The sequence below is a fragment of the Atractosteus spatula genome, chromosome 11 (assembly GCF_055471065.1).
Source record: "Atractosteus spatula isolate fAtrSpa1 chromosome 11, fAtrSpa1.hap1, whole genome shotgun sequence".
NCBI lineage: Eukaryota > Metazoa > Chordata > Actinopteri > Semionotiformes > Lepisosteidae > Atractosteus > Atractosteus spatula.
In genome coordinates, this window is record NC_142716.1 from 14,751,196 (window position 1) to 15,039,553 (window position 288,358).

Here is a 288,358-nt window from a genome sequence, read left to right on the forward strand (position 1 = left end):
TGCTCTAATCCCAGAGCCCCAGCACACCACTGCGTAGAAAATGGCACTCGCTACCACCGACTGATAGAACATATGTAGCATCTTACTACACACATTGAAGGACCTGAGCCTCCTCAAGAAGTAAAGTCGGCTCTGTCCCTTCTTATAGATGGCCTCGATGTTCTTAGACCATTCCAGTCTATCGTCGATGTGCACTCCCAGGTACTTGTACGAGTCCACCATCTCCACGCCACTCCCATGGATGTAGACAGGAGTAGGTTTGACCTTTTCCTCCTGAAATCTACCACCAGTTCCTTTGTCTTTGTTACATTCAGTTCCAAGTGGTTCACCCCACACCACTCCACAAAGCTGCTGACCAGTCCTCTGTACTCCTCCTCCTGCTCACCCTTGATACATCCCACAATTGCAGAGTCATCTGAGAACTTCTGCAGGTGGCATGACTTTGAGTTGTACTTAAAGTCCGAAGTATAGAGGGTGAAGAGGAATGGAGAAAGAACTGTCCCTTGAGGTGCCCCTGTGTTACTCACTACTTGTTCAGACACACAGTTCTGAAGTCTCACAGACTGTGGTCGGCCTGTCAGGTAGTCAGTGATCCACGAGGTCGTGGAGGCATCGACTTGCATCTCCTCCAGCTTCCTCCTTAGAAGTAAGGGCTGGATGGTATTGAAGGCACTGGAGAAGTCGAAAAACATGATCCTTACAGTGTTGCCAGCCCTGTCCAGGTGTGAGTAGGCCCTTTGCAGCATGTAGATGATCGCATCCTCCACACCAACACTGGGCTGGTAGGCAAACTGTAGGGTGTCCAGTGATGAGCTCACCAGGGGTTTCAGGTGGGATAAGACCAGCCTCTCCAGTGTCTTCATGACGTGAGAAGTCAGTGCAACTGGTCTGTAGTCGTTGAGGACAGAGGGGCGCCCTTTCTTTGGTACCGGGACCAGGCATGATGTCTTCCAGAGCACCGGGACTCTCTCCAAGCGCAGGCTCAGGTTGAACAGTCGCTGGAGCACTCCACTCAGCTGATCAGCACAGGCCCTCAGAACTCTGGGACAGATGTTATCTGGTTGAAGCGTAGTTGTACACATGGTTTGAGAATAAAATGATATTGCCAGGTACACCTCAAATTAAGCAGACCAAACTAACGTTATACGATCACAATCAGACTAAAAATAATTAGTTTGATTTTCTTCTTATTGAATCTGTCTTTCCTAATGTCAGTGTAATAATCCACTTCTCTCTTTGACATTTCTTATTTTATTTTAAAAAAGTGTAAAAAGGAGCAGTCGGATTCCATCAAACATGCATGTTGATTCAAATAACCAGCATGAAACTTTCACTTTTTAAAAAATATAACCAGTCTTCATAAAACCTGAATTTGAATCTTTAATGTCACGCATAAGGGGCACATCTAGTTGTGCATGTACATACAAATTAGCATTTCTCTTCAGTCTTCATGTTTTCAAAAGGCTAAGCTGTGAAATGAAATACCAACCTCGTAAAGTACTGTATGCTAGTTAGATTATTGCATTCGTGTGCATTTACTGGTGAGCTGTTACATTGTTCTTTACAAAGATATTAAAACACTTTCTGCTGTGTCTCAGCACAAAGAGCATATTGTAGGAGCAATCAGGCACTCAGGCTTGGAACCTCAGGACACTGCGAATATGGGTCTGGGCAGGTTCTATGGTTCATGACCTGTGAAGGATGATGCGTGGGGGAGCTTTTTACAGAAATAACCCCTCCCAAAGCAGGAGTTTCCAGCTCCCCTAATAAACACCCATCAAGTCATTTTTTATCACAGGCTTCAAGGAGGTTTATAAAAGAGGGCATGCCTGGGTAGGCTTTTTATAAGAATAGAAGTCCTTCAGCAGTGACCTTCATACTAAAACTGCTAGCTTCAGTACTACGTATGTTGCACTATAGGTGAGTCATGCTTTATAGTCTTATCTATCTATAATCTAATCTAAGGTATCTTTGATAGCTTTTGCTTTTGAAAAAAAGTGCATCTGTATATCCATAGGTTGTTAGCTCACACCACAAAGTTCTGTTGTTTAAAGCCTAACTAAAAAGTGTTCAGAAATGTATGACTCACTAAAAAATGCAAAAAATAAATTATGTATATTTTACAACATGTTGATTCCTAGTGCAATTTAAATTCACTAGGTTAATAATGGTATTTTGGGCCCTGTGCTTTCATATTCTGTATCATTACAGATTATAAATTAGGCCTTTAATGCATTTTAGAAACATTTTAGAACATATTACCATGTTAATAATAGGATGTAATGATTCCTTTATAAAATATAATTTTATCGGTTGTACTCTATTATGTGTCTAAAATTAACACACTGGCTACAAACAAATTAAGTACCTCAATGTAGGAAAATCAATTTAAGTTGATAATATACTGTTAAATGTTCCTATTTTATTTAAAGGAATTTTAGAACAGACGTGACATTAATAGGCCCATGTCTGTACTTCACGTTTGTACTTCATATCTCTTACCTAAAGGGCTTAAAATTTGTTTTGCTTCTAAGATTAGCCTCTAAACTCAATTCTTAAAATATGCTCAGTCATCTCAATCCATTGTTTTGACAACCGAATTGATAAACAATAGTTCTACTTCACGAAGAATGAGAGCATACGATAAGAAGACGCCTTTAGGAATGTTCACAGACGCCTGAGGCATAAGAAGCTTTGACTTAACCCACTTGGCTGAGAGTCAACAACCTGGCCATGGGACAGAAGGCAGGACCTCCATGCAAACAGAGATGTTAACCAAGGGGCAGATTCAAAGTGCAGGAAGGAAGCAGAAATATGAGTGCAAGAAAAAGAGGGCTTGGAAGTGGTGTTTATGATGTCAAGGAAGACAAGGAGCTGAGGCAAAGAAGAACGTACTGTACTGTAGGTGCTGTCATCCCTCCCATGTTTTCAATAAAACCTCTATTACTAGTCACAGGGGCTTCATAATGATTAAAAGCCAGTTTTCCAAGACAGCAGTTTCCAGTTTTTAAAATAAAATGAAATATTAAATGAATTGCTTCAAAATGAATATCCATATTCCTTCTCAACTTGACGTCCTGAGGAAAAGCAGTTATTCTGTGCCATACTTCAGATAGTCATTTTTTGGTTTGTTTTCGCTGTTTTAAATCTGTCAAATAGGTTATCTCACAAAATGCTAAAATAAAACAATATTTCATTCTTTGAATTGTGAAGCAGTGTAAATAATGTTAAAGATGATCTATACTGCAGTTTAAATAGAACTCATTGTACATCCATCCCCTTATGGTCTTAATATGAAATATTACCATCAAATATGGACCATCAAATATGATCCATTTTATACTACTGTATATGATGTATAAATACACACAGATATCTGCAGAAATATTTTAACTCCTTCCATGAGTCTGATATTATGAAAATAATTAAGTATTTTTTAAAATTTAACTTTCAGCACTTTATGGGTTTAAAATACTCATTCAGATCTGCCATCTCCCTCCTGTAATCCATGGGTTTCATACATCTGCTTTAGCATGGGCTCCTAAAGTAAATGACAGGTGGTGCTTTTTATTCAAAAAATCGTTTGGTTGTTTTGATGGCATTTATTCATAGACATGCTCCACTGCTTTTAACAAATCACTTTGCTCAAGGGGGCTCAGGGATTTTTAAAACTTTGCTCCCTTCCTAGCTTTCTTCCTTGTTAATTAATTAATTCATTAATTAGTTAGTTAGTTAATTCATTCATTCTCATTCCAATTTGACTGACAGGTGGAGGGCAGCTCCAAACTGTTTGCTTTGAAGGCAGAGAAACCCCTGATCACTGGGTGCGTCCCGTCAGACACCTCTGTGCAGCCAGGCAGTTAGGGGCTTCCCTCAGAACAGCTGTAATGTCAGCAGCTCCCAGTCGCCTGGGCTCATTGCTATGGGAGTCAGGTGCAGCTGCCTTGGGGGAAGGGGGAGGAAACCAGTGATGTCAGGGTCAAACGTTCTTGCGGTCTGTTAAGGCTTCCAAGCGATTCTCGCACAAAGGCCTGCCAGCCGTCACTTTGATAAATCCTCAAGTAAGCAGCGGCCTGATCTCCCTACACATGTTCGCAGTTAGATACTCCACAGCACAAAGACTGTTTTTTCTAATTGTTTGTTATCTTTGAGTTGTATAAATGCAAATATTTTGTCCCTTATTGCATTGTTTGATGATTCATTTACCAAACACCATAATAATAGTACTACAAACTATTATTATTATTGTTGTTGTTAATGTTATTGGGTTTTGGTAAGTCAAGTATCCAGTACTGTAATAGGAGAGAAAATATTTTCATGTATGCCACTGTAATATATAATAATAATGCTTTCTTGACTGTATTTAAAGCCAGCAGTATTTTCAATAATAACAATTTTTTTGTGTTTTGTTTATTAACAATCACGTCTATTTTAAACCACAGCAGAGACACAATTTATGTTGCCAGTCAAATCTAGGGCACTACTAACAACATAATCAGTCAGTTTAATGGCATTAAGCTTGGGTGGAACATAATCTGTGCTGTGCAATAATCTCTCCAACCAATCGCAGAGCGAGACAGAGATGGAAAACATAGCACACATATGCACAGAAGAGCTGTTGTCATGGACGCAGGATTTTGTCAAAATAGCTCCTGGTGGTACTATAAGACTACTTCGCAGCTGTTATGTTAATTAAATTCCATTTCAGGAATTACCTGGTAGGAAATTTGCATTCAGATCACTCCAGATGAGGAAATCTGTCCACCCATTCAGTGAAATACAGTGCCCCTTTCAGAGCTAAGTAAGTGCATGCTGCATGCCACAATGCATACAATTGCAGAGCTACAGTACATTGGACAGCCGTCAAGTGAAGGGAAAGCTGTAATGCGGTCATGTGAACATTCAGCAATAAAGTAAATGGCTGTGGGGAAAATGGGGAGTTGTTTTAGAAGTTTGAGGATGAGAAACTAGGCCTGAGCTAAATACTTTCTTTCATCCATTTATATCAGTTTATGAACGGACTTCAAAAATGTGGAGAAGAGATCAAAATGCACTTTTAACACCACTAGTGAATTTCCAACATTAAGTTCATCATCATAATTTTTAGAAAAGTTTGATCAGTAGGGCTTACGAGTTGAGTGTACTGACTTCACCAAATGTCTGTAGGAAGATACTCAGATCCTTACTAAATGATGTTGCTAGAATTACCAGATTGCAAGTGACGTGAGACCAACAGAAATTTAATTTTTAAAAAATATGAAGGATCAATAAAGTCTTTGCAAATATTGCATTGCTGTATCACTGTACTTATTCTGAGTAAAGCGATGGGATACACCATAATATGAACCTACTAAATGTAAACTACAATAGAGGATACAGTATATTACAATACAGTACATCGCTATAAATTTCTAGCTAGCTCTGGAGTGAATGTTTGCTTTCATATTTTAGCAGCTTTTTATTTTCCTTTATCTCATTATTTTAGCATTTTAATTTTGACAATGGAAAGCATAACATTCTCTACTGTTGACATAATATGCACTGTGAGTATTTTAAACATTGCAAATGGAGGGCTGTTTATATATTTTACAGACCATGTGAAGAAATTTATGAAAATGATCTGAGAGTGAGAAAGCTGATTGCACATTCAAAATTTCCAAACGTGATTCAAAAAGTCTGAATCATACTTCATCGCATGATTGACGATGAAGATTGGGTGAGGTGAAAGACTGTTTTCATTCCTTGAAAAAACTGTCTGGGATCTTCTGAGGCAGCAGTACAGTAAGTCTATTCAGTACCAACTAATTATTTCAACTATGCACCTGAAAGGGGACTGGGGGTGACAGTAGGATATCCATGTTGTTTGTCCTAGCAAAAATGTTTCAAGCGATGTATAGTATGTTATTTATCAAGATTTGAAACCACAGGTAGTTAACATTGTGGGAAGTGTCTGACAAGCACAGGAAGACTTCAAAAATAGCACTCAAAGCTGCATGGAAAAAAGATGTGATGTTTTGCAAAACCCAGACCATTCAGCATAAGTGAAGTTGAATGAAGGCCAAGACTAATTAACATGGGAAAAGTGCCTCTATCTGAACCATAGGAACTTCTCCTGCCTCCTGCTGTCCCCCTGCTTAACTGCAGAGAGCTCTGTTGTTGCTTGTCTTTCATCAGCACGTCATTCTAAAGCTCTAATTAAAAACATATCAAGAAACTTCTGTGGCTGAAGAGTACAAAATAACATAACAGCAAGTGCAGATTGAGATGTGCTGTATGTTTCTGATGCATGAGTACAGTATGTAGTGATGATTATGTTTCAATGTACTCTTGCATTAGCAAAGTAATTGCTGAAAAAAAGAGAAACGATAAACCAGATAAAAGCTCATGCAATCACCCAAATAGTTTTAGGCTGGCAGTAAGCATTATTTCACCATGAATTACTATATATATATGACATCACCATGATTTACCAAAAGCTCTGCAATATTAATATTATGATATTAATGTTAGTAGCTGCAGAATCCTCCCCTTGCTCTCAAAAATCCTGTGAAGCTGGCAGAGGAAATTAGAAATGCAACAACAAATCTTTCACAGTAAGGTTATTTTGGGGGAATGCAAGAGATACATTTTGACATCATGGCACACCCCATTTGTCATCCATGAAGAGCTGGTCACAACAACAAAATAAAAGGGCAAGTGTACTGTAGCTTCACACCTGGCTTATTAATATGCAGCCTTATTTATACATGATTATAGTATTCACTCATGCTCCCTGATCATGCTGTGCACACTAGGCTGTAACATGCCAGCTAGCATTTAAAACAAAAGAGCTTTAATGCATAATGCATAACCCATGTATTTTAGCACTTCATCGGGACAATAAGCACTACTTGTTTAGAAGCACAGCATGCCTTGATGTTGTGATTGAAGGAATAAATGATGTATTTCACAGAACAGGACAGTTACTTCATATCCAAATTTATTGATGTTGATATTGATTTATGACCCAAATGCAGTGCTTTGGCTAAGTGCACTGAAGATCAATGCACATCTCGTCTTTAAATTGATCAAACAGGGAACAAAACATATCTGATGCAATTCACATGGATGACCTTCGTTTCATAATATACTGTGTGGGTTAATGTGAACATGCACGGGGGCTTCATTTCCTATTCATGTGTCGAGCAGTTGCTGAGGATTTTCTGGATATTATGAAACTCCATTAATTGAAGCATCAGATATGCTAACCTTATTGTTTCAGGTCAAGTAATTGCTACAGAAACTGTCTACATATTATATTATTTTACTTTGATTTTCTTGTCCATGTTATTTTTTTTGCAACTTTTTACAATTTACATTATCTACTACTGACTTTGCATCTCCTGGTTAATGCACAATGACATTGCATTTGATGTTATACATTAAATTAGATGTTTTTCCACAGGGCTCCTCTCCTTACTGCTTCCTATTGCTCACATTTGCTCATCTCTGGTGCTTCCACATTACTAATATATTTCTAATACAGCTATCCACACCCTTGAAAATTTACATTTGACATAGAATCAGTAAAAAGTTGTTTCTGTCTTCATCAGAGCACTTGGTTTTGGTGCACTTTATATCTTTTAATATGTCTGCAAAATGGATTTTTAACAGTATATACACCATGTCACAAACAGACCAAAACATTAAAATGTCATCCTCCGTCTGTACAATGCACAACCAAACATTTCATTTATACTGTAACGCATACGGCCACCATTGTTTGTGAGAGTCGGCTTACCAGAGCCGCCCTTCCCTGTGAATGGCAGGGTCCGCAGCCGCTGGGCTGAAGGGAGATTTCCGTTTGGCTCAAGAGGCTGGGTCCCTGTTGAGTGATGCCGGAGGCCTGGGTTTGAGTCCCTGATAGTGGGGGGCTGACCTGATGCCGCAGCAGCGAGGGTGCCCATGTGAACCCTGAAGTGTTACATTGGTGTCAGCAGTGGGATGGGATAGCCCTTCGCCGAGGACGGTGAGTTAAGCGGGGGAGAGTGTAACGCATACGGCCTCCATTGCTTGCGAGAGCTGGCTTACCAGAGTGGTGACATCACTGCCCTTCCCTGTGAATAGCAGGGCCTGCAGCCGCTGGGCTGACAGGAGATTTCCCTTTGGCTCAAGAGGCTGGGTCCCTGTTGAGTGACGCTGGAGGCCTGGGTTTGAGTCCCCGACGGTGGGAGGCCAACCTGATGTGGCAGCGGCGAGGGTGCCCACGTGAACCCCAAAACGTTACAATACCTTCTCCCTTACTATCCTGTTGATTTCATGATTGACCAAAAAAAGCCCCTGCACACAGATACACAGAACAGCTATGAAGTTACTAACGACACTGGTGATATTGGCAGGATATTCAGATTGGAACTCTGTGCCTCAAATAAACTTTCATTAATCTGCTGGTGTCAGAACAATCTATTTCAAGAATTAGGTTCACGAATAACACTAAGCAGTGTTACAAAAATAGATTCAACAGATCATGCTCTTCTTTTTGCAATTTTCTTGTGCTTATATCTTCCCTCTGTGGATAGGTCTCTCCGTTATATAATATATGAGTAAGATCAAATAAAAGTAAATCCTTTTTAGTCAGTGTTACACCACTGTTTGAAAACTAAATTAAAATCTTGTCTTTGAATTATTGCTATGTGCATGAATATATACTGTGTTTCTAAATAGGGCTTTGACTTTAATGAACAAAGCAAGAACTGAATATAAGGAACAGTTGTTTCATTGTTCTCTGTGAACAATAATTTGTAAGCTGTCACGGAAATACATTAGCCTGCTGTGAACACTTGTTTTCCAGCAGTTTTTAAATAAGAGGTTCACGCCGGCAACTATGAGACTTCTTGGTTTAAAAACACTGGTGAAATTTAAGCAAAATGTAAAATACTTCAATCAGACTATTCTACGAGAATATCCCATTGCAGTGAAATCTTATTCTAAATACGATTTAACTAAATAAAAGATATCCTAAATACTGTTAGGTAATTTAAATAATGGTCAGACATAAGGTTTTAATATAGAAGCCTTTAGACTGCCTCAGATAGACAAGCATTAAAAACCAGGACCACATCAGATAAGGTTGTGTTATAACTGAGATGGAGCCCTTCAAACCCTTTCTATATTTCCAAAGTCTGGAAAAGAAATTGAAGGCCATAATGTCACAGAAAGGAATCCCTCTGCAGTGTAATTCTTTCACAAGTAAAACTGACTTCTGCCAGAGAACCAAATTAAAGAATTTAAGATTTACGGGTTCTTGCAAAAGGTTGTGATCCCATCAAAGTGCCTGATGTATAATTTTCTTACTCCTATTCCTCCTTTTACTGTAGAACAAATATGCTCCATTATCACATCCTCATTTTTAATGGACTGTGTACAAATAATATCCATGTATAGTGCCCTATAGTCACATGTAACAAAACTGCTGGGTAACACTTCAGAACAGGGTATACTAATTCATGTATAAACCTACTGTAACCCACAACACAAGACAACACTAATACAATGTCAATAATCTTGTAGTGACATTTGTTAATAAGTAATTTAATGGTTTTTCACTGGTCAGATATCTGTCATTTATTCTTCATTAATGGCTCTTTCATTTTTTTTGTTGGGTACTAATAAAGTGGCATTTGTACCTCTTGAATGTATACTTAAATTTTATCACCTATTAATTCCTGCTGTATTTCATGTTTTTTCAGTATGTGTAAGAGAAAATACAAAACAATATTTTATGAAATGTCATATTGTACTGTAGCGAATAAAGAACATTGTAAAAGCATCTAATGTGTATTTACTTCAAGACATAAAAACATAGCACAAAAGGAGGGCTTAATCTAAAGTTTTAAAAGTGCTTTTCAAATTATTCTATTTTGATAAATTGACTACCTACTATACTTTACTGGGAAAACACACATCTTGAACATTCCACAGACCTGTGGAACTCTTGAAGGCCTTCAACCTAAGTCCAATGGTTTTATTTCCAGCTAGTGCTCAATAGCTTATTAAGACCAGTTATTGGATTAACGATTCAAGGTGCATGTGATGTTTGAGCACTAACTGAGAAAACCAATACTGCCACACCACGTCTTGAAACCACCAGTCTAGACTGACAATGACAGCTTTCCTCATTACAAGACTGAGTCTCAAGTTGGAGTCTGAGGACCCTTGGGGCATAGTCTACAGAGATGACTGAAAAACTTTTTACACTTCTTGTAGAAAACATATACAGTAGCAGTGGACAAACCAGGGTTTCGCCGGGGGGAAAAAACCAACTAATATAAGAAGAACAGCTTTATAATCTTGTTAAGAATGTCTAGAATCGCCAGTGATTTTCTAATTATTAAGTCTTAAGTGCACCTGATGACACATAGTGTCATATCCCTTCACTGGTTATGTTTCTAACTCTAAATTAGAAAGATTTCTTCAGGACACAGATACATACAATTCTGTGTGCTAAAAACAGATGCCTTACAAATATAGTCATCAACTTCTTTGCTGACTGTTAGGTGATGTGCAATTCTGTGATTTGTGGATGCGTGTTCTATATTTTAAAGCATAAATCTTTTAACCCAAGAGGGGATTTGGAAATTCGGATTTGGACATTCTTATTTCTTATTTTTGCTTGTTGTTTCTTGATATAGCTATAAATTGAATTGAAAGTTTGCCCAGGAAGGGATTTCAAGCTCAATATTTGATTCAACATTGAATAATTAAATCACCTCTTGGGATTGAACACCATCTTATGAGTGTGCTGTTTCTTACTTTTATATACAGTAGTTCTCTTAAATGCCTATTCTAATTTTGCAGCCACCATTTAGTGTGAAGAATTTTACCTAAATAGAGCTTCAGTCAAACTGCAGTACAGGAGGCTGAATTTAATAGTATGTTTGCAAGATAAGACATATATTCTGTTATGTTCAGTCGAGGTTCACTATTGAAGGAGTGGTTTGGAAATTGAGTTTGAAAAATGGGAAAATTCCCAGAAACCCTGCATCGCAACACGTGATGACATTTGTTTTCCAGTTCACTCCATTTACGGATTCACTTACTCTTTCACCAGCAGTAAGTAGCCAAGAGTTTTCCTGGTGGCAGATGGCTTTTCTCTTTCCAGCAGACTCTTGGCAGTTGCAGGTGACAGCTGTCTATGAACAGGAGGTTAAAAAGAAAGCTTTTCGTTTGCAATGCTCGAACTTCACTGGAACCCTCAATCATGCAAAGTGGGATAGATGCTTTCCCCCAGCATACCTCAACATGGCTCTCCACCTCCAAACATACTTCAAACTAAAACAAAACGAATAAACATTTGCACACCTGCTTTTCTAGAGGCCTATTATAGTGCTTTAAAAAACTGCAAACATTTCCACTGTTGGTAGGTAACTTGTATATCTTATTTTAGAAACAGCATGTTCAATGAAAACTGGTTCATATACTGTAACTATCTTTTTTGTCCATAATGTGAAATAAAGCACCTTGTCTATATTTTGCAGTACATATGTTTGTTTCTAACAAACTCATATAGAGTGAAGATGGTAAAAATACTATAGAAAAGTCTTTTATTAATGGCAACTTGTTAGAAAATAAACAATACAGGATATACATTTGGTATCTAATAACATATCTATTTTATTTTTAAAACTGCATATTAGATAAAATTGCTTTACACAAATTCTTATACTCACAGCATGAAAGAGCGTCCGCAGGTTGAAGAAAAGGTGACATTAAGCTGCATCTTCTACAGACAAAATCATGTGCTCAACAGAACATGTGAGAATCTGTCTGACTGAAAGGAATAAGAAGATAACTGCTTCTTGTATGCACTCATTATGCAGCTTGAAAACTTGTTACAACTCCTTATTATGTTGCAATGAAAAAACGATTGCGATAATGCACTTTGAGCCCACAGGCAACATTTTCCCCATGAATGAAACTTTTAATGGAAACAATTACATAGTGGATAAATTGCGTCGATTTAAAGGCTATCTGTAATGCCTTAGTTTTCTTTTAGAAATGCATTATTAGAAACACAGTATTAACACTTAATATTTTAATTTTTGGGAGGGAGATATACATTATTTGGGAAATACTCAGCTTGACTCATGATTAGAAACACAGTGACAGTTCCCAAAGATTATGTTGTGATTTTTCATCCTAGCAAGAATGTTTTAACGAGTTGGATGCTTGCTGTCGACAGTACATGACCTAAAGCCTGAGATACTGCCACCATTCAAAATTGACATCAGACAAATATTAAGTCATGGTAGATGCAGGAAAACAAAGAAATGCATACTTGACTTTATCAGGGGAGGTCATCCTTGTTCCAGGAATACAAATCACATAGCACGTCATTTTAAAAATAAAACAACATTTTTATACTGCAATTTGAAACTGGTAAAACAATAAAAAAAATAGAGACTCTCATAGTTTTGAAAATATTCCATTTATACCATCTTGAAAATATGGCTGAAGAGTGTTTTTATACTTTGCGATATACAGTAGATTAAATTCTTACAGTGACAGACTGGCTTTAAGTCATGAAGAATGCTAGAGTGTGAGAATATCTGGGCTTCCTGTACATGTAACATTAACACCAAACAACAGAAGGGTGCTTGGGGTTTTATAAGCCTAAGAAACCCTACAGAACAGTTTTTAATACACAGTTTATAAAAGTCCAATTTGAACCACAACTGGAAAGCTTGATTACTAAAACTCCAGAAAGCCTATAACCTGTTTATGGCTGCAGGTCTCAGAAAAAAACAGGCCAGAATAGGAACACATCCATTATTTTGACAGAATGAGCTGACTTTGATTTGATTTTTGAAGTAAATTGATTTTATAGCTTTCCAAAATAAAGAAGCAAAATAATATGGCCATTGGCTCCAAAAAATCTTCACCAAAAATGACACAAAAATATAGGAAAGCATATAACAAAAAGCTGAACTTAGTAACGGTGAAATTCCCTTAGCAACAGAAATTCCCTTATTCACAATATTATCACAAACTGCAAGAATTCCACTACTATATGAAGAACACTCAGATATCAATGGACTACTCTGTGGACAGATAGGCTTAAATCATGGTTTTGTCCCAGTCAAACAAATATAAAATCAAGAATATATCAACAACTTACTGTAAGACTGACTCATTAGGTAACAGCTTCCAGTTAGAACCCTAAATTCTACATTTTATTCAACCCAAGGTAGCGAGTGAATCGGAAATTTGTTTCTATGTGTCATCAGCAGTTCCAATCTAATTGACTGAAAAGCACATTTTTTTTAGATCCTTGTTAGTTACATGATTGTGAAACATGCAGATGTGCTCCACGTGAGTTTTTGTTTTTATGGTAGGGACTGAATGGATAAAGCAATGGTCAAACTGTAACACCATTTGTGCTGTAAACTAAAGTTAAATAAAAATACACATAATGCGATTTCCCCTCCTGGCGGTGCCATCCAACTGGATTAGGTGTTTCTCGTGGCCATGCTGTCTTGGTCAAGTGCCACTGGGCTTGATTGGAGGTAGAGTGCGTAAGAGATGCCAGATAACACTGCCTCCTGAGGCAGCCTTGGTTGCCAAGTGGCAGAGCTCTTGGAGTACATTGTCATCGCTCCTCTGAACTCTCCTGAGTGTTTAAATCCTCCAAATGATAATACCAGCCTTTTGTCATGTGTAACTTACGTGCATGTATGAGGTTTTTGGATTTGACTCATGGAAGCTTACTTGAAATGGCAGTCTAGCTTTGGTTCAGATGTATTCCTCTGTTTGATAATGAAGGCCCTAACTTTCCATCCCAGTTTGCCATGCATTCTTACCAGATGGGTCCAGTAGGCACTTGTATCAAAAAATATGAATGACCAGCTTTAAATTTTTTAAGTTTAGTTTAAAGGATTTAGAGGACAAGATATACCCTGCCTTGCACCTGATACTTGCTGGGATAGGCTCCAGATCCCCCCACGAGCCTGAATAAAGCAAGCCTGGATAAAGGGGTTAGGAAATGGATGGATGCACTCGTTCAAAACTACAGCTGCAGTCATGATGATTAGAAGTGGCTGATAAGATGAACAAATGATTTCCAGTTTTTTTTTAAACAGTTTCTATACTACTGTACATACTGTATAAATGAGAAGTGGGATGTGAACAAAAGAGTCTAAAGTAAGTAACAGCTCTCAAGATATTACAGTGACAATATATTTCCCACCCACGTAACATACTGTAGAAGGATTTTGTGTGTTTTTGGAATACAATCGTCAGATATGAAGATATTTATAAAGACGCTTAGACACAAAAAGCCAGATCTGCCCCTTTCGTACTGATAAGGCACTTCTTAATAGGAGTCAAAACATTACACTTTTTCCATCCCATCGCTGATGAAAGGTGACAGAAACTCGTTTGAAATGTATTGATATTCCTGTTTAGATCATGTGCAGGTTCTGTGAGCTGTTTCTGCCCAGTCCTATCATTTCGATTTTTTCCCATTTTTTCAATGAACCTTTTGAATCAGGCAGGGCAATCATTAGTAGCACAGGCACGCTGCAAACCGGCATTTTGTGTCTTGTCTAAAAATAAAACAAAGGGGCTGCCATGAGCCCCAGAGGATGCTAGTGTCTGCTTTTTTAACACCTCTGTAATAGCTGCATTATGACAGGAGATCAGAGAGTGCCAAACTGGCCGGTGCAGCATGGCATTATGGGATTCAAAGCCGGAATGATAGTGTGTTTTTTGTTTAAAGCAGCACAGTATGTCCCTGTCTTCAAAACCCTGTTTTTCTCTCTTTTCTTTACAGACAATGCCAGCATGTGTAAGCAGCAGAAGCAGGTTAGAGCTTAAGATCAGGGATATGAAATCATGACCACATCTTCCGTTTCCTTTCCATCCTGCTGGGAGGGAAGATGCTCATTTTTAGATTTGGTCTTAGCTTTCATTCTCCGGTATGGAGCGCCGACAACCTCATTAGTGAAAAGTAGACTAACAAGAGACCCACCAACCAACCACCATTACTCTAACCCATATCAATTACCGTATGTGTATGGTCAGCAGTAAACACTATACAGTACCTGCATCTTCCTATATTCCTTCCTGTATAAAGATTATTATTCTGGAAAAAATAAACACAGACAAGGGTGTGTGAATGCCTGTAATGATAAAATCTGGGTAAGACAAGCAAATAGTGTTTTGCAACCAGCTTTGCAATAAAGCAAATCTAGTAAGGTATCTCTCTTAAGAACCAAACTACCACAACTGAAAAAAAGCACCTAAAGGAGTTCAGTTCTTTGAGTAATAACCAAACAGTTTACCATGAAAGGGTAAGTCCCTTTGGATAGATAGATCAAAGGTTAAACCCCTTTCAGCGTATGAATTAGCCTTGGTATAATTTATTCTGCACAGTACACTGACTCTTTGTGCAGAAGAGAGGATAATCCAATTTGCGGAGAAAAACAGCTGTCATGGCAACAAGGGATAGGCACTTCCTACCACTCACCCATGAGCTGTGGCATTCCTGGATGTTCCAAAGAGGATATTGACCCCTGAAACACAACCTGTACAACAGAAGGGTTAAATAATCATGATAAATGTTTTCCATCATATCCTCAGCAATTAAGTAGACAATATACAGTAGATGCAGGTGCAAATCCAAACATTTTTTTCTATTTGTTTCTTAAAAACTTAAAATTGTAAATGTTATTCAATTTTAACTGTATGTTTTCAAGGCCGTTTTACATAACCAGTAAAAAGCTGATTATACAGCATAATGTCCAGAAGGAAACGAGAGCTACCGTCTAAGACTTTCTTTTGAAACCTCTATTCTAATAATTTCTATTTTTCCAGAGTATAATATGGCTGTAAGTTATTCATGTCACGCCATTGAATACAGCGAACGGAAAATTGCTTTTTTCATTGGCTAACCAGCTATTTAAAAGTTCTCACTTTTCAAACTGAAAAAGCAAATTTCAGATGAAAAAAACTGAAAATGTTTTTAAAATGAGGTTGAAAATCCATAAAAAAGGAAAAATAGAGAGAGGAATAAGTTAATAGTCTGCTATTGCATATTAGGAGAAACAGCTTGCTGAATTAATTCATACTCATCAATCAGTTCTGTCTAATAACGGAATTTCTAGGGACAATACAGCATAAGAAAATAAAATGTTAGTGAAGACTGCACTGAACAATTCCCATTAGCAGTTTTTCCCCCATTGAAAAACAGCACTACGGTAAAGAGAGTTTCTCAAGGGAAAACAGTTTAAGATGCTTGAACATTGCTATCCAGTCATTTTTTACCAAGAATTATGAACAGTACACTATGAACATCATAAAGTGAGAATGTTCTGGCTTTTTTTTACAGAAACATTATAAAATGTCCCAGTGGCTAAAATAACTAAGAAAATATTGATATTGACATTTTAGTAAACTTACTATTTAAATCTAATGTAACAGAAAAGGAAGAGATAAAATATACAAATAGATCACATAATACTATAATAATCAAATCTTGAAGGCAAGAAATGTCTTGAAGGTCATGTACAACAGACCTTTGTATCTTATTTTGATGAAGCCTCACAAGGCCGTATTAAAGTTGACATTACTGGCTGACAAACAATGGATAGAAAACTATTAAACCCTATCTGGCTGGATGTTACTGTTCAGTATTCATCTCTCATTCATCAGATGCTCCACTTTGAGCAGTAAAGAAATAATATGAACTACAGACAAATTTAAGTTGGAAAGTTGACAAAGGGAGGAACAACTTTAAGCACGCTAAATGTCACAGATCAATTGATCACCGATTTCATAAAAATGTCATGGAAACAGCAAAGAAATAGCAAAGTGTTCTATCAAACAAATGCTACACTGAAATGAAACATTGTGACAGGTGCACTCACTTGTATATATCTGTATTGGCAAAGAAATAGTCCTTTAACTTGGAGCATGTTGATGTGTACGGTATATGTCAAATCCAAAATATTCATCTGTTGCATTATTAAATAATCAATATCACTCCTTGAACAACTCTGTTTCTAGCAGATCTTAAGGCAGACAACTGTAACTGTAAACTGCATAAACTTCAATACAAGTACTTATTTTTGCAGGCACAGAAGGGACAAAAAAGCTTTACCCCATATTTTGCACTAAGGCTGCCTTGTTACCTTAGGTGGAAGAGGCCTGAAGTTGCTGTAGAGCAAACAGAAATGTATCCATAAGAATGATCCAGAAAAAAAGTTATAAGGCAACTCATGCAAAAGTTACACATGAAGGATTCCAGTTCAGAGTGGTTCTTTTTATAAAGTTACCTTGCGGAGATCTGTGAAAAAAAGGCTGTTAATTCTAAATGACCTGTTTTCTCAAAACCTATGGGCTTTGTGCTCATTTTCATTCCCAAGACAGGTTCCTTTTTTGTGGTGGTTCAAACTGTACATCGACACCGCCTACCACACTCAGCTGTTTGTCCTTCAGCATCAACAACTGTTTTCCCTGTAAAATTTTGATCTAATTAAGAGAGAACCTGGAACGCTTTTGTTTATTTGTATTTCAAGGATGTTACATTGAGGGAAGCACTGTTTTGTCATATCTATAGATGTAGAGATTTAGAAATAGAACACAATCAAGTTAACAAACTAGAGAAGGCCATTTGACCTATTTTGTTTTGAGTTATTTATCAGTGGATCTCATCCAACTATGTCTTGAAAGAAGTGATAGTGTTGTGTTCAATTATATGGTTAGTTAACTTGTTCTACACTACACAACAGCTTGTGTAAAATAGCGCCTCCTGTTGTCCATTTTAAATTTATTCCCCCTCAGTTTCCATTTATGTCCTTATACAGTACGTAAGGGAGATAAGAGAATGTTATATGTAATAACATATAAGAGAAATAAATCAATCATTTAAGAGAAATAAAGTTGTATACCCTTCTTATTGATGGACAGTACATTTACAATATTCCTGTCAATGGGTACTACTCCTGCCTTGGTTAACAGTTGGAAGAGCCTCTTTAACCAGAATTAATAGAATATTATTTAATATAGTAATTTGTCTTTCAGCATGAGGCATGTTCTTTATTTTTCCTTGGTGAACATACAGTATGAGTGAAAAAATAATCTAATACATTAGCTGGAATATCACATTGTCACACACTGCCACTCCAGAAGAAGGCTCACCAGATGAAAAGTTTTCTTTCTTTCTAGTTTCCTGTGTGGAATGAACCTCTGCTTGTTCCTTTGCAGTCCACACACTGACAGAGCTCCCCATATGAACCTCTCTTTATATATGTTTTCAGTGTCATATAAACCTATTCAGTTACTGTCATTTTTAACAGTGCAAACCAGAGAAGACATTTCAATTGAATCCACACAGTAATGATCTATATTGTTTTGTAGAGCAATATTATATACATGCATCAATATTCCTCCTCCTTGATTGATCCCAGTCCATCATAGGAAGATGGAGAAAGGGACCAATGAAAAATAGCCAGAATGACTTTGGAAAATGGGAATAAATGTGGGAGAAAACTGAAGCACATGGCCAAAACCATCATAGCCACAGGTGAATACTGTATGTAAACTCGGCACCGAGGCTAAATTAAAGCCAGGACCTCACCATTGTGAGGCTGAGATCATTACGTTAACCACATACATTATCATAGCACATGCTCTAAAAGTAGATGAGTAAACATTCAGCCTAGTCTATTTCATAGAAACAAGTAAAATTTTATGAAAAATGAAAACCAAAAAAATGAACATGAAAAGTATACAGGAATTCAAACTATATACATTGATGATTAGCACCATGTCAGTCATCTCTTCAAGAAAGGTATATTCATAGATGATGTTGTTACAGCTATTGGAAGAGGCTATTGAGGTGTCCAGGAATTTAGAGACAATGCTCAACATCTAGCTAGTGTCAACATTTGCAGATCTCAGGAGTTTTAAAGCAAGAAAGGAATTGAGGTGTTTGCTGAGTTGTAGGGGGTTTGAGACACACTTATCGAATGAAACATCTGGTATACCGGTTTAATTAAGAGTCATCAACAGTCCAGGAGAACAGCATAAAAAGACAGAGGGAGAAGGAGACAAAGGGAAAGAACACTGAAGAGTGAAAAAGGAAACACTGGAGACAAGAGGTCCTTTTCCAGCTTTTCCAGATTTTAGTTAAGTATTTGACCCTTGTTAAGAAACCTGGTCATTCTGTCGTTTTTAGGAAATTCTGATTTCCTGTATAGGGAATTTCTAGGTTACAAACAGCTTTTCCTGATTAGTGAACACTTTCTTATAAGAGGGAGTTAGGTTCCCCTTCACTTTGTAGCATCCAGATTTATATAGAGAGAGAGAATTACAGTAAGTGTAAGTTGTAGTCTCTTTAGTTTAGAAGGCAGGTTTATTGGTCTTGGCCTGTGTAGGTGTCATTTACAATCTTTTAATACTTGGTAGCATTCTGGAGTTTTCTGTTACTGTAATTTTAACACCGCAAATTAGAAAAGACATTTGTCTTGGTCAGAATGTGGGCCTCTGAGACACCTTGTTTGTAAATAGATTAAATTGTATCTTATATCTTTTATGTAGTGTTGTTTAGTGAGTTGTACTGTTATTATTAATAAACATTTATCTAACCTAATGTGCCTGATTTATTATGGTTTCACCAAAGCCGTGCCAGGAAACAAAGAATTCAGGTGCCTCTAATTATACCAGCAGCTTGGGTATATTCTTGGCAGATCTTTACATTTTGAGAGTTATGATTATTTATTTTAGTTACTGGTTATCCCGCTTGTTTTTGTTTTCTGTAATTCCGTAACCACCTATTCTGTAACAATATTCGAGCAATTAGAGACATCAACAATAACGCTGAAATAACTACATGGTTTAAAATCTGTCTCTATTGCTAGCCTTTAATAAGCTCATATAGCCATGCATCATAAGCCTAAATTGTCTGGCAAATCAGACATGACATGACAAAAAGAAAACTTAATACAGATGGCTAAGGTCTTAATTGAGTAGAAATGAGCTGTAAATGGGAGCAGGTCATCTTTGACAATCTAAACTATAGTTTTTGGCTCATGTATTAATAGCTCATAGTCATCATAATTTATCTCTTGGGTATTCTGCATAATTAACTTCAGACCATAGGGTTTGGATTAATATTTGTCTATTGGATTAAAAAAACTGAATAAATTACCTGATGTGCTTTTGTTGATCAAACAATAAGTGCTGGATTAGTATATCAGAATACAAAACAATAGGTTATTGTCATACCCATGGTTCCCTGAAAAGAATTGCAGTTATTACTGAATACAAAAGTGTCCCAGCACTGCCTATCCATTGAGCATGTATACAGTACTAAAGCTGTCCAATCAGACCCTGACATTTCCACCCTTCTTATGAAAGGATGGATGACAAACAGCTCTTTACTGGGAAGCAATCTTATGGCAATTACTTTTCCTTTTCATGTGAAACACAGTCATTACGGAATCAGGAACAATAATACCCAAGTCATCATGAACAGGAAAGTGAGAGAAAAGTCCTGATGAGAAAGGTCAAAAGAGGACATGGATGCGTATTTCAAGGCAGCAGACCACAACAAGTGATTTGCCATTTCCAACGCATGCAGCCTGTAAACAAGGAGGGTGGAATCTGGAGCTGTCATAAGCCGTGATCTGTTTGGCAAGCCAGTGATTAGAGAGTATTGCACCCGTCTTGATAGAAGCTGTTGCCCAGGGGGGACTTAAAGCCCTCTGACTCCTCTTCCACTCCAAATTGCTCCCCAGCCCGTCTGCATAAAAAGCCTAGGGGAACACCCAAGGCCAGATGGTTCAGGTATTGTCACCGTAACAGGATTCATTGGCAGAATGGGGTAATCTGCAGTGTGTTTCCTGGAGTGCCTGGTATCTGGTGTTTGGCAGAGTGTTCCTGAAGGGCTCTAAAAGGGCGATGCATGTCAAAGGCCTAGCGCTAAGATATGGGAGGCTGTAGACATGAGAACCAGCAGGTAATGGAGGATGGGAGACTCCTACTGTTCGGCCAAGGACCATCTACTGCCATTTAATGTCTAGTGAGCGCTGTGATAGAGCCACTTTGTGCTGTGGATTCAAGGGGAACTGCAGTCCCAGTTTCTCAGGCTGGTTTTTACATCTCGGTGACTAAATTGATTGACGGTATCGCAAAATTGTACAAATACCGAATTAGGCAAAAAATCCTGAACTTTGTGAAAAGACAAGATAGTTGCCATGCTGTCGAAAACCTCTGGTCTCAACACGGGGGAGAGCGAAAGTTTTCAGAGGCTGTCCTTCCTCCTCAGTAGTTATTGTAATGACTAATGGATGTGATGTATGAGCAAATAAGTACAGGCTGTGCAGCAGATATTTCACCACAGAAATGTTCCAACATGATGTGCATGCAGAGTTAACAAGTAATATTTGTTGGCAAAGCCATCTCAAAGTTGAAAGCAATACTTCTATTGGATTAAAAGAATGTATTCACAAGCATGTTTGTTTACAAGCCTGTTGACAATGTATTAGGGCTGGTTCATGTCAATGGACATTTTGTTGCCTTGTTCAGTATCTAAGTGACAGCAATACGGTGCTGCACAAACCTTGAAACTATTTTTTTATGTAAATTGGAGGTTTTACATGTTACTGTATAATTTTACTTTCTTTGTGGTTTGAAATGCACTCATCAATGCCAATTCTTTCTAACCCTGCAATTTAAAAATAGCATTGCAGTTCCCCTTTAAAAGTCCCTAGATGTTCTAAGTTGGCTTGGCTTTCCGAGATCTCTGTAACAGATCGTTTGATGCTGTGGACCAAACAAACAGCAGGGGATAACTGAGGCATGCAAAAGTGAAGCCTTGTTCAGGCCTGGAACTAACTCTAGTCACTGGCTTATGTGCCCAGGATTTAAATGGCAACTTGAGATGCCTATCTGAGGGGGATCTACTGATGTTTGAATACTGGTGTGGTCATGCTAAAGTAAGGATTGGGTTCAAGCTCTTCTAGCGACCTCTGTAAAGGTGAAGAAGATACCTCAATGTGAACATGCAAGGCTGTGCTCCAGGCAGCCGGGACTAACAACATGGTTGGTTTTGGCTTATAGTTTGTAGGAGCAGTGATCTGAGTAAAGGAATATTTTGATGTAAATAGAGTCTAAATGGTGGGAACTGGAGTGTGACACCAGCCTTTGGGGTTTAAATAATAAGACATATATGCAGTGATGTACATTATGTTGAGGACAGAAGCCATCGAAATTGAGACTATATACAGTCGGCTTGCAACTTACATGGTCGCTGTTTACTGAAAAATAAAAAGTATTGAAAAAATGCATTATTCTCTGAAAAATTCTTCAAGCACACCCAGGAGAGTTAGTTAGTGAGCCTATACAGTAAACGTATTTACCGTTTTTATACTTATATTTAATATCTTGAATTACTGTAAGAGGTTAGTAGGGTTTTTTTATCAGGGTTATAGGGCAAAATTTGACTATATTTGAATACGCGTCACTCAAAATCCCTAACCCCCACCTACAATAAGTTACGAGTCGACTGTATCAATGTAGTTGGCTTGCATTGAAGTTTTGTCATGATCCAATGTGTGTCAATATTGTCCCAACTTCAAATATCGACATTAGTCCCCTGTGCCCTTGTGTTTGACAATTGTTGATGAGCCATGCATCAATGTCCCAGCATTGAGCACCAACAGCTACTCTGCATGTTGGCTTAAATGAATAACCATGTCCGCAAGGAAAAGAGTGCTGTTCAAAGCAGGGCTTTTCCGCTGTGATCAGTGAAAAACAGCTGCAGTGACCAAAGGAGCTGAAGATAATTGAGCAGGAGAAATATCCAGAGAGAAAGGAAATATTCACAGTGGTACGTTTCCAGCAATTTACTGACAGCAGAGGGCAGAAAGCAAGAGTAAAACCTAAGGAAGAAAAGGCAAAAAATGGGTAGGATCAAGCCCTTTCAGAAAGATTATATTCCACCTGAAAGAGAAATTACAGACAGCAATAACCAAAATATCTCCTGTGGAGTGTGTTATTTCTGAAATCTTTGCTGTTTCTTTTAATTTAACAGTAGAAATACCCTAAAAAATCTTTACACTTTAGACAATCTTAAAATCTTATACAGTATACACACAACAAAAAACATCAACATACTCTTTCGATGGATATATGTTAAGTACATTGGCAATGGATGCTCTTTGCTGTTCCTCAGAACCCATAGTATAGTGTTGCATTTTACAAAAGCCAGAAAGCAGGGCCCTTTATCATATCTTGACAGCAGTGTTCCAAAGCCCCTTGTCTTATCCATAAAACATAACTATACCTAAGAGTGAAAGAGTGCAGAGATGTCTTAAGACAAGACCACGACGGTAAATGGCATCCATGAGAGACGCATTTCTACTCAGACCTCTAGAAGCATAATGAAACCAGCATGTGGAGAGCTTGGACTGCATATGTGAGTAAATAGGAGCAAGACATCTCAGAGACATTGTTCTTTCCTTCCCTGCTGCTCATCAGCGTCTCTAAGGCAAAGAAGAATGAAATAACTACTTTCAGTCCATATGCATGGTATAAACAAAAGAATAAAGGACACTATGTATCTACAAAATTGTTTTAAACTGACCAGTAGAAAACCCCTGTGCAAGGGCTTCGTACCCAATGGTTTACTTCTTAAAACAATGATATTAATAAATAAATGCGTTCCTTCACGTATTCTCTCATGAATGTATTAATAACTAATGCTTCTGTAAATCTAAAAGTAGAGATCCAGAATTACTTGTGATTTACAGTTTGACAACTGGAGAATAAACAAGGGTGCTAGATTCTGACAGCCCTCAGTAAACACAATTAGAAATAAAGATTTCTCAAATGTGCATAAATGCATCATGGACCAAAACAAAGAATCACAGAGGTGATATTTATTTATGATTGCATGGGAATCTTTTAAAACAGCCTAATCTTATTTTATTGTATTAGAGATATCAAAGAATATAAGCAAAGTTGTGCCCAGGGCTAAAATACATGGAATATCTCATTGCAAGAAAATGGCAAGGCATTTCTTTGTGTGTTATACTGAAATGACAACCGAACCACAAAGGATACAATCAGAATGTCAAAGGGGATGATGTATATTTATGTGACATTTATCTAACCCCAGTGATCTCTCCCAGATACATGAAAGATGCCTTCTGCATTCATAGCTTGAATGTCTGCAATGAGATTATCGTAAAATATATACTTGCTGCAAAAACATTCTGTATATTTCTTGCAAGAATCAGAACTCTGAGCTGCAATAGTGAAACATAAAAAACGCCCCCAAGATAACAATGCTAAATAGAATGACAAACAACAGATTCAAGTCAGGAATGAGCTAAAATCTCACATCTGTGTCATGAGGAAGTATGGTACAATAAAGGCCGTGAAAGTTATCATTTCCTTCCCGCCATACATAATCAGTATAATTGACATTTCTTTAATAAAAGCATGATTAAATCCAGTGGCTCCAAGCGTTGCCTTAGTCAACAACCATTGGTTTGTGAAGGAAATTATAATACATTAATATCCTGCTTGCACTAGGCATAGTTTATAACCAGTAATCTCAAGCCCGAGATATAATGTGTCAGTAAGCAGCTGTGCATCATTGTTTTCCTCCTTTGCAATTCAGGTGCTGTGAGAGTTGTGTGCTTGGAATAACACAGCACACATACAGACCTGAGGACTTAACCAAGAGCACAATACATCTCATTAGAATATCAGGATTAGCCCATGCTACCATAGAAAAAGATATAGCACCTTCATAAAACCACTTTAAAAAGCCTTTCAAAAGAACAAGCTATTCGACTCCTGGGTTTATTTTTTTATGATCAGACTTCAGGTTCCTGTGCAGCTGAACAATTTGTTTATTAATGATGAGCACACTGCAATAGCTAAAGCATTGTTAAATCAACTGCAAACTGCTCGGATTGGTTCAGTGCATTGAGTCCCCACTCTTTTGAAGGAATTTTCAGTAGCTAATGGGTAATACAAGTTCATGGAACTCAGATATATATAAGGCAGAAGATAATATATAAGGCAGACTTCTGCTTCACACCTGATATCATATGGGTTTCCTTGAACACAGCAGGGTTTGTAAGGTTGTCCACATCATGCCATATTTCATACACAGAGAAGCAGAAACTTACAGAGCCTGACAGAGGAAGCTGTTTAAAGTAAATATGGACCCTAATGTGTAACTGCTTACATTAAGCATCCTGGACAACTTGTATCCTCCTTGATTAATGCATATGATATGAACATATCAAAGTGACAGAGTACAGATCCTTTTCCTGCCTGTGTTCCGGTACCTGTCTCAGCTTGTTTGAAATGCACACTGACATGGGAAAGAAGTAAATGCTTCATCACATTCATTCCAAGGGTTAAATTACACAAACTTTTATAGCCGGGGGATGAAAAATGGCTTCACTGAAAGAAAACTATTATTTCAGCACCATGTAGTAGATTGGTTTCGACTGTGATCAATGACTGAAAGCATATGACTTTGTTACAGAACAATGTGATATACTGAAGTACATTTATTACCAGTGCAGCTCATCTTAACAATTTGATTTTAATGGCTGGATTACATAACATTTCAGTCATGTCATATTTCATGTGTATCCTGAATTGTATCAAACAGACTTTTATTTTTAAGAACAATAATATCAAAAGTTGGAGTATCTAATATAATCTATCAAGATGTCTTTTCTCTCCTACTAATCTTTTTTCGTAATAAGTGAGCCTACTGTGTGGTAGATATATTTAGTATATAATTAATTATTAATATATTTTTGATTCATACAAAATCATGGTCATTATAATCTCACCGACATAAATTAAAAGGAGAAAAAGGTTATCTCATGAGAAAGGTTACCCTTAACCTTTGATTCACTGTTAAAAGAGATCAAGGTATAGCTGACCATTATGGACCCATGATACTGTAAACCTTATAAGGATAAAATTAAATTCTGACATAAAATACTTTATAAATTGAAAGCAGTTTCAAAAGGTCATAAACCTATTAAGATATTATGTGTTAAAACGTTCAGGGAACCTTTCACTTGATGAAAACGAAAATGAGGATTAAAGATGAGAACAATAGAAAAAGATTTTAAGAAACAAGATGACAGTTTAAATATAAATGCAACCTGAATTGTCTAATTTACAAAACAAGAGTCAATTTTATTGTATATCTCATTCTATATTGAGTAATTTTGAAATCTTAGTTTTAGTGTCTGTCTATAGTGCTGACAAATTGTCACCTTAAATTCAGATGGGTGTTGTAAAATTCACCATAAGCCAATTATATTACTTTAGATACTCACTTCTCCTGCTCCCATAAAAGGAAATAGATCACATCAAACTTGGTTAAAGTTATCAAACTTGGTTTCTTGGTTATCAAATGATCAATCTTGCATATCTACATACTATGAAATCCTGCATGTCTACATACTATAAAAAAAGCAAAAACTGTCAAGATATAATAATAATTCCTTGTATGGCACTTTTCTGAACACTCCACTCAAAGTTTTTTACAGGTAATGGGGACTCCCCTCCACCACCACTAGTGTGAAGACCCCACCTGGATGATGTGATAGCAACTACAGTGAGCACAGCACACACACTACACATCAACTATCAGTGGGGAGGAGAACAGAGTGATGAAGCCAGTTCATGGACAAGGATTATTAGGAGACCATGACTGGTAAAGGCCAGGGGGAAATTTGGCCAGGACGCCGGGGTAACACCCGTACTCTTTTCGAGTAACACCCCAGGATTTTTAGTGACCACAGAAAGTCAGGACCTCGGTTTTACGCCTCATCTGAAAGACAGTGCATTTTTACAGTATAGTGTCCCCATCACTATACTGGGGCATTAGGACCACACAGACCTCGGGGTGAGCACCATATACTGGGCCCTCTAATATCAGCTTCAGTGGGTTGCCAGTTGTGAGTTGCAGGGTGATATGGTTGCTGGTGATATGGATTCTTTTAAGCAATGGTTATGCTGGCATAGAATCCAAATGAGATTGGGCATTCATACCAAGAAAAGCCTTAATCAGGTACTGTAAATGTGATTTTTATACAAAACATCAAAAGACACATCACTTATAACCACAACACATATACTATATAATTACAGGAAAATAATTCACCATTTGATGATGGACTGACAATGGTATTAGACAGTTAGAAAAAAGGGTCTGCTGGTGCCCGATGGCTGCCACATGTTACCCAGGTAGGTGCTGCAATGCAAGTACTGGACAAAGTGGAAGCTTTTCTATACAGAATGTAAATCGCTTTGGGATCCATTGGGATGAAAATGTTATACAAATGCAAGCACGCATTTGACATGTACTTAGAGAAAATACAATTGTCATGTTTTTTAATGAGGAATTGCTGGAGATCATGAACTGCATAATATACACTACTGTAAATGCAAGAGGAACATGTGTCTGAATTACAGTGTCACAGTATTTTAAACATATTTAAGCAGCCAGCATTACTGTCACTGTTGAAACATTTGATCCTGATTTGCACCAGCATACACCTGTCATAATGTATCATACTCTTCTCTAACTACACCAGTCCCTTGTTCAGGTCCTAGAGGCTGTGAGATCATATTAATCCTAAGCAGCAAGCATGGTCAGCAAATCAACATCCCCTATGGCAATAGTAGTGGCTTGGATCATACAGAAAGCAATAGAGAAAGCCTTATTAAAGAGATCCTTCTTCTTTGAGCAAGGCCTGTAAAACACAAGAAGGTATATGTGACCATATGAAGGTGGATGACTCAGCCTGCAGGGAAAAAATGTGACACGTAGTGGCTTAAAACCTCTGAAGTCTATTTAATTGGCTCCATGACATTTTACTAAGTCCTTGTGAGGCTGCTATAGCCAAACTCCACTTTGTATTCAGTAACTTCGGGCATCTCATTGAAACAATAACCATGGCTGCCATGAAACCATCATCCCTAATCAACCTGTAGCAAGGAATTGAAAATGTACTCTTTACTCTAAGGTGCTAGTAAGGTTTTGTGATAATGTGGTATTATTATTATAACTGCATTATCCAATACAGGGGCAAAGGAGTGCCAGAGCATATCCTAACAACCAAAGGGCACAAGGCAGGACACACCCCATACCTGTTACAGTGCAGAAGGACCCTAAGCAGAATTCTCTGAACTCAAAAGTACCAGCAGGAGTTTATCCAAAAACGTGGGTCAGGAGGACAGGCCAGGGTAAAAAAAACAGTAAATCCACAATAACCAAGTCGAGATCCAGAAGACGAAGTCAGAGACAAAGCCAGGGGTCAGAGCCAAAAACCTAGAGATCTTGCAGAACAGGGAACAATGCAGCTCTAGCTAGGTAAAACCCAATACTGAGCAAGGCATGGTGTGTCAGGCTGGTTTAAGTAGGCAGGTGGAAGAAGGTGTGTCTGATTAGGCAGCATTGCTAAGCACAGTGCAACCCTACAGACCTATAAGATTAAGATTAAGATTCTTCTATTTTAGAACCACTTCTTTAAAAATCCATAGTTTCAATACGTTCCAGTACAAAGTACATCTGCTTTCCTAACATAAGAGCAATTTTGTTCTCATTCATAATATTTCTTGAAGAGTAAAACAGTATTTTAAAGAAAATTGCAGTGCTGTTATTCAGGTCTTAATCTGATTTAAAATCAAGTAAACATTTGAGCATTCATGTTACTATTATTCTTTTAATTATATTATTATAAGTGATATTATTATATCACTATTATTATAACTACATTTTAGAATCCTCTCCCCCAAAAAATCTAAAAACAGCATTGTCATGTACTGCTTGCTGTGGGGAGCGCTGGATCAGCGTTCTCGTAGTGCTCCCTGTCAGCAGCGACTCGGCTTCCAGCCTTGTTCAGGCGTTGTGAATGATCCAACTAGCAGACCGAATTTGAGTAATGAATCTCAGTCACGTGCCACCACCAACAGTAGGCCCCGTCACACCAGTGGAGAACGACTTTCAAGCCATTGGACCGGCTTTTCGAGTTCTACAACTGAACGTCGAGGGTCTCTCAGCAGCTAAACAAGCTGCTTGCTGTGCCATTATGACATTAAACTGCAAAGAATTGATACCAGGTTACTGGCCAGAATTTCCCACCACTCAGACACTTAAGCCAAAATAATGTCATCTGTTAAATTGACTGTCAGCTTCCTCGCACCATTTCAACACCAATTCAAATGAAATGTGTACAACTTTCCCTCTGTCCTCACCAATAAACTGCAGGCGTCCATAATTAACAAATTGATTTCCTTTAGGCAAAGAAATAACAAACACAGATTTCTCTCTGATTAGTTTGTCAGAGGTCTTTTTGCAAATAAGGGCTTCCAGATACAGGAGTGAAACCTTAAACATCTCATTGCTCTTGAAAAAAAACAAAATAGAAAAAAAAGTGACTCCTTTACAATTAGGTGAAAAAAATCCTCATAATAAGTTTTAAGTTCTCAAAGGAGGAGATAGCACATTTCACTCATTTTTTTACATGGAAAAAAATGATGATAAATGATTGTAAATAAGTCATTGTATTTACAGCATAGAGTGTTTTACATTTATAGGAGGGGACCTACTTTATCTGCACCTGAAGTGCAGCCCCACTTGAGCACCTTGCATTCCATATTGTGACATTGGCTGGAATTCAGTTTAATATCAGTTAAAACCACCAGAACGTGAAGTTGTAAAGTGCCATCTTAGCCAGAAAAAAAAAACTATTGCTACAAATGCGAAAATCAGGATTTGACCAAGTGATTAAGTCAATAAGTAAAAAAAATGTTCATAACCCTTAACTTGTAAGTGATTTCTCTGGATTATACCTGACTGGCTGGTATAATTAGAGGCATGTGAATTCTTTGCTCTCTGGCACAGCTTTGGTGAGAGGAGTAATAATCCAGACAGACTTGGTTAAACAAAATATTTATTACAATGGGAAGACACAAACTACACTACACACCACAAAACTTACAACACACAAGCTACTCTATGTACAGTGTTTACAAGTAAGGCATTTCAGAGGCCTAACATTCTAGTCACCCAAAAACACCAGAGTGCTACTAAGCATGAAACTCTTAATGCCTACATAGGCCACATAAGAGATAAGATACTGTACCTTCTAACTAAACACAATGTAACCTGCAGTTAAATCTCTCTCTCTGTAGCCCAAGATGTCACAATAAAAATGCACCCTAAGCAGGAAATACATTTCTAACTGAGGTATCTTTTACCCAGGAAACCAAAGTTCCCTGAAACACAGAATAGCATGCTCTCTCTAAAAGGTTCAAATACTTAGCTCCAGTCAGGTTTTGTTTGGATGATCATGAAGTAGGGGCTCTCACCTGACACAAGATTCAAGTTTCAACTCCTCTGGACTCTTGTCTTTCCTCTCCTTCTTGTCTCATTCTTTCTTCCTTTTCTCCCTTCCTTCTTTGCTCTTAAAGTGATCTATTACTTGTTTCTGTTCTGCTCCTTGACAATCATTAACCCACAACTTCATTTTACTGGGTGAATCTACTGCAGAGACCAATACTGTACGTATTGCTTTTATTGCATGTCATCCTCATCACTTTCAGCGGAGGGACAAAAAAAATTAAAGGCCTGAGGTTTGATTGATTATATGCTGGAACCCGTTAAAAATGCTCTGCATTCTTTGCAACTCATCAGATCAGGCGGATCATGAGGTGTGGCTGCCATTTTAGATTTGTTGAAAAGGATTCAAATTACATTATTTTCTCTGAATGCGGTTGGTCAGATGAAATAAAGTTGGTATACTTTGACTAGTATAGGTTTCCCTAAAGAATGTTTGGAACAGGTTTCTAAAAAAAAAACAAGTTTGCATTGAGGCAGTCAGTTTTCAGGCTTATCTTGATATACTGAGACATTCAGTGTACTGTATCTATGATGTACGTAATCACAGAGGAATAGTGACCAATAAAGCTGATTAGTCACATCATTTGAACTTTGACCTGTCTTACTGGTCCAATGGAAATTCAGATAATAACTCCATAATGTGAGCAGATAACGTTATGATTTGTGCAAAGCACAATCAGGAGCACTAAACTGTGTAGCAAAACTGTGAAGCATTATTTGTGACAATTGATGTTTCTTAAAGGTCAACTGGAAAACAGTTAGAACAAAGAAGGATTTATCATCTGTGACATCCATGATCACGTCTTGCATCTACAGTATGTTTCATATTTGTGTTTTCTGAATTGCTATCAAAGATGTACATCTTTCTTTTTATGTCACAGTTTCAAAAAAAGAACATATTTGTGAAATATAAGAAAAATGTTGCCGTTTGCTTCACTATGGAAAGGCATCAGTCAGCGGAGCTTTGCACCACATAGATAATGATGTTATTCCTCCTTTACCTTTATGAGCACATCAAATAATTCACAACATGAGCAAATAATACTGTAACTGGAGGAACTCGACAGCACTCTGAAGTGATGAATTACGAAAGGGTCTTATTAAAAATGAATATTTTAAAACAAAGTTTTATTTTACTTCTCTTCCAGGGGTATTAGAATGCAAAATCTCCAACATAATTAGCTCAGGGAAGTCAGTCAACCAGACTAGGATTCGACAAATAAAGCTAATCATGTGGAAATTAACATCACTTGCAAATGTTCGGCTTGTATTACTTCATACAGTTCCTACTTCTCTTTATATAAAACACATTTAAGGTTTTAAAACCTAATTTAATCAATACATATATCTGGTAACAGACGTAGGAGCATGAATAAGTTAAAAATAAATTACTATATGCACAAATTTGATAAATCTGCCAGCCTTCATTCCAGACTCATTTTGCAACCACTTTAAGCTCATAAGAACATAATTTCAGTGGCTACTAGAAGCGACAGTATCAAAACCATAAAATAATCCATAATAGATGCTAATGGTAAGGATACACACTCTCACGGGTTTGTACATTTGTGTGTACACAAGCATCTTTCGCTTTTCAGAACCTGAAAACTCACAATTATTTTGACAATAGCTCACAAAAACATGCTTTGAAAAAGCGAGATTTGCCATTAAGCTGCCTTTCAAGCTTTTTTTTTATTTAAATACATATCAGAAAAGGCTAAATAAATATAATTGATGCTTTGGGAAATAATTTTAGCCCTTTCAGCACAAGAAAGTGCAATCATTTTCATCGCAGTTTTTGTTTGCTGCAATTTCTTCGAATTAAATCACTTTAAAACCACTTAATCCTGATCCCCTGTGCAGATCCTGAGAAATAATGAGATTCCTTCATAATGATCTACTTTGCATTGCAAAATAATTTCACATGTATTGCTGTTAGACACACAAACTAAAGTCTTGAGCTTTTTTCCCACTTTTGGTGGGGAAGTGGGCTTTGGAGATTTACCCCACAGATTAAGAAGTAATATCGTTGATGAAATTCTAGAACTCAGGATCGGTTTGAAACCACCATTTGATTCTTGTTCCATGTTCTTATTTTTGGGAGAAACAGGACTTCAGCAAGAAGGAGATCACTAGTAGTCAGAAAATTAGTAAGAAAGTGGGATCAAAGACTGCTGGGGAGCCATTAGACTGACCCGTTCAACAAACCCCAGGTATATACAGCATGTACTGGTCTTATGTACAATGTAACGCAACGGGGGCTCAGGCGGGCGCCCTTGCTGCATTAGGTCGGTCCCGCACCGTTGGGGGCTCGAACCCGGGACTCCCGCGTCGCTCAGCAGGGACCCAGCCCGGTGAGCTAAAGAGAGATCTCTTCACAGCCCACGGGCTGTGGTCCTGCTATTACTGGGAAGGGCGGTGACGTCACCTGCTCTGGTAAGCCGGCTCTTACACAGTACCTGTCGGCCGTAAGCGTTACACTCTCCCCCGCTTAACTCGCCGTCCCCGGCGAAGGGCTATCCCATCCCACTCTGACATCAATGCAGCAGCCATATCACCCTGCAACTCACAACTGGCAACCCACTGAAGCTAAGCAGGTGTGAGACTGGTCAGTACCTGGATGGGAGACCTCCTGGGAAAAACTAAGGTTGCTGCTGGAAGAGGTGTTAGTGGGGCCAGCAGGGGGTGCTCACCCTGTGGCTTATGTGGGTCCTAATGCCCCAGTGTAGTGACGGGGACACTATACTGTAAACAGGCACCGTCCTTCAGCTGAGATGTAAAACCGAGGTCCTGACTCTCTGTGGTCATTAAAAATCCCAGTTTTCTCGAAAAGAGTAGGGGTGTACCCCGGCATCCTGGCCAAATTTCCCCATCGGCCTTTATCAATCATGGCCTCCTAACAATCCCCCTCTATAAATTGGCTTCATTACTCTGCTCTCCTCCCCACTGATTGCTGATGTGTAGTGAGTGCTCTGGTGCATTATGGCTGCCGTCGCATCATCCAGGTGGATGCTGCACATTGGTGGAAGGGAGTCCCCATTACCTGTAAAGCGCTTTGAGTGGAGTGTCCAGAAAAGCGCTATATAAGTGTAAGCAATTATTATTATTATGTATTATTTATCACCTCTCATTAATGTCAATGAAATCAATATTTCTGCTAAGACAAAGTAATCCAGCAGTCTCATTCATTATTGCGTTTCAAGCATAGTAAAATATATATTGAAGAAGTACAAGAGCTTTTGGTCAATTCAAACAGTTACATTGATTTTTGTTACACAAGGTAGTAAAGAGATTAACAACATTCATCAAAAATACAAATACTGAAACATGCAAAAAATATAAATACTGAAACATGCAAAACATTTCCTGTGAGTAATTAGATGATGGTTGTTTCTGTGAGGTGACATGCCCCATCAACAAACAATAGTTAAAAATCACAGTACTGTAGCAAGATGCAGAATATACTGTGTGTTCCTCATACTATCTGCACATATTGTATGTGACATCCACCTCAAACAAAATGTCGCATTTTGCTGATTTAAGCCAATTCCTTTCTCAAGGTGTCCAGCAATGTCACAGCTTTTGCATTTGTTGGCTTGGAACTTGCTCCCTGCCAACGAGAATTAAACATTTACAGCTAGGAGAAAAAAACAGAAAGAGTCAGTTCTACTGAATGACAGTGGGGGAACTTTTAGCAGCAAAACGTCTTCAGGTCACCAAGCAATTCATCTTGCAACACTGCAAATGTTGTCGAGCCCTCACAGGATAATGCTGTGTTGAATCTCTCCAGCTGTGTCGAATCAGACTGGAAGGAAGATACTAGATTGTGTGCCACATGTGTTCATTTAAAATAATCTTCCAACTAACTTTGCTCACACACGACTGAGCACTTTTCCATTGTAAATGAATGACACTTAAGCAAATTAGATTAGTACATGGCATGTTTTGAGGTATTGTTCAACAGCTGGTGAAAGAAACACAAAATAAATGCTTTCAAACGAGTAATTTTTTAGTGTTCTGAATTAGAAGTAAAACAAAGTGGAACAACCATAAATAAGTCTTTTGTTTCCATTTTTTTATTTATTATTATTAAATAATTTTATTATTTTCTGGAAATGAGATTCACAGCCATACTGGAGTAAGGGATCACTCTGGTGTTTTTAGTCCCGTTCTCAGCTTGCCTTTTACAAAACACCGTGGAAAGATCGAACAGTAAGATCTCGCAGAGCTCAAAAGACACCTCTGTGAGAGACAAAGGGTACACCTGAAACCTGCTAGCTTTCAAAATTGAAACAAAGTGTTGATCAGGACCCTATGCAGACGGCAGAATCTGGAAGGGAGTGAAACAGACACGGGGGAGAGAAGACTGGGAACTGGGCTGGTAGGCGAACGGGGGGGCGTATCGACGGTGCGCTGGTGCTCGGGGGGGGGGGCAAAAGTCCAAAGGGAGTCCGAAGGGAAATCCAGGGTGAAAGCAAATGTCCAGAACCGGGTGATCCATCCAAAACAAAACAAGACAAAGTTAATAACCATAACGGAATTCGGTGCAGGGACGGGGAATAAAACAGAATAACGAGGCCAGGCGCTCTGAACCCCAGACTCAGCTGGGTCAGGACGCCGATAGGAGGCCTGTGCCCTCAAGCCGCAGGCATAGGGCGACTTGGTGGTAGGCGGCCCTCTGGGCGGAGCGCCCTTAAGAGGAGGGATTACAGTCATGACAAAATCATGTCCATCTTGACATGAAGAAAAGAAACAGATGTCACTACTGTGATTTTGGACCACATAGTGGAATGTTAGTGATTTAATATAATAATTGCTTACACTTATATAGCGCTTTTCTGGACATTTCACTCAAAGCACTTTACAGGTAATGGGGACTCCCCTCCACCACCACCAATGTGCAGCATCCACCTGGATGATGCGATGGCAGCCATAGTGCGCCAGAATGCTCACCACACATCAGCTGTTAGTGGGGTGGAGAGCCAATTCATAGACAGGGATTATGAGAAGGCCATGATTCATAAGGGCCAATGGGAAATTTTGGCCAGGACGCCGGGGTTACACCCCTACTCTTTACAAGAAGAGCCCTGGGATTTTCAATGACCAGAGAGTCAGGACCTCGGTTTTACGTCTCATCCGAAGGACAGCGCCTGTTTACAGTATAGTGTCCCCGTCATTATACTGGGGCATTAGGACCTACATAGACCGCAGGGTGAGCACCCCCTGCTGGCCCCACTAACACCGCTTCCAGCAGCAACCTTAGTTTTTCCCAGGAGGTCTCCCATCCAGGTACTGACCAGGCTCACACCTGCTTAACTCCACTGGGCTGCCAGTTGTGAGTTGTGAGTTGCAGGGTGATATGGCTGCTATTCTTTTCCATGTTTAAGGAAGAAATGAAGGATGATTAGACATTGGTTTGAGATGTTAGTGCATTGTGCTGTATATGGAGAATAGTGCTTTAAGAGTCAAAGCCTTTCAGAACTGTTTTGCATCAAACAGGTGTTCATGTCTGATGAGCTATTTGACTTGTGTCCATCATTGACAGCACAGCACAGAGTTCCAAGCAGCAATAGGGGCAGAAGTGGAATCAGATTAAACTAATCCAGTTCCAGGGACCTGGAAGTCATGAGCGAATATTTCATATGTTCTGAGAAATTTGTAGCTGGAGTTTCCTAACCTTTTCTTTCGTCATTTAAAAAAAAAAACCCATAACTTCCAGAAGTGGTAAACTACAGAGGGTTGACACAATTCTGCCAGTGAAGAGAGAAGTAAATCATTGTTATTTTTATCCACAGTTACATATTATCAGGTGCTCAGGAGGAGTGCAACCACGTTTTCCACGAAACCAGCTTGATCACCAGAGTGGGATGGTTTAGGGAAAAAGGCTTTCCACTTTCCTTGTTAATTTTTACTCTTCCACTAGACAGAGCAGATGCTTTCAATAAGAATATTTTAGTAACAGATTTTTTGGCACAACAGAATGACATACAAGAATTTTCAAAAATGTCAAGACCAGAACTCTGAAATGCCACATTTTCTCTTCTTTTGTGTTCACTAAGTTAGGAGAAGACCGACTTCTTCTAGGGATGACCAAGAAAAGAAAATGTGTGACAACATTTAATTTAATCAGAAAATAATTTACTATCACATTAAGGTCATATTTAGACATTCTGATTATGGTTTATTGGTACTGAAAAACATTTTAGCCTAAATATTTAGGTTAGAAGAGAGAAAAAACGGAAATGCAATATTGCTGTTAGTGACACATTCTTTTCCATGTTTAAGGAAGAAATGAAGGATGATTAGAAATTGGTTTGAGATGTTAGTGCATTGTGCTGTATATGGAGAATAGTGCTAGCTTACAACTTTTTGTGAGGTGTTAAAAATTTAACTTAGAGAAATGTAATAATATTATCCTTTATTAGAATTTTTTTGTTAGATTTGAAAGTTAATGGTCATTAATTTTCCACATTGGAACTATTAGAAAAACCCTTAAAATTCATTATCCACAGATATTAACATGCCAGATCCTTACATACAGTATATGGACAAGTGGGCAGAACCATACTGAAGGGTGGTCCCAGTCTTTTCTGGAAACTGGCTTAAACTTATAAATGGAAAAAGGCAGGCTGTTTTGCTTGCAATACCAAGTGAAATTTTGCTTACTGCAATGTGTATTATTAGAAAAACAGGCATCAGGCATGAGCCCTGTGTTCCTTGATGACAAAATATACAATTACACAATGCCAGGAACTAGATACTTAGAAGACTATTACAGCCTTATTTACTATTTAGAAGCTTTTAGAGTTTAATTTTATTCTTCATAAAGTTGTTTTTAATTAATTTATTAACCAAACTGTCTAAATATAACCTTAATGTGATAGTAAATTATTTTCTGTCATATAACATGTTGTCAAAGTGTTTCTTCATCAACACTCAACACTCAATGGGTTTTACTCCAGAAAATAATATCCAGTATATTGTTTTTGGGCTGTATGTATGTGTATGTGTGAAGCACAATTATTAGAAAAGGAGTGGGACGAAAGCATTCACAAAATGGAAGGAGCGAAGGCCTGAAAAAAATCTACTGTTTTATTATTGCTCTTCGGGTCTCCCAGACCAAGAGCAGCACCGCAGGGTCAAAGTAATTGTTTAAAAATAGACTCAGGAATAAAACAATAGTTTAAAGCCTAAAACATTGGTTTGCTCAACGTTTCCTTAATATCTCGCTTGTCTGGTTGTGTGTTTGGGTGTCTTTTAAAAGGCTTTAAGAGCAACACTACCTTTAAAGAATTTCATAAATCATTCTTGTTTCATGGAAGAAAAGAAAAGCGTTCCCTTACTACTACTGTTTTGACTATTTTTAATGGAAAAAAATAAGAATGACTACATTCTGTCTTCTACAACACAATTTTAATTATTTCCTTTAGAATTTATGTAAGTAAAAGCCACTTCAATAACAACTTTACAATAAGAAAAAGTTAATTTGGTGGTTCGATAACACGGGCAGGGATTTAATTGTAATAACTTGTATATTAATTATGTCAATTTAGGAATTACATAAATAAATAAAACGTTTCTCTATGTAAACTTGTTTTAATCGTAATACATATAGCACCTTCTTAGTTGAAATGATCAGGCGATACACAGTGCGTGTTTAATAATTTTGCTTTGATAATACTTCGGCTTCTTGTTAAAACTCTTTTTGTATGGTCGTTCCAACTTGTGATTGTCCGCTTCTATACTTATAAATATATAACACTGTAAATTCAATCTAAAACGTTTTTAAACATGCCTTTGATTTTTTTTTTGCAATACCTAGAATAAAATTATATTTGTTCGTATGCTGTAGGTGTGCATTACATTGTATTGACAATATATCATTATTTTACGCTATAATATGTTGATTTTCTCAAATATTTTAGGATTGCTAAAAGTTAAAGCGCTACAGTATTGTACCATTAAATATTTTGCATATTTTGTATACAGCGCCTTTACAAGTTTTCTTATTTTTATATTTTAAATAGATAACGTGCGTTTTGTGCACAGATTTGTACAAAAATGGCGCGAGCTTAACCAAGGTATTAAGGAACCTAAATGGACAAGGTTAAAAAAAAATACCACATAGTATCTGTTTCGCGCTATACTCCACTTTTCCCACGCATATTTCCCACGTTGGCACCAGTCTTCAGTGTAACTAGAAATTTCGCGTCATACTTTATGTTGAAGTTTTCCTGAGAGATTTAGCCGTTCTAAATCTCCGTTCCGTGCTGTCGACCGTAGAGATACGAAACGATACAAAAGACCTATATGCACCTGGGGGAAGACCTCGTGAAAATTGTACCCCTCAAAATCCAGTCATGTCCACAGTTTCGAAGCCGGACAATCAAGAGGACAGATCTGCAGAATGCAAAGCCATGCGGACTCCGAAATGTGCTCGTTGCAGAAATCACGGCTTCATCGTGCAGCTAAAAGGACACACGGGCAAGTGTCCGTTTTATCACTGCTCTTGTTGGAAATGCTCGCTTATTACAGAAAGGACGAAGATTATGGCATCGCAGAGACGTTTGAAAAAGTTACAAAACGAAGAAGCCTTAGGGAATGCTAACCTAACTTCCGAAAAGGAACCTCTTACCACTACAAAATTCTCCGATTGCTGGACAGGGGTGTTCAAAAGCGGTCAAGAAGGCGCTGGGTCGCGACCCGAGAGTTACCTACAAGGGGAACCCCCTGTCCCCAAGGTGCAGCAGCTGCCTGCCAGGACAGAAAGTGTAATTAAAAAATCGGCTAGGAGACAGGGTTGCGAGAGTTATTGCACCGAGCCAGCGGTGCCTTTCGAGACTAAAAGGGATCATTTGAATGTTCCCAGAATGGCGGCATCCAGTTCTCTTGGAGGCCCTTCGCAGAATTCAGACTTGGAAGCGGCGGGAGACCGTCCCCCCTTCGCTCAGTGGGGTGCTGTGGGCAGAGACGTGAAAGACAACGCCTTCGTTATAGGCAGAAGTAAGTCCTAATGCATTATCGATCGCATTTAGAGACTGTATCCCTTTATTGCTTATATACATCATAGCAGCAAAATCCTAAAAACAAAACTAATTTCCTGCTAAGGGGAAATTAGTTTCCCAAAGGCAAATTAATTGCCTTTGAGTTATCAATTTTGAAACACGGGTTGAAAATGTGTGAATTCATTTATTATTTCTACTTTGAATCGCTTTATCAAAAATGCAGAACACTGTCTATAAAATGAGTTAAAACAATCGTGCGCCGTGCTTTCTTGTATAATTGTGCAATTTAAAAAAGTATTAAGTAGTAAGTTGTGTTATTATTGGCAGATTTGAATACCGTTGTATTGCGCTTCATGGAAACACCTGGTACATGTAGATAGCTCGGACGTCTAATAATCATGATAGAACTCTGCAGAAGCCTGTTTATGCCACGAATTCTGCCCCAGTGAGCACAATCCACTCTATAGGTAAAGTAGGCAGCCATCGCATCCTGAAGAAAATTTATTCGGTTACAGATTGTAAATGATATCGTTAAACGCATCGCCTCGAAGTGTGGCTAGCTGGGGAAATGCGCGAAACACTTCGTATTAAAAACATTTTCTGAGTAATCACCATCCATTGACAACAACTTCACAAAACTTAAAACAGACAACTGACATTACATTCGCTGTCTGATCAGGTGTTGTTTCTGTCTTCAACGCTTTTGACAGAAAATGCAGGCTGTGCTTTGACAGATGTGCTTCTCATTGATATCTTGACTGCTGTTTTTCAGACCCATCTCATGTGCCGAAGGATTTTGCCCTGGCAGAGGTCACCCAGGGCGAAATGGGTACAGGGCAGTTTATGAATGTCCCCATCCCTGTAAAACTGTACACCCAGTATCCCAACGGCTACTCCTGCCAGGCCTTCTTACTCAGCATGCCACCAGCCCCGGGACCGATGGAGAGCCACTCTCTCCATTCTGTTCAACTTGGCTTCTCCCATTTCCAGCCTAACAGCTCGGTACACTTACCAGAGTCCCCACAGGTAAGGAGACTGCATTTCTCTGAGCAGAACAGTGATGTTGCAACAACCGTCATGAGAAAACGACATATCATTTTCTCCAGTTCCAGAATCCCTGACAGTAGGCAATGACTTAAATTAATACTGTAGAAGCCCTTGTATGTGTTTAGCTGTTTGACGTTAATATTTTGTAGAGTTACTGTACACAATTTAATGTGTTTTCAGTATGGATACATGCAGCGCCAGTTACTGTATCTGGTCATACCAGTGCAGTCAGGGCCGTCTCAAAGGGGGGGCGAAGGGGGCGGCTGCCCAGTACCCCATGCGTTGGGGGGCCCCCCACCAGCCCCAATCCCGCTTCACGCACGCATAAAAGTATAAATACATGTTAAAATATTTTAATTGTCATGATCGGCATCCCTCCTCTAGAGGGCGCACCAACCCTTTTTGTTGTTTAGTGTCATTATCACGTTCGCCTGCCCCTTGTACCGTTTATTATTTAAACCCGGTGCTCCGGAAAGCTCGGGGCTCTGGATTAGAAGACGGACGCCCGGAGGCCCACCTAGCATCAAGTCGCCCTATGTCCGCAGCTTGAAGGCACAGGCTTCCGAACGGCGTCCTGACCAAGCTGAGTCGGGGGCTTGGAGCGCCTGGCCTCGACACTCTGTTTTTTAACTTCCTTGTCCTTGATCCTGTTCATGTTTCTATTCATGTCTTGTCTTGGATGGATCACCTGGTTTTGGATTTTGGACTTGTTTGCCTGCGCTCCCCCCTTGCAATTGGATCGCTGTCGGCACCGCCCCCCCCCCCATTCGCCATCCCTTCCATTCCTTACCGTGTTTTCCCCGTAGCCCTTCTCCAGTCACTTCCAGATTATACCGTCTGCACAGGGTCCTAAACTACACACTTCACGGGAGTCAGGACCAACTCCCGTTACTTTAATAAAGCGTCACACAAAACTCTTATTTTAACACAAGATGAAATCTAAAGCTAGCGTGAGAGCAGTTGCTGTATCCAGAACTGGAGGCGTGTCCCGTGATAACTACATGATAGGCCATCAGCTGCCAGCTAAAAGTGATTGCAGCAGAACTAAACAAGCTTGGAAAGAAAGTTAGCTGGTGGAAAAATGGTGAGCACAAGCAGAGATAGGGACAAATTTGGAAAATACTTCAGTGGGTGTGAGAAAAGAAAAAGGAAGCAGAAGATGGAGGATGCAAATGTGGCGCTTAAAGGGTCTTTCGAAAGGTTCGTTGTAAAAACCAGGAGCGAAGAAGAAACAGACACGGGTGGTGATCTCGATGACGATAAGGGTGCTGACATTGAGAAACCTGAAGATACATAGAAATGGCCATATAAATGGCTGACCCTGCGCTCTGACACCAAGCTTCTTTCTCTGTGTGTCTGTGTCTTAAGGAGAGCAAGTTGGGGTATGCGAAGAGACAAATTCCTAATACAAGAAATTGTATATGGCCAATAAAGTGATCTTATCTTATACCGCTAGCATTAGCAACAACGGCGATTAGGAGTTCTGTTCGGTTCTGTATGTCTGTTTGCGCAGGCCAGTTAGGTAGCTGTTTCATCACCTGAACGCTGCTCCCTGCCGCCACCACTACACACAAGAACCCCCCCCACGCTGGGCCCCGCGACACCCATCCCGCCCTGGGTCCCGCCTACCCCTTGAGACGGCCCTGAGTACAGCACCAGCAACACATGCAGCCTCTTGGTCCTCAATTCTCCTTTGTCTTCTAGTGTTATGACGCTTAATTAAGCTTCTAGGGTCTTTAATTGAACCATTCTCTTAATTAGATCTTTTTCTCAGTGCTCGCTCCTTGCCAGTCCTTTAAGAATAATTTGCTGTATCACCAGATGTATCACATAGTAAACATTGTCTGTCCTCGACATGATTCATGAACTGTAGCTCCCCTATAGTTTTCTTAACAACAGCTAATGACTAATTAATGGAATGTCACTGTGTCAGACATTCTGATAATATTCTTGGTTCTGCAGGGGCGCTTCTGCTCAATTTCCACCTAGTCGTTGAAACAATAAATCTGAACAAGAGGAGTCCAGAAGCCCTGCATCGTAGTACCCGCAGGGTTAATGGTCATTTCTAACCTCACAATGCTATTGAAGAACTCTTTCAAAAAAAGTTTAAATGCGCAGCTACCTTAATTGTATTCATTAAGCCTAGTAAATTAAATCAAGAGTTCAGTTGGAACAAAACACCATAAGAGATGGATCTTGTAGGTTTAGGGCTGATATGTTTAGTTTGTGACCACCACCAGAGCTGACATGTTAAAATAGGACTACTCTTCTAAGAAAAAGCTGCCAAAAGTTTGCCCACAGAAACCCACATCATTCCTCTGGCTGACGAATGTATCCCACCCTTCATTTTTGAATTAGATAAGAAGTAAGAACTTGAACAGTGACAATATAAATTATATTAATAAAACTGCCCTAAAAGTGAGTGACAGAAAATGGGTTAAATTTGAAAAAAATAAAACACTTTGTAACTAAAATGGAATATTATGTTGGGCTCCTAGTCTGAGGTAAGAATTAATTACAAAAGAACATTTCACATTTAATTCTTTGCTTAGGTGACTGCGTGTGCGAGTTTGACTGTATTAATATCAGTGTAAGATCAAATTGTCATAAACAGTTCTCTTCTTACAAACAGTTCCATGGGGTCTTTATTAGCCAAGATAGTTTTCATGCCTAACCCAAAAAACAGAATTCCTACAGCACAGTGTCCCCAGTCTCCAAACTGAGACATTGGGGAAGTGCGCCACCTACTGGTCCACCCACTCCACTTGCTGCAGTAACCCAATTTGCCCTGGAGGCCTCCCAGCCTGGGACTGAGACTGTGTACTGGGTACACACCAGGCCCAGTCTTGCTTAGCCTCTGCAATCTGACTAGATCAGGCTACAAGGTGGTAATGCAGTAAAATCTTAACGCGTAACATTTTTATATGCATTAGGTTAGTACATACTGCATATCCGTAAAGGCATGTGGACGGACGTCTTTAGAGCAACTCTGGAGAGCCTGTTTTTGGGAGAATATCATACATTGTTCTTCTAGAGGTCCCACCTAATGAGGTTTAATTCTTGTTGCTGCGGCAGGATAACAGGTTTCCTTTCCTGCCACCTCAGTCTGCTGTACCCACGAGCTTCCAGGATGGACTGCAGTTCAGACACCCCTCTCCCCCTGGCACGCACTGTCCCAGGGAGAAGAAACAGGCTGCAGGCATGTCAGCCAGACAGCAGTCTCCACTTCCACTCCTGGACAGCCCCGATCCCGCAGCTTTCACAGGTAACCATTAAATCGATTAACCAACCCTTGGAACAACTGAACTGTGATGCAGTAGGTAGGTGGGTTGTCTGACAGTGATTATTTTAACATCCCATGACTTTTCACAGGACAGCAAATGATTTTAAAATAATTAGCGCTAATATTGCGCTTTCATGAGAAATATATGACTTCCCTCTTTTGTCTTTCAGTGGGAAATCCAGTCATGTTTTATAGACTATACTGCACCTGTTTAACAGTTGTTTCAGTGCTGAAAACTACGTGCTGTTGCTGCTCATCCACACCTTTTAAGCACAATCTCTTCTGATTCTGTGCCACAGCTGAGGCCTTTCTACAGCACACCAGTGCGCTTTGGCACAGTCTGGGAAGGTAGAAGTAATTTGAAACAAACATCTGGATATTCTTTAGCCCTCAAGCACCAGAGTTTCCGTAATTGAACAAATGCTTGATGAATCAATAACTTGAAAGTCTTGACTTAGAGTTAGAGCAAAACTAACTGGTTTAGTTAGAACTGGAAGAAAGACCCCCAGTGATATTCTGCAAGAAGGAACTTGTGGTGAAATAGCATAAAATCAACAGCAGAGGGCACCCAAGATTACAGATTACTAAAGTATCTGTTACTGCTGAATTATTTTCATTCATTCCTAATTATAGTGATTCAATTATATATATGAATATTATATATATATTAAAGGATATTTATAGTACTCTAATTTTAAAGTTGTATACATTTAATGTTATGAATTATTACAGATTTACAAAGGATCATGTGTATAAAACTTATCCTCCACTGTTTTTCACTATGTATTGCAGTCCCAAATGGAAGCCCAATTTCTGCAGACATTGAGGATTCTTCTGAAGAAAATGAGATTGTTGTCTAAAGACAGGCAGAGATAAGAAGGGTGCTCGCATCTATGTTTTCCTGTTTTGGAATTCTAATTAAATCTGTTTGAAAAAGCTATTTCTAATGAAGCTTTTTAAAGCAGAGGACATCCGATAAAAAATTAAAACAATTCAAGAGGCACATGCAGAGTTGCAATGAGAAAAATCTGAGTTTTTTATCAAATGCAGTTGGGGTGTAGATGCTCTTAAAGCTTGTTTAAAAATGGTTTTCATAAGACTTCAGTCACACTGGGAGGATCAGTGTGCATGCCTTACAACTTGAAAAGAATTACTCAGAATGACCAAAGAAAATCTAGTGCTCTATGTATTTATTTTTTCTGTTGTCTAAAGGCAATGTTTTTCTGATTTGAAGTAAGATTGGTTCAGTTCGCAAAATATGTGTTTAGGTTTGAAAAGTATACTAAGCAGCTAAAAATAATTTATTAATACATATTTTAAATTGCTTTTAAATATTTATTTAAATAACAGTAGCTGAGAATTTATTATGAATTAATCCCTCATCCAATGCAGTGTTGTCTGTTTTGATTGAAGTAAACTATCAGATATATTTTTCTAAAGCATTATGGTTTCCTAAACTGCCAACACTTCTCAAATAGTTATAGACTATATTGTTACATCTAAGCAAGTTCACAGAATTGTTGGAAAAGTAATTTAATTCTTCCCCAGTTATAGTTTCCAATTCACAAATGAGTATTAAAGCTAGGATTATAGAGTCTCAGATTTTTTTTTGAATATATTCTGTTTATATACTGCATGTATTATCTTATGCATCAGTAAACTCATGACATACTTATTCTTGTTTTGCTAAGGTTTTAATCCATCCATTGTGAAAATACAGCATTGAGAAATAACATTTGTTTTACACTAAGTATTTTCAGGGTTTACAGTGGGATGAACAGTATTAGCTGTTGTAAAATTAATAACTAATGTATTTAGTCATAATTCGCTATTTTTTGTGCTCCAATTCATTCATTAAAATTTGTAAAACAGATACTGTCAGATACAGAAATCTTGGATTTTTTTTTTATTTTCCATTGCTCAAGGGAAAATGAGCAAAACACTTAAAATGGTAAGATTTTGTCCATGTGGAAATACAAACTGTAGAAAAAATGTTTGTTAAATGGGGTTAACAAGTTATCATTTCTTTATTTGTAAAACAGATGCAAAAAATGTAATTACTGGAACAACATTCATGTTATTAGTTTATTTTGGTTTAATATAGTTTCTGCGAAGAATTAAGGATTTCCATTCAAGAACAGTCTTCTTTCAAGACAGAAATTTATAGAAAATTAAGAATATTTGCAAAGTGGATACATCATGCCATCCAGATTTTTAAATGTATTGAAGATTGACATATATTTTGCAAATTGTTAGTCAAAACATGTATATTTTAGCAGAATTCATATAACATTTAAACTGTTCAAAAAAGGTTCTCTTCTTTGAAGTTATACTGTGGTTTTTAGCTTAAGAACCTGTCTTTTCACAGGAATTTGCTGCACTGCTTAACTAGTTCATACACATTTACAGATTACATTCATTATAAACCTTGGTTATCGATGAATAATTTGCTTATAGATGCTTTTAAGAGAATCTTTAAATTGTTTTAGACATAAACGAAGCTCTTGAACTGCTGTAATAGCCCAGGTCTTTGTTACTTTTTGTTTCTGGAATTAGTTCATTTAAACATGTTATTTGTCTTACCCGTTCAATGTTCTTCTTGTTATCAAAACCAGGTTAAAAGACTTTTTTATATATTGTGTTCTGGTTAACGTTGCATTTCTGCAAATAAATATTGGAGACAATAAAACTGCAGTTCTGTCTTTTCTGGAATATTATGTTGTGTTGTCTGAGAACAACAGTAGTCTGGAATCTGGTTTGGCTGAAGCTTACACATGGAACACAAGGTGGCAGTATTGGTAATAAGGCAAATAAAATGTCTCTCCTAATCTGGTAGTAGTATCTATCTGTATATGTATAGCATTACTCCTCTGGCAGTGAGAACAAAGGCAACCTATTGGCTTAGACCAGGAAACATCCCTCCTGGAGAATCCTGCTGTGCGGAAGAGAATTGACAGTCTCATCACATTTCCCCAGCTCTGATTGGCCCAGTGGTCCGAACCATGACAGCCTGTCGTGTTTGGTCAGGGCTTGCAGATAAGTCTACTTATAACACCACATCATAAACAGCTGTGTTTCTGTAAACAAAGAGATTGAACCTATCAGGTAAATATTACAGTATTCCCAAAAGTACCATATCCTGGTTGTATCTCAAATCAAATCAAAGTTTATTTATCAAATGCACAACAATGCAGCGTGCAGCAGTAGTTGCTGGCAATGAAATGTCTTAATAAAGAAATAGACAAGGACGAATGGGAGCTCGCAGGACGGCAGCCTTCCCTGTCGGCGCCATCTGCATTATCCATGACCCACAGTGGAATTTAGCTAGAACATTATGATTAACAGCCCTACTTGTTTGAACATTATGATGGGATTATAAAGGCCAAGCAGTCAGGGCCTCAAGCAGTTTCTGTCTCTTCTGAAGTCAGGCGTTCCCCGTGCAGTGTCCCCTGTCACCAGAGTAAGGCATTGGTTTGGAAATTCTGCACCGGGGAAAGTGCGCCCCCTACTGCCCTCCATTTCGACAAGCAACCTGGTTTTCCTTAGCATTTTGCTGTCTCTCTGACCAGGCTCTGTCTTGCTTAATCCATGTGCCTTTCTTGAGCTAGAGAATCACCCTATTTACAACTCAGAAATATTTTCTGTCCTCTATATTTTCCGTTAGCTTCAGCACGTATTGCAATCAAAAAAGGGATAGTAGAATACACTTATTTTTTTATGAACGTTTCTTTCGTCAAATAATATTTTAACATTGTACAACAGAACAGCACAAATGTTACTGTACATGTAAGAGAGGCTCTTTTCAGCAGTGCGCCTTCCAAGAACGTTATTAAAGGTAAAATGATTCTTCTTCGTATTAAATACGAACACCTTGCTCACACACCATACAAATTCCAAATACCCACAATGCAATTATAGGTCCTTCTCAGTTATACATTGTTATTAATGGCCGGAGAGAAATCAAATGGTTTCTGCACTTAACGGAAGAAGAGCATTTGTGTCTGTGTTATGACAACTTCCTTGGTTAAATCTTGCTGTTATTTCAATTTGTATTCACATTTATTAAGACGTAATACCTGCCTTGCAATCCAAAGCTGAGCTGATCAAATAAAATATAAAAAAACTTTGACACAATTTGCCAGTTTTAATTTTAGTCCGTAATTAGTAAATGACGCACTCTCGGGTGAGATTAGTGTTTACCATGCAATTAATTCCTTGAATCCGCTGTACTTACCTTCGTCCTATTCAACTGCTTTACTGTATACAGTATGTAGGTCTAGCGAAATCTGGAACGCTTAAATTAAAGTTTGATTTGATATTTGTTTTAACAGCATGCTTAAAAAAGCACTAGATGTTCACGTCTTTAACAGTGAATGTCGGCAATTGAGTGTCCTTGGGGTCGTGGAAAGAAAGGGTTAAATTTCATGTCAAGACAAGTGACGTCCAACATTATTTGGGGTGTAGACAGTACACTCATTAAAAGCAAACACAGAAATAAGAGGTAAAATGAGGAGGCGGTTAGGACAGGTAAACCTGCGTGTACATTTCTCGGGTTGGTTTAATTACCATGGGATGTCAAAGGAGCAGCGTTGTAGTGTGAGCTGGTGAACATCTTGGACAGATCGAGTAGGACTACAGCGCGTTGTTTTTAACGGCTTTAACATAATTTTGGAAAAATGAATAGGGTGCAAAGTTGATACAAAATACAACGAAAATGCGTAAAAAGTAAAAAAAAAAGTTCAACAGGTGAATCTGGTACCGAAGTACGTCTTCTTTTTTTAAAAAAAAATCTTTCCCTGAACTACGTGATACATTTCTGTGTAGCGGAAAGGTACCGATTATAGATGTCCAAGGGGTTGAAAACACAGCAGGGATCGAAAAGGCTCGATTTGCTCACACCGGAGTGCGATGAAGACATCGATGTAGAAAGTGTGGATGGGTGTCTGTCCCCGGGCGGCTCAGAGGAACTCGGCGTCGGCCAGGAGCGAGGGGCGAGGCCGGTGTCCGAGCTGCGGCAGCGCGGCCAGACGCGCAGCCCCAAGTGTGCGCGTTGCAGGAACCATGGCGTGGTGTCCTGCCTCAAAGGCCACAAGCGGTTCTGTCGCTGGCGGGACTGCAGGTGTACCAACTGCCTGCTCGTCGTGGAGCGACAGCGGGTGATGGCAGCGCAGGTGGCCCTAAGGAGACAGCAAGCCACGGAGGTGGGTGCGCTCTTTATTTAATACTAAAATTAGGTTCATTTTCTCTATTAGATATGGGTGAAACCGTGCCACTGACGCTACGTATTTAAACGAGTTAAAATACACGTTGAAATAGTAGTACAAAAGATTAATTTTCATTTTACCGTAAACTTGTTGAAGTGATCAGCAGTAATGTTACATGCTTAAACTAAAGAGATATTTGATGTGGTAAAAAGCATTTCCTTTAAAATTCCGAAATATTTTTATATATCGTCATAATATTTAATATATTTACAGTATATAAATAATGCATTAAGACTGGATGAATGTATACAGTTTACAGCCTCGTGCTTCTGCACATATATGCGTGCAAACTGCAAAATGTGTTTTATTTTATCATGATTCTGATGGTGATTTATATATCGGAGGCAGACAACAACTGCTGTCCGCTGATACTGCAATGTATCTTGAGTTAGTTAGCAGTTCGATTTCAATCCGTGTCGTGCTGTGCGCTCTCAATTTCCAAGGTTTTGTCGCTTCGATTGCGTGCAGTTTGAGTACACTGTACAGTATGTCCAACAGGGTGTACTGTAATTATTGTCGAGCGAAATCATTCTTAGTTTTTGTTTTAAACCGTTACTGGAATATCATCTCAGTGACAGAAAACACTGAAAAAACTGTAACCCCTGGCTGTTTTGTATTTACATTAAATTAATGTAAGAATCCAATTTTATCTCGGATGTTTTTTTTCTAATTCGCAGGTGAAGAAAGATGCCAATGGAATCGCAGTCTCAGCAGGAGTCAAAATCAGAAGACCTCCCTACCACCGCTACACGAGGGAGCCTAGTCTTCTAGCAAAAAGTATTCTGGAAGGTATAGCTTTGTATAATCTGTTTATAATGTGGCATTTAGGATAGCACGGTTTTGTTTTTGTGTTTTAAAATGAGTACAATGCATTTAAGAGTGCTTAATTTAAAAGCTGTCAACTGCTAATTGTAAACATAATTCAGATAATCGATATTCCAAACAGAGTACCTGGTCAGCTGTATTAAGAAGTTTATGAAGCTGTCTGTGATGCGGGGAACTTAATTCTTTTTATTGTACCAGATGGGAAATTTGCTTAACAGGCAGGTAAAAGCCAAAACACAATACACAAGACATTTAACACAACATGAACCCTTTAACAAATAAGAAACATGTATGATGAGAAAAAATATATAAAGTAAAATACATAATCAATTGTAGAAGTTAAGCAGGTTAATAGCTGTGGGAATAAATGATGACTTAGTTCTGTTGCACTTGAATCTGGGTAATTTAATGTAAATCAATGGCCAGATGGAAGGAGCTCGAATTCACTGTGCAAGTGGTGGTCATGACAATGATTATATTGGTTTTGCAAATATTAACGATTAAATGTTTGTTAGCTGCAGGTGTCGTCCACCAATAATTTTGCTGGCTGTCTTGCTCAGTCTGTTCTTATTGTGTGAATTAAGGTTACCAACCCAGGCTACCTTGGTGAATGTTAGGACAGATTCAATAAAAGTGATTGGGAATATCAACCACATTGTGCTGTTTGTAGATGGCAGAATTCATTGTAGATTATTTTGTACTTAAACCTTTTTTTCTTTTTAGTACATTTGATAATTATGACAGCACATTCATTACCCTCATGCTAAATCAGGCTTATGACATTTAACTTATATTGACCTACAGTATATACAGTATACACAACATAGTACCTGTGTTTGTATGCATAAAGCACTAAAGTGTTCTTTTGAAATGTGTTGGATTTTCCTTGCTGTTAGTCCCATGTTTATGTATTTACAACTTTATTTTTAATGATATAATATTAAAATATCTTTGTTTTTCAAATATTGTTACTCGGGTTTTCCAAGGGCAAACCTACTCAGAGCTAACTCTAGGCCTTCAGATGAAGGTTGGAATAAAACATGAACCTGCTCATTCCCTTCAGGATACAAGCCTGCTGTTTTAGAAGACTCCGTGTGGGCAAAGACGACGCCCTACCCCGCCCTGAGTGAAAGGATGAGGAAGAGACGGGCTTTTGCAGATAAGGAGCTGGAGGGCATCATGTTAGAAAGAGAAGTCAGGCAAAAAGAACTGGAAGACCTGTCTGGACTGAAAATGCTTGGACCTCTGTTGCCAGGTCCTGTAACCAGGTGCTGCACATTTCAAGGGCCAATACAAGATGCTTATTTGCCTTTTCTGAAAACCAGTCCCATACTACTGGAGTGTGGGTTGCAGTGCTGCTTAGCCCAAGAGCTGGTGTTGTCCGGGTCAGCGCAGTGCCATAACGAACATCCACCACTTCAGGACAACGGGCTGCAGATGGAGCCTGTGGATGTGCCCGGAATAAAGGATTTGGGGTGTTTGGAAAGCTGCAGGGAAAGCCTGACCTACTGCGGGACTCTACAGCCTTCGCCCCCGCCGAGGTGCGCTTTGCAAAACCCGTGTCCATCGGAGCGCGCCGCTCCAGTGCGTCAGAACAGCACCGATGTCACCTTCCAGCTCCAGCTCCCACGTCGACGGGCCACATGCGTGTCATCTCCGAGCCTCGAGGGCGCCGAGTCCGAACCATGGGGAGGCAGTCGGGAAGACTGTAAGAATCCCAGGTGCTACGGATTCACAGTTCAGCCCCTCAAAGAAACAAGTGTCTGCAGTGTCAGCCAGGAACAAAATGACACGAAAAAGCCACCATTCCAGGGAGTTAGAACATTGCCTTTTTCAGTAGAATCACTGCTGAGGAGTTAAAAGGAATCTATAGCCATGCAAGACAATTCAGTCATGTACTGTATGCAGTTTCCTTAGTGTTAAACGTCAAAGAGCAAATTAGTTTCTGTCTAATTTTAAAACCAAGTTCCAAAGAAATGGGGCAACCCCTATATGGTAGCATAAATGAGTAAAAACAGAGTAATTATAGCATAGCACAATGGAATAATGGTAATAACCTGATAGAAAGTCAAAGGTAATGCATTGCACAAACTCTGGGAAAACATGGGCAAAGCAAAGTAAAATGTGTGGTGTAAAAACGGTGAAGTCTGCAGGTTATACTTCAGTTATACTGAGATAAGCAACCGTAAGGAACGGCATCATAGCATGTCCAAACAACAACTTTTCTGAGTTAACAGTTCTTTATGTCTGAAAAAAGGCTAAATGAAAAGCGTTTGACAAAAAGTATTCCCAGATAAACTGGTCAGTGTAATCCACAAGGAGGCAGAACATAAGAAGTTAAAAATAAGAGGCCATTCAACCAAATGGTTAACTGATCCAAGGATCTCACCCAGCTGTGTCTACAAAGAAACCACGGCTTCAACATCATGGCTGGGTAGCTTATTCTAGACTCATACAACCCACTGTGTAAAGAAGAGCCCCCTTATCTGAAATTATGTCTTAAAGAGGAGTTCTTTGATAAAGCCATCTTGTGTTCTGTTTACAGAAAATAGCCTCTGCAGTAAGTTCTCAGTGTTCTGGAACATTTTATGCATAATAACATTTGTTACTACACACAGTACAGTATCTAACAGTCAAGAGCCAGGGACATTTACAATCAATTTTAAAGGCAAATGAAAGATAAAATGTATTAATGTGCTTGTGTGGTAGTTTACCAACAATGTGCAGAAATGTGTATTTTCATTAGAGCTTCTGCTCATTCATAACTTGTTTTAATGAAGAAGCGAATATTTTGCTTTTACGGATTCATATTTTGAAGAATATCTCAGGGATTACAGATCTACAAAAAACATATGGACCCACCCTGTATATCAAGGGCCTGCTATGAACATCTCAACTTTGAAACCAGTCCTGGACTCATAAATACTTGAAAACAATTCACAACTGGTGTGAAACCCTTAATTAATAAAGTTAACTCATGAATTTATTCCACCTCTAATATCTTATATGTTTAAAAGTAGTTTTTTAATGTCAGTATTTTTCTATATTAAAGATAATAAGGATATTCTGATGCTTTTTATTTTTGATATACCTTATAAACAATATAATAAGAGCTTTATGAAGCTCTTGCAGTAAGAAAGTAACTGAAACTCAACCCTGCCAACAACCTTTCCAAACTGTAGTTAAATATGACAGGTATGGGATTAATCAATTTATCAGATGTATGCTCACTCTTACGACAACATTTCCTTATTTCAGTAGTCAGTCTGTTAGTTTGCAAAGGAACAAGTAATAGGTTTATTCCATGCTGAAAAAAAGAAGAAAGAAAACACAACGTTTCAGCCGTGGAGCCTGTTAGTTTGCCAAATAGAATAAAACTTAAGTAATGGGTACAATACCAGATGTCTGTATTGGAGGGTGCGGATAATTGTTTTGCAGTTTCATACTCATACAGCAAATAAAGGTGATTAAAACCATAAAAATATAGGATGGTACAAAGCTTTTTCTAAAAACATACATCTGTCTTTCATGTTATAAATAAGAAATGGCATAAATTTGTATATTTAATCATCAATATTCATATGCTTAAATGATGTATTACTGGGTAAAAACATCCAGGGTTGTACAGACAGATTAAAAGCACATTATTTCAGGGTACAATGTTGGATTATTAAGCACTTCTATATTATACACCATAGAAAAAAGAGCAAAAATAAAATCACAAGATATATTTAATTATTTTGCATTAATCTTGATCAGCCCTTAATATCCTTTTTTTCCACACAACTTTATCTTACTGATTAATGTGCTCGGCCATTCTCCGAACGGAATCAGTAAGGTCTATTTTATGTTAAGTATTATACTGTCGGTATGTTAGAATTTACATTTTTAATTTATTAAACAACCTGCCTTTAACAGTCTACTTTTAGTTCTTTTCCTCATTACTGTGTTTTAATGTTTCAAAATGATGCAGTTAATTGCTCTTCAGGGAGAATATATATATATATGTAACCAGAAGTTATTTAACTGACATGTATTAAGAGCAGGTTAATGGAAATAAAAAAATGTGCTTCTAAATCATAGCCTCAAGGAACACTGAGAATTGAATTCCCTTATTAAATGAATGCCGTATTGGAATAATCTATTCACTTTCTTTTTTTGAATGTGAAGCCAATTCAAATAAATATTTACTAGATTTTTCTTTTCACCTTTGTCTTTTCCTTCTGTACCCTGAATTCAATAACATAACTCGTATTCCAAAATGCCCTAAAGAGACATTTAGGAGATTAGGCATTCGTAGGTGACAATTGTTTGAATGCTTGGAATACCTGGGTTCACAGAAGGGTGACCTTCGGATAGTATTGCCTCAGTTTCGCACACTGACCATCAGAAAATGTAATTGCATGTACAGTATATACAATAGCACATATGACACTGCTGTTTTCTTACACATCTTAATCACTAATCTTGGCAGAGCTGAAGGAACCAGCAAAGAATGGTAAAAACGTGTTGCTGTAGCAACATTTTCTTTATAACAGCACTCTTATGGAGCCTCTGCAAGTTTGTTTGAACTCTGCTGATCTGTATCAAATACTGTTCCTTTTCTCCATTGTAAAGCATACGATATGGCATCAAAATAGTTTTTACTGCTCCGGACCCTATGGCGTCAACAATAATGATAACATACAGCTCCATCCTTTGTTTGGAAATATCGCAGTACATCTTGGAATGTAGATAGGCACTTTATCAAAACAGTTCAGAAAGAAAACCATAACACACTGAAGAAAAGGATTTATCGCGGCTTTTGTAATTCTATCTACACCTATTTCAAATAATAAGACCACATACAACCTTCAGCTTTTTTCGCCAAAAATAGTTTTGGAAAGCACAGTGATAAATTAGTGCTTATCACACAGAGGAAAGTTCATCTTTTTTTCTCCACTTTTCATTTTACGGATGTATAGAACCTTATGCTTTTGGTTGATGAATTCAGGCTAGCTTCTCAGCACTATTGCAATAGTTTCCTCTGTAGGACTGTGCAGAATTCTGATTAATCATATTGTTAACATTCTGCAGAGATGTCTTGAGAATTTGCCTCATTCTAGGAACTGATTAATATTTTTTTTGGACCCAAAAGGCAATTATTTAATAAATGACAAAACAGCTGACAAAGTATCAGATTTAAGCACTTCTCTGCAAAAAGCTATATATCATGCTCTCTTGTCTCACTGAACAACTTGATATTTTAATATGGTTTTTCACGTGTCAGGGAAATACTTTTTATATCCACGTCTTTACTCTTCTCACTGAACATGTTGCTAAACTTGTAGGCCAAGTCCAGAAATCTCACGCATAATTCAGATGGAAAATCAGAAACGAAATCTCAAGCTGTGTTTGAAAACTAAACATAAAGGTACAATACAAGCATTTAAAATTTTTCCTTCATCCCTTCAGAGCACGAAGCTATCTCAACAAGTTTGGTAATCTACATACCAGCGTCTCACTGCCTGACAGGAAATCAACAATATTTGTTACCAGGGACAGCAGCGCACTTTGATCATCCTGCCAATTCCCGTTATGCAGGATTCACAGGATTCCCTTCCACACACTTGGCAAGTGTGTCCCAGAACACTGGATATTGGGTTACAGCTTGTACTGTATTACTCTCAAGGGTGGGCCGGGCAGGAGCACTGGACACATCACCTGCTGAGGTGAATAAAAGAGGGCCTGTTTGTCTGCACCAGAACACAGAAAGGCTATACACTGGGCATAAGCTGGGCTCAAGAGGAGCACGTCTAATTAGTACGAGCACACAGAGCTTTATGTCACAAAAACTACCTAAATCACTAGTTCTGCTTCTCAATTCACAACCCTTCCAGGAAAACTGGAAGGAAGAAGAAATGCTCTTTATTTTATCTTGATTTAGGCACAAAGCAAGGCTGCAATGCCTGAGTGGTGGCCACACAGCCAAGTATCCACATTAACTAAGCTAACAGAATTCAGACATCTGACATGAACAGACAAAAGTACATTCACTGCTCCTTAACTCTCTCCAGTCCAATGGTATGCTGAAGCTGTGGCAAAGTAACCCTATTGAGAGGTATGGATATTGACAAGGAGTGATCATAACCCTTATACAGTACATGCAGAAATGTCCCTCAAGTCTGTTTACTGTCAACAGCGCAAAGGGAGACTTTTTAGAAATTGTGGGGAAGTGAAATAGAAAACAACAAGGGATATGCCAAAGGATCAAGAAACATCAATAACATAAGCAATGCCTCTTTATTTTCCATACATCTGGGATTTCTTTACTAAAACCAGAAAGTGTAAACCACAGTTTTTCAGCTTAATTGGAATTAGGACATGGATCCTGTTGGCCAGTTGTGAGCACTCTGAAGTATCCATCCCAACACGCACAGTGTGTTTCAACCACCAGCCTTGCCTTCATTCTCCTGTGTACCTCCCAGGCAAAGCAACAGATGCTCAGATATTGCGGGAACTTTAAGAGTTGAAAGGCAGCTGCAATAAGCAGATGAAAATAACTTTGTCCCTGCGTGAGACGTTACCATGGCATTCACAAAGGCTGGTTTTGATTCTGTGCTTTGGTAACCTAAACCGACAAATGCCAATAACGCTCAGAACTTAGAAATTCAAACCCAACATGTTAAGAGGTCCCATCTACAAATGGTGTGTGTGAACATACTGGCACCTTCTTAAGCGTGATTTATTGCCCTGCAGCCTTGCTCATAAAGGAAAAAAAACGTTATTGTCTCATAAAACTAAATTTTAGTGTCAGAAGATGGCAGGAGCAGGTCATAAGAAGAATAACAGCTGTTAGACCCAAAGAAATTAGCCAGTTCACCATGCTAGCTGGGGTCGATAGCGTGATAGTACTGTACCAACATCTTCACCCACGACAGCTGTTTCATGAATAGGAACTTTTTCACCTGCCAAGAACAACATTACTGTTAAATGCTATTTATTCTAACTGGATTACCATAACAGACATGACAGGCCATGTCCTAGTTTCAGGGGAAAAATGCATGGGTGTTTAAAAAAAGAAATGCTTAATAGTCATGACAATATATACTCACACTAAAAGGGTTATTACACATCTAGGATTTCTTTGTTGAAGCTGAATTTTCATTTGTTATAATCATTCTTCCTTTTCTTCCTTGTTTATAAAGCATTACAGGAATTTGAAAATGAACGAGTTCAGTGAAATACTTAAAACAATAACAGATCTATGACTGAGTAGGCCTTTCATTAACAATGTGATACATTCCTTTTCTTTTTAATTTAATCTACATGCTTGTTGTGCTTGGTCACATCACAGGAAATTAAGTAATTCAAAAACAGTAAAATGAATCACAAAGTGAAATATTTCACAATATGTTATTTTAATCCCTTTTGTGGGTGGTGCTGTTGGGCAATTCCTCTTTTGAAAGACTCAACCTATTCTGGATTGAACACAAGAAGGTGGCATTTTGTTTCCTTTAACACATTAGCAGATTTATCTGTGAATATCACTTAGAAAACGTGCGAAACTTTGGCCGGTCTTTTTGCAATGATCAGTTCCAAAATCAGAACCTGAGATAATTAAGGACTACATGCTGGACAAAGCTGAAAACACATTTTATTCTCACAAGCACATCATACATAGGCCTTATTAGTGAATTACCAAGCGACAAGGCCATTTATCAATTATACCTGTTCAACTTAATATTTATTAAGAGTAGAAGGGGATATTTTACACACAGGGTGAAAGCAGGTATTAGTTATTGTGTAAAAACAACCCTATTTACAGTATCTAACTCATTTTAACATACAGTACAAGCAGAAATAGGCAAAACAATTCTCTGAACAGCACAGTACTGCATAACTTTCCATTACTACTGTACCTGCCTTATAAGACAGTCTGTGTCAATATTGCCTCATCCATGAATATCATTTTCAACTGCAGATTGCACTGGGGGAGTTCCTGAAGCTTATTACAGTAAGAAAATTGCTCTCCCAAAGGCACGGTAACAGAAAAAAAACCCTTGCAAATTGTCCTACCACCAATCTCTTCAGGTTCCCTTCTCTGTATACATTTCCATGCTCTCTTCAACCAATAAAGGGACTGTTTCTTTGTGGCTCAGTCAACATAGCTGGTCTCTCCTGTCAGAATTTATTTTTTCCCTTTAGAACACACTGCTCACCCCCAGCGTTTTAGGTATGTTGTAGATCCCTGTTCTCCAGCCTGTTTTTTTCTCCTCACGCAAAGCTGTACACATAGCTGATTGCATTTGTTATGTCTACCTGCTGATGGGGTCCTCCACAAATATTTAGCCTGTAATAGAAACCTTTGAGCCTTCTGTTTTTACTTCAAACAAAGCAATTACTCACTTAATCGTTCCAATCAACCTGGGATCAGAAACATTATTTGGGGTAATAATGACTAATTTGTGCTAATTCAACTCAATAATTTTAAGGCTTTGGCATGCATGTAGTTAGCCGTTGTCATGCACAGGATATTTGCACTGTGTTATTTCAAAAGAGTTGCTAAAATTTACAATTGGATGTTAAACATAAACTTACAGTTATCGTGCTTTGATTTTTTTTATTAATTTGGTGGAATGAGTTCAGCATATGTGTGTAATGAAACAGAAGAATTGACTTCAACTGAGACTAAGGAGAAGCACAGAGATTTATGCCTCTGCTTGTGTTTCTTTCAGCCGGTAATTTATGAGGTTATGTCTCCATTGGTCTGCCGCCAAATGTTTGATATCTTAGACCAAAGTACTTGCTGCGAATGCATGTATTTAAAGATGCAGTCGCTCTTATTTCAGACTAGTTTCCTTCCATGCCACAAGACATCAGTCACTCCAGACATTACCCAGTTCTTGATGGGTGGCAGTGGAGTAGCCAGAAGAGAGAGGTTATTGGAAAACTAGCACTTCTCAAGTGTTTTTTGTCAGATTCATCCTAAAAAAAAAAGTGAAGAAAATGTCCCTTTGTTAAATAGAACATCCAGTTATTAACATCTGTGTCATTTTTTTTTTCTCACAGAAAATGGACATTAAAAATCTTAAATTAAAAAAAGTGCAATTGCAATCCTGGTGATTATTTTTTCCACTTGAAAAGAAAAATATATATATTCTGTAAATTGTATTTTGTTTAGCCTTTTGCGGTTATATGCTATTTTAACAAAGCAGATAAGACTTAGCCCATTTCCGTGAACACTGAACATATGATCTTGCATAGTTAAATTTGGATTTTGACTAGACAGGAGTAAATGCATTTAGTATTTGCCAAAGTGTGCATTAGTCAGTATAAAAATGTTCACATTTCTTAGCTGTCCCTTAATTCTACAACAGTAGGTGGTTCTGGGATGTGCAGAAGCTCCAGATGAAAAATGGATCTGCTAATAAGCTGGTGAATTTGGCTGTCAAAGCAGTGAAGACTACTGTATATATGCTTGTGTAACTGGATAGCATTATGTAGCACATTCTCACCTTTTTAATTTTAAAATAACATTGTGGGGTTTTCCTAAAAAAAGAAAGGAGCATTCAAAATCCCCCAAAATATATGAAGGTAAATAATGTCACATTCTGAAATCAACCACCGCTTCACAGCTAAAAATGCGGATATCAGCTATGTGCTGTTTCAGCATATTCTGAAACACATTCTTATTCAAAGCTTGATTTCAGGTATGTGCTGAAGGAATGATCTGAGCTATATTGTCAGCATTATGTAGCAGGTACAGAAGTGCAAAAGGTCACATTCTAAAACAATCCTTTATTTCACCCTGCATAGATTCGTCTCAGTTTCAGACTAAAATCTTTTTTATAGAGCTGCCTACATTTCCTTTGGGAAATTCGAAGTTAGTGCCCTCATACAGAACCCAAATCATTTGTAGCCAACCGTGCACGTAGCCTTTTCTGGATAGATTAATGTCTCTTGTACCTCCTTCCTCTGTTTTTCAAGTGGGTTTTCTGTGTATTCGGATTGCAGTCGATAAACAGACTAAGACTAATGGGTTAGCAGAAGGATCAGAGCTAGATTTTTTTCATCACTTGCGCAGTCTGCGTGTAGCCACAAATAATTTGACCCACCTTTTGTGAGCATCAAAGCACAGAATAATTGAAAAAACTCGAGAAGCTTTTGGAACCACTTAGAACTACAGCATCCTTAATTTGTGGACACATTTTTACTGTGTATTAGCTAGTTTTGAATGAGTGTCCTAAGAGTTGAAACAGTTGGTACTCAGTCTGTTTTAGTGGGAACACCGTAGCACTAAGCCTTTGCTATGGACTTTCGAATTCAAAGTGGAAAAGTTAGCTGTTATTTAATTTGAGTAATGACAGCTAAGTGATTAAGGAGAGCTAGCCCTTACCCCTGACACCAGGAAAGCACCTGAGAGAATGAGGCACAGCATAATGGAATGTGAAATAGAATAGGTACCAGACACACAACTGCTAGCGCAAAGGGATTTAGCGATTGTAATCATTTTTGACTGGAGTGGTTACACTATGATTTGTTGTGCTTAGAATAATGAAATCTGAGATTCCATTCTTGCCATTTCTAAACAGGAGGACATGACATGCCTAAAACAGACTGACAGTATAATAAGACTACACAAATGTTATTTTTTCTTATTCTGACTTGTGCATGGAAATTTTTAAAAACATTACAGTGGCTCCATTATGAATTAAAATGTTACGTGTGTAAATATTTTTTAGAACCTGTCTATATATAGAGCAGTGGTTCCCAACTCTGGTGCTAGAGAAACACTGTCTTCTGGTATTTGCTCCTGTTGCGTTTTTAAAGACAAATTGATTTCAGTTCTCTCTTTTGGGCCTCACTCAGGTGTGTTTCTGAAATGTAACAAACTGCAGAAGAAAACACTCACTTGTGGGAAAGTCTGATACAGTGTCATTCCCGCCTGTGTTTATTCGTTAGCAGTTTATCATCTACGAAGAGCTGTTTAGTCAGAAACAACAGAAAGCAAGGAGAGGCTGCATAAAGTTCTTTACGCTGATGCTGTTGAAAAAAGTATCCTCGAATTAGAGTGTTTTTGACACTCATGACTGACTGAAAAAAAATTTTAAAGCCTAAACAAGTGAGCAGATCCTTTAAGTCATCAATAAGCAGTTCATGTAGGCACTGTAGCTGCGTCGGCATGCGTAGGCTGCAAAGGAACAAGTGAAGGTTTATTCCATGCTGAAAAGAGAAGAAAAGAAACACATTTTTTGGCTGTTAGAGCCTTCTTCAGGTATCAGGTACCCACCTGAAGAAGGCTCCACAGCCGAAACGTTGTGTTTCTTTTCTCCTCTTTTCAGCATGGAATAAACCTTTACCTGTGCCTTTACCTGTTCAATTAGCAGTGACGATTTGGAGCTCAGCTGGAATGAAAAACCAGCAAACGTAGTGTGTCTCTGGGACCAGGGTTGGGAACCACTGAAATGAAGGACCCAATGATAATGGGTTGGAAATGTCTTCGCAGCATGTCAAGTTTCTGTTATGCCTTTTTATTTTTTACACATTTATATATGCTATAAAATAAAAAAAATCACAAAATGAAGACTGCTCTACAAAGGGTACTCACCAGGTCACTTATGCCATCCATCTGATATGCATCCTGAATGTGCCGAAATATGGGCATCCAGAGATTGGTGGGATTCAAAGCCTGATGCAATATTATAATAATAATATATAATGTAATAATATATATATATTATTATTATTATACTATGATACTATTTTACTATGAAGTGTAATCGCAACCACATGTTTTGTACCCCATAATATGAAGGCCTCCTACTGTCTTTAAAATCATCTTGACAATGAATATCTCCAATCAATAAATCTAAAGCATTAAAGGGAAAGATTTATTTGATCAATCATATAATTGTTCCTACTGATGCTGTGTAGCGTGTTACAAAAAAAAGCGTGTTAAGTAAAAACGTTTCAACTGTTTGCACAAGCAGAGGCAAAATGAAACATGATGCTTCTGTTTTTTGTGCATGTCAGTGCAGTGATGTTGTAAATAAAAAGTGGTCCTAGTTCAAATATTTTCTTTTAGAAATCCGAGAACTGCAGCTTTCATTTGGGGATGGAAAAAACTGTACCTTCGCTATTAAAAAAGAATTAAAAAGAAGCACAAAACAGGATTCTGAGCATTTCTGGCACTTAATGTTTTTGGAACATTTTACACCATTACATGTAACACAAGCTGACATCTACTCATGTCATTAATAACTAGACACTGGCATTCAAGACTATCACTTATTAACCATCTTGAAGAAAAGTTCTCAGCCTGTTTCTGAAGTGAAAGATACTGAATGACCATGCAAAACAATGTCAGGCGAAATGAGAAATTATTAGGGGAAAAGGCAGAAAACAACAAACATAATAAGATCACACATAGACATAAGAATGTTTCTGAACAAGCGATTATTAAATATAATTACTTGCTCTAATGATAGCTTTCTCTATTATGTTTAACAGCCCAGTAAAACATGATGTATATACAGTATACTTTACACAACTCTTTTTTTCTCAGATTTGTTCTCCAGATCAACTTCATTGTACCATACTGTCCATTCCCATGCACAGATGGTAGGGCAGATGATGAATGAGACGAAGGACTTTCCATATGTTTACTGCTCAATATGAAAGCATCTCTGCTTCTCTTCCAACACCTGAATATACTGAACCGGGCCAAAAGAACCCCCCAAAAAGTTTATAAAAACACAGAAACTCCAGAAGGAAAAACAAAAGGTTTACATAGAAGACAGATGGTGAAAGGTCGTGGCAGGAGATTTTAATCTCAGGGTTGTGCTTTCTAGTAGTAGTTTGATCGGCACTCAGTTTGCTTTGGTTTTAAAAGGGGCTCCTGAAAGCCCCCGTAATGCAGTAGTAACAGCCTAGCTGGAAGGAAAGAGTATCATTTTATCCACGTGTCTCAGTAAATGTTTTTGTTTCCTAAGACAGTTTGAGCTGTGTGACTCTAGAGCACCTTTGAGTTTATTCTGGGCTCAGCATGTGGGTTTTGTATTACTTTGAATTATAGTTCAGTACCTTGTTAAATATCAAGCGCTGCCCTGAGGACCCTTTTTTTCTTTCGGGTGTTTTTAAAATGGTTATAGAATGCGCCAATATGTACTGTAGCTTTAAGGAAAGAAATGTTAACTTAAATAGGGTAAGCACAGTAAATTGCACAGCACATAACTGGGACTAACACAGTTGAAACCTAAACTCATGTACAAAAATGACCAATCCTGAACAGCCTTCTCTGTTAGTCTTCTCAACGGCGTGCCTGCAAATGTGATGTTGAAACTGAAAATCATATTTCTTATTTTGAAAATCACAGAGCATAAACTGCAGCCTCTTGCTTCGATTAACCAATCAATACATAACACAAATCAAAGACAGCAAAAAAAAAAGAGAAAACATTGAACACGTGCAGGGTAAATGTCACTTAGCAAAATCACTTTTTTCCTTCAATCATTGATGTATGCTTAAGGCTCTAACACAGTAGTAGTTTAAAATATTTTAAAGAAGACAATTTTCAACACATTTTTAAAACTTTGTGCAGTTGGTAAATGTATATGGAGTGTTTAACTGTAGTAGGCAAGCTTTATTGTTCAGGTGGTTACCCAGGAGTGGTGTGTCAGAGAATGGTTTTATTTTCACTGAGGTAAAGCCGGTTCTTTTCTCAGACTGGAACGTTACTTATCGGGTCCAGATGAACATAATCTCCAAACGCATCCTGTGAAAGCACTGAGGAAATGAGTCACAAACCCTTTTAGCAGACAGTGTTTGGTTTTAATCACAGGTGCCGTCTCTTCTGGACTGGGAACAACTGAGAAAGCATTTCACCCGCCATGCAAGCGTCCAATCACACACATACACACCCCCACGTTGTGAATTCGCACAGAGACACACACACCAAAGTATTAGCTCAGGTTGTTACATTTATCCCAAATGCATTCTTCAAGGCTCATTGCCTCTACAGATTACTGTTATTATTGTTCTGCAATAACTTCAGCCGCTCTTTAAAGAACATATAACGCTATATGATTCAAGAACTTAACAAGTCTTATTGTGTTGATAGGATGCTTCCATTTTGCACAGCTTTCTTTTTTGTCCTGCATGCAAATAATCCATCAAGGTTTGAGAAATGAACCAAAACATCACATCAAGCAAAGCAGTTCATGTTTGTAAAAGACTCATCACGAAGACAAATCCATATGTGAGCAATTTGTGCTAAATGGTCTCCTCTTGGAAGTGCAGGATGTTATCTATGCCAATACTGCCTCAAAACGTTTTTTTTTACACAAGACAAGATCATTTGTGCGTGACAGAGTAGACACTTGTGTTTATCTTTCTTTGATTGTAAGCATGCATGTCACCACTGACGCCTCTGATTCTCCAGGTTTGTCAGTGGGAAGGTGTTATCTCAGCTCATTCTTCTTTTACCTTTTTTTTTTCCCCCAGACAACTTAGCCTCACTGCTGCAAGCTGATAATATCGTACACTGGGGAGAATGAAACCCAAGCAGAAACGTCTCCATGAAGAAAAAGAAGAAAGCAGGCTCATGACTGTGCCATTCTGTTCATACGAAATGGTTGAAGTGGTCTGAGGTGGGACATGCAAGCAGAACTGGAGGGGCAACATTTTAAAAGTAACAAATTGAAATCTGCATTGAAGACTTTTTAATATTTAAAAAGGATTTTTTTTTCAATTTCACACTAATTTTAGTAATTATATATGTTTGCAGCCAGCAGCTACAGAAAATCACCCTGCAGCTCTAAACTGGCTACCTACTGAAGCTAAGCAGGGTTGAGCCTGGTCAGTACCTGGATGAGAGACCTCCTGGGAAGCTATGGTTGTTGCTTGAAGTGGTGTTAGTGGGGCCAGTGGGGGGCGCTCACTCCACAGTCTGTGTGGGTCCTAATGCCCTGGTATAATGGCGGGGACACTATACTGTGTGGGCGCCATCTTTCAGATGAGAAGTTAAACCCAGGTCCCGACTCTCAGTGGTTATTAAGGATCCACAGGCATTTCTCAATAAGAGTAGAGAGTTATTCCGCTGTCCGGGCCAAATTTCCCCCTCGGCCTTTACCGCGGTCTCCAAATTGTCCCCATGTATGATTGGCTTGCACTTGCCCTGTGATGGACTGGTGTACCCTGCCTTGCCGGGTAGGCTTCTGTATGGTATAAAGCGGTTTGGCAAATGACATGACATATATGTTTGTGAGCAGCTGTGGTTAGCATTGCTGCCTTGGGGCTCTGGGTTCAGTTCTGGAACTGTCTACATGGAGTTTGTATGTTCTCCCTGTGTTCACGTGGGTTTACTCCAGGTGCTCGTGTTTCTTCCCACAGTCTTAAGACATACTGTTAGACCAGCCCTGGTGTGAGTGCTTGTGTGAGTGTCTGTCTGCCCTGTGATGGGCTGGTGTCCTGTCCAGGGTGTATCCAGGCTTGCGCCTGTTGTTTGCCGGGATAGGCTCCGACTCTCCTGGAACCCTGAATTGAAGTAGTTAGAAAATGGAAGGCTGGACATGTCTGTGAAAGTATATATACTTAACATTAGATTATGTTCCTGCATTGCTAGTTTCATTGTATTACTGTAATATTAGCAGCTTGGGTTTTACTGGTTTTGTATTTATAGAAAACTGTTCTTTTTAAAACTTATAATCCATTTAGGTATTGAAATAATATCTGCAGATGATATTGCTTCTGTTATTGCAATATGTTAAATTACTGTATTCAGTATTGTTGTTATACTGTTGATGTTGCAATTTGTAATAAAACTGCGTATCATTGTCAAATTTTATTAAAATATGTTTGTAGACAACAAGTTTCTCACAAATTCTATGAGTGCATAATAGTCCATCTACACTGATTATGTACAGTGCACCAAAATATCTTTCTCACAAGCTTTATAATGACATCTCATAGCTATAAACATGTTTAAGCACAGTTGATTGTGCACCGACGTCCAATGTAGCTACTGGCTTCATAGGTAAAAAGGAAAATCAGGCTCACTAGATGTTACACAAAGGAGGCTTTTGTTTAAACAAATGCCTACTGCTGTCAGTGTAACTGTGGATAAGGCTTTTCAGTGCACTGAAATTAATATGAAACAAATTTTGCTTGTCTTTATGTAGGACCTACAGCTGTTTGTGTAACTGACAGCACTCTAAAGATTGGCAGGCTTTAAGGAACCCAGACAGTATTCTTAAGCCAAATGAATCACAGGGCACATCAAATTTCACATCCAGGGGATTTTTCCACCTGTCCCACTGTTAAGTGTGCTGCCGATGCTCTTCAGAGGAAAGCCTTTTTCTTAATAGGAGCTGTCAACATCAAGTCAAATGTGTGTTCTGGCTCGCTTTAGGCATGAAAACCTGCTGAACAATCAGACTGGCATGGTCTAAGCTAGAACAGGACACCACCAGGTAACCTAAGAAATTTGTTAGCACAGTTTTCTGGAATCCATGAGTATTTCTGAAAGGGTTGCATAACGTACTGTATATGTTGCAATTACGCCTTGCACCAAACCATATTTTATTACCTCTCACACTCAGGGATGGGCAGGCATGTGTTGGGCCCAGTTTTGGTTGGAGGCCCATACCAACTCTATTTAAAACTCAACTGACCTACAAAGCAAATAAGATTCACCCAGAAACTGAAAACACAGGTAGGTTGTACAACTGTGTCCCCCACCCTCCGCAATAACCACCTACTGTTTCTCAGTCACTGCTCACAAGCCCAACCAGCCTCACACTCTGGTATAATCAGTGCTTTAATTTTCATTCTGGCACAAGTACAACTCATTTATCATCCTTGACCAGCTTTCTGAGAATGAAAGCTACAATAATACAATGAAAAAAAAAAGTTAATTTGGCCCACCATTGGTCTTTAGCATGCAGTAATCCTGGACTTTTAAGGTGCATCTAACCCCAGATTAATCAGCCTTAATAAAATCAAACTCTTTACCGGACGTTCCAGTATCAGGAGACCTTGTGATGGCATAAACATTAAAGGGGAGTGCAGTTCTGCAGGGAAACAGATTACACAACTGGAAGAGCTGGGAAGTGAAAGTTGTGGGTTGGTCTCTGAAGGGACTGTAAGAACTGCTAACCTGCCATTTGATGACACCGGAGGCCTCTATCACTTGGGTGACCAGAGTCAAAGGCAGCAGAGCTGAGTGATGAGAATAGATAAAAGCATCTCGAGCACAGGTGCTGTAATAGGAACATGCTGATTATGAACCAACTACAATCTAAAGTAGGGCAGATATTAAAATAAGCAATAGGTGCTAATACTATATATCACGGGTGGCACAGAAATGTATTGAAGACACCTTGCAATAGAAGACAGCAATTATCACATAATACCATAGCACCAGCACAATCTTTTAATGGCTAGGGACCAAAAATATGCCAATTTTCAAACCCGGATTTAAGAGTTAATAAGAAAACTGCATCCAGATATCAGGAAATTGTCATTTATAGTCTAAAACTAAATATTTTCAGTCTAGAACAAATTCGATTTGATCCAAGCATATGAAATTCCATGGATTATAGACCCAGTGAATCCAAAGGATTGCACCATACATGATAGAAAAACAAGGACACAGGACCAAGGGGAAACAATGAAATCACAAAGTGATACTTCCTCAGGAAATTGAGGCCCAAACACTGGGCTCCTCTAAAACGTGTCTGAAGGGCATTTTAGATTCACCTAGCTACTAAACTACTCAACAGAGAAGATTGATATTCTCTGCCCATTTCCATATTTATGTTGTAAATAATTCTCACTGGTGGCAATGACATAGTTTATTCCTTTGGTTTTATTTCCAAAGAGTGAAATAACACCAATAATCATTTATGCAGTTTTATTTATTTGTTTTGTGGTGGTGTGGAAATTGGGGCATGTGAGGTGAACTTCTTAAATGCTTTAAGCATAGATTACACCAGGAAGAAGTTAGTACATTTTAAAGACTGTAATAAAAATCTAAAATTCTAGGACACTGTGACCTAGTTGTTCAGTTTCCACTTAGACACAAATCATCTTCAATCTTATTGTTCTCTTAAGAGTCAGAAAGGTCAACTGAGCAATAATGTAACACAACATTCTGACAGAACTTCTCATTTCAGTCTAAAACAAAAGGAAAAAACATATTAATGTTTTAATAGATAAATGGGGTGAAAATATGATATTACAGTTCAGTATTAAGTCAGCAAGTTTGTTTCCGAAAGTTATTCTACAGCATATAAATGTAACAAATTATAATTTAATAAAACAATATTCATTAAAAAAATATTCAGAAGAGAGGAATTCTACTTGGAAGAGTTAAAAGAGAGTACAGGGAAACTGGGAGCTGATCAGAATGATTCAATGTTTAAAACCTAAGACTCACACTGCCTCTTAGAACATCACAAAGCATCACTGTCTAGACACATGTAAGTTACCTTAATGGACAATGCATGGCTGAGAGCAATATTACCATTTACTCTTTCAGTTTTTCAGACACAGCTCTGTTACTTGTGCATTTAAAACAGGGCTGGGTCCAAACTGACAATCTGCAAACATGGAAGGATTCTTGTTTGGAAATTCAATACATAATACGTTTATTTGTCACCAAGTAAAACAGAAGCCGTCAAGAGATTTTAAGTATAACTGGAATGCGAGTGTATTTCACGAAACCAGATTCTGATTAGAACTTACATCTTCGTTCCTGTATGTCCTGAATAAAGGAAAATGTATAATGAGCATCACAAGAAACTTATCACTCAATGCATGTATGTTTTTTTAAAAAAAGGTAGAAGGATTTTGTATATTGCTTACATGTTGTTGCAATCATTTTGATGAACTGCATGTTCGTCATGACCCTTATACAATGTAGGGACTCAAAATCTCTAAAAAGCTCTAAATCACTTCATTAATGATTGATTTGGCTCAGGTGCTGGGGTGATTCAACCTACAGAATGCAAGTGTAGAGAGAATTTTCAAAAGAGCAAAACACAGAAAGGAAGAGACATGTCCCAGTTTTCAAAAGAACAAAGCCCTTGTCTCATCGGTATGTTGGAGGCTGTGTCATGTCAGCACACTGGCGCCCACAGCCTGGTGTCTAAACAAGCAGCGATTCCTAACCTGGCAATGGTGTTGCAGCCAAACACAGTCAGACCATAGTATAGGAGATCACGCGTCATGACACTTCGCCGACACTGACATATCATCATGATGGCTTTGATGCTGTCTCGTCCACCAGTTCACGAAAACACACACAAAAGCAATTTGATAGTAAGAGGGCACCTAAACAGTTATCACTTGCAAGGTAACAAGGTAACAACTGAACAGGGGCCCAGTGCTCAACGATACTACGGAATGAGGTGGTGTCAGCAACATTAGCAATGAACCAAGGTGTTGTGTAGAATACTTTAATTGACTTAAGCCAATGTGGCACAGACAGGCAGAATGACTCAGTACACTAATTCTTGTGTACAACAGACCAAAAGATGGGGATCTCCAACTGTGATGGCCCGAATAATAGTGCTTCCTTCAGGAGATTGACTGCACATAGACCTAGGCCTGAGGCCTCACTTGTTGCAATTCCTATTGTATCATCCTGAAGTGACAGGACAGAACAGGACAATACTCGATGCTGCTCGTGTGACAGTTATTTTCTTGTAAGATGAGAATGTGACAGTTAGAAAAGACAGAATGTGCCCTGCTCACCGGACTTGAGCCCCCTTGAATATCTCTGAATGGGTTTGGATGACAAGTGGTGTAACATGATAGATGCATCACAGAAAAGTCTCATGGAAGCTGAAATCGCATTAGTTAGACACTAATTTCCCATAAGAAATTATGTATAAGTAGGAGGGGGGAAGTGTGTTCAAGCTTCAACTCAAAATAAAAAAAATATATATTTTTGTTTTGCATTTTATGTATTTGTTGTGCTCTTAACCCCACCTTCAAAGACAAAGAAATACATCCGCCTTCTAACAGCTTCATCCAATTGAAGGTTGCAGAGGAGTAAGAGCCTATCCCATGAGGCAACAGGTGCAAGGCAGGGTACACCCTGGACGGGACACCAGTCTATTGCAGGGCACACACAGGCACACATACTCACACAAGGGTCAATTTTCCCAGAAGCCAACTAACCCACCAGTATGTATCTAGACTATGAGAGGAAACCCATGTGAACACGGGGAGAGAGTGAAAATACTGCGAAGATAGTAGTCCAGGCTGGGAATTGAGCCCAGGGCCGAAAAGTAATAATGATAAAGTTAATTTAAATTAACTAAAATTTGAGCTTGTGAGCTGTAAGAGAAGATGGACGGAAAAATAGCCCAGCACAATTTTTAGATTTTAATCTGTTTTACCAGGTTACCATGAATTTTCTCTACATTTACAGTTCACGGTTGATGCTTCAATTGAGCTGATGGTTTTTGGTCTCATCACTAATCAAGTCCTCTTACTAGCAATACTCCCCCCAGCAGCACCACTAACACTGTTCTATGACTTATCCTGGTTTGACAGCCGACACAGCAGTGTGTCCAAATCACTTCATCCTTTCTAGGGCCAGCTGTGATCGGGCAGATATGTCATTAAACCAAGTGCACCAGTCAGGATATAGCCCTATTTCTAAAAGCGCATTAAAATGAACTGGCGTTGGTCAAAACCATTCATGGAGAAATTGACTGAATGAGCTTGGTGTGCAATACTCTAGAGATTCAATAGTTACACAAAAGTGAGTTAAGAAGAGTTGCATTGTCAGCCTCCTCTTTACACTGCCAAACCACAGATGAAACATGAACTCTTCAGGTTGATGCACTAGGCAGGCCTCAGCAGTCTCCTTCAATCGTCTGCCATCTGCAAATTGTGGACCAAATGTAAATCACCAGGGGCCGGGTCTGATCTGCATTGTCCCAGCACAGAATACAACTTGATCAAGGAAAATCCTAAATGCATGACAGGTGCCTGGATCCTCACTGAAGATGAGAAAATGACTTGATTCTGTATGTTGCTGGAAATTGTGAAAACTGAGGTTTCTGGGTGCCATCTTACAGAGACCTAGGACATATCCAAATGCTCATGGCTGACCATCAAAAATCTTGACTTATATAAAGTGACACTAATGATTTTATTTTTGATGACATTAACTATCACAAATCTTGGTCATGGAGGGCCAGTGTGTCTGCATGGTTTCTAGGGTTCTTTTTAAAGCACCAGCACCTTAAGAACCTGAGAGAGGCTGTTAAATCGGTCCCCTTAAGCCAATAATGAGCTGACTGAGCTTGTTCAAAAGCTAAGAATGAACACCTGTAGAGACATGGTCCATCCCTGTTTTAAAGGTTTCAAAGAAGCTATGAAGCAAAGCGCAAAGAAGCAATGAAGAAGCAAAGAAGCAAAGTGTATAAACGTTTTAGACACTTTTGGAAATAAATGTCTGAATCTGACAATGTGTGTAGCGTAAATATCATAAAAATATCATAAAAGATAAAGATAAAAAATTAAATGAAACACTTGAGTAGCTCAATAAGATATTTCAGTGTATTAAAAAATAGTAATTTTTGCAGGTGAGATTGATGTGCTATGTGCAGGGTTTGCTAGATTTAGCCTAAAGGAAAGAAAAGGCCCCATTCAGACACACTATTTCATGCATCAATAATACAAATACAGAGGCATGCTAGCCACACCTCTGAGATCAAAAAAAGCATGATATCCTCCTGTTATGATATATGGAGTATGGAACAAGCAGCCCAGTCTTATTGTGGAAGCAAATCCCCTGGCTTCTTTCAGGAAACTCCTGAATGAGATCCTCAGATGTATTGCAACAATGGAAACCCTCAGCGACAGATTCCCAGTCACTCATAAGATCTTCCACTCTGCAAAACCTTGCATTCCTAAAAACGACAGCCGATACTTAACTGTAAAGTGAACCGAGAAGAACATCAGTTTAAAAACGAAACTCTCAACTGCATCCCTTTAAAGAATGTTTAAAAAAGTAACCACTAATTACGGGGGTTTTCACTTTCAGCGATGCCCGCTGTCTGTTCCTTGTTCACCTGTCTGTCCGATCCGCTCTTGACAGCATTCCCAGGCGTGTCTGAGGAGCTCCTCTTACCAGACAAACTCCCACTTGAGTGAGGAATGAGACCTGAGAAGTGAACCCTTCACTCTGAGTGGCGAGCACAGTTTCAGGTGAGGAAGCCACTGAATTCGTGGTGATGAAATAAACACAGTGCTGTAGAAAAGAATTCTTCTCATGCAACAGTCAAAAGCAGAGATACAGGAGATACGACTGTGCTTATTACCGTACAGATGTACAGAAGTGAAAAGTAAACACACATTCCATCTTCTTATAGAGAATTACAAACCATTATTTTGTACATTATTCACAGCAGAGAAGTGAATGATTATGCAATTATTTACCTATAAGAAATTGTAGAACCATCTGTTTTACCTGAAATTTATTTTAAAGTGTCTTTGTTATCTCAAGTCCTTATCTTGTCCTTATCCATGTCCTTAGTTACTGTACCATACATACAGTATATATATGCAATAGATCCATAAGCGTTACTACAACTCTCCATAAGTTGCTTCTATCCACAACACTCAAGCTAAAGTAGGAATTCCTTCAGCCAACATAATAGACTGTAATTTTCTACCCACTCCTATGTAAGTACAGTGGCTATCAAAAGTATTCAGCCCTTTGGACTTTTTCCACAGTTTACTATGTTATAATATAGAGTCAAAATATACTTGAGATTTTCTGCCGATACAAAACACTCTATAATGTCAAAGTGAAAATAAAATTCTACACATCTTCCTAAATTAATTATAATTAAAAAACAGAAAACAAGTGATTGTTGACTTGTGTTTATTAATGGCAAAAAATCCCAAATACATTATAATTCCAAATTGTAACACAGTAAAACGTGAAAAAATGTGAAAAGGGGAGGTGAATACTTTTGATAGCCACGGTACACAGTACAACCCATACTTTTCAATATCCATGACACTTGAAGTCTCTCTTATAATATCAATTCTGATCTTCTGTAAGGAGACAAAAGATATAGATGCCAACAGATACACTGTAGAAGCCAATGCACCAATGAGATTTAAGAAAAGACACTTCACTACAGCTTTTTTATTACTGCTAACAAATACTGAATGATTTACTTAACGCAGAGAAAATGCAAACTATTCCTTCCTCCAAAGACACGACAACAAGATTACAGTTCATCATATTGAATAAAATCTCATATCCCAAGTGCTGCTGAATAACTACTACTCCACAACAAAGAAAAACACTGACATAGCAAGTAATGTTGGTAGAGCATTTCAAAACAGAAGGAATAACTCCAGACCCTCTGGTGACAGAATTCCAGGACACAGTTGCTGTGTGGACCCAGAAAGCACGAACAAAGGAAGAGGATAGTATATTTTAGAGTTCAATAGAGTCTAATTGTAGGTCTGATGAACACATGATGGTCATCACGAGTGATACTTCAGTACAGTATATATTGCAGGTATGAGGTAAACTTTGTCTTCCCTAAGGAATTCTCTTGTAGAACTCTCATTGAACACCAGCTTTGGAAAAATCTTGTTTTTCCAGCGCATGACATTGCTATTATTAGTCACTTATAAAAATCACCAGCCTAGTACAAAAATGATGACACACATTTTATTCTTATGGCAAACATAAGTGGATTTGTAAAACCAGTGAAGAATTAACTTAAAACAGTACAAACCCATGCTAAGAGTTTTGATGAGAATTTTTAAAACCAGTGAGTGGATGAAACAGTGTTTCTTAACTTCACGTTGTTCAATTTTGCCTGCAGTACAATAATAATACCAATAATAATAATGATGAATTAAGAATTATTAAGAATTCAGCCTTGTTGAATTGAGTTGTAGCCTTTCTTGCGTAATCACTCCTGTTGAATTTTGACATAGCTCTAATACTGCAAGCTTTATATAAGCATTTAATAAAAAATGAGTACTGTAAAGCAGTACTGTAATTCAACTAATATAATTCATAACTATCTAAAGAACAAAAATGCACCTAATGGCCTCCCCTGCTAGCTAACCCGTGTTCTGTTTTTACAGTTTAGTTTTTATAAAGACAAATGGAATCTGATTTGAAAAGAACGCAGTCCTCGCTCTTCTGAATCCTATATGAGCACGACCGCCCTCTAGTGTTTTTGCCAAGTAACTACTAAAGGAAGAAGGACGGAACTTGAAAGAAACCTACAGCTCCTTATCAGGTATTGCTGATCAAGTGCTGTTAGTTGGTTTTTTTTTTTCTTATCCACTGTGTGGTAGAGCTGGGAATGTAAGATCAGTGTAACCTGTTTAATCTCCTCGACTAAAAGCCCAAACATAGGAAATTATATTCCATTGTGAGAGCAGGGATACAAATATGATCTTTCAGACCACAATGCCAAGCGCTCACGATCGTAGCACAGTGTTCTTTGAAATTAAAAAAAGACAACACTAAAACAACTCCCCATCTGGAATTGCAAGGCTTATCTTATAGATTAGGATATTCTAAGTGTGTCCTCCTAACCCACACGGAAAGTCTGTCAGCCAGGCAAACCCATAATAATGTACATTAGCTGGTGCCACGAGGTGATAGCAAACAAATTTATCTGGGCCCACAGCACACCGTGGCCTCTTTTTTCTTTTCACAATAATATTGAAACCAGATCAGATGCAGTGTATCCTATTGCATGTCTGTGCAGACAATACGCTAGGCGGTGTATTTTCTTTCTGTTTTATCTGTCCTTTTTCAGCCTGCAGCTATGGATGACTTGTGCTCACAAATGGAACAGGAGCCCGTGTTTAAACTAGAAAGTCCCATTCCAATGTTTTAGTTTATACTGTATGATTCTCACAAAGCATTATTCCGTACTTTTTAGAAGGATAAATCTGTGTAGGCTGCCACACAGAAAAAGGCCATGATTTAAAATTGCTGTCACACAATCACAACAGCACACTACTAACAGACAATGCCAAAGGCAATAATGCCTTTTGTATTATTATATAATCAATATTAAGTATTAATACTACATTTGGTGGCGCAGTGGTGCAGTGCGGGGGCTCTGGGTTCACCTCCTGGGGTAGTCTATGTGGAGTTTGCATGTTCTCTATGTGTTCACTTGGGTTTTCTCCTCCCACAGTCCAAAGACATACTGGTAGGTTAATTGTCTCCTGGGAAAAGCTGGCCCAGGTGTGGGTGGTTGTGTTTGTGTCTGTGTGTGCCCTGAGGTGGACTAGCGTCCCATCAGGGTTGTATCCCACCTTGTGCCTGTTGCTTGCCGAGACAGGCTCCAGCTCTTCGGCTCTCCTGCCTGTATTGGATAAAGTGGTTACAAAATGGTTGGATGAATGCTAAATTGATCCAACTTCACTGAAGTAGGTTTAGCTGACCCCACAATAAAACCACAGTTAAAGCCACACAATCCTTTGCTGTACTGTGGAAAATCTGCCCAAACATTAGCAACAAAACTCAGCTCAGATGCTCAAACAGCATTTCACAAACATTTGGAATTCCATGGCTAGAGTTCAGCCTGTATAGCCAAAAGACAAACCAAGCTGTTCACTTCCAACGAGGGAGTAGAACTCCATTCACTTAAGGGACTACAAAACGCTGTATCATGGCCATTATTAACCCAATTTCTTCAATAAAGGCTTTGCAAATATCCTGCCCACTAGCCTGGACAGTTCTCACTGGCCCCAGATCAGCTCATAATGAATCAGCAGTCATGCGTTTACTAATGAAGCAATAATACACAAAAATGTTTGAAAAAAACATTAAGTTATGTAATTAATTTGTACATAATGTACATTATGTGAAGTGACAATGGGTTATTAACTGTATCTAGTGAAAAACAAATATCACAAGAGCAAAGAACCAAGAGCACACGTACAAAGCTGACCTGGCCAACTAAAACAAAATATGGCTTTTTAGAAGACCCACAACAATACAAAACCCTCACATCTTTTAAACAGTAGGAATTGTTTAAACGATATTATCTACAATGCGAATTAAAAACCTATAAGGGAACCAGACTCATTGGTTTTATTAATTTCGCCTGAACTTGGTTGTTTAAACATGTTGTCAAAACTCATCAAAGATCACAGAGAAGACTACAGAGTGCCATGGAAATCTATTAGCCCAGCTGCACATGAATGAGCAGGGATTAATATTTCCATCACCACAGACCTTGGTTTGTTAAACATTTCAAGAAGCACTATCTCCGTCACAGTTTGTGCTTCCTTTGTTATCAACAAGGCAAAAGCTTTTTTTATCATCAGAGCATTGCAGTGTGGTTTTGACTAATGCAGCCTTTTACTTTATAACAAGTCAATTAAAAACAACTGAGTGGAATTACACTGCTGAACACGGTTTAAGACTTTCTTTTTTCGCTCCATTTAATGACACTTTAGAGGACGGTTCCTGAAAGGTAGGATTAAGTCATCAAAACCTGGAATTACAGCTTTCAGTGCTGGGCACATTTCAGATTGATAAAAGAAAACTCAATCGCCCTTCTCCAGGGGAGAGCCCATAAAATGTACAAAATGAATTAAATTATGAGACGAAGTTCCATTCGAGGAAAAGGACCAGATTTTTGATCTTCAGAAAGATTTAGGAAAGTCATCAGTCTTTGCTAAACAAACCAAGTTAAATACAAAGATCTCCCTTTCTAGTCAATTAGAGATTGAATCATGATCAGCCTTTGCATTCCCATTAAAGACATCAATATACAAAATAATTCGAACAGCTTCATCCTTCAATGATGCTCAATGGAGGTGTATGCACTTTAAAAGGTAACATTACACTGTACATAATGAGGGTTGGAGTGTCACTTGGATGGTTTCTTACAACATAAGAGACAGGAATACAGCTGAGATCAGTTACAGCAAGGGTCAGCTTTCTATGTTCTTTGCCTGAAGCATTAGATCCTAATATGCACACAAATCTAGAATTCTGGAATAACGGAGTGTGATGACATCTGATTCCAGAACTAAGCCTGATGAATACAAAGGTACAGCTTTTCAAGGTAGCCATTATTTTGCTTTTTTTTTTTTAAAAAAAGATGCCCTTTGATTTCTGGTCCAAAGTAACAGATGGCTATGTGCTGTAATAATGGAACAAAATACCATGAATCACCCATAACGCTCCCAATGGCAGCTGAAGTTTAGTATTTGTTCGTAGATTAAATGAATCGGTATCTAGAGTAACCTCATGGAAGCTGTTACGTCCCAGTGTGTGTTCTGTGTGTGTTTTTTCTGTTATGTCCACACTGCTGACCCTTGATTGTTCTCTCTTCCCCATTGGCCCACCATTACACCCCACTTTCAGTATGACATCATCATCAATTAGCTCTCAGCCAATCAGAACACATTTTATTCACTATATAACATGGAGGTTTTCAGCAAAGAGAGGCCTTTTGTTTAACTTTGGTCCCGTTTGGTTTTGGTTATCGCTTCGCTTCTGGTTATTGCTTCGGCTTCGTTTGTTGGTTTGGTTTGTTTTGCTTTGTGTGTGTGTGTATTTTCGTATAGCTTTGGCTTTGTTGTTTTGTTGGGTTTTTTTTGTTAGTTTCTTTGTACTTTCGTTTGTTTATGTGTTCATCCTTGTTTTGCCATTACCTTGCCCCAGTGTTACATGTTCAACTTTTGTGTTCTTTTGTACCCTGCTCCTGTTGATTACTCTTGTTTTCCCTTATTTGTATTCCTGGTTCACTTGTGTTTTTGTGTGAACTTTTGTATATGAGGTTAGTTTAGGTTGTTGTGTACACTTACACACTTAGTTGATTTTGTATTAGTACACTAGTTTAGTACGGGTGAGTGCCGTTTGTCTTGTATGGTTTTGGGTAGTCAGTGCAGGTTAGCTAGGGTGCTGAAGACGCTTCTTTTGTAGTCAGATTAGCTTTCCCTCACTGTCCTAGCCAGCTCCATTTTGTTTGTTATTTTCTTTCCTTTGGCACCACTCTAGTTCCTTACCCTTGTTATCACGCTTCCTAGTCCCTCACCAAAACCCACCTGCTTCCAAAAGAATTATCCTAAATGTTACACCCCTTTACCCCTACACACCTGGGGTCGTAACAGAAGCAATGCAATTATAAAAGACAATAAAGCTCCGTTTCCAACATTTGCTAAAAGTCAGCTCAGAACATTCAGAGAGAACAGGCATTCCACACTATGGCTCAAGTCACTGAAAAATCCAGGATCCCATCATCACATACTTCAACTCTGTCCTGGAAGTCATTCCGCACTTCTGAGACTTCATCACAGCAGCTATTAGACCCCCGGTTTTCTAGAGCACTCCTAAAACAAAATATATTCACTTTCCCTAGGGACAATGTAGCCGCACTTCCGTGTGTTGTACTATGGCTTCTCAAGCTTCAGTGTCAATAGAGCCTATGACCTCAATGGAATTGTGTTCTATGACACATACAGTACATTTGAGAACAATTTACCTTCACGTTTACAAACTATTCAAACTTGTCCTCACTGTATTTTGAGTTAATATTTAACCTCTGATCATAGTACCAATCTTACAAGTCTAAAATGTTAAGAAAGTCTAATACTGAAGACCAAAAATCGAATTTGTCGTCTTAAAAAGTTTATAATCTCAAAACAGCCTACTTAAATTACACAATACAGCTGTTCATATCCAAGAGCACGAGTGGCATTTTATTACACAGTCAAAGGGAAAGGAGACGTTCTAAAACTAAAGAAACACTTAAGCAGGATTTTTTGTAGGCGCAGTTAATATTTGGTTTAATAGTAGTATCAATTTAATTTCAATTATTCAGCATTTGTGGTACAAACAAGAGCGAACTGCGCCCTCTTGTGGTACATTGAGGTATCCGAGTTTTATTCGGTACATTGTTTATGGTTGCTAAGTTACACATCAGAGCAAAAAGCAGCGTTCCAACGTGGTCGAACCTCTATCGCTTTTCTAACTTTCCTGAAGCACCTTGCATTTCTCCCTTACTCCAAGTTGTTCTTGCTGGATTCCTATCGGGATAAGACGGCTAGCTGGAAGCACCCAGCAGGATGGCGGCTAAGGGGAAGGAAAAAGAGAAGGAGCCGGTGGATATTGTGCACCAGAACGCAATCCTCTGTGAAACTATCATGAAAGAACAGCGAAGCCAAAAACTCTACACCCAATTCAGTATTAATCCCTTTAAAAAACGTAAGCAGTAACATTTACAGATTGAATCACCGGCGTCTCGTCGAAACATCATTATGCTGAATGTTATGTTTATTTCCCTCGAGACTTCTATCGATTTTGACCAACAAAAATTAGAAAGTCCAGACAAGATAAAAAAACTGCTTTTTGAAATCGACACCAATCTAATTTATATATATATATTTCCCCCCTAGTTCACGTTTTGCCTGGGAAGCCGATGCCGAGGCACGCCAATGAAGACGGGAAGGAAGACCGTAAGTAAAGCTAACCACTTTAGAAACGATTGGTTTTAAGATGCATATTAAAAAGTGTTTTTGTCTCCCTACGGGTGGAGTAGGTTAAGAACGTAGAATAGTCTTCAGTCCTTCGAATTATACGTTACACTTTTTCCGCAGTGCAGCGTTGGAGGATCTTTTAAAATTTTAAGGTCCTTAACAGCACATTAAGGCTTCGTCAGTCGCCCTGGTGTTGCTTACAAGTCACATAAGAACGTCCATCCATCACTTAATTTCTTAGAAATATTACATTCCCTTAGTCAGGTGGGAATAAAGTATCAGGCGTTTGCTTATTGGGTAATTAAAATGACAAACTCAAAAGAAATTGCCCCAGAATTTTAAAGTTTCAACTTGGAAAAATAAAGCTGAACAGTTCTGATATTTTTTTCCATAAGACCCCTGCTGCGGATATACAATTTTCTGCTTATTGTTTAATTACCTTCATGTTTTGAAATACTACATAAGTAGCCAACTGTACACAAGTTTCTTGCTTCTTTTGCCTCCTAGCTAATTTTGTAAAAATCATCCACGGCGCTAGACTGGAACCTACAAAAAAGTACACCCATCCACAGACGGAGAGCCAGGAAATTGGCTGGATATCCACACCCCTGGTAAGACCACAGCTGCATGGATTGGAGGAACATTCGAAAGCCAAATGAGATGAGCAGTTCACAGATTTTGTATATGTTTGATAAGACGTTTGTACAAGAAACTGTGAAGAGAAGATGTAGCTCAAACAGTGTGTTTCATTGGAAGCGTTTTATTTTTATCAATACTTAAGTGATTTAACCAATTAACACATTGAAAACTGAAACAAATATGTAGCAGTTTACCCTGTACAGTGAAATCCAGTATTGGGCAAACTGCTTATGTGAGCCACATTTAGATTCCTATCTTCAAAACAATATCTGCATGGAAAATTCATATTTAATCAAACATAATAACAGACCAGGAACTAAATGTCCTGCATGAGTTTCTTAAAAGGAAAGTTTTTGTTTTTTTAACACATGCTGCTGTTGCAGATCGTTTCAGATCGAAGCGATCGAAGGCTCAACTTCCCCCGGCAGAATTCAGAAATCACCAAGTACATGGATGCAGCGTGGCGCCTGAAGGAGCAAACGCAGAACCTGGGATAGCATTTCCTCCACTGCAGAACAGCAAGTTATACGCGGAGAGCTATTGCCTCTCCTTGAAAAGCAGAATGAACGTTCACAACTGTAAACCGGCATTCTGCCCAAAACTGTAGCTGAACTATGCAATGGTGGCCACCTGTCTTCCAAACTGAATGATTAAACAAGATCTGGACAAACTATCCAAATTCATTTATTTTAAAATCAACTGTCTTGGTTAAAAAAAACTTAAAATATAAGGAGCACATACAATCATAATCACTGAACCCTTTCTTCAGTCTTTTTGTTCAGAATTGCAGCCTAAAGCTGTACCAGGGGCTTCTTACAATTGAATCAAAGGACACTACTGAACCACACCCTCAAAATGCAATCAGGTTGTTCATTCTTTTAAGAATATGGAGAAAAAATATAGTTTATATACATTTTTAGGCTGTAAAGGGCACTTTTGCCCTTCAGATCATACATATTTCAGAACTGATACACTATTTTATTAATAGTTTAGCAGACCTTTATCCAGGATAACTTTATATATAGAGAGGCAAGCTTTACTTATCTTTTGTACCATGTTTCAAGTTTACAGAAACAATCAGGTATACACAAGTTAACAAAATGAGCTAGAAGAGCAACACAAAGAAAAACGTGATCCAAAACAGTATACAGACTGTGTGTTCACCAAGGCTGCCCGATGTCCTGCACAACATGAGGACAGTAAATGAGCAATAAGCCCACCACACTGCCATGTGGAACTACTATATCACGCGGCCAGCAGAGGAATCCTACTCCGCTGGACCCCTGAGCAAGGCCCTTAACCCCAACTGCTCCAGGGGCACCATAAAAATGGCTGACCCTGTGCTCTGACCCCAAGCTTCTCTCTCCCCATCTGTGTGCCTGTGTCTCATTGAGAGCAAGTTGGGGTATGCAAAAAGAAATTCCTAATGCAAGAAATTGTATATGGCTAATAAAGTGATCTTATATGTAGAGTGAGGTGTACCTTGCTCATGCAAACTTATTTTACACAATTATTCATGCACAGGAAAATTAATGCTAAACTAAACTAATTTGAATGCATATTTATATATAATAAATTTCAAATTGAGCAAATAAAGTTTCTTAACATTAATAACACTTGCAAGTTACCGGACAATTCCTAGGTGAATCCATGCATCTTAAATATTGTTGCAACAATATCACATTTGGTGAGAATGCTGAATGTTTTTAGTAATTTATTTTTCAATACTTGAAAAATCTGTACAGAAAAATACAAAACCACAGGTACAGGCAACTGTCATGAGATTATACATAGAAGAAGGTACTTCCTATAACATTATTTCTACAGTGTATTGTAATAGAAATGGCCATGTATCTTCTTAACATGAAAGTTTTTTTTTTAACTCCCGATTTAAAAAAGAAATCTAAAAAAAATCTTCTCCAAACAGAAACCTGTACATCAGCACACTTTTGACAAATCACTTCTGCAAGTTCTGTAACTCTCTGTTGCTGTTTTCCTGCTTGCCTTGGAAAGCACATGTACCAAACGTTGCCAAAAGAACATTCATACACTGGCTGTGCCAAGACACTCACTGAGGCTCCCAGTGGTTCCTCTGGATGGTGGTGAGAAAATACTGACGTGTCCACAAAAACAGCCTCAAACACTGGCAGCTGTTCAAGGAATTTGTTATTGAAAGACTGTAGCCCATAGGTACCCAACTGAAAAACATACAGAGAAGGTGTCTCTCCATTTGTCAGGAATACTGTATAGGGGGAATGAGCTTTGAAGACTCCATTAACATGGTTTCTAAAAGTAGATTCTGGGAACAGAAAGTCAAATCAGTAGAGACCGAAAAATAAAACCAAAAAGGACCCAGGCAGTACCTATCGAGAGCGATTCTTCATCTTCTTCCGGACCTCCTTGCCTGGCCTCTTCTGCAAAGTAAAAGATAAAAGAGTCAGAAAAATAATACAGCAGGAAAGAGTTCAGTTGTCAATGTATCATTACCATTTCTGTAACTGTAGCACAGCCTTTTAACCCTCCAGATAAGAAGCCCCAATACACAAGTTACAGAATATAGAAAGAGATCTAGGTGATAAGATTTTTAAATAGATCCAAAATGTCTCTTAAGAAACAATTCCTCCCACCTGCAGCAATTCATACATTCTTAATACTCAATTCTTTTAAAGAAGCAATATGATTTTTAACTTTCAAAGGTGACAAAATAGGTTATCAAAAAGCTATGGGCTGGTTATCAATATATTGCTTATTAACCCTCATTTGTCAATCACCTGTGTTTTTTCTTTCTAGTTTTCAGCAATAAATTAACCTTTCCTCTTTCGTCTGCAGCCTGCACACTGACTCAACTAGTCACTTCACCACCTTATGTTAAAATGCAAATGTATCTTTTAAAAATGACAGTATATTTTGAAAGCCCTGGTTCAAACCAGAGGCAAGGGGCATGCCACTCACGTTGGATTTCTGCTTCCGTCCTTTCCCAAACTTCCCTCCTTTGCCATGTGCGAATTTTGCCTTGAAGCCCGAGACATCATCGTAACTCTCCTTGGTGTTCCACTTCGATCCGCGTTTCTTGCCGCCAAACCCAAATTTCTGGTCCTTGTACTTCCTCTTTGCGCTGGGGCTGTGGACAAGTACAACAGTTCGGTGCTAAACTGACCCCTGGTAGCGTGACGGACGCAATGACGAGATTTTCTACAAATCTCGTGGGAAGAACCCGAGTTGTAAAGTTATATTGATGAAGAAAAAAAAAGGAGAGCTCTTACCCTCGTTTATTCATGACTGGCTTTGATAGGCTATCCCCTTTCTTGCCTTTTTCCTGGTCACCATCCAGAAAATCAAGCTTGTCAGTCATTCCTGTAGAGAATAAGAATTTGCTGTACATTATGCATCTCAAGATTAAAAAACAGTTTTTACCTACAGTAGTATTACAGTCTCCTTCAGCTTCACTTGTTTTTCTTCAGCAGATGGAAGGAACAGTAAAATCACTTGACATTATTTTCACTCACAAGAAAATAATGGAACTGAATCTGAAAGTCTCTTATTTGCCGTCTTTTAGAAATGTATTGTTATTATAGCACAATAAGACAAGCATATTAAGGTAAAGTCATGGACTGGTATCTAAAACCAGTCTAAAATCTTGTGTTAGTATCCTCCTCCTTTGCGTCAGTCCACTGTACCTTTCTGGTATTTCTTTACTGCAGTCATCATGGCTTTCTTCGCCTTCTGTCTCTTCTGCAGCACCTCCGTCTGAACCTACAACACACCGATAATTCAGAAAAACAGATCTCCACAAATCGCCAAACAACGACCAACGTTAAAAGCTTGATTCAAAAGTGAGAACCCTCAGTTTGTACAAACCATAGTAAGTAGGATGAAGATCTAATACACTTCCATTTGTACAATTCATGCAGGTCATAAAACATACAAGGTAAGAGTAAACAACTGTGGAAGGAGACAGTCCTTACAGGTAGACAGCAGCACCCACTGACTTACCTTTTTGCCATATTTCCGCTGCTCTCGGAGTTTCTTGGCTTTCTCAGACCTCTCCATTGCTGTCTGTTTGGCCAGCAATTTTGCTCTAATCTACAAGAGAAGATGTACAGGATACACAAAAATCAGATCGTTCCTAGGAGTTAGTTCAATACAATTTTTTCAAATGTGAATTCATACCAACTTTAACACACTTGGAGACAGATGTGAAACAAGAACGCACTTGACAGATTTTGTAAAGACTACATGCCGTTTGAAATGTTGTCAAATTCAACAACAGAAGAGAATTTAGCATTGTAGTCTATGCTACAGACTTATTAAGATGTTAAACCTTTTGTTGGAAAAGGAAAAATTGCCTGTAGCAGACTGCATTAGGAGCCCCCAAGTTTGTTTTTGATCCACTAATAATCTCTCTGTATCTCATGCGTCAGTATGTGGGACCAACCTTTTGCATTTGCTGGTCAGATTTGGCCATTTCAGCAAAATAATCTTCTGGTCTCTTGGTAGCAATCTTCAATTTGTGCAACCGTGGTAACGCTTCCAGCACAGAAGCTTGGGCCTGACGATAGCTAAAATACATTGAGGAAAAACAGGCAATGAGGAAAAAAAGTGTGATGAATACTTCCCACAATAACACAAGAAACATGCGTTTATCCACTGTTTTTCTCTTGGCGTCTCAAGATTTTTTGAGAAACCTTGCCTTGGCATTTATTTTCATTATGTACATCTATATGTACACATGGGAAAGTAGAAACATAATGACAATATAACTTGAAAGCTTAAAAAAAAATAAAGACCCAGCAAAGGCAAGGGTGTATATATAAGCCTGTTCTAAAATGTTGACAGTTGCAGTCTAGTCTCTCCAATAGATCGAGGCAGAGAGTTCCACAGACATTGTGGCTCATTGTGAGAAGGCTGTCTTTAGTACCTTATACACGATCAGGACAACCTTACAGTCCATTCCACATTTTACAGGAAGCCAGTGATATGTACAAAAGTTTTGCTGATACAGAATAATTTTAATGAGTGCACAAGCCACAGCCTTACTGATGTACTCAAGCCTATCTAATATACGAGGGAGATAACTAATAAGTGAGTCATTTTTGTAGTCTAACTGATGAAAAAAGGCATTAATTCATATTTCAGCATTAGAGGCAAAAATCTCAACCCTTTAAAGTTACAATCTACAAAATGGCATCTCTTTGCATACTGTGGTGAATAAAGGCTTTTGTGGGCTTACAAGAACATCTCTCTCTGGAAGTCATCCTCTGCATTGATCTCCCCACTCTCCTCTGCCACTGGCCTCCCTTCTGCTTTAGCCACAATGTCAGGCGCTGGCAAACTGGTCAAATCCAGCCGTTCCAACCAGGGTAATTTCTTGCGCAGCTCAGACAAGCACTGCTTCAGACCTTCCTGTAAACACAAAGACAAGTAAACTTCGGTTTAGAGAATTCCAGGACATTTGGTTTAGTGAGAAACTTCAGCACCAGTATCAGATTTGACAAACGAAAACTTTGTAACAACTCCCATATAAAACTGATCAATGTCTCCTCGTCCTACAAGCTTTAAGAACCCAAACAAACAAGGAAACAAGACTCACCACATTGTTAACGATCTTCTTCTCCTGTAGAGGAATGTTTAATCCAGGCTTCAGCTCCCCCTTGGAGAAGGCTTCCTGGAGCTAAACATACAAAGACAATTAATACCGTTAAGGGCTTAGCTTAGATTTTAAATTAAGCCTTTTAAATAAATACAACAGACCTTAGAGCTCAATGAGTCATACGTCTTAGTGGAAAAACTCAAAACGAAAGATAAACTGTATCGATAGCTATGCAGACCTATAATAGCTTAAAATACTTACTAAATAATGCAGACTTATAAAACTATAATAGAGCTCCTCACGTGTTTGGGGAAAAACACGTTTAAATGAATGCATTAAGGAGAAGAAATGAACACAACGTTTAACATATTACTACAGTAATAAACTGTACTGATATGGACAAAAATAAAAACCGGATTTAAAAGAGCGTGCTCACCTCTCCATCCGATAAATCGCCGTCTTCTTCCTCGGACTCGAAGCCTAACTGTAAATCATCTTCGACATCCTCCATCTTACAGACAACAAATGCAAGCAAATCTTTAAACTAAAACTCCTCGGCGTGTTGCAGCTCACTCGCATGGACACATGGAGCACAAGAGGAAGTGGAGACCAAGTACGCACGCAATTCCGGCCCGGCTCAGGAGTGCTTGAAAGAAACGTTCCGCATACGTTATGAAGCTATGAATTAATTTATGCGTTTTATAGTTGATTAATAATCAGTAAGTGTTAAAATAAAATAAATAGAAAAATATCAAATTTAATGTTCTCTTTATTTATTGATAAATCGACGGAGCAAATTCTACATTTATTAAATATGTGAACTAAAAGAGAACTTCACTACAATTCCCGGTACACATCACTGCCGTAAAGACGTCTGGGAGCATTCGTTGTCACAGTAACACGTGAACTTGACACTTTCTGTCTCCTTGGTAACCGGTAAACAATGTTAGCGGGACTGCAAACTGGACTCGCTGCAGACACAAGTGTTGGTAAGTGTCAAAATATTTTTTTTTAAAGAAGCGACGAATTAAAGACTTATAAAGTTTAAAAAACACAACATATACGTTAAAGAGTCAAAAGTGCAAAGAAATATACCAAAAAAGGATTTTTAAATATTGATTTCTATTGTGAAGGCAAAAACTTTGTACAACACTTACAGTAGGACATTTCTAGCTAATTAAAATGATAAAAACTAAAATAATGCACCGGTATCAACAATTATCTTCCTGATAGTGCCTGGAATAAAATATTAAATTAAATATATAGGTAAAATATGATCAAGTTATTTTAAAATGCGGCAGATGAGAGTATAATTTTTCACTGAATGGATACTGCATCTTAATTGAGCACATTGCATTTTTGGCGTATGGGTTTTGTAGAAGTGTATCTTATATTAGCAGGTCCGCCAAGTGACTCGCAGGGCGAGCAATCGCTGAACAATGTCTGCGGCTGTTATTCAGTCTCATCACATCTTCGGTCTCCGGGCTGGGGTGACCAATAATCTCCTGTACTTTGATGAGCAAACTGTCATCTTCCCATCTGGAAACAACTGTGTGCGCTACAACATTGACCAGAAATGGCAGAAGTTTATTCCAGGTAAGAAAATGCATCTCCATAAATTGACTATATTGTATTGTCTTTTTAGAATGTGGACCTCAATATGGGAACTCGGTATCTTTGATTTTAAGGAACGTTCTGTGGTTAATTCTGTTCTAATAATCTAAAGCAGCATTAAGAGTATTTTTCTTGCAAGTGAAACAAACGTATAATATTAGATATAAGGTGTGTGAATGTGCCAGTTGGATGGATATAATTGGTAGAGTGCCATAGAGATCTGTGTTCGGAGCACTATGCTGACTAGTTTGTATCAATGATCTAGATTCTGGCATACATAGTAAAATAGTGAAATTCACAGACATCAAAACAGGAGGATTAGCAAAAACAGAAGAAAATGAAAAGGAAATTTAAAAAGATTCAGATGGAATTCACGTCTGAACAAACATCTAGTAGATGGCATATAATGTAGACAACTACAGAGTGTTACAAGCAGGTACCAAACCATAAACCATAAATTAAAATGGAAAACATGGAGCTCAATGAAGCTACCTATGAAACGTACTTAGGCCTTCTGTACAATGTGACAGACACTTCTAGACAATAAACAGGCAAACAGAATGTTAGTATATATATAGTTAAGAACATACTGTATATAGTTATAGAATTTAAATGATCTGGTGTAATGTTAAAGTTGTACAATACACTAGTAACACTTAGAATGGGTGCATAACTTCGGTTAATACGATACAAAAGAGGTATTGCCTCTCTGGACTGAATACAGAGGAGAGTGATCAGCTACATTCCTGTATTCAGAAGAATATCCTACTCTAAGGGTCTAAAAGAAGTAAAACTTTATACCCTGAAAAAGAGAAGACTATGAGTTGACCTAATTCAAGAATTCAAAAAAAAGTCCCAAAACGTTTTTAAAAAAAAACCCAAACAGCTGTGTTGTGTCTTGCTTGGTTTGCGTTAATGTGGGTCCACCTTTGAAGAGAGGGAACTTTAGGCTGTAGAATGTCTTGACTCAGGGACTCACAAACTGTAAATATTTTGTAGATAGTAGTTTGTGTGTCTTGTATATTTGAATTATAGCTTAATCTTTGTATGTGTTTTATGTTTGTCTCCTTGTTATTATGCCACCTTTTAAACTGTATAACAGTTTATAACACGTGGCCAAACTTGACTATAGACAGCATTTTATTAATTTTATGTGTAATAATTATTGCAACTAGTATACAATTAACATTCATTAATTTACTTAATAATTATTGTATAGTATATACAAATAACACATTTGTATAAGGACCCTATATTTAAAATCCCCCTATTTATAATATTTTTCTTTTAGGCTACATTAAAATTTGTCTTTAGAGTAATACAAAAATTAACATTATTTAAATTAATAAAGATCATACACAGTACAGTCACCAAAACATTTCCTTCTGCAGTTAGTGTGTCTTATACACCAGTCAATGCATTGAAGTACTGTAAAACACTGCCACTACTGTAAAATCTGCCAAAACAGATTTGGAACTCTCTTGCATGTCTGTCATGTTTAACAGAACAATAACCGATAATGTGGAGACTCTTAACCATGAGTGCTACTATGTTCTGCAGGCACAGAGAGAAGCCATGGCATGCAAGCCCTGGCCATTAGCTCCAACCGCCGCTACCTGGCCGTGTCTGAGAGAGGCGAGAAAGGCACCATCACTGTGTATGACCTGCAGCATGAGCAGAGCAGAAAGAGGAAGGTCCTGAGTGGGGGGGACTCCCCAGTGCAGGACTTTGTCTATATGGCTTTCTCTCCAGACTCCAAATACCTCATTGGCCAATCGGGGGATCCAGACTGGACCCTGTTCTACTGGATGTGGGAGAAACAAAAGGTGATGGCCACAGTGAAGACTGGCACCACAACTAACCCTGTCTCCCAGGTACTGAACAAAACAGGGTTCAAGTTTGCTCGCGACTGGTTTAGATGGCCACCTTATAAGCCTTCTTGAGTTTCTACTGACTTTGCCACCAATGGAAGCTAATAAAGATAAATTGCATGAGGGTGGATGAAAAAACAAAACCATTTTGAAAACCTGAGGCATAAAGAAAAAGTGATGAAAACAGTCTAAAACTCAAAAAATACATGATTGTGAGTGGATGTGTAGGATTGATGTCATTTGAACATACACTGTTGATCACAAGTTAAATGGGTTAATGTAACTTTTTATTAATTGAAATATCAATGTAAGTGTAGACAGTGGTCAAATGGTGGTTAATCATTAGGTTGATGGATATTATCATTCTCTTTTACATTGCACTTGGAAAAGTTAACGTTTAAAGAATTTAAACTAATGAGTTATTTTGATTTGTCTATATGCAAGTGAAAAAACAAAAAGGAGCTATTAATGTTTTAAAATACACATTTCTTTTATTTCCTAAGGTTAGTTTTAATCCTCAGGACAACACACAGATCTGCGTGAGTGGAAATGGGGTGTTTAAACTCTTCCGCTATGCTGAAGGAACCCTCAAACAATCCAACTTCCAGAAGCTGGAGGCTCACAACTTCCTGTCCCACATGTGGGTGTCGGATGAGAGAGTTATTGTCGGCACAGAGACCGGGAGGCTCCTGGTGTTTGAGTCAGGAGATCTGCGCTGGGAAATGAGTGTGGTGCCAAAGTTAACCATTAGAGATACTGACAGGTACAGTGAGAGAGGGAGGCTGGAGAGACAAACAACTGTTTCTAAGCTGTTCACTGATGCTCCTCTTAAATATGTAGTACAGATGTTTCTTAAGGGACTAAGCTGTAGTTTTCTTTCTCTTTGAAAAATGTCTAAAATTGTAACTGCATTCAGTAATATCTGCCTGTGCACATACATGTAAAAACAAATGTCCTTTGTTGCCTGATTAGATTAAAATAAGCAATTATTATTTAACCTCAGAAGTTTGCAATGAAAATGTTGACTGAATCTTCTGCTGTTTATGCCACCAATTACATCCATGTGTCAGAAATGTGTACACTTGAATCAGGAAGTTAAATAACCAAAAGTTTAAATTTCCAAAGTAAAGCACTTGGAATCAATGGCATCATATGAACACAGGTTGATATTAGGAACAAGAGAAGTATTTCATTTGTGCCATGTACTGTATGAGTCCCCAGTTATTCTTGATACATTTGTGTTGTGTACACAGATTATTATGACAACAGATTAACAGTGCCTGTTCATCCATCTTGTGTGTGGAAACTTTCAACAATAAATGTGCATTAAAGCGACAAATAATATGTTCACTTTCACACTTATAATGTAAAAACATAAAATGCATACAGTTACAAACTCCTGTTTTTGCTCGTTAGGTCAGTGGAAAAAAGCATGCTGGATGAGCCAATGTCCAGCTCTCTTCCTCGTGTCTCAGCCATAACTGCCTATTCCAAGGGGTTTGCCTGTGCAGCTGGGCCGGGGACAGTGTGCTTGTTTGAGAAGACAGACGAAAAGGACACATATAAGAGAACCAGGGAGATCAGGGTGAGAGAGTATTGTCTCTTGACTTGATTTGATTACAGAAATGTTACTTCCTTTATCAAACCTTACAAAAGTTTAGTCTAGAACTTTTATCAAGTTGGAGAAGACAGTATCATAAAAATGTACTACAGAGAATCCAAGTTCAGTATGCTTGTTGTGGACTTTAACATCTACATTTAATACAGGGGTTAACTTATTTTGTTAGTTCATTCCTGATGAGATATAGTGTGTTGCATGGCGTATCACAAGCCTGTGGCCAGTCAACAGTAAAGTTTGTGCTTCACTAACAGATTCCTTCAGACCAGTACAGTAATGAGCCCAGCCTGGCAGAGCAGCAGGAGATTTCTTCACTGTGTATCAGCCCTTCTGAGGAAACCCTCGTTGCCAGCACTGACCGTGGCCAGCTCTACAGCATCACCCTCTCCTCTGCAGAGATGAGCAAGGTACTGCTGATGTACACCCATTCAGATTCTATTGGCTTGTGAAAGGCCAAACATAATTCTAATTTTTATGTAATGTTTCTTTAAGTATTAATTCCTTATGTACATATTGCACTGCCGTTTCAGTGTTACATAAAAATGTTGTTTAAGATTCCTGAAGTGGTTAAGAACCTATAGTGTTCTTTGAATTTATATTGAAGTTTTGTTTGCATGTTGTGTTATTTGAAGGGGGAGCAAGCACAGTTTGAGTTCCTGTCCCACTCCTTTCACTCTGGCATCATCACTGGTCTGTCCATATGCAGCCGTAAACCTCTCATTGCCACCTGCTCTCTGGACCACTCTGTTCGAATCTGGAGTTTTGAGAACAAGTAAGCAGAATGACCAGATAAGTGCACAGTGTTTCATCCTCCTGGGCTGCTTTACAACTTTCCATTTCCACAGATGTCATTGTCATTTAAAAACTACAGTTTTCAATGTCAGGAAAATAAAATCAGGAAAAGTCAGGTACTTTGACTATTATGAACATCTGCTATTACTGTATACAACATAATTTGCATAGCACATTCTATTTATATGAATATAATATTTATATTACCATTTAAGATGCTTATAGTGCTGGTTTAGCATTGTGTATCTGTACATATTTTTGTTTATGTACTCTCTACTAAACCCTCCCCTCGTTCCAGCACATTGGAACTTTATAAAGAGTTCCAGGAGGAGGCCTACAGCATTGCACTCCACCCATCTGGTCTTTTCATCCTGGTGGGATTCTCAGATAAATTGCGGCTGATGAACCTGCTCATTGATGATATCAGGACCTTTAAAGAATTCACAGTGCGGGGATGCAGAGAGGTGAGATCAAACACAGCAACAGATCCATTCAGTAGTGCAGATTCGTTCTAACAATTGCTCAGTGTAAATTTATCAATTTGAAAAAGAAATATTAAGGAATTCTTGTAGTTCAATAACTACATACTGTACATCAACATTTTAAAACAAGAAGTTTTGTCCCCACTTTGGAAGTTCTAACTGTATTGATGCCTGTCGTGCATACTGTAGGAAGCAAATGAAGTGCATTACATGCTACAGATTTCAGATAAGACTGCTTTATTTCCAGTGTGCTTTTAGTCATGGTGGCCACCTGTTCGCAGCTGTCAATGGAAACATCATTCACATCTATTCGACAACAACATTTGAAAACATCCTTAACCTGAAAGGACACAATGGAAAGGTGAGACAAGGCACCTGTTTGTTCAAGCTAAACCTATACGCTTACATTAACAACTGAACATGGTGCTTAATGAATGGCATAATGTAAACGTGAACCTGCATTCTGAGTGAGAAAAAGCCAGTTAAAAAGAAAATAAAAAAATACAGAATACTTTCAGAGTCTCGGCAAAATTGCAGCTGTAAGGTAATACTGATTTTTTTCTTGTGATTTGCTTTCTTGTGTGCTCCTCAGGTACGGTCCATTCTGTGGAGTGCTGATGACAGCAGGCTGGTGTCTTGTGGCATGGATGGAGCTGTCTATGAGTGGAACACCCTCACCGGCAAACGGGAATCAGAGAGCGTCTTGAAATCCTGCAGCTACAACGATATCACCATCTCTTCTGACAGCAAGACCATCTTTGCTGTCGGCTCAGACTGCACTCTGAAAGAGATCACAGATTGCCAGGTGTGGGAAGCGTACTGTAGAGATTCCTTTGCTTTTTTCTCTGTGTGGCTGAAAACATCATTTCATGTATGCATGATCAAAACTAGCTATGTTTTTGAATAGTACTGTTTCATGCCTTATGGAAAAAGTAATTTCTCACTTTACTCACTTTTTAAATGCAGTACATTAGAACTTTGCTGTATTCTCCCTGACACTATATACAGCATCAAAATCCACCCATCCACACATTTTCTAATCTGCTTATCTAGTACAGGGATGAAGGTGGAAGCCTGAATCTAACATGGCAAGCAATGAGTGCAAAGTGAGATACATCCTGGATGGGATGCCAGTAGTATCAAAATCACATGGCATACTTATCTTATATGTTGGTGTGTAGCCTTTTTACATAAATACACAGCTGTGCAAAAGTCTTAAACATTTTGCATTGTTCTGCTCTTTTCAGTCAATGTTTTTCCTTCTTTATGTTGAAACATATCTATAGTGATTTTCTACTGATGTTATTTATTTAGGGTTAGGTTTAATCCTGACAGATCAGGTATTGCAATAGACAACCTTTTAGTTTTATTGATATGGACAGAGGAATGAATGATAATAATGACAAGCAACACCAGACAATCTTTTAAGATTACTTGGTAAATGTGATGAAAAAGCTACTACAAACATTCAAATTTGCTGCATGTGTATAATTCATCTGGGTTGTTCTAACCATGTTTTCAAACCTCCTGAATTCAATATGAATTAACAATTTCACATTTCACATTCAATTCTCATACAAACATAAACATTTAAATTAGAAGAATTGGTTAAGGCTTAAATAAATTGCTCATGCTCATGACAGAATATTTCAAATCAATTGTAAACTTCTGTGTCAGATTCCTTTAGATTTTTTTATTTTTGTCCTGCAATGTTTGAAGAACAACAGGATGTTCCTTGTTCTAAGTAAGATGACTACTATAAATAGTCCTACAGTCCTGCTGTGTTGACTCATACGCTATTTAATATTACTTTATTATTGTTATACAATATTTGTTTTTAATGGCAGCAAAGTGTGTAGTATGTGTACAAGAACATGTTTCTCTCTACAATCGGTATGTTTTATTTTTTAATCACATTCTAATTTTAAAGGACAAAATAGTTTATATGTGCAAAAAACACATCTTTTTTGCTTTTATAGATCCTGCGAGAAGTTTACTCTGATGATGTGGTATACACCAGTGTAGTGATGTCTCGATCAGGACGAATGTTGTTCACCGGCACATCTCTTGGAACAATTAGAGCCATCAAATACCCTTTACCAATACAAAAAGACTGGACCGAGTATCAGGCACATGCTGCACCTGTGACAAAGGTGCGTTTCAGTATTTTATTATTCATAAATATGTTAGACATGCCCAGCTAAGACCCAAAAGTCATATATGAATACTATACCATTATGAATTGTACCATTTCTAATTTTGAATCTTTCATCTTTATCCAATTTGCATTTTAAATAAATGATTTGAAGAATAGGTCATCCTAGACCATTTAAGAAAAGGTCTAGGAAAACAACAACCAAATCAATTGATGTTTCACTCATTCCATGCCTCTTATGGTTGTGCCTGCAGATGGTTATCACATTTGATGACCAGTATTTGCTGACAGTCTCAGAGGATGGCTGTTTGCTGATCTGGAAGATAATTGACAAAGAAGGACGAGGCCTGAAACGAGACAAAGAGGTCACCTATGCAGAAGAGATTCTCATCACCAAGTCTGACTTGGAAGAGAAGGTAATTGTAGTTTATTTGGTATGTCATAGGGCAGTAACAGTGCAATAAAAAGGAGTGATTAGCGAAGTCATATATAATATACAGTATATGGTATATATAATATATAATTTATCAATGCATACAATCTTTACTTTCATTTTGTATTAAAGTATTTATACATTCCTTTAAAAAACATTATTGTGAAGTGAGGACATTAAATAGTATCCAGCATTAATAGTTATATTTCTAATGTCTTACATTATGTGTGGATTAATTGTGTGTAACTTTTCATTTGTTTTGCTGACATAATTAAATTCTAAGTCTCTTCGAACATAATAAGTATAAAAAATTGGGAAAAAGATAGATGATTTTTTTCTGCTTTTCTACCTCTTTATCTTCATGTTACAGAATCAGGTCATGCTGGAATTGAAAACGAGGGTAGAAGAGTTGAAAATGGAGAATGAGTACCAGCTCCGACTGAAGGACATGAATTACAATGAGAAAATCAAAGAGCTGACTGAGAAATTTATCCAGGAAATGGAGTCTCTGAAAACAAAGAACCAGGTGTGCAATCAGCAGGACCTTTATAAATAATGCGGCAGATTTAAATTTACCAAACATATTCAGCAATTTTGTATTAGCTTAAATTTAAACCACAAGCCAAGCTTCTACTCTATAAACTTCCAGAGATATTACAAAATGATTGAGGGGACATAATTACAGGTGGAAATTGACTCTTTTTCTATTGCCAAGAAAAGGTTAATCAGAATAAAATGTTGCTGATGGCAGTGATGTGACCTAATTAGCAACACCTTACAGTGGAGTATAACACCACATTAAGCAGGTTACTTAAGTCTTATGAAACTACCATGAATTTGAACCTGGTTAAATTACCTCAATATTATTTTTCACTTTTTACTTATTTGATTAAGAAGAACAAAAAACACATAGGATCCCAGAGGATCCCAGAGGATGGTACAGTAAATGTGCCCCAGTGCATCAAATCTCTTTTCCTGAGGTGTTCTGGTGGCTTTTAATCAAATTTCAAAGCTAATGTTGCGCAAACTGTCTACGGTGTTTTAAAAACGAATGACTTCCCTCAGTGGAATATTCAGCCTTTCCATGCCTGGTTTCATAAAGGTTCTCAAAACAGAGAAGGAGAAACAGGAGCAGGCTCACGAAGAGGAGCTGGCAGAGGTGATGGAAAAACACTCCAAAGAACAGCAGGACTTAGGTGATTTCTCTGACTTTCCACCAGTTAGGGTATTTAATTAAAAGTGACTAATAAAACATTATTACATCATAGTATATTGATCTTGTACATGCACCATTAGAATTACTAGTAGAATTAGAAGATTTTAAGTGATATCACAGCCTAATAAAACATTCAAATCAGATGAAAAACACCATATTGTATCTGAAAAGTAAAATATTATTTTTTAAGAACACAATGTTTTTTATTATAATACATTTGTGTCGGTATTATGGCAATCAAATTGTTTTAGTAGTGATATGCTGTGCTACAAAGAAGACATAATAAAATATTTCACAGTAGAAGTAGAACTTTCCCCTTTGCTAATCGTGTAATTAGGGGTTATCAGTTAAGGAGACAAAGCAAACTACACCAAAAGACTGACCAAAGCCAAATTATTTGTACTAAAATCTCCTGCTGAAGTCTAAACCTGCTGTCTAACATCCCTTGTTGCAGAGTCAGCGAACAACCAAAAGCTGATGCTGGAGTATGAAAAGTACCAAGAGCTGCAGGTGAAGTCCCAGAGAATGCAGGAGGAGTATGAGAAGCAGCTGCATGAGATGGAGGAGAGCAAGACCCAGGCACTGGAGGAGCTCACGGAGTACTATGAGTCCAAGCTTCAGGAGAAACTGCTAATGCTGGAGCAGGTAACAGTGTAAACACTAGAGTCCTATAGAAAGATTTGTAATGGCATTTGATCAAAGCATTTCATAAGGACACTTTAAAAGTTGTACTGGAACGGGTTTTGAAATGTTTAAAAAAATCAAAGTCTGCATTTTCTCTCGATGACCAAAAAGATTTAAGCAGATCTTAAAGATAACAAGTAACAAGTGATATGTGTACAAGGAGAATTAAATTGAAGCAGTGCCAACAGTACAGACCCAGAAATAATCATTTTTAAAATCAGTAGAAGGTTTCTAAAGCAACAGTAACAAACAGTACTGCTGCAAAAAAAACTTTGAAATAAAAAAATCAGGAAAATGGAACTAATGTTCTCATATTTCAATTTAATGAACAACTGAAGATCTATTAATTTTTTTTTTCAATTTGATGCAGTGTTACACCTTACCTCGCCCTCTGTGTCTCAGTCTTGTGATCTCTCTGACAGTGTCAGGATGAGTCACGGCAGCAGGTGCGAGAGTTCGAGGAGTCCAAGAAGCAGATGGAGGAAGATGGGGATCGGGAGATCCAGGACATCCGCATCAAGTACGAGAGACGACTGAGAGACGAGAAGGAGACCAACATGCGACTGAAGGGGGAGACAGGAATCATGAGGAAAAAGGTGGGAACAAATTTAGAGAGAGGAAAGCTTCCAATCCACGGAATCACTTTTTTTTTCTAATTCTAACTCAAGCCATGTGCTCAAAGCAAAGTATAAACCATTGCTGTAAACAGAAAAGCCCAAATGAGAGATACCATTATGTATGATGTGATTATGAAGATGTGTGATGAAGTATGAAAGAAGGTCTTTGGTGTTAGGATTTATAGCAATGCTGGGAGTTTTGTGTGAAAAATAATATATGCAGTGACTCTTACATGGATTGTATGTGAAAAACTCATTTTAAGTCAAGTTTTTACAGTAGATATCAAGAATCTTAATGTCAAAAGTGTTGTCAAGGATGTCAAAATGTTTATTATTTTTATTGTATTAATTTTAATTTAGGAAACAGAATATTTCAATTTGACCCAATGACAAAATAGGGTGTCCCAAAGGCCAGAGAGTTAGACTGTTGCCTCATAGCTCTTGAATCCTGGCTTTGACTCCGGACTGTGGGACCTTCTGTGTTGAGTTTGCATATTTACTGTACGTTGTGTTCTCCTGGGGTTGTGCCAAGTGCTCCAGTTTCCTGCTTCTCTCCAAAGACATGGTGGCTAGATTATTTGTTGTCTATAAGGAGTCCCTATTTGCAATGGACTGGAGACTGGACTAGACTGGACCAGAGTGTTTTCCTGCCTTGTGCTTCCATGATAGGGGACTCTTACCAGGAATAAAAGACTCTCTAATAGTGGCTGTATAAATGGAATACATCAAATGTATTGTATAGTGACATTTTTTGCAATGTGATTTTCTAAGACCCTTCTGTCTTTCCTTTGTCAAATCAGTTCAGCAGTCTGCAGAAAGAGATCGATGACAGGAATCTGGAGATTGAAAAACTGAAGTCAGAGCAACAGAAATTGCAAGGAGTCATCAGATCCCTAGAAAAGGATATCCTTGGACTAAAGAAGGAGATCCAAGAGAGAGATGAAACTATCCAGGACAAGGTGTGTGATGCCTGAGTTATCTTACAAATACAAACATAAATATCAAGTCTCAAACTTAGCTTCTGACAAAAAGGATTAAATGCAAAACACATACAGACAGCTGATTGCAACAGTACCTGCCATACAAATACCAAGTCAGCAACAGCTGGGAACCAGGGGGAAGTTTGAAAGCTGAAGATGAAAGATTACATTATGAGCGCTATTATAGTGAAGCTTGCGGAAGACTCCCAAACCAACAGTTCATTGCTTCTTTGTATGATGTCTGTTTTAATTGGTAATTTGCTTAATGTTTGAATGTCACAGCTGCTGGTTATGAAAAGATTAGCCCCAAGACACCTTTAGAAATAGTTTTCTGTATCCCAGCAGCTGTGAGCTAACAATTTCAAAGAATTAATTGGGCTGAGCAGAAATTGTACCAAATGTTTTTTTTTTTAATAATTAAGGAATTCAGTTCAAACAGTGACACACATTAAACATGAAATGTGTATTAATCAATGCAATTAACGCAAAAGATTGGTTTGTGCTTTAGGACCCTCTTTAGGACTTGTTTTCCAATTCAGAGCGTATTTATTACTGAACTAAAACAAAATGTTTTGTTTGAATGGCTAAAATGAAGTTTAGCACCAGGGACTGAAAAGTTGTTTCTCATCTGTAGGAGAAGCGCATCTATGACTTGAAGAAGAAAAACCAGGAACTGGAGAAGTTTAAGTTTGTGCTAGACTATAAAATCAAAGAACTGAAAAAACAGATTGAACCAAGAGAGAATGACATTAAAGAAATGAAGGAGCAGATTCAAGAGGTAAAATGGCTGTTATGTGCTGCAACATACATGTTAAGTACTCTCTACCACCACTGAATACCACTAAATATACAACAGTTGTACTGTACTACAATTGTGCTATAATATTTAAAAACTGTCTTATATAATTCTGTTTAAAGAGAAGTTTAGCAAGCACTTTTAAATCTACTGTGTTTAATATAAAACCTGTTTTAAAATACAAACTGGGTTTAAAATGAAAAAGACTCTACAATACATGCCCTTTGTCTTGTTAGATGGAGAGTGAATTAGAACGATTCCATAAACAGAATACACAGCTGGAGCTGAACATTACGGAGCTGAAGCAGAAACTGAAGGCCACTGACAAGGAGATGCACAAGGAAATGCAAAGGGTATGTCCTTCAATCCAAGACCACTTTTGAACTAAGTGCTTGTGAATAAGGTGTATACATTACGGAGAGTAATGAGCAAGGTAGATGATGTTAGAGTAGAGGGTAAAGAACAAGGTATAATGTTTTCTCATGAGCTGCTTTTTCAATCCTTAATTTCTTTCTCTGTTTTTTCTCCCTATAGGTGCGAGATGTGGAGGCTTTAGTAAGGAGGTTTAAAACTGATCTGCACAATTGTGTTGGATTTATTCAGGAGCCAAAAAAACTGAAAGACAGCATTCGAGAACTTTATGACAGATACGTCCAGCAATCTGATGTGGTAAGAGGCTCCTGCTGTTTACTCTGAGCTTACAGAAACAGAGTTTAGAAATGTACTAAAGATATTACTCAAAAACTTTGTCTAGTTTTTATATGTACACATATGGCTGAATCTTTTACATTATTTTATTAAACAGTACAGGAACAACCATAAAAAAAACAAAAACTATAATTTTCACTCTTGAAGACACACATTTCTTAAAGAGTTTTTTTTTATGGTGATCAGCAGCTTTGTGAGAAATGGCTCCATTACCTTAGCATCGATTCTGTCAGTTTTAGGTTAGAACAATATTCATAAACAGATGCATTTAGGAATGTGTTTGGTGTTGTCATTGTACTTTCTTATTGTCACTGCCTTGTTGCTGCACTGGGTGTTGAGCCTAGTCCTGCGTGTGACTGCTCACGGTTTCATGGCAGGTGGACATTGTGGGAGTAGAAGCAGATATCCAGCGTGAGTACACACGCCAGAGGGAACACCTGGAGAGGAATGTGGCCTCCCTAAAGAAGAAGATGCTCAAGGACGCAGAGATCCATAGAGCCGACAATGTCAAAATCATGCAGGTTAGAGATAATGCATTATTAATACAGCATATACAGCTCAATAAACATATTGAGAATAAATGAATGTGCATAACTGTTTGAAATAATGGGCCACCAAGTCTTTGTGATTCTAACTCCATCAATTCTATAATACGTTGTGATATATGTTATGTATACTGTATATGTGTGTCCGAGCAGGAAAATGTCTCCTTAATCAAGGAGATAAATGATTTAAGAAGAGAGCTGAAGCTGGTGCGAACTCAGGTCCATGATTATGAAGCAACAATGGGGCTCAACAAAAAGAACAAGAAGCAGAATTCTATTGAACTAAGAGGTAATCTTTATCTCTTGAACTCTATTTATTATTAATTGATAGGCTTGCATGTCTGTTCCATTCTATTCCATATTCATTGAACAAAAGCCATTGGTGAGAGCAGTGACTTTTCTTACCACTAGATGTCACCTTAATGCCAGCCATATGGAATTACAAGAGGTTACAAGAGGCACAGGTTAAACTTAAAAAAACATATTTGTAAATACTGTATATAATTATGTTTCACATATTTTAAGGTATTTATCTGCATAACTGAAATAAGATTTTATGGAGTAAATGTGATCTATACAAGCTTTTTGAATAAGGAAAGATTTTCACACTTAAGCAATTTATGTCAAAAGAGTACCATTCAAAGCATTAAGTCCAAAAAATACGTTTTTGTCCACTTGTTTCAAGCTCATTCTGCTGATGGCCATGGAAGCAAAGCAGTGGCCCGGTTGGATTTCGAGCAGGAAGCAGAGAGAATTATCGAACTCCAGCGCTTGGAAATCCAGCGACTCCGGGACCAAATTCAGACCCAAGGGCAGGGCCCCATACTGCGGCCCCCATCTGGAGCTAGACTGCCTGCATTGACTGCCTGAGATATGACAGTCCCCCAGCCTTGTTCACCCTCTCTCCGTTTGGACGTGTCAATACAATGTAATAGAGCTCTATAACTTTTTTGTTAATAAAGCAGATTGCGTACCTGTGCTTTGTTTTATTTTACTTATTCTTATCATTTAAATCATTTTAAATTCACACATTTTACTATTTGCTGCTCAAGATACGTGTATCTAGAAACTGAGATATATTATTAAAATCTGAAACAGCTGTTTAAGCCTCATAATGTGTTACCACAATATTTTTTGTGGGGATGCGTTTCGCTTCTAATTATCCCAGTGTCAAATACAGTATATTAATGGATATATTAGGGTTAATACACACAAGTACTGTATGAACCTGTGAATTCATGTGGCAGCAGACTTATTCCTATAACTAAAATAATGAGTTATACACGGACATGATAGTAAATGTAAAAGATGTTACCCATTACTATCAATCAATATTTTGTTATCTACGTAAGGTATTTTCTTTGCAATGCACAGCAACAAGTATCAGTGAAAATTATCCACCGGCAGAAGGCAAGGTTTAGACGTAAATAAAATAATTGCTGGATTGCTGCATTATTACTGACACAGAAAGAGTTAATTCCTCTGAGTTTGCTGTTCGGAGGGGTGTAAAAGAACAGATAAGAGTAGCAGAATTGTTGTGACTGTTTTAATGACAGGCGGCTACTGCATCTCGATTCTTATGCCATTAATAACTAACTGAAGAAAACCTCTGACGTTCATGAATCACAACCTTTGGAAACATGAAACTCAGGCTCTATGGGACAAGCTGGGGAAACAGGATAAGAAGGCAACATATCTAGATTTCCTCCTGCTGAGATGAAAAAATATTTTTTGATAACAGAACAAACCTGCCCTACGGGACGCTGGTGAAAGGTCAGCATGAACGAGATCCTTTCTATCCCATCGTCCAAGCCACACCTGATACAGGAAAAGTCTGTTTGCAGTCTCCGTACACCTGCAATACAATTCCGGTGAGCGCTGTCATTTGCGTTAGCAAGCTTTATGAATGAGTGGTAAATACGGAGAGTTTTAGCCAGGAAGATGACCCATCTATCATACAGCATACTGTAGTGTAAAACGTCAGGCAGTAGGATCTCAAGACTAAGAAGTGTCATGATCGACGCGAAATTGATACGAGGAAGAGGCTGTTAGGATTACACCTGCCTGCGTCGTAACAAAACAGGTAAGAACTTTCTTAAACTACCACATCTTACATGTTACTTCATGTACCGGTATCCGTGTAGATATCTGATCATACCAGAGATCACTTTCCCCAAAAGACTTGGGTGGTGCATGTGAAGTGCAGGCGTCTATACTGTAGCTCCACTGTTCTGAGACTTGAGAGTTCTGGAGATGTTCAGTGTTACGCTCTAACTTTTCCTCCATCTTTCAACTTCAGGTTTCCTATACCACAGCTCTCCCGTTTGCAGAAGAAAAAAAAACATGCGTGGTAGTGGGACTATGTATGTTGCATTTCGTTCACTAAGGTGTGAAAAAACAAAATAATTGTCTGTATAACAGCATTTAACAGTATTGCTGTAGATGTTAGGCAACGACAATCGACTGAGAGCCCTGTGTTAAAATAACTGTTCCTCGTTTTGTCAAAATATGGTAAGCCGGTAGTATAATTGAAATATGCAGATGTATTTATTATTGGTAAATGCTTGTCGTATGACACTGGAACATTCCTTATTCCGCTGTGCTTGTATTGTTCAGCGCTTCCGCAAAAGGCGAGGAAACGACACGCATTCTCAAACCGATTGTAAACCTATGGCTAAATATGGGGTTACCACGTGTTGAGAACACGGAATAGAATTAAAATTTGTTGTCTGGTTTTGAAAACTTTTATTCTTCAAAGAGGTGGTCAATGTTTAAAATCGGTAAACTGGGATGTGCGACTGAAGTAACAACTACGTGATCATTACCTGTACGTGAAACCTGAAAAAAACTGACATACTAAGTGAAACCACAGAATATGATTTTAATTAACTGTTGCGTTGTTTTGATGTATTAGCTAATTAGATTTATTAAAATAAATTCGTTTTCTTTGTGTTTTTGATATGTTTAACTGAAGTATTTGCATTTCACATCTGTACTGATCTTGCCTTTTGCAAAGGTCTTTGATTAATGTTATTACGATTTATATAGAGGAAACCTGTTCTTAAGCACACTACATAATAAAATGGTCTAATGCCATATATTGTACATCACATTTGTAAATGTGATAGCAGCTGTAGAATTCTTCGACAGCTGCGATTTGTGAAGAACTCAGTGTCTTGTTTCTCTTACAAATCCTATCATGACCATACGATTTTCACTTAACATATTTTAAGAATACTATAAGTTATCCCGTTCAATTTAGCTTAATTTGTACATTTAAGGAGGTTTTGGTTTAACGATCACAATTTGTTTTATGCATTTCCACAGTTTCGGTGATTGAATAACCTAAGCGAGGCATGAAGCGAGTTTTGCATTGAGCTATTCAGGAGTTTTTAGAACTATTCATATTGTTTCACCGTATTTATAACTAAATGTATTTGCTTAAGGATTTGTGTTTTTGCCATTAGCTGTACGCACAGTATGTAATAATACAGGGCTGGCCAGACTTGGTCCTGGAGTCACAGTGCAGCAGCTCTACTAATTATCCTTAAAAACTCAATTATAACAAGAAGTTATAACAAGTATCATATTTTGTTCAAATAATTGAAATGAAATATAAAACGTTGCAAAACTTAACTAAATGGATGCTGTTAACTCTAAAATACTTTTTTGGAAGGTTTATTTGTGGGACTGAAAAATTATGAGCACTGTAAAATTAACCTGTGTGCAGTAAAAGGACTCTGCTCCTAACAACCCTTAACACTTGTAGGCACATGTCTGGGTATTATTGAGGCTGTGGAGTTTTCTTCCTAAAGAAATAATCGCATTGGCATAGAACAATTAGCTATAAACAAGACTGCACCTTTTTACTCAATGGTATAATATACTTCCTTTCAGATCTTTTCAGTCAGTAAATCTTAACACCTGTAGTCAGTTAGCTTTTGAGAAGTAATTATAATTAATTTTATAGCCTTTTGCTAAAATACAGTACTGTTTTGACACAACCACAGCAACATATACAACCTTGATAAACACACAACTTGTTTAATTTGACACAAAAGCAAATTACAGTCTGAATTTAAATCCATCACACTCTTCACAGCTTTATTCATAACAAGCAAGAATTAAACTCCTGAGATTAGCTGTCGTGTTCACATATTGACAAAGCTACATCTCTTACATTAAAGAATAATACAAATCCCATTAATAAAACCCAAACCAATTAAAATAGTTTATCCTATAAGAAACAAAACATAGTGTTAGATAACAATTAAAAATAGGTGTAATCCACCATATTTTCCCAGTTTGTGTTGTGTATTGCTTGCATTTTTGATAGGAAGTGACAACTTCTGATATGGTGTAATTATGAGGCTCAAAAGTTGTATAATAATAATAATTGCTTACACTTATATAGCGCTTTTCTGGACACTCCACTCAAAGCGCTTTACAGGTAATGGGGACTCTCCTCTACCACCACCAATGTGCAGCATCCACCTGGATGATGCGACGGCAGCCATAGTGCACCAGAACGCTCACCTGGGGAGGAGAACAGAGTAATGAAGCCAATTCATAGATGGGGATTATTAGGAGGACATGATTGATAAGGGCAATGGGAAATTTGGCCAGGACACCCCTACTCTTTTCGAGAAACACCCTGGGATTTTTAACAACCACAGAGAGTCAGGACCTCGGTTTTACTTCTCATCCAAAGGCAGCACCTGTTTACAGTATAGTGTCCCCGTCACTATACTGGGGTATTAGGACCCACATGGACCACAGGGTGAACACCCCCTGCTGGCCCCACTAACACCTCTTCCAGCAGCAACCTTAGTTTTTCCCAGGAGGTCTCCCATCCAGGTACTGACCAGGCTCACACCTGCTTAGCTTCAGTGGGTTGCCAGTTGTGAGTTGCAGGGTGATATGGCTGCTGGCTATAGGACTTCCCTAAGGGATAGTGTCCCTCCCAGTTTTGATTTCTGTGTTCCAGAGGGAGCCTGTGCCAAATTTGGGATCCTTTGTCAGCAGCATTACACTTTGGATAAGAAATGGACTAGCTCAGCTTTGTGAGGTCTGGCATCGGCCCAAGTTGTATCCAGGCCATCTGGTTGTTGGTGGAAGCAGTTAACAAGCTCTAATTGTCCTTTTGATACCAGAAATATCAACCTGTGATTGCCAATTTATATGGAGATCTGATGGCATTGTATTTGTTCTTGATTAATTTTATTATTATGGGCTTAGTAAACAACCATTACCGAGGGCAACTTACAATATGAAACATTTCATTTAAGCGTAGGAAGGAACAATTGTGCAGGTGCACTAACGTCAGAAAGTGGCACACAAATGACATAGTAAAAACTGAACCAACATACAGAGCACTTACATAAACACCCTGTCGGTTTGTATTCCATCTTTTGGTTGGTACTGTAAGTAGCAAGTTACATTACACATCTGAGAGAAAGCATTATTCCTACAAACATTTAGTGTTTGGAAAGAAGTGATGTGAATGTCAAAAATTCTAACTTATGTGTATATGATTACATGCATAGATAGCTACATTATATAGAGCTCTGCCCCTCTAGAGTTTTGTGTGCTTAATGGAGCTACCACATTATGGTACGCCACTGTCCCTTTCATTTTCAATTACATGTATTCATTCAGCAGACACATTTGTCCAAAGTGTCTTATAGTCACATCCAGTCAAGATGCAAATGGAACAACCTTACAAATGGTGCATAGCAGTCACATAAAACAATAAAGCAGTAAGTGCTTCGCCAGAAGTGATCAGTGAGCACAGCTCAGGCAATGACACAAATATATTACGCAGCATAAAGGGCCTCTGTTCTGAGGAACTTGGACCAATGCCATTTCAGTATCAGGTAGTAAGGAACTCCTATTTCTGTCAAAAAAGATTTGAATATGCTGTGTGCTTTAGACTAGTGTGCATGGAGGAATAAGCAAGCAGGCTTCATCGAGTTAGTGCTGACGTGCTGGGGGATGAGCATTTTAATTGGTGAACTAATTAGTGTTGTAGTACAGCAGCTGTGCTCTTGGAGCTCTAGACTGGGACTTTGGGTCCTGCTGAAAATTCAAACACTGTTACCTGTTAGAGAATCAATGTAGAAAATTACATATGTAAAAGATCTATCGTAGAAATATTGTAACGCATACAGCCGACATTACAGGTTGTGTGAGCCGGCTTACCAGTGCGGTGACGTCAGTGCCCTTCCCTGTGAATAGAAGGCACCTCAGCGGGCGGGCTGAGGGGAGATTTCCCTTTAGCTCAACTGGCTCGGTCCCTGTAGAGTGACGCTGGAGGCCTGGGTTCGAGTCCCCAGTGGTGGGGGGCCGACCTGAGGCAGCAGCGGCGAGGGCGCATACCCACGTGAACCCGAGAGCACTAGAATATATTAAGTATGAAAACATTTCTATGCATGATTATCTGTCATAGAAATGTACACAAGAAAGTGAACACTGATGCATTTACTGTATCTCTTGCATAGGATCAAATTTACTTGATAAATCCCATGATTCTGTAAGCATGTTTGTAACTGATGGCAGTGTTTTCTTTCAAAAAGCATATAAGTACAATTTCTAGAAAGCCTTATGCCTGTCTTACTCTTACAAAAGCATTTGAGACATTATTGGTCTATCAATAACAGACAGGAAAATCACACCAGGCTCAAGTACAGTATGTTTGCCTCATTCACATTTTTGGATCACTAACAATTGTCAAAGGCATAAAGCTCAAACAAGTGAGAAAAATCCCAAGAGGGAGGAGAGAGTAGTGTCCTGCATTGCTCAAATCTCCTTTGCTCTACTGAAGAGATCGAATTCCTTAAAAATAGCAGAAGCAATAAGGAAAGAGCAGAGAGTGAGAAGCATTTCTTTTTTGGTTCTGCGATTCTTAGCTGATTTGCCTTATTTCAGAAAGAATACTGTATACAGGTACACCAGGCCAGTATCTTCAGACATGGTAGTTCATATTTATAACGTGTCTACTCATCTATAGCTGATCAAGCCTTTCGAGGTTGCTCGTTCTTTCTCCTAAGTAGGTTTTAGATTTAAAAGAAACAACTGGACCCAGAATAATGCAGCTCTGTTACCATGACATAAGTTTGGGCATGTCTTATGACATAAGACAGACACTGCCGTTCTGTTTCAATTCTGCCATTCTGTTTCTGTTTCATCGCACCCTGTGTGAGATCACTTACCCATACGCAAAATACAGCACTCCTGTACCAGCCGATATTCTCTGAACGCTGTGTTGCGGAGTTTGCTGTTCCAGTGCTGGCTAGTCATGTTTTCCCACCCTATGAGATCTCTTCTACAATTGAGAGCCTTTGTCCCTTTTAAATGAAAGTTATTTTTGTGGATCTGATTCTGTCATTTTCCTTGGCTGTGCAGGGGACCCGAGAGGATCTGTGATGGCGGCAAGGCTGCGATTTCTCTCATTGTTCTCCACAAGTGGGCACGGAGTGGCAGAGAGCATGGGCAAGCTGTGACAGGACCGGGCCATGCCTGGGCAGAGCAGCTGCTGAATAAAGCCATTGAAGTTCAGACAGCGCTGCCTCCCTGTCCCACCCCAGCACACACAAACACACGGCCATCAGCCGGGTCTGTCATACAGACACTGTCCCCAGATCCCTGTCTCATCTTCAATGGCAGCGCAGACACTTGGCACAGACACCTCCAGCAACGATGCCAGCCTGGAGAGCTCCTCTGCTCCCCTGGTGTGAAGACAACAGCATGAAGAGGGACAAACCAGAAAAGGAAAAAAAGAACAAGTACTTTCTGCAAAGGGAGATCATTGCGGACCCAAGTCCTGCATCTTGCTTTCAAAGCCTGTTTTAGGGAAGCACGAGAAACTGATGGATGTGTCACTGTCACGGAAGCCATTTTTTTAAAACGATATAAATACGCTTACGGATTGCACGAAGTGAGGGAAAAAAAAGAGAACTTGCTTGGCTGAAATATACACCAGATTCTTGATGCTCTTTGGTCTATTTTTGTGTTCTAGCACAGCCTTCATGAATTATTTAAATAACAGCCTTTATCCGATTGTGTGAAGCCAATCTTAACGATGGTGGTAATCCGACAGATTGGAGTGCACAGTGTGAGGCTTAAATTAAAACAAGACTTGAGTGAGAAGAGAACCATATCGAATATAAAATCTAAAGGCAGAGGCCTTCCTTTCACTACCCATGGGTTTAATGCTAACATTATTCTGGCAGAGTGTTAATAAGATATAAAGATTTATTTCACCTACTAATACACAGTCTGTGTTTCGGTTTGCTGGCTTCCTAGTTGTGAGAATTATCCTTTAATTGATGGGACTTTAAAAAAAAACAATTGATACAAGGCTTTCCACTGAGGAGCCAGTGAGATAGGAGGGTCCATTTTCTATTTTGTATCACAGGGAACGTAATGACACATTTGGTGATGTTGCACATTGTTATAATTTATGTTTGAAAAAATTAAAATTGGATGCTGACTTCCAGGAGACAATACTCAGTGGAGTGAGGCACAGTTGCTCACACTTCTTTTCCAGGGTTGAGGAGCAACTCACAAAGAAAGCCTACAAGGGAGTTTCCAGGTATTTAAATCTGCTTTCCTTACGGACACTAATCCTGCCCTCCTCTCTCTGTCTGCAGTACTCTACAGTAACCCACCTGCCCCCCACAGCTTGATGGTCAGGATGAAATCAAGCAAAGCTCAGCAGAGACACACACCTGAAGCTGGAGAGCAATGCTTTATAGTAGTACTGTACTGTAAAGGAACAAGTAATAGGTTTATTCCATGCTGAAAAAAAGAAGAAAGAGAACACAACGTTTCGGCCGTCGAGCCTTCTTCAGGTGTGAGAGAGACAGGGCAGTAGGCAAAGGTAAAGTAGCGGGAGAACAAAGGTTGGGAGGGAGGAGGAGTGAGAGGCGGGAGCAGGGGACAGAAAGAGAGGCCAATCAAGAGGTGTGAAGTCAGAATGGGTGCAAAGAGGTGTGAAATGAAACTTCCAATGAATGGAGAAAATTTAAAAGAACAGTAGTCTGTCGTTAAGGGAAGGGAGAATGTGTGATCCTAGCTGCAGAATAAGAGTACTGTACTGTATTCTAGCTCTACTAGAATACTCGAATACTCGAGTACTCTACTGTATTCTTAGAAGAGTACTGTACTGTATTCTAGCTTCACTGAATTAGGGGGTGTATTGCAGACTGCATTTCACTGAACTTTTAACATCATAAAAACCCTATTAGTAGTTGCAATAACTGCTAATTATCGTGCACAAGGTACAGTACATGCAATGACACATTTGAATTCAGTGCACTGTAGGTCAATGACCTGTAGCTGCTTAGTCTAATTGAAAAGAAAAATCAACAACAAACCCTAGCAAAATAATGCATCTCAAACAAAATGAAAATTATATCAAGGACATACTGTATGTGAATATATAAGACATTGAATATTTCTTCTTGCATGGGCTTTCATTTATAAGTAATTCAACACTAAAAATTAAAAAAAAGAATAAATTTGGCTGAAATAGGTTGCAATATACAATAGGCTTAGATATTCTTTTGATGTCATGTGCAATTACTGTTTTATTTTTCAATTCAGAAATGCATTTCTAATTTTTGTGCTTGTATGATAAAGTGTTTTTGCAAATCACAGCAGGGAGTTATTTTTATAACTTTGATAGTGAACACACCGACAGAAATGTCTGTAAAATTACGCTAAAGGTTATCAAGGTAAAAGCATTAAAACCTGCATTTGTGGCAGAGATGTTTAATCATTTTTAAGACCAGATTTCTTTAAACTTCATAAAGAAGTACAAAAGTGCAGGTTGTGAGCATTATTGGGTTTTAAACCATTTTAATTGTTAGTGTTTTATTGAGAGAATTGTTTGTATTAATATGTTTTTTTGTGCTTTAATAATTCAAAAATAATTTGACTATATTGGCAGTATCGGAAACTTTTACAAATTTTACATGTCCGATAATTCAAAACAGAATATCGCCAGTTCAGGGTTTAATTATAGATATTTCTTGGTGAATAAGACCCAGATTGTTTTACCCCTGGAGGATTAGAATGTGATAAGAGGTGTTAAATACAGAACAGGAGTGGGACTGTAGAGAATCCAGTGACAGGGACTCACCAGGCTGTGCATCTGGCTCTTTGGAAGGTGCTGTGGCGTGGCAGTGCAGACAGCAGGCAGGGCAAAATGCCTGAGATGGATGACCTCTCTCCTCCACGGAGCCAGGTGGACCCGGCCCAGATCCAGAGGAACGTCCTGGAGGAGCAGGTGGAGCTGTGGTGGTTCCGGGAGCCCCGCAAGTCCATCCTGTGCTACTGCGCCTCTCTGGTGCTGATCCTGGGCTGTGGCCTAGGGGGCGTGGCGCTTTTGTCCACCACCACCAGCTTGTCCAGCGAGTGGAGACTGGGTGTGGGCATGGCCCTCTGCTTGCTGGCCCTGGCCGTGCTCCTCAAGCAGTTGCTGAGCTCCGCCATCCAGGACATGAACTGCGTGCGCAGCCGCCAGCGCATCGAGATGCTGAAGAGTGGGGGTTTCTCCGACCTGCTGGTCATCCTGCTCACCGGGATGGCACTGGTGATCTGTGGGATCGTCCTGCTCAACCTTGCCCTTGCCAGCGGGATGCCCAGGCCTGGGCTCACCCTGAATGACATGTTCATCTCAGGGGTTGTCCTCGCTGCTGCAGGGTGCGTGACTGTCTTGTCCTTGGCAGGGTACTGCATTGGGGTTTTTATCCTCAACAGGACAGGTGCTGGCCAGAGACTGCGGGACAGGGGTGTCAGGATCTTTACCATCTCTGGACAGATGGGTGAAACACAGAGAGAAACCACTTCCAGCATGGCCAACCTAATCTAGTATGATCCCAGCAAAAGGGAAATACTGTGGGCTGAAGGGAGAAGCTGAAAGGTTTAGTATGTGTCATAGTTTTCTAAAATGTCCTATAACTGTGATTGAAAAGGGAAGATGTTCTGTGCTCAGGTAAGTCATGACAGGAGGACTGTGAATAGGTGATCTGTGAGACTCAAGGAACTGTAAGAAGAAACACCAGCATGAAGGAATTATACTGAAAACAGTTGGTGTTTTTACAATAGCAGATACAGTAGCACATTACAAAACATGCTTTTAAAAACATAAATTCATACTGATCTCACCAAATGAAAGCAGATTTTCGCACCGAGAACAGGTTTGAAGAAAGCTGCAAATCTGCAAAGAATTCCACTAAAAAATTACTTGAATGAGAAAAAAAGTCTGGCTATCTGTCTCTTTGATTATCTTAACCTGTCTAGTTATTTGTCTGCTGTTGTACACATCTCTTTCTACCTATCAGTCTTCTACCTATCAGCCTTCTTTCTGAAGCTAATTGATCATCCATCCATTTCTTGAAGAAGCCAGGGTATCGGCCATCAACATGGTTGAACACCTTGTTCCAGAGCACTGCAACCCTTTGGGTTAAGACATGCATTCTGTTTTAAGTTTTAAATGCACCTCCATTTGTGTCCTCTGGTTTGTGTTTTACTGTTGATTCTGAGGAAGTCCATAGGATTGGCTTCATCAGTGCCTTTGAGGACATGTGTAGTACTGTATAAGTATATGTAATACAATAATACTTGAATGCGATCTACTCAGTCCTGCCTGTTCAGTTCTTTCAGTCTGTCATGGTAAGACATTCCTTTGAGCCTTGCTGCAGTATTGTAAATGTGATCTTACTCTTATGTTGTACAGTTTTAACATAACATCCCTGTGGTTAAATTCTGTGGTTATCTTATTGCTATAGTGATGATCCTCTAGTTTAGTTATAATTTTTTTTTCTATAATCTTGCAATGTAATAGAGACGTATTGGTCTATAAGAGTTTTGTCCCCCTGTTTTTGGTGAGCACCCTATTAGGAAGTCTCTAGTCAGTAGGTATTACTCCATCTTAAGAGACTACTTTGTCTATTAATAACATTTCGTGTATCATTATAATTAAGAGAATACAATCAGGACCTGAAGAGCATCTTAGGTACTTCTAAAGCTTGTAACACGTCTTTGTCTTCTATGCTGAAATTATTTAATATACAGTATAACTTTGTCTTTCTTGAGGCATGTAGTCTCTTCCTTTCGTTTTAAACATCTAAATGAAATATTTAATGTTAGCTATTTCTCTGTCATCATCTAACATATTACCATCTTTATCTCTGAGAAGCTCTACTTAATCTTTTGTTGTTCTCTTGCTGTTGTAATATTTATTTGTATTTTCTGTCTTTTAGCCCTTTTACAAATTATATTAATTTTACATAACTAGGGCAAGTTATTTTTAAATGCTTTATATAGTGCTTTCTTTCTCCTTATATACTTGTTGGCTACTGCTTGTCTGATTTTGATTTGCTTACTCAAATAATAAAGTTTCCATGGTAAAGGCAGCATATCTTTAAGCTGTTGCCAGACATTTTCTACTGATTCTAGTCTATCCTCTTCCTATCCCATTCTACTTCTGTTAAGCTCTGTTTTATTCTTTCAGTCTGCTTTCCCGAGTAGGAAATCTTTGTTTTGGACTCCTGTACACTCTTAAAGTATACTTCAAAGAACACCATATTATAATCATAGATCTCCAGTGGACCTCTGTGATCTCTATTCTCCACCCTGTCTTGATTGTTTGAAAAGACTAAATCAATACAAGCATTCCATGTAGTAGGTGTTCTGAGAAAGTGATTAAGAAAGCAGTCATTGGCCAGATCATTTCAATTTCAGCAGCTGACTTTGTCAGTTTTTATTTTTCTTTGTGAGTAAAGGTACTTCTCCCATGAGAAGGGCTTCAGTTTGGTTCATATACATGAGCTAATCACACAAGCCATTTTAATGACATTTTAAAGGATGTTCATATAACATTAAATTATATAATATCAAATGTTTTAACTTGTCAGGATTTCAGAATGATTTAATCTGATTTAATCCGATTCCTTCCTTTCTGAAATGTTTGCATTCTTGAGAGCAATTTCCTGAGGTACATGTTAAGAATTTTAAAAATCTTAAAGTGTTCCTGCCGTTACAAAGGTGAAACTTGTTCTTCCTAAAAAAGACTCAAATAACGATACATCTAATCTAATTATACAGTGGTTTAGAAAAGATATTCAGTACATGCTCAATAAAGTAAACAACTGGCAAAAATCGGGGACCAATTTGTACATATAACCAGTGTTTTTTTGCAGTCACATCAGTTACTTTCCATGACATAATTTGCCCTTTCATGAGTGGCCAATCTATTTTGCCTCCCAAAAAATGGATCTATTACATTTACAATATACAGTCCTTCAGACTGCATATTTTTGGAAAATGTCCCAATTAAGATTAAATCTTATAGAAATCCTGACAGACCATTTAGTATTATATTTATAGCCCGAGTCATTTAAGCCATTCAACCTCATGAGAAGAACTTTGTCACTGAAAACATGTCATAACTCCAACCAAATCTAAGGTATGTGAAGATATATAATCTTAACAGTCTCTTGTGATGTTTTATAGAAAATGTCTGAAACTTTTTTTTTCTGAAGAAATGCTTGTACTGTTTGTTTTATTTCTGAAATTAATAATGATTTATGACACAATTACAAATAAATAATAAGAAATTGCTTCACAGGAGTCTATTGATCATGCTACAGAATGTCAATTTAAAATTCTGAAAAAAAGAACATTGTGAATGCATAGTGAGTGATTTTTTTATCCCTGAACAACTTTTATTCCTTACCTGTCTCAGCAATTTCGTACTGTACTTGAACTTGATTTGTACTTAGGCATGAGTAATGTCACTGGACTTCTCTGTTTACAGACTGAATTTTTACTTCAATTGTGTCTGATGTTGTTTAATACAACTTATTTTAAAATTAAAACTTTAATCTGTAACAAAGACAAAATATCCCTTATTTTAATGCTGGAAACCAAGCTCCAAATTAAAGCATCTTTTGTGTGGTGAAAATATAAAGGCGTTATTTGCAAGCTCTAATATAGGATTTCTAATGATGAAAGATGCCCCTGTATATTAGTTTTATTTATTTGTATCTTGTCAATTTTTGTACTGATGTTTGTATAAAGCACATGAAAAAAAATCATTCAGCTTTTTGCTTTGAGATGGTGATATTCTATAAAAAAAGGAAAATGAAACTGAAGGGTTTTATATTTAATGTTGAAATCAAATCCTTTCCCTCCTTTCACTCCTTTGCCCGGCTAGTTTGGAAATTAAATGTCAAAACTGATGACCAGGTTATTCACAAACATACCTTTTTTAATGTCCCTTAACATAAAGACTTGACTATCCTCTGGTGTTGCTCTCAGATCGTTAGACCTGCTGTTGTAGTTTACTGCCCAACAAACTCCTAAATAGGATCCTGCCAGATGCTGTTTTCAGACAAAAACCACCTATTTGGATATGATATTACTTTTCTGTGACTTATGGCAGACAGCTTGAAACCCCAATAAAACAAAAGGGATTGTGCCCAAGGGCTACGTAATCCTGCCTTTTGACACAGCCAGTGCTGTTCCAGCACACTGTAAAGTGAGCTAGGAGCAGGGGCAGGAAGTCTGTACTGGGTGACACCAGCTCTCCACAGTCACAGCTCTCCCTTTGTTTGTGCTCTGCGCTGTCTATTGTCACCAAGAGACCGATGACTCACATGTCGAAGCAGATAAACACAGACCTAGGGACAAGTGTGTACACACAAACACAATTGAGATTTTCACTTGTGTTGTAAAAGGCCCCATACAGGCAGCTGACTCCTCAAGGTAAAAAGGCTGAAAGACCAGGAGCGGTGCCTCAGAAGAACAAACCAGAAAATCAATCCAACACGTTCCCCTTCCTGTTATTTTTACCCTATTTTCTCCCCCCCTCCTCTTAAAAATGAATTAAGGAATTTAAAAAAATGATGTTCTTTGAAAAACGGCATTTCCAATTCAACTACATTTTTGAAGCTGGTATAGCTCTGTGTATTCAGCTATGCCACCACGTTTTTTTGATCGATTGTATTTCCTTATGTTTCTCAAGTTCTGTTTGCCAAACACATAGGGAACATTCTTTGATTTGCTCCAGTCACACTCCATTCTGCTTTTTCAGATACTGCTCTATGGGCATGAACGAGCTCTTTCTCTTGGGCAGCAGTGTGGATTTGCTTTTTGGACTCGTGGGCTCAAATCCCAGGTGGGACACAGGTGTTACAGCTTCAGCTACAGAGTCAGATACCTCACTTTAATTGCTCCAGTATATGCCCTGCTATATGTATGGATACTGTGCAAGTCATCACTGGAAATGAGAATTTGTTCTTAACTGACCTGTGTGGTAAAATAAAAAAATATCAGAAGTAATATTTGGCACAGTGCTCTGGCACACTCTGTTGTTTTTAATATGGTTCACTTTCCTATTATGATCAAAATCTTTATTTCCAGAATTCTGATGTTTTTTTTTTCATTTTTCAAATATATACAGGAATCGGGTAGTATTTAAATGAACTATGTAAATTGTCTGCAATTCTATTTTGAGGAATCATGCGCTTTCTTTTGTGTAATGATATAAAAATATTAATTTATTGAGATGCTTGATTGCCAATGACAGACACGTCCTCAGATTTACTGAGCTGTACAGTATAAAATTAGTGGGGCATAAATTGCCAAGTCTGAGCATTATAAAAAATACATTGAACACACACACACAAAAAGCAGTTATCCTGTGTTTTACCATAAAGTTCTGACTCAATATTTAATACTAAGTAGACTTCAAAACGGTAGAACTGTACAGGTTTGGACCAGAAATTAGTTTATCTTAATAGAAAAGTCTCCATTGCAAACAATTTAAATAAAATAATAAACATGCAAAATAACAATAAAGCAATGCATTCACAGCTAGGAATTAATCTGGGCTTTACTGTTGTTATTTTAGAAATAACTGACTCACCACCAGAAATATTTAAAGTAAAAAATCCTTTCGACAACCAATAATGGTTTCCCATCACCTCCTAAGAAGACATTTCCAAGTATGTGTCATTGACAAAGTGCCACATTTTATTAGTAAGACAGAGTGGCAAGTCAGCTGCGACTACTATAGTCATTGCCGTTGGCTCGCCACAGACAGGTTAGTTCACAGCAGCTTTAACAGATGAGAGATTTAGGACAGAAACAAACAGGGAAGCTTGAAAAAACAACTCGCATCAACCAAAAGCGCAAGAAAATGACAAAACGCCAGGATGAGAAAACCCCAAAACATGAAGCCTTTATTTGGCTAAGGATCCCAGTGCATAAGGAAATCTTGTGTCTCATATCCACAGTGAAATATTTCTGAACATTCTCCTGGTCCTGAGCAGCTTTAAGTGCTGACAGGCATCATTCATCATTGTCACCTCATTACGTACCCTGTGTCTAAAAAAGTTGCAGAACTCCTGAACTAACCATGAGTTCCACGCACGTCTAAGGCAGGTCTAGTTACTCTTTGCTATAGTGTGTTGGATGTTGGTTTTGTGGCAGCAAAAAAAAAAAGTGCACAGAATCAAGGTCAGAATACACAAAAAAGAATTGGGTTCTTATTAGTATGGAAACCAAGAAAGGAAAAAATCAATAAAAACATTGTGTCTGTTTACATTGTGAGAAAATACTTTGTAATTCTGATCTTTGTTATAAGCTTCAAGACAATTATTACTCAGAATAGTGTCTGGTGTAATGAAAGTAAGAAAACCTTTTGATTTCCATTCCGAAAGCACATTCTCTGCTCTATCAAGAGACTTATAAATGAAACCCTCAAATGTCAGAAAACAAAGATTTACAGAACAAAGTCTAAGTTAATCATTTGCTTGGTTTCTAAGGTGTGTACATTATTGGTAATGAGGCTGCAATTCCTTTTTATAAATGCCAAAGGCCAGGATAACATCAGCTGATATTACATTGTGAAAATACCTCCACCTGCTCTTTTATAGAGATTGTGAAACATATTAAAGGTAAGATTTTTGAAAGAAGAAAATCACCAAAACAGCAGAAAAATGTTCTGTCCTCAACCAACTGGTATAAACATACTGTAATAGGACAGCTACCCTCATTTTGGTGTCTTTCCAGACTAACAGTAATGATGTAAATCTGAAAGATTTTGACAATTTATCACATTATTCCTAGTTTCTTTCTTTAAAATGTGGTGACAAACTTTTTAAAAAAATATTGTTTCAACAAAAATACACAGTGTCACCATGGTCCCATGGCTGAGGCCTTCACTTTGAACACCGTAGCTGCCAGGCTGTAATCAGGGAACGTCTGATCTATTCTCTCCTCTGTTTTGTCTTCATTTGTGGGCTACAAAAAGTGTGCTGGTGCATTATATTTCTTCATTTGTCTCACAAGATTTTCCCCTTAGTTTGTCCGTAGCTGATAATCTGCCAAAAAATGATAATGCAAGAAAAAAATTAAAGGATCTATATTGTTAACCTTATTGTTGCACTCCTTCAAAAAGTATATTCATTAATATATACTGTAGCACTTTCCATACAATGGTCTTCCAACATTACAAATGGATTTTTATCCATCATTAAACTCACGTTTAGTTCCACGGTCCTTATTTGGTGTTGAAAACAGTTTTACTCTAGTTTTGGGAGAGTTGGCTAAGACGCCATGATCAAAGTTTTCTAATGGGTGCATACCATTCTTTTCAAATTTGTAAATACCACAGAATTAATCTATAGGGAAAGTGTGGACCTTCTCCTGCAGATAGCAAAGGGAAGGAACACTTCATAAAAAACTGCAGAGGCAAATTCCCGTCGGTGACGAGGAGACTCGCTGCGATTAAGGGGTTGACCATGGGGCCATCCCCATGGTGTGAGTGAAAAGACAACGTCCTATGTATTACACAGAAAAAGGCTAAATCTCTGAACCTGGTTTTCCCATGAGGACCAGAGAAGCTCAAGTCTTACCTCCGCTCTGTGTGATGTAGCGTACCCAGGGCAGGGCCTGATAGCCACTCTTCTCAATTATCTTCAAGTAGCGCACCTGCAGACAAGCACAGACAAAGGTGAGGGATGGTAGGACTCACAATACTGCAGCTATACTGTTCTGACATGGGGCCAGGGTAGCTCAATGGGCTTGAGCAAGACACAGATAACGCCAGAATATGGGTCGTGATCCCTGTCTACTCACAAGGTAATAAAACAGCCCGTGTGGTTCGTCAGCCATTGAAAGTGTGCCTTTGAGACTGCTGAAGCCTGAGCTGTATGATCAGTCTCTTTCAATCATCACTACTGAAGCAAAGAATGCTTCCACCAGAAAAGTGATCGTATTTATTCTGCTTCAGAGAAAAAAAAAACTGTATGGTGGCAAATATGGCAAATGCACACAGATATTAATTTGTAATTCAATATTTTTCACATAAAAACTGGTGAGAAAGCAAAGCATTGGAGTATGGCATATCACAAAGTCCTTTGGCCGAACAAGTGTAGAACTAATAGATAACCAAGAAATATTCAAGGAGGTAATTCTAGCAAAACTATAAATTCATTATACGTCTATGTGCTTTTGTGGTACCATAATTAATCACCAGTTCAAGTACATAGCTGTGTCAGCGTGCGAAGGCTGCAAAGGAACAAGTAAAGGTTTATTCCACGCTGAAAAGAGAAGAAAAGAGCCTCCAGAGCCGAAACGTTATGTTTTTTTTCCTCCCTGTTCAGCACGGAATAAATAATGAATCACTGATGAGCGTGATCATGTGCTGTATGTGCTTCAAGCTGAAACATATGAACAAGTTGCTGCAAACATGTTTAGATGTCTCAGACATCCCAATAGTCCCCTTCTGAGACGTTCCAATGGGAATCAGAATGTCAGACATACAGTAGGGCACATTCCCATCTACGTGTAACGACATACAGACTTGTACTGGCAGATGAGCTGTTACATCCAGGATTGTGTGCCTCTGTGAGTTATTGACCCTGAGATTTGCATTCCCATCTCTCATATGTCATTATGGAGACCGAAAGAGAACTTGAAAACACATCAACAATTTACTATACCATTTTACCATTGGAAGCCCAGTTTCATTTTGAGCAACAGCATAGTTAACAATCCTATAGGCTCTCTCTTTGCCATTATTAGACAACATACCAATTAACTAAATGCCACTTGGGGCACAAACTGTAAAATCACAAATTTCTGTAATGAAAGGGTCTGGTACGCTCAACTTACATATTTCAGTTGCTGCACTTCAAAAAGATGTTAAAGGCTTTTAGGGAAATTGTCTGAATTCAGTCTCAATAAGCCAACAATCCTGAGCTCAGCATCTCACCTGGATCCCGGACACAGTGAAGTAGGGGATCTCGAAGGTGACAGTAATGGGTGGTTTTCCCTCCAGTTCTTCACTTTCCACACTGGGCAAACCGAAGTGAGCTCGCATGAGGTACTCCTTCCCACCCTGCCAGCCAGGGGAACAGAATAAGTACCCATGTCAGACTGCCTGACTGCCGATCAGATCAGGGCTAGAGGTTTTTTGAAGGGAGGGAGTTATTGCTTACAATAAAGAATCTAAAAAATGTTCTATGAGCATTTGAAAACAAGTATAAACTTAAATTCCTCAATAATATACATATACAGTATGGGGCTACATCATATGCCACTTGACCTCAAATGCACTCAGTGACGCTGTTTTGATGAATAAGCTGATCATATTAATGAAATAATCAGGAAAGAATACTTTATAATACTGTATGTACTCCAAAAATTCTGATTGAGATGATCAAAAAGTGAATTTCCTGCATTGGCAATTGATACAGACAACAATGTGTGGGTTGAGAATACAGGAACCTTTTCTCACAGGTCTTCAACAGGTTTCTCTTGTGTTACGTAACACCTGGGATTTTTTAAAACACCTGAGAGTATTTCAAAGGTGGAATATTTTAAAGGAGGAATATGTCCCACTCCACTGAAACCAAATCAAGAAAAACTAAGGTATTTTAGAGCACAAAAACAGCCTCTCTCTGCTGTCAGCTATGGTGTACTGCAGAGTGAAACTGTCCTGTTTTTAATACCACTCCAATCATAAGAGGTTGTACTAAAAGAAGAACTAACATAATTTGTGGAGTTACTGTGCAAACTGTGCTCCTCAATAGGATGTTAGTATGTAGAAAATGAGTTCCTGAAATCAGAAAGAGTATGGTTCAAGATGAAAATGTAAAAAAATGTACATTATCTCCAAGAGTTTAGAATAATGCATCATTGCAACTTTTTGTCCAACTTTTTGCAAGAGCAATGCATGAGTAAGTTATCTAGGGGCTGTAAGAGGAATGGAATTCACAACAGTAATCAAAGATGGGCAATTCTTTATAGATTCAGATTTTAGTGGACTTCTTTTTCGTCTGAGAAGATTGAAATACAGTAAAAAAAATGGTTCAGTGAGTAGTCTCCTCGATGTGAGAGTGAAAGGTGTGAAAATGAGGACATGTTAGAGGTCTCAGAGGTTTTCTACTTACAGGGAAGGATTTGATTGTCCAAACCACCATATTTTTCTCTGGGACCCACTTGGCACTGCCTGTGCTGGTCTTGAACTTTGGGGAGTCTGCATCGCTGGGCACTGGTACCATGATAGCCACATTATTGGCTGTGGATCGTTGCTTGAACTGACTCCGGGCCTGGGGTGCACAAAGACACAAGGCACACAGCAGGACACATGACATAGGTAATTAAGAAGAACAAAGCTATTCAGAGAAAAAGCTGGTCGGATAACACCTTAATTAGTGAGAGGAACACTTGATGGAAAGCTTGCCTTGATTCCTTTGGAGGTCAGATTACTGGTTAACGATTCAAAATGGAAAGTAAGCATTTGTCCCGAGAGACCTGTACATCTACTTGTGTTTCATTTAAGATAACTCCATTCTACATTATCCCACACAGGAAAAAAGAAATAATGACAATATTTTAGACCAGTAGGTTAGAAATCGTAAACCAAGGAGATATACAACAAATATGAATTAACTCATATAAATAGGAACCCTTGAGAATACTGTACTAGAATCTGTTCAGTAGCAGATTGATATTTGTTCTGAAGTCAGGCGAGATAGAGTAGGTATTTATATCAACTAAAGGCAGGCACCTGACACAGACAACTCACTATGGACACACTTAGCCAGAGAGCTGCACAGAAAAGACCATACCTTGACCATGATCTCCACCCGGCTGTGGGAGTACTTTTCTATCACGGATTCAATCCAAATGAGGGGCTTAACCTGGGACAGAGAGGCCAAGAACATGGCACATTTTCAGTGGATCAGTGAGACAATGAAGCCAGACACAGACATAAATGGCTGAGCCCCCACCTTTCTGGGATTATTATCTTGACAGGATCCGGGATTCATGTTTATTCCTTATTTTCAAGGAATGTCAGGCTACAGGGTTGAACAGGCAGCAAATTCATCAGACACTCTTGCACCATACTTACATACATACAAAAACAAGCATTCTAAAGGGAAAAAGAATATTTAAATGTCACAAAGGCTAAACACCGACTGAGTCAATCTGGTTTAACAAGTCAGATTTTTCTTCCATATGATAACAAACAGAGCATATTGAAATGGGCAATCTTGACACAAGTTATAAAACTGTGTAGCAAACCGCCAAACACAAAAACAACTATGTAGTAGCTTTGCCTCATGCAGATGGTCATTTGCAAGGCTTATACTGTATCTTTATAGTGCCATGTGTGCTGAAATTCTGCTGAAAACTAACTGCACCACTATAACTGCTAACTCTAAGGGCAGGGATGCTATCAGGATTTGTCACCCTAATGCCCCAATAGTACATATCAGTTGTAGGAAATGTCTTGCATTTCCAGTGTCAGTGAGCTGTTGTGATACTAACAGGGGTATGAAGGCGGTAAGCCATCAGTTCACACTCCCCATCTGGTGGGATGAAGGAGATGGTGCGGTCATTTTCAAAGCGAGAAAGTCGCACACACTGATGGAACTTCACATCCTCCAGCTCCACTGTCTTGCTCTTATCCCCTGGGAAAAACACAAACAGGAAAACAGTTCTTGCAGCCTTGTTTGAAAACACAAGCTCTCCTGTACAATGTCAGAGAGACATCTGAGACAATAAAAAAGTGTTGATTGTACTGTATATAGGCTACAGGCAATGTATGACATACAATAAAACAATAAACCAAGTGCTGGAAAACATGTATTCTTTTACTGCTGTGTTTTACTTAAATTTAAACAAACATTCTTATGTTTCTGAAAGTCGAAGAGATTATTTAAATAAATCGTCCTTACTGCTAAAGTATATTGGACAAATAAATATGCCAGTTTAAACAACTTTCATTTAGACAGGCAAAACCTAGTACTACTGTATATGATGTGAAGATAATACTTGAGTTAATATTGACACGAGTGAAACGTTTAACTTCATTACGGTACCTTATGAAATAAAATCCTCCTTTAAAGAGACAATTATATATTGGAAGAGAGTTCAATTCACTTTTAATCTATTTTATGCACAGGGAATACTGCCAGGTCTGAATGTAAAAACGCATCCATTTAAAGTTGTGCTCTGAAGCATGATTTGGTATCGGTGACATTTTAATGAAGATTAAAAGCAGGTCTAGGTTCTTGATGTCTGCTGCTGACGGCTCCGACTCAGTGCTGAGTCTGTGGAGATCAGAGGCCTACCATGCAGCCATAATCCCAGCAGGAACACCTGAGGACTCTACTTTTATACTCAGAATACAAAGAGAAGCAATAACATATATGTACAGAAAGGTTGGACAAGTGCCTGGCTCACCAGAGAAGGAAGAAGCCCTTTTAATTTTTAAGTCTTTGTTCCATATTGAGATCCCCAGGGTCCCCTGAATGATCTGTTCCTACATGTTTGGACCTGTGGCCAGCAGGCACATGCAACCTCTAAAAGAACTCCTTTCTCCAGTCTTCTGAGACTTACCTCCTCTTCTGTACTACAGAACTTAACTGGGCTGTTTATTAAGCTCATGCTAGAGTGCCTTTGAACAAACTCCTACCTTTCTTTATTATACCTTTATTCAATAAAATCCCTTCTAAAGTTTACCTTAGGCAAAATCACTGCTGTAGCATTTTAAACCTTACGTTTCTTCACGTATTTTGAAACAGGTCACTGCAGACCTTGTTCTCATTCGTGTTTTTGTTTGGTTTGCTTGATTAGTGTACTAAAGAAAAATTGTGTCCATCAAGTACAAGGATGAAAGCACAACATATGATTGTACTCTTGGGTGTATTTCATTTTTCACAACCAAACTAAAACGAATGTGTCGTGCCCTAGGCTGTGGTTTTTAGATGTATCCTGCCCCCTTGGGGACAGACTTGGATACAGCAACTGGAATCACACATGGCTGCTGACCTGTGACCCTGCCCAGTTTAATCCTGGATTCCAAATGTCAACTGTAGCACAAAAAGTGGCAAAATCTGCAACACTAATTAAAATCACTGGAGAAAAAAAAGCAGTATGATGGGTTACAACTGAATCAATTGGAGCTATGTGAATAAATGCTACTGTTATCAGCAGATTACTTTCTTGATGTATTTCATGTTTTAATTAAGCATTGGTCTTCCCATTTTCTAGTGGGCAGGACAGGGAAGGTTCAGTTCACAAAGCCTTGGGTACAGAGACTGGGGCAGGATGTGTGTTGATGTGCATCTGATTTTTTTTTTAAATAATTTTTCTTGGTTTAGCCTCTTCATCCAGTAATTCTCTCATTTGTCTTTTGACTTTCAGGGGCCTCTGTGGAAGTGGAGTGGATTGCCCTTTCATCTTTTCCCCCTCACTTCTTTCTCGAGTCCCGGCCCAGATGGGCGCTACCCCTCTCTTCCTCTTCGGTGTTCTCATTGTAAACACATCATCTCCAACTCATGGCCATCTGCATACTGAGACACAGCTACTCCAACACTGCGGGCCATTGTCTTCAGAGTATCTGGGCTGTCTTTAGATCTAGCCAGGAAAAGCTCTTTCTTGTAAGCACCATAATAAAACTATGATACAATCTCTCAAATCATTACTGATTATGACACAGGAAATCCTAGTAAGATAGCGTGTGCCTTGCTTTTTAGTTGTGCCTTGCTAGTTACTAATTCCAAAACAGGCATAGCTCAGTAACAAAGGTTATGTGTTCTGTCTTCATCACTCTTACAATGATTTTACTTTGCTAATGTCTGTCAAAATACTTTTGTTTTGAAAGGAAAAATTGCAAAGCCTGCAATGGTTCTGAAAAAAACAAGGTGGTTTTTTATATTATCCATTTCTTTTCCTTTCACGTAGGTCAACATTAGACGCTGGCTAATCAGCCTGGCTGGCTAACTGCTTCTCTAGAATAAGTCAAATTCTTGCATCTGCAAGGTCACTTCTAGCCACCTCATTTGAGCAAAATTCAGTTTTTTTGTGAGATTTAGGATGAAGTTTTGACACCTACAAGAATTCTCAAAAAAAATATTGGATTATGTGGACAATACAAAAAAAATATTACAGAATTAGGAAAGTAAGGTGTGTTTTTAGGCAACTTTGCTTCTTCGGATTCTAACTTACTTCCCGTGATTTCGAAGAGCACTTTGTCATTGAGGCCAAGACGCAGTTCTGGCATTCCAGATAAAACCACCTTCAGCTTGACGCTGCCCACGATCTCACTGCGCAGCACACTACCATTCGCACTCACCTGCCAGAGACATACAGACATACAAAATGGGAAGTGAGTTTCAGGGGGAGACAGGTCAAAGTATGCAGAGAAGAAGATCAAGAGGACAAGCACAGGAGGGTATGAGAGAGCTGGACAAGAAAGAGCACAGTAAACAATGACAGAAAAAGAAGACAAGAAAGAAGAAGAAAAATACCGGGAGTTGTAGGGATAGAAAGAGAGGCACGGAGAAACAGAAGAAAATGAGAGTGCAGAAAGCTGTGAAATAAAAACAAGAGTGGAAATGTAGGTTAAGTAACGTTTCCTGTTAGGAGCTATCTCAGGAATGAGCTTTGTTGTGCTGAGTACCGATGACCATGACTGAGCTCCACCCTGTGAAGTCCAACTTGTGCACAGTGACCCACATTGGCGTGGGGGTGTGAGGCTGATTGAGGTCCTGTCTTAACTGCAGTACACAGGAAATTTGCAATCATTTCCTCAGCCAGTGAATTCAAGGAAGTGGGTAAATGAGCTCTGGATGTTTCTCAGTATAAAAATCAAAACAAAGTTCACATTACATTTATTCCTTCTCCATTTGTCATTCACTTTGTCTGACACCAAGTCATATTTGTGTACCCAACAATTATATAAAGTATATTTGGGAATTCTCAATTAGAAAGCCTCAAACTTACAACAGAAAACTTCGGCCCAGTGCTACTGAATTTCTCTTACCAGCAAATTGACAGACTCGATAACATCAATGAAAACTTCATTCTTCCTATATTTAATCCCCTCTGACCTCCAAGAGACAGCATTGGTTACTGTTGCCGGGGGCCTTGGTGCACCCACCTCCAGCTTGTGGCCCTGCTGTGTAATGTACCTGCAGAGAAAAGACAGGTCACATAGGAGACTAAAAAACAATAGCCCTCTCCAAGAAACAGCACCAAATTTATAGTCTGATTCTTCAGGTTTATAGCATAACATAGTATGTTATGCAGCTCTACAGCGAAATACACTTCCTATTTCCTGTAAAGTGTAAGCGTTTAATGGGTGCAATCTATCAAAATACAGCAATAAACAGGCAAACAAAAATAACTTTTCCACAGACATCCATCCATTTTCTAACTGCTTTCTCCAGTTCAGGGTTGCTGGGAAGCCAGAGCCTATCCCGGCAAGCAACAGGCGCAAGGTGGGATACACTCTGGACGGGATGCCAGATGTTTTCACAGATACAGTATTATTTAATAAAAAGTGTAGGAATCATTCTTTTTAAAAGCTCTATAATGCAGAGGGTCTAAAACCAAATTAGTTCTATGTCTTCAGTTTAAGATTGCGGTTACCTATCTATATTATAATCCACTAGAGACAGCTTGACAACACCATAGCAGAGTCTGTACAGAGAAGAACCGTCCTGCAGAGGAAACCCTATTTAGACTGCATCATGTAAGGGTAGTGCTCGTGACTAACTACATTCCAAGGCAGTAACGGTAAAGAGTAACATCTCTTAACAGTTACTGTACATGAACAAGCTGTCACCTTGGGGTGGCTCTAGGTCTTATTCAAGTATACTGGCTAATGTCATGCTTAGAACTGCATTGAAAATGGATGTAAATGACTACCAAAGAGTTGAACAACACCCCGACTCCCATTACCTATTTAGTAAATTTCTGAATTGATCACCTCTATACCCTGCTTAATCCCAAATCGTTCAGAGTCTCCTTCCACTCTAAGTTAATGTTGCCACTGTCATTATTTTAAAGAGAAATAATAATGGTCTCCCTCCAAAAACAGAAGACTTTCATTCCAAGCCTGGCTATCATTTCTTCTCTTAATACCCATTTAAGCTTATCCCTCTCAGATTTATGAACAATTCCTGCTGAATTCCGTTTTTTGGCATTCTTTACGGAGTGTCTCCCCTAGTGAGTAGACCAGATGTTTCAGAATGTCTAAAGATCATGCCTCATGGGTAGAACTGTCATAAAAAAGTAGCCAAAAAGAGTTCAGCAACAGCCTGCTGATTTCAGTGTTCTCTTCACAATTGCTAATATCACCTTGCTTGAATGAGGATGAGTGAGACATAGAAAATTGAAGTGCCTCGGCACTGTTTGCACCTGACAGTTGCTGGGATACGCATTTGTTGTATTGTACACCCTAAAGCACAACACAAATGAATATTCCAGTGCATGGATCTTAACATGTATCACCTGACCGTGTTTAACACGTTTGTTCTCTTGGGTTAAACAAAAAAGAAGAAAGGAAATAAAAAATGGGAACAAACGTTCGTATTTCCATGCCTGTAATAAATGCTAATGAATGCCTTAATGTGAATAGCGGGGCTAGGAGCATCAGACGCAAACAGTCATATTAGCATCAGAATAACTATCAGCTCTTTCAAAGAGCCATCTGCAGGCCTGGCTTGGGCAGTGATGATAGAAATAGCTCATAAGAGCCAGTTCACTCCCTTGTTGAATGGTGGCCGAAGGGGAGACCGCCAATGGCATAGATTTTGCACCACTCTTTAGAAAAAAGATGGGGTGAAGATGAGTGTGGAGACTCTCTTGAGAGGCCGTGTCTGGTTCTTCCATGTGGACAGCTGACAGAGGCTTTGTCTCACTCACACAGGGACTTCCACTAATCATCTACTGAAGCCAGACTGAGCCAGAGAGCCGTCCCTCTTTATTAACACACGAGAATCTTCTATTCGCTGACAAACGCCCACAAAATCTTAGCTTTTATTCTTCCAATTATTACTATCGATCAATGCTACCCTCAGATTTCCAGAAAGGAAATCTTTCTATGCCTCTAAAACTGAAGATATTAAAAAAACATTTGTAGACTCACTCAGCCTTTTGAATAACATTACAAATTCTGTGATGCAGATTTTTTTATGGTAAAAAAAAAGGAAAAGGGCTAAGTATGGTAACTGAAAACTAATCGATTTTGTTTTTTATTTTCCTTTCCATCAGTCCTATGTGCAAATCTCCTTGCTGTGAATGGATCTACAATGACATAGATTTTTCCTAGAAGTGATATTGATTTAGCTTGACTGTGCTACAGAAGATTCTATTGACCAATTACTTGATAAAGTCAGGTCGACAAACCAGAGGCGATACCAGTTCTGCTGGGTTTACAATTAAAATAATTGTAGAAGAAGGGGGTATGACCAAGAAGTAAAATGGAGAATGCACTTGAAACATTAGGTCTCTACTCTCTTCTTTGTTACAAATGTCAGTTTTAGTATGACAGACAGAAACTCACCATTTCCACAAATGAATTTTTCAATCAATACATCCATCGATCCTGCTTTGCTAAAACTCCTTCACTGAAAAAATTCTCCAACATTTTTACAAAATAATGTTATTGTATGAGACGTAAAAATATCACAGCAAAAACAAAAAAACAACAACCAAGTATAAAAGTCTCCAAAAAGGAGACCACAATTGAAGATACTTTAAATCTTTGCTGAAACTTTCAAATCAATGGCACAGTCAAATAAGAATCCTGTGCATGATACTACGACATACTATTCATATCCATGTATGACTGTGAATAATTATGTATAAAATGTATACATACTGTACTTGTACAGTACATACACAGTGTCTGACGAATGCTAAAGAAATGAGTTGACAGTACCTAAAGACATAAATGCCAATAAAAAAATAAAATCCTGTAGTCTATTAAGCAGAAACACCTTGTTATTACAGTTCCTCTCCCACCTGATTTGCTCTGGTAGAGTCAAAAGTTAATATCACAAAGAATATGTCAACTGCAGTACCATTAATGGCAGCTATCAATTCTTTTCAATGCTACTTAATAAAGGGATCAGCACTTACTCCTGAAGGATCTTGCTGTCTGTCGTTTGAGGGAACCCGAAATCCATCACCTCATCCATTAGCTCGTACACAGTGACAAAATTATCACGGATACTCTCCTCTTCAAGCTCCTTAAAATACTCCTTGAACACCTACACAAGAACCCAAAACAGACCAAGAGAGTAATAATCAACATACCACAAGCAGCCCCTAAAGGGGTCTTTTAGTTACTGTAGAAAACAAAATACAGTCAGGGTATAAAAGATGCTGGTCAAGAAAGAGGAATGGAAAGCAGTTTTAATGGAACAGCATAATGCGGAGTGAAGGATAATTTTAGGTCTTACAAGATGTCAAATTTGCAATGTCACCTGCAGAGGTCAGTACAGCTCACAAATTCAGTATCGTACTCACCTCAACTATTTTATACAGGAAGGCAAACACCAAGGCTGCATTTGCATTTTTCTTGGTTATGGCCACCACTTTAGTTCACCAGTTAAGAAAGAGCACAAAAGAAGAGATTTGGAATCAGTAATAATAATACTTTATAGGCTATGCAATTAATAGAAATATTGTATGCCTGACATTACACTCGGGGCACAATCTGCTGAGTGCTTCATGCCCATACTCCTAAATTTCTTCAAGGTCATTCCTACGTTAACCAGTTCAGTGTGGCAAAATAAAGTGATACTGAGCAGAGATGACAAAAACCGAGGCCTGCGGCACCTTTGCAGTTAAGGTTCATTGCAGAAGAGGGCATGACCATGAGTCATGAAACAACTCCAGTCTGTCAAGCGGGTATAAAGCAAATTTAAAATGGCAGTGAAGGATACAGTAGAGATTGCTGTGCTTGATCCACAAGAAGTGTGAGGCTCCGTGAGTCAGCAGTGGAGAAATGTCTGCATCTTCCTCTTTTTTCATCAGAATGGGCATGAAGTGATCAATTTCATTCATGTCCATGTCCCCCATGTAATTCCGACATATCAGCACCTAGGAGAGAGATGGAAGCTCAGACACACCAAATCTAACAATTCCATCAGCACGGTTTCTTCACATGTGACCCTAAGAACATCCACATGAGACAATTTCACTCTGCAAAGCAGGTATAAAGAGAATTTTTTATTACAATTAATTTGGATTAAATAATTATAGAGCAGTCAGGCGCAATACCCATCAGAACATTAGTCAATCTATTCACTCTGAAGCTCACAGAAATAGAAGAACGAAAAAAACAATGATGCAGCCAGCAACGTAAGTCACTCTACACCCCTGATTATTGATTATTAATCACTGAAGCCTTATCAATTGCAAGAGAATCCACATTGTAGCTTCCAAATGTGTTCCACTGAAAACAGGGACTTTGTTTTCAACACAAACAGAGCCCACAGCAAAGGGATGGAGCAATTGTTAACAACAACAAGACGTGTAAGTGCCCTGACAAAGACAGTGGCACATAAATTTGATCTCCCTTGAAACTCCCAAAAGGGCGATTTTATATTATATGACACATATTAAGTTAGTGTTTTCCAATAAATTAAATAAAATTAATTTGCCTGAAGGTCACTGGATTTCCATATTTCCATTTTGCTCACCTGAATAATAAAATCACTGGACTGACGTGAACTCAATTCATCATGCACAGCTCAGCACTGGTAACAGCAGATTCAAATGGAGGCCTGGGGGTTTCCATTGACTGGGCAATACCCTGGTCATGTCACTCACTGTGAAAGCTGGTATTACCAAGGATTAGAAAAAATGGGGAACTTGGGATATATCCGCTTTTTCATGTATTTGGAACAAAAACAAAAGGGTCTGAGAAAAGCTTCATTTTCCTTTCACACAGCCAAAAGAGAAAAAAAAACACTTCTGTGATTTGCACAGCAGTGAAAGAAGTATAAAACCTTTTTAGTACAATCACTCAGCATACATTGAGAACACAATTGGTCTTGAAGTATGCATGGATAACCTACTTATTACAGCATACATTTTCAGCTGCCTTTTCCCCCTGCTTTCTTCCTGCTTGCTCACAGGGCAGAGTGTGTGCTATCTATTCATAACTAGACAGGTATACAGCAGGATCCAGTGAGCATACTGAGCTGTAGGGCAGCAAATATCTGTCAACCTTTAAAAAAAGGGTTCTTGAAGGCTGAGCCTTTTTTTGTTACCTTCAAAGACTTCATCTGCAAGGTGAATGTGAAAATGGATTCATTTAAGGATATCTTTTCAGTCTTTTAGGAAGTAATACCAAATTTTGTACACTGCTTTCAACTGCTTTGGCTGAAAAGTATACATATTAAAATCCCAACTGTGTTGTTCAGTGGCAAAACAAAACTTTTCTTTCAAAGCATGGTAGATTACAGGCTATGACAGTGCTTCATGGATAGCCATGGGTTTAGAGTATCTGTGCTTTAGAAATGCTGTGAGGCACAAATTAAAATGTAATTTAACTAAAAAGCTTGATAGACAATAGCTCAGGATGCATTTGCCAGCTACCTTACAAAAGGGCAGCATAATTCCTTTCATAACCACTGTATTTGTTATGGAATAAAAATCACTGCCTCATTCAGCTTTCTTTCTTTATTATTGGTCTTGTACACACTTTCTATTATAAAGAGACTTCCTTATAAATTACCCTGAGCCTATAAGTGGCTGATGGTGGTGCCTTTTGTAATAAGATACCTGATTAGCATTCAAGTTAGAATAGAAAACTTCCAATGGATCATTATTAATTTAGAGCAACACCTTTTTTTCCGTATTCCAGAGTGGTTTGTATTTCTCACCGGCATTCTGGGGGAAAACCTCTATACTGCTGAGCTAAGAGCACTTTCATTGCCTTTTTGCTATTTTCTATTGCTTTTTGTCACAGTTCTATCCCCCAGAGATATTCTTTATTTGATAATTAAACACCCTTAACCGTGGCGAAATACAATCTGGTAAATTTCCATCATTACATTTGCATAATATGTTTTCAGTGAGTACTGGTCCTCTCTCGTTATTTTTCTTATCACATACTTCAATGTTTTAAAGGTTGTTTTTTAAAAAAAACACAAACCTGCAGTGGCCACTTCACAAGGTACTGCTAACTCACAACACCAGGACAGCTCAAAAACATAAGAATACAAAAAAAAAAGATCCTTCAGCTGTTCATATACAGTAGATACCCCCATACACACCCTGCATACCACCAGAATATTGCAAAATGGCTCAAATGAGATTTTGAAGCACTTGCTGTGAAAAGATTAGGTTATTAAGAATTAACAATTAACATACCAGTATGTTTTTGAACTGTGGAAGGAAACCAGAGCACCTAGAGGAAAACCACGAGAACATGGGGAAAACATGCAAACTCCACACAGACAGCACCCCAGGTACAGAATTAAACTAAGGGCTGAGGGCTAAGAGGCAGCAATGCTAATTAAGAAGGTGAAGGAAGAGAGTCTCTCTTAGTATGTGGGACCCATATTTAAAGGGAGCAGTATAGCATAGTGTGTAAGTCTGTGGGCTCATAACTTGTGGATTGTGGGTTCAAGTCCCTGCTGTAGGCACTGCTGTCATACAGTACCATGAGCTATGTACTTTACCTCAATTGCTCCACTCCACCAAGCTGTTTAAGGGAGACCAGAATTCCCTGGGGTAAGCCCTGTGATGGACAGCAGATGGTTGAGTCCTGCACATTTTGATTACTTCATGCCTAGAAACCAGGCCCCTTGAGCACCTGTATGTGCAGTATTACCCACCTACTATTCATAACCATACTTCAACTGTCTTTTGAACCATTCAGGTGCTGTCCAGAGTGAACAGGTTCATCTAAAGAAATACAATTCATATAATTATCTAAAACTCAATGAAAATAGAAAAAGGAAGGAATCAGAGTAAGCCAATGCAACCACAATGTGATTACTGGACAATTACACAATGATACAATACTGCCCACACACCCTCACAGGTGTGACTCAGAGCCGCAAGGGAGACAGAGCCTATCCCAGCAAGCAACAGACTCAAGGTGGGGTACACCCTGGATGGGACACCAGTCCATTGCAGGGCACACACACACACCTAGGGCCAATTTTCCCAGAAGCCAATTAACATACCAGTATGTTTTTGAACTGTGGAAGGAAACCAGAGCACCTAGAGGAAAACCACGAGAACATGGGGAAAACATGCAAACTCCACACAGACAGCACCCCAGGTACAGAATTAAACTAAGGGCTGAGGGCTAAGAGGCAGCAATGCTAACCACTGCTCCACTGTGCCATACAAAATTATTTACAAGTATTTTTTAAAATATAGCATAAACATCTTAATTTAAAAACAAGCATCCAAACACCGCGGTACTGTATCACTACCCCTGACCTTTTTTCTGCTTGTCATTTCTGCTTCTGTTGTTCCTAATTCTTGAGTACTTCTACGATAAATTTACATTTTACTACTAAAAACAAGAAGTGTCATTACAAATTAAAAAAAACCCCATAGATAATTGATCAGCAAATAGATAATCAATTACTATTTGTAAAATAATAAATTGATTATTTCTCATTATTTTTTAAAGTAAAACTTTAGAAATGTGTTATCCTGAGTGGGATCTACAGTTTTTGATTACTTATTAAAATTTAATGCCAGTGTGAATTTATATTACTAACCTAACTATTCTAATCACGTCTGTAATTAAAACATATAATTTAAGTTTCAGATACATAGAACTTCAGACAAATGCAACTAGATATATATAGCTCTCAGAGAAGAAACACAGCTTTGATCTTTGTAAATGAAAACATTAAAATTTTAATAGAATTTTCACATCAAATTAGGAATAAGTGTTAATGTATTGGCTTACAATAGACTCAAAGTCTTTAATCCACCTGTTCACCAACCGGTTAGGATGAAGAAAGCTACAGAAAACAAAAAGGACAGGAACTGGTTCAGTGATTTTAATCATGATTTAACCTGAGGTCTACAGCAATGGGGAAGATCCAGGGTAAGTAAGCATTTTACTGTACTGTATGTACAGTATAGTGGTCCTCAAGTTTATAGGTAGAACAATACGGAGCACACTACATAAAGATATAAGCAACAGGCATGCATTTTTCAAACTAATAAGGTAGACAGCAAATCGTAACGTACCACTGCAGAGAGAAAGTTATACAGACATGCAAGCTCTGCAGATAACAGTTTGACATTGGACCAATATACAGTACTGTACCATCAAAGACAAATACACACGTACATATTTACCAACGAGTCGCTTTCTAGATCTGACATTCCTTGCACTACAGTACGCCTTAAGTTATATCATGCAGTTGGGAGAGTGACTGGTAGCGTTGGTTCTGGTTATCGGTGTTTCATATGCTGATAAAAGAAAGGTATGAAGAGATAGCAGATGGCGGAAGATAATAATTTATGATTTCAAGACTAGGAAATTCCCTATTGTTTGAAACAATTGCAGCAAACACACAGCACACAGTATAGCGGTTGGTGCAGCATTTCAGAGTGTTTATGACTGTATTTCCAGCGTTACACGGCCAACAGGTGAGCTCCTGTTTTTTTTGTAACGTGTTATTTTCCCTCGGGCTGGAACAGAAAAACACACTCTTCCCTGCGCTCGACTTCGTTATTAAATCCCCACTTCAGCAATCAGGAGTTTACAGATCGCGATACTTCCCGTTTTGCAAAGAAGATACATATTGTCTATTCAATTTCTCATAAAAACGCCTTTCTCTTACCAACATATCAAATCTTAGAAACGCGCCCAAGTGCAAACAGATATATCTGTGGTTCCTAAATTTAAATATGATAATTTGAGCTTTCAGAACGACAAGTATGCAATCACTTTAAATTATAACACTTTGACGTAAAATTAAATTGTCCTCATTTCTAACAGAAACGCACACTTTGACACGTTTTTTTAGGTAAGGGAAGTAAGGGGAATTGACCTCTGAAGTTACGAACATGAACTCGATATTTATCAAATATGCATGATGTCTTTTTCAAGGAAACTATTCTCCTTCAATTTCCATTGACGCTTCCCCAAAAGTCACCTGTTGATGCAAGCCCTTATCGGCTCATACAGGTAGTAAAGTCAATGCTCTGACCAGCCATACAACTCACCTTTCCTTTCAAGTCCAGGATGAATACCGCTGACGCAGACATCCTCCTATACGAGGTCGGAAGAAGTCCCGACCGAGGGTAACTGTTATTTTCCGGGTGTGTGTCCTGTTTAAATGTGCAAAAGAAATCAGTCTGGATTTTATTAAACGAGAGTATTTTCTCCTTGCAACGCTCTTCCGGGTCTCCTAACGTCACAGACCTGTCAAACAGCTTTTCATTTGCATATAAAAGGAAGTTGCTGTGGACACACAAGTCCACTCGCCTTCTCACGAACAGAAGAAGACTGCGGTTTAGCGGGGGGCAGAGCTTAAATCATGATGGATAGAGTTTTTTCTCCGCTCTCCTTCGTGCGACGGAAAGTGCTTTAATGCCTGGAAGCAGATCTAGAATGATTTCATCGAGTAAAGCACAGAGGAGACTATATTGCCTATTTTGCATGACTAATGTTTGTACACTGCTCTCATTGAACTTTATATATATAGTTTTTTTATGCTAAATTTCACATACCTTATATTAGAATATGTATGGAGAATTTACTATGCTTTGAAACCCGTGTGCTATAAAATGATTTGATATCGGCAACATTATTGTATCTATAGGACTTTGGGTAATCCGAAAAACCAACATCATAATTTTAAAAGAATTTAAAGTCTTGAACAGGCTTCATGCATAAGGACAAAATACGCAGAAAACACACATTTTCGTTTTAAAAAAAGGAAGCAGAAATAGGTAGGCTACATAAAAGGGCTATATCCTACTTTCTTTATATCTTATTGGGATTTAATCATTAAAATTTAATCATTTAAAAGACAGAAGCCAAGTCAGATCCAGGAATTTAGTCAAATGTCATGTGAAGGACAGTACAAAATGCTAACACGTTGTGGCAGAATTCGTCCAGCAGGTACTTGAACTGTGATCGAATTGTTAAAAATGAACATTGGAGACTCCTGGCGGTGTTTATTATTATTAGCGTCTAAAAGGGATAATACCAATATTACATTATTAAACATAAAAATTGAATATTTATTACTTGGAAAACATAAAAAGTAACATACCGAAATGTGTACCAGATTCCAATTAACATTAATATCCATCAAATTCCAACTTAAAAAAAATTGTACTGAAAAACAAAAGAGAACATTTTAAATGCAATATATTTAATGAATAACCAGATAAAAGGGAATGATTACAAGCATACAACAATTTACCATTTTAATATGAACTTCATACCCTTAATGAAACTACATTAGTTTGGTATGAATTGTAATTACACTGACAAAGATAGAAAATCAGGCTAAATTGTGTAAAAGTCAGGGTAGATTTGTAATATGTTTTTTTTAACAGACTCACAATATCACAGAATGTATTCCTAGCAACAAAATTGACAGCATATGGTAGAAACAAAGTAAAAACCATTTGAAACTCCTTTTAATACGGAATATAAATTACATACTGTATCATTCTGCAACTCACAACTGACAACCCACTGAAGCTAAGCAGGTGTGAGCCTGGTCAGTGCCTGGGTGGGAGACCTCATGGGAAAAACTAAGGTTGATGCTGGAAGGTGTTAGTAGGGCCAGCAGGGGGCGCTCACCCTGTGGTCCATGTGGGTCCTAATGCCCCAGTATAGTGATGGGGACACTATACTGTAAACAGGTGCCGTCCTTCAGATGAGACGTAAAACCAAGGTCCTGACTCTCTCTGGTGATTAAAAATCCCAGGGCGTTTCTCAAAAAGAGTAGGGGTGTAACCCCGGCATCCTGGCCAAATTTCCCATTGGCCCTTGCCAATCATGGCCTCCTAATAATCCCTGTCAATGAATTGGCTTCATTACTCTGCTCTCCTCCCCACTGAGAGCTGATGTGTGGTGAGCGTTCTGGCGCACTATGGCTGCTGTCGCATCATCCAGGTGGGGCTGCACACTGGTGGTGGTGGAGGGGAGAACCCAATACCTCTAAAGCACTTTGAGTGGAGTGTCCAGAAAAGCGCTATATAAGTACAAGCAATTATTATTATTATTATATATACAGAATGGGTAAAACATTTTGATACAATGATTGCACTGATCACACAAGAATCTTTTTTTCATATATGTAAATATATTAAATAAAGCTACAGTGTATTGTATTGTATAGACATGCTGCCCTTTGAACACAATTCAGCATATTATAAAGAGGATTGAGCGGGGAGCTGTAAAGTAACAAGTAGAAGTTAATTCCATGCTGAAAAGTAGAAAGAATAATACAAATATATTTTTCTCTACTTTTCTGCATGGACTTAACCTCTGCTGCTTAGTATACTGTGCTCTGTGTTTGTTTTTAATATCAGGAGTGTTAAAACTGCAAAATAATCATATACTATATAAATATGTTTTTGTCTTTAACTTAAAATATACACATCTGCAAAATGTTAAATTGAAAACTGTTAATTTGTGACTTTTTTGTATTCACAGTGCTTGCTCCACATGTTTACAAAGCTTCAACACAGGAGTCATTCAAATAATCTTTTTCTTCACTGTCAGTGTAATCGGTCAAATGAAAGGCGATCATCAACGAGGTAGCCTTCGGATTTCCTTAAGAATTTTCTTAAAGGAGCCAATGTTTGTTTTTTACAGGGTTGGCCAGTCCTGATCCTGGAGGTTTGGTGTGTCTGCATGTTTGTATTCCAGTTCAGCTCTTCACAAGCGAAACCACATGGTTACTGGTCTAACTGGGTGAGTGGGACAGCTCCCCAGGTGCTGCTGTTTTAAAGAGACCTGGACCCTCCAGGACCAGGACTGGACCCCTGAAAGAGGTGTCCGTAAAACTGCTTAAAATAAATAAATCCATAAAGCTGATTAAAATAACTCCAGTAAATCAAGAAAACCCTACAACACCAGTTCTGAATTTGCACTCCACTGCTTAATTATTATATCATTATTATACATTTATTGAATTAGCTAATTATTAATGTTCAATTTATTGCAGATTGTAAAACTGAAATCTGTCATAGCTAAACATGTAGGAAACTTCTGCCTATCGTCTGGTACAGAAGCATCCAAAATTGATCTGCACAGACAGGACAAATTGTCTTCTAACCACAAAAACTATCAAGTTGCCCCATCGATCAGTGCCTGTGGAAAATGATTTTAAAGATGGATTTATAGCGGTGCTGTTAAAACAAACAAACATTACTTTGGTGTTTTGTTTTTGTACTCCATGAAAGGAAAGAGTTTTCACTTTGACCCAGTAATCTGGATCAGTCTAGCAACCCTCCCCATAATTCCTCTGTCTTCTCTTTAGGTGATTGAAAACTGAATGTCATCTTCTCTGTTCTCCTCCTCCTCCTCCTCCTCCTCCTCTCCTTGCCTCTCGGCCCTCTCCCTCTCGCTGGCCTGGATGTAGTTGTCCTCAATGAAGCCATCGTCGTCCTCCAGCTCACACTGGGCGGAGCTCTGAGGCCCTCGGCCTGCCCGGCCCTCACCGGGCAGGCCTGCCTCCAGACTCTCGGTGTCACAACGGCTGGCCGTGTCTGTCTCAGACAGCAGGGTGTGCTGATAGCTGGCCAGGTAGTCGTGGCAAAGTTTGCACTTGACCACCAGTGCAACGAGCACAGAGAGGGAGATTGCTGTCACCAGCACCGCTATCAGGTACTGCCAGGAATTCCCACTTTTTCCATCATCCTTTGATGCTGCAGGGACAATAAGTGCATTCAGGGTTTCAGCACCTGTATGACACATTTCTATTTTCTCTGTCTCACTTCACATACCCTCACTAACTGAAGCACTGAAGCACACACATCCTGTTCTGCCCTGCATTAATCTTTGATGTCAGTGGACATAACATGCCGTAATTCTTGTTTGCTCTTCACTGCAACAGAGGTTCCAAGGGATATGTGGAGACTAATTGTTTTCATTATTACAATAGTTGTTCTTAATGATTTACTTAGATGGCTCCTTTATCTAAAGTACAGTAAACAAACACTTTATAGAATGAGGTGACGTAATTTTGAGACACAGACTAGAGGGTACAAGCGGAAACTACAGTATGTCGAAATGCATTTAAAACCAGTAATAGGAGTCAAAGGGTTGTGGGAGTGTATACCAAGCTACCCAGCCATGTTGTTGAAGCTCAAACCCAGGTTTCCTTCAAGAAAGAGCTGGATGAGATCCCTGGATCAATTGGCAACTGATGATCAAACAGATTAGATGGGCCAAATGGTTGCTTGTGACCATTCGTAACTTCTTATAATTTCCCAGAAAACTGGAACTAAGTTAAAAAATGTAAATGTAATGGAGATCTGGATGCATTATACTGTAAGTTGATTGTGGAATACCACAATACCTCTCAAAGTTTGGAATGGGCAACACAGAAGAAGATCACCATTATAGCAGGATTCAGCAAAAATATATTATTTGTGCAGTGCAGTGAGGAAAATTCAAGTCAGGCTGGACTTATTATTTGCACATTAGTAAATCATTGATAGCAGAAAGTGTGGAGAAAGCACACAAGTATAATGGAATGTGGCTGAGAAAGTCCTCTGTCTTCATCTATTAAAATCATGGTTGTGAAGGAAACAGAGCTGTGCTACTGAATTGTGAAACAGATGTCTTACTGTTATTAAAGTTAGCTGTTGTGTTATCTTTATCCACGGTTGCCTCCAGTAGTTTTCTCTGGCCACTTCTCCAGGTGGTGTGGTGTATTCCATTCTCTGAAAAGTAACACGGTAATGTCAAAAAAGTCTATTCCTTGCTTGACTGTTTTTCTTTTCACAAGCAACTAGGATGCAGAAATTGTGTATTTCTCTCTTCACCAATAGAAGCCCCCTTTAGGCCCCAAACTAAACCCATTTAGTTTGATAAAAACTAATAATAAAATTACCCACCTTCTGAATTATTTTCTGGTTTGAGAATCATGTCATCTGAACCACTTGGCCAAATCACATTTCCTACTCCCTTCAGCCACTCTAAAGATGAAGGCTGTGGTTTGTCAAGCCTGTTGCCATGGAGATCCAAAAAGGACAAAACTGTCAGATCTTGGATGGCAGTAGTTAAAGAGCCCCACAGTTTGTTGTTCCTCAGCAGAAGGCTCTTCAGTTTCGGGAAGCCTTGAAAAGCCCCAGCCTTTATTTGCTTGATGTGGCAACTGCTAAGATCAAGGACTTGCAGGTTTTGTAGACTGTTGAAGGTCTTTCTCTCCAGCAGAGGGAGGTAGTTGCCCGTGAGGTTGAGGAATACCAAGGACTGAAACCTCTCCAGCTGCTTTTGGTTTCTGGTTTCAGTTAGGTCCAAGAAATTCCCAGATAAGTCCAGAACAGTCACATTGTCCCAGATCTCAGGAGGTATTTGTGTTAGCTTCTTCTGGCTGCAGTTCAATATCTGTTTTCAAGAAGATGAGTAAATTGATGTCTTGTTTTTTTATTTCAAATGAAAACTCTGCTAAGAGGAACAGTCATGCAAAGCTCAAGGTTATTTTTGAACAGCATACAGACTATTGCATGTTGTGTTTTTCCCATGAACAAGCTAAGAACCAAGAGGACTCTTAACATACAAAATCACAAACTGACTGGAAAACATACACATACTCAAAATTCACCAGATCTATTTAGATCAGTTTTGTTAGTGAAACTATTTAGCTTTAAAACAACAAAACCCAGATAAATATTAGAGGGCTTATGGAGCTAATGTATAAGGTAATACCTGGAAAAGAAATGGCATTCATCCAATATCAGGAAACATATAAAAGCAGTACAAAACATCCAGCAGATTGCAGACATATGCATGCTGACCGAACCTGAATTTGTTTAATATTCTGAGATTAATAAATTTATGTTAATTTATATGCATTCTAAATTCTTAACAGCTTACCATGTTTTACGAAATAAAATGCTTACATAATAATAATATCGAACACATAAAGAGAGACAAGACCACCGTCAATATATTCACACTAAAAAGTATGTCAGCAGAAACAGGAAACAACTGAAGCACCACGGGTTTTGCACTATCAAAACAACAGCACTCAGAAAAAGCAAACTGGAGAAAAAAATATCAGCACCAACTAAAGAATATATTTCACCTCACAGAGCTGATAAGATACACACACAGTTACTAATGACTAAACCTTGATCCATTAATATCAGTTTAAATAGCATTATTATTTCATTTCCTTTCAGATAGAGTAGCTACCTCACGAGATACTGTAGCTCCCCAGGATGGCACGTGTTACATTAGCAGTCCAGGAAGGTGAAGGAGACGGAGCTCAGTGAGGCCTCATAGTCATTACAAGGGTTATGGATATATTTCTTACATGTTTAGATTTTACAGGTCACTAATAATACTAAAGTAGTTTTAGCCAAGTCAAATACAGTGATTGTTTTATTCGAGTTACTCTTTGCGATTCCACCTACCTCACCAATACCAACACACAAGCTGACAGCCTGTGTTACAGCAATAACAGTCCCCCAGAGACACACAACAACACCAAGTGTACAGTTTAAGGTCCCCATGCTTCTCTGAGCCCTGCTGAAAGAAAGACAGTTTAATTCTTCTGTCCATCCTATACCAACTGGAACACAGCATATCTAGGGCAGAGGTATGGAATTATCACTGCAGGTTTAACAAGTTTCTAAACAGCACAACTGTTTGCACAACTACAATGAAATTGCTTTTTTCTTTCGCACAACCATGCTGCTTAAAAAACATACATGGCAGAATTATAAAAATGCAGATGAGAATATATACCAAAGTATTATATTATAGTAAAGTATTTTGTGGGTAAGGTCATATTGAACACATTTAATGTACATTAATCGGGATTAGAAAATATTGTTCCTGAAGTTATAGTCTCTCCCTCTTACTGTACATCAATTGGGTTTAACTAACAACATAAATAAACAAACAAAATAAATATACTTTATAAGGGCCGCTTGTATCCTACTTTTAAGACGAAGATTTGAAGGGACTGACTGGAGAACAGTTGAAACTTGCTGTGTTTGTGGAGACTTGTTCATTTCTGATTTGTTCTCTTCAGTGAAGTGCTGGCTAACTCTTTTTTCTGTGTTCATTTTTAAAAGTAATTCTATGCAGTCTATGAACTGCAAACCTCAAGGATGAAAGGTGGTGAAAACATCAGATTCACCACTTGTACTGCTCAGGAAGCATTATCTTTTAGGCAATGTACTGTATATCAGCTGCCATCATACTACAGGACCCTGAATTTATACAGTACATCTGCACTTGATAAATGGTTATTGTGCTTGACCTTATTGTGGCTCTATCAACAATTTACAGACATTCTAAGCCTGTATATACATTTTGATTACTTTTATTATTTCTATTATATATGTGTTATTATACATTATACATATGTTATTTATATACACATGTGCGTATTCCTCATAGAAAGTTGTAAATATTCAATGTAAGTTGTTTTCAATCTTTTCATTAAAGGAAATCTTGCTTACAGCCCTTTTTGGCACTGAGGCCATTTTTCTCAGTGGGCAAGCCTGTTATTAGACCTCTTCCCCTAGCCTTGCCCTGCTATTGAATTCTGTATTGTTGGCTGTAAACACACTCCAGGGGCTGTCTTTATCTCTTCCTGTCTGAACACACAAAAACACCACAACAACAGGGCCTGTGAGCAGAAGTGGGAGACAAGGGGTCTTTTGTTGAAAGGTGCTGAGTTTCTCTTTCTTTCTGCTGCTTTTCATTTTAATTCAGTGGTGACTTCAGAAAAGGTTTAACGGCAAATGGCCATTGCTATGTTTGCAACACGGCCTTAAAATGACCTCTTAGAAAGCGTCCTTTATGAGGCCCCTTCTTGGGCTCTGGTAGTGTAGTCACAATACAAAGTATTTTCACCTGGAATCGTCACAGAGCAACACCAGTGGGTGGATCACTATAGAGTATTAACTATTAACACTGTTAACTGCTCTGCTGTACCTTCACATGGGTATATGTAACCCATGAACTCCTAAAGTACTGATCTGCCACCTTTTAAGAAAACATCCATCCATTTTCTAACCGCTTTATCCAATTTAGGGTCACAAGGGAGCTGGAGCCTATCTCTGCAAGCAAAGGGCACAAGGCAGGGTACAGGGATGCCAGTCCATCGCAAAGGAACATACAGACACTCACACCAGGGACTGTTTTCCCAGAAACCACTTAACACTTTGTTGTTGGACAGTGGGAGAAAGCTAGAGCACCTGGAGGAAACCCACACAAACACAGAGAGAACATGCAAACTCCACACGTATAGCTCCCCAGGTCTGGAACTGAACCCAGGGCCTCAGAGGTGTGCCTCTGTACTGCCCTTTTTTTAAAAAAAAAACATATTTCATGAAATGGAAGTTCTGCAAATAGCTACAAAAACATATAATATCTGATTCCTTCACCAGAAGCACAGCATAGGAGAACAAAACATGTCACTGAGATTTGTAATGATACTTATACTTTTTTACTTAAGGTGGCTGTACTAATTCCATACTAATTGGTGTGCTAGACCACTGTAAATCATGTTTTTGGTGTAGATTTGATTTATATGAAATCACTTGTAAAGTGCTTCATATTTACATGTCAAAAGAAATCTGGCTAAATGGCAGTATTCAAATGTAAGTCTTTTATATTGTCATCATATCAGTCACAGTTCTCGCTATGTGAACTGAGATGGATGGGATTGTATTATTGCTAGACCTTCAACATTGAATGAGTAAGGAATAAGGTATGTGCTGTATTTCATTTCTTAGCACTCTTACAACTCATGCAAAATTCTCATTTATGTTTTTTTCCTCCCAAATGTATTTTTCCATGCTTTTATTTTGTGACCTAGCTGAAGTAGTTTTCTTTTTTTGACACTTGATTGTTACGACCACCACCTGTCCACACTAATTGCACCTCATCACCTCATTTTCCGATCATGTCCCGTTCCTCCACTAATTAAACTCCCACGTTCCACATTCCCATGCTCGGTATTGGGGGTCCCTTGCTTGTCAGCTTGCTGCTAGCTAAGATTTCTCTCACTGTGTGTTTCTCTTTCTCTTGACTCTCTGGATTCTTTACCCATTGCCTAGTATTTTGGATTTCGCCTTTCGGATAGTGTTTATCGGATTAGTTCTCATTTTGAAGGATCTTAGATGCACTGCATAGGGTCTAATTTGCTTTTCAGCTTAACGCTGCCTACCATTGATATCCCTGATTCACAAGATTATTCACCCATTCGCCCAGTTTTGACCCATTATTATTTTGCCCTAGTTGGAAATGGTGGTGGGGGGGAGAGACAAGTAAGTTGCCTTATTTTAACTCCACTACTTGATATTTCAGTTAGTCTGGGCTTGAAAAGGAGCGGAACTGCAGTTCAACACATGGAAGCAACAATAATTTTCAGTAAGTTCATCCCTGCAACATCCCAATTACATTGCTCTGAGATCTGGTTACTGTGTTTCTAGACATTCAATTTGCATGCAAAATGAAAACAGAATCTCATGAACCAAAACAGCCAGCAATTTTACAGACATAATATCTGACAAACAGAAAATACAAATGCAACAGTGTTTCTTTTAATCAACATAAAAACACTAGTCATTACTGAATTGTTTCAAATGTCAACTATACTTTATTTTTCCACTGTAGACTTGATTTTAGCACATTGTTTTGCAACTGTGGTAGGGAACGAGTTTTGGGAGACTTCATAAAATGCAAAATTTACAAGGTCGTGCCCTAGTTTGGAATGACTTGCACAGCAAATTAAACTGTTGAAAAATATCCTTTCAGGGCTTTTAACAACTACTAAAAACTGACTGCAACACCCACTCTAGTCAAACTATTGTCTCTTCACAATTTGGTAATTGCACGAAATAACAAGAGTAAATCTATTAAAAGAGCACAAACCTTTCCTTTCTATCATTTATGGTGACAACAGGCAAAATAGGGGAAAGGCAGAGTGAGTCACTGACCTTACCAGAAATGAGAATTTAGGTTACAGCCCACCAGTCAGCCACAGGGCTGTGCAATTCCTTGAGCTAACAGTGAATAACAGCATTGCAATGTGATACATAGATAAGAAGAAGCCTCTGCAGAAATAGGACACAAGTTAGATTTTCATTCCCTAAAGGCATAAGCTGTGCCTTCCTTTATGGGATGTAATTGTATAATTTATCCTTCCATTTTCAAACCACTTTACCCAATACAGGATTCAAGGTGGGATATACCCAGGGGGAGACACCAGTCCACTGCAGGGCTCACACACACAGACATGCACACAGTAACACCAAGGGCAATTCTCCCAGAAGCCAATTAACATACCAGTATGTCTTTAGACCTTGGGGGGAAACTGGAGCACCCAGGAGAAAACAGGGAGCACTTTGTAAACACGGGGACAACAAACTCCATGCAGATGGCACCCCAGCTCCAGAATTGAACCCAGGGCCCCAGCACTGCGCGGCAGCAGTTCTAGCCACTATGGCACCGTGCTGTCTGTAATTGTATAATGTACAGTACTAATCTTTCTGCTAATCTTGTTTTTAATCGAGTAACAGTGATCAGTCCCATTAATCTCTAGAGACAGACAAGAATTATTCCTCAGGCGATACCAGTTTGCACCCACCCCTCAGTTATTAAATTGAATTCATTATGAAAGACGAGTATTGAAGAGCCGGGTTGCCAGACTGCGTAGTAAAGTATAGTATTAGGGGGCTGACTCATAACTTACAGTATATTGTCAGAGTGTCCTAGACGCTGGAGGGGTCAGGGAAAACATTGTTAAAGGAAAGGGATCCATGGCAAACCATTAGAAACTGTGAGATAGTAACATACAGACCTTGCCACTGGAGTGGACAGCTGAACACTTTTTCATTCCATTATTTTCCAATTTGCAGCCATATCCTATGTCAGATATAGCATACAGTGTACATCCATTATCAGAAAACCGTTTCTTCTTAGTATGAGTCATGACAACACAGACAGCAGGTCACCAGTCAATCGAAGAGTGTGCGTACACACAGGGACAATCTAGAGACAATCTAATTAACCTACAGTACCTAGCATGCCTTTGGAAAGCGGGAGGAGACCAGGGCACTCAGCACAAACCTGTGCAAACTTGGGGAGAACATGCAAATTTAAAATAAAAGACACCCTAGTCCAGAATGGACCTCTGTCCGAAAGATCTAGGAGGTAACAGTGCTAACTGCTACGCCAATGTACTGCTATTCAGATATCCATTTTTTTTAAAAGCATCTCACACAGAATCTTTTAAAATTTGACCTCTGGTTCATGAAGGTTTAGCTGACAGGACAACAGTGCCAAAGTATTCAAGAAAAGCTAGTGTATATAAACAGCTGTACATTATTTACATTGGAATAATAGAGAGCAAAAACAGGCAACTTCCTTCTTTCCCTCAGGTCTGTACTATGGACATTTCACTGTGTTAACACACAACAAAGTAAATGGCTAAATCAGCAGCTCCTAAATATCCTGAATATTATGATAACAAACATAAAGAGATTTATAGATTAATATTTGGAAACATAAAATTACATATGGAAACTTGATATTTGTTACATACAGGAAGAAAATCAACTGTATGTAAGCACAAATGTAATGAACGTGCACACTATAATCTATAATTTTGCTACCTTATGATTTTAAAAATGTATTCATTTTAGAATACAGCTGTTACTACATCTTGTGGTAACAAAATAAGTAGAAAAACTGTAGGTCTGAAGTAGGGATCTCCATAAGTTCTTCCTGTATATTTGTTTTTAAACCTTTTGTTAATGTATACATTAAATATCGTACAAAATTCCTTATTATTTAAATTAAAACTATTTCACATTAGAGAACACAGTTTATAAATAAAAGAACAAACATCGACTGGATATGATAGGAATGAACTTCAAAATTTATAACATTTGAGAGATTCAAGGTGTCAAGGTGTCTCATACTAATTCAATATAAAAATGACCACAGTTACAGCAAGTGCTGCTTTTAGTATTTTAAAGAACCATCAGCAGTAACTCACAAATCTTTATCCTGGGCCCCTGGTCACTTCTGTCCAGTAAAATAGTGTTTCTCTCCCTGTTCTCACTTTGTAGTGGTGTGGGTTTTTTTTTCAAAGAAAATGGAGTCTTCCTGTGCAAAGGTTAAGAGCAGTGTGATTCTAAACGCTCTCACAAGAGTCTGGTTAATGAATAACTATGCTGGTAACCAAATTAGCTCTTCAGACCTCTGCCTCCTTATAGAAGTCCAATCACAGGTTGTTTGAAGCAGAAAGTCTTTATGAAATGAAATGTCATCTGGTAAAGAAAGTTTGTAGCTGAGAGATTTGTGTTGCATTAAGAGATTAATTAAAAAACATGATGATTCTTGTCCTCATTGCTTCATTAGCTATTATTTATAATTTTGCTCTTGCTGATTAGATCTGTGTTTCAGACTTACAAGAAAAATTGGTTTCCAAAACAGTTCCTGAGTATCACAAGGCTAATTTACTCTATCATCTCAGCATGCTCTGTCACACCTGAAGAATGCTCCATGGCTGAAACGGTGTTTCCTTTCTTCTTTTTTTCAGCATGGAATAAACCTATTACTTGTTCCTTTGCAGCCTACGCATGTTGACGCAGCTACCCACCTGATGCTCTGTCATAGTCACATCCAAAGCATTTCAAGCATTTCTTAAACTGATATAGTCATTTGAACTGATATATTCCTAAGTCAACATGGAAATATATGAAAAGACTTTGAAAATTAAATAAGAAATATGCACCAGGCTGTGCCTCTAAATTCAATCTGACAAATACCTATAACCCTGAAAAAGGAACACGGTAAGTGCCCTGTCTTCAGACAAGTATTCATTACAGTAAACTTTGTGAAATTCAAGTGTATCAATGCTATTCTTCTATTTCGGGGTTATAAGACAATCAGAACTAGTGAGTGTATTTCAAACCGCAAAAAAAAAATTTACACAGTAACTTGTAAATTACTTCACATCAGAAAATAGTTGAAATTTCCAGGTATGCGCAGCGCCATATTCTGTGATTCGGAAAGAGGCAAATTCCGGTGAGGGACAGCGGCCCTATTACATTGTAAACAAGCCAACTTGTGAATACATCTATTTTAGTCCAATAGAAATGATGCTCTCGACAGATCACGTGGGAACATTTCTGCAGTGTTTGCTGCACAACCCGTACTTACTTGCTCATACATCGCAGTACATTAGTTGTTACAATGACTAGTGAGCAGGAAGGGCCGCACCATGTTGCAATTCGCATGAACTCTCACTCTCGCTTATGACGAGACCAGGGGTTGCAATAACATGGCGACTTACAGTACTTTCACAAAGTTCACAATTTTCTGCTTAGTTCAAAAGTTGTAAAATTGTCCTATACCGCCAATGAATTTATTTTGATACCAAGATTTCATAACAGGTTTGAGAAATTGGGACTGCAGTGTCCCTTTAAGTGATATGCACTTTTGATGCTTGCAGTTTACTTAGCTGCAAAATGACTACGGACGTTTCTTACAGGGTTGAGACTAATTCAGTAGATGTAATATTACACCATTTTAATATCTCCCCTCCATTAGAGACCAGGATGAGAAATTAGCTTTGTTTTGGAAATAAGTGACCTTAAGTGAGTAAACAGGCCTTCCCTCGTCTTGCAGGAAAGGAGATATGACCCTGAAAACAATAGGGTCACTTCCTCACCATCTCATCAAGTGCTCTGGCTATGGTGTGAACTCCTCGCTGCAGTGCAGTCTGCACATTTGGATTAAGGAGTCATTCTTGAAGGGGTGGAGAAGGACAGCCGGGCAGAAAGTGGCCAGTCAGCAAAGCCAATTACAAGGGTCTCCCCACCCATGGACGCAGGGGCATCTCTTTGTTACAGCTGCACAGAGAGGTCAAGGGTGCCCGGCATACAGCTGGTGGAGCTTCATTCTGTATGGGAAAAAACAAAACAGCACAACAGGGTCATAACCATAGTGGATTACAGCTTTGGAAGAAGAAAATTCTCAATCCTGTACCTCTACATACAGTTTGAAAGTCCTATTACATTAAAATAAACACCACCACCCCAAAAATTGACTTGTCATTTTCCCCCTTACTGTACTTCTTTAAATTATTAGCAATGACAGATTTCTGTATGAGCGTCAGTTCCTGGCCCTGCACAATATACAATTGTATATTTGCATGGCTGAATAATATCTATGACAGATGATCTAAAGAAGGGAGTAAACTAACTGCAACTAATCATGAAAACACATGACCGTGAAAACTACCAAAAGCTCATTTATACAACATCACACAGACAATGCAGAGGACGTTTCTTGACCAGTGCTTCATAATGAGTGGTTTTCTTGGAGGAAACATCTAGGAGGCTTCAGCTGGTGAAAGACACTAAGCTGCTGCTCTGGTAAATCATACAGGAGCATTAATGTCAACAGTCCCGAACCAGTACTGTGGTGGACTAGTGGTTATAAAACCTTGAAGAATACTTTCAAGAAGTTAGCATTAAAGTGTCAACAGGCTGGATAATATAAAATGATCTCAGGAGGGTACAAAGTTTTGTCGCATTTTCATTCAACAGGATAATTACTGTATTTATTTCAAAAGGGGGGTATTGTGGCCCAGTGGTTATCTTTGTTGCCTCATAGCACTTGGGCCCTGGGTTCAGGTTCCTGGACGTAGGATGCTATCTGTGTGGAGTTTGTATGTACTGTCTGTATCCCTAGAGGTTTTCTCTGGGTGCTCTGGTTTCCTCCCACAGTCCAAAAACATACTGGTAGGTTATTTGGCTTCTGGGAAAATTGATCCTGGTGTGAGTGTGTCTGTGTTTGTGTGACAGCCCTGTGATGGACTGGCATCCTGTCCGGGGTGTGCCCTGTCTTGCTCCCGTTCCCTGCTAGAATAGGCTCCAGCTCCTCTGCGACTCTGAATTGGAAGAGACAGTTAGAAAATGAAAGGATGGACTTTCATCAAAAAAGAATTATTTTCTGCCATACAGTATGTGAAACACTTAAAAAGACATGAAATACAAATCTAAGAAACCCTGCAGGACAGTGGCTGTGATTTCATGGACCTGTGCACCATTGTACTGTACTGTATGTTGGTACGGTAACATTTGACATTATGGATCTTGAGCTGTCCAAGTCTTCCTTAGAGCTGAGAAGTAAATATTTTATTACCACACAAGCTTGCTTGTGAACTATAAGCCAGGGCTAAAACCTCAATCGGGGCCTGTGGGTGTCAGATTGAGGTATTCCTTTCCATGTCCAACTGTTTTCCACAGAGATCCATGGGAATCAGGTCCCCTGGCTGTCCAAACATACCACAGACAGGAGGCCACAAGCTTTCCTGTTTCTGCCTGCCATGTGTTTGATTCCAACTCAAGCCGTTTCCTGGTCAGATAGCAATCCTAGCAGCAGGAATTCCTGTCCAGGAGCCATTCTCCATAGACGGGCACACACACTGCGCTGAACAACAACAACCGCTGCGGTGGTAATAATGAAGAAAAAATCTGGCAAAGTTCCCCAGCCTCCTTGCTAATAATATTCTTATGGAGCGCTATGACTGTATTACACCTTTAATGATAATTTCAGCCCTGGGGCTATAATTAAAAAGACAAAGTGTACTCCATTGGGTCACCCTGACCTGGATGGAGAGGAAACATAGCCCCAGGCCACAAAGTGGGAAACAAATAAAAGAAGAAAGATAATGAAGAATCAACAGTGGAGTACAGAACTTGAAGAAGGAATATTAACAAAATCTTAAAATGTAGAGAATTAGCAGCAGTAATTACTGCTGCCATAATAACTTTATTTGAAATACAACATTTTTCCTGATACAGCACATTCAGTTTTTCTTTTAGGACCTGAAATAACCTTATTATTTAGCTGTAGCATTGGCTCCAGGAATGGAGGAATAATACTTTGATAATGGTAGTTACATCTCTTGGTGGGATAAATGCATGGAGATTAACTCAAAGTGGTTGCTTCCCTGATTTTTCTTTGTTATGGAGGCACTATTAATTTATGTGGCATTGTAGTTCAAAGAAACTGAAAAGTACAAAAAAAAAGCAGCAAAACATTGGCTGCCTACTGGAATGGCGCCCGTGAGCCCATACAATTCATCCATTTTCAGCCCATTCTTGCAGCACAGGGTCATGGTATCTCCTGCTGTAGAACTGAACAATCTGTAGCATCGTGGAACAGTACAAACTGACAGGAAATCAGAAGGTGTGTAAGCTGTACCTGTCACAGGACACATGCAGCGAAACGTGTGATAATTGGTGGTGTGACAGAGCACGTTGCTATGGAAAATTGCTTTCGGATGGTTCCACTATTCAGGCAAGAAGGCAGCATCCATTTCCTGAGAGAGACACAGCATTTAAACATCGATGTTTTCTTTAAATGAAAAAGCATTGCGCTAGATTTATTTATTATGCCTTGGTAGGCAATTAAACGCAGTCCTTCTCTACAGAAATAAATTCATAAATTCATGCCCTCAAAATGTACTCCTTTCTCATCAACAGAGGATACCCCAGCAGTGTTATTGACAGGGCCCTTGCCTGAGCCAAAAACACCCCTCGGACCATCAACTCAATCACGAACTCCTGCCGTAACAACCGCATTCCTTTGGTGCTTCCCTACCACCCCAACACACTTCCTATCCCCAGGACTATTAATGACACCTTTTCAATCCTACAGGATGATCCCTCCATTGGGGCCCTCTTTTCTGACCGCCCCATCATCTCATATCGCCAAAAACCTAATCTGCGTAACCTTCTTGTTCACAGCTCCCTTGACCGCCCTCAGCAACCATCCACACCAGGCACTTTCCCCTGCAACAGAGCTTGCTGTATCACCTGCAATTACACATCTAACACCACACTCATTCAAGGCCCCTCAGGACAATTCCGGATCACTCAGATGGTACCTCTTGTACCTCCAGCAACCTTATTTACTGTATCTCTTGCAGTAAATGCCCAGCCATCTACATTGGAGAAAAAAGGAGACTCGGAGACTGCTTCAGAGAACATGTTAGAGCTGTGAAGATTAAAGATCTCTCCAAGCCCATTGTCTCTCATTTCACCTCTGATGGCCATGACCACTCTAATCTTTCCGTCTGTGTTCTCAAAGACGGTTTTCTGAACTCATACATCAGAAAGACTAAAGAAATTAAAATTATCCTGCAGCTAGGATCACACCTTCGTCCTTCTCTCAACGACAGACTAATTGTCTTCTAAATTCTCTCTTTTCATTGTAGGTTTCATTTCACACCTTTCTTCACCTATCCTGACTTCACACTACCTGATTGGCTACTCTGTCTGTCCTCTGCTTCCGCCTCCAGCTCCTCCTCTCTCCCAGCTTTTGTTCTCCCACTACATTACCTTTGCTTACTGCCCAGTCTTTCTCACACCTGAAGAAGGCTCCACGGTCAAATCGTTGTGTTTTCTTTCTTCTTTTTCAGCATGGAATAAACCTATTACTTGTTCCTTTGCACCCTACACATGCTGATGCAGCTACCCACCTTAACTACTAAATTCATGTAGGCTCTTTTAAATTCTTTTTTTCGTAGTTTGTTCTCTGGTTTCTCTTCATCTTGTACAAATCTTTCGCCTTTTACTAAAGATTTCCGTGAAGACGAGCATGAATGAGTTCCGTGCAATTTTTGTGCCTCCCTGCAGTTGGGTTGGGCGCAGTTTTCATGGTGGTGTGGTGGCTCTGTGGCTAAGGATAAGCACCTCTGGCTGGAAGGTTGCTGGTTCAAATCTCGTGGTTGGCAGAGGAATCCTACTCTGTTGGGCCTCTGAGCAAGGACCTTAACCCTAACTGCTCCAGGGACATAAATGGCTGACCCTGTGCTCTGACCCCAAGCTTCTCTCCCTGTCTGTGTGTCTCATGGATAGCAAGCTGGGGTATGCAAAAAGACAAATTCCTAATGCAAGAAATTGTATATGGCCAATAAAGTGATCTCATCTTATTTTGCTGTTTTTTTTGTAATGTACATATCCCAGGTAAGTCAGCATTGCGTTAAGGAAGTGTGTTTCTCTCTTGCAGGCAGGAATGAATTTTTTTTTAATTTTTATTTTGAAAAATAAACTGATTTAACATGCTTACCATTGGCTGGAGTTCTGATCTCTACTGAGACCTGCCTACCTCCTGAACTGTTTCACTGGTGTGAAGAGTGGGATGGCATGAAAACATAACCAACGCTAACTTAGTTTTTCTTTATTATGTGTAATTCCTAGACAATATGAAAAGCCACACAGTACTGATAAGAGACACAGTGTGACTGGGCCTATTGGAAGGCATGGGCACTGACAAGGCTGGTGCCTACATTGGACTCAGTGGATTGCTATGTTTTGCCACTCACAGTGGGGGTGATTGCTATCTCTCACCCCTGCCCCACCTCAGGGGGCCCAGCTGTACATTTTTTCCAGCCTGTTGGGATGTTTTGTTTCCAGTGGTGGGTTAAAAGTAGCCCTTGGAAATATTATATTTTCATCTATAAACTGCAGACAGCAGTGCGGATTTCCTCTTAGTCGTCACTTGTCTCTCAGCATGACAGGTAATTTGCATGGTTACTATCTCGCTGGGAATTATGTTAAAAGTACATTATTTACTCTACTGTTTTTTTTTCAGTTCCATTCATTTTTTAAACATTTGGATTATTTCCAACCGTTCAATTATTTCAGCTGTCACCCCAATGTTATTTGTTCTTTCTTGGGGCTGAGGAAATAAATCAAATATTCAGCTTTGATCTAATACTGTTATCTGGGTGCTGAATCAACAGTTAAAACAGACAGTCCGAGAGCTTCTTTGTCTAATACTGAATACTGTATTTCTAACATCTTAAGTGAAGGTACGCTTTGCTGTGTATTTTGTAAGCAAAAGAACAGTTCTGGGGTGTCCTTGCTAAAGTTCGACAAGGGAATTACACCTTTCTCCCACTGAGATCTCTCTGCTGCCAGATTACAGAAGAGAAAATCATTCATGCAGGATTTTGGTGTTTGTATCAGGCATTGCGGCATGACAGCGAGCAGAAGGGCAGAGAGGAAATCCTGTTTTGAGGAATCTCTCTGCACTGCCATGTCTCTCCGGCCCTCAGTGCTCTAATCCTTTATCCTACTCGCTCTGACCAATGTGGACTCTAAAGATGAGTATGAGTGAGCTGTTTATTCTAAGGGGCCTCTTGGTGTGAATCAAGTTGACAAAAGGAAGTCAGAAAGATGTCTTCATTGTGAAATAATGTTTATTATTTCACACAATAGGTGGATGACTCTTCCAGAGATACAGCTGGATAGTAGATAATTCCACCAGCATTGTGGAAAAAGATGAGGGGGAAAGAGTGCGTTTTTTTCTTTTAAACAGAAGCAATAACACATGAGCCCAAGCATCCCCTATCCTTTTCACTCCCCCCTCAAAAATCACATCAGTATATGGGAATTTGGAGAAGGTATTGAACAAGTCCTAAGTCGAGACTAATTTTTTCTTTGGAAAGCCCAAAGGATGTTTTTCAATGTACCATAAACTGCTATTGGACGAAAATGTTATTATAACTAAATGATTAAGTGGTTAAGAGAAAGGCCTGGGTATGTTTCCTATGCAGACTGAGGGTCCATTAGTACAGCCACAGTTCCCATGGTGTTGGGTGAAAAAACATTCATGGGAGCAATAGCCAATCTGGGTTTAGTGCGTGTGGAAGACTGCCAGATCCTTTTACAATGGGTGGAAATGGGAACTCAATACAAACTTTCTCACAAATTCAGAGATTTTTTTCCCCCCGAATGATGTAAAATTCACAGTACAGCCCTCAAATGCTATACAAATTCTCAAAGTCATTCTTACGATTGTAATTTAATTATTTGTATGATCAACATTTTTTGACCAGCATCTTATTCATTTTCAATCTGCTCTGCGTGTTGTTATAACAGGCAATAGAAAATGGCAAACTAAACTACCAACAGCTGTGAGCTATTTAATTTATATATAGATATAAATTTGCAGAATTTTCACCCATCAATATAAAACTGAGTAGTATGTGTTATTAGAAAAAATGTTGTAGTAAGTTAAGCAATTTTTTAAAAGAAATGAAATTCGATGGCATAAGTTTGCAGGCTCACACACTTTTTCTGCACTTTCTTCACTGTGAAATGTTCAGTGTTTATAAAAGATAGGTTTGGGTGTGTGTTCATGTCTTAATATATTAAAGTCTGAGACAAGATGATAAGATGGTAGCTTTTCTCTCACAACAAATCCCCCAAATGCCACAACAAATTATTAGCACTGAATAACAAAAGCCTTTAGGGACAATAGTCTCTGCTGGGGTACAGTAGCACAGTCTATCCACCACCCCAAAAACGCAGCCCAGTCAGTCTGTGTTGACACAGCATCCACACTTTCCCCTTCAGCTTCCCAACTCTCCTCCCTTCTCGCGCTGGGCACTCCTGCCTGAGTATCGCCTGACCCCACGATGGCTCTTGACTCTGCAAAGAGATGTTGTTTGGACAATAAGCATGGTGTGGATGTCTATAAATTTCAGGCTTTCAAAAAAAATAATCTTTTGATCAGGGATGCATCAAAGCAAAGGGTGGATCCTTTGGAGCAGGCAGGGCTCCTGGCTGACTACAAAGGAAACAGGAAGAGCTGTTTTAGGGGCTCTCCTATTTGCGGCTAAAAGATGAGGGAGTTGGAGGCAGAGAACAGAAGAACTGAGGCATAAGCATGTTGGCATAAGCTTTGACATAAGCATGTTGAAGAACGTGTAAACATTCAGCCACAGTCAAAAGATCTAAAGTTCTTTTCAAAATACTCTAAATTGTACATTGCAATTTCTCACTACTTTTTATGTAATTCCAAAATCGGGACTGACATAATGTGCAATATGGCATCATTACTGGTCGACCCTGTGCATTTTCTTATTCTTTTCAAGCGCTCAGCAAACTGAGTTAATTTCTTACTAATCCCGTTTACAGAAAATAACAATGCAAAACTGGTGCCACGTTATTTAAAATAGTAGAGTATTTTAAAAATAGCTCCAGCCTTTTGTTTGAAAACAGGAAAGAAAGCTACAGAATGGTTAAGGGGAATCTCCTTCAGCTGCTGGAAGATGCCAGGAACTGTAAAACTAAATCAAGCTGGGATGAGAAATCAAGAGCAAATGTAAATTAATATTACATCTTACTTTGAATTAAATTTGGTCGCCTTCCATGTAATTATGCAGGAAAAATAACCAGCCACCACTGACCAAATCAGTAAATGACTACAAACATGACCAAATCTCAACTTTTAAGTTCTTAAAATATTTTTTTTGACAGGGACAGAGAGTTCTAGAAGGGGCTTACCTGTGTTTGGCATTTCATTTCTGTATAGATTTTGTTATTTCTGACTAAAAATCACACGTAACTCCAAGACAAACTTTTAACTGAATACGCTTCTGAGGAAAATCGATTTGCTTGTCTTAATTCAGTAAGAACTGCAATGTTATGGTACAGGTCCTTTCAGTTACCCTGCACCTGCGTTTGTGAAAATAAACATTAACAGTAATTTATTTGTTTTAAAAACTGTCCGGATTTGTGTAGAGTATTTGGAAAATAAAACGTGTTGCAGAATATTTTTTTTTACAATGCAGCTTTTATATCCCAACCCTTTTAGAGTCCAGGTAATATAAAAGCGGTACCAGTAGCCTCTTTTATAAATTTTTTGCAAGGTAATATCACCAATATTTACAGTATACCGCACCTTTGTAGAATGTTTTCATGTTTTCCTACTGTTTTAACTTGTCGGTACCAAGATTCCATTGTGCCTTAAAATAAAACATTATTATCCTGTTAAACTTAAATAACGATAAGGCACACATCAGTTTATTAATAACAGCAGATATTTTCCCCCAAGTGCGCTGGAGACAGTGAATTAAGGCTCCTTCTCGGACGACTGTCAGACTTTTTTTTCCTCCTCCGTGACGTTTTTTCCTTCCTCTTCCACCCAGAATCTTCTCCGAGAATCATCAGAAAACAGAAAAGTCAAGCTGGTGCGGCGGCAACGGATTTTCCTCTCTTTTTCTAACCTCAAACCACCGTTTCTGTGATTGGAATGAACTTCAAAAGTCCGTGAAGGAGGCACAGGCGCTCCGAGAAACCGCAAAGCGAAGGAAAATGTGCAATACACGTTTGGAATTGACAGACCCGATTCAGATCTCCCTATCTGGAAAACTCTGACAGGATCCCATGAAAGTACAAAACTCTTACCAATTGCAAAGGATTACAAGTTCTCTAGGATCTCCAACGATGATACTCTACCTGTGCTTTTTATGTCTCATCTCAGTAACGGGTAAGGTGTTCATTGTTATTATTGTTGTTCTTGTTCTTATTGTGGTGAACAACCAGAACGATTTTAAAGAATTAAGTACTATCCCCCTTTCCTACCACACCACCCGCTGCCCCCAATTTTTAATTCTGCATTACGGAATGTGTGCAAGGTTGAGAAGTTTTACGCATGTACACAAATTCAGTCTCAGATTAAAATACACAGCCGAGTTTACAATGATTGGGGTTGTCATTTTTATTGGCCTGTAACCTCAGAGCAAAAATCATAATAATCTGAGATAGTTCTATTGCCTTGAATAAAGGCGCCAGCTAAGTGATTTTTTACGGTAGTATAAGATACGAAAAAATGTACATTTATGTTTAACGGCAGACATATATTTTGCATTTATTTGAAGTTTTTTTAACACTATTTTGGATTCATAGATCAATTGCACTGATTTTTTTTGTCTTACAGTAAAGCTTTTTAGATTCCAAAACAGTTTAATTTGGGGGAAAATTTATCAGTGACCAAATACTAGATTTAGTCAGTTTGGATCTCATTGTGAAAGCTCTCCTGACTTTTTCTCTTTTCACTTCGCTAGTGTTTGGATTTAAAACTTTAACTTGATAGATGTACTTGGTAATGTCAATCTCCTTTTAATTTCAGTTTCCTATATCCTTCTAACATCTTTTCATTTGAGAAATATTCCTTTTTATGAGCTGATTTTCTCTCTCTGTGTTTACTGCGCGTTGCGTGGAATTTGAAGTAATTCAATTCTTTTATTTTCTTTTTTCCATAATAACTGCTTATCGGGGTATTATATGGCAGTTTCATTCAGTATTGAGGGGTGTCCTCGATACACTGGAAAACCTACCCTTACTTCCGGTGATTGTGACATGTGTTTTCCAGTTTACCATTTGCTCAGAGCCTCTGAATATTTGGGAAGAGTCTCACTGCATCACATTTCTTGAGTATGCCTTAGACTTTCATTTAAGTTAGGGTTATATAAAGTGCAGGAGAAAGTGGAGTGTTAGAATAATCTTTTCCAGACTCAAGGAGGTGGAAAAAGTGTTCTTGGGGAGTAAAAGAATAGGCATCATGCTTTACTCTCAACCTCCTAATCTCAGCAGGCCGGCAGCAGAATGCAGCTGAGGGACAGTTAGCAATAATGGTCACTGAACACAGTTCAGTGGCAGATACTTGTATCTTAAATCATGGTTGTCTCAGCCTGATTCCTGACAGACCTGGGCTACAGCTCTGCTGCTTCAAGCCTTTGAAACGACTTTCAGATGTCTCAGATGAGAGAAGCCAACGAACACTGACAGGGAGGTTAAATAAGAGAATGCCCCTTTATCACAAAAATAAATGGGAAGCATCTGATGACTGTAGAAGAACGTGATTCTTTTACATCACCTGATGGAAAAGAATCACTTTCTTCATAGTACTTCAATTCATTAGCCCGTGAAAATTCCGTATGTAATATGGCACTTCGCTAGAACTGCTCTTTGCAAACTAAAAGGAAAAATAAAAATAAAAACTAAACTTCTATTTATTCCCACTGTCTTGCTCAGCCATACTTGCAGGAACACAAGGTTCTGCGTACACTGTTTCTTGCACTGTTTGGTGTGTAAATGCCCTGCTCTCCATTCCCCCTGTCCAAAAACAATGGCTTGTAATATGGAATGGATTAATACTCTTGAAGGTCTAGCACAAAGGAGCCTCACTCTCTCTGCTAAGTCTGTGGTATTTTTCCTCCTTGCAAAGACGGTGAAAGCTTGGTGAAAGCTGTGTGTCTGAATTGTCTTTGTTTGTGTGTGTCCTGCAATCCACTGGCGTCCCATCCCGGATGTAGTCCTGCCTTGTGCTTGTGTTTCCAGAATAAGCTTAGATTGCTGTAACCCTTACCAGCAGCAAGCGTTTTTTGGGGAATAGGATGGTATTGCAGTGTCTCCTTTTTTCATACGGTGTTCCTCACACTGCTTTTGAAGAGATAACAAGAATGGTTTAACATAAACACCTTTTACAGTATATTAAACTATTAAAATAAAGCCATTTAAACTTACAATGATGAAATTTGATATACTGATATACAGCTGCTCTGTATGGTGTGCTTCAAAATATTTTTTATAGGCCTACTGTTAAATGGTGAAATTTGAAAACATAATATTAAAATATTTATGCAGCCTTTAACCATCTTTGAATATTAAGACTTATGAGACTGCTGTCTCATAATTGCAGGGTTTGGATGTATGTGTGGAGATTGCATGCTCAGTTTGTGTGGGGTTTCTCTGTGTAGTCAAGGTTATTCTCTCCACCCAAAGCCACACTGTTAGGTGGGTGGCAATGCTAAATTGGCTGTTCCAGAAGGAGCAGGACTGAGGCTTTTTCATTGTTAACCTGCCCTGTTTAGAGTACCTCTGCTGCAATGGTAGCCTCAATGTACTGCAACTGGGGTAAGGCTCTGGGGTGGTATTAATAACAGTAATTAAATGTCAGAATTTTAAGTGTGATACTTATTTTGACCACTTAAGTGGGTTACTTCAATTTAGTTATTAAATTTCATCATGGGTGAATTCTAAGGAGGTTTTATGTCTAGTGTGGTTCCATAGAGCATCTTTAAAGATTGGGGTTAAGCTTTGCCTTTAAAACTGCTTTTGTTTTTAGAACAGAGTTGGCTAATTTTTCTCCAGATAATAATTTGGATATATAGGCATTTAGATTGCTTCATTCCTTAACCTCTCTCAGCAGATGTGGTCTTAGCCTGCAATTATGTTCCTTAATTTCAATTTTCTCTAGAAATATAGGTGGAGGTGTGACAACTAATGCTGCCACCTTCTGTGTGAAGTGTGCATGTTGCTTCTGTGGGTTCTTGCTGAAGCTTCCTGGTTTGTCCAACATTTGTTCTGTGCTTCCAAGATACAGCAGCTCCAGAGTTTCATGGCCCTAACCAGAATAATGGATGGATGAAAATGCTGAATTTTGTTTGCTTAATCTGATAAAAAATGAAAACAACAGCATTGCACTTCTAAATGAATATGTGTTTACAATAAATTTGGCAACACATCTACAAGAGGGCTACAAATTTATACATTATCAAAACAGAACCAGTAATTTAATAGTTAATATCCCTTACTAATGATTAATTGCACAGTTACTAGAGTGCTGTCCGGATTTATTCACATCCCTAATTAAATAAGTACTAAAACCTCATTTAGCAGAATGAATTAAGGATTGTATGGCTTGTCTCTCTTGTAATATTCCAATAATGTTATACTATAATCAGAGTAGCATTGTGCAGTTACTGTATGCAGTATTTGTCATTAATAATAATTACATAAAACAAGAGGTCACAGTTATTTACACTTCTACGTATTTCTTTAAATGAAATTGAACAAAAACAAATCTGGAATAACATTCTGCTCTATCTATAAAGGCCACCAAAGGTTTGTCTCCCTGGGGTATAAAAGGAGGTGGAAAACATTCAGTAGTAGCATAAAACATCATGGTCAGAGAACTCTTCAAAGACTGTTGGCAAAATGGTCATTAACCTCCACCAGTTGGGGGTGGCTATAAAAAATTACCACTTTGCACTACAGGGTCCATTTTCAGGAATTTAAGGCTACTGGTACAGTATCCACCCTGCTAGGAAGAGAATGCACATATATCTTGCTACCACAGGATGTGAAACAAGCGGTTTAAGAGGCAGCTGGAATTTCCAAAGACAACAGCTGGAGATCTCCAACACGGACTGGCATCTTCAGTACACAGAATGTCAAATGTCGAAATGTCGAATACTACCATTCGATGTCGCTTGAATGGACATAGCCATTTGCTGGGTGTCAAAGAAGAAGCCTGATTTTGAAGGGGGATCAATAAAAAGAGAAGACTCAACTCATAAAACATCACCTGAATGACAATTGAAACAATATCATGAGATATGATGAAATGAAAAGTAAGCTTTGAGACAACACCCATGCTGGCTGTGAAATATTGTGTATTTTGAGTGGGGAGTATTATGTTTTGGGGTCGTTTTGCATCTGTGGGTCCTTGAGCCCACAGATGTTAAGATGGGGGAAATCATAAACTCCAGCACATAACAGGACATTTTGGCCAGACACTTGTTTTTTCTGTCAAGAGCTCAAGCTTGGCTGAAAATGAACATTCCAGCAAGACAGTGATCCAAAGCATACATACAGATTGACACAACAATGATTAACCACACCCAAAATAAATGTGCTTCACTGTCCATCTCAATCACCAGACCTCTACTTAAGTGAACTTTTGTGATCGTAACTCAAAACAGCAGTTCACTAACGGAAACCAACCAGTCTGAAGGACTTCTGCGTTCTGATTCTGAGTGAAGGAATGTTCATAAATTTCCCCTGTGAGGTTCCAGAACCTCATAGCACACTACAGGAGACATCCAGTCAGTGTAATCCCTGCCAGAGGAGGATATACGAAATACTGCCTGCAGCACTGTGAATAAATGTGACCCTGAACTGTAATTATTTGTTACAAATACAACTCTGAGCAATACTATTAAGATTATTGTATAACATATTTAGATTTATTTAAGCAAGAAACTTTCCCCACTCTATAAATCTTCCCGTTATTTGACGTTTAAGGCTCCTGTTTCATCAGGAGAACAGCATGAATAAATTTGTAGGGAACTGTATTTGTTTTATAACTACTTTATTAATGGCTTCTTTACTGTTAACAACTGTTTATTTTGCACGTAAAGCATATGACTTGCACCTCAGACCTCCAAAAGTGCTACCTAAAATTGTTATTGTGCTATTAGAGAAAGAAAATGGTTTTGGACTAATTAATTCAAGTGCAAATTTGTAGCTGCTGTAATGTTTAATGTCAGTCACTTGTGTGATTATGTATCATTATGTATCATCAAGTAGCTTATGTTACAATTTCCAGCATTTCATTGTAGAATATACTGAAGCTTTTTATTTTAAAACACAAGAATCAGGCATAGGGGTGCAGTGGTTGGCATTGCTGGTTCGCAGAGCTGGGACCCTGAGTTACATTCCTGACCAGGAAGACCTGGGGTGCGATCTGCGTGGAGTTTGCATGTTCTCTCCATGTTCCCACGGGTTTCCTCCCACAGTCCAACGACATGCTAATTGGCTTTTGTGAAAATAGGCCTTGTTTTGAGTGAATGTGTGTCTGTGTCTGCCCTGCAATTGATTTGTGTTCTGTTCAAGGGTGTGTCCCACCCTGTGCCTCTTGCTTGCCATTACTCTGGCTACCCAGCGACCCTAAATTGGATGAAACAGTTAGAAAATCGTTAGATGGATGGATAGTGCAGCAATAGTACTAGTCTGTTGCTGGGAATGACAAAAATATCACTAACCACTTCAACTGAAATGAGGGCTAATTGTTTTTGCAAATGGATAGAATCTGAAACACTTTCTTAAGGTCACCATTTACAGGGTGATTATCCAGCTAACTACATATTTCAAATTCAGGATTGAACACATAAAATTCGGGACAATTTTATAGTTATACTTTGCTGCTTAGGACAAATGTAAGACAAGCGCTGTGACAATCCTAGTTACCTGGACATCAGGTAACACCATTTTATATTGTCAATGACTTTACGTTTAGAAAAAAAGAGAGACACTCATACAAGAAAAAAAATACAATTATCTCAACATTCAATCTGTCTTCATCTCTGATTCCGAACAGAAAGTTCTAAGTTTTTGGAGATTTTGTGGTATCCTAGCAACATTTTATAGTTAAGGTAGAAACAAAGAAATAGATTAAACACAGTTCTTAACTGTGAATTAAGCAGAACACGTAGAAGCAGTTCTTACCAAATTAAGTGAGGTGAGTCAGTAACTAGACATGGTTAGACATAGACGTATAGTATCAATGTCTGAATACAGGCCCTGGTGAAGAAGTCCAGTCTCGGCTGGCAGTATAGTAAATTGGGTTGCTTTTCACTAATGTTAGATAACATGGTACTAATAGTACGGTACATTGAGTAAATACACACTCATTACAGTAAATCTGAAGTGTAATTTATGTACCTGCATTTTGAAGTTTTTTGTAACACTGCATCAAAAGTATATGGTGGCTACCTTTGGACACACAGTCATACCTTTTCTGTGTGGCTCACAGGTGCAGTCCTGGATATAACGATGATCTCCAATTCTGAGGCCCTCTCTGCTAAAGACTTCTTCATGACCTGTGTGTCGGGGAAGCGGGACTCTCTGAACCTGCAGATCAGGAAGGATAACAGCATCATCAAGTTGGCAAATCCGCCCCGTTTCAGTGTGACCAGAACCAATGACCAGGAGGTTAAAGCCACTGGATTCAAAAAAATTGAGTACCAGGGCATCTTTTACTGCACTGGCACCGGGGACTCAGAGCACACAGAAGTGGTGCTCATCAATAACTATGGAGGTACAGAGTGGCCTTCTCTGCTGACTTATTATATAATAATAATAATTGCTTACACTTTTCAGGACACTCCACTCAAAGTGCTTTACAGGTATTGGGTTCTCCCCTCCACCACCAATGTGCAGCATCCACCTGGATGATGCGACGGCAGCCATAGTGCGCCAGAACGCTCACCACACATCAGCTCTCAGTGGGGAGGAGAGCAGAGTAATGAAGCCAATTCATTGACAGGGATTATTAGGAGGCCATGATTGGCAAGGGCCAATGGGAAATTTGGCCAGGACGTCAGGGTTACACCCCTACTCTTTTCGAGAAACGCCCTGGGATTTTTAAAGACCACAGAGAGTCAGGACCTTGGTTTTACATCTCATCTGAAGGACGGCGCCTGTTTACAGTATAGTGTCCCTGTCGCTATACTGGGGCATTAGGACCCACATAGACTGCAGGGTGAGCGCCCCCTGTTGGCCCCACTAACACCTCTTCCAGCAGCAACCTTAGTTTTTCCCAGGAGGTCTCCCATCCAGGTACTGACCAGGCTCACACCTGCTGAGCTTCAGTAGGTTGCCAGTTGTGAGTTGCAGGGTGATATGGCTGCTGGCATACTGTATATATAATGAAAACAGATCAATTTATGGCGATGCAATTTATGAATTGATAATTCTAATTAACTTTCTTTTCCGTATATGGTCTGAACAGACTAAATTGTTGTTGTGCTAGTCATATTTTATATGTGATAATGAGCCTACCTGCTTTACCTTACTGAGATACAGTATGTGTAAGATTTGAAGTGTACAGTAGAATATTTTATATTTTCTTCATAAAAGTAAAAAGAAACATTTCCCAGTCATTGGCAAAACGCAGACTCCTCCTGGTTAGGACACTAGTCTCTTATAGGTTAACACCCTGTTAATGCCAATACCCACTGTATCCAGCACAAAGCAGCAACAGCAGTGTCTGCACTGAAGACTTGAACTCAATAGCCACTACAGTTTTGTGTCCTTGTAGCTTAATCTCATTAGATCTCTCAGAAACTATGCAATGCTGAGTTTAGTACTGTGTGGGAGACCTTCAAGGACATACACGTTGCTGCTGTAAGTGGCATTAGTGGACCAGTAGGTGACACTCTGTTCTCTAGAACAATGCCCAAGTATGATGATCGGGGCCACTCCACGGTATGAGGTGGTTGGGATACTAGGAGATGTTCACGCTGGTGTTCAAGTTAAATCCTACTTTAGGCTTGCACAATCTGGCCTCCCAAAGTTTCCCCTTAATTCAGTTAGTGAAAAATATCTCACGTGTCCACCTAAAGAGCTGTTCAGTATGCTAGTGTGTAGCTAAATCTAAATGCTTTGGAAACTTTTTGGGTTAAAAAGCATTGTATACATGCAAGTAATCATTACTGTGGTAACAGCTCCAGAATCATAACCATTATTCCGTGCTGCCGTCTGAAATAAATTTTGTTTACATTATTAAAAGAAAATAGGCAGCAGCCATAACTGTCTTTTACTCATGTTTAATTTTAGGAAATTTGGATTGCCTTAGGTACAGGTATCTGATATCTTCTTATTTCTAACCTCTCTTGTTTTGTGCATATCAATCCAGCACCATTCATACCAAAAGGCCTCACAATTACTGTGAATAAAGACGAGACAGTGCAGCTGCCTGTGAAGGCTGTCATCGACCGTAAAACAGACATCATGTGGAAATTTAATGGTAAGAAAGGTGGAGAGGTGTTAAAGAACTGTTAACTGGTTTCTTGCATTATTATGTAAACAAGGGTGTTCATGGAGTAAACATATTTTCCCCTTTTCTACCAGGAAATCTACTTTATTTCATACAGAGGAGCAGGAATCCAATACAAAATACAAGTATAATTTTAAGTATCTTGCAAACTGTACTTGATCCCACCAGGTGGCAATATAATCAAAAAAAAAGTCTGAACAGAGTCCTGAAAGTACTGTGTCAGACCAAGTGCTTGTAAATAACTGGATGCAAGAAGTTGAGAACCTCCAAATTTATCTTTTAATTTTTCAATATGCTCTTTGCAGGAAATTACTACCATATAACACACTCAGCAGACATCACCAATGGTACAGCAGTTCTCAAAGTGGATGAAGTGAAACTGAGCGATAGTGGGGTCTATAGTGCCTGCTATATGGGAGACAGCCCACTCTCCAGTGTCTATTTCAGACTCATTGTCAGAGGTACAGTTGTGATTTTGCTTTGCCTGTTTTGCCACATGCAGAAATGTACTTTGTGCTTCTTTTATACTGTAATATAACAGCAGATGATTATGAGTCATGACACGCCTCAGTCACTGGCGTCTCTACAATCCTCCAGGAGAATCAGTGGTCTCCTTCCTTTTTTTTATTCCATACAAGCATTCAGTCACTTATGTGTAGGAATAATTGGCTTAATTTGTGCTAGAAGAGATAAAAAGCCTAAAGAAGACTGGGGAGCTTCAAAATCAGGAGCAGAGGCAATGTACTAATGTACTTACTTTACATCACCCTGAGTGTGAAAATATAACAGTCTGGAAGCAGAGTGTTTCAGCCACACTGACATGTCTTTTGAACATCAGCTTGTGCAGAGAATAAGTGGGGCCCTGAATGTGACCAGGACTGTCCTGAGTGTCTAAATGGAGGTATCTGTCATGACAAGGAAGGCGACTGCATCTGTCCTCCGGGTTTTATGGGGACACGCTGTGAGACAGGTAGGCACAGAGGCAATGCCTTATTATTCCAAGAGACAAGTCCATGTGTCAGCTCATCAAAAACAACCAACTGGATACTCTCTAACACTAGGCTGGTCTCATTACAAAGCTTTATTGCAGATTTATGCTGAGCTACTTTATTTCCTGTCATTTTTAAGCAATTCCATTCACATTGGAAATTAAACATCATCCTATTAGGCTGCAGGCACTGCACTGCACTGAAGCAAACTGTCAGGCCGAAACCCAACCACTGGACTTTGTGCGTCTCCGAAGGACTCCAGAGAGCCAAGGAGGCAGCTATGCTGAGGCGACTCAGAGGAGAGAGACAAGCAGCTAGCTGTCAGTAATAGGAATGATTTGTCCACACCAGACCACCTGTGCTTGTGGTAGACTAGAGGCACGTAGAGCTAGTGCTATTATGGCTCTAGGGAGCTCAATGTCAGAGCGTTTGTCTAGCGGAGAAATAAGCTTTAAATAGACAGATAAATCGGGAGCTTGATTGTTAGATTGGCTGACTGATTGATAAATCAAAGGTATAGAGAAGTGGCCCCAGTGTGTTCTCACGGGGTCTGAGGACAGGCAAGTGCCGGTGGGAATGTCCTGTGTTGCCGTGGCAACGGCGGGCTGAGAACTGCTCCCAGCCCAGGTGTGACACATCCTTGTTGTTTAAGCACCTCTTCAACTAGACACAGTCCCACATTTCAGTACCAGGTGTGTCCATCATCGACAGCAATGACCTCCTCACATTGAACTAATGGCAGATCTAATCTGTAATATGAGGCTGCTTTCGAAGTATATGAACTTGACAAGTGATGCTCCAGAAGTACTAAATAGGAAATAAATGTTGAATCTGATAGTGTGATGGTTATTTTGGATCTTTATTTCCCTATTACTGGAGTACAATGTGTAATTCAACAGTAATGTTTTAAAAACACACTTGTTTCCTGACTTCATCCTCAAAGTCCCAGAGTCTACAACTTCCACAGAACAAATATTATCACAAAATTAAATTGTGCATTTATAGTAACTAAATAAAAATTGAATTTTTAATCTTTGACTTACTGCAAACTGACCTCCCTCAGGCTCGGTCTTCTGGGATCCAAGCTGATGAGATGAAATGCAGAAGAAAGGCTATTTGCTAAATCCTCAGCTAACATAAAAAGCAATTAAAAAAACACTACATGCACTTCACATAACCAAAATACAATATGGTTTTCTGTTTCATTTCCAATGGGGGGAATGATTTGGTGATTGAAAATTACTTTCTTTACGGTTTTCCACTTTTCTTGTTAATCTGCCCTGTCCTACCTGTTCGTACCCTAGCCTGCCGCGAGGGAAGGTATGGGCGGAACTGTCAGGAGGCGTGCAATGCAGAGAGGGGATGCAAGGGCCTGACCTTCTGCCAACCAGACCCCTACGGCTGCTCTTGTGCCAGTGGGTGGCAGGGTCCAAAGTGTAACACAGGTGGGTGGTCTTGGAGGACATGTTCCAGCTCTGCAACATGATTAAAACATCCTGTACCTTCACATAAGCCAAAGGAGATACAGTACATTGGATGAGATCACTCATATCTTGCATAGGCCGTTTCCATTGTACAAGACCTGATGGTGATCCACTTGCGGGAAGTTGGTTGAGTATTATCAGATTGGGTCTTATTTTAGTATATGGAGGTTCTGTGTATGGATTTTCTCCTAAACACGTCTGGTTTTGCCTTGCAGCCTGTGACGAGGACTACTATGGCGCTGGCTGTCAGCTGAGATGCAACTGCAAGAATGGAGGGACCTGCAATCGATTCAGTGGCTGCCAGTGTCCCACGGGGTGGCGAGGGCAGCATTGTGACAAGTCAGGTGAAGGTCGCCCCATGTTCTCTTTGGAGGTCTACCTGTCGAAGAGCAACAAAGTGGATGGTTATTCAAATGATCATATGCAGGAATGGTCATTTTCATTTTAAAAGAATGTACTGTGAGAATTTGGGGAATTTAATCCTAATAAGCTGTTGAAACCTTTCTTTTACATGAAGCTCTTGTCTTCATAAACCTGGTCTCAAAATGACTCCAGATGAAACAAAGACGTTTTGGGCTGTTTGTGATTTATGTCAGATCACGCGCCCCAGATTTTGGACCTCATGAGCAACTTGGATTGGAACCTGAACTCCAGTCCAAAGATCACCTGCTCAGCCACTGGTAACCCCCTGCCAAGCCACAGCAGCATTGAGCTACGTAAGCTGGATGGCACCATCCTGAAGGTGAGGGTAGGAACGGCACCCAGATCCCAGGGAATTTAAAAATCGTAGCATTTCACCTTGGAAGTATTCTGAAATGTAAGTCCAGGGACCTGCTTCAGGACTTCAGGACACAAGTGGAAACGAAGCAGGAGAGCATTTTCACTAAAATTAGAAAACGCTTCTTTACACAAAGGGTTGTTGGGGTCTGGAACATACTGCACAACAGTGTTGTTAGAGCTCATTTCCTGGGATCCTTTAAGAAAGGTGTGGATAAAATCTGTAAGATCTGTAAGCTACTGGCAACCAAATGAGCAAGAATGGATAAACAGCCTTGTGTCATTTGTAATAATTAGTGATGTATTATAAATGTTGAACCAAGACATCTTACATAGAAAAATTAGAGTGGTTCAACGTAATGTAATGAACTGAGAGTAGCAATACCACTTTATAGAGGGATCTCATCAGAATTCAGAAGCTAGGATCACTAGTACCTATTGAGTACTAGAATCGGAAACATTTAGGAAATACAGATTGCTGCTGCGTGTGGTGTTGCTGGACCAGTAGGTGTCCCCGTTCACTTTTATTTAAATAAGAGACCTTAAATGGAAGTGTTTGCAAACATGTGCCCAAGGCAAAACAAAGAAGTCTTTTTTTTTCCTGCAACAAAGGCCACCCGCACCACTATGGATTCTGACAAGAGCACAGCGCTCTTTGAGATTCCTCGGCTCAGCAAGGACCATGGGGGGCTCTGGGAATGTCGAGTCTCCACAAACGGGGGTCAGGACTCCCGCAAGTTCAACCTGACCGTGAAAGGTGAGACTGTAGGCTATTTCCCTCGAAGGTTCGTAGTGGGTCTTGTTGGGGAATTTGTGGGACTTCTTTATTTTTATACCCATCCAGTTTGGAATTGGCAAATGCGTATACCTCGGCTTTACAGTGGGTGCAACTCCTGTACTACTCACAATAGGTAGATATGCTCCTTCCAACACTCCCACCTGAAGAGCCATTTATCATTTAACATGTTTCAGGCTCTGCAGTGCCTTACAGGACTCCTAGTTTCTATTGCAGGACCAGTACTGATGACATCACCTCAAATCTGCAAAACACTTCATAAATCACAGGCGTTGCTGTTTGGTTAGAGAGATCCCTGGCTGAATAATCCCAACCCTGCAGCATGCCAATTGCACATTGCCACTGGGGAATCCCAGCTACAGTCAGCTGGTGACAGGTCCCAGACTCTAATAGATGATGTCAGGACCATAGTGCCCTGCCTGCACTCTGAGTGAGCCGCTCAAGAGCCAGTTACAACACTCTTGCCTCATCTTTTCTGAAATTCTACAAATCATTTCACAAACCATTTTTAAGGATTGGAAATGCTTTTTGATTCTCGTTCTCCTAAAGTGAAAAATGTCAACTCCTTTGTGAAAATATGTGAGGTTGATGCATGTGACACATGATAAGAAAAAATGTGATTTTTGTCAGAGCCACCCTGCCCTTTGACTCCACCAAAACTGCTGGAGAGGAGAAGCAAACAGCTGATTCTGCAGCCTGTGGATACCTTCAAAGGAGATGGTCCTATCATTTCCACCAAGATCCTTTACAAACCAATGGAAAGTGAGGCCCTCTGGTCCTCCATCATTGGTGAGTGAGTTACCAGGTTAAGAGTCTCACTGCCAAAGATTGAGACACATCTCAATTATACTCCATGGAAATGGGAAAGTGAATGCTTCAAAAAAGACAATCCCTTCTCTAATATACAGTTTCTGAGTCTTAAATGCTGTTATTCAGCCTAGGCCATCATAATGTTCTGTAGGTTGGGAAGTAAAATAGTAGTTAATTCAGTTGGATGGTGACCTTTTCCGAATCTTATAGATCAGGGTTAGTAATTTCCTGGAATTTTACATCCATGCCATTATATGGGTTTTGGATGAGTACAGATTGATGCAAAATGCTACGAAGGAATCAATTGCAAATTCAAACCATTGGCCAAACACCAAAGGTGAGTGAGGATTTTAAAGTCAGGAAGGCTGTTCATTTGTACAAGACATTCAGCTATTCATGATCTTAACCCAATACATCTCTTAGTTGAAAGCCGTGAGCCCATCACATTGATGAACCTGAAGCCCTCCACCAGATATCAAGTTCGAGTCCAGCTCACTCGTCCTGGGGAGCAAGGTGAGGGCACTGAAGGACCCGAGGCCATTGTGGAAACGGATTGTCCAGGTAAATGCCTGCATTAACTCTTTGTCTCTTGTTTGGATGCATGGATGGATGGAGTCAGACCCCAGAGTGACTCAATGATACAATGTCTGCAAATATCTCCCTGCTTTGTTTCTGTCTGGTTTCTAGAGTGGGCCATCATATAAAATTCCATCCCTCTTGGCTGTGTTTAGGCACAAGAGGAAAAGTAGTGGCCAGAGCTTCCTAAACCTGGTTTTGGTCACCCCAGTTTCTCTTTGAAAAACCTTGACAGTTTCAACTTTTCGACAAGTATTTAGAGGGCCTTAAAATCACCAATGGTTGCAAGCTGCAAAAGGTTGGAATAATGCAATTGCCACAGCTAATTGTTTTCAGTTCAGGGTAGGCTTGAGTTACAGTTCTCAGCTGGAATGAGAACCAGAAGACATGGCCAGGTGTGGGAAAGCCCAGGAATCGTGCCTGACTGAGTGTTCTGTGTCATCAGAGCCCACGCTGAGCCCGGTGATTGATTTCATCTCGGTGGAAGGTCGTAACGTGACAGTGCGGTGGGTTTTGCCTGGGAACCCCGGTATGGCCAGTGGCTATTTAGCGATACTCTACGGACCCTCCCAGGAGAAGCTGTGGCAAGAGACCACCTCGCTCAATGTGCTCTCCACCACATTCCACAACCTGGAGTACCACCGCGACTACCAAGTGGTTGTCACGCTGGTCAACTGTGGCAGTTGGGGGCCGCCTTCCAAGCCGTTACCCTTCCGAGTCAACAGCCAGGGTAATTGTCCCTTTTTAGAGAAGGTCTCAATTCCTCATGCACCCAAACATAGCTACAGGTCTACACAAACAGGTGTAAAGACCGCGGAAATGTTTAAAACTGTTTTGTTTTCTACTTTGTACACTGTAACACCTGAACATACTGGATGAGCCCCTAAAACTCTGGCGGAGATAGTGCTTTCTGAAAAATAGATTATTTTCTTAATAATGCAACCGAGTTATCAAAAACCAACGTGATGAAAGTAGAGCGAATGAAACTCCAGACTGTATCAAACAATAAAAAACCTGCACAGAAGCTGTTCTGCCTAGTTGCTTCAGCTATCTGAAAATCGTGTGACTGGGTGATATGATAACTCAGGGAGCTGGTTTGTCATCTCTGCAGGACCATCCTCCCCAAGAAACGTCCAGGCGGAAATCCTCCCCGCCAACACTGTTCGGCTGAAGTGGGAGCCCCCCCTGGATCCCAACGGTGGCATTGTCAAGTACATCATCGAGTATCAGCTGGCGGGTAAGAGCCAGTGGGTGGACATCGACGATGGCAACAAGACCACCCAGGACATCAGAGCTCTCAATGGCAGCACCCTCTACCAGTTCCGGGTCCGCGCCGTCTCCAAAGTCCCAGGGCAGTGGAGCAAATTTGTCAGTGTCTGGACACAGGGGGACGGTAAGTGTTTTATACTGGAGACTGGGTAAACACAAGAGGCTGGAGATCGGCAAAGAGAACTGTTCGTGACAGATCTGAGTGGAAACTGTTGAGGTTCCTATATATGCTGTATATTAGTTCAGTTAATAGTTTATATATACTATATATAGTGATACTTATAAATCTTAAAACTGCATGAAACTTGCTCATTACTACTGTGATCCGTTAGAGGACAGACTGTTTCAGTAAATTATTTTTTTAGTTTTCCTCTCATCAAATAACAGAAACTCCCTGTATAAAGGCTATTTCAATTGCCTGTTTGAGGATAAAGTATTAAAGTATTTCATAAGGAGATTATTTTTTTCAAAAGGGACAGAGGACAGTCCTATTAGACCGGGCTATATGCAGTTTATTCAGAAATAATTTAGCAAACAGGTTTTTTTTTTACATTAGCCCCAGTTGAACCAGACTACCTCTACTGGTAGAGTATGAGACTCATAATCTCAGGGTAGTGGGTTCGTGTCTCACATTGGATGCCAGGTCCTCCATGTTGGAGGTTGGGCCCAAGGCTAACAATCCTGTCCCGTAAAAAGCTACAGTCAATGTTACGGAAACAGCAACAGGATGTTGCTGCCCCTATATGCCGGAAGGCATAACGGGCAAACATCCATCCATCCAATGGAACCAAGCCAGAGAATCTGTTGGACACGTTTTTTGCAGTGGTGATCTCTGTCTGACTACCTGCTCCTGTCTTCACAGGTCCGCCCAGTTTCACCCCAACGACACAGGAGGTTGGAGCCCGGCCAGCGGGGGAAGGTTACCAGCTGCTCCTGGCTGTGGTGGGCTCGGTGTCCGTCACTTGCATGACCATTCTTCTGGCCTTACTGGGGCTCTTCTGCATCCGCAAGAACCTCTTACATCGGCGCAGAACCTTCACCTATCAGTCAGGGTCGGTGAGTGTCACTTAAGCTTTCCAGACCACACGAGGGGAAAGAAGGGACAGGTGGATTCGTCAGACCTGCTACAAACTCACTGCACTGTGAATTTCACACTTCACAATGACACTTCCTTGTTAATAGTTTTAGTCTTAACACTCTGCATTGTGAACTGATTTATTCTACTTTCCGTTATGGTGTTCAGTTTAAAATTTTGACATGGTGTACAAATGTATAGCACCACAATTTTGATTCTGTGCCTATTACTGCAGAATAATAGAAGTATTTCTTGCTGTACTAGAACATGAAAGAGCATGATTTCTCAACTAGATCCTCATATCCAACGCTGAAGTACTTAGGAACATTTTCCGCTTTCCTAGATTGTGCATGTTCTTCTTACAGCTGCACTCACCGGCTTTGAAACTTGACAGAGCAACCTGGATGCCAGTGTGTATCCGTCTTTGAGAGATCTGGTTTTTCACCACACAGGGCGAGGAGACTATCCTCCAGTTTAATTCGGGAACCCTGACGCTAACCCGCAGACCCAAGCCACAACCAGAACCCTTGTCATATCCCATCTTAGAGTGGGAGGACATCAAATTTGAGGATGTCATTGGGGAGGGCAACTTCGGACAGGTCATAAAGGCCATGGTCAAAAAGGATGGTAACAAAATGAGTGCTGCCGTCAAGATGCTGAAAGGTCAGTATGTAGGAAAATCCAAACATTTTCATTGCCAGTCCAGAATCTTGTAATTTTTGAAAGAGCCAGGTGTAGTAAAAATACTGAACTGAAATTGTATTTTGCTGTTTCCACCATTTCCTTATCTCTGCATACTTTTACACCCCCCCACCAACAGAATTTGCCTCTGAAAATGACCACAGGGACTTTGCTGGAGAGCTGGAGGTTCTTTGTAAGCTGGGTCACCACCCTAACATCATCAACCTGATAGGAGCCTGTGAAAACAGAGGTGAGTTCAGCTACCTGAGGTCTAAGCTGGTGAGGTCTAAACTGCCACCAAGCAGACGAGGTGCGTGCTGCCACTCATATTCTTGCATATTCATATCACTGCACAGCATCAGAAATGAAATGACAGGAGAGCAAAGCACAGAGATGATTACATGATGCTTATCCCGCTGAAAAAAAAAAAATCGAATATATTAAACACCCATCCAGTTCCTAACCATATAGTGTTGCGGGAGAGGAAGACATAAAGCAAGATATCCCCTGGACAAAATGCCAGTCCATTGCAAGAAACACACAGACACAAACCAGATACATACACACAGTCACATCAGGACCAAATTTCCGTCAAGCCATTTAACCTACTAATAGGTTTTTGGACTGTGGGAGCAAACTGGAGCACCCAGGGGAAAGCCATGCAAACACAGGGAGAACTTACAAACTCCACCCAGATGTGGAGTTGAACCCAGGGCTAGGATAATCACTGCACCACCAAGACACTACATATTAGACATGATATTTTATAAGCTAAATATTTTCCATTTGGTCTGTGGTATATATTAGTTCCACGACTTGCAATATCCTCTTGCTTTAAAAAAAAACATTTGGAGGAACTATCAAAGTATTCTTACATGTAATGTCAATTGAGCACAAATAAGTAAGAATCCTCAATGTGAAACTTGGAAGATCTGAAAAACATCAACCTATTTTTCTTTTCTTCAAAAGACACCGTACATCTTAATACGATAAGTATCTTATTTTGTTTCTCTTTTAAAAGATCTCTTTCATAACACTTTTTTTAAAGATGTGCTAATACATTCTGTTTATCTAATGAAAAAATATTTCTTAAGACAGAGTGAACAAACTAAGTTTGGGAGTTTAGAGAGTTTAGAGAACGCTCTAAAAAATTCAAAATAAAAAGGTTATTTTTCTATTGATTTTTAAATCTGCAGCAGCCAGTGTGTCTTATCTAGTGACAAGTGTCATGATGAAATGGCTATGTGTCTTGAACTGATTAGGTTAAAACCACTGTATTAAAAGTAAAAAGTAAAAGACGTATTGCGACTCTCTTTTGCAAAACAGCCAGCTCAAACACACTTTTCTCTCATTGATTTTGCATCACCTTTTTACCTAAAAAATAGTCATTTAATAAGCAAACATTTTATGTGTTGACACTTTAAAACCCTTTGGGTGCTTTTGCAGTATACAGTATATGTATATGTATATGTATATACTGTATACCCACACCTGAAGAAGGCTCAAGGCCGAAACATTGTTTTTTCTTTCTCCTCTTTTCAGCATGGAATAAACCTATTACTTGTTCTTTTGCAGTATATGTATATATTTCCAAATCAGCTTTCTTTTGCCAAAACATGTTATTGTGCATCCTTCACAATTTCCAGGGCAGCAGCATCAACTAAAAATTGTTTCAGTCATTTGCAAATAACACCTCAATTGAAAAAGATTCCCAAAAGAGGTCACAACTTACAGTTTTTCAAAAAAGACTCACAAAGTCCTTTAAGACGTGAAAACGTTACCAAAAACACTTAGCTCCCAGCCCAGCAGTGTTTTACTGCTTTGCTGATTGCCTACTTCATCCCCAGGGTACCTGTACATTGCGATAGAATACGCCCCCTATGGAAACTTGCTGGATTTCCTGAGGAAGAGCAGGGTCCTGGAGACAGACCCTGCCTTTGCCAAAGAGCATGGCACCGCCTCCACCCTCACCTCCCAGCAGCTCCTGCAGTTTGCTGTCGATGTGGCAACCGGCATGCACTACCTCAGCGAGAAGCAGGTCAATACCGCACACACTCATGCTTGCAAACTTGAGTTTTGTGTCTTACACTACAATATATGCGTAGCAATTTAAAATGTAGATATAATGTGGATTAAATTAACAACAGAGTACAGAAAATTCTTGGCACATAAGAAAGGATAATCATTCAGTCCACTGGTTCTTGTTATGTTTGTGTACACTAAGTGATTCTATCAGCATCAGACCAAGACTTGACATGTCAGAGATTCACTGAATCAAGCTGTTTTTATAAATCTCATAATAATAATAATAAGCAGCATAGGTACTTTTTTTAATATGTTATTTTAGCATCATCTGCATAACTTCATTAAAGTTTAATTAATACAGGAAAAATATCAGATGTATTCTGATATTATATCAATTATCATATACATTATATACAAATATAATTTCTAATATAAAGACAAGCATAATTATACAAATTTAGAAATGATTTGTATTAAACTAGTAAAAATTAAAATGATATATGTGTTGTTGTTGTTTTTTATCCTGACTCTCTGCTTTCTACAGTTCATTCACAGGGATCTAGCAGCAAGGAATGTCCTTGTAGGTGAAAATCTGACAGCTAAAATTGCAGACTTTGGACTGTCCAGAGGGGAGGAAGTTTACGTGAAGAAGACCATGGTGAGTATTTTGACTCTCGTTGGATAGAAGTACCAGAGCAATAGAACTGAATGAGCTGGTGATGTACAGTACAGGCCAGACATGCATAATCAGACACTGGCTGAAGCCAGTGAGCTACCAGACCTACTAGTGGGGGAACCCACAGGGGCTCTTTTCATGCACCACAAAACCTCTAGAGAAAAGAGATGTGAAACCAGATTATGCACATGAAGCAAAGAAAAAACAAGAAGTGATTATTATTATTATTATTCAGAAGAAAATGATAGGGGTAAGTTGTTGGATTGAATGACCGATCCATTTTCTCCAAATAGCATTCAGAGTTTGGTCTTTGTTTTGTGTCCTGCGGTTTTTTCACAGATGTAAGCCATGCTACCCTGTGGTTTCTGTGCCTTTAATAACAATGAGACAAGGTGTCTTGTGGTTTGAGCAGACTAGCAACTGTGTTACCTTCTTGTCTGGACAGTTTTCACAGGTGTCTGCTCACATGACCAGACTAAAAAGAGCTTTCTTACATTGTAAAAATGTAACTGATTATGTTCTTACATAGTGTATTACATTACATTTAAAGTTATTAATTGATAACATTTAAAACATACAAAACCTTCTGTATGAAACACAGATACTTCACCTGATTAATTATGAAATTGTGATCATTAACAATTTAACAATTAAAGAAGCCAGCAGCCATATTACCCTACTGCTCTAAACTGGCTACCCCCTGAAGCTAAGCAGGGTTGAGCCTGGTCAGTATCTGGAAGAGAGACCTCCTGGGAAGCTATGGTTGCAGCTGGGATTGGTGTTAGTGGGACCAGTGGGGGGTGCTCACCCTGCAGTCTGTGTGGGTCCTAATGCCCTGATATAATGGCGGGGACACTATACTGTAGTGGGAGCTGTCTTTTGGATTAGATGTTAAACCTAGGTCCTGACTGTCAGGGGTCATTAAAGATCTCCGGGTATTTCTCGATAAGAGTAGGGAGTTATCCTGGTGTCTACTCCAAATTGTGCCCATGTATGATTGGCCCTGTGATGGACTGTCGCCCCGTCCAGGGTGTACCTGCCTTGTGCTCGTTGCTTGCCGGGTAGGCTCCAGCTTCCCTCAACACCGTCTGGTATAAAGCGGTTTGGTGAATGACATGACAATTAAAAGAACTGCTTGTGCCAAAGCATTAAAATTGCATGGATTTCAAAGGCACAGCATTTGAGTAATTTCCTTAAAGTCACTGGGTGTATACAACAGCATTTATCTTCCATTACCCTAACGTATCATTTAAGAGTGAACTGTAACACATAAAAATAATTAGACTGTTAGGTTAAATTGAATTCAAAGTAAACCTATAATCTGAAATACAATGGCCAAGAAAAAAACATAAAGGAAACCCATGAACTGGAAGCACATGAATTCAGTAGTTTGTGTCACAATCATTACTCATCAATCATTAATCATCAGTCAGAAGTGTAACAAAATACATGCTTTTCTGAATTAGAACATGTGATAGGTTACACCAGTATAAGAAATAAAGACCTGTTTTTAATAGGTGACAATGGAAGCTATAATACCTGTTACATTGTTTTCCAGGGTAGATTACCAGTACGATGGATGGCAATTGAGTCATTAAACTACAGTGTCTACACCACAAAGAGTGATGTGTAAGTACTTCTGTGAATGTGAGGGTTCATCAGTGACTCTGAATTACTGGCCAAACGCCAGTTTTTTCATATCAAAGAGAAATCTGTATGTATTCAAAACTAAACCGAAGCATCTTATATGATGAAAATACTGAAGTGAACATCACAGATTGTAGATTGGAAGCAGCATGTTTAAAATGAGATCTTATTTGATTACTTTATTGTAACAGCATACAAATAATGTTGCGAAACGGAAAGTGTGTTCTCCTTTCATACTAATTCAGCATTTATTATAGTGTTTCAAAATGCATTTATAGGCAAAGCAAAATGTGGTATTGCTCAGATGATATATATGTTTGAGAGAAAAGAAAACCGATATTGTGTGGCTGTTCTTCTCTTTTTTAATGTTGGTTATAGATTTATCTCTATTTTAGATCCTAATGTGAACTTATATAAACAACAGTTGCAGCCCCAGCACATTTCTTTAATCAGGTGGACAATCTGTAATCTGGTCACTGTGATCTAAGTATCACAAACTAGTAGTGAGCCTAAGCTGAATCTGACTGTGTTGTTTATAGTCCTGGCAACTCAGAGACTCGAAGATATTAAATCTCCTCACGCAAAACACCCTTGTGGGCCTCCTGCTGTCTCTACTGATAAATGTCTGCTGAAAGACAGATAACATAAACCAGGAAGCAGGCAAAAAGTGACTGCCGCAGCCAGCGAGTTGAGAAGAAGGTGCTATTTATACTTGTAACTTTCTGTTCTAAAACATTAAAAACAACGGAAGTGGAAAACACTCCCAAAGACTAGACTTGCACTTCTTTATCTTGTTGGGCAAAATAAACCTCTCTTGTTTACTTGTCTGGCCACTGAACCTATAAAGGTTGTCTTGTACAGCACATGACTAAAGTTCTTTATTTAAAGACCAATATTATCTTTTCTGCCAAAAGCAAAAAGAAGACAAATTTAGTCATCCAAAAATTTTATGGTCAAATCAGATGGCTATAATAGTTATATTATATTGTGGTTCCTTCATTTGCTGTACATAACCAGCAACCTTTAGCATCAGATGACGCAGTAGCTAGCCAGTGCTCAATAAGTGATTTTTGGAAGAAACTAGAGCATCAAAGTCAGAAAACGTTAAAACTGTGACATAGAAATATTTAGCCTTCTAGGATTTTAGATCTCTGAGATGTTGTACCACCATAAAACAATAAAACAGAAAGCAGTTCACTTAGTAATGAAATCTGCTTGTCATGTGTACAAAGTATTAATTAAATTAAGTAATCACTGGCAGTATGTAATATTTTGTAATCCTCTCTTCAGCTGGTCTTTTGGAGTGCTTCTATGGGAGATTGTCAGTTTAGGTAAGTAATTTCTTTGTTTCACTCCAAAAATAATAAAATAGCACTTATGAACTTGCAATAATTGAAATACACACAGCAATTATAATTAACAGCAAGTGAAAGCATTATCCTTCAACTTCAGGTGCTATGTCAAATAGAAACCACATAAGGTCATCTCTAATCCTCACGCTATTGTGTTTGCTAAACATGCATTAACATATATTTTATAAAAGAAAATGAAAGCTGAAATTAAAGTCTAAACCAACTATCTATACTGTGTGTGGAAGGCAATTTCTTTTTTTTAACTGGGAACCTGAAAATTATAAATCCATTTTGAAAGCTAAGGTTTAATATCAAATGTTTGGTGAGTGGGTCACATATGGGAAAATATCCTGAATTTTGTATATAGCGAGACGTTTAGAACCAAGGATGTGTTTTCTAACAACCACTTTCGATAAGGTTTGTACATTTCCATTGAAAACATATATGCCATCAAGTCAGATGAAACTTTTAGTAAAAAACTTTTAGTTCATTCCCTCAAAACCCACCAGCTTCTCTTGAAATTATACTTCTCTGTTTCTGCCACAACAACACTTTTGGTGTATCTGAGTGTTCTATCACAACTTGAGTATTGTTCAAGCAGTAAATTCAGTGAAAGGGCCTCATCTGAGAATTCTTAAATAAAGGGAACCAGTACTAATTTTTATAGCTGTGCTAAACAAAGTGAAACTATTCAATATGTACAACTGGTTCCAAATTTAGTCTTACCCTTGATACAATAGAGAGTACATTTTGTACCTCCTGCATGAATAAATACAAATATTAAAACTTCATTGGCTGTATGGAATATTGCAAAATGACATTTTCCAAACCTATTGTTTCTAAATACAACATAAAAATACATTAATTCCCTATAAAACTAAACAAAAAATACTGAAAATGTAATACTTCTGTGTGGTCATTGGGTTGTTTCTCAAAGCGTCTGGAAGAAGTCACCCTGAAGGCCAGTTGAGTAAGAGGATTTCACAACGAGGCAATCAAGTCAGCATCATTAATCATTGTGAGGAAAGCAAATTGTCAGACAGTGTAAGAATGAAAGGTTATAAAACTCCACAGGCTTGGTAAGAGCTATAAAAAATCACAAAAAGGTGAAGATCCAAGTTTTTCACCTTCAAGAAGTTCAAGTTCAGTTACTACAGTCAAGTTGAGTTGAACAGAGGCTACCCCACTGGAATAGAGGTCATAAAGCATGGTCTGAGAAGTGGATAGGAGAGGCCTACACACCCAAGATCAACAACTGGGAATTTTCAACAAACCCTGGCATTTTCAGAATAACACTTAAATTTGTGGCTGACCTCATAAATCTGCTTTCTGTGACAGAATTCCTTAGCAACAGAAAAAGAAAAGACACAAGTTTGCAAAATAGCAGCGAACTGCCAAATGGCATTTGTCAAATGGCATTACATGATGTGGTTGAATGACACACAAAAACTGGACACAACATTTTTGGAAGTCCCAGCAGCAGTAAGATTAGCATATAAAGTTGAAGCTCATGTTGAAAAGGAATGTAATCCTTTCTGTGAAGGAACCAGCTGTGAAAGTAGGTCTGGTTTACTTCCACTGGTTCCGTTGCCCTTATTAGAACTGAGGGACAAATGGATTCTAAATTTTATCAGGATATTGTATCCAAAAATGTGGTTCCCTCTGCTAAGAAAACCAAGCTTGGTTTCCAGTAGGATAACAACAAGGAGCATACCTCAATGATTAAGAGACTATAAATCAATGTTTTTCGTTGAATCTATGGATATTCAAAAGAATATTTGTGGTACAAAATATTCACAGTGGGGAGTTAGAGAGACTCTGCACAGAGGAATGGACAAACATTCTGATTGAGAAATGCCTGATCCTGTTAAAAGGCTACAGGAACTACTTTCACTGTTTTTGCATTATCCAGTTTTTCATATTTCTCTCTACTTATGCTACAAAAAAATGAAGGAAACAAGTACAGGTTAAAGGGGAACTCCAGTCCCAATTTCTCAGACCGGTTATTTAATTAATGGTATCGCAAAAGTTTGCATATCCTGAATTAAGTACAAAATCGTGAACTCACTGTGTAATTGCCACTGGTCTCGTCATGGGGAAGAGCAATAGTTCGGGTGAATTGCGATATAAAGTGGCCCTTCCTGCTCACTAGTTATACCAAAATATAAAAATAGCATTGCAGTTCCCATTTGAAAAGTAAATCAAAGAGGAAGAAGGAATAAAGATTCAGATATAGTGCCCTCTTCAGGTGTGGAGAGGAATGAGATAAAGAGCAGAAATACAAGACATACAGTATGGGTGTGGAGAACAAAAGAAAGAGAACAAAAGAAACATCTTTAATGATTGCTTTTAAGTGAAGATAAATTACATGATTGGCAATGTCACTTTTATACAAAATACAAAACCCAGTATTTAGAATTTACAGATTCTTTGATTTCTTTCAGATCACTTTCCTTCTATATTCCAGATTTCTATCATTGCCAACATTTCTTTTTTGCCATTAGTCTTTGTTTTGAATGAATGTGTTTTTCAAAACCCTAACCTCTGTGGTTGCAGTGCCAGAAATAAATAAAGTGTGGTGTTGGTGCTTTTCCAGGTGGAACTCCTTACTGTGGAATGACCTGCGCAGAGCTCTATGAGAAGTTACCGCAGGGATATAGGATGGAGAAACCCAGGAACTGTGATGATGAGGTGTACGTAGTCATTCACTGCTGAAGCTCACTGTACAGATTCACTTAGTTCACTAGTCATTAACGTCAGCTTGCATGAATATTTCCTGAAAGAAATGAGATGTCTATGTGGTTGCAGGTATGAGCTGATGAGACAGTGCTGGAGGGACCGACCGTACGAGCGGCCCACCTTTGCTCAGATTTCTGTACAGCTCAACCGAATGCAGGAAGCCAGAAAGGTCTGACTCGTTCCTTAATTTGTTTACTGTACATACGAAGGGATTTGTGAAATATGAGCAGGTTGTATTTGCCACAGCACCAATAAACTCCAAAGCTGTACTCCAAAGAGAAATTTTGCAGTAACGACAATAAACTTCAGAATCTGGAGTAGATTGTTTAGTTTATCTGTATGGCCAAAAGGCTCTGTTGTTTTCAAGTATCCGAGACCAGACGCAATCAGTTTTTATCTCTCTGCAACTCATGCACAATTGTCAAAACGTTCCACATGTTGTGTTTGCACATTCATTTCTGAAGATAAGAGATTGTCGTTGTAATAAACAAAGTGGCCAAGTAACTTCATCTGATGACAGAAATGTTCAAATAGTCTAGGTAGAAATAGTGCATTTGTATGCCATTTTTCATCTTATAATAATTCTCAAAGTTGATACAGAAACATATCCTCTTTGGTTAGGCTTTATAATACATGAAAATATATATATTTATAAGTGTATCACATTTTTCAAGCAGTCTAAAGAAGTGCTGATAACACGTTCAAGCAGTGTAGCAACATTCAGTATCTGACATTTTTGCAAATGGGCTGTTATTCTTCATGCCTAGAATACTCACTCCTTTCATTACTTGTTTCCACTCAGGCCTACGTGAACATGGCTCTGTTTGAGAACTTCACCTATGCTGGAATAGATGCCACTGCCGAGGAAGCATGACATAATCTGAACCCTCTTTCCAGATGCTGGTAGGTTTTGTAGCCTTCCAGCATGAAACCTGAGAAGGAAATTGCACTGCAGCTCAACTGCCAAACCTCTGGAATTAAGACTCCTTATAAACCACAAGGACACTTTGGTAAAACAGTGAGAGGACACTGAAAGCAGGGAAAAATGCCTTTTTGACTTTAAAATCCATGACATGGACTTCTCAAGAGTGGCTCTACAGAGAAATCTGAAACCAATGAGTTTGACTGTGCTTCGTTTTTGCCTCTAATGAAGAAGAGGTGCAAAACTGACATCTCTTCACTCACCGGGCTCTCAGTTACTAATGTGTTATCAAGTTAACACACACCAGTAGTACAGTCTGGGAATGACCCATAGTTGTAACATAGCATTAGCCTTAATCTCTCATCAAACTCTCGAATCTATTGTCTAAACTCATGTTACCTTTTCTGATGAACATGTGTCTTTAACCAACAACCAGGAGAAATGAAATGACAGTCGACACACAAACAGCAGGATTTCTCCTGAGAACATTGTTAGGCCTGAAAGGAAGCAGTATTAAACATTTGCTCAGAGGTGACATCTGTCCATTTCATAGCCTTTTGGCCACTAACAGGGTTATCATAGTGCATTTCTGTTCAGTGATGCACTGTAGTGTAGAGCTACATTAAATCCACGGAGAACCTCACCGCTGAGCCTCTCTGTTATGGGATTGTCTTTATTTTTGTAATTTCACCTTTGAGCCTGGTCTGCTCTTTGTGTTTATAGGCTTCTTATCAAGTGACAGTATGGAAAAAAATGACTTTGGATAATTCTTTTGTCTAATCTTTTGAAAACACAAAAGAGCGAACAGCAGTGTGGGGCATTCTGAACTCTTAACTAGAACTGGTTGCCTTGTGGATCCACATCCCAGGAGAGACACTGCTATTGTACCCTTGAGCAAGATACTTCACCCTGTTGTTCCAGTACAATACCCAGCTGTATAAATGAGTTCAAATGTAAGTCACTTTGGACAAAAGCATCTGCCAAATAAATTGTAAGATGGATGAGAATTGAATAGTTTTTGCTCTTAAATTAGTTCAGATATACAGTTCAGAAAAACAGTAGACTATTCAGATTTAAACTGAATTTTCAGAATGTCAGAAGTGCTCTCTTTGGCCCACAGAGGCGTTCTGCACGTTTCATCAGGAACTTTCTCTCCTCAATGATTTCAGGCTCGGAAAAGCTTGTAACTAATCAATAGCTGATTCATCTGGAGTAAGTCTTTAAGAGTGAAGGGGAATGAAAATCAGAAGCCCCTGTGATGCTCTGTGATTTTGCATCTCTGTTCTAAAGGGAAAGCAGGAAGAATAAAAATGATCACTTGGTTATTTGGGCATGTTTGTAAAGGCTTTGAGACTTAGCACTTAAAATTAAATGGTATTTTGAGTTCATAATTACCTTGTATATTACTGGTGTTGTTTATGCTCTTAATTATTACATATAACACTTTTCTGTACTCTAACAAAGTGACCAATACCTACTGTGCAGATTCCTCAGAACATCTACTGTATTTTATTTTTGTAGCATCAGACGTTTAACATTGAAGCTTTTAGATGTCTGTTAAACAGGCTGTTTTGTTTCTGAAACCAAATTGTCATACGCTTTAAATATATTTTCACTGAATTATACAATTTTGTCTGTAATGTATGTCTATGTTCATAAATAAAACATCTCTGTGATGACTGGACTCATCACAAGGAAGGAAACAAAACTCATTAGCAATGAATGAAGCAGCAGTTTTATCCTTCTGATATCAAGTGAGTGCATTATAAAGATGTAATTAGGATAGTCTTGCTTATCTCTTATGTTTGTTGTTTCATATCCTAGATTTTGTAGATGAAGTGCTCAATAATCTTCTTGTGTGCCTCTGGCCCTCAGTCACAGAAGCCCGTCTTGTTAATGAAAGGGAAAATTCTAGGAGAAAATGTAGTTAAGAACAGTAAAACACAGTGGTTCATATAGAATTGAAGGAGAGGATTTCAAAAGTATTTAGATCACATATACGTATAGGCCATATGCAGACTTCAATGTAGTACTGTTTTTGTATAGGAGCAAGTAAAAGTTTATTTCATGTTGAAAAGAGAAGAAAAGAAACAGGTTCTTTCCGATGAAGGCTCCACAGCCGAAACGTTGTGTTTCTTTCCCTCTCTTTTGAGCATGGAATAAACCTTTACTTCTTCCTTTGTAGCCTGCGCATGCTGACGCAGCTGCCTACTTTAACTATTTTTGTATAACCTATAAAAAGCCAGACACAATCTTCACAACACAAACCTAATAAATACAGGGTGGGCAAAAAGAGACTTGTCATGCTATTCACCTCGGGAGGAGGAGAGCCAAAGGTCCAGGACAGTGGAGATCGAAGTGCAGGGAGACAAGTGTACAAGTGGACAAAGTGGAATCTTCCTGAAAGACATTGACTTGGACAGAATTGTGGAGGTTGGAGCCCTTTCGCATCTCTTTCCTGAGGTGGGCGGTCTACAACACCCTCCCATTACCACCGAATCTGCAAAAGTGGGGTGTGAGGGAAGATCAAAGTGCTGGCTCTGTGAAGAGAGAGGTACCTTCTCTCTCTGGGGGCAGGGTGGCACTTCCACTAGGTAGTTATAGATGGCATGACAAGGCCTTGATGACACTCTTGGACATCCTGGAGAAAGAGGCGAAAAGAAACGGCAAGCTCACGGGTGATTTACAAACACAGTTGCATTTGTCAGAGAGGGTGAGAAGTGGACAAGGTCAAGGAAAATCAAGGATTCTTTCCTGCATAAAGATCCAGCATGGGACATGAGACTGGACCTTGGAGGAAGGCTGCAGTTTCCAGAGGTTGTAAAAACATCCCTAAGGCCAGATGTGGTGATGTTGTCCCCCTAAGTGAGGAAGATCATCCTCATTGAGCTGACGGTGCCATGAGAGGAAGGATGTGAGGAGGCCTTTGAGAGGAAACATGCTAAATATGAAGATCTGGTACAAAACTGCAGAGGGAAAGGGTAGCAGAGGTGTTTTTTTCCTGGTGGCGGTTGGATACAGAGGATTCCCTATTCAGTGTGGAGAGAGCTGAGAGCTGTGGGGCTGACTGGGAAGGACAGAAAGACAGCAGTTCAAAGGTTGGGAGAGGCAGCAGAGAGAGAGAGAGCCTTATGCTGGCTCTGGAACGGGAGAGAGGTGTTAAGATGGAGGACGGCAGGAGATGAGCAATAACTGGCTATCAGTGCTGATCCACCAGCAGGAGGGCATTATGGATAAGGATCAAAATGCCTGATGCAAGCTGGGTTCTATCTTGTGACATCAATTCCTGGCCAACAGCAACAGTCAACTGTTGACTAAGGAGAGCATCAGTGGATGTACATAAGACATTCACTAAGCTGTCCTTACAAATGTGAATATAACAGAGGTATTTTTTTCCCCACCAGCTGAAATATACACAGTGAAAATTAATATTATGGAAGAACTGTCAGTTGCAACAGTATAAAATAGGGGCATCCAACCCTGGTCCTGGGAACCCTCACATCTGCTTTTCACTCTGTCTGAACTCTTAAACAAATCCTTAGGCCAACTAACAGTTCGCTGAAGTTGCTTGCTTGGAACGTTTGCAGCTTCATTCGCTGTGGATCAAGTTACCTACAAAATACCATGGTTAAAAGCTTATCTCCAACATCTATAGGAACTCGAGGCAGAGAGTTAAAATAAATCGTTACTCAAGGATTCTATTGCATAATTGAAAGCTCAGCTGGAACAAAAACTAGCAGCTGGAAGGGTAATATGAGTGGATAGTGTGTATTTTAGAAAATATTTTTAAATGGAATAGTAGCACCAAATGTAATACATTTTACAGTCAAGAAAAAAGCCATAACTGATATTAAATGCATTAAATTAAATAAAATAGTTCCTTTATTGAAGACTCTGTAGATTCCTCATTGCACTTAATACACAGTGTTTACTCTTGGGAAGAAAGGACAAGTGGTTACACAGAAGAGGAGCCCTGTGTGCTCAAGACTTGTCACTTATTCAAGTGTCAGCGGGAGACCACATTTCAAATTTCTTATGCCTTGTGGTTTAAAAGTCCCTGGCCCTTTTCCTTACTGCATCTTGCTGATCTGTCAAAGGATTTCCTTAAACAACAAGCCATGGGTTCAGCCTGTCACACAGAGGAGACATGTGCCTGCTTCCTGGTGCTCTCAGCGTCTCTCTGTGTCCTGAAGAAGCTGATAGGGAGGTCGCCGAAAAAGGGCACTTCATTTTCTCATTTTAAAACTACTCTGCCATACATCACCGCCTAGTTCTGACATGTGCAACAGGAGAAGAAAATAAAGTGGCTGAAAACCTCCAGGACTGCAGGTTAAGGTTAAGCTCTTAAATAGTCTTTTCTAGAACTTAGGTAAAAAATGTTTCTCACCCTATCCCAATGTACAGTATACACTTAGCCTTACCATATAGAAGCAATATAAGCAAACCTTTGTTTGAAGAAAATGTACAAAGTGTTGCTTTATGTCATTAGGTTTGTTAAATTACATTTCTACATTTAACATTATGCGATATGTTAGAATCAAGTGTGATTTATTAGATAATGAATCATTTTTATAAACAATATTTTCTGTAATGCCCCTTTCGTGTTGTGCTCAAAAGCGCAAGACTACTTCATATTGTGTGCGAGATAAAGATGGGAAAAAGAGAACTTGATGGCTAGGAGAACAGTTCTCACGCAGGACCTGTGGTTATACTTTGTGCCTGTGGTGCACATTGAAGAAATACCAGCAGTTCAAAGGCTAACTGGTTGAGTAAAAATGAGACGTTTCCTTTTGTATTGATCACAACAGGAATCCAAAAGAGGTAAACTGAGATCCTTAAACAAAAGTTGAAACAGATACTAAGGGTCTCATTTTGTCCTGGTCAGAGGTGAAAGACACAAGCAATGACTGTATGATATTCTTACATTACGTCTGCTATGACAAAATTCACAAATCATGTCACATTTTCAATTCTGTGATCAGCCAGTTGCTGATTTAATACTGTTGTTTCTCTTGGGCATTTTCCAAAGCTGCTCGAGAGCTGCCATAAACACTGTTTCACTGCATGAAGAACATAACTTCCTTTTGGAGGCCATCAGAAACACCAGATCATTTTGCAGTGTGTCACTAGGCATCTGCCACTACTAGGGCCTTTTTCTTGGAGGCGGATCTGATTTGTGATCAAACTACTGCATTGCCCTTGGGAACAAGAAACATAACTGAATGGCAAGTTATTATGGATTGGACCGCTTGCTACCGTTCTGTCTCAGAAGTGTTGAAATAACTCGTATACAGGATCCTAGAAATCAGGCAGAATGCAGCTGAATTCTACCTGTCTTCGAAGGGCATTTTTGTCATTTTACTCCAGGGGCCCACTAAAACAGTGCTCACCCAATGCAGTTTCACACTCTCTGTACCTGGCAGTGGGGAGAGTGCGGGGCAGAGCACAGTGGCAAAGCTGTGTTGGTGGGGGGGGGGATGAGGCCCCCATTGGGCTCTTGCCTCAATCCACCAGCCACAGGCTTCCTGATCTGCTCAGCTGAGCCCTGTGAGATAATGCCCGTACGTTTCGAAAGCCTCCTGTTTCAAGCAAACAACAGAAAGAAAGTGGTGATGGGATATAGCCAGTACCTGCTTTGGCTATGGCTCCTGGGTTCGAGCTAAAAATCTGCTTTTGGATCTCTGTTTCTGTTTGGATCTGCTGGAGGACTTCGCTGGTCTCCACCTTTGAACCTGTCTCTCCTCTGATAAAGAAAGGTAAATTTTCTTTGTTTTTGTCTTGGGGACAAATTGCCTCTTGGATGTTAGTATCTCAGCATCAGAGTTCATACAATTTTCATCCTGTGGCTGCAGGACACAAACATAGCATGGGAAGGATTTTAGTTTTTCATTAGGTACAGTTTTCGCATTCCCACACATGTGCCTCATTTCCATGTAACTACAATTAGTTTGGAATTTGGTTTTTCTGATATTAAAATTAAAATTATTCTATATCAATATGATTTTGTATTATATGGATCTATAACTGCTGGATAAGCTACAAATACTACCAGAATCAGGATAGGATATAACAGGAAACTTGTGTATCGAATTATGTAATTTCTCTGTGCAAAAATATGTCTTATGGATTCTCAATGAATATCTATCATGATATAGTCCACTCATGTTACGTCTGGCAACTCTAGTATTTAATTTTTAAACTATATATGGTGAGCCTGAAAGTTTTTGATAAATTATACATTACATCACAGGGGAAGAAAGATTTTAAAAACAAAAACTGATCAAATAATAATCTAAAAAAATCAATTTTTCACTTTGTATCAATTATTCAAGATTTCTTTTTCCAAAATACATTATTTCTGGAAATTATGTCTGTTTCATGACTATCCTTTATATGCAATTAACATCACAAGATTACTCTATATTATTTTGCCTTTTCATGGTTATTGTAACTAAATGCATGTAAAATATACTGCATATACAGGTAAACATATACAGTAAGTATTTAAAATGAAAAGTAATATTTATATAAACATAACGTATCTAAATGATATATTAGATATTAATAACACACAGTAGACAGCAGACATCACATCCTTTGTTTTGAAATTCAAAATACACAATGAATATACAATAACAAAATATCTTGAAAATATAAATATATAAATATATATTATATATATATAAATATCTAATATCAGGATTTTCTCAACTACTGAACAGCAATTATGTAGTTACTATTAATGTTCTGACATGTTCTATTCAGTACTGCACAGTAATTAATTTGATATAATCATATAATGATTTTTAAAAATCTAAAGATTTTACAAATAAAGGAGAGTACTACAATATAAAACACCGTCTTTTCACAACTTGTAACTGAAATGATTCAACCTTCTTAGATGGAAGACCATATAAACCACTGGCAGTACCAGAGAAGAGGAAGATAAGGGCTATTTTCTACCACACCGCACTTGCATCAACAGAGGTGCTGGAATCCTAAAAGGCCGAAACTACAAGCTGAACTATTCAGTGATAACAGAGGTCACAAAGTGGGCTACAAACCCTTTGTAGCCACAAATTGGTTGTATTGTCAAAAAACATACATGTAATCAGTTCTGCTATATATTTTAATGTTCATGAAACATGTTTTCACAGTGCAAATTTGATACAGTATAATGCAATTTATTACTGCCACATTTTTGTCACAAGATTTATTGTTGGTTGTAACACGTATTTCAAAGCAAAGGATTAGATACTATTAAAATATTGAAGCTTGGCCAAACCAAAGAAGACCTGTTTACATCTTATATTTTAACCTTATATTTTAAATCCCTAGATAATTATAATCATTTAGAATGTTACCAAAACCCAAACCCTCTGACTTTTTTTTCCAGCTGAGCTCCCAGTTACCTCCTGGATCTAATTCTTGTTTTAATTAGATCTTTAGAGTCTTTAAAAATTGGTAACACTTCAAAGAAATGAAGTGAGCAAAAGAAGTGAAGAGAAATGAGCAGTGAAAAGTGGGTCAAAATATTTAATGCTGAGTAGCAAAACAAGTGGAAAATAATAGGATATGATATGAAAATCAAGTATTGGTGGTTTTCTGATACCCAGCCTTATTTTTCACGATGAATCTCTGGGATCTTTCAAGAAATAGTTGGACGAAACTCAGAGCAGAGGCTGCTGATATTCATACAAGGTTGTATAATCTGTGTCTTTCCTTTTAAAGGTTTTTGAGAACCACAATTCACACTTCTAAATAAGGTGCAAAGGATTCCACTGACCTACTAAACACAATACCCAAATCTATTCAATTACTGTAAAAGCCTGAAGATGTCACAATTCAGTGCTTTCAGTGTCTCTCACTGCCCACCATCCTCTTTCTAACAGCTTCTTTGCTCCTCGCTGATGATCAAGACCCAAAATGCTTCACTCGGACAGAAAGTGATTTCACTTGCTTTTGGGAAGGCACCAGCGATTCTACCTATGAGCTCTATTACAAAACAGAAATGTAAGTATGGGAGGAATATTGATAAAATCCTCTTACCTGACTGGCACTGCAAGACAGTACTAGATGAAAATATTACAAATAGAACAATTCTATAGTGATCTGCAAACAGGACATACTGTACAGTATATACTGTACATTAAACTGTTAGTCGTGTTAAATGTGGCACATCCTATGTATAACAAAATGCCTTACTGTGGCTGTAATGTTGAAAATGGCTCAAACATATGTAAATAGGAGGAAAGCAAAAATATGTGCTTAAACAAAACTGGAAGTCACAAATGAGGTCAAGAAGTATTGATAACAAAAGATGACTTTACATATAGATTCCTATTCATTTAGCTATGTAGACTTTAATGTATTTTTCAAGAAAAAAACTGGCAAATTTGTTTTCAAAAAAGGAGCACACAGGCTAGGCAAAAGAAAGGGGAAAGGGGGGATCAAATAAAGATAAGAGATAACGTCTGACTATCCTCTTGCAATTTGTGTAGCAGCTTATAAAATGGAGCCCTGCTGTACTTTTTTTCATGAGAACAACATCATCAAAAGAATGCAACAAACTACAACCTCAGTGTAGCCCAACCTCCACCCAAGCAATGATGAAAGATTTTTTGACTGCAGTCGCACACACCAGCAAAATGTATAGACTGTATGATTAGTTTTAATCTCATGGTCTGACATCAACTAAAAAACGCAATGTTTTCAAGTTAAAGCCAGTATCTCTTAAAGATCTTGCAGTATAGTTTCATCAAGAGGGGTATAAACAATGTAAAAAATACTTCTCCCTGGATTACCATACAGATTGGGTTTTTATTTCTACTAATCATTCTCATTTAAACATCTTGCACACTTTTCTCTGTGGACATGAAAGCCTGATATAGTGTACACCCACATGTCTGACAGACCAGCCCTGAACTATGTGTTTTGTTTGAGACAAAGCTCTTAAGGAGTACAAAACACATATTCAGTATATGGGGCCACAATAAGAGCAGCTTTGAGGCATGCCAGCGCAGAACTTAAGCACACAGTTTTACATCCTGCCCTGTTTTTTGCAGTCCTTCTCATTGTTCCATTCTGCTTTGGGGATGGATCTTTCATTCACAAATTTCAAGTGAAGAGGTCCATTAGCCTTAACTTTACAAGCAGTTGCACGCGTCACTGTTGTTTCCAATTTCGAAGGGTTTTAATTGAGATGCGGGAGCACCTCCTCATTGTCATGTGGCATCTCCTCTTTTAAAGCGAAGAAAAGAAATGTGCTCTCACGCAGCAGAGGGATCGGAACACACTGCTTCATGTTTGTTCCTTCCCCGCCCATGATGTCTTTCTGTTCACTGTAATGCACATCACAGTTGTGGACTGCAGCACCAACAGCACTATCTACACCAGAAACGTCAGCGTTGAAAACCAAGGTCAGTGCACGCGCTGAGGAACTGAAATCCTGAGCTGCAGTTAGTTGCAAGGTGATCTGTTGAACTCTGTATGGAACAAAAGAAATAGGACAGCAATAGGAGAAATGTAATTCATATACTCCTTAAGGGCACAATTTAGAGAATTTTAAAGGAGGATGAACTTTGGCTTTTATTTCAATACGAAACTGAAGTGAAGAACGTATTTCGCTTTGCAATAATATTTGATTAGTGTGAGACTCTGATTCTGTGACTCTGTTAGGATATGATGGAAGTCATCTAGAGCGGAAATGTCATTCAACAACCGAGAGTAAGAAACTCCAAATGCTGAATACCTTTTTTTCTGCTATTACTGTTTACTCATGAAGTTCCTTTATGGCTATGAAGCAGGAAACATGACTTAGTTCACAGTTTTCCTCCCATTTTCCTCTTTTTTCAGTTCTATCTGATCCTCCTGCGAATGTCTCACTTGTCCAGAATGGGAAACCACTGCAGCTCAGGGTGTCATGGAACGCCCCTGCAGCTCAATACAGAAAAATGCTGTATGAGATCAAGTATGCTCCTGCCAACTTACAGCAACAAACTAGAAGGGTAACAGAAAGCATTTGTTTTTTGTATTCCTTTTCATAAGGTCTATTGAAGCTAGATGAAATATCATTCAGCTCTTATTATATTGTACCTAAAAAGTATGGTACACTTATAGCAAGCCTAATTGTACGATAATACAAAGTGCCCAAGGTCGAGCTAATGATTCATTGCTCTCAAATGGTACAGTAAATCTCAATGGTACATTACATCTTTAACGTACTAATGAAACACTGTCAGCATCAAGATAAATTTCCACATCACCAATCATGTTAGTAACAAAAGTAAAGAAAAGTTAGACCTAAAAAGATGGTTGAAGTAAGCTTTGGATGATTACGCCAGAGGTCTTTTAGGTCTAACAGCTTTAGGGTGCATCCCGACAAAATCCCATCTGGGATCTGCAGTACATAAAGGAGTTCCATTCCAGAGATTTAATCTCTAAATGTTTCATTTGAAATGAATGCATGGTGGTAACCTCCTGCCTCTACGACCCCCAACACATTCAGAAATCAACGACCAGTGAGGTCCTACCAGACAGCTCCAGACTGAAGGCAGCTAAAATGGGATTATTTGCTTTCCCTGACATTCTTTCCTAGGTGGGTCAACGTACCAGCATGGAGAATGAGACTTCCCTCACCTAAACGCCAGATGTCACATAAGAATCAACACTGTGCCTAAATTACTCATTTTACCTGCTGAAACACTCTGCATTTATTTACAGCTCCTTGGTTAGTGTTGTCATGTCACATTGCTTTGTGTCTGTATTTTCAAGGTAAACATTTCAAAGTCCAGAGCTTACAATCTGGTGGGCCTGATCCCAGGCGAAATCTACAGCGCCCAGGTTCGTGCTAAACGTCATGACGACTACAACAGGGGAGTCTTCTGGAGTGAGTGGTCTCAGCCTGTCAGTGCAGTGGTTCCTCAGCATCCAGGTAGGGAAATCCTAGCATAAAGTTCAGAATGTTTTTGTGTCATCAGCTGACAGCCATTAACATTCCTTTATCCTTTATTTAATTTAACTTATCTAGTTGTAAATTATGAATTAGTTTTAATAAACAATTAATACATTTCTAATAAGAAAGCAGCCATATCACCCTGCAATTCACAACTGGCAACCTACTGAAGCTAAGCAGGAGTGAGCCTGGTCAGTATCTAGATGAGAGGCCTCCTGGGAAAGCTAAGGTTGCTGCTGGAAATGGTGTTAGTGGGGCCAGTAGGAGGCACTAAGCCTGTGGTCTGTGTGGGTCCTAATGCCCCAGTATAGTGACGAGGTCCTGACTCTCTGTGGTCATTAAAAATCCCAGGGTGTCTCTCGAAAAGAGTAGGGGTGTTACATCATTGTCCTGGCCAAATTTCCCCTTGGCCTATACCGATCATGGCCTCCTAATAATTACCATCTATGAATTGGTTCCATCACTCTGTTCTCCTCCCCACTGATAGCTGATGTGTGGTGAGAGTACTGTGTGCACTATGGCAGCCATACACATTGGTAGTGATGGAGGGGAGTCCCCATTAGCTGTAAAGTGCTTTGAGTGGAGTGTCCAGGAATTAGTAATAATAATAATTATTATTATAAGAGATGGTTAATGCATTTGAGCGAACCAATTATCAAAATTCTGGCAGAAGTAACAGACTGTCAGACATGAACACTCTGTTGAACAGTACACCTCATACAAGACTGCCATTGCCATAGAGATCCCAGTAGAGATTCATATACACTTACACACAGAACCTCATGACACAAACCACACAGGGTAGCAGGAAAGGCACGTGCTGAAAACACATTGAGACAGCAGGGAAACACAGGGTGGGTATAAATAGAACTGGGGTGCTGTCAAGTACAAACACAGGCCAACTCTGTACAAAAAATCTAGGTTCACAAATACATTTCCCTGAATGCTAATAGTTGAGTTGAAGTTACAAAGCGAATGAATAGTCCTGAGGTACAGTATGGCCAGGTGCCCAGGAGGAGATAAGATCAGGATTTTGGGGGTGGTGGGAGTGGTGGTCCTGAGCCCACTCTTTTGAAAAAAGAGGTAATGATTACTGTATATGTCGTTCCATCCATCCATTTTCTAACAGCTTTAATAATAATTACTTACACTTATATAGCGCTTTTCTGGACACTCCATTCAAAGAGCTTTACAGGTAATGTGGACTCCCCTCCACCACCACCAATGTGCAGCCCCACCTGGATGATGCGATGACAGCCATCGTGCGCCAGAACGTTCACCACACATCAGCTATTAGTGGGGAGGAGAACAGAGTAATGAAGCCAGTTAATAGATGGTGATTATTAGGAGAACATGATTGGTAAGGGCCAATGGGAAATTTGATCAGGCGCCAGGGTTACACCCCTACTCTTTTCGATAGTAAAGCCCTGGGATTTTTAATGACCACAGAGAGTCAGGACCTCAGTTTTATGTCTCATTTGAAGGACGGCGCCTTTTTTTTACAGTATTGCCTCCCCGTCACTATACTGGGGCATTAGGACCCACAAGACCGCAGGGTGAGCGCCTCCTGCTGGCCCCACTAACACCTCTTCCAGTAGCAACCTTAGTTTTTCCCAGGAGGTCTCACATCCTGGTACTGGCCAGGCTCACACCTGCTTAGCTTCAGTGGGTTGCCAGTTGTGAGTTGTTGGATGATATGGCCAGTGCAACCATTATCCAGTGCAGAGTCACAGGGGAGCTGTGTAATGGGCACAAGGCGGGATACACCCTGGATGGGATGCCAGTCTTTTGCAGGGCACACACAGAGAAACAGGAATACTCATTAACACCGGGACCAGTTTTCCAAGCCAATTAACCTACCAATCATGGAATCATGGGGAGTACATACAAACTCCATGCAGGTAGCACCGCAGGAAATGCTAACCCCTGTGCCACAGAAGGTTTCAGAAGGAGCACACATCTATTTATTAATGGGATCATCTCAGACCAGTGATTTGAGTACCGCCCAGAGCCCATAGCTGTCATCATTAATAATGATGATCATTAATAATTCATCACAAGTTGTATGCACTGAGCCAGGGTCAAATGGATCCTACTTCTCCTGAGAAAGTACACACATTGCCATTCCTGACTTCTAGGCAGTGTACCTTAAGAAATGGAGTTGAAGCTTCCTTAGAAATTTCAATGTGTTTTACTTGTCAGATGACATCAACCTGCAGTGCCACAGCCATGATCTCAGGAACATCAGATGCCAGTGGAGAGACAAAGAGGCAACGAGAGACACTCACTACACTCTTTATTACAAACAAAGTAAATGGTAGGAGCTTCATGCTGCATTAGCATTTAAATATTCATCCTACGTCTTCTCCACACCATGAATGATCGATCAGTTGCTATTAGATCTTGTCTTAACCCCCAATTAGTATTTGCCCAGTAACTGGCTCCTAGTTTCTTAATGTGCTCTCAGCATTCAGTATTAACAGGGCCTCTTCCTCCTCCTTCTCTTTCCCAGCAAGGGCACACATGTCCAGAAGAAGTGCGTGCAGAATAAGACGACCTCGGATGACCCCATCGCCCACTGCACCTTTTCGGGAGAAGAATCCTGTGACATCACGGTCACTCTGCAAGCCAGCTCAACACATCGCAACCGGACGTTCTATACAGAGCCTTTCAGGATGAATGGCATAGGTAAGGCCGGGTGCATGGCTGTGATCGAAGGAGATGTTATTATCAGCAGAAATCGGGTTAGCTACCATGCATTAAAAATAGATACTGTTTTAGTATATTAAAAATATCAAGGGCTTATTATAGAGCTCATTTCGACAGAAAACATAAAAAAGTGCTTCAGTGGGATATCGGATGCTTCAACCGTTGTAAACCGTTGTAAGGTGGATGCTGCACATTGGTGGTTACCTGTAAAGCGCTTTGAGTGGAGTGTCCAGAAAAGCCCTATATAAGTGTAAACAATTATTATAATTAAACATGATGCAGATATCTAAACGAAGTTACTGATGAATGAACTGACAAAACTCTATTTGATTTGCTTAGTAGTCCACGTCTCTAAGTCCTAGAGGGCCTAGTGTCTTCTAAAATTTGTTCGAACCTAAGTTATTGAACAATTAACCTCATTATTTCCTTAGTTAGACATATTTTTCTAGTTTTTTTTTTCATTTAATTAAAGGTCTTGTCCCAAAAAAACACATCAGAGACTGGTTAGAAGTATTATAGAAATGTAGTTACTGAACAAATTAGAGCAACTCTTTAACTAAGAGTCTGGGTGACAAAAAAAAGGAGAGTACATCAGAACATCCAGGAACTGAAGCCCCTGGGGTCACCTAAACAAGGGATTGTGGGTGTAGAAAAGAAACAAATAATTTGGCTCACTTAAAACTGACTGATGGATGAATTAAAACTGAATACTAAATGGGTTTATTTTGAAACCGAGAAAGTGGAGGAAACCTTGCACCGGACCTTCGCAAGTTCTTCTTTTCAAGTCTTTCACATGTTTTTGTCCCCTGATTTACTAAGTAAGGGACTGGCAGGTAAGGCCTTTGCTGCCATGGTAACGGAGTCCTGTTCTTTTGTCATCAGTCCGCACCGACCCTCCGAGGGCCCTGACAGGGGGGATCCGGACAGGGTGGGTTTGGCTACACTGGGAACCCCCCCTGATACAGCTGGCCGACCAGCTGCTCTACGAGGTTCATTCCTCTCTGTCGGCGGACTTGCAGAGAAAGGTAGGGCAGGGTTCCGGTGGAGGGGGAGCCCCTCAGGTTGTCATTGGTATCAAGCTAAACTTTAAACCAATCAAAGAGATATGCAATATCTCTTTCAAAAAATGTATCGTAACTATCTTCTCCCTTATCTTGCTGCAACACGGTTGCACTGACTTCTTGGTTGGTAAAATGTTGTCTGTCATTGTGTTGTTATGTTGGGTGTGTGCCATTAAACACATTTCCCCAATGGGATAAAATGGAAAAAAAATCAACAGAATCTGTTAACCATCAGTCCTATAAATCAAGCTTCAACGTGAGCCAAAACTCAGCCTGAAAGAGATAGCACTCTTTACCTTAAGCAAGTACCACCTTGCAACTCCTATGCATCTTACTTGCTTTTTTAGTGTGATTAGAAATGAAGTACTGAAGCATTGCTAATTGCTTTCCTACGTTTTACAGCTAACAGCCCTGGAAACCTCCAACACCAGTGCCCTGTTGGATTTGCCGGCTGGGAACACGTATGACATATGGGTCAGGGCCAGGCCCAATGGGCACAATTACAGTGGCCCCTGGAGCGACTGGTCTGAACCGCTTACTGTGGCAGTCCCCTCTCGCCTCGGTGGGTCTGCAGTTACAGTACACCTCACTTACAACCTGCTAAATTTGAAAAAAATTCCAGATATTTCTGTTGATTTCATTGATTGGTGACCTCCTGTTTGACTGATACAGTTTTTGGTTTTGTATGCTCTATTATCCATTTTTGAACATCCGTGTACTGATAGTTTCAGTACAGTGCACTGTTGATGTTTTTTGTCTTACACATTTTCAGGATACCTACTGATGGCATTCATCCCTTTAGTGTTGCTTTTGATAGCAGCTGTGCTAATTGCTACATGCTCTAAATGCTTAAGGTAAGTTCCCAGCTCCTTAACAGCATGTTGTTCTCTCCAAATTCCAGTACAGATTCCACAGCACATGGAACCAAAATATTAAATTATCCATTTGTTTTTCAGTGCCCTTCTATTATATAATTTACCCCCACTCCAAAGATTCTAAATTAAAAATGAATAACATCTTGCTTTTATGTGTTTCTCACAGTCTAAAGTTAAATAATTCTCATTGTTTCTCTGCAGAAAGATCAAACTGCTGCTTTGGCCACCAGTTCCAAACCTTGACAAAGTGCTGGAAAGTTTCCTGATGGAGATCAACAAGCAGTTGGTAAGATAACAGGAAAACAAGAAAAAAAATAGCTGCCATCTTACATCAGACTTTTAAAGCAGTGCTCTTCATGTCCATACAGCCAAGATAAATACAGCAGACTTTAACTTTCGAGAATGAGGCCTAACCTGGCAAAACCAATTGCTGGACCTGTCAAATACCAGACCAAAACCTAGACCAGGTCTGGGTATGTTGAGACTGAAACTAAGACCAAAACTGATCCTATCAAAATCTAAATTGTATCCAAAACCAGTATATTTTATTTGAGACCCATGTTGAACAATTTAATTCTTGTAAAAATAACATTAGGAAATACCTTAAAAAAGTTATTGACCTTGACAAAGAACATAAAGCACAAACTACCATTTTAAACAAGAGCAAAAGAGTCTTTGTTTCAGACACTTTTACTTTAGGACAGGCATACACATCACTACGTTCTGAGTTTTTTAACATATTACAGGAAATTTATTTTGTGGCAGAGGCAAGGGCTTTTAGAATACATCCTTACATGGGATAGCAGTGTGAAACCTTATGGTATACGCTCAGCAGGTTATGTCTGGGTGCGAATTTAGTAAAAACAAAACTATCTGGGTAGAAATGTGAGGTAACACAGAGCTGTCATGAATAAGACCCTAGTGTCTTGTGCTGAGCAGTACCAAGACAAGACCAAGTCCAGACCTGCTGAAATCAAGACCATGACCTCAGGCAGTAAAGCCCAATCACATACTTACTCTGATAAACCAATAACACTCAGGTCTCGGATATACAGTGCCTTGCGAAAGTATTCGGCCCCCTTGAACTTTTCAACCTTTTGCCACATTTCAGGCTTCAAACATAAAGATATAAATTTTTTATTTTATGTGAAGAATCACCAACAAGTGGGACACAATTGTGAAGTGGAACGAAATCTATTGGATTTTTGAAACTTTTTTAACTAATAAAAAAATGAAAAGTGGGGCGTGCAAAATTATTCGGCCCCTTTACTTTCAGTGCAGCAAACTCACTCCAGAAGTTCAGCGAGGATCTCTGAATGATCCAATGTTGTCCTAAATGACTGATGGTGATAAATAGAATCCACCTGTGTGTAATCAAGTCTCTTTATAAATGCACCTGCTCTGTGATAGTCTCAAGGTTCTGTTGAAAGCGCAGAGAGCATCATGAAGACCAAGGAACACACCAGGCAGGTCCGTAATACTGTTGTGGAGAAGTTTAAAGCCGGATTTGGATACAAAAAGATTTCCCAAGCTTCAAACATCCCAAGGAGCACTGTGCAAGCGATCATCTTGAAATGGAAGGAGTATCAGACCACTGCAAATCTACCAAGACCTGGCCGTCCCTCTAAACTTTCAGCTCAGACAAGGAGAAGACTGATCAGAGATGCAGCCAAGAGGCCCATGATCACTCTGGATGAACTGCAGAGAACTACAGCTGAGGTGGGAGAGTCTGTCCATAGGACAACAATCAGTCTTACACTGCACAAATCTGGCCTTTATGGAAGAGTGGCAAGAAGAAAGCCATTTCTCAAAGATATCCATAAAAAGTCTCGTCTAAAGTTTGCCACAAGCCACCTGGGAGACACCCCAAACATGTGGAAGAAGGTGCTCTGGTCAGATGAAACCAAAATCGAACTTTTTGGCCACAATGCAAAACGATATGTTTGGCGTAAAAGCAACACAGCTCATCACCCTCAACACACCATCCCCACTGTCAAACATGGTGGTGGCAGCATCATGGTTTGGGCCTGCTTTTCTTCAGCAGGGACAGGGAAGATGGTTAAAATTGAGGGGAAGATGGATGCAGCCAAATACAGGACCATTCTGGATGAAAACCTGTTGGAGTCTGCAAAAGACCTGAGACTGGGACGGAGATTTATCTTCCAACAAGACAATGATCCCAAACATACAGCAAAATCTACAAAGGAATGGTTCACAAATAAACGTATCCAGGTGTTTGAATGGCCAAGTCAAAGTCCAGACCTGAATCCAATCGAGAATCTGTGGAAAGAGCTGAAAACTGCTGTTCACAAACGCTCTCCATCCAACCTCACTGAGCTCGAGCTGTTTTGCAAGGAAGAATGGGCAAGAATTTCAGTCTCTCGATGTGCAAAACTGATAGAGACATACCCCAAGCGACTTGCAGCTGTAATCGCAGCAAAAGGTGGCTCTACAAAGTATTAACGCAAGGGGGCCGAATAATTTTGCACGCCCCACTTTTCATTTTTTTATTAGTTAAAAAAGTTTCAAAAATCCAATAGATTTCGTTCCACTTCACAATTGTGTCCCACTTGTTGGTGATTCTTCACATAAAATAAAAAATTTATATATTTATGTTTGAAGCCTGAAATGTGGCAAAAGGTTGAAAAGTTCAAGGGGGCCGAATACTTTCGCAAGGCACTGTACATTCCATGTTAGATTACAAAGAAACATTCTGTATAGCTAGTAGGGAAAAAGCCAAAGCAATTGTTTGATAGCACAATTTGGAATTTTATAACCAGAAAATGCCCTAGCACCTTGACTTTAACCATTGGAAGAATACAAATAAAATTTCAACTGAACTAATAAGCAAGTTTGTATTACCTAAGCAAGTGCACAGGATGTTAGTTTTTAAAGCTTCATAAAGACTTGAGAGTTCAAGCTCAATCTTTTTAATTGTGTTACAGCCACCGCAGTCATTTAACGACAAACTCTGCGATGATGAGATCACTTCCTCCCCTGTGGAGATAGTGTCCGAAAAAGAATTCCAGGATTGCATGAAACTGCGAGGGGATCAACCTTCTCCTCCCTTCATTGCTCTCGGACATGGCCTGGGGTCTCCATCAGAGGGGAAACCTCAGGCAGACTACATTGACCACCTAAACACCACTGAAGACTACGTAGTCCTCGACACAGAGAACTTCATACGATGTCTCCAAGGCAACGAGTATGTGTATGAGGAAGAGAAGCTGCTGGGCACCTGCTTCACCCACAGCAATCCCACGCTGCAGTGTGAACCCTGCCTCTGCACCTTCCAAGGACCCCCCCAGTCTTCAATCGAAATCCTCAACCACTCCTATCTCCTCCTGGCCAAGTCCCAGTCCGACATCCAGGCCGAGCTGGAGCTCTTGGAAACAGCCAACCAGTACACCAACCTGAACCCAGCAGGAGAGGTGTTGTCACAAGCCAGCTGACTTGATCAAAAACTTGCAAAGTTCTTAACTCTGTCACAGATGCTCTGGGCACCTCCAAGTCTCATCCGGTTAACATGGGGTAAATGTTCTGAAACAACTGTATTGGCTGTTGTTTTAAACCTCTAGCCATGGTTAAATAGCTTTGGCGCTCTAAGAAGCGGCTTTATTTGAGGCTTCAGGTAATCCAAAGACTTCCCTCAGTGACGTCTACTCAACCTTGTGGAGAGGGTAGGAGAGGATACTACAAAAGTTCTATACCAGAGCAGAGTCAGCCACTGTTACCATCAGGATTGCCCTTATCCTAACAGAAATTACATGAGTAACATGGTTTGACGAACACAGCAGTTAACAGATGCACCAGATGTCAAATCAAGATGCTACTGGTCATGGGACAGCCTGAAAGTTTAGGCACAAGCTACTCTGATACGATTCTAGCAACATGTGCACTCCTGGAACTTCAGCAGAACTGTAGGGTTTTTAATATGTGGACCACAGGTCAAATGTGTTTTATGTAAAAACAATTGTTATAGGTTTAGAGTTTATACTATTGTTATTTTCTAGCTATTATTTTCCTTCCCTGTTTATATGGGTATCACACTGTAAAAAGTCTGAGCTCCAATAGGTGTAGGGGAAAAACAAATCAAATATTTTTTTATTCCTTTGGATACTGCCAAATACTGAAAATGTCAAATACCTTTTAAATAAACTATATGTAGTGACAACAGAAGCATTCCTAAGTACTTGATAAAACAGCAAAAATATTACATTAAAAATACTCAACATAAAATGTTGCACACACTTAAAAGTAAAGGATTTTGCCTACTGATAGTAAGTTTAAAATCTGCACAAATCATACACGATCTGAAACGAAAATGAACCAGCTCAAACTCAATACAAGATTGGTGCAAAAGGCAGATCTATAGGAATGATCTGAATTAGGGGAGGCACATAGCGAGTTACTTCGCATTATGAGGTGTCGTTTAGGCCATTATTCAAACTTTACCTCTCATACACACACAAATTGCTCTCACATACACACAAAATGCTCTCACTCTCCATTTTACCTCTCGCATTCATATAAAATGCTCTCACACTCTCCATTTTACCTCTCGCATACACACAAAATGCTCTCACATATACAGAAAACGCTCTCACATTCACTAGCTTTACCTCTCACATACACACAAAATGCTCTCACATTCACTAGTCGCACATACACATAAAACACCTTCACAACGTGAATGTGAGGGACAAAACAAAAATCAACCTCAACCGCAACGAGCACTAAGCCAAACTGTAGCTTTAATTAATAACATCTTAGGCACACGAGAAGCAATAGCTTCAATGTCATGTGAGAGCATTTTAAATGAATGTGAGAGGTAAAATGGAGAGTGTGAGAGCATTTTATATGAATGTGAGAGGTAAAATGGAGAGCGTGAGAGCAATTTGTGTGTGTATGAGAGGTAAAGTTTGAATAATGGCCTAAACGGCATTTTGCATGTATTTGTATGCAGTCGATCAAACTTAACCATCAGTGTTAGCTTTTGGAACTGTACATAGAATGCATATACAAGTCCACCTTGAAGAAGGTAATATCCAATATCTTTATTACACACGACAAATCTAAAAATTTTTTGGTAAGAGTGAACAAATATCCAAGTTGAAGTTAAAGTTAATCATACACACCCTTCAACAATAATCTTAGATAAAAAATACACCTCCTGACCTTGGGTTACAAAACAAACAGCAGATGTTCTTGCTTAGTTAAACAACACAAGGTCATAAGGCCAAATACAAGAAACTGCAATCCAGGGTTGCTTACAATCTTTATTTTCTACCGGCAACCTCGAACCCAGCAAGCTGATGGGTCAAAGTGATGTTTAGCTAAAATGATCACCTGATCAAAAACAGAATTCTAAATGCGATTGAAGATTTCATTTCATGTGACTTAAAATTGTTCAAGAGAGGGTGTAGAACTAATGAAGAATAGGTGAAAGCCCTCTTGTAAGCCAAGATGATATGGGATTCCACTGAGGTAGTTTTCCACAGCCAACCACTAAAAGGACACACACCACAATGCAGAATCTCTAAAAGCATTCTAGGCTCAGCTCTGTTGGAATGAACTGCTCCTGTGAAGCAGAGCTCACAAGAATACACAAGAACATTACACAACTGTCCTCAATCTAGCCCTGTTCCTCATGAATGGCACAGGATGTAAACACCAAAAACAAACATGACGGTTCTTCCACGTTTATACCGCAGGAGCACAGAGCCTTAATACTGGCCACAGCTGCCTATAAGTGTTCAGTTCATGGAAGACAAATATAAATGATGACAAAGAAAATTAAAAGTGCTTTGAAACGTTCATCAATGGATGTAATATGCAGTTTTTTGGTCTCTCTTTTCTTTCAAATGGTGCCAGTACTGGCTGTGCTTGTGGAGGTTTTTCCTCCCAGTGTCGCAGCAGCGCCCCCTGGTGGCTAGTCCTTCAGTGCGTAGAGCACATCGTCCTGACTGACATTGAGCCGCACACGGAGAAGCAGGTCGCAGCGGCTGGGCTCCAGCAGGAGCAGGCGGCAGGCCCCCAGCCGTAGACAGGCGGCCAGGCCCTCCGACAGGCTGACCGGCTGCAGTCCCTCCACTCGGCACAGGGCCCGGTGCTGCTGGAACACCTGGAGAGAGGGGCATGCCACAGGGTCAGAGGGGAAAACAGAGGGGAAAACAATGCCACTCTTCTGAAGGGACTTATCTAGCACATTCTTTTACAACATGCGTTTCCCCTTTCTGGTCCTATGCCAGCAGCCATATCACCCTGCAACTCACAACTGGCAGCCCAGTGAAGTTAAGCAGGTGTGAGCCTGGTCAGTACCTGGATGGGAGACCTCCTGGGAAAAACTAAGGTTGCTGCTGGAAGTGGTGTTATTGGGGCCAGCAGGGGGTGCTCACCCTGTGGTCTATGTGGGTCCCTAATGCCCCAGTATGGTGATGGGGACACTATACTGTAAACAGGCGCCGTCCTTTGGATGAGACATAAAACTGAGGTCCTGACTCTCTGAGGTCATTAAAAATCCCAGGGGGTTTCTCAAAAAGAGTAGGGGTGTAACCCTGGCGTCCTGGCCAAAATCTCCCATTGGCCCTTATCAATCATGGCCTCCTAATAATCCCCGTCTGTGAATTGGCTTCATCACTCTGCTCTCCTCCCCACTGATAGCTGATGTGTGGTGAGCTTTTTGGCGGACTATGGCTGCCGTCGCATCATCCAGGTGGATGCTACACCACACTACACATTGGTGGTGGTGGAGGGGAGTCCCCATTACCTGTAAAGCGCTTTGAGTGGAGTGTCCAGAAAAGTGCTATATAAGTGTAAGCAATTATTATTATTATTATCATCATATCATAGTGATGACAAGCCTGTCCAGAAGCTCATTTTGTTTCATCCATTTGACTTGGGAATCGACTAGTTGCAATTTGGCAACTTTGCGTCTTTTTTATATTGCCACAGAAGTCTGCCACAGAGACCAGTTTCAGGAGCTGAACATCAGCTGGTAGTGTACTACATCCTGATGCTGAATGAGTTTTCATGAAGACTCCAACCTGCTGCATTTCAGTGAAACAGCCTGTTGCCTCCAGACCACAGTTCTGATCTTGTATTTGGGGGAAAAAAACAACTTCTATGTCATTCCTCCTGATTTAGCTACCACAGGCTATCTTCTGAAGATGGAAAACAAATTTAAAGCTGGGATGACTTTTAGATGTTTATAGCTGTAACTAGGTTTGCTGACATGATGTTGATAACCTTTAACCTTAGATCATCAGACAAATTTTAAGCTTTCTGCAACTGATATTAATCAGGTAACTAACAAAACATTAAAGGATTCAATTTACATTTCCTATATTTTCAATATAGTTTCAACATCATTACAGAATAAGAAGAAATACGAACATTGGGTATTTAAAAAAAATACAGAATTATTTTTTACAGTTATGCTACTGATATATTTAACTTCTTGTTAGATATATACAGATATTAGATGAAGTTATATTTCGATTGATTAGGTGAAGTTGTATATGGATTGATTAATAAGTACACTACTTGTATCTAAAACTTTCTACCTGCTGGAAAGTGGCTTCCTCCAGTCCCAGCCTCCGGAACTCTGCGATCACTGCCCGCAGAAAGAGCTGCTCCTGCAAAGATGCACACCTGCCGGATATAACAAGCAGGTCAGGCAGGGAAAAGCTTCTCACAAAGGAATCGACCAAGAAGGGCATTCAACCATTCGGCTGTTTATTGGAGGAGCAGAAATAAATATCCAAAATATCCAAAAATAATATACAGGTCAATCTCAATTTTTGTGGCCGATGCATTCCCGATAAATGCTGCATCAATCAGACACGTATAAACAAAGAACTAATTCTCCATAAGAATGCATGTTAATAGGGTGGTTGGGGAGGTGTGTTCCAAGAACAACCCCATCTTGAAGCCAGAACACACAAATAAAAACAATTGGGAACATTTCTGCTTGTAAAATGTCTATATGGTTACACTAAAAGTTCTTTTTTAAACTAAGTTTGTTAATGTTTAGCAACGTTTTGTTGAAGATGCTCTTAGCAGCTGGGACATTCCAAAACAAGAAATTAAATAAATCAATTGGCAAACATACTTGCTTATGGCTTACAAGGCAACCTTTATCTAGAATACATGGACAGTGTAATGTGTGCCAATTTAATAAGTGCGATTTTTATTTAAAAATCCCCATCTGTTGTGTTTGACTGATGAGGAAAGTGTGGGACAATTGCTCGTTTTCTTCTGGTTGCAAATGAACTGACTGGCCGAACCTGTCAGTCTCTTCCAAGTGAGAATAATGAACAAAGAATAATGAAAAAAAGGTTAAAAAATTGGGCAAAATAATTAACCAAGACCAATCACTGTAGTATGAAATGAAGTGTCTTGAGATGTGTGCAGAGTCTCGATCAGTCATTCTTACCGTATGGCAGTGATGTAGGGGGATGAGAACATCTCATCCAGAGCCTCCATGACATGGCTCATGGCCACCAGGCCAGAGCTGCAATTTCGGTTGTTGGAGATCTCGCAGATCTCAGTGGCCCGCCGGCAGATGTCCAGGCAGCGCCGTGCGTCCCCGGACAGAGCAGCTACCTGCAGTCCCAAATAGCCGAGTTAGAGCAGAGCCCACTGTACTGTCCTCCCCCAATGGCAGAGTTAGAGCAGAGCCCACTACTGTCCGCCCCCAACGGCAGAGTTAGAGCAGAGCCTACTGTCCACCCCTCACAGAAGTATTACTAAGTATGTAATACTTTCATGTAAGAAAGCAAAAATAGAAAAAAAAGAAAACAAATCTGAAGTTTTCTTAACACCATTTCAGTCATTCATACACTTTAGGTTAGCCTGGGATCCCTGAAGGTATCTAAAACAATGCCCACCTTTCTAGAAACCAGCTGCAGAGCATCTTCCTCGAATGCTCGGACCCTGTTAAGGCGGGAGGTTATGATTTGCTGGAGCTGTTTAAAAGTGTACGGCTGGAAGGACAACCGGGTCAGGCCCTGTGAACGATGACAGACATCATGTCAGACAGGCAAGGGCAAGAATTAAGCAGCTTGGGCTTTTCTGGTCAAGAAAACGCCAGACACTGATACAAGTAACTTAATTTATATCATGATTTAATTAATCCTGCAGAAGAAGATCTATTCATTAGGGAATGGAATAAATTACATTTGGTTGTATTCATAAAGTATCTATCATCACACATGATCCCACACTGCTTCATGTATAGAAGAGGATTCATTTAATTTACAACTGATGTGCTGCACCCACTTCGGTGACACAAGGCTGCCATTATGTGCCAGCAGCCCCACTATACAGCTGGTCAGGTGGAAGAGCAAAAAAATACTTCATCAATTGAAACCAGGGTTAATATCCCTGTATTTATGAACCATATGATGGGATCTGGGTTTAATGACCAAGAAGTCAGGACTTTGGTTCAATGTTTTCCCTGTCACCATACTCTGAGCATTGGTTTGGAAATTCTGAACAAGAAGGAAGAGTGACAGCTACAGGACCATCAACCCAACTTATATAACCAGCTGTTACTGGTTGTCCTTAGAGGTCTCCCACCACAGCACTGAACACACCCCATTTTGCTTAGTTTTCTTAGATTCTGAAACCTGATGAATCAGGGCACAACTTGATAAGACTACTGTAATTACTTTAACACTCCTTACTTCGGCATGAGTCAGAATTAAGGTAACACCATTACTATAACTATAAATTACAGGAGATGGATGCCATAGACTTTAAAGAAACTCATTGTGTTTTTTCTCTCACATCCACCCCACCACTGCCCACTGGTGTCCATCCCATACCAGTCTGCTGGCCACACGGTTGATCATGATCCTCTCAGGCAGGTCCATGGTATTGGCGATGGCTAAGACCACCAGCTTGGCGTGTCTGCGTGTGGGCCAATCAAACAGATTGTACATCACGTTCTGCTTCCGGGTCCATAGAAGATCCAGCTGAAGGGGGGGGGGAGGAAGGCAAAAGATTGAAGACTTCTTCATATTGATTTTACTTGATTGACCAGTAAAAACTTGCTGATCAAGGAGAAGTTTAATTTCTGCTTTTCAAACTGCCCAAAGGAAGGCACGAAGAGAACTTACAAAAATACAATACTTGCATAAAACCTTATACGTTATGTTCAAAAGCTAGAATTTACATGATAACTATGCTACCTAAGTAATAATAGTGGTAGTCCTCCCCTAAAAAAAATAAAAATCCTACTCTATCATGCAGTGCACTTAATGTTTCACTAATAAGTTTCAGTTTAAGAATTCCAGGGCTAGTAATTAGTTTACTTTGAGTAGCCTGCTTGCGGTGCTGTCAGCAAGAGACATGCCAGTCGTCCTACTTGGTGGAGCTGCTGGGGAGTATGCTAAGTGCCACATGATGAATGGCTCTGCTATCAGAGAAGTATGTCTATGTGTCACCCAAGCAGTATGGAATTCACTGCTGGACAGCCAAGTCTTAAATCCAATGATGATTACACTGGTATGTCCCCCAACCCCTTCTTCACCTCATCCACCAAAAGCACAGTCGTCTCTCTCTTGGGTGCAGGTGTACTGAATCGTTTCTCCAGCAGCGAAGCTGCATGGTCAGCAGTGGCTTTTTGGTCTGTCAGTTTCTGTAAAAGAGAATCAGCATGACAGGAGATGACTAAATCACATCAATCAGAGATCTGCTTGTAAAGGTGCCAGGAATAAAAATTAAAAATTAGGAATTAAAAATTAGGAAAAGCAAAGTCATACATCTATAAACTGACAAACTCTGGATCCTTGCAAATTTAAAGCATAAAATCAAAAACTCTACTGAGCAGTTGCAGTAAATTATAACAACTAATACGAAGTATTCTTAAATCTTACTTTAGAAAAACTAATTTTTGCTTCACTCTCATACTGTCAGATAACATGCAGTGCAAGTAAATCCACTGTCATGAACTACTTCACTGTTTCTTAGGGTAATGCGAGTAGTTCAGGTGCACACAAGTTCCAACTTCATAAAAGTTGGCCCCCCACAAAATTTTAAAGTAAAAAGGATATAGGGGGTGTACTCAGAACGCAAGGAAACTGGATCTCATCCGGAAAGCAAAAACCTCACAAAACATGAGAATGCAAAAAAAACTCTCACAAAAATCATGCAAGTATCTTTGGGTGCCCCCCTTCGTTATCTTGCCATGGCTTACTGGGTGGGTGCTTGTGTTTGTGACTCACTGTGCTGTGGAGTGGTTGAGCTGAAAGTTTTTCTTTAACGTTTCTCAAGCCATTTCACCTGTAGTATCTGTACATATGCCTGGTGGGGGTCTGTCATTTTCATGCCATTTATTTCAATGAAGTTGAAAGGAGGGATCTCGTCCTGATCAGCAGCGTGCAGCAGACAACGCATCACCTCATGGACAGTGGCAGTTTTTCCTGTGCCTGGGACTCCGGAGATGTACATGCACCTGTGAAGCCAATTACAGAGCCGTTCGAATCAGACGAGACTTAAGATAAGGCAAAACATGTACCTGAAACAAATGCTTCTAAGAAGGAGCAATGAAAACTGTTTCATACTTGAACCATTTCCTTAATCACATTAGACCACAAAATTTAATAAAATAATAATTCCTTATACTTATTTATCACTTTTCTAGACACTCCAATCAAAGCACTTTACAGGTAATGGGGACTCTCCTCCACCACCACCAATGTGCAGCCCCCACCTGGGTGATGCAACAGCAGCCATAGTGCACCAGTATACTCACCACACACTAGTTATCAGTAGGGAGGAGAACAAAGCCAATTTATAAATGGGGAATATTAGGAGACAATGATTGGTAAAGGTCAATGTGAAATTTGGCCAGGATGCCAGGGTAACAGCCCTACTCTTTTCGAGAAGCACCCTTGGATTTGTAATGACCTCGGTTTTACGTCTCATCCAAAGGACAGCACCTTTTTACAGTCCCCTCGATATACTGGGGCATTAGGACCCACACAGACTACAGGGTGAGTACCATGTACTGGCCCAACTAAAACCTCTTCCAGCAGCAACCTTAGTTTTTCCTGGGAGGCCTCCCATCCAGGTACTGACCAGGCTCACACCTGCTTAGCTTCAGTGAGTTGCCAGTTGTGAGCTACAGGGTGATATGGCTGCTGGCAAAAATTTGTCAAGTTCCTCCACTGGCACAATGCGTTTTATCTAGTTTTAGGAAATCTTCACCCAACTTGAGTAAGAACTGTCACCAGAATCTTGTACAATTACAACTAAACAGACCGTATAAAAACCAGAGCTAAGAACACTGTATATACATAGTTTTGCCCAGGGGACTGACTCATTTAGCAAAGACTACTAACATAATCCTTAAACTCTGACAGAAGACCTCTACAATTTAAAGATGGACAAGCTCTGTAGGCCACTACTATAGGACATCTCAGTTAAAACAAGCTCAGTGTTCAGGTCATCTTTTAACCTACCCTCCAGTGCCATCAATGACCTTGCTCTCCACAAAACTGTAGATGTCCTGGAACTCCTGCTCTCGGCAGGGCAGAGACTCAGGGACAGAGGACACATGCAACCTATAATCACATGGAGACACGAGAGAACAAGAGAGTGCAAGCTTGTGAGTACTAATACCATGGTAGCATTATTACATCTTAATTAACTGATATCTGAAAAAAATAACAGGCCCAATAAAGGCCTAAGCATAAAGTGAGAGTCCAGAGCTCCTTGTTTTGATGACAGTCGCCCTCTTGAAGATGACCGCTCACCTTGCTCTCGCTTCCTCCAGTATGTTCCCAGGCTTCTTGGCAGGCAGGGACCTGCTGGGAATGCTGGGAGTAGCATGGTGTGGTGTTCGAGGAGTACTGGGGGCGATCTGCAAGAGGCAAGAAGAGCATACAAACACGTCATTTCACCTGCACTGTCTTCTGGCCATTCTTGTTCCAGATCTTAATTACATCAGCTACACCATTATATACTCAGCCAGATGCAGCTCAAGTTGTCGGTCCTTTTTACAGTGGGTGGGTTTAAAGGTGCTCTGGACTCAACTTACAGTACACACAGAATGTCTTCGGTCTCATACTGTGTCAGATAACTGACAGATAAAATGAATCCAAGAATGGGAGAAAATTAAACCCGAAGAACATTGTCTCCCACTGTCCATGCAAGGTACCAAAGGCAGAGCAATACACACCTTTTTACTGGGCGTCTTACGGGGAGTTCTGGACGGGGTGCTGGCTTTGTGTCTGGATCTGGGGGTGCAGGCCCCTGCAGCGCGTCTGCTCTTCTTCTCCGCGACGCTGTCACCTTCACTGTCCGCTTCCGCCTCCTCTTCACTGCTGCTTTCCAGATCCTTCTTAGATGGAATGAACCCTTCATCTTCATCATCGTCAACATCTGAATGTGCATCCTGAACCCCATTCAACAGGTGTCTGTAAAGGCACAGGCATACAGGTGAGGTGCTAGCCCAGAACCCAAATGTGCAGGCTACATTTCATCCCTGTTTAGTCACATCATTGTGTAAGAAGAGACATTTGCCAAATTATCAAAATGAAAAACATGACAATCAAGAATTAACCTTGAAAATGAGTGTATAGACCTGATCGATATAAAAAAAACAACTCATTTCAATAAAATGAAGAGGTTCCATTCACTTCCAAGAGACAGCCATGACTTTTCAGCCAGCCATGCCCTTGGTTCACAGAAACTATCACTCTGCACGATGTCATGGTCAGCCATATTTATAATTCTCTTTCCATAGATGGCATGCTCCTCTGGGACATTTTTATGTGAAATAATTGGCTTTAGCGCATGCATTAATACAAGCTCCACAAATGGCCGTTGGTTCTATTGAGAAATGTTCCAAAGAGATGCTAGGATCCAAAACAACCTTGATGGGTCAAAGATCTTAACATGCTAGATCTGTGCTAAGACAACATGATTTGCCTGAGCAGCCTGGTACTTACAACTGCTTTCTGATGCGCGAGGACACTAACATTGCAGACTTTCTCTTGGACCGGGGTGTCATGGCTGTCTGTTCTGTGTCTGCACTGTTGTCTTTTGCTTCTTCCCTGGAGAACCAAAGACAATATAAGTGAGAGCAAAGTCCCAGTACCTGAGCTAGACTTGCCCATTTTCCCACAAGGCCATAGTAGAATAACACGACTGATGCTCACACAGCAGCCAAACCTTAATATCTGCCTTCACAGCGGGTCTATCAGAGCAATGAAATACAAGCCTGACGCAAAAAGCTTCAGAGTTCAGATCATTGATCGAACATCCTGTGCCACTGTGAAGGACACTCTGCTTCCACTAAAACCTGCAAGTGGTAACAAGAAAATACAGCACAGGAACTGAATAAGCCTTGTGTTATATGGCAATTCAATTAATTTTGTCTCTTAGTAGAGGAAGGCTCGTGAAGCAGAGGGGTGCTACATAAAATGCAGTTTTATTCATAGGCATTTCTATGTTAAGGCACACAAAATAATTTTGAAATGTCCAGTCCCTGGTATAACAGAAATTGCACAGTATGTACAGTACTAGAATTTAAAGACCCAACAGTCCAGTTCGTACCTAGTATTACTGAATTATCACCCTTTCACCGGATTTTGCGTAGCTCACCGTGTAGCGAGAAGGAAAACAAACAATGAATATTACACTCCAAGAGATTTAGAATTTTTATTTCATTTATCCCTGGTAAAGATGCACAGAGATTATGGAGATTACTACAGCAATTCAACTGTGTGAATCATTGCTCTCCGTCACCCATATTGTTGTGTCTGGAGGTATTTCAAAAGAAGAAATGCTTACTTTTTCTGCGGTCTCACAGCACTTTTCCTGGGTGTGTCCTCTTTCTTGCAGGGGGTTTTGGAAGACCTTGTCGAGACCCTCACTTTGTCCACTTCCCCGTCCAGAGGAGAAACTCCAGAAGTGTCCCTGTAACAGCCCAGTGAAAACTCTCACCGGCCCATCGTCACCATCATTCAGTTTCCAAAATACATACTGTATTCAGTCTTCCTACAAAAATATTTCTACCTCTGACACAGGCTAGGTTTATATGAGGAAATAAACGGAGATAAATTCCATGCTTAAAATTAGCAATAAATTAAAAACATTTAACTTTGAAGCCTTCGGGAGGTGCGGTGGCTCTGTGGCTAAGGATCTGCGCCTATGCCTGGAAGGTTGCCGGTTCGTATCCCAAGGCCGGCAGAGGAATCCTACTCCATTTGGCCCCTGAGCAAGGCCCTTAACCCCAACTGCTCCAGGTGCGCCTATAAATGGCTGACCCTGCGCTCCGACCCCAAGCTTCTCTCCCTGTCTGTGTGTCTCATGGAGAGCAAGCTGGGGTATGCGAAAAAGACAAATTCCTAATACAAGAAATTGTATATGGCCAATAAAGTGATCTTATCTTCTTCACTTTTAAGTTTGCAAGATGTATGCTGTAAGTGAGCCACACTCTCAGCTCTTCACACAAAAGGGCCAGTATTGACTAGGCCCATCGTGGATCTACCGACAAGAAAGTGTACAGCAGAAATACATACTTTGCTGACTCCTGGTTGTTCCGATCGGGACGGGTGCTGCTGGCAGGGTCCTGAGCGCCCTGCAGGGGAGAGATGCGAACAGCGGGGGAGGTGATGGCGACTGATCTGATGGGGGAGAGGCGGACAGTGATGGCGAGGGGCCGTGGGGGAGTGGCAAGAACCTTGCTTGTCAGCTCGCTCTTCTGGTTCTCGATCTCTGTGTGAAGCAGCTCCTCCAGCACATCATCCCTGGTGAGCCGAGCCCCCGCGGACTTCCCTGGGCCTACCAGAAGACACCGGAGAGAGGGAAAGAGTAGCTAAACAGCGCAAACAATACTGTGGTGAAATAGCTAAATGATATCCTGGGATTGATTAAGTACTCACTACCAAATGAGTTAGATGGGCAGGGATGTTAGTAACATTCCTTACGATCTAACGCATATTTACTTAAGGAATGTCCACTACAATGAGTAAAACAAACGAGAACAAACATTTAAGTTCATTTAGAATTTTGGCGTCTCCTTTCCATTCTGAAATTTGAAATGAGAAATGTTGGAAGCACGCCCACAGTTCTTTACTGTGTTTTTATACCTTGCATGCTGGGGAAGTACTTACCTACAGTTTTTACCTCCCCAGTAAAAAACATTTATTTCAAAAACCCCTGTTTTCCCCCCTGTTGCAGGGGGATGGGCATTGCCTCTGCGTACTATTATTAGGAACTTGTATTTTCAGATTTGTAATCCATGTAAAAGACCATGACTGCTGATGTCAGAGAAGCCGATAATAATAACGCCAGCAGCTATAGTATATCACCCTGCAACTCCCTATTGACAGCCCAATGAAGCTAAGCAGGTGTGAGCCTGGTCAGTATCTGGATGGAGGCCTGGGAAAACTAAGGCTGCTGCTGGAAGAGGTGTTAGTGGGGCCAGAAGGGGGTGCTCACCGTGTGGTCTGTGTGGGCCCTAATGCCCCAGTACAGTGTTAGGGACACTACACTGTAAAAAGGCGTCGTCCTTCAGATGAGAAAAATAGTAAAATAGTCCTGTCTATGGTCATTAAAAATCCAAGGGCGATTCTCAAAAAGAGTAGGGATGTTACCCTGGAGTCCTGGGCAAATTTCCCCCTGGCTTTTACCAATCATAGCCTCCTAATGATCCCCGTCTATGAATTGGCTTCATTACACTGTTCTGCTCTCCACTGATAGCTGATGTGTGGGGAGCGTTCTGGTACACTATAGCTGCCGTCGCATCATCCAGGTGGAGCTACACATTGGTGGTGGTGGAGGGGAGTCCCCATTACCTGTAAAGCACTTTGAGTGGAGTGTCCAGAAAAGCGCTATATAAGTGTAACGAATTAATAATAATATCATTATGGCAAATGACCACGTGAACCACGATTTCAAGCACACACTTACTGCTGAGCTGCAGCTTCTTCCGGACGCCCGGGGTGGAAGAACACTTGGCCTGCCGTCGGGCACTCAGGCCTTTTGACTGGGAGTACTTGGAGGAGGAGTGGTGGGACTCGGCCTGGCTCGCGGCTGGCACCCCCACGCTCACCGCCCCAGCCAAGGCCCTCTTCATCACAGCCACGTCGGGGGTGGGCAGGCTGCCTCTGGTGGCAGGGGCCAGAGAAGCCCCGCTGCCCTGTCCCACCTGCTCAGCTGTGACCGCTCTGAAGGCCTTCCCGTTCCAGGACAGCTTGACGTAGAGGGTGCCGTTGCTCTGCTCCACTGGGAAGGGGGCTTGTGGCTCCACATGTCGCACCTGGAGAACACAGAGTGCCTTCAGACTCGTCTCTTCTTAAGAAATCATCTTCAGAAAGGAATGCGGATCTCTCCCAAGCTTTGCCATGTCATAGGCCGATACCACCCTTATGAGCAACAGCATTTCACTGACCCAATTAAGTTTCTAAAAAGCATTTTTAATGAATTATTTTTCACATTGTAAATTATATTCATGTAGCAAGACGTTTTGCCCATGTTCTCATCACAAACAGAAATGTTTCACGAGATCAATTTTTAAAGTCTGAGGAAATATCCTGTATCACCTTCAACGTACATGTGTGTCTGTGACTTTACTCACCTCCACTGCACCAAGAATAGTCTCCACATCTATTTCACAGTCACAGCTAGTCACTTCATACAGGAAGATCTCCTGAGGGTGGGGTGCCCTGCCCAACATCTTCCTCTTGTTAGAAGGCACCTCCGAGAATCGGGCAAACCACTGCACCTCTGCTCGCTTCTCTCTTTCCCTAGGACCTAAAGATGAGAGAACCATGCCATTACTTTTACCCTTATAAGTGTCTCAAGGAAAAAGAAGGGCTAAAGAAACACAATTTCTTTACAACCTCACCACCTCTATGAGTTTAAGCGATCTTTAAATTCTTTCAAAATGCTTTCACGGGTTCTATATCAGACTGGAGAAGAAATGCCTGCCAGTGACTCACCACTGCTGTAGAGTTTGAGGAGTTTTGCAACGAAGGGATTGTCATCATCATCGCCTTCGATCAAGATGTACTGGCCGAGCTTTATATAATTGGCTTCTGAACTGCCTTCTGCATACATGAAAAACCCGCTTGAAAAACAGAAAAAATTAGGTTAAATTTAGTTTCAGAACCAATATTAATTTTTATGTGTTAACCTAATTGAATTAACTTACTTAGCACTTTCTCTCTATGTATCTGCAACTAAAGTGTCTTTGTGGACTTCATGTCCTCCCTGAGACCTGACATTCAATTACAATTCGTGGCTTCAAAACCCTCATGGTTAGGTGCCATGATGAACCAGAGCCGTCAAGTTGGTGACGCCCCCACTCCCTCCCATCATATTATGATCTCTCCTAACGTCTTCCTATATCCACAAGGACTGTACTCCAACACCACTACACACACATGCAAGCCGAAATTGTACTGTCCCTTCGATAGCTCAGTAAAACTGTGTCAGTCGTAATATTTATTAATCACCATACTATTTTTGCACTGTTCCAAGAATAACCTTGCACTGTTTATGTCCTGTTATATTTTCTCTGTTTGCGGAATTTTGCACAGTTTTGATTACTTGATTACATGTTATTTATGTTATGTTATTACACGTTACTGTTATTGTTATTGTGTTACTGTCTATTGTCTTATCTTCTGTCCTATTTATATACTGCACCTGAGTGACTAATGAGAAACACTTTTCATTATACTATGCACCTGTGTACGTATAATGACAATAAAGTTTAATTGAATTGAACTGATGGACTCTTTCTATGAAGGACATGACAGATAGTACGTGAAGGTAGAATGTTTAGTTTACAGCAAACAAAACAGATATAACATTCCACGTAAGCCCCAATAATTTACTGCATCCCAAGTTTTCATTCTTGACTGTATAAACAGAGAAAAGAGTTAAAACCTTAGGTTTTGGACTTGATCTAGAAGTCTCACCAATGTGATACACAATATAGTTACATCCTTTGATCTATGGTATACACAAAACCTACTGTTACTGCACTACGATAAATGTAAACAACATTGTTCTTAAATTGTTATTCTCAGTATTGTATAAATTCTCTTTAACCATTTACCCTACCACTTTAAAACTACAGGTTAGTTTGCTACCTTGCTATATGCCACTCAGTCACACTCATAAGGTGTACCGCAGGGCTCTGTCCTGGAACCCCTACTGTAGACCTGTTCCTTGAGTCATTTCCACATATACTTTTTACCTCTCGTTTTGTCATCAGATTTCTCCCTCTGGCATGCTCCTGTGACGACTTCAAGAGTAGTATGCAGAATCACCCGCTTCCTTACCAACTATTCCACACAATTCCAAATGATCAGACTATTGCAACTCCCTCTTTTGCCGACTTCCCTGCCAATACTACCCGTTCACTCCAACTCATCCTGAACTCTCTTGTTCACCTTGTCTCTCGTCTTCTTTGCTCTTCACTTGCTACTCCATTACTCGAGCCCCTCCACTGCATCCCTGTTACTGCGATTCAAACCCCTACTTCCCTCCCACCACTCTGCTCCTGCCAAACCTGACTCCTTTATCTCTCCCTACAACCTCCTCAGTGGTGCAATGCCAACAGAAATCCAAACAGCTCAGTCCCTGACCACCTTTTGGCACCTGCTCAAGACTCACCCATTCAGAAAGGAGATGTGTCTTCTCAGTACTCCGCTGCATACCTCAGAATCTCAATCAGCCTGCCCTAAAAGCCTTTTGTTTTCAATTTGACACTGGAATTCTACTACTCAACTGAAACATGGAACTCACAGCATTATTGATCCGTACCAGCACTACCTAGATAGGCATGTTGTTGTTATGGGATTTAACTGCCTCACTTGCAAAGTTATTAAATCTTGATGTTGGGTGGCAATGCTTGCATTGCAAGTGCAGGTTCTGAGATGCAAAAAGCAAAATAGGCAAAATGGACACTTCTAACATGTAACCTTTCTTATGTGTCCTTGTACTAAATGATGGGATGAACGCAGTGTAAAAACACAACTTACTGATAATGGTTTTTAGTAGAAACAAGCTATCTGATTGCTAAGGAAGCCGAAGTCTTGAACTACTCACTCGTAATAGAAAAATTGCAATTTCCTGTCAATGAGCGTAGGCTTTCCATTCCAGGTGTACACTCGCCTTTTCCTCTGCCTGGTTAGGTACCGGCTCATCTTCTTTATCTCCTAAGGTGCACGAGAAGTAATAAAGCATTCAAAACTGAAATACTGAGAACATGTGCTTTTAAATCTTGTCATCTGGTGCTACAGTGGTCATAAAAACCATGTCACATCCCACATAAATCAGTCCGAATGATTTTGAGGAAGAAAAAGTTTCTGAGTAAAGTTATATCAATAGTAGTTCAGGTGGGTAGCTGCGTCAGCATGCGTAGGCTGCAAAGGAACAAGTAATAGGTTTATTCCATGCTGAAAAAAAGAAGAAAGAGAACACAACGTTTCGGCCGTGGAGCCTTCTTCACGGCCGAAACGTTGTGTTCTCTTTCTTCTTTTTTTCAGCATGGAATAAACCTATTACTTGTTCCTTTATATCAATAGTATCAACTGAGGTATTCAATTGAACAGTGTGTTTAACCGCGTTACTGTCATTCAGTACATAACAAAAAAAAACGTAACAAGGAAACGACAGTGTTAATGACATTATGCGACTGAATTTTGAAAATTATGCTCATCTTGATGGAAATGACAGTGAAATCCATGTGAACGTAAACACATTGGACTCACAGATTACAGATGGAACCCAGTTATTCTTTCTAGATGTTACAATTCAAAAGATGTACTTACAAAATGAATGTCTAAGCAGGAAAGTAATGTCGTTTGATTTCTTCAGTGCACTTTAGCTGCTAAAAAAAGTTTGTCCAGGATGACACACAGGTAATAAACTATACCCCAAAACTTCAAATAACGAAGGTGTGATTTTCGTTGTTAAAACAATCTTTAAAACGTAATTTTCTACAAACAAGAAGTATTTCTTGTCATTTATTAATTCGCCTAAAATACACTAGACTTCATACAGTTATATAGTTATATCACTTCCTTTACTTTATAAGAACCACCCCCACCGACACACGCTACACTTTCCCGGGCTGGGTGCTCGGTGACGTCATGCCACGTGACATGAGCGCTTGAAACACGCCCTTTGACCCCAGAAGTGTATGTTTTCTGCACCGGAAACAGTTGTGTTGCGAAGTGTTTTGAGAGGACTGTAGAGGAAAAATGGCTAATCGAACTGTGAAAGACGCTAATAGCATTCATGGAACAAATCCACAGTATTTAGTGGAGAAAATTATTCGCACACGGATCTATGAGTCAAAATACTGGAAGGAGGAATGCTTCGGACTTACAGGTGAGCAGTAGCAGAGACACGTGGTAATAATTGAAGAAGTAGATATGGTCAAAATACAAGTGTGAGCAGAGCGAAATTCGAGTAATTACAGTATTACATTGTAATACTGTCCATTAAAAGAAATTATAAACATACTGCTATTGTTTGAGGCCTGTCTGGTTTTAATTTAACCTCTAGTCCAGATACAGAGATTTACAGCCGTTTGACCCATTTGACCAATTTTAATCCATCGTTTAGCTGCAAGCAGTATTACCAATAGTAATTGGAAAAAATACATTATTGAAGTGTTGTGAGTGGGTGGCAAAAACGGTTTAAATCACCTCACAGATTTCGTTAATCTGTGCCTTCATTAAAACGTTACAGTGTTTTTGTAACGTTTGTCTGCTGGTTGTCTTTACCACTTTTATTTTCTATGTGCAGCTGAATTAGTGGTGGATAAAGCCATGGAGCTGAAGTACGTTGGTGGAGTTTACGGAGGGAATATTAAACCCACTCCTTTCCTCTGCCTAACCCTGAAGATGCTGCAGATCCAGCCGGAGAAAGACATCATCGTGGAATTCATAAAGAACGAGGATTTCAAGTAGGTGTAGTGCACTGAGCTGAAAGACAAGCTACAGTAAACAGGGCATGCAGAGTTTCTAGTGAGAAACAGCAGTATGTGGTACATGTTTTGACAGTTTCTTTGTGTTTTGGAGATGCGTGTTTCTTGTTTCTTTGGAGATGCTGAGCTCACCATGCAGGTTCTATCGTTTAGTTTTCTTATAGTTTTTCTTCTTTTACGCACTGGCTTGTATTCATCATTTATCATACTATGAGATATTATGAGGCTCTCTTTCTAAGGTAACATTAATTCATTAAGGGTGCTACATTTGTATGCTATATTTTCTTCCATTTAAAAAGTTCTCAGTACTAGCCCTGCCTGAGGATACCAAGTGAAAGTCACATTTATTCCGTCTAGGTATGTCCGTTTGCTTGGAGCCTTGTACATGAGACTGACTGGTTCATCAGTGGATTGTTATAAGTACCTGGAGCCATTGTACAATGACTACAGGAAAATCAAAAACCAAAACCGTAATGGAGGTAAGCTTCTTTGTTGTGTGCATGCAGTTGTTTTTAATATTTTACGACAAGGCCGTATTTTGTGGCAGCTGTTTTGTTAGAGGCATATGCCAAGTGAGATTAACTGGATTTTTAGTACTTTTTTAAAAATGCTTGTTCACGCTATCTTGCCTTTCCATTTCTCCCTTTAAAGAGTTTGAGCTGATGCACGTGGACGAATACATTGATGAATTGCTGCACAGCGAGAGAGTGTGTGACATAATACTTCCTAGGCTACAGGTATGTGGTAGCTCTTTTCATTCTTTTGCACTCTTATAGCAGGCGAATCTCTAGGAATAGCAGATTAAAGGAGTTCATATCACCTTATAATAATAATTAATGATAATTGCTTACACTTATATAGTGCTTTTCTGGACACTCCACCAAAGGCGCTTTACAGGTAATGGGGACTCCCCTCCACCACCACCAATGTGCAACCCCACCTGGATGATGTGACAGCAGTCATAGTGCGCCAGAATGCTTACCATACATCAGCTATCGGTGGGGAGGAGAGCAGAGTAATGAAGCCAATTCATAGATGGGGATTATTAGGAGGCCATGATTGGTAAGGGCCAATGGGAAATTTGGCCAGGACGCCGGGGTTACATCCCTACTCTTTTCGAGAAACGCCCTGGGATTGTTAATGACCACAGAGAGTCAGGACCTCGGTTTTACGTCTCATCCGAAGGACGGCGCCTGTTTACAGTATAGTGTCCCCATTACCATACTGGGGCATTAGGACCCACATAGACCACAGGGTGAGCACCCCCTGCTGGCCCCACTAACACCGTTTCCAGGATCAACCTAAGTTTTTCCCAGGAGGTCTCCCATCCAGGTACTGACCAGGCTCACACCTGCTTAGCTTCAGTGGGCTGCCAGTTGTGAGTTGCAGAGTGATCTGGCTGCTGGCATGTCCTTACATGTCTTGACGAGTTTCTTTGATTACGATTGCGATTAAAAAGCACTTTGCAGAGTCGGAGTCTGCTGAACAGGTGTGCAACGAAAGGTGTGCATCTGTCTTGCAGAAGCGGCAGGTGTTGGAGGAGGCAGAGCTGCTGGACACTCGGGTCAGTGCACTGGAAGAGGACCTAGACGAGGTGGAGACCAGCGAGGAGGAAGAGGAGGAGGAGGAAGAGAAGGTAAGGGGAACCAAGAACTCTGAACCTCAGTCTACAGGATGTTCTTGCATCTCAAAATTGTTTCCTCCTAATTTTGTTTCCGTTTTCCACTTGGTGTTTCGTCTGTTGCGGTGAAATGTGGTGACCTCTTGCGTTCATGGCTTGCAGCCGGAGAGAGGCCAGTCTCCAGAGCCCCACCGACGAAGCTACCGCGATGTAGACAGGCCCCGCCGATCCCCCTCTCCTCGCTACCGACGCAGTCGGTCTCCCAGGAGGTAAGCGCCTCGCTCTGTTTTTTCTTTTCCAGACTTGGGAGAAACTGGACGCAAGAGTGCCGTGATCACTTCACTTGACTAAAGCTGTTGTCATTTGAACGTTTTTCTCAAGGTGTTTTGAGATCATCGGTGTGAAAATAGAATAACCATGTTTGAGAAAGTGACTCCAAAACAGCATAATAAAATCTTGCAACTTTTTAATCTTCCTCCTTTGTACTTTCAGACGGAGCAGATCACCTAAGAGGCGCAGGTAATGTTATCATTTTTGAATTCCTTCTTTTTATGGCAACGTTGATTAACCGGAGATGTAATTAAGTGGAGATTTGTGTAGTTACTAATTGACACTTATCACTGGCCAATTCCCAATCTATGAAATATAAATGACCAAAGTGTTATTTTGTGAATTGATCAGACCAGTAATAAAACAGGAACAATTTGTCTACTAACAGCATGTTTCTATAAATCAAGTGACTTAAAGCTGGACACTAATGTGAAGCAATAGACAATATTTTGTATTGCAAGATATAACATTTTAGAAGTTAACTAGCACCTTGTAATGCTTTATTATATCAGTGTTTGTTTACCTGCCAGGGCAGGATTGTCAGCCTCGATGAATAAATAGGGCCAGGAATTTTCCAGGCTGGTATTGTAATTGCTGTGGGTTTTTTGGTTTGGCTCTGGAGCAGCCCTTCACCCCGTCGTGAGAGGCATCGCAGCAAGAGCCCGCGCCGGCACCGCAGCCGGTCCAGAGAGAGGCGCCACCGCTCCAAATCTCCAGGTACTCGCCCATGTTTCTGCAAACCACTTCCTAACACTTTCTCCTTTCCAGCGTAACCCTTTTGATTTCATAGCATGAATTGGAACTGATGGTATAACTGGTTCCAAGCTACTAAGAACAGAAAGCTTAGTGGAGTCCCCTAAGTCTGTCAAGGACTAGTCCCGAGATGTCCTTGGCTATAGGCTGGAGCACAGAGGTTTTCAAAGCTAATGTTGATAGGCCAATAGATTAATACAAAATATAATTTCTAGGAATCTTTTAAGGCATAATGTAATACCTTTTATTAATACTTGGTAAGTTACAAGTTAAATTTTGCTTTCCGTCAATGCTTGTTTTACATATTTCTCTAGACCTGCTTTTGCTATGTCTTGTGTTTTGCCATTCTTTCATAAAAACTGTTAATGCAACCTAAATCTTTAATTTGGCCCCGTCTGTGTACTAAATGAATGCTTAATTTAATTCATAGATCTAATTGGGTTAATACTTTCCCTGCTTAATTCATTGTGAGTCTGTGTAATATCCTACAATCTTAAGATGCCGTTCCTTTAAAAGCAAGCCTTGGACGTGAACATTCTGCAGAGAGAGCTGCAACTATCAACCTTCGTTTCTGAGGAAGTTTTAATCATGCAAAGAAAATATTTTCTGCTTGACACTTAACATTTTAATGACCCTATCCTTTTATGAGTATGCCTTATGATATTTATTTTCTTCTATGTATTGTTTCTTAGCAACGTGGGTATGACCCTCTTGGGCAGGTCACTGTCATTAATTGCAGTATGTTTGGTCTCAATTAATTCCTATTTTAACCAAAGGAGAATGTCTTTGTAATTTCTTTTCATTCCAGGCCATCACAGAAGCCACAGGCACCGGAGCCATTCCAAGTCTCCAGAAAGGTAAAAGTTTATTTTATGCTTAAGAAGAAAATTGAAGACTGAATTTTGACTTGGCAAAATAATTCCTATTAAGACCTCAGCTTTTCCATCCAAATATCTCAAGCAAAAAAGAACTGCAGAAACTGAAAATTGTTTGTAAGTTCTGTTCTGAGAGAAGCTTGTAATTTAAAGTATCTGTACTGGTTCTGCTTTTCATTCTGGGCGAAAGAAAGAAGTTTATTAACATTTTCCTTTTGTTTTGCAGGTCAAAAAAGAGTCATAAAAAGAGCCGCAGAGGAAATGAATAAAGATTTTTTGAAAGCTGATTTTTATAACATACCTAGGACTGATAATATTGTTTTGTACATACTGTGCTTACAGTTAATTGAAAGAGGCAACAGTTTTTTCTTGTCTTTTTAATAGACTTCTTTAGTTATTTGGTTAATATTTTACATTTGATAATGTATATAAAATGTAAATCAGGTTACCCCTACTTATGGTTCGTCGTGGATTCCACATGTCTGTTTTTGTGTAATGCAGATCTTTAATCCATAATTTCATAATTAGATTGTCAGAGAAATTGTAAAGTTGGTTTACTTAAACATCAGTATGCAAACTTTACCTCGTATGGAGTGCACCCTCCTGTTCCAGAGATAGTTGCCCTCATTTTTCTTAATAAATTTTTTTAAATTAAAATTCCTATTGCATTTCAATTTTACTTGTTTCAGTGCATGTGCATTAACGAAAAACTGGATGTTGTAAATTTTCCATTTCTCTGAAGATTTAGTGTTTCATTCGTGTCAAGGAAAGAATCTCATGGGAAGGCTCAAATCACACATAAACAACATTTAAGAGATTAATTCATCCCAAAACCCAAGCAAGAAAAAAATTAAAAGTCTTAAGTACAAAAAAAAGTTTTACAATTTGCATATTCCTATCTGCCACAACTGTAGCATATGTACAAAATCAAACCTAAGAAGTAAAACAATATTCAACATTAATATTTAGACTAAGAATGTTTAAACAAATTACAAATTTCTAATTCCTACTTAAACAGTGCTAGTATGAAACAATTGTCCCTTTTCAACTTGAACTCAATATGAAGTTCTTGATCAAAGTATTTGTAGTGCCTCTTATGTCAAATCCATATACAAATATGCTACTGTATGTAACAGAGACATGTATTTACAGCTCCAAATATGCTGGTATGCCACAAAATAAACATACCAGTTCGACTTCATTGGATATTTGTAGTTGGGAGTGAATCAATTCAAGAAATCAACACTGAGGGGCAATTTTAAAAACCACAGGGATAAAGCTAGTTTTGCAACTTCGAAAGAATTTAATCGACAGGATTGTTACAGGTGAAAATTTCAAGCCGAGGCCTTGTTTTCCAGTTCTGTTTTAATTTTGGCAGAGAAACTGTAATGCACTTAATAGGAACTGAGAACTCTGTGAGCATACCCTTTTGCCAAGTCCATTCCAAGACAAACACCAGTAAGTTGTTCAGGTTTTCTTACACTGTGGTATTGGCATAGAAATGATTTCTGAATTCCATATTTAACTTTTGCACAAATAGATCCAAGACATAATGAAATCTCTAAAACCCCACCTATCGCCACAAAGCTGGGAGCAATGAAATTCTTGCAGCATTTTGCAATCATCCTGTTGTTTTTTGATGGTTTGTACTTGCCTGCAGCCGTTGATCACTCCTATCACTGTTCTCTTCTATATTAGCGGTGTTACTTTGCATTAACGGCAATCTTTTGGTCATCATCACTCTGGTACTTAAGAAGTATTCATCAGTCATCAGCTAAAATCTTTTAAATGCCCACACATTACACACTGATTCCATCTTCCAATAAATGTTTTGTTGCAAGCAGCTGCATTAATTGAAAAACTGACTACAGCTCAGGAATTTGGCTCCATATTTTTACCTTAAGACCCAAACCTACCTTCTTGTAACAATGTTCCCAGTGTAATACTAGACTTTAAAAACGAGCTTGAGTTCAGAATATGGTCTGCCTGCAAACATGTTATATTTTTCTAATTATTAAATTGTCTTTATATATATACACAGACAAAATGAAGGAAGCTGAAGTGCATGGGTGTTTTTTCCAGTTCAGATAGGTAATGCTTATTCTGCAGATGAGAGCCCTCTAAAGTACACTTTCTACTTTCAATGTGATGATGTGGGGCCTGAGATTAGGTGTGATAGTGATGAGAGAGTATATTGTGCCTTTGCAACAGAGGTCTCGGAATATTAAAGGGGCTAACCTTTTTACTATTTATTGTCCTGTAAAGAAGAGAATTAACAATAAATGTGCCAGAAAGGTGACAAACCTGAAAGAAGTGACAGGATCTACTTATCCACCTCTGGGGCATAACACACTTATATTAAACAACAAGAAAAAGGCAGCTTTTCTTATATATCGTATCAGTATATATGATGGACAATAGGTGTTAATGAATTTTAACACTCAACACGGTAAAGGTATTACATTCAAGCCATTAAACAAACATGGGTGCTTGCATGATTAGCAATACTTATACATAACATTTGAAATTGAAGGAAAATTTAAAAGCTCAGTTTTTCCTGGGCAAAACATTTGCTAAGTTAATAATTTAGAAAAGGATAAAACCTTATAAAACTGTACTTCACCATGTATTATGAAAAGTGCCAGTATTACTGTGCATCAATCTTGATTGTACATTTATTTAAATAGCTCCACCACCATTAATTATAAAATGAAGAAAACAGAAAAACAAATCAATATTTTCCCAATTAAAAATCTTTGGTATTTAGAAATTCCATGTTTTTCACACAATACTGATAAGTCAACACATGAAAAAATACTTTTTACATGAAAAAGTCAAATGTATTTTATGCAATTATGCCTTTTGTAAACTAGGATTAGATTGAACAAAAAAATCGTGGGACAATTTCGATCATTTGCATTTTTATTTTTTTAGATTTTTCTCTTGTCTGTGTTAAGGACATTTATTTTTTGGCACTACATAATTATCTGAATAAGGGCGATGTTTTTAAAACAAATTCCTTTTCAAAAACTGTCCTTCAGCAAGCGAAGTATGAACACAGCTAATAAAAAGTAAATAAATTTTAAAACCTTCTTTTACACATAAAATAAAATCATTTTTTGGACCCCTTCAAAAATGGGGGCATTAAAATATTTGACATTTGTATCACAAATCAATGTGATGACACAAAAAAGTAAAAACATATGTACAAAAATGATACAATATTTTTTTAGAAACAGTCTCGTGACCAAATGATGCAAAGATAAAATATATTTTCTTTAAAAGGTAAGACCGTGAAAGGACTTCTGAGAAAAATAAAAGGGGCTTTACTTCTTCTGTTGGATGTAGTTGAGATTTGCATGATGCCGCCGATGTTGCAACAGTGGGAAATGCTGGTTGCTGTGCATCACTGTACCTGGAGCAAAGCAGTTGAGTGTTAGTTCAATTACACACAGTCACATTATTTAAATAAGATGACATTACAACAGATCTAGTTATTGAAACTCGGGGAATTTTATAGAAAACAGAAACGTCAATAAACCACTGCCCCATTCAGAGCCATGAATTACAGCAAACAGACCTCCCACGAAAAAGAGGTGGTGGAATTGTAGGTGAATGTGAGGAAAAACAATGGCAAATGTGAAAACCCCACATTTTCCACAAATAGTTTGTAAAATAATCAAGGATGGGTGCCACTACCACCCTCTGCCCTCCCTACGTGGCATCTGTGGCTGAGAACATAAAGCAAAGTGAATGTGTCTCGGTCATACCTTGTGTTATGAAAGGTTTGTTCTGTTGGAAACCTCCGTTTCCCTGCTGCAGGAAGCTCTGAGGCATCCGATAAGGCCATGAGGCAGAGAGTGAGTAGTGACCAGGATTGCTGTGGTCCCAGGGCAGAGAGCCCTGAGTTGCTTTGCCAAACTGTCCCTGAAAACCCTGGTCTGAGCAAAGAAAACAAGACAAGGGTAGGCTCCAGGTCACAACCACACACTTACATCTGCAAAGCATAGTGGCACTACAGCACACAAAAAAATACGTCAATACGTCCAAACAGGTGCCCTGGGATTTACTCTGCTGGTGCAACCTTATAGCCCCAGTGTCTGTGAGACTTACCTGGGCTGGAAACACACAAGGCAGAACTGGCGGACACGTGAAAGAAATGGATGCCACGAAACAGAATCCAAAAGCCTACGCCACATTATTGCATTCAAAAGTTGCAATCTAACTGCAGAAAGACAGAGTTATATGTAATCTAATTGCAGCAAGACAGAGTTAATCACTCTCCCATCACTCGATTAAAATATAACGCACTTGGGCTTGTGATCCGCACTATAGATTCTTACATTTTGCAGGCGTGATCACAAGAACAAACGGGAATGCAGGCATTTTTTATCATATGTCATCTGTACGGCATGACACTCTTACGTTAGAAGAAAAGCACACCTGAAGCACAGAGGGCAGAGAGAATGAAAAGCAGAAAGAGCAGGATGAGCAGGCGAGTGCGTGAAGGTGCTCCCAGTGTGTACCTGACTTCCCCATGGTGCCATTCCCCACCAGTGCTCCCGGGCTGAGGTGGTTGTGCCAGGGCCCCTCACGTCCTGCCCCGGGGGGGAGGCCCAGCGGCCTGCCTGCCGGCTGGGCGAAAATGATGCTGGGGTCGTTGAGGCTCATGGGGCTGGGGTTACTGGGGGAGCTGCTGCTGCCATTAGCGGGGGTGGAGCGAAGGGAGAAACTGAGGCCGGGGGGAGAGGGGTGGCCCGCCGCGGCCGAGGCCTGGAGCACCGGCCCGTGGATGGGCCAGGACGTGGAGGAGATGGGCACGGGGTGGTGCTGCTGCTGGTGGGACTGAAGGAGCCCCAGAGCGGGCAGCCCGGGGTGGTACTGTCCCGCGTGCGAGGGGTGGAAGCTGAAGAGCGGGAGCTGGACCTGCGGGTGCTGCTTGGGAGGCCCCGGGGCCTTAGCTTGGGAGGAGCCCCCCCCAGCCTGGGACTGAGGGGAGCAGGCGGGCTGGGAGGTACACTGGCTGAAGGGTGTGGTGGGCTGTGGAGAGTAGGGAGGCGTCTGACGCGTCTCTGACTGCAAGTGAACACACAGAAAGAAAAAGGAGCCCCTCAATAAATGGCGAGTAATAACCCTTGAGGGAACTAGATTTTTTTATTTTTTATTTTGTGGTTTAAATCGACGCTTATTTATAAGTAAAATGTTTTCAGAATTTGTCTCAAAGAACAAGTAATTGATATTTAAAGTATCTCCAGGATCACAACTGTATACCCCAGATACAGAGAGACTTTACCCACTGCATTACGACAGCACTCATGACCAATATACTGAGCTGAAATGAAAAACTGAAGTACAGGCATTTAACAAAAGTCCTGGACAATCTGAGTTAAATCCAACCGTCAGGCTTCTGTCATGCGTTTCCTGGTGCAGGAGCTGGAGATTGTACTCACACACTCAGAGGACTGCCGAGTTCTGCCAGGCCGATCCTGGGACGCTGCCACTGGCTGAGGCACAGGAATTGACTGGGAAGTCGCCATAGTCCGCATCATCTGAGGGACTGCGCGCCGATGGAGGGAACGCAGAAAGAAGGAAAAAGCTTTTTTTTTGTAGCCACTTCCCTGTGTTTCTCATTGTTTGAACTGGAATGCAAATTTATTTTAGCTATTTACTTTTCTTGAATAAAGTAATTCTAGCCCCTTGCATTGTGCAGTTTTTGGAGGTTTCATTAAAAGCGTAGGTTAAACTCCTCCGACCTACCCCCCTTTTAGCCACTGATCTTTTAAACGATGGAAGCGAGCGACACATTTTGTGACCTTGAGCAGTGTGTTCTGGTGTATACCTGGCCCTGCTGCGCTCCTCTGGCGCAGCTGACGGTATTCAGGACAGTCCCTGCGCACGTGGCCCGTGTCCCCACACTGGAAACAACGTCTTTCCCTGGGCTCGCGCTCTTCCTCCTTCACATCATCGTCCTTCTCATTTTCCTTCTTCTTCATCCTGACACAGGCATACACACAACCTCACAGACGTGCCACTGCGATAACTGTACCTCTGCACACACACCTCACAGTTCCCAGAAGTTTTTGAAAAAATAGTTTGCCCCAAAAACATCTTCACGATTTGGAAATTTCAGAATTAACACTCAAAAACGAACCAGACATCCCACCTGCGTCTTTTGGGGCAGTCCTTCATATAGTGGCCAATTTTTCCACAAATACGACAGCACCTGTCATTGGGAGCCAGTTCCCCATCGGTGAGCACCTTGGAGTCAAAGAAGTAATCCTTCAAACAAAATCAGATCTGGTTAGTATGGGGACTGGGCTCAGACACATTAAGACAGTCAGAGTGAGGAGAAAATGAGGTAAACTCAGACTTTACACCTAAGATTTGATCAGAATATGTTGTTTTGAAAATAAAAATTGTCAGTTGGTTTAACCTGGTATGTTGAAGGAGAAGCCAACTTCTTTAGGAAACCATCACAGAGGATTAAATAACATGGCATCTACTTGAAATGTACATAAACTTCTTCTTCACCACAAAAAAGGTAAATGAGGAGAGAATGCTCTGGCTGCATACCGCTTCCATCCCAGGCTGAGGGTAGAACGGGGTACCAAATAGCTTCCTTCCATTGATAAAAGCCTTCATGATGAAGTTAGTCACTGCAGAGAATTAAAAAAAAATATATATACACATCGAAGAGCTAGAAACTTACAATTAACAAATATAAGAACAGGAACAAAAACCTGAACTGCTTACTTTTCCGAGAAACTCCAGCACCAAGATTATGATTCAAGTCAAATGGATCTAAAAAGAAAGGAAAAAAATAAATTATTGTTGTCACCTCAGTCCATTTCAGTTCTCTTACTTCACTGTACTCAAGGATAACGGTCCTTGAAAGCTAACTAATACACATATCTAAGAAGCACATTTGGCAATTGCTAGTCATTTGAGACAAGGAACAAGTAATAGGTCTATTCCATGCTGAAAAATAGAATAAAGAAAACACAACGTTTCGGCCGTGGAGCCTTCTTCAGGTGAGAAGGCTCCTGAAGAAGGCACCTTAAAAAGGCTCCACGGCCGAAACGTTGTGTTTTCTTTCTTTTTTTTTTCCAGCATGGAATAAACCTATTACTTGTTCCATAGCAGCCTATGCATGCTGGCGCAGCTACCCACCTGAACTATTTGAGAAGACAAGCTGCTTACCTGCACGTTTTAAGATTAGTTTAAGATAAGCAAAAAAAAAATTCAAACTTCTGGACACACATTTCTTGAGCAACACTTTCATCACATTTAAACCATACCTGATCAAGCAGATTCTTATTACGCCTATCCCCCAGTTTACAAACATTTGTCTCACAAGCTTTTGCATTAATCCAACCGACAAAACTCAGACATCTTGCATTCCAACAAGTCTAGTTTTCATATCAACAAATATCCACATGATAAGAGGCCAAACAGGAACCAGGAGGCTGCGCCATGAATACATGATGGTGTCACAGAATCCACCTGAAAGCAGACACCCCTAATAAGGAACACGGCATTTATTATTCTCACATGATGGAAAGTGCCCAGAAAAAAAATACCGAGAGCTACAACAAGAAAAGAGAATGAAAGCCATCCAGACGTTTCTCAATGTTTTCCTTAAGCCTTGGACTTCCAGCACTGCAGCAAAAGAGTAAGAGCCACCTACCCAAAACATTCGGCTCCATCATCTCCAAACCTATCGTGACAGTAATACCTCCATCACCTTTCTAGTCATTCTAACATGCAGATCTTTTGGGGAGATACAAAAAGATTTATTGTATTTGTTTTACATTTATGATTGTTCAATCGTTTTAAGATTTCTTTATTTTTGTCTTTGTACTGTGAAATGTTACAGGTGGATGCTTTTGGTTTTGGAAAAAAGTTTAAACGCCCGCCTAAGACGTATTCCCGACTTTTTCCATCTCTCGGCAATTGGAAACACCGTTTTGGGTTTTCAACATGTCGCTTCAGCCCGACCTTCAATGGCTATGCATTTGGACGTCCACTGCTTCTCAAAGGTAGTCAGCAGCTTCTTCTGCCGGATGCTGATGACATACTCCTTGAAGTCGAACTCCTCGGTGTAGAAGCGCAGCAGGCCCAGCCACAGCTCCCCCACCGACTCCGAGTTCTGTCCCAAATCAGGCAGGCGCTTCTTCTGAAGGGGCGTGAGCAGAACGTGCAAGACAATCACAACACTAAAGATCTGGAGAACACAGGTGGATTGCAAACAAAACCTATATCCAGATCAGAAACCTATGGCGCGTTTATTTTATGGCTTTTTGTGATCCTTGGCACTGTAGTACTGACCATAACAGTCAACATTATTTTCTGACCATTACTATATAGATATGTCACAGCACTGATTCTTTAAAAATCAACGCCAAAAGCACTTAATCTAATAGTGTTTTTTCTTAATTATGTCTACAAAATAGAGGTTTCTACAATTTAAGACTCTCAGATTTTGTCAGGTAGGAGTTGGGCAGGTCAGCGCAAATCTACAATCACACCACAGTTTTTCGTGTAAAGAGAGAACAACTGAAAATTGTTGATTTTGAAGACAACCAGCAGTACAATTGCTATAAAATGGATTTTTAGGTTTATATGAAACCGAACAAAGAAAAAGCATTCAACCATTTGATTTCCATTCAACCATTTATCATGATCTTGGGACACATTCAGCTTGCCTCAAGGGCTACTGCTGTCTGAATTACCCAGCCATTAGAACACTTTAGGTCAAGTAAAAAAATTCCAAAAAACACATGTACAGTCCTGCTACAATATTAGTCGTCTGAACTAGCTGCATCATGAATGATTAGAACAGAACCATCAAACACACTTCTGTATGGAACCTCTGCCTAATCCATTAATCACCATGTGGTAAATGATCTTAAGTCGGGACACGATTACTCTGACAGTCCCTTGCCTTTTTGAAAGCTTACCAGCTCCTCAATATCATCAAAGAAGAAAGCATTCCAGCCATCTACCATCCTCTGAGGGACATTGTTACCATCAAATATCTGCAGAGATAAGAAGATCTCATTATAAGATAACAGGTTTCTATGCCACCATTCAAAGATCAATCCAATCCAGATCAATCCAATGCAGAACGAGATAATATAATAGATAACGGGAGTCTTTTTTGTAAAAAAAAACCTCTGATCTGTTCGTGTAAAATGCCGAAAGAAAACAAAACATTATGCCAATATTGATGTAAATATGTGGTGGGGCTTACACATTGAAGATCAGATATTAAAAAGATTTCTCCCTCCCTGTGCCTTAGTAAAGCCTAGTGACCCGGGACTGTGGTGTGCCTGAGAGCGTACTGTACCTCCTGTAGGACTGGGATCACAGGGGGATTCCTCTGCTGCAGGAAATAAAGTACCATGAGGATATAGGCATAGGAGGACAGACTCCCCCTTGAGGCATCGCCAATATCGCAGCGCTTTAACAGAGGAAAAAAAACACAGAAAAAAATTTAAATGTCATGCAGACCTATAAACGTTTTCCATTTCTAGAAATAGATTACCTCCTTGCACTCATTAACTTTTGCTACCTCAGAGTGAGAACAGCAACACTCAGGCATCAATTTCAAGCAGAAAGGCTTTAGTGAATGGCTGCACTGAGACATTTCAAGTGACCACATGCTAGTATGGATCAAACAAATTTTAAAATTCAAAACAGGTTTACCCCATCAGAGATAAAATTAGATAGAACAAAGATAGACTTTGAACGGGACCCCCCCCAACAGGGCAATGTGTTCTTAGAACACAGTCTCTAATACCTGCTCTCTCTCAAAATGTTTAACTTTATTTGACTATTTACTACACTGCAGCGTGAAGACTCATCTGTCAGGTTCTGCTTTTGTTTTTCATTTCTGAAAGAGCCCCATGGTCAATAGGAAATCCCTTCCTGGATTCTACTAAATTCATGCTATAGCTTCTTTGGCATAAGTGATATCTTTATCCCCTGTAAAATATGTGTTCTGAACTTGCTGAACAAATTCTATAGAGTTAAAACATGTGACTAACGGGATCTCGGTACAAAACTTTGGAGGGAACGGTTAGTGTGCATAACGATATTCTTCTATATGTAGTCCAGAAAAAGTCACGCCCTGTTGACTATTAACTAGCAAATTGCTAAGAACATTGAAGTGTAAATTGTGGTTCAGAAAAAAAATAATTTTTCAGATTCATCCTGGTGTTCATCCTAACTGGAACTTCCTCAACTTTAACATAAAACCAGTAAAGTTTTCAATGTCACCAATACTGAATGTCACCAGTAGAACATCTTGTACCCACTGAGATCTAACAAGTTTATTTTTTTAAAATAAAATCCAGTGAATCCTTGATAAATGATTTTGCTAAAAGAACAAAGTCTTAAATACAGAAATGAAGACACTGCCAATTATCTATAAAACTTGATCTTACCACCAAGACAGTTGGAATTGTTTTAAACCTATAAATGATTTTTAGTACATTATAAAACTAGTTCTATGGAGGTATACTTAAACTGGATGCCTTGAAGATTTTTCGTGAACATATAAGGAAACTATGATACGACACATTTCACTATTGTGTTTTGTTATTTCTGTTGCATTAACATGTTGAGACTATAGTACAAGAGAACATACCAGAGTCACTACTGCTCAACATATGGTGTTTCACCATAGAACAGACCTTTTCATCCTTATTTAACGATTGTTGAAAATTATTTTATAGATTTTTTTCTTAATATTAACTTATTATTTTACAGCTGCTGGTAAAAAAACAACAACATTGTGAGCTTCCAACAGTAAAGAACTCAGTTCAGCCATTAAGAATTTGTTGCTTTTTTATCAATTCCTGGGTGTTGCTAAGCTCAGTACTTTTGTACTTCGTCTGAGTTTGAGATGTGCCAGTATTTTCATTTAAGTGTTGCGTGGGCGCAACTGAAATTGGAGTGTATTAGATTTCCAACTGTTGGATATAAATAGGATGGAAAGGCTTTTATTTCCCAATCACTGAATTATGTCCTTAATCTTTGCCAATTCTTTTAGTCGACAAAATAATTTTACTCTAAATTCACAAAAGTGAATTCACAGAATTTAACAAAGCAACGGTACTGCAAGTTAAGTTATACCTTTGCAAACACTTTCATGGTGTATCCCAAATATTGCACTCGAGGGTCAATAGCAGCATATGTAGCCAGCATTCTGGTGTTATGTTGTGCCTGTTGGAAAATGAAATTAATTTTACTTCAGTCTTCTCCCCCCTTTACATTTGATTAAATGTACAATTGTTTTGATTTTTACAGGTGAGTATCCCAAAGACAGAACAAGAACAATGCTCCAAAGGCAACCTCATGTCACATTTTTGCAAAAAGACTTACCAGTGTATTGTACAAGCTTATATCTCCTTCTAGTCCACTTTGTCTGTGTTCAAATTTGACTATAGGCACTTTAGCTGTTGTGATAGGCAAGATGTTTCTTAGACCTGGGTAAACAAAATGGACGAAATCAGAACAACCATGCACAGCTTAGGCTTGAATAAGTTAAATCTACTAAGATGAATACTATTACCTGCATGCTTCTTTAAAACCTTTGCTAAACCTTCAATAATTTCTTTACTGTTCAGCTTCTGGAAGAAAAAGCAAACACAGATGCATTACATTTAGGGAAATATATCCACTTACTGTGTTCTTCTGAATTACTGTTTTAACGCCTGCATATTTTTTCCCAGTGACTTTAAATACATGTAAAAGCCTATTTTCTTACCTCTGCTGTATCGTGACCTTCCAGTGTCATGCAGATGTCCAGGTCACTGTCACGGAAACCAAATCCATTCTTAGAGGAGCCAAAGAGACACAGCCGTGCCTTGTCTACAAGAGGCAGAGAGCACGCAAATGCTGTATCACTTACAAGCACACTCTGACTAGCAGCTACCTATGTACTGATGCACTTCTTTACTCAGGAAAGAAACAAAAAGCAGATATCCAACAGTAAGCAAGGCTATGTATGTTAAACAAGGCCAAATACACAGATGTTACAAAAAATTAGGTATTTCCCACTACTGCATACATGGCACACCTGAAGAAGGCTCTACGGCCGAAATGTGGCATTTTCTTTCTTCTCTTTTCAGCATGGAATAAACCTATTACTTGTTCCTTTGCAGCCTATGAATTCTGACGCAGCTACCCACATGAAAACACTTTGTGAACACTAAAACGTTGACTTTCCATCTAATATTCACAAATGTCACGATCAGACGCAAACAATCAGCATCATTTAATATTTAAAGCAAGCACCAAATTGGGATGTTTAAACTGCTTACTGTGTCCAAACAAAGAACTAATCAAAATACGCTTATGCAGAAGGAAAAGAGTTATGCATCTATCGCAGAGCCATGAAGCTTGTCCGAACAGTACAGTTTTAAAAAACGTAGGAAAAGCTCTTTCAATATAACTTATTCTTAGAAGTTTGGGATCTTTAAGCTCGTCACCTACCATTGTACTCCTTGCGTATGAACCTCTCCAAACTAGCTAGGATCTGTTCTCTCTTCTGTTGCTCCTCCGGCCGTGGGGACAATTCATCTATAATTAAGACGAACAAATGTTTGTTGAGAGGCTATATTTCAGTTATCCAATGGTGCACCATTGTCTTAGAGGCCATCCGAGTGTGTCAAACTGATTCTGTACCTGTAAATATCACTCAAGCTACTTTCACCAAGCACGTCAGGTGTCTGGGTTGGTAAACTTTTTGTTTATCAGCTTCTTGGGAGTAAAATGTTTGTCAATGTGGACCACTACATGATGTACAATATGCCCTCAGGTATTTGTATTGCCTTCCTAACCTTTAAGGCTGGATCATCATAATTATAACGGTACTGACTAAAACACTGTGCAGAGCAAAATGATCTGTAAGAGTGAGAGGACGCAGACAAAAGAAGATCTATTTGCACTCTCAACACTCTGGAGAGAAGCTTTAGTAAAGACTGGAATACAGAAAAAAGCTTTCATTTAAATCCAATCTTGCACACTTGAATTACAACACACTACGGAAAAACAATAACATTCATATAGCATATTCAATTATATTAATTCAATATCAAAGAATGGCACTCACTATAACACATTCTGCAGAGCCCGTCCAGGATTTCCCGAAACCTGGCCGTCATGGGCGGCAGTGGCTTCAGATCGATCTTCTTGAAGTCTTCGGGACACTCATCTTTCAAGTGTCCGTCCCGCTTACAGATGCTACAGACCACTGTGGGTGGCTGGAGAGGGACAATAGCCAATAAATCTCTAGAATACACACGACCTCTCAACAAATTCAAGAGACTTTGCATAGCCTAACCCCAGCGGTGCAAAACAAGAGCTGTAGGCACACGTCCTCCAAACCCCTGCACATTCTGGAGCACGTTCAGCTTGTGAAGCACCACTGGTCTCATCAGAACTCTGCCTGGTGTTGGAAAGTAGTAATAAGAGCTTCGTCATCGGGGTATCGAAGATAATTAATGTTGTGTGGTTCAGGAGAAGCGGACATGCTAACAGTGGCTTGCAAAAGCATTCGTACCCTTCCGATGGTGTCCCATTTAGGTGAAATTACAAAATTTCTAAACCTTAATAATTTTCTTTAAAACCTGAATGTTCAAACTGAAGATTTCGAAGGGTGAGACAAGTTACAGGTCTCACCCTTCGAAATCTTCGAAATCACCCTTCGTTAAGGTCAGGAAAAACTAAAGAGAAAAAAAGAAAAATGTGATTGTGTATGTATTCAGACCTATAAATGTAATATTTAGTGGAAGCACCTTTGACAGCTGTTATAGCCACAATTTGTTGTGTCTCTATCATCCTTGTACTCCGGCTCAGTGCAATTTTGGCCTATTTTTACGCACCATTCCCCAGGTTTAGAAAATTACCCAGGATTACCTTTTGTAACCTTATAAAAGCAAGAGCACTATTCCATGCTTATGATATTTAGCCCATTTAACTTAGTAACTTAGTATGGTAGTTAAGTAAATATGTACCAATTGTAAACTGTTGAACATATACACAGAGGGGTAGTGTTCAAAGCAATGCAAACGTCATTCAACCACTCATCTTTTTAATTCTGTCTATCACTTTTTATGTATTGGGGGAATTCTTTCCTTATCTTCTCACTTTTTGGAACACCTGGTGCACTGAATATGTTTTGCCAATATGATGTTAAAAATAAGACATTAAAAATTAATAATTAAATTAAAAACAAAATTACTAAGCAAGGTCACAAGGAACGTTCCTTTGTTGTAATGAAAATTACTCTGAACACCAAAATACTGATGTTAGATGAAAGCTTTTATTTTAATAATCTCTAATTTGTAAATCAATGGTTCATATAGTGTGTGGGCGTATGTAGCTGGACTTTTTTTTTTTAAGTCATCTGTGTCCTGGCAAAAATTATTTTTTGATTACAATTATTTAATGTACAATAATTGCAATTACATTTGAAAAAAAATCTGGTTAAAAATGCTGATAAACATCCTGTACTCAGAGGATTATCAGTAAACCCTGCTAAATTTTCATCTAGTGGAGACAATGACTGTTAATTACATTTAAAAGAGAGAGATTTCTTTGTAAAATAAAAACCAAGGCTATAAATAAAACTAGGTATTAGCTGTACCTAGTTTAAATCAAACAGTTAATCAAATCAAATAAGTCTGACACCCTGGCTTAACCTATGATGAAGCATGCAAGCATGAGTTACCTTTCCTCCCGTGAAGATTATTCTATCAAAGACGTAGTATAAATCTTCAGGGACATTTGGCGTCTCTCCCTCGTCGTCTCTCTCCTCCTCATCGCTCTCAAGCAGCCCGTTCTCAGCCGACCCGTTAAGCGAGGTAGATAAGGAGCCGCCAGCCAGGTAGCCTTCCTGGCCGTGCTCCCGAAGAGGAGCTACGCCACTTTCTCCCACAGGCCCGTCCTTGGGGCTGCCCGCTAGGTCCGAGCACAATGACCTGACCCCATCCCTCCCGCGGCTGCCAGCCTTCCCCTTCAACCTGGGAGCTGTTGTCTGTGCAAAATTGCCCTGGGTTGTTTCGGACAGGCCTTCCTCCCTGTCGGTCAAGTCCAAGTCCATAAAGCTCTCGGGCAGCAAAACTCCCTCTGGAGTGTAGTCCTCGTCACTTAGCACCCCCTCCCCGTCCTCTTCATCATCTGTGTCTTCCTCCTCATCCATCTCCCGGAGCCTCAGCTCAGTCCCTTTGCCCTCTTTGTTGTCTGGTGTTCCTCCCTTGCTCAGAGTCCCAGCCCGCGGCTGCCTGCTGGTCCCCTTTGCTCTTGGCTTCTCCCACCTACCGTCCCTTTCTTGTCCCTTCGTGGTGTCGTCCCGGCTTTGTGGACAAGCAAAGTATTTATAGGCTGTGCGGAATCGCTCCAGAATGTACTCAAAAACCATCTGGCTGTTAAGGCTCCGTGCCACATTCCTCTTCAGTGCAAAAGGATCTGAGAGAGAGAGAGAAGATGCAGTCAAAAGAAGGTTTATTTGCAATCTTCAACACTCTAGAGAAAAAGCTGTGGTAAAATAAAGATTGGAACACAAGAAAAAATGCACATTGCTTAATACAGATGTGCTTGCTGTAGGCCTGAAATGTTTGGCACACCATGCTCTATTATTTAAATAGTCTTCCACACTTACAGTGCATTGCAATACATTAAAAAAAATCAATTGAAATAAACAGATTACAACCAGCTTTACAGTTTCATTGTCAGAAATAATTACTGTTTTAGAGCTCAATAAAATGTCAGATGGCACCAAAAACCTCTTCCAGCAGAAGGATATTAATGTAACATTTCACTAAATACATTGTAAAAAAAACAGACTGTGGACAAACACACTAAACTGAACAAGTTAATTTCTGACACATGCAATAATAAAGCTGGAGGATCAGAGGTGTGCGACCCTGTGATCTGGACTCACCCTCAATGGCCAGTCTCCTCTTGGGCCAGTTCTTGATCTCGCGGGACAGCCGCTCTTGCAGACGAATGCTGATGATGTGCTCTTCTAGGGCAAATTCCAAAGTGTAGAAGCGCAAGAGCTCCAGCCACAGCTGCCCCAGAGACACCTCCGGCCTGGACTCCAAAGTGAGCGGTATCTGCACAGCACAGAGGCAGCATTACAGCGTAACAAGCATCACAAACTCATTCACTTCATCATTAGGAACCAATCAATCACAAATGATTCACATTTGGGAATGTTTCTAGCGTTTTGGCTTCAAAATTTTGGATGAGATTTGTTTTCCCCCTGCCCAAAGCCATGATTCTTTGTGTAAATGCCATTTGAGCCACAAAACTGTACATGAGTGAAATTCTCCATTCTGTTAGTCATGCTTTCAGAAATCCTGTGCCGTTTCCAAAACCAACTTGATTCGCCTTTTTTTCTTGTAATTCCCATTCCAGACCCAGCATTCTCTTGATGTGATGAATGCATGCAGGACTCGACTATTAGTAATGCATGATATAAAAGGAAAGGGAGTAACGTGTAACTGAAAAGAGGAGAATGAAATACTCAAAACATTATCTGACGATATCGACAGCTGGAAATCATGACTGGGGTCCACTCACGCATAAGGTTTTCAGGACATGGTAACGCCAACAAACTATTGGATAGGAAAGGAAAACCTCCTTAAGAACTTATCACAAAATAATAATGATTATGTTGTGCTTTAGATAAGAGCTAAAGCACGACAACCCCACATTCCATTTAGCAGCTCACTGGCTTGCAAAGTGTACGTCAAGACAAGAGAAACCTGAATTAGAGCACAGCGCGCACCCTGCCGCTCTTGGGCTTTCCTTGCCAGCCATTGGAATCCAAGGTCTCGGGCTTCTTGGCGGCCGATTTCTTCTGCTCTGCCTTGGCTTTGCCGGCGTTCTTACTCTCCCCACTGCTGGATGGCCGGTGCTCCCACAGCACAAACCTGTCCTTCTCAATGCCCTTCAGGTGGTACTCATCCACCTGCTTCACATCAAAGCCCTCCATCTAAAACAGCAATATCGGAAGGGGGTAAAAAAAAACATATTTGCTGAATTCAATAGAATGCTATGGAATTGTTCAATAATAAAAATATATATATACAGGTTATAAATACATATATAAATAAAAGCTAAAGCATAATAATTCCACATAGCTTTTAGCAGAATCCTGGCTTACAATGTCACAGAACAAAAGGGCATAAAAATATTTTGATGAAAAAGACTGGTTTAAAAAAACAGATATATTGATCCAAAAAATGTATTATATTAAGACACCTGTGCACATGACATTCTTCACCTACCCATGAGCCCAGGTAGACGGGGAGGATGGGCTCCTTCCTCTGCTGGAGGAAGAAGATGACCATGAGGGCGAATGAGTAAGAGGGGATTCCGCCCTCAGCCTGACAGTCAATGTGACACAGCTGAAAGGACAAAGACTGGGGTCAGGCCAAGGGGCAAGCTGGAGCAGAGATCAAACCGCAGCCCACCGGCATTCAAACACAGTGAAGCCAAAGTGCTGCACATCTCAGATGAATGAACACGAAGACTTTGGGAAGGTCTACACTGCACAAGGTGTATATAAAGAGATTCTAATTTTCGGTCCAGGAACAGCTGTAAACTTTTCCTGATGTTAAAGAAAACGCATATTTTACTATAGAAATACAGATTATTCAATTCACATTACCTTTGCCCTCTTCTGACTAAATTGTCTTTATATATCAAAGTATTCTGAATTCATTCATTCAGGGTCAATAACACTGTAGAAATTAGCTTGGTTCAAATCACGGTATTTAAATCAAGTGCATAGTACTCATACCGCGCATATTAACAGCCAAACTGCGAAAGTTAAAAGCTAACATTAAAACATCAGAAAAGAGTGACACCCTGTTTATCCCATCATGTTACAATACAAAGTAAATGAGGTAATAGTGTACAAGCACTGCCAATGCAAGTGCTGCAATAAAAATAACTATGAATTGTGTCAGGGAAGTTTTCCCCAAAAATTGTACAGACCATACGCATGTAAATCTGGAAAACAATTAATTTAGACAGCTATTAATATGCATATTCAGAAACAAAAGCCTTTTTGAGTAGGAACAAGTAATAGGTTTATTCCATGCTGAAAAGAGAAGAAAGAAAACACAACATTTAGGCTGTGGAGCCTTCTTCAGGTGTGAGAAAGACAGGGCAGTAAGCAAAGGTAATGTAGTGGGAGAACAAAAGCTGTGAGAGAGGAGGAGCGAGGGGTGGGAGCAGGGGACAGACAGAATGGCCAATCAGGTAGTGTGAAGTCAGGATAGGTAAAAAGAGGTGTGAAATGAAAACAACAATGAATAGAGCGAATTTAGAAGACAATTAGCCTGTCGTTGAGAGAAGGAGCAAGGTGTGATCTTAGCTGCAGGATAATTTTAATTTCTGTAGTCTTTCTGATGTGGGAGTTAGGAAAACCATCTTTGAGAACACAGAAGGAGAGATTAGTGTGATCATGGGCATCAGAAGTGAAATGAGCAACAATAGGCTTTAATCTTCACAGCCCTAACATGTTCTCTGAAACGGTCTCCGAGTCTCCTCCCTGTTTCCCCAATGTAAATGGCTGGGCATTTACTGCAAGTGATACAGTAAATAAGTTTGCTGGAGGTACAAGATGCCATCTGAGTGATCTGGAATTGTCCTGAGTGGCCTTGAATGAGTGTGGTGTTAGATATACTTTTTTGAGCATACTGTGTAAGTATTTTACTGTGAAATCATTATTAAAAAAAACACTATCATCGAACATCTGTGTTTGGAAGGAAATATACTGAGAAAAAACGGGACTTTTACCAAGAGATCATCAACTAAATATCAAAATAGACAAAATGCATTTCACACATCATGCATGAGTGACAAAGAAAAATAAGGGAGAACATCTGGCTATGTGATGAGCAGGGTTCCAGACACTAATGAACAGCACATGTAATAAAGTATATTAATAAAGTAAGAAACATTTACACATTTGGCAAAAAAGATACCAAGATCAAAACTGAACACGAATAAGGTTCTGATGCAGACAGTCATTAGCAAAAGTGATACTGTATTTGCAATTTAGCTGCCATTACTGGCAGATAGATAATTTCTACAATACTAGAGCTCTGCACAGGTAGGAAAACGCTGAAATGGACAAACTATGGATAATGTAGCACATAAAGAACCTACCCTCGCCCAGTAGCGAAAAGCCAGGACCAGTGGAACTAGCCTGGGCTCCAGCTTGGCCAGGGCAGCCAGGAGGTTAGTAGTCAGACAAGCTACATCATTGCCGGCACTCACTTTGCACATCAAACCACTGCATACAGAGAAAAATAGGTCATTAAACCCAAAGGGCAGAAGGTGGATATCTAAGAAGAGACAGCATACACAGCTAAGGGTTAATCTTAACCATGTAAATCTTTTTGGATTAGCAGACCAAGTGTCATTGAATCTCTAATGCCATGCAAATTGGTCACTGGGTTTAGAGGTTAAGAGAACAGCCCAGCCAGGACTGTATATCTCCCACAGGGAGCAGTGATCAGGGTTTTGGACAACTGACCATAGGGTCTTACTTAAATAAAGTATTGAAGTAAAAAAAGTCAGTGGTAATGTTTCAAACACTTTTAAAAACATCACCATACACTTCCTTCTCCTGCGAGCGATTTATTTTAACTATTTATCCTGCAGAAAGCAGTGAATGTTTTTTTCACATTTTACTTGTTCCTTCATTTATCATTGGTCACTGACCTGCTAACATCTCGGCAAAACACAACAGGAACTTTGGCATGAAAATCTGACTCAACATCAGTGTATTGAGCTGTAAAAAAAATTGACATTTAGTTATTCTAAACATGTATCATTACAAACCTAAAGTGCATATCCTGAAAAGGAATATGTTACTGTAATCATCATTGTTTTTTGCACCAAAAAACACATCAATAAATATCTAAAGGCATAGTAATTCAATTCCCAACCTTAACTCTTAAATTCACTGTTAATACAATTTAGCAGCTAATGGTATTAGCTTGGTGATTTGAACAAATACCATTAGCCCATTTAAGAGACAAGAAAAAATTAAAGATCACACTGGACTATAGCTGTGAACTTATTATGAACTCATTGTTAACTACAACAGAGCAGCTGTGTTCCAATAAGAATAACAAAGAAGTGATTCATTTTTTTGAACTACATGGCAAACCACATGATGTGCTCTGATATTTATTTAAATAAGGATGAATCAAGGTCAACTTACTGCTACTTTTAAGGATTTCCAGTACTTGTATTAAAACATCTGGTTGAGTCATCTGAAAAGACAACAGAAAAACCATAACAAAACTTAGTTTTTATATAAAACAATCCCTATAGTTAGTCTGCAGTTATTTTTGTCAACAAATAACCTGTTGTCTCACAACATAGAAATGAAACAATGTCTCAGTATTTACTTGTGTGCTTCAAAGACCTTTTAATTCTCACTCAATTTTCACCTATAATCTAAAAATTGAACTTATAAAACAAAAGCAAAACAGATTTTCTGTTCACATTCAAGAAGAATTAATCTTTGGACAAATCTTCAGTTTTTTTTCTAATCAATCCTCATTTAGCTAGTGAAGCATATTCTCCAGGCAAGCCCATTCAAAAGTCAAGCCTCGTAAACTGATGTGTTTACAACAGGTTCTTGGCTGACTCAATCACACCAATTAAAAGCTTTTGTCTGCCGTCTGCCATAATCACCTTCCACTAATACACTCATTGACAAGATTAAATGCAAAAACAAATCATTTCAAGTGTTTTTCAATGGGGGTGTTGACTCACATTGGGTGGAAACATGACATCAATATTGACATCGCTGGTCTTGAAGGCAAACCTGGTGAGACATGAGCCGTAGAGTCGGAGGGAACAGGCTGAAAGGCAGAAAATTAAAGCATTCATTAAACTTTGACAAAACAGAGCCTTGTTTTTAATATATTTTTTTACCAGATTATTTCTTGTGCATAAAAACAGTCCCTCTCCCAAAGAGTTTTTAAAGGGTTAAAACAGATAATTCAGCACTTAATACTGTTATCTACAGTGCAATTGGGAAAACACCTAAGAAATTATGCCTTTTTACTGTCAAAAGTTCCAACTCTTTACTACTGTGCAATATATGCTCAAGGTGTATTTTTTGAAGCTGCAGTGCTCTTAAATTTGAATCACAGTCCTATCAATTTTGCATCCTTTGCTGTCAATTCATGTGATAAGGCTGAGTATACAAGTCAGGCTACAATTATATATATTTCAACTCTTGTCTGTAGGCATTCACCACTTATTGCAATGGCAATGCATTCTGGAGAATGCATGCAAATGGTCTTACCGGACAGCTGTTGCTGGATGATCTTCTCCATCGTGAGGACGACACCCTGCCGCACAGCGTAGTCCTCCTGAGAGATGCCCTGCTGCTTGGCTGCCTCCAGCACAGCAGCGTTGACTGCCTGGAGCTGGGAGGGCGACGGAGGAGGCAGTGCCCGCAGCTCGTTCTCCTCTTGCTTCTCCTACATCCATGCAAGACAAGAACAGGCCCAAGAGCACGCATGAGGCTATGTAGACTAATTAATTGAGAGAATCCCTCCTGTATTTATTCGCTGTTAATAAAAATGTAACTGACAGGATAAAAAGTAGCATGTAATCTAGCATGCCTCACAGGGCTTAAACCCAAGTTCAATTACAGAAGATGCCTTCTGTCCTGTGCATGACTGTTCGACCACTTTCCACAGAAACTAACATGCTAACTAATTTGGCATCTCAAAGATGTCTGCGTGTACGCATGCCTATGTTCTAGGGCACATGCCCTATAATAATTATAAGAATTGCTTACACTTGTATAGCGCTTTTCTGGACACTCCACTCAAAACGCTTTACAGGTAATGGGGACTCCCCTTCACCACCACCAATGTGTAGCCCCACCTGGAGGATGCGACGGCAGCCAAACTGTACCAGTGCACTCCCCACAGATCAGCTAACAGTGGGGAGGAGAACAGATTGATGAAGCCAGTTCGTAGATAGGGATTATTAGGAGGCCATGACTGGTAAAGGCCAATGGGAATTTGGATGCCGGGGTTACACCCCTACTCTTTTCGAGAAACACCCTTGGATTTTTAATGACCACAGAAAGTCAGGACCTCGGTTTTACATCTCATCCGAAAGACGGCGCCTTTTTATAGTATAGTGTCCCCGTCACTATACTGGGGGCATTAGGACTCTCATAGACCGCAGGGTGAGCACCCCCGGCTGGCCCTACTAACACCTCTTCCAGCAGCACCTTTAGTTTTTCCCCAGGAGATCTCCCATCCAGGTACTGACCAGGGTAACAGCTGCTTAGTTTCAGTGGGTTGCCAGGTGTGAGTTGCAGGGTGATATGATGCACTAGAGTCATATCAAGGATATAGTTCCACCTTGTGGTCTATGGTTTGCGATAGACTTAAGGTTGCCATGACCTCACCCGAATAAGCAGCTTTCTGAAAGGATAATAAAACAGCTGGAGATTGAAAGAACAAATTTTATATCTATGACCCCTTCTGTTAACCAAACACAACAAGATCTCACTCACAATGACCTATCGGTAAAGACTGATTATGCTTTTCATTGAATCACACTGGAATTAAAGTAAATAACACAGCAAGACCTTCATTAAAATTATTCCCTTGTTTTGTGCAGCCACTTTTTTTTCTACTAAAGGTCAGCAATATGCCATAAATAAAGGGAACTCTCATGCAGGGACACAGCACAGATGCTGTAGCCAGAAGAAGAAGGTAGGTTTTTCCTCTAAGGAACTTACCATGATGTTTTTCTTGTGCCGTTTTTCCTTTATGTGTTTGTGTGCTCCCTGGATGTTCTCAATGTGCACTGAGCACAATTTGCATAGGTACTGGAAGTTGGGATACTCTGGCGAGCGCTGCAAAGACATTTCAGCACCATTTGAATACAAAAGGGAGGGGACCATCACAAATTCTATTGCAGTGCAAATTACATTAACGTCTCAATGTGCCTGAAAATGGGCTCACCCTACTCCATCTGTAAACACAAACTATATTTGTCATAAAAATACTTAAAACGCTCACTTGCCAATACCTGCTTTGAAAAAAAACACTTCTCCATAGCAAATTTCCTTTGTAACCATCTCAATTAACTACTTCAGATTGCCTTTCGTAGGCTTTATTATGTTGGGTGTTGAAACTGTATTTCAATCAGTTACTCTTCTACTTGTGTGCTCAAGGTTTATAGTTACCTAAGGTTTTTTTTTTCTTCTCAGCTATTCCCTTTTTCATCACCAAAACCCCACTTTTTCCTGGAAAAAAAATCAAAGCTAACCTAAAAAGAACATAAGGGAGCTCTGCATAATTAAAGTTTAGGCTAATACTTCCAGTCACAAAAGGGCTGCAGTGACCCAGATGCATTCATAGGGAACACACTGCTGGCAGAGGAGAACTGCTGTACCTTGAGCAGCCGGTGAATGTAATCCCGCACAAGTCTCTCCTCTGCTTGTTTCAGCCCCAGCTGCTGCTCAGTGGTCAGATTAGACTCATCAATCACTTCAACAGCACCGACTGGCTTCTCCAGGGAGGGTGTCTCTGCCAACTGGCCTGCAGCATCCTCACCTGCAAGTGCAAATTAATCCCATGTGAATGAATTACTTGTAATTAAATCAGGGGGTTCCCAGCTCTCATCAAGTATTACAAGGGCTTAAACTTTACATGCCACCTGAGCTGTTGATTACCTAATGCAGCTACTTTACTTCCCTAGCTAAACTACTTTAACATTGTTTTCTTAGGCAGTGAGCTGTTGACATTCTAAAAGAGCTTGAAAAGAACTTTAGAACTTGACTGGTACGACAAGGTGGTCTTACATACTTCTAATCTAAAATTTAATTAAATATAACTTGGGGGATCAGTGCCTTCTTCAGAAGACTTGATTTATAAAATGTATAAACTGGAAAAATATTTTTGAGCAATTTTTGTGTGTTCTTACTCTGTGTTTTATCTTCCATATCGTAAGTGTCCTTGGTGCTCTTATTCTCCTCCACGCTCAGCTGGAGGAGCTGAGCAGGGCCCTTAGTTGTACCGAGATTTTCTGTACCAGACGGAGGCGGATTCTTCCTAGCATTCGATCCCTGCGGTGCCTGCTGCTGCTGCTGCTGCTTTCCCGCTTTTCCCTTCTCTCCCGGGCTGGACCTGCCAGTCAGTCTCCGAAACTTCCCATGGCCCTGCTCCTGTGAGGCCGCACCTGGGCTCCTGAGCCTCCCCGGGTCTTTGGGTTCGTCTGGGGGTCTGTTTTTGATATCATTGTTGCTCCAGCCCGGAGTCTTAACACAGTCCTTTGGTGCCAAAGCCTCCTTCGCATTCTTGGATGCTACGGCCTTGCCCACTCTGGCCTCACTGCGCAAGAGCTTAGCCATTTTCCTTGGGCTCTGGGGCTCCTCCATGTTTGTTGCTGCCTAGGGATCAACACCTACTGCCTTGGCTCCCCCTTGGCAGACTGTAGCAATAGATCAACAGGGAGGAGGGGGAGAGCCCACTGGGTACCTGGGGAAAACACAAACAAAGGAATCCTCAACTTTCTACTTAGAGTAGGTGAAAGGAACAGCATGGAGTCAGGAGCAATCTGGACATGCAAGATTTAGGTGTTGCAAGACACAAATAAAACAAATCCCCCTGCTATAACTGCTGCAGATTACATCAGCTGCTTACGAAAAAAACAAGGTTTTAGGTGTGTAATCTACTTCTGTATGAAACTGTACAGTTACAACAAACATCAATACAATTATATTTGACTTTACCTTTATAAAATTCTAATCCTGAATAGTTTAAGGTCTAACCTTTCAGGTATTTGGGGGGCAGCCAATCGTTTAAAACTCTTAAATGAATCCTTATAACCACTATTTGTGACCAAATTAAATACAATCCCATAACCGACTTGTTAACTCCCTATTCACCGACAACTTTAAACACAAAAGTGAAGTTCACGTCTCCCACAACGTTCTCCACAAATCCGTAGCAAAGAATCGACACCAATGTTTAGATCAGCGACGAAATAAAAGTTTATGGGAAAACGGATTACAAACTTTTAAAAAAGGAACCGAGAAATCGAATTAAAGCACGAAGAAGAAAAATCCTATTTAAAAGCAATCTAAAATCGAAGAGAGCAGGAAGATGTTGGTATTTTGTTTTAATCAATGCAAACGGAAACGAAACCAGGAGTGTCGCGTTTAATAATAGCAACAGTGTCATTCTGCATTAAACACAAAATACTAGTGATTTTAAAACCGATCTTTACGTCTCTAAATATTTACTAAGCAAATCTGCTGTTTAAGATAACAATCCTTTATATGCATTTTTAAACTAAAAGCAACGCGTTGCAAGACATTTATACTTAAGTGTTACTTTAGAGCAAGATATTTTGCTACCTAATTAGAAAAAAGTAAAACTACATGAAAAAAAAATCAGAAGGTTCAATGTCAGTTGTGCATCATCTCGAATTTCCATCTCACAAATCCAGCTTGTGAAGCATAGAAGATTATCCGTACAATTAAGCGAATAAACCTTACAAAAATAAATTTATTGGATGAATGGCAATCAATCAATATATATAATCAATATTACATCTGACCCATCAACAACAGATGAACGTTTAGCTGCAGTTAATAAACCTATGTTGGGGGTATATAATATAGGTAGCCATTACCAAATATATTCACGTTTGTGATCCCCAGGTTCAACCTCAGGCTCTGAAAGTATGAAGTACAGTAAAACAAGAAATGCAATGCAAACAGCAGTTTATACGATCAGGCAGATCGCCCAACTAGGGCAACATCATTCTTACAAAATATCCTGCTTGTATTACATTACATAGCCCACGCACAAAAAGAACCTTTCTCCTCCTCCCGTCTCTCTTAACTCTGTTTTGCAAATTATAAGGAAGCTAAAGTTGTACGTTTTAAAAAGGGGGCAACTATTTTACCTTATGTTTCTGTGCCTTCCTTACTTTACCGAGATTTTAAACGCCCTCCATCTTCGCAATGTTTATGTACGTCCTGTGGCCTGATAAAAACAGCAACCACGACCGCCATGTTAAACTGTTCGCGCACAGCATTGTGGGCGGCATAAGAGGGACAAAGCAGCATACGAGATACAGCACGGAGACCTGTCTTGTACTTTCAAATAACTGTATGTCTCAAAACCTAATTCAATAGAAGTTTAATTGAGTGTCCTTTGGCGTTAAAGTGAAGATCAAGCTTTGCAAAGGAAGTACCCCGTTTCATTACTACGAATCATAAGTTATTAAGTTAAGATAAGTTATTTAATTAAACAACTGAGGGCAGAATCTGCGTATGGTTTGAAATATTCATGGATGTTACTGTTAGGATTAGTTACTCCCCATATAGCGACAAAGTAAACAAATTCAAATTGCCCAAAATTTAAATGATTTATGACTTCAAATTCACTCTTGGTTTAATATTTCATATAATTAACTATACATATCTTTTTCAATATGCATTGAGATGCCTTGATCTGAACGATTCCACGTGTTTTACCATTCGGATTTTCCATCGATGGATTTTCACGCTTGGACCGATGAAGGAAGTTCTTCGAGGTCGGTCCTAAGTAGTCACAGTAGCTACGAGAGAGCTACTCTTGGACCAACCCATCACCACTCACAGCTGTGTCAAAAGTTTATGATGTGCAAGGCGAATATCTGGAACGAATACCCCTCGCCCGTGAAGCAATTTGAAATTCACAAATCTACTTTACTAATTGATTTGAGGACCTTATAAAAAATTATCTCATCGAGCACATACACATTTGAGTTGAAATCCTAGGATTAATCTGTATTTTAATTAATTTTTTTTTCCCCAAAAAATGAACGAAAAACGTGTAAGTCATCTCCGGATAGTTATCTGAATGCACAAGCGGTATGTTTATAGCAAAGCAAACGCCATTATCTAATCTAATTAACTGAACACTGAAATCTTATAACGAAGGTGCTTACATTTTAATCATCTTTGAATAAAACGTCCGCCGATCTCTCGATTTACTATTGTGACAACCATAATTAATCCGTATTTTCATTCACTTGATGTGAACACCTGCAATAATCTGAGTTCTTGATTTGACTTAAATGTCCTAACTCTAGAACAGGTTATCTAAACTTTGAATTTGGACTTTTATTGCCTGGCGAGACTGCGAAGCTCCCACTCATGCAGCTTCCTTTACCAACGATAGATGGCAATAGTCGGGGTGGTAGAATTTATATCACGGCAGCCATTTACAGTTAGACTGCACTCTGATGATATTGGTGTTGAGTTTTACTGAATAAATACTTGCCCCTATGACTTTATGATCTCTACAGGAGATCTAAGAAATGGTGGCACCGGTTATTGTTTGCAATGATAGAAAATGCACTTGATAATTCATTCATAATTTACTCTGAAATCTGTGGTAAAACACAATTTCTGTAATTCAAAAGAAGAGTAATAAAAATATAATAATTCCTTACACTTATATAGCACTTTTCTGGACACTGCACTCAAAGTGCTTTACAGATAATGGGGACTCCCCTCCATCACCATCAATGTGCAGCCCCACATGGATGATGCAACAGCAGCCATAGTGCACCAGTACACTCACCACACATCAGCTCTCAGTGGAAAGGAGAAAAGAGTGATGAAGCTAGTTCATAGATGGGGATTATTAGGAGGCCATGAGAAGTAAAGGCCAATGGAAAATTTGGCCTGAGCACCACGGCAACACCCCTACTTTTTTTGAGAAACTTTTTCATGACCATAGAGAGTTTGAACCTCCATTTTACATCTCATCCAACGGACGACACCTTTTTTATAGTATAGTTTTATAGTGCCTCCATCACTATACTGGAGCATTAAGACCCACTGTAACGGGGGCTGGTCCAGGCTCCCATGAAGCATAATTCAGGACCCTATGCAGACGGAAGTGGAGAAGGACAACAGGGAGGAGACGACGAGGATCAGGACGGGTTGACAGATGGGGGGGTGTGGCGACGGTGATCTAGTGCTCGGGGGCCAGATAAAGGCAAACGACTCCAAGGAGTCCAAGGGTGAAATCCGGGGCACAGTCCAAAGTCCAAAACCAGGTGATCCATCCAAGACGAGACAAAACATGGTTAAGATCCGGAACAGGGATAGGGAATAAAAACAGGATAAGGGGGCCAGGCACTCCGAGCCCCGGACCCAGCTGGTCAGGACACCGTGGTAAAGCCTATGCTGTCGGGTCTCTCCTGGACCCGCTGGTAGGCGGGCTTCTGGGCGTCCCTCTTCCAATGCTGAGCCAGGAATAGTGGGAGCGCCAAGCTTAAATAAGAAGACAGAACAGGGGCAGGTGCATGTAATCAACTATAATACAAGAGAGCCAGAGCACCCTTAAGAGGAGGGATTATAATAATGACACCCACACAGACTGCAGGGTGAGCACCTCCTACTGGCCTCACTAACACTACTTTCAGCAGCAATCTTAGCTTTCCCAGGAGGTCTCCCATCCAGGTACTGACCAGGCTCACTCCTGCTGAGCAACAGTGGGTTACCAGTAGTGAGTTGTAGGATGATCTGGCTGTTGGCTTAAAGGGTGGCCTAGAGTGACTTGAGGATTGCTAAAACAGTGTAGCGCACTTGTTAAAATACAGCGTCAACCAAAACAAGCCTTGTGTCTGTTTGCAGTCAGTCCACCTGCAAAGAGGAGGAAGGGGAGATTTTCAGTGAGCAATAATATAAGACTGCAGAATCTGGACACTGGCCAGGTGTGAATTGTGCAGTTTGAAAAAGTTCAAAGTGCAAAGTTTTCCTGAACTGCTTTTGTGAGTTTCACTCTACATAAATGATTTTTTCCCCTTGATCTCTTGAGCCACTGTAGCTGAATTATTCTAATTATTGTATTAATTATTCTATGAATTTTTCATCAACCTTAAAAAGCATATAAAACTGGTAATTTTTCAAATCTAGGAAACCGATATTCAGTATAGAACAATCATTTGGAAACCTAATAATGTTAGAATATTTAACAAAAGTACATTCAACATATTCGTGTAGGTGCTGTATCTGCATCAGCATGCGTAGGCTACAAAGGGACAAGTAAAGGCTCATTCCATGCTGAAGGGTAAGGAAAAGAAACGCAACTTTTAGGCTGCGGAGCCTTCTTCAGGTGAGAGGGACAGTAGCAAAGTACAGTAGGAGATAAATAAGACACAGGACAGAAGACAGAGTATGTAAGAATAGGCAGGGACCACTGAGGAAATGGGCATGTAACAGGTGAGAATGGGTGTCCCAACTCTAGGAGCGTTCCTATCCACGTGGGTTTGGACACCCATTCTCTCTTTGGACTGAATTCGGTTTTTGAGCTATTTTTCGATCTACGGTAACATTCCTGAAATTACTATTAACTTCTTACCTTTTTTTACACAAAAAACAAAATAAAGTCCATAAGGGGTTAACTGTAATTTACGTGCTTTACGGCAATGAGATGTGACGTCGAGAAAACCTCTGTCTGAAATCAGCGTTCTGGGATTGAACTCAGGATCTATCCAGAAAAAAAGTCTTACTTTTCGCTCACCAGAATTGTTATAGTTACATCTTTCACAATGCTTTTAGTCTTGTTTACACTGCTGTTAGTTGTTTCTAGCTTTTTAGAGGCAAAGCAGAAAGATTTTTATACTTTTAAAGTAGTGAATATCAGGGGAAAGTTAGTATCCTTGGAGAAATACAGAGGTTCGGTAAGTGCAATGCAAATGTAGATGCTCAGACGTGTGCGAGGAATAGTGACATGCATCCAACACGGTTATTAGTAGTTTGTTTTGCATGAATACAGTTAAATTCTAACATGCATGTTTTGAAAGATGTTGTATGCCATTTCTGTGCTTTGGTCTATTTTTATCGCTTAAAATAAAATACTAACCACAATCTGCCTGGAGTTCTGAGTGCCTGTTGTCTGTATACGTGGCAAGTAGTCTGTCTGCAAAACCCCAATTTTGACACGCTTACTCGACAGTTTGCATGGCAAATATAAAGTAGAGGGTTCAAGTTAGTATGGTGTGGTAATTCAAGGAACATACCCTTTACTAGATACCTAGTAATAAAATGTGCGATTTACTAGAATTACATTTTTAATTTATATCGTAACAGCGCTTGTGCTTTTATTACTAAAAGACCAGTTTTGTTATAAATCGTCGTCTTTTATACATTTGGTATAATCGGCCTTGTAGAATGTAGACCTTGATTTTTTTGTATTATTGCAGAGTTATGTGATCTTCATCAGTTAAATGCTTATTATTTCATTTTCTTGTGTTACTTTTGGATTATGTGTAATAAACTTTCACATATAGGCATGATGCTTCAGCTTAAATTAAGTACCTAATGCACACTTCTGTTATTCTAATAAAATCACTTAATAAGTGAATACCTTCATTTATAAACTATTAAGTAATTTGAGTAGTATATATAAAATCATAAGTGTCTAACCATATTAGGAGGTACATAAATGTTGTTAAGGGTAACAGCACTCCATGTAGCTTGTATACTATTCTGGCATTTAAATCTTTAATATTTTCAACATAAATAGAATGGAATACTTTTATCACCAGGGGGAGACATTGATTCACACTTGAATCATCGTAGTCCGTGTACTGAGATTTAATCCTCCAGAATGGAGCTCATTAATAACAACAGTAACTGTTGAGAAATATGAGATACACTAGTAAAGAAAATTACACCACACTAAAAATTAATAAAAAATGTAATGATTCTAATATAGTTCAGGTGGGTAGCTGCATTAGCATGCATAGGCTGCAAAGAAACAAGTAAAGATTTATTCCATTCTGAAAAGAGAAGAAAGAAAACAATGTTTCGGCTGTGGAGCCTTCTTCAGGTATGAGGGTGATTGTAATATATATGGCTTTGTGTAAAGAAAGTCTTATCTACCAGCTGCTGAAATTTACTTAATACAGAATTCAGCAGATCACTTGTGTTCGCTGATGGTTCTTACTTGCTTTTATACAACCAGGTGAGCTGAAGAAATGCAGATAAACTATTTTGCTTTAGGGAACAACAGAGGTGACCATAGCAGGAACAAAGACCCACATCTTGCAGTCACGAGATCAGTGATTTAATCATAACTTCATACATTCCCTAATACAAGTGTTTAGATGTGTAAAAAAGTGGATCTCCTGGAAAAACAACAGGGATAGTCCTGTAACTGGTGAATCACACCTCTGTGACAATTAAAGCAGAACCTTTTTTAAGGTAGACATCACATTTGAAGTGAATAGGTGACAATACCTTTTTCATGACCAGATATTTTAGTATAATTCTGCAGAACATAAGTGTTTAATACTGTAGATGGTTTAAAGTTTTATCACATGCATTTCCATATTAAAATACTTTCTTTAAAGTTGTACACGTATTTAGGTAATGGTGTCAATGCTTTTGTCATTGGCTGTGAGTGAAGAAAAAATACCTTTAGGCATCATCATCAATTTTCCAAAGGCACACAGGAATGTAAGGCAGAATGCCTGGATCACCTATCCCCACTCTACTGTACATTTAAAGGGTCATCTCCCATTAAGCCGGGACTAGCCACACTGACTTCTGTCTGCTGTAGACTAGTTCTGCCTTCGAGGTAGTATTAAAACATTAGAGACAGTAACCTCTAAATATATGGAGTACTTTCCAAAAGAATTCCGGCCCGGCCCCTTAAAGTTACAAAATTATGCATCTGCATTTTTTTTAAACTTGAGTTCTTTGTACAAAACCCGAATGCTTATACGGAAGCATTCAACAAAAGTCATTTGTCAACAAAAACTAAAGAAACAAAAAACAAGACTCAACTTTTGGTAAAAGCATCTTCAGTAGGAGTTAGAACTGCAAATGTTTCTGGGTAGGTACTAACTTTGCACACCAGCATGGTGCAATTTTTACCTGTTCTTTTGAAGCAGATTTTGTTCGATCAATACTTTGCTCTATTTATGTTATCAACATTCTCGAGATGCTTCCCAGTTCTACCTGAGGAGAAGCAGAACTATAACATACTGTTATCACCACCATGCTCAACTGTAGGGATGGTGTAGACTGAATGATGCAGCATGCAGGGTTTGTGTAGACCAAAAATGATCTATTTATCATGCTCAAAGAGATATTAGGGTCTTTGAAATGCTTTATTCCATTTTCCTGATCTGTGCCTAAACAGTATACAACTTTATCCCTGAGTTATTTTGATGGCATCTTGGCCTTCATGGTTGAATCTTTGCTTGAAATTGACAGCCTAACCAAGGGACCTTTTTTTTACACAGACAGAAGCCACTCAGCTAATAAGGTATTTTTATGTACCTAAATTAATTTAGGTTTGTCACAGAATTTTTTTTGAATACTTAATCACGATTGGATTTTCCATTTCTCTTTCATATTATCTTTTGTTTTTTCTTTGAATGTGTGGAGTGGGTTATATGTATAACAAAAATTGTTTATTCAAAGTGTCACGACTGCAAGTTGAAAGCAACAAGATGTGAAAACTGTCCAAGGGCATTTCTTGGCATTTTTTACCCTAACATAATAGAACAATTTTCACAACTGACACCCTTGGTAAAGGCAAAATGAGCCATAATTTCAAAAAAATATCACCATTGTGGAAAGAACAACAGCCTCCTGTTATGGTTCGTACCCCCCTCCCCCTCTCTCAGCTCTCAAACCAAAATGGCTGCCTTCTCTGTTTTTGTGTGCAGGTGTCCCTGGTGGTGAACGTGGCCAGTGAGTGTGGCTTCACAGACGAGCACTACAAGGAGCTGCAGGAGCTGCAGAGGAATTTCGGGCCCTACCACTTCAATGTACTGGCCTTCCCCTGCAACCAGTTTGGCCAGCAGGAGCCTGGCAGCGACAAGGAGATCGAGAGCTTTGCCCGCAGGGTCTACAGTGTCTCCTTCCCCATGTTCAGTAAGATTGCTGTGGTTGGGGCTGGGGCCAATAACATTTACAAGTACCTGGCGGGTGAGTGAAGGGAAAAGTACACCCTTTGGCACAGCCAACTTTTATGTGTGTGATCCGATGTTCTAAAACCAGGATCTTAGAGGCCATTTCTTTGTGCTAAGTTTTTTTTTTATCCTACTGAAAACATCTGAAAGAAAACCTTCAAGGAGCTTTGGTAAAATAATCTGCAACTGTGTAAAAGACATTACCTTATCATGTGAAGATATTTGCAGGAACGTCTTTGACAGATTCAAAAACACTAACCTCAGAGAGCCTGGTGGAAAATGAATAGACATGTACAGTCCCCACATTATTCACTTTTTATCCTGTTTTCCCAGAATTTTTGTTAGTTTTGCTTTTTCTTTATTGTTAAGTAAATTTATATCTCTCAGTTATCAATCTGGGATATAACAGACCATTACCACCAAGGGCCAAAATGCAAAAACATATCTGAATGAAGCCATTTAAAAACCACTCAGTTTTGTTATGTTTTAGAAATAAACCTTTTTTGTATATCTGAGTTAACTAATGAATATATTTATTTACATCTGTTCACTTGCTTTAAAACTTGTGTACAATTGGTAAGATCAATAGGCAAAAAATCAAGATTTTGCTTTTAGAATCTTTTATCCACTTTTATATTAAATTTCAACTTTCAGAAATGTTTATCTTTTTTGTATTAGTAAATAATTAATAAGTAGTTAATTAGTAAATAAATTAACCATTCATTAAAAGTAGTGTACGATTATATACTGCTTCAGTGTTGCCTGAACAATCTTATTTCTGTTTTATTCCTGCAAGTGACAATTCCTTTATTCTTTATCAGAGTCTTCAGGGAAGGAGCCTGACTGGAATTTCTGGAAGTACCTGGTGGACACCAATGGGAAAGTTGTGAACTCATGGGGGCCCAGTGTGTCCGTTAGAGAAATCAGGCCGTACATCTCTGACCTTGTGCGGCAGATCATCCTGAAGAAAAAAGATGAACTTTAGAAGTAATCTAAGATAACTGTCATTTAGCTAAACTCTACTAGAACAATGCCCTATCCCAGCACACAACAATGGTACAAACACACAAACTAAAACCTACACATTCACTGTTCTTTCTTGAACAGTATTCAGCCTCATACAGTACCATTCGAAACTGATCCAAGAGAACATTTCTTCTTTGAAGCACCTGGTGAAATGTGGTACTAGATTTTGAGATGGTACGCAGACATCCCACCCTTTTGATTGAATGATGCACGCAAATTATTTTTTCATTTTTTGCAATTCAAGACACTGGAGCTATATAATGGTGCTTTTGACGGTTTAGACTTATGTTCTCATTCTTCACAGTTTACTGGACTGAGAAAAGTTCAAACTGAGCATTTGTATGACACATGCACAGCTTCACATTTTGGTTTCTCTTGGTACGTATGTGTGGACCAATAAACCTTTTTTATATAAACTTAATAGCCTCCATTTTTTTTTAAATACATTGAACCTGCTGGAAGTCAACATCAGAGTACAGAAGTACAGAAAATGCTAATATCAGTCAATTAGAGAGAAATGACCCCAGAAGCATTTTCATAAAAGAAGCAGTGTTATAAATTAGGATTAAGTTGCATGTGTGATGTCAATATAGCCATGCAAGCATCCCACAATGTCTAAAATATTAAGGAAAGCCATTAGATGATGTCAATAGACACAATAGATGAAAAGTCTGCTTTAATGCCCCAAAATGAGCCTTTATTAGTCTTTGATGAAAATATCTAATGTCCAAAGATAAAACGTATCCTCCTTATCTGATTTATGTATTTAACATATCTGTGTGATCTAAATTAGTACATGACTCATTGCCAATTCACAACTATATGCAGCTATCGCTAACAAGGCGTAGGAGCTTGTCAACACCAGTGTTCAAGGCAGCATATTTCCAAGTACTGTTTTATATGAAGGTACTTCCTCAGTCTATTTGCTTTTTAATCCCCTTCAATTTGGTTTATTTTTATTTGGATAAACAAGCATGGCACACAACACCTAGTTCAAACATGCAGGAAAATTAAGATTATACGTTCATTGAAAGACTAATAAATACTCTACAATACGTAGTGCTTTGTGAATATTTTGCTAAAAAGGTTTATAAAACATTAAAAACAAAATTAGCTATGGGGATATATGTTTAAATTGCCATTTTAACCCTGTGCCTCTAGGGGTCAGTATAGGTACTGGGGTTCAAACCGGCCAGCCATTTAACCATTTTCAAAAAGCAACTTAATACAATAATATTGATAATTAAATAAAACAGGATCAGGGTGAGTTGGGGCATAATCCTGTAGAGAATAGGTACAAGGCAGGATAATGCACTCTGGATGGGATACTGGTCCATTGCAGGGCACAAACACATGAGGGACGATTTAGAAATGCCAGTTTCCAGGATGTCTTTGGACTGCAGGAGGAAATCGAAGTACTCGGAGCTCACCCATAAGGCCGCAGAGAAAACATGCAAATGCTACAAGAAGGCTGGAATTGACCCCACTGTGCATCCAATCTAATCAATAGACACCTAATTCCATTGAACCGTCTGACTAGAAAATACCGCCTTAATTATGAGGAATGATTTCAGCCGTGAACACAAAAGTTCTATGTATTCCACAGACGCTGTACTTTATGTGTGATTATCTCCTTGTCTGCTAGCTCAGAATCAAGTGTTAGTGGATTTTTTTAAACTGAAAATAGCTCTGAACCCACAACTGAAAGGTCTGTCCATTTGTTTTTTTTCTCTCAGCACTGTCATTATCGGTTATATTATTCTCCTGCGCCTCGCCTTGATGTTCATTAAAAATCAGAGGATGCAATATGCAAAAGAAATGAATTTCTTTTAAGGAATTTAGTTGAAATGCCAAGAGGAGCTATTTTCCAGTTTAACATATTTGACTGTTGTGATCAATTTAATTAAGTTTGAGTTAGTGTTTCTACCCAAAGAAACATTATAATGGTCAATACCTGAAAGCAGACCAGATTACCCAACCGACAATGTTGAAGAGCAACAGCGATTTATTGTGTGCATGCATTTTATTCAAATACAAGTGACATGGGCATATTGTAACCTTGTTTATTTTGACATCATGTTCATAATTCCATACATCTAATCTTGGTCCTGGTGGGTTGGAGTGCTTACAGGTTTTAAGTACACCTGAATCAGCTCATTGTTGCCTCAATTGGACCAGTTTACTGTCATGAAGCGTTTATCGGGACCCTATGCAGATGGCAGAATCCGGAAGGGAGTGCAACAAACATGGGGGAGAGAAGTCTAGGAACGGGGCTGGTAGATGAACAGGGGGGCGTGTCGACGGTGCGCTGGTGCTCGGGGGAGGGGGCGTGGTCCAGGCGAAAGTCCAAAGGGAGTCTGTAGGGATATCCAGGGTGAGCAAAAGTCCAGAGCAGTCCTTGACAAAAGCTAAAAACCGGAGCGGGATCCGGTGAAGGGTCCGGGAAATTAAAAGGGGTAACGGGGCCAGGCGCCCCAGACCCAGATGGTCAGGACGCCGTCAGGTCACTCCTGGACTCACTGGTAGGTGGGCCTCTGGGCTTCCATCTTTCAAAGCTGAGCCCAGAATGGTAGGAGCGTCTAGCTTTTATAGGGAAGGGCTGGAACAGGAGGCAGGTGCAAAAAATGAACAGAAACAAGAAAGAGCCGGAGCGCCCTTAAGAGGACGGACTTACGATCGTGACATTTACCTGCTTCTCCCAGGCCTTCAGGTGCTGGTGCTTGAAAGAGATCTAGAAAACATGCAGTCACACCGGCCCCCCAGGACCAGGACTGGGGTCCCCTGATCTAAACACGGGTTGTATAAAATCTATCAAGTAGTTGCATTTTTTAATTTAATGAATTACTGTATTGTGTACAGGAATCGGTGCTAGTAAAAGGGAAAAAAATGATCTGCTAGCAACAGCTTGTTGCTTTTTTTGCTGACCAATTTTCAAAATTGTTTTAAGAAGGAAATGACTGTGTTTAACAAGCAAGAAAAAAAAACAATGAGAGGAGATCATTTTGCCCATCTAGCCTGGTCTCAGTAGATTAGTTGGTAGTTAATTAATCTAAGAATCAATTAGTATAATGCACACATATTAGTACAGTGAACTTTAGGACACGGGTATGTGGGCAATTACATAAGATTTCTTTTTTCTTGAAAATTTACTGTGGCAAGTCAATAATTTGTTTGGGAAGCCATTACTCTAATTCATTATAACAATGACAACTGAGAGGATGCCATTCAGTCTACTTTGTCGGGTTAGCAAGTTAGTGGTAAATTAATCCAAGGATCTCATTCCTTAATTTTTTTAAAGAGTCCAGGGTATCACCTTCAACATATACATTCCACACTTCTACAACCCTTTGAGTAAAGAAGTGCTTCCTGTTCCTAGCTTTAAATGCACTTTCAACTCCTTTCCACATAAGTCCTCTGGTTTGTGTTGCACTGTTCATTTTGAAGACGTCCACTGTGTTTATGTCATCTGCGCCGTTTAGGATTTTGAATAATTGCGAGAAGTCCCCCTAAAAATATTCTCAGCTCAAGACTTAAAAGATTTAGTTCCTACAGCTTATTAGTGTATCACATGAGCTTACAACTGATAATATGTCTGTATGTAACAGCATTGTGTTTCTATAAATTGGTAAACAAAATTGCAATAAGTAAAATAATTATTCATAACCCCAGCTTGTAAGTGATTTCTCCACAATATACCAATGCTGTTGGTATATTTAGAGGCATGTGAATTCTTTGTTCTCTGGCAAAGAGTAATAATTTAGGCATACTTGATTAAACAAATATTTATTATCAATGGCAATATACAACTTACTATATTTACATTATGTACAGAGAAGGTATTTCAGAGACCTAACATTCTAATCATCCAGGAAACCCCAGACTGGTACTAAGTATTGAACTCTTAAACAATACCTACAGAGGCCAAAATAAGAGCCTTCTTAATAAATGCAATACAATACATGCAATGCAATACATCTCTTTCTCTGCAAACCCAGATGCCACAAAATAAATATATATCCCTATTTTAAAAATGCACCCGTAGAGAGAAAGACCATCTTTAACCAACGTATATTTTACTCAAGAAACCCAAGTTCCCTAAAAACACAGAATATAGTAGCATGCTCTCTCTAGCAAGGTTCAAATACTTAGCTTCAGTCAGGATTTGCTTAGATGATCATGAAGTAGGGGCTCTCGCCTGGCATAAGCTTCAAATTCCACCTCCTCTTGACTCCACTCTTGTGGTCTGATCTCCTTTCTCCTCTTTTGCTCTCTTCTTGTCCTTTTTTCTCCTTAATTTGATCTTATATGGTGTGTTTCTGGACTGCTCATTCCCAATCATTTACCCACAACTTAATTAACTAGGTAAACTTTCCAATTGTTTTTGTTCAGGGGATCTCCTACAGTACACCTCAGCAAACATCCTCTCTGCCTTAAAGCTGGTAATATTTACACTGCCAGGTGTTACAAATGTTAACTCTTAGAAACACTTCCTAGTCACCTACAGCTGTAACATAATATAACATTAGTCCAAATTCTAGGATTTTTACCGTAACTATGTCATCTTGTCATCTTATTGCTACATCACATTTGAATATTTTGTACTGTATCCCAGCAATTATTGCAACATATACTCTGTGAAGACGTTTACAGAAGTATTCACTCTCCTGCAGCAATTTCACATTTTGTTGCCACCTGAGTTTCACAAGGCAATCAAATCAGACTCTGCACATACTGCTCTATATTGATAAATTGCAACATTGTAGAGCAGAATATAGAATATAATTAGGATTGATGTAGAATACAGTTAGGGCTATAATTAGGATTATAATTAGGACATAATTCACTTAATTAGGATTAAGAGAAAATAATAATTGGTATACTTTTTTAGGAGCTCTCAGGAAGAATGCCCTCACAGATGCAGAAGCCCAGGCAATAAAAAGTAAAATTCAGATATTCAAAACATGTTCCTACACATTGGAAAGGCATTAGGCTGATTATTAAGACTTTAATAAAAATAAGCAAATAAAGCTTATTTTTCTCACAGTTTTAAAGATCATGCAATTAAATGGTTTGCTAAGGGTGGTTAATTCATCATCAGATTTTAATACTGAGAAGGAATCAATTGCTTAATAATACTTCTGAGCCTAGATAACAAATCCATGTAAGCAGTAATTTCCATTTATACTCAAATACAGCACCTCCCATAACACTTTGCGACTTGACAATTTCCACCTTTTTAAATACCTTAATAGCCTGATGAGTTATAGCAGCAAAGTCAGAGTGGAAGCAGACGTTTTAGCTCAAGAAAACCTTTTCTAAGTATGATATAACAGTACCTCAAGGGCTAAACAAATCACAAGTCTTAAATGAATGTGTACATATATAATGAATGCCTACAAGTAATATTCCAGGCTAAAGTGGTTAATGATGTCTGTTGGATGATCCACAAAAAATTAATAATTCTCCCTAAAGTATATAACATTTTTAATACAGTTTTTTTTCTTCATTTTTCATGATGCTGAATCTGTCCCAGGTGCCTTGGCACCTCATTGACATGAGGAACTGATGTTTCTAATGAACAGCATACAAACAGCATGTTTGACTGATTCATCCTCCTGTTTTGAGAGGGTCAGGTGACCTTTGCAGCTGATTGCTTTAGTGCGTGATAAGTCATTTTAAAGATGTAGTCTTTGTAGGATTGACCACATTTTCACCAAACCGTGTAACCAGGGCTCACAAACTCAATTCTTACAGGCCTTGTGTTGTCTGATTTTTGTTTAGTCTGAGACATTAAAGTTGATGCCTGGTCAACTATGGTGAACTCTGAGCTCAGCATTGTTGGCCTAATTATTTATCTGTGTAATTGGAATTCTTCTAACAGGCCTTGAAGCATTTTCTAAAAGTAACTGTACCTTTAAAAAGTGAATCATTTCTGAATAATCACTTATGGAAAGTCTTAAGATATTTCTTAATTTACAGTATGTCTAACTAAAAAAATAATTTATTTTTCTTTCTTTGAGTATTAAGTATGATTAAAGCTGAAACAAAATCCTGAAGACACTATTAGACCTGAATACGTGACCCTTTCTATAAACCCAACCATTTTGACAGGAATGAAGCAATCTTGTATAGCCATTTCCTACACAGTCCTACAGGTGCCAACTTTTGAGAGTAGAGATGGCCAAGCAAAAGATGTTTGAATTTAATATTCTCCTGTCAAGATTTAAATGTTCTGGTGGGTTAGGAAATGTCTAAAATGTTGCCTAGAATATCAGACTAGGACATAATGAAAAGTAATCATTAATTAGATATATCACATGTACAGAATTGCTTTTTGAATATAATCCAATAAGCATAGTTTTGTGTAGACAAAGGCACGACACATAAAAGTTGATGATACAAACTGAAATAGTTTATTTTCAACACATAGAAACATTTGGTGTTTACTATTACGTGGGAGGGCTGGCAAGTAATATTCTAACTCCTATTATTGTACACTTCACAAACGTAACATTCAAACATAACACATACTGTAGGTTCATTCCAATTGTTTCATACAAAAAAGTAAATAGACACTCAAAATACAACATGTGAAAATATAACTTGTACTATATCACTGAACTCTGGAACTGAATATTGAGACAACAAATTTTGAATGTTTATAAAAATAAGGAGTTCTTTCAATAGATATTTGCTCCAGTACAAAATTTGTTCCATTTATTAAACATGATACTTTCAAGTGGAAAAGAAGAGATTATTCTTCTTCTTTGGAATATAGAGCAAAATGCTTTGAAAATCCACCTGTAAATGCCATATATCTCCCTTTGGTGATTATTGGCTATCTGAGTGATTTCTCTTTGTGTGACTTCAGCAATCAATTCTGTAAATCCCCTCCAAGTGACATTTACTGTATCACGGGAATATTAACCAGATCTCTCCAGAGCTCCTAAGGTAAGCTCCTCATTTTCTTCTTTCTTTCATTACTAATACTATTACAGTTTTGGTAATATTGTTTTTATTTTTTGTAATTGGTGTACAGTATGATGTTTTAGTATTGTAACAATTTTCCCTTTGCTTTTCAATATTTCTTTTTTTAGTGTTTAATGGTTAAGCATATGTATATAATATAAACCTTAATTGGCAGTCAATAGTCATCTTTGACCTGCTTTTTGTGATTTTATTTCAGATTAAATCAAACCAATTACATTTTAACCAGTCATCAGATGGCCCGGGGCTGCTTGTTCAGTTTGGGGTTGATATCAGAGATTGAAAATAGGGCTGAAATTTTTATTTTCAATAATCACAGCCCTAGGGTGACTGGAGTTTATGAAAACTTCCCACTCAACTCGGAAGATTAATCTCTGCAGTATTGTCAGATTAAATTGCTGGTAAATAAAACATGCAGACCTCAAGTATACAGGGTCATTATTATTACTCATTCCATCTACTGTATCAATACTAATGCTCTCCTGAAGATAAATGGTGATTTGATGATTAAAGCTGAGAGATGAAAACAATTGAAAATAGACAATTGTGCAGAAAGTTTCCACACACTTTAACTTCAGAATTAACAATTGATCTGGATTTCACAAATGAGAAATCTGTTTGTACCACTAAACGTAAAAGTGTAAGCTGTATTTAAATGCTAGTTGTCTAAAAATGCAGAAAGCTTTGCTGGAGTATTAATTGCTTTAGTGCATTTCGTAAATCATACTTTTTTTCCCCCTGAAATCTGTACTGGGTTTTTGATTGATTTAGAAAACACAGCATGTATCAATTCCATCCATCCATTTTCTAACCACTTCTTCCAATTCAGGGTCATGGGGGGAGCCAGAGCCTATTCTGGCAAGAAACAGGCATAAGGCAGTGTACATTCTGTATGGGATTCCAGAGCAGGCACACAGATGCCAACATAGACTCACACACTGTCATGGAAGCCGGTCCCGACTCCCAAAGGGAGTCCAAAGGGGAAAACAGCGCGTAGTCCAAAATCCAAAGCTGGGAGGTCCATCCGAGACAAACTTGGAATCAGGAACACAGAAGTTAAAATCATAACAGAGCCAGACGCTCCTAGCCCCGGACTCAGATGGTCAGGACGCCGTGATGAAGCCTATGCCATCCGGTCTCTCCTGGACACGTGGGCTGGCGGGCTGAGTCCTGAGCTTCGGAGGCATGGGGTTTAAATAATACAGGGGAAACCAGGGACAGGTGTACGTAATGAAACTAAAATACAAAAGGGTCGGCGCGACCTCTAGAGGAGGGATGATGATCGTGACACACACCTAGTGTCAATTTTCCTAGAATCCAAATAATCTGCCAGTATGTTTTTGGACTGGGGGAAGAAATCCACACAGGCATGGGGAGAACATATAAACTCCACACAGATCGCAGCCCTGGCCTGGAACTGAACCCAGTGCGATGAAGCAGCAATGCTAACCACTGCACCACATGGCCTTCAAAATGTTGACTAGTACTTTGTAGTTCTTTGAACTATAGATATGTGTAAGCATATCTGAAATTACAAAGTCACAAGAAACGTCTTTTTAATTGGGAATTTTATATATTTTAATAATGACTACATGTGATCTTGTCATATTGATATTGTCATAATAAGGATTAAATTCAAAGGAAAGGATGGATTACCAATTTAAACCTCTGAGACAACTCTTCAATTTACATGCTCTCCAAATGAATCAGTAACTGACAGGCTTAGTAGTAACAGTTTTCTCCCGGAAAACCTGGAGATGCATGACTACAACCGATTACAACGTTGATCTTGTAGTGGTATTACACAGTATACATTCTGTATATTGTATCTACTATGTCTCCTGGAGTTCAGAAGGATTGGGTTAATCAGATTTAAAATCATGAAATAATTTCAATTTATTCACCTAGTGAATTAAAAAACACACACTTGATTAGTAAATATACACAGTTTATTAGACTAACAGTAAATACATATTTAAAATGGAAGGTGTTAGAGGGGTTGGTAAGTTTGTACTTGGCTTGGCGTTTCTTGCTTCAAGAAATTCCTGTATTTGTTCCGCTATTGTGTTTACAATATGTAAGTGCCATAGTGTCACATGACAACAGTAAGATTTGTCTGTAATAGACAGTGTCCTAAACGTAATTTGGAAACCTTGTGTTGACAAAGTAGTTAAACTAAAAGGCACATATCACAGTGCCCTCATAGGTAAGTTATTAGGAATGCATACTTAATGTAGATTAAAGTCAAATTATGCTGATGAATGTTTATTGATGTTGAATTAAAAGAAGTTTAAACCAGTCTGCTTATTTACCTCTTTTTATTTCATTTTTACTTCATGATCTTTTTTATTTCATGATCTTTTTCTCAAGGATTGTGAGATAAAAATAGTTGACTAGAAGACTAAGAGTTACGTATACTCTGAATTCCACCAAGTCTGGGTTAGGCAATAAAGTAAATAATAAGGTAACAAGATTGCAAAATTCTAAGGATAGATTGAAGATATTCAAGTGGGGAGCTGTATCAGCATGCAGTGGCTGCAAAGAACAAGTAAAGGTTCATTCCACTCCAAAAAATAGAAAGAAGAAACACAACATTTTGCCCATTTTAAGTGCCATACTTACAGAAGACTCTAAAGCCAAAATAAGTCACATATTCTAGGGATATCTGGCAATAGCTGATGGTGGTGATACAAAACAAAGCTGGTAACCAAAAGGTGCCAATTGAAACCTGCTTATTTGCATTTTCTATAGTATAATTTGGAATCCTGTATCTGTGCTACACATAAATGCTCCTTGCCCTTACAATTTTATTCAGTTTCCAGGCCTACTTACAGTACATGCATTGCAATCGCTTTTTATCTCTTAATAGGTTTATTTCTGGAATCTGTGTTTCATATTTTGTGAAGTATGAATCATCCATTATCAAACCACGTTCCCTTTCAACATTGAAAAAAAGCCTCTTTTCACCAGCTAAATGTATTCATTTCATTCAATGTCCATTTGAATGTAGTCTTCGCCTATTGTCTAAGAATTTTCTATAAGCTCACAAATTAATGTATAAATGAGTGCTCTGGAAATGAATGTGTTCTGTGCAGTTAAGGCAAATTCTGTAAATACCAACATTGTTTTGAAGGTGCAACAGATATTTAAGACCAAAATAATTCTAATATTTAATAACACAATTCAGGAATTAGGGAATCAACTATTAATCTTTGTGCATATTTAAACCGCACACTTCTATGTAAGAATTTATACAAAAATTATAATGTTGTTTTTGATGATTGTATGATTGTGTATTTGTATCACCATTAGGCAAAAAGAATAGTTAGAATTAGCCTTTGTTCCCTAAAGTGGCTCAGTGAGGTTTATCATGCAAAAAATTAAAACATTATCATTCTGGTGCTATTCATTTTTTCACCTAAAGGACCTTGTTTTAAAAACTCTATAAATGTGAAGCTTTGGTTTCAGAAGCTTACCTTAGGAAAAGAAGAAAGTAAAAGCATTAAAACTGTAGTGGATCATACTGTATGCTGTAATTATACCACAAGTGTTTTGCAGTTAGACGGTTTCTGTACGATAATGTCATCCATTCTAAAGTTCCTGTATTGGCACCTTAATTTTCCCGAGAGCCAAGTGAGGTGGCTTACAAATGTCAGACTACTCTGTGAAGTCTGTCATTGTGCTTAGCAGCTGAGATACCGAATGTCCCTGTGATCTTTTCTGCAATCCTAACATAGCAGGACCAAAACACTTACCTATATGAACACAACACATTTTAGGCATTGTCTATTCTAAAAAAATACAATAATTATGAGCTCCATTAAATTTGCCATTTGTAACTTTGTTTGCTGAAGGATTCAGATTCTGCCAGCATGTTCTCTGTAAGAGCTGTAAAATGTTTTCCTGTCAAAGATCGTCATTGTTCAGGTGACTAACACCATCACTTCATCACCCAGTCACATCAAGCTACAAATGAGCTTTAGATTCCATTAATAAAAAAATAGCCTGAATGCACAAAGGACTGAAATCATTACCATTGCTTTACTTTAATTAAAGGTTCACCACATCCTTACATGCTTAATTATGTACTATTATATGAGGGAACATGTTTCTGGTTTGCTATTCATTTTTCTTCAATGAGGAAGGTGCAAGTAAAATTAAGTTTAAATAAAAAGCAACAGAGTCTTTGAGCGTTAACTTCCAAAACAAAACCTTTGACTTACAAGAATTTCCAAAGAATTTACAAAGAAAATCCAAAGTTTCAGTGTGTCTGAAATTCATAATGTGAAACACGTCCATAAACCAGTTAATGCCCTCTTTTGTAATGCAATTGGTAATCACACTGGGCTATGAACAGACTGGCTCACTCTCTATCCTTGATCTTTCACTCACAAGCTTAAGGGAATAAGCTCAAGTTTTAAGATGAAAGGACAGTTCATTCTGATAGAAAATGTCTGTATATTAATTGTGTGAGAAACTGTGTGTGACTGAATATTTCCTTGCAGTAAGCACTATGTACTGTGTGTGGGGGGGGGGGGGTTAATCCAGACAGGGAATCCAAAAACAAGCTAGAGTCCATGGCCAGGCGATCCATCCGAAACAGGAGATTCAAATCAGGAACCGGGTCAGAACCGGCAAGGGGAACAGGAACAAAGACTTAAAACCATAACAGAGCCAGATTCATCAGGACCGGGCCCGCACGACACGGAAATCAGATGCAGAGCCCGGAACTGACTGAGTGTCTGGCTTTTTAGGGGAACGGGAAGGAGGCTGGAACAAGGGGCAGGTGCACAGAATAAGTCCAAAGTAAAAAGAGCCGGAACGCCCTTAAGGAGGAGGGACTGCAATCGTGACACCTGGTCCCTTTAATGTCAGAAGGCATGAAGTATAAATGCTTAGCTGTCCTAGGTAACATTGACTAGCCAGTCATTTATCAGCCATAGAAAAACTATGCACAATATTCCTGGTAATGGAAGATACACTGATTCATTTGAAATCAATTAATCAGAGGTTACAGCTGTAGTTGTTGTCTGTCTTTTATTTGAGGTATTGTGTGAGCACGTTTCCTTCTTTGCCAAGAGTAGCCTTTGATCATTTACTAGTAATAGAATGAAGTGGTGGCTTTTGAAAAAAAAATCAGGGTCTCTTGTAAAGTACTCTGTCAATCACAGCTCGTGATTCAGGATTTAAATAGAAAGTTGTCATTCTTAATGCCCTTGACATATTCAACAGCAGAATCAAAACTATTCAGATGGTTCTTGTTTTGCAAAGTCAAAATTATTACAAGCCGAAGCCTTTTGCTGCTCAGTACTCACAGCCCTGAAACCAGATAATTGTGCTTTACAATGCTAATACTGGTGAAATGCTGCCAACAGTCATAAAATACACACACTGTACACTGTATGTCTGTAATGCCCAAACATGTTAAAAATCCCAATTAATTAAATATATATGTAACATTTTTCACTTGAAACTTCATCAGTTTAACAGCGATAAAAAGCCAAGGAAGTATTTCAGCACTGTGTATGTATTTAAAAATATTTTACATGGCAAGGTGTCACCTGTAGTACAATTAGGGAGCATGGCTAAAAAAGTCCTGTAATATAATTACAGTGTAAAATATCTACAATGTATTAAAATAATACAAAGGAAGAAGAGCAGACAGATGGTATTTCAAACAGTTTTCTCAGCAGAACAGGTGAAAATTGGGTTCTTACAGTGTTCAATTGCCCACATATCCATTCCTATATAGAGCACATTTAATGCAATAGGTACAGTAACACATTAAATTGGTGCCTTTCATATAAGTACAATTTATTGGCTGTAATCTACTTCTTTTCAGCACTAAGACCTGGAACATTATGTACAGTAAATTGGTAGATGAGAATGTAAAAAGCCAAAATGCTTTTTAGAAAAGGACTGTTATTATACAGATCAGTGGAAATGAACTGTAGTTACAAATGAACTACAACATACAGTCAATAAACTCCAGTAAACTGTTCAGTAAGTACATTATAGGCAAACAATCACAGTAGGTAATGGTAGACGCTCATTTTAACCTATAAACGATTAACATTTTATCTGTTTGGCAAACTAGTCTGCCAGCTGGATGAAGAGCTGCATGTGGTGAGAGCAAAAGCCTGATGAAGAGATACTGTATTTCATGATGCATTACTCTCATGTAGTCGTGTCTGAATTCCGTTCTAATGCAGTCCTCCACAGCTTAGCTATGGAGCTACAGTATCACAGCTCTGATTGCTGATGAATTATGCATTACAGTGACCAGTTTTCAGTTTAATGTCAAGAAGTCGTTGCCATACTTGTGGGAATATTGAAATACATTCACAGTGAGTACTGTTTTGCAAAATGCAGTCCTTCTACCATAACAGCATTTATATTGAGATGAATGGCAAATTGTCTTTCTGCGCAGAGAGAGAAAGGGCCATTCCTTATCACTCACAACTCCATGCAAGTGAAAAGTGAAGACAGAAAAAATAATTTTAGATTGATCTAATTAATCACCCTGTGTTCTTTTTTATATGAGAACCTTGATAAGAAACCCTGACAGCTTTCCAGATTATTGCTACCTGTCAATACACCTGTCTGTACAACACAATTTAGAGGAAAAACATTTCAACCACTCCAGCAGTAAATGCAGAGTTTTAAAACTAGACATTTGTGGGAAACCAACAGACAGTTTAATGAAGGATCTTGTCTTGGCTTCTGTCCTAGATAAGTGGAAAAGTATTTGAGGCCAAAGTGATGGTACCACATTGCTCTCTAATTATCCCTCACTCATTTAGAAAGCCTTCTTAACCAGTCTGTCTGTTTTTGCAATTAGCATTTGTGTCACATAATTCTTATAACCCAAACATTTTACATCCTGGACTCATTTACCATACAGGTAAGCTTTTCATTGCATCTGCTTATATTACAATTCAAATCACAAACGATGACAAAGTCTTGTTTTAACTATACCTTTATAACTATACTATATATGATGACATTATGAGGACACTTCTGTTTCAGTTTTTAATGATTCCATAGGTGTTATCAGAATTGGTCAGAATTTAGTGATCACCAAATCTAATGTAATTTAGAGATTTGCATGCTCTTAACTAGCATTCTTCAGTCCAAATGAAAAATATTATTTCTTAGGATTCTGTACTGTAGATATACAGCATGCATTCAACTTTTTCTTTTCATTATGGTAGAATTTGAATATGAGCAATCAGTGAATGATGTGCACTTGCATTCAGAGGTTATGTGATGTTATTGTGAATATTGTTATGTTACCCACTGTGCAATAATAGCAGATTTTGCTGGGAGAAAAGTAATTGGTTTCTTAAGGAGACTGTAACTGGATGTTACATTTGAATGCAACAGATACATCATTATTCTTGATCATTGAATTGTTCACATTTTAAAGCCAGATAACAAAATCTGCCGTAACAAAAATGAACACCCAATGGCTTTGGTAATTCATTTGCAGTTCACAGAGACTTACAATCAGCCTGTTCATTAAGGTCCATGATATGTTATTTCTAATGGCAGGGTGATCGGTTCCTGCTATCCTTAATTTTGGGTAATACAGTATGTCCGAAACCACTTCCTAGCATTGGTGCTGGAGAAAGTCAATTTACACCCCGAGTTCTTAATTACTGGCTAATGCACTGATGGAAATTTTGAGTTTGTATCAACCATGTACCAATTTCTGAGTTTCACAACTTCATTCTTTCAGGTGTGTTGCCTGAAATGTATTCAATCAGACCTGTGTATAAATACCACTGCCTTACTGTGTTCAAACTGGGTGAAACCAGATAATACTGTAACTGATGAACAATAGGAAACAAGTAGGAAAATGTGGTGAGGGGTGAAGTGTTTGGAAATTGAAAAGGGTCCTTACACTTGAAAAGACTGCTGCCCTTGGGCAATGTGAATAGAATATCTTTCTTTGATCCACATTTGCTTTTTTTCTGATTGCTGTTGAATGGGTGATATTCACGAACACTTAAACATTAGTCCTTTAATTTGCTATTGCATTTGCTTTGTTTTTTAAGGAGACACTTTAGTATGTCCTAAAGAGATACCTTAGGAGACTCAAACCTATTTGTCAGGGACATTTTTAAAACACAGATTACTGCATTTCTCCCCAGAGTGTCTGTGTACAGCTCTCTAAAGTGCCAAGTGGAAGTACCCAAGGTTGAATTCTTTTTGTCGTCGTAAAAGTACAGAAATGTTCTGGTGCAAGTCCAGAAAAATAACCACAAAAGATCTGGAACACCTTACAACATGTTATACTGTTGAAATATATGGAGACATCAATGACAGTAGGTCAGCATTGAAGACAGTTAATCAGTAATGGAAAAAAATGTTTTAAAAAGCATAAAAAGTAAGCCATTTCAGTTATTGGTGACTTGTACAAGGGTTATTGTTTCTAAATTAACAAACTGGGGGAAATCAGTTTAAAAAGTATTTACAGTGCTCTATGTATACTGTATGTGTACTTACAATTTAAGGTAATTTCCCCCGATTTCTTACAATTTCAAAAAATTAATTAATTACATAAGACTTTGTGATTGCAATGCAGTATTTTTTGTCATATAAGTATATTAGTATCTTTCCCCAATACTGCATTTATTACTGTGGCTGCAATTTATAGAAATTACATAAAAGTAAAATGAAAAATGTAAAACTTACAGTTCATGTTGATAATACTACTAAACACATGGGGTATTTAATTATTGTGTAGCATAAAAAGTACAATTATAAGATTAGCATTGAACCATAATCTTATTAAGCACAGAGGAAAATCAGAAGAGGTAGTTCAAAGTCACCAACAGGAGTTGCAGTCATACATAAATTTAGACTTGGTTTATATCAAAACCCCATTCAATTACATGTTATTATTACCACTGGTAGTTAATTTGTTCAATGTTGTGAAAACTAAAGAAAAGGAATGGATATCCAAAAAGACCTGACTACTGACTGTATACAGTATATCTCCTTAGTATAATATAATGTCGGTTATAATATTTGAACATCACATAGGATAAATCAAGAATACTCTGGTACTGAAATAAATTGTAACACTGTCAACTGAAATCAACAAGCCTTCAAGGAAATTTGTTGGAATTGCAAAAATCAGACTTGACCAGACAGACTTGAGAATGAATGAAAATGAAACTCCCGTCAGTCAGGATGAATGTTTGAACACCAGATGGTGTTAACAGTGAATTTACGTGACACGGCCTTAACCAAAGAGGGTGAGAAAACATGTGGTATTGAAAACAGAAACAGAAGACCTGGCTAGCATTTCACAAGGATGTGAAGTTGATTGAGTAGAATCCTTAAATCACAATGTGAATTTTGTGGCAATTTGGTCCAGACAGTTTCACTACACTAGTCAAAACAGAGAAGTTCCAGAGGGGAATTTTAAAATTGCTCATTCCTAGATTTGCCACAAGCACTAAAGAACTTGGAGTGGTCCATCCCCAGACCAAAAGTAAAAGTATCATCCAATTTTCTTTTTAAGTTGACCTTGTATTGACTTAACAGTGATATGAAGCACTAGAATCAGTCTTCAGCCCACTATAAATCAAAATTTGAACCATTATCCAATTAATTTAACAAATATATAAATAAAACAAAATTAAAACAAGATATTTGATCACTTTTTTCACTTGATTGATTCTTATTACCTTTATCCAAAAGGATAGTGCTCACATGTCATGACATTTGTAAATTATCAGAGCTAAATTGTTCTGATTTATGGTTTAATCCAAGCTTTAAGCTACGCCTTAATTAAGGGTCCAACCAGTTAAAATTGAAATGTTCCTTTCAGAATCATTTGGAAAAAGAAATGCAACTTAGAAAAAAGTGAGGATTTGGTCGATATTATGTTGGATGTAAGTATTGTGTGGCATTTAATGGATTTTTAAGAAAGATCTGGGAGGCACATCTACAGCCAAGGTCTCTTTCACCTCTGCTACTGTAACTCTTAATCCTCCACCATATTACTCCCTTAAAGCTATTAATACCGTAATAAGGCTCCATTTGCACCCACCCCTCTGTATTGGCTCTGGACTATTCATATTGTTGGCTTTTATCAACTGGGCTAAGACAAAACATCTTATATGTAACTCCTCAACAAACATTCCTACATCTACTTTCTTATTGGATGATGCTATTCCTTGTGAAAGCCATATATCCTATATATAGAAAGGAAATGTTACAATCCAGAAGAAGGACACTATGCAGAATCTTCAGAACTCGACAGTACAAGTAGAAGTTTATCCAGAAACATGGGTCAGAAGGTCAGGCCAGGGTCAAAAACCAGTAAATCCACAAAGAAAGTTCAGGGGCGAGAGAGACGAAAAACCGTAAGTTGACAAAGGAAGCAGAGTCCAAACCAAAGAGATCCACAATAACCAAGTCAAGAGCCAGAAGACAAAATCAGAAACAAAAACCTAGAAATCTTGCAGAGAGGGAACAGGAAACAATGCAGCTATAGCTAGGTAAAACACAACACTGAGCAAGGAGTGGTGTGTCAGGCTGATTTAAATAGGCAGGTGGAAGAAGGTGTGTCTGATTAGTTAATTAGAAACTGCACTGTAATGTGAACGAGTTGATTAAGGGCGGTGAGTTCTCCGGGGGCGTGACATAACAGGAAACTTTAATGGTGTCAGTTTTAGCCAATTGATCTTATAGTTTATAATTGCTTGACAATTCATTTACAGGTTGTTTATAAAGCACTTCTATTCATGAATTTAACAATGTGACTAATTTGGAATAATATTGACAAGCTTGTTTTTCTCATCTAATGTGCGTCATACACTGTGGAGAAAGATTCAAAGAACAGGATTGAACAATACAAAGCTCTTGAAATGAGTATGCTGATTTTTTAAAAATAAAATCGAAATAATCAGTGAAAGTGTTGAGTTTGTGCTTTGAAACCTTTTGTCTATGTACTCTTTCTAGTGGAAAAATGGGCAAACAGCTGTTGCTTATTACCATCTCTGTTAGTTTAAGAATGAAAACATCAGATTTTCGATTAAGTGAATGAATCATACCGGGCATCTGATGCACTGCGCTTTTAACATTTTATAGCTCTTTTGGTCTGAGATGGGCATTCCATCCATCTCACCCTTACAACAATCCTGAAGTTACTATAGCAACACAGAAGGCCAGGCATGTCAGAACTCAGTCTTTCATATGCCTGATTGTTAGTTTTTAAGGAATTGGATTTACTGAAGGTCACAAAACATCTGGGTATTAAACCACCGCAGCAGTGGAACTTTTTTATGTGGATTTCTTAAAAGCTTTCCTTTTGAGAGAAATTAATATAATCTCCTGTTCATTGAAGTTTGGCTCTCCAGTATGAATCCCTTATGCCTCGTTCAAATGAATTGGATCTAAGTTAACCACAGCTTCTAAATAGACTGTTGGCCATCCAAGAGAATAGAGAGTGCTCTTGCCTCAGGTGCATTTTAATGTGGAACATATCTGTCCATTACTGAAAATCAATTAGATATACAGTACAGTAGACTATAAGACACACATTCTTATAACAATGCCACAGAGAGCAAAAGATAGTATCTAACAAAGTAATGCCTCAATACTTGGATTTTTTATTTTATTTACTAAAAAAAATTGTGCATAATAAATTATAAATGATAAAATCATATAACAGTACACCAGAACAGCAACAAATAAAAAGCAGCCTGATTTCATTTTCTTTCTTTATAGTCTGAAGGTCGGTACTGGTTGTACTGGAAACAACAGCTCATCTCCAGAATGAAAAACCTTGTGGAAAGGGACAGGTTAGAGTAGGCAATCATCTTTATACAAATGCTACAATAAGCATTGGCAAGAAAACATTGCAGAGCAAAAAGATGGATAAGGATAAGAAAAGGGAAATTTGTATTTTACTTATGCTGTGCTATATTTCCTTTCTTTACATCTGCCACCATATTTTACCAATTAATGAGTTCACCAGCTGGAATATTTTCACTGAGGTTTATAACCACGATTTTACACATTTTATTTGTAATCATTTCATTTACTATACTCTACAAGACCTGCATGACTGACACATCTCTTGACCAAATTAGTCACCGGCACTGGAATAAACCACTACAGCCCTTGTGTGTGTCTGCCTGAGTGTTTGCTAGAGAGCATGTCATAGAATCAAAGCACTGCTGTGTTGTCTGGTTAAAGTTCAAGTCTTTTTATAATACAAAGAAAATGCATTTTTTTCTCATTAGCTATACATTAGCACTAATACACCATGGGGGTGCCAACCCTACTGCTGGAGATCCACAGTCCAGTAGGTTTTATAAGATTTATATTTTTTTCACCCTAAACCCTAACCTATAAACTACTAGTAGTACTACTAAAAATTTCTACTACTGTACCAGGAACAATCTAATTTTGACCAATTAAGCAAGTAGCCTTTTCAGTTAGCCAGTTCAGTAATCATTTGAAATGAAAATACTGTGATCCTATAGCTCTGAAGGAACAGAGTTGGCCACTCCTGAGTCAATCATCCTACTAAATTGATCAAACCTTGTCTTCCAAATCTGTACACACTGATTAAGGGGACCTATAAGACCTGCTGGATCATGGCTTTTCTAGGATTTCGCTTGCTAAAGGGCACATATCTCTCTGACATTTAATGCAAGCCACCGAGGATATAGGGGACCAAAAAAGGGAAGGTATTTGAAGGTAAAACTCTGTGATCTTGAAATCACACAGTGATATTGTGTAAAATACCTCATTTATATGGGCATACTTTATTGACAGCGCTTTGTCATCCATACCTTGTCTGATTAAAATACAGGAACTTCCAAATTCGAGAAGTCATCAATTAGCAGTTAAAAAAATTGAAATCAAGGAAGTAAGAAAATTAAGAACTGAAACCTTGAAACTACGGTAGCATATTCTGCTTCTGAAATTTATCTGGATAAGGCAATGAACTTTCAGAAACTGTATCAATTTGTTGACAAGATATTTATAGTTGAAAGCATTATTAAATCCTAGGCTACATAAATACGTATATATAGACTTTATAGTACAATGCATAATTTCTACACCCACTGGCAATCTCATTGATGGCATTGTTTAGCTAATACTATTTAAATTAAACTAAAAAAGGAACACAGACTGCAAAATGTTAACTAATGTAATTAATCACCTTTAAGGAAATGGCCATAGATGGCATTCTTGCAATTGTTTCTTATGAAAATACAATTTTTTGTTATTTTTACATCTGAACATACTTTGGGCATTCTATCAATCAACATTAGGTGTGTCTTATCGTGGTTGTTTATTAATACAGTCTCAGCCATCTTCCAAGAAATTTCTTCTTATTCTCATTCAGTGAATCTTCCCATTCTAGTTAAATCTATAATGCACTGCTCAATGCAATCCTCTTATGCCAATGCTAAAAAAGGCAATGCAAAGAACAATCCTGGCAAATGAGGACTGTATCTGAGTATAATGTGTGATGTAGCTGTCTTATATACCAGCCTATATTCACTGAACAGCATTTAAAAAACATATTATGTGTTGTTCCTCTGTGAATCGAAAGAATAATCTGATGGGGGGATGTGACATATGGTTAAAATCCATTAAAATCTGGGTATGTTAAAATTGTACTATACACTAGTAAGGCTTTCATTTATTGCATACAATGTGGTCATTACAAGACCAAAAAAAAAGATACTGCCGCTCTGGAACCAGTCTAAAGAAGAGGAACTAGACACTTTCCAGTGCTTAAAGAAATTATCCACAGTGACAGGCTGAAAGAACCTTTTAAGTCTTGAACAGTGAAACCTATGACGGGAATTGATCCAAGCAAAATCCTCAAGGGCTCTCACAAAGTCACCCAAGTGGACTTCTCCAGAGCACAGACACAAACACAAACTAGAGGAAACTTCACTGAGGTGCGTTTGAAACTGAGAACAAGAGGCTCTTCTGTACCCAAAACATTGTCGAAGTATTGAATACTAACAAATACCCTGGCTTCTTTCAGTTAAAGACTAGGTGAGATCCTTGGTTAAATTAGCTAGTAATTACCAAACAAGATACATGGGCTAAATGGCCTTGTCTTATTTGTAATATTTCTTATAAGATACAACACGTCCCTCAAGTAACCATTAAATTCGGTCAGCCTTTATTAAAACTAAAAGAAACAAAGCAGGAATTACTATTCCCTTGTGATTTCACCTGCTCCCTTTCATATGTAATGTTGTTGTGAACTTATTCCTTTCTCATCTGTATTTCAGTATGTTTGTCAAGGTAACCCCATAATTCTGTCAATATAGAACTAATGTATATGATGTATTGGGTATCTATGCAAATAAGCAGCTATGCATCTTAACTATTAATTCATAAAAGCCTTTTATTCAAGGAGAAAGAAGGGTTTTAAGTCACTTTAATATAATGATATGATTATAAGTCAGACAAATATGTCCCTGTCTTGTGTAAGTAGATGAAATGTAAATTTCAAATGTAAATTTTAAACAGCTTTTACTTAACAGACTGGCAGCAATGTTTCAAAGACTTCTTTGATAAATTGCATGAATCACAGAGATAGGTATTGGATAGGATTTTGTAACCCATTACCCTGTAATAAAACAAAAGTATGGCATTCTCTCTTCAAAGTCAAAACTAAAAAAAAAAAAGTTTTGTTTCTCCGTTTTGCATTTAATACAATAAATTACCATGAACTTTCTTTTCTGCAGAAACTAGATGGCGTCATATTTTATACAATATTAAATATTGTTGACAGCCAAGACACCAAAGAAATAATTCAAAGCTTTTATGCACTGTCGATTGCATTGCAGGCTTTGAATTTTAATGAGCGAAAAAAAGAAACGATTTTCCAAAAAAATGGAATTAACATTTTTTGTTATACACCCAACTTGGAAGTTTAAAACTCACTGCTCAAGAGAATGAGCACCTGCAAAAATATCCTCCAACATATACAACTGGTAAAGCCAATTGTAATTGTAATTTTAGATGCTGCAAATTCTATTAGGTTTTTCTGGCGATTTCGTGTCCTGTGGAGGAGCATTAGCCTTTCCAAGCTTGCAGGGGCCTGAAAAAAGGAAATACAAGTTCACTTAAAGCAGAGGAAACCTTGGTCAAATCCTGCAATTGTGACTGCTTGAGAAAAGCTGGTTGCACTCAGCTGATGTGATGTGACTATGGTTCAGGCACCACCCGGGCGATGGAGCTCTTCTAGAGCTCATAGTACATGGCCTTGCTGACTGATTCATACGGAGTCCAGCAAATGATGTTTGTGACCCTGCACTATTCCTTATGTGTTGTATTCAATATGGATGTGGGAAGTTGCCTCTTTATGTTTGTTGCACTGATGAAAAACTGTTGTTTGACAAAATACTGTACCTTACTAAGTTACACTTGGAAAATAATGCTTAGCTTTTCCGTGTTCAGAGAAAATAGTGGTTTATAATACAATAATGGCTAAGACATGTAATGACACAATTCTACGTGGAAGGATATACTGTATGTTTACTGCATGTGGTTAACTCAAGCTAGCTGAGCTGATAAAGAGATTGTGCTCATGCAAATATGTGTTTCTATATGGGGTTTCAGGAGCCGAGATGGCAGTCTTAGGATGGAGCACAGCTCCTTAGAACCTTAGGCTAATCTAACTGAATCATTTTCTACTTGTTAATAAAGACTCCTTGTAAAACATTAATAGAGTATGTATATCAACACTGCAAAGATGACTTCTTGACGAAAATGAGTTTTTCATAACATCAAATTTATAATAAGTGCTAGATGAGATAGTGTTTCATTCATTACTTTTAGGGATGGCCTTTTCATGTACAGGATGAACACAATTGGTTCATTTTTTCACATTAATATTATTATAAATGATCCTAAACTTTTCCTTTCATTCTGTTGGTGTATTATTTGGGGACGTTGTCACTTTGAAAACTTGGTTATGTTTTGTATAACAATAGAAATGGACTCTTGCAATGTACTCTTAACAAAAGATAATACATAGCCTTTCATCATCTTCTAATTAGTATTGATCTTAGTTGTCTAACAAATTTAGATACTGTAATATGAATAAAGCTCTATAAAAGCTTAAGAAAATGTATTTTTTCATCCACTAGGAGGCCAATTTAGATCTCATTAAAATATTTTTCTTTAATTCTGCTTTCTTGGGCAGAAAAGTTTATCTTTCACACAGAATCGTGTAAACTTTTGAAATGAAATGTCAAATTTCAAAGCACTACAAGCAGTGCTCATTTTGATCAAAGAAGAAAACATGTGTAAGATGTGACTTGATGTGCTTGAATAAGCATAATTACTGCTAAAGTGATCGAGAATGGGTTGTGTGATAACAATGTGTACCATACAGGAACTTCCAAATACTTGACACAAAGTCTCAAGTACAGCAACTAGCAAATGGAAAGAACTTTTGTACAATGAATGAGATGTGCCACGTACATAAGTAACCACTTATTTTCTCTGCTTTGTTTTGTTCAGAATTTCTTTCTATGGGGAGTATTTTGCACAGACTATGGCGGCAGGACATTTTCACCATTAAATCTTTTAAAGAGAAAATCAATGTGTGCCCGCTAGCCTAACAATGAAAATGTTTTGCTGGAGATAGTATCCAACTCATTAATGTGCCTTTTGTGTGTTTTTTGCTTTCTGAAAGTACCTTCATTTACAAGTCACAACACCGCTTTTAAGCCTGTTAGGATTAATGCAGAGCCTTAAGTGGATCCTGTACTTAAAATAAAAATATTTCAGATCAGATTACCACATTGTCTTTAACTAAAATACAAACATAGAGTAGATCAGGAATTCAAGGACCACAGCAATGCCTTCTGTCTGCCTTCTTAAACCTTAGGCAAGTCATAAGGCTATTAATGTCATTTTAAATGTCAGTTGAACATTTTGGGCCACACAATGGTTACTTTATGTTACTTCTGAATAAGGAGGGAAGGAAATTATTTTTGCTTTGCAACTTTCAGCAAGACATTTACACATGGGTGGTCTCAATCACCGCATACTAATGAACATCTTTTCAAGACGAGTGAAAGCACATCTCAGTGAGATTGCATGTACAATTGCAGGACGGTTAATGCCACAGAATGCAAACCATTGAAGGAGGAACAGGCTGTGATTAATTAAATTGTATCAGTGGCCAGGATTGTGTCAATGTATGATTCCCCCCAAAAGTTTCAACTTCTAAGTTTTCTAATGCAGACCGTTGAATTAGGAAACAACTAGCAGCAATTTAACAAAACACTGGTAGTTTAGAAATAAAGCAATTACCAAACCCTACATACTGACACACAGAGGTGTGTGGAGTTGCTGAGCCATTTTGGACCAGTCCTTGGGCAGAGTGGGCATGGGGGGTCAGAAAAGCAAACAAAGAAGAGATGTGGTAGGGCCCTAAAGGTATGCATAGTCATAAGTAATAGGTTTATTCCATGCTGAAAAAAAAGAAGAAAGAAAACACAACGTTTCGGCCGTGGAGCCTTCTTCAGGTGTGAGAGAGACAAGGCAGTAGGCAAAAGTAATGTAGCGGGAGAACAAGGGCTGGGAGGGAGGAGGAGTGAGATGCAGGAGCAGGGGACAGAAAGAGAGGCCAATCAAGAGGTGTGAAGTCAAAATGGGTGTAGAGAGGTGTGAAATTAAACTTCCAATGAATGGAGAAAATTTAGAAGAAGAGTAGTCTGTCATTAAGAGAAGGGGGAAGGTGTGATCCTAGCTGCAGGATAAGTTTGGTTTCGGTAGTCTTTTACCCACCTGAACTACTACATGCATAGTCATAGTTTTCAAATGATCCAAGCTTCCTCCTGATAATCAACTGGACACAACAGCCCCTAATAGAGACCGTGTGGAAAACCCCCTGTGGGCGATAGGCTGACGGGAGGGATAAAAAGATCTGAGCCTGAACAGAGGTCGCTGTCTCCCCTCTTTCCATGAGCCCCTCGACACAATCCAGACAGCGCAAGGGAAGCCGCGGCCTGTGAGACCACAGAGGACAGGAGCTATTGGTTCAGGAGCTGCAGACCAAGTGAGACACTGGTACTGGAATGAAGGTGCCGTGCAGAGACTTTTAATTCCTGGAGGCAAGGAGCAAAGAAACAGCCCTGGTGAAATTATACTGAACTGAGTGCGGACTGCAGGAGCACTTCCAATACAGCCCTAATGGAGACTGGGAGAACCGGACTGGGTGGCAACTCTCTTCTCTGTGAGGCTGTACTTTTCCATACCATCGAAGACTGTTACAGATAAATTAGGACTTTCTAGCTCTATTTCCTCATTTCCAAAAAGGACGTCTGACTCTCTGGGATCCATCATACCCCTTGGAGTTACCTTTTGTTGCTGTGGATGCTGTGTTTGTTTCCTTGGGGTAACAGTAAATGTCTTTAGAAAATAAAAAGGGCAATGACATTAAATAACAACATTAATGTCTGTTGTTGGTCTTGTGTGTGCATTAGTGATTCTGTGAGACAAACAGAACCTGTAGTAAAGTAGAGGGGGCCTAGCACCCGTTTATATTTGTTAGGTGGCATAGTTGTACAGGAACAAGTACAGGAGGCAGGAATATTTTTTTTTCGAGGGGTCACTTTACCCTGACATTACCATGAGCGCAATAAAAAAAACTGCCTAGCAGTTTGGCCTCCTCCTATTAAAATCCTTATCCTTCTCCTTAAGGGTATTGTGATATTATTAAGTTATTACATAATCAAATTTCCAAATTTATATGAAAATGGAAGCAATCTTGTATCTAATTCTCTGCTCCATTCTCCATATGAAAGATCTGCAGATGGCCTGCCTTTACCAAACTTTAATTTATGCCAGACTGCAATGGATTTTTGGTTTAATCCCAACACTCTTGACTTCCACTTGAACTAAATATGATCTCTCAATATAGACTTCAAGGTGTCATTTTTTCCTGTGCTCCATTTAGACATTGTAAATTATGTTTTGGTCCCATAACAATGCAATTCATTATGACTTGCCACCTAAGGCAAAAACATAGTAAATCCTATAAAACATGGTATTCCTAATAATCATGTAATATTTTCCTTTCTCTTTCCCACTAAGATAAAGGAGCATACATTCTAATGAATTTTAATGAAGATGGCCTTCGCTTGTTCCATGACTTGCAAATTCAATATGATCATTCAGGTTCCTCTTTCTTTTTTTATTTACATTTCCATTATGTAAGATGTGCCTGTGGTCTCACCTTATGTTAAAGGTTGTCTCCACAACCAATACACAATCTGCTAGACATCAGAGGCAAATCTAAGAGACTTGTTCTCTGCATTTCTTTTCATGACTTCATATGTAATAAGGACTTGAATGTTACACAAGAAAAGTTTGGGACAATACAGATTGCATTTTTCACTTCTTTGGGTGAAGGCTCTTTTCAGCATGGAATAAACCTTTACCTCAACTGGCTGGGTCCCTCTTGAGTGATGCCTGGGTTTGAGTCCCCAACAGTGGGGGCCGACCTGAGGTGGCAGCGGCGAGGGTGCATACCCACATGAACCTGAGAACATTACAGTATTCATTCACTCTATTGGTATCAGTTCCATTAACAGTTACAAGGATCATAGAAATAGAACAGAAATAGAACATAGAACATTTCTTTCTAAAATAAATTATCATGGCCTTCTTTGTTGTTTGTGTTTAAAAACAATGAATTATTCTGACACCAGTTACTGTTTAAAAAGATTGATTTCCTCTCTAATTGTTGTTGTCATCATTTAAAAGTTAAACCAAGGCAACATCACAAATTTGATTAATCAAACAGGTCTCATCATGTTTTACACAATCATTACTGTAGAAGATAAAAAGCAATGGGGACAGCACATAACCTCATGCTGCTGTTGGTGAGAGACTTCCTTATTAATCGATGAGGAAAACCTGAAGAAAGATACCACCAACAGTCAGGGAAGGAAAGGCAGGGGGATGATGGTTGCATTATACTTTTTTCTTAATTTTTTTCTTGGAAAACTTAAAACTTGTAAAAACCCATTCACGAAAAATAAAACATATTCTGCTCAGACAGAGGCTATTAAAACACCCTCCATTGACTGATTCTCTTTGCCTAGTTATTGTGAGCACTTTAGGAAGTTCTCCATTTTCATATTTTCTAACTGGCTCCTAACTGTCTTTTAATGTAGAGAATGTTCTGTGTGGGACTTCCATTAGATATTCATTAATATTTGCCATATTCTTTGCATTCTGCAAGTGAAATTACTTTTGTCATTGGACAAACAGAAATATTTAGGACTCTTTTTATTAGTGCTACTAAAACTTTAAATTAAATTTCATTTGCTCTGAAAATGAATTAAATAACATTCACAATTAAATGCTTATTAACTAGAGATTTACTCTATACTATATAATCAGTGGTAATGTTTTATGAATTAGATGTCTACTGTAATAATGTACCAAAAATACACATATTTTCTGTCTAAACGCACTAACAAAAAAGATTGCAGGCAAAGCTTATTTATATGCCCTTGTTAACAATGTGTGCGCTTGTGAACAGGAAATCCTCTTTACTGCAAAGCATATAGCAGTTAAAAATGATTACATTCACCACAGCACTTACTTGCAGCCAATTAACGCAGTGTCTGCAAAATCAAATTCCCCAGAGTCAAATGCTTCTTAAGTCTGTACCTTAGTCAGAAGACTCACTGCCTGCACAGCTTAAACACTTGTAGAGTTATTTTCCATTGTATACTTGTATTGCATGTGTAATGAAAAAAACAACCCTTGAACCTGCATAATTGTCTTTTATAATAGAAATGGTTGTGAAAGGAAAAAATCCTACAGTATTTTTAAAGAAATATAACTTGGAAGAAATTATTAAGGGAGCTTATTTTTCTGATATATTGGAGAACAATATAGTATAGCCTTGAGTCTTCAATATTTCACAGCCAATGAAGTATAATTTATTTTGTGATTTGTGTTCACAACAGTTAAAGAAAAAAAGATCAAAACACTGGATTATTTTGTGAAACCTGCCACAATGCAGAATTCAAACCCATAAACAACACTAGGGTGCTTGATGGTACAGTAACTAAATCATAACATTGTCAGAATTCAGAAAAAAATATTTAGATCTTCAGTATAATAGTTTTCTATTTGGAAACATTAGTGATTTTTGTTCAGAGTATTTTGTTCTACATCAGACTTTTTCTAATGGAAATATTAAGTCAAAACTGATATTCAGGTTGGCTTTGTACAATCTTTTCTCATGCTCCCTATTCATTAGTGCTTTCTAATGTAAGTGAGGATGCCTGCTGAGTTTAATTACAAGTCTCCGTTACCAGTACTACATATTGAGTAGTGTTTAGTTTCTAATGATCTAGGACTGAATTTGGGAAATAGAAATATGAAAGGGCTTTACAAACCGTTCAGCAGCTCTTCATTTAGATGTGAACAAAGTCTAAATGAATAACTTCACATGTGTCAACTCTAGGTGAGGTGACACGGACAGTCATCAGCCTTTCTCTCATTGTGCAGAGACACATCTTGACTGCTTTGCATTTTTTGTAAAACATCACAGAGAGCAGCAAAATGACCAAAAAAATAATTGAGGTGGGTAGCCTAGTCTGTAAAGGAACAAGTAATAGGTTTATTCCATGCTGGAAAGAGAAGAGAGAAAACACAACGTTTCGGCTGTGAAGCCTTCTTCAGGTGTGAGAAAGACAGGGCTGACAGCAAAGATTAAATAGCGCAGAAGAACAAAAGCTGGTAGGGGCAGAGAGGCCACTCAGGAAGTGCAAAGTGGAGAAGAGTGAATAATAATAATTATAATAATAATTGCTTACACTTATATAGCGCTTTTCTGGACTCAAAGCGCTTTACATGTAATGGGGACTCCCCTCCACCACCACCAATGTGCAGTTTCCACCTGGATGATGCAATGGCAGCCATAGTGCGCCAGAACACTCACCACACATCAGCTATCAGTGGGGAGGAGAACAGATTGATGTAGCCAATTTATAGATGGGGATTATTAGGAGGCCATGATTGGTAAGGGCCAATGGGAAATTTGGCCAGGACGCTGAGGTTACACCCCTACTCTTTTCGAGAAACGCCCTGGATTTTTAATGACCACAGAGAGACAGGTCCTCGGTTTTACGTCTCATCCGAAGGACGGCGCCTTTTTAAAGTATAGTATCCCCATCACTATACTGGGGCATTAGGACCCATGTGGACTGCAGGGTGAGTGCCCCCTGCTGGTCCCACTAACACCTCTTCCAACAGCAACCTTAGTGTTTTCCAGGAGGGAAGAAAGGTGTGAAGTCAAAACCTGCATGAGAGTAGAGAAGATGACACAAAAATAAGTCAATCATTGAGAGTAGGGGGAAGGTGTGAACCTAGTTTCAGGATGAGTTTCGTTTATGTTGTTTTTCTGCTGTGGGAGTTGAGAAACCCTTCTTTGAGAACAGTGTGATCAAGGCTGTCTGAGGTGAAATGAGAAACTATGGGCTTGGAGAAATCTTTAATCTTCACAGCCCTAACGTTCTCTGAAGCGGTCTAGTCTCCTTCCAGTTTCCCCAATCTAGATGGCTGGGCATTTTTTGCAGGAGACACAGTAAATGAGGTGTCTGGAGGTACAGGATATCGTCTGGGTGTTGTGGAATTGACCTGAGGGGCCCTGAATGAGCGTGTTGTTAGATATGTATTTGCAGGTGATGCAGTGAGTTCTGTTGCAGGGGAAGGTGTCACGATTGCTAGCCCCTCCTCTTAAGGGTGCTCCAGCCCTTCCTCGTTTTGCCTCATTCCCCACACCTGTTCCTTGTTTCAGTTTGCCTTTAAAAGCCAGGCGCTCACTTCACTCGAGGCTCTGCATCTGATCTCTGCATCCTGAGAGCCCGGGTCCTGGTTGCGCCTGGCTCCGTTATGTTTTTAGCTTCCTGCGTCTCTTCCTGTTCCCCCCGCCGGTCCCGACCCGGCACCTGTTTTTAATCCCTGGTTTTCGGATGGATTACACGGCCATGGACCATGGAGCTTTTGTTTTGGATTCTCCCTTTGGATTTCTTCTGGATTGTCAGCCTCGGCCACACCTCCCCGGATCACCAGCACTGCATCAGCCTCGGCCACACCTCCCTGGATCACCTGCACTGCATGGACACGCCCCCCATCTTCATTCCCATATTCCTGCATGACTTTTTCCCTAGTTTTTCCTCACAATTCTGGATTGTGTCGTCCGCATAGGGTCCTGAAAGAACTGTTCCATTACAGAAGGTGCCTGGTGGGG

The 288,358-nt window shown here is 39.1% G+C and overlaps 14 protein-coding genes and 1 non-coding gene across 20 annotated transcripts; 10 read left to right on the top strand and 5 right to left on the bottom strand.

Moving 5' to 3' along the window:
• The first annotated feature begins 38,796 nt into the window (after positions 1–38,796).
• Positions 38,797–44,631, top strand: LOC148823584 (doublesex- and mab-3-related transcription factor 3a-like). The gene is made up of 4 exons (XM_088926636.1): positions 38,797–39,439; positions 40,214–40,467; positions 43,564–43,753; positions 44,564–44,631. The coding sequence occupies exons 1-4, from the start codon at positions 38,797–38,799 to the stop codon at positions 44,629–44,631; spliced, it is 1,155 nt and encodes a 384-aa protein (XP_088782762.1).
• Positions 44,632–48,262: 3,631 nt separating this feature from the next.
• dmrt2b (doublesex and mab-3 related transcription factor 2b) lies at positions 48,263–52,922 on the top strand. The gene is made up of 3 exons (XM_088927658.1): positions 48,263–48,972; positions 49,713–49,824; positions 50,924–52,922. The coding sequence occupies exons 1-3, from the start codon at positions 48,616–48,618 to the stop codon at positions 51,718–51,720; spliced, it is 1,266 nt and encodes a 421-aa protein (XP_088783784.1). The 5' UTR covers positions 48,263–48,615; the 3' UTR covers positions 51,721–52,922.
• A 25,888-nt stretch (positions 52,923–78,810) lies between these two features.
• ebna1bp2 (EBNA1 binding protein 2) lies at positions 78,811–86,182 on the bottom strand. Of its 2 annotated transcripts, none has more exons than XM_088927616.1 (10): positions 86,019–86,182; positions 85,583–85,663; positions 85,223–85,395; positions 84,428–84,551; positions 83,986–84,075; positions 83,670–83,745; positions 83,256–83,346; positions 82,945–83,113; positions 82,356–82,406; positions 78,811–78,949 (listed from the first exon to the last, which is right to left on the bottom strand). In XM_088927616.1, the coding sequence occupies exons 1-9, from the start codon at positions 86,091–86,093 to the stop codon at positions 82,356–82,358; spliced, it is 930 nt and encodes a 309-aa protein (XP_088783742.1). In that variant the 5' UTR covers positions 86,094–86,182; the 3' UTR covers positions 78,811–78,949. The 2 variants fall into 2 exon arrangements, with proteins under 2 accessions (XP_088783742.1, XP_088783741.1); XM_088927615.1 differs by lacking the exon at positions 78,811–78,949 and adding an exon at positions 81,675–82,190.
• cfap144 (cilia and flagella associated protein 144) lies at positions 78,943–81,587 on the top strand. Its single transcript, XM_088927617.1, has 4 exons — positions 78,943–79,081; positions 79,273–79,332; positions 79,861–79,964; positions 80,376–81,587. The coding sequence occupies exons 1-4, from the start codon at positions 78,943–78,945 to the stop codon at positions 80,487–80,489; spliced, it is 417 nt and encodes a 138-aa protein (XP_088783743.1). The 3' UTR covers positions 80,490–81,587.
• An 839-nt stretch (positions 86,183–87,021) lies between the features above and the next one.
• Positions 87,022–101,066, top strand: cfap57 (cilia and flagella associated protein 57). Its single transcript, XM_088927662.1, has 22 exons — positions 87,022–87,178; positions 88,757–89,070; positions 89,571–89,830; positions 90,484–90,652; positions 90,940–91,092; positions 91,318–91,457; positions 91,776–91,941; positions 92,207–92,320; positions 92,552–92,764; positions 93,939–94,112; positions 94,369–94,530; positions 94,918–95,073; positions 95,650–95,743; positions 96,218–96,408; positions 96,870–97,043; positions 97,865–98,023; positions 98,679–98,822; positions 99,077–99,193; positions 99,375–99,509; positions 99,926–100,069; positions 100,247–100,382; positions 100,779–101,066. The coding sequence occupies exons 1-22, from the start codon at positions 87,022–87,024 to the stop codon at positions 100,961–100,963; spliced, it is 3,657 nt and encodes a 1,218-aa protein (XP_088783788.1). The 3' UTR covers positions 100,964–101,066.
• A 682-nt stretch (positions 101,067–101,748) lies between these two features.
• Positions 101,749–115,476, top strand: tmem125a (transmembrane protein 125a). Of its 2 annotated transcripts, XM_088927664.1 has the most exons (4): positions 101,749–102,176; positions 107,498–108,029; positions 108,745–108,974; positions 110,265–115,476. In XM_088927664.1, the coding sequence occupies exon 4, from the start codon at positions 110,304–110,306 to the stop codon at positions 110,967–110,969; it is 666 nt and encodes a 221-aa protein (XP_088783790.1). In that variant the 5' UTR covers positions 101,749–102,176; positions 107,498–108,029; positions 108,745–108,974; positions 110,265–110,303; the 3' UTR covers positions 110,970–115,476. The 2 variants fall into 2 exon arrangements, with proteins under 2 accessions (XP_088783790.1, XP_088783789.1); XM_088927663.1 differs by lacking the exon at positions 108,745–108,974 and having other exon boundaries at positions 107,498–108,686.
• A 154-nt stretch (positions 115,477–115,630) lies between these two features.
• On the bottom strand, positions 115,631–134,832 carry ap1m3 (adaptor related protein complex 1 subunit mu 3). The gene is made up of 12 exons (XM_088927325.1): positions 134,636–134,832; positions 129,364–129,520; positions 128,945–129,012; positions 128,555–128,685; positions 125,451–125,598; positions 124,634–124,760; positions 121,949–122,091; positions 121,246–121,317; positions 120,565–120,723; positions 119,385–119,510; positions 118,024–118,099; positions 115,631–117,489 (listed from the first exon to the last, which is right to left on the bottom strand). Exons 1-12 carry the CDS (start codon positions 134,675–134,677, stop codon positions 117,467–117,469), a joined length of 1,272 nt encoding a protein of 423 aa, XP_088783451.1. The 5' UTR covers positions 134,678–134,832; the 3' UTR covers positions 115,631–117,466.
• Positions 134,833–135,640: 808 nt separating this feature from the next.
• Positions 135,641–146,694, bottom strand: c11h1orf210 (chromosome 11 C1orf210 homolog). 2 transcript variants are annotated; one of them, XM_088927327.1, is made up of 5 exons: positions 146,629–146,694; positions 141,023–141,137; positions 139,499–139,991; positions 139,229–139,324; positions 135,641–138,304 (listed from the first exon to the last, which is right to left on the bottom strand). In XM_088927327.1, exons 2-5 carry the CDS (start codon positions 141,119–141,121, stop codon positions 137,913–137,915), a joined length of 1,080 nt encoding a protein of 359 aa, XP_088783453.1. In that variant the 5' UTR covers positions 141,122–141,137; positions 146,629–146,694; the 3' UTR covers positions 135,641–137,912. The 2 variants fall into 2 exon arrangements, with proteins under 2 accessions (XP_088783453.1, XP_088783452.1); XM_088927326.1 differs by having other exon boundaries at positions 141,023–141,134; positions 146,629–146,681.
• A 5,487-nt stretch (positions 146,695–152,181) lies between these two features.
• On the top strand, positions 152,182–152,298 carry LOC148823592 (U5 spliceosomal RNA). The gene has a single exon (XR_016093800.1). It is a non-coding gene; the product is annotated as a U5 spliceosomal RNA (small nuclear RNA).
• Positions 152,299–156,611: 4,313 nt separating this feature from the next.
• tie1 (tyrosine kinase with immunoglobulin-like and EGF-like domains 1) lies at positions 156,612–184,594 on the top strand. 2 transcript variants are annotated; one of them, XM_088928198.1, is made up of 23 exons: positions 156,612–156,932; positions 163,044–163,328; positions 164,928–165,038; positions 165,374–165,529; positions 165,907–166,038; positions 167,362–167,502; positions 167,757–167,885; positions 168,138–168,283; positions 168,931–169,075; positions 169,745–169,903; positions 170,348–170,485; positions 170,946–171,230; positions 171,612–171,893; positions 172,632–172,825; positions 173,297–173,507; positions 173,665–173,775; positions 175,373–175,563; positions 176,095–176,208; positions 177,785–177,855; positions 179,164–179,204; positions 181,822–181,918; positions 182,034–182,133; positions 182,767–184,594. In XM_088928198.1, the coding sequence occupies exons 1-23, from the start codon at positions 156,830–156,832 to the stop codon at positions 182,836–182,838; spliced, it is 3,414 nt and encodes a 1,137-aa protein (XP_088784324.1). In that variant the 5' UTR covers positions 156,612–156,829; the 3' UTR covers positions 182,839–184,594. The 2 variants fall into 2 exon arrangements, with proteins under 2 accessions (XP_088784324.1, XP_088784325.1); XM_088928199.1 differs by lacking the exon at positions 170,946–171,230.
• A 3,873-nt stretch (positions 184,595–188,467) lies between these two features.
• mpl (MPL proto-oncogene, thrombopoietin receptor) lies at positions 188,468–202,661 on the top strand. The gene is made up of 12 exons (XM_088928035.1): positions 188,468–188,642; positions 190,779–190,899; positions 192,136–192,305; positions 192,742–192,893; positions 193,660–193,819; positions 196,043–196,157; positions 196,353–196,528; positions 197,432–197,574; positions 198,013–198,172; positions 198,383–198,464; positions 198,687–198,771; positions 201,431–202,661. Exons 1-12 carry the CDS (start codon positions 188,528–188,530, stop codon positions 201,935–201,937), a joined length of 1,986 nt encoding a protein of 661 aa, XP_088784161.1. The 5' UTR covers positions 188,468–188,527; the 3' UTR covers positions 201,938–202,661.
• Positions 202,662–203,522: 861 nt separating this feature from the next.
• Positions 203,523–219,459, bottom strand: orc1 (origin recognition complex, subunit 1). 2 transcript variants are annotated; one of them, XM_088927256.1, is made up of 19 exons: positions 219,290–219,459; positions 218,565–218,674; positions 216,446–216,573; positions 216,082–216,257; positions 215,415–215,763; positions 214,183–214,283; positions 214,022–214,080; positions 213,291–213,416; positions 212,447–212,551; positions 211,675–211,912; positions 211,250–211,356; positions 210,956–211,057; positions 209,775–209,946; positions 209,023–209,130; positions 208,316–208,465; positions 207,377–207,496; positions 206,923–207,092; positions 206,051–206,138; positions 203,523–204,609 (listed from the first exon to the last, which is right to left on the bottom strand). In XM_088927256.1, exons 2-19 carry the CDS (start codon positions 218,660–218,662, stop codon positions 204,418–204,420), a joined length of 2,589 nt encoding a protein of 862 aa, XP_088783382.1. In that variant the 5' UTR covers positions 218,663–218,674; positions 219,290–219,459; the 3' UTR covers positions 203,523–204,417. The 2 variants fall into 2 exon arrangements, with proteins under 2 accessions (XP_088783382.1, XP_088783381.1); XM_088927255.1 differs by having other exon boundaries at positions 214,022–214,283.
• A 229-nt stretch (positions 219,460–219,688) lies between these two features.
• On the top strand, positions 219,689–224,688 carry prpf38a (pre-mRNA processing factor 38A). Its single transcript, XM_088927825.1, has 10 exons — positions 219,689–219,851; positions 220,272–220,431; positions 220,810–220,931; positions 221,104–221,189; positions 221,975–222,088; positions 222,236–222,342; positions 222,566–222,592; positions 223,029–223,120; positions 223,965–224,013; positions 224,258–224,688. Exons 1-10 carry the CDS (start codon positions 219,722–219,724, stop codon positions 224,298–224,300), a joined length of 930 nt encoding a protein of 309 aa, XP_088783951.1. The 5' UTR covers positions 219,689–219,721; the 3' UTR covers positions 224,301–224,688.
• A 2,247-nt stretch (positions 224,689–226,935) lies between these two features.
• Positions 226,936–250,154, bottom strand: tut4 (terminal uridylyl transferase 4). Its single transcript, XM_088927771.1, has 30 exons — positions 250,030–250,154; positions 248,041–248,594; positions 247,510–247,670; positions 246,851–246,967; positions 245,390–245,567; positions 244,852–244,940; positions 244,292–244,343; positions 243,787–243,856; positions 243,229–243,355; positions 241,338–241,457; positions 240,836–241,042; positions 239,984–240,158; positions 238,772–239,508; positions 237,152–237,302; positions 236,533–236,619; positions 235,805–235,908; positions 235,610–235,667; positions 235,420–235,523; positions 235,171–235,260; positions 233,381–233,494; positions 232,992–233,069; positions 232,030–232,207; positions 230,785–230,832; positions 230,605–230,687; positions 230,195–230,310; positions 229,871–230,025; positions 229,482–229,588; positions 228,558–229,107; positions 227,802–227,972; positions 226,936–227,446 (listed from the first exon to the last, which is right to left on the bottom strand). Exons 2-30 carry the CDS (start codon positions 248,492–248,494, stop codon positions 227,358–227,360), a joined length of 4,770 nt encoding a protein of 1,589 aa, XP_088783897.1. The 5' UTR covers positions 248,495–248,594; positions 250,030–250,154; the 3' UTR covers positions 226,936–227,357.
• A 3,452-nt stretch (positions 250,155–253,606) lies between these two features.
• On the top strand, positions 253,607–258,496 carry gpx7 (glutathione peroxidase 7). The gene is made up of 3 exons (XM_088927721.1): positions 253,607–253,806; positions 256,807–257,068; positions 257,874–258,496. Exons 1-3 carry the CDS (start codon positions 253,675–253,677, stop codon positions 258,035–258,037), a joined length of 558 nt encoding a protein of 185 aa, XP_088783847.1. The 5' UTR covers positions 253,607–253,674; the 3' UTR covers positions 258,038–258,496.
• Positions 258,497–288,358: the final 29,862 nt, after the last annotated feature.

Excerpts from the sequence above, each read along its gene's own strand:
- LOC148823584 (XM_088926636.1), top strand. The coding sequence starts at position 38,797 with ATGTCCACAGTTTCGAAGCCGGACAATCAAGAGGACAGATCTGCAGAA. Across the intron at positions 39,440-40,213 it reads CGCCTTCGTTATAGGCAGAA|ACCCATCTCATGTGCCGAAG; the intron begins GTAAGTCCTAAT and ends GCTGTTTTTCAG. Across the intron at positions 40,468-43,563 it reads ACTTACCAGAGTCCCCACAG|GATAACAGGTTTCCTTTCCT; the intron begins GTAAGGAGACTG and ends TTGCTGCGGCAG.
- dmrt2b (XM_088927658.1), top strand. The coding sequence starts at position 48,616 with ATGTCCAAGGGGTTGAAAACACAGCAGGGATCGAAAAGGCTCGATTTG. Across the intron at positions 48,973-49,712 it reads GGAGACAGCAAGCCACGGAG|GTGAAGAAAGATGCCAATGG; the intron begins GTGGGTGCGCTC and ends TCTAATTCGCAG. Across the intron at positions 49,825-50,923 it reads AGCAAAAAGTATTCTGGAAG|GATACAAGCCTGCTGTTTTA; the intron begins GTATAGCTTTGT and ends CATTCCCTTCAG.
- cfap144 (XM_088927617.1), top strand. The coding sequence starts at position 78,943 with ATGGCGGCTAAGGGGAAGGAAAAAGAGAAGGAGCCGGTGGATATTGTG. Across the intron at positions 79,333-79,860 it reads TGAAGACGGGAAGGAAGACC|CTAATTTTGTAAAAATCATC; the intron begins GTAAGTAAAGCT and ends TTTGCCTCCTAG. Across the intron at positions 79,965-80,375 it reads GCTGGATATCCACACCCCTG|ATCGTTTCAGATCGAAGCGA; the intron begins GTAAGACCACAG and ends CTGCTGTTGCAG.
- ebna1bp2 (XM_088927616.1), bottom strand. The coding sequence starts at position 86,093 with ATGGAGGATGTCGAAGATGATTTACAGTTAGGCTTCGAGTCCGAGGAA. Across the intron at positions 85,396-85,582 it reads AGAAGATCGTTAACAATGTG|GAAGGTCTGAAGCAGTGCTT; the intron begins GTGAGTCTTGTT and ends TTGTGTTTACAG. Across the intron at positions 83,114-83,255 it reads CCAGTCATGAATAAACGAGG|CCCCAGCGCAAAGAGGAAGT; the intron begins GTAAGAGCTCTC and ends ACTTGTCCACAG.
- cfap57 (XM_088927662.1), top strand. The coding sequence starts at position 87,022 with ATGTCTGCGGCTGTTATTCAGTCTCATCACATCTTCGGTCTCCGGGCT. Across the intron at positions 98,823-99,076 it reads TGAAGGAGCAGATTCAAGAG|ATGGAGAGTGAATTAGAACG; the intron begins GTAAAATGGCTG and ends TTGTCTTGTTAG. Across the intron at positions 100,383-100,778 it reads GAATTCTATTGAACTAAGAG|CTCATTCTGCTGATGGCCAT; the intron begins GTAATCTTTATC and ends ACTTGTTTCAAG.
- tmem125a (XM_088927663.1), top strand. The coding sequence starts at position 110,304 with ATGCCTGAGATGGATGACCTCTCTCCTCCACGGAGCCAGGTGGACCCG.
- ap1m3 (XM_088927325.1), bottom strand. The coding sequence starts at position 134,677 with ATGTCTGCGTCAGCGGTATTCATCCTGGACTTGAAAGGAAAG. Across the intron at positions 125,599-128,554 it reads GACAGCAAGATCCTTCAGGA|GTACATTACACAGCAGGGCC; the intron begins GTAAGTGCTGAT and ends TTTTCTCTGCAG. Across the intron at positions 117,490-118,023 it reads CTACATCACACAGAGCGGAG|ATTATCAGCTACGGACAAAC; the intron begins GTAAGACTTGAG and ends ATTTTTTGGCAG.
- c11h1orf210 (XM_088927327.1), bottom strand. The coding sequence starts at position 141,121 with ATGGGGACCTTAAACTGTACACTTGGTGTTGTTGTGTGTCTCTGGGGG. Across the intron at positions 139,325-139,498 it reads ACCAGAAAATAATTCAGAAG|AGAATGGAATACACCACACC; the intron begins GTGGGTAATTTT and ends GTTACTTTTCAG. Across the intron at positions 138,305-139,228 it reads AACAGCTAACTTTAATAACA|CATCAAAGGATGATGGAAAA; the intron begins GTAAGACATCTG and ends TTGTCCCTGCAG.
- tie1 (XM_088928198.1), top strand. The coding sequence starts at position 156,830 with ATGAAAGTACAAAACTCTTACCAATTGCAAAGGATTACAAGTTCTCTA. Across the intron at positions 167,503-167,756 it reads GGGTCCAAAGTGTAACACAG|CCTGTGACGAGGACTACTAT; the intron begins GTGGGTGGTCTT and ends TTTGCCTTGCAG. Across the intron at positions 176,209-177,784 it reads TTTACGTGAAGAAGACCATG|GGTAGATTACCAGTACGATG; the intron begins GTGAGTATTTTG and ends ATTGTTTTCCAG.
- mpl (XM_088928035.1), top strand. The coding sequence starts at position 188,528 with ATGGCTCCTGGGTTCGAGCTAAAAATCTGCTTTTGGATCTCTGTTTCT. Across the intron at positions 188,643-190,778 it reads CTCTCCTCTGATAAAGAAAG|CTTCTTTGCTCCTCGCTGAT; the intron begins GTAAATTTTCTT and ends TCTTTCTAACAG. Across the intron at positions 190,900-192,135 it reads CTCTATTACAAAACAGAAAT|CGAAGAAAAGAAATGTGCTC; the intron begins GTAAGTATGGGA and ends CCTCTTTTAAAG.
- orc1 (XM_088927255.1), bottom strand. The coding sequence starts at position 218,662 with ATGAGCCGGTACCTAACCAGGCAGAGGAAAAGGCGAGTGTACACCTGG. Across the intron at positions 216,574-218,564 it reads TTGCAATTTTTCTATTACGA|CGGGTTTTTCATGTATGCAG; the intron begins GTGAGTAGTTCA and ends CTGTTTTTCAAG. Across the intron at positions 211,357-211,674 it reads GTAAGACGCCCAGTAAAAAG|ATCGCCCCCAGTACTCCTCG; the intron begins GTGTGTATTGCT and ends TGCCTCTTGCAG.
- prpf38a (XM_088927825.1), top strand. The coding sequence starts at position 219,722 with ATGGCTAATCGAACTGTGAAAGACGCTAATAGCATTCATGGAACAAAT. Across the intron at positions 222,593-223,028 it reads AGATCACCTAAGAGGCGCAG|CCCTTCACCCCGTCGTGAGA; the intron begins GTAATGTTATCA and ends GCTCTGGAGCAG. Across the intron at positions 223,121-223,964 it reads CCACCGCTCCAAATCTCCAG|GCCATCACAGAAGCCACAGG; the intron begins GTACTCGCCCAT and ends TTTTCATTCCAG.
- tut4 (XM_088927771.1), bottom strand. The coding sequence starts at position 248,494 with ATGGAGGAGCCCCAGAGCCCAAGGAAAATGGCTAAGCTCTTGCGCAGT. Across the intron at positions 240,159-240,835 it reads GAAAGCCCAAGAGCGGCAGG|ATACCGCTCACTTTGGAGTC; the intron begins GTGCGCGCTGTG and ends TGTGCTGTGCAG. Across the intron at positions 237,303-238,771 it reads TAATCTTCACGGGAGGAAAG|CCACCCACAGTGGTCTGTAG; the intron begins GTAACTCATGCT and ends GTCCCTCTCCAG.
- gpx7 (XM_088927721.1), top strand. The coding sequence starts at position 253,675 with ATGCTTTTAGTCTTGTTTACACTGCTGTTAGTTGTTTCTAGCTTTTTA. Across the intron at positions 253,807-256,806 it reads TGGAGAAATACAGAGGTTCG|GTGTCCCTGGTGGTGAACGT; the intron begins GTAAGTGCAATG and ends TTTTGTGTGCAG. Across the intron at positions 257,069-257,873 it reads CATTTACAAGTACCTGGCGG|AGTCTTCAGGGAAGGAGCCT; the intron begins GTGAGTGAAGGG and ends ATTCTTTATCAG.